The sequence below is a fragment of the Leucopleurus acutus genome (assembly GCF_964270905.1).
Source record: "Leucopleurus acutus genome assembly, chromosome: 10".
Lineage (NCBI taxonomy): Eukaryota > Metazoa > Chordata > Mammalia > Artiodactyla > Delphinidae > Leucopleurus > Leucopleurus acutus.
The window spans coordinates 49,527,187-49,815,544 of record NC_139153.1 but is presented as its reverse complement, the minus strand read 5'-3'; the positions used below and the strand labels follow the sequence as shown (position 1 = coordinate 49,815,544).

The 288,358-nt window shown below is 41.0% G+C and overlaps 3 protein-coding genes across 8 annotated transcripts; 2 read left to right on the top strand and 1 right to left on the bottom strand.

Moving 5' to 3' along the window:
- The first annotated feature begins 95,757 nt into the window (after positions 1-95,757).
- On the top strand, positions 95,758-214,207 carry LRRFIP2 (LRR binding FLII interacting protein 2). 3 transcript variants are annotated; one of them, XM_082848467.1, is made up of 28 exons: positions 95,758-95,978; positions 116,759-116,901; positions 135,085-135,171; positions 136,386-136,436; positions 142,910-142,966; positions 143,065-143,109; positions 148,822-148,863; positions 150,328-150,393; positions 151,693-151,770; positions 153,054-153,101; positions 153,183-153,227; positions 154,092-154,139; positions 154,591-154,647; positions 157,300-157,368; positions 159,725-159,814; positions 165,660-165,704; positions 167,113-167,229; positions 170,015-170,086; positions 174,978-175,148; positions 188,370-188,462; positions 191,269-191,361; positions 202,342-202,443; positions 202,722-202,854; positions 205,089-205,138; positions 210,080-210,200; positions 212,769-212,848; positions 213,417-213,521; positions 213,949-214,207. In XM_082848467.1, the coding sequence occupies exons 2-28, from the start codon at positions 116,812-116,814 to the stop codon at positions 214,057-214,059; spliced, it is 2,166 nt and encodes a 721-aa protein (XP_082704593.1). In that variant the 5' UTR covers positions 95,758-95,978; positions 116,759-116,811; the 3' UTR covers positions 214,060-214,207. The 3 variants fall into 3 exon arrangements, with proteins under 3 accessions (XP_082704593.1, XP_082704591.1, XP_082704592.1); XM_082848465.1 differs by lacking the exons at positions 136,386-136,436; positions 142,910-142,966; positions 143,065-143,109; ... (9 more) ...; positions 191,269-191,361; positions 202,342-202,443; XM_082848466.1 differs by lacking the exons at positions 136,386-136,436; positions 142,910-142,966; positions 143,065-143,109; ... (10 more) ...; positions 191,269-191,361; positions 202,342-202,443.
- A 2,469-nt stretch (positions 214,208-216,676) lies between these two features.
- Positions 216,677-268,233, bottom strand: MLH1 (mutL homolog 1). Its single transcript, XM_082848473.1, has 19 exons — positions 268,036-268,233; positions 266,136-266,226; positions 263,891-263,989; positions 259,564-259,637; positions 257,802-257,874; positions 256,592-256,683; positions 255,110-255,152; positions 254,881-254,969; positions 252,815-252,927; positions 249,974-250,067; positions 248,918-249,071; positions 242,900-243,276; positions 240,693-240,841; positions 224,011-224,119; positions 223,074-223,137; positions 219,492-219,656; positions 218,835-218,927; positions 218,426-218,539; positions 216,677-216,846 (listed from the first exon to the last, which is right to left on the bottom strand). Exons 1-19 carry the CDS (start codon positions 268,149-268,151, stop codon positions 216,679-216,681), a joined length of 2,277 nt encoding a protein of 758 aa, XP_082704599.1. The 5' UTR covers positions 268,152-268,233; the 3' UTR covers positions 216,677-216,678.
- Positions 268,234-268,566: 333 nt separating this feature from the next.
- Positions 268,567-276,393, top strand: EPM2AIP1 (EPM2A interacting protein 1). Of its 4 annotated transcripts, XM_082848461.1 has the most exons (3): positions 268,567-271,239; positions 274,520-274,548; positions 275,232-276,393. In XM_082848461.1, exon 1 carries the CDS (start codon positions 268,636-268,638, stop codon positions 270,460-270,462), a length of 1,827 nt encoding a protein of 608 aa, XP_082704587.1. In that variant the 5' UTR covers positions 268,567-268,635; the 3' UTR covers positions 270,463-271,239; positions 274,520-274,548; positions 275,232-276,393. The 4 variants fall into 4 exon arrangements, with proteins under 4 accessions (XP_082704587.1, XP_082704586.1, XP_082704584.1 ...); XM_082848460.1 differs by having other exon boundaries at positions 274,520-276,393; XM_082848458.1 differs by having other exon boundaries at positions 268,567-271,923; positions 274,520-276,393.
- The last annotated feature ends 11,965 nt before the right edge of the window (positions 276,394-288,358 follow it).

Here is a 288,358-nt window from a genome sequence, read left to right as displayed (position 1 = left end):
CGAGGCTTGATTTGTGCCCCAAGATGTGATCTATCCTGGAGAATGTTCCGTGTGCACTTGAGAAGAAAGTGTAATCTGCTGTTTTCAGAAGGAATGTCCTATAAATATCAATTAAATCTCTATCTGGTCTATTGTGTCATTTAAAGCTTGTGTTTCCTTATTAATTTTCTGTTTGGATGATCTGTCCATTGGTGTAAGTGAGGTGTTAAAGTCCCCCACTATTATTGTGTTACTGTCGATTTCCTTTTTTATAGCTGTTAGCATTTGCCTTATATATTGAGGTGCTCCTATGTTGGGTGCATATATATGTATAATTGTTATATCTTCTTCTTGGATTGATCCCTTGATCATTATGTAGTTTCCTGCCTTGTCTCTTGTAAAATTCTTTATTTTAAAGTTCATTTTATCTGATATGAGAATTGCTACTCCAGCTTTCTTTTGATTTCCATTTGCATGGAATATCTTTTTCCATCCCCTCACTTTCAGTCTGTATGTGTCCCTAGGTCTGAAGTGGGTTTCTTGTAGACAGCGTATATACGGGTCTTGTTTTTGTATCCATTCAGCAAGCCTGTGTCTTTCGGTTGGAGCATTTAATCCATTCACATTTAAGGTTGTTATCAATATGTATGTTCCTATGACCATTTTCTTAATTGTTTTGGGTTTGTTTCTGTAGGTCCTTTTCTTTTCTTGTGTTTCCTACTTAAAGAAGTTCCTTTAGCATTTGTTGTAGAGCTGGTTTGGTGGTGCTGAATTCTCTTAGCTTTTGCTTGTCTGTAAGGCTTTTGATTTCTCTGTTGAATCTGAATGAGATCCTTACCGGGTACAGTAATCTTGGATGTAGTTTCTTTCCTTTCATCACTTTAAATATATCGTGCCTCTCCCTTCTGGCTTGTAGAGTTTCTGCTGAGAAATCAGCTCTTAACCTTATGGGAGTTCCCTTTTATGTTATTTGTCATTTTTCCCTTGTTTTAATCATTTTTCTTTGTCTTTAATTTTTGTCAGTTTGATTACTATGTGTCTTGGGGTGTTTCTCCTAGGGTTCATCCTGCCTGGGACTCTCTGCACTTCCTGGACTTGGGTGGCTATTTCCTCTCCCACGTTAGGGAAGTTTTCGACTATAATCTCTCCAAATATTTTCTCGGGTCCTTTCTCTCTCTCTTCTCCTTCTGGGACCCCTATAATGCGAATGTTGTTGCATTTAGTGTCGTCCCAGAGGTGTCTTAGGCTGTCTTCATTTCTTTTCATTCTTTTTTCTTTATTGTGTCTCGCAGCAGTGAATTCCACCATTCTGTCTTCCAGGTCACTTCTCCGTTCTTCTGCCTCAGTTATTCTGCTATTGATTCCTTCTAGTGTAGTTTTCATTTCAGTTATTGTATTGTTCATCTCTGTTTGTTTGTTCTTTAATTCTTCTAGGTCTTTGTTAAACATTTCTTCCATCTTCTCGATCTTTGCCCCCATTCCTTTTCCAAGGTCCTGGATCATGTTCACTATCATTATTCTGAATTCTTTTTCTGGAAGGTTGCCACTTCATTTAGTTGATTTTCTGGGGTTTTATCTTGTTCCTTCATCTGGTACAGAGTCCTCTGCCTTTTCATTTTGTCTGTCTTCTTGTGAATGTGGTTTTTGTTCCCAGGCTGCAGGATTGTAGTTCTTCTTGCTTCTGCTGTCTGCCTTCTGTTGGGTGAGGGTATCTAAGAGGCTTGTGCAAGCTTCCTAATGGGAAGGGACTGGTGATGGATAGAGCTGGGTGTGCTCCGGTGGACAGAGCTCAGTAAAACTTTAATCCGCTTGTCTGCTGATGGTTGGGGCTGAGTTCCCTCCCTGTTGGTTGTTTGGCCTGAGGCGACCCAGCACTGGATGCTGGGTGGGGCCATGCTCTTCGGTGGGGCTAATGGCAGACTCTAGGAGGGCTCACGCCAAGGAGTACTTCCCAGAACATCTGCTGCCAGTGTCCTTGTCCCTATGGTGAGCCACAGCCGCCCTCTACCTCTGCAGGAGACCCTCCAACACTAGCAGGTAGATCTGGTTCAGTCTTCTATGGGGGTCTCTGCTCCTTCCCCTGTGTCCTGATGCACACACTACTTTGTGTGTGCCCTCTAAGAATGGGGTCTCTGTTTCCCCCAGTCCTGTCAAAGTCCTGCAGTCAAATCCTGCTAGCCTTCAAAGTCTGATTCTCTGAGAATTCCTCCTCCTGTTGCCAGACCCCCAGGTTGGGAAGCCTGATGTGGGGCTCAGAACCTTCACTCCAGTGGGTGGACTTCTGTGGTATGAGTGTTCTCCAGTCTGTGAGTCACCACCCAGTGGTTATGGGATTTGATTTTATTGTGATTGTGCCCTTCCTACCATCTGATTGCAGCTTCTCCTTTGTCTTTGGATGTGGGGTATCTTTTTTGGTGAGTTCCAGTGTCTTCCTGTCAATGATTGTTCAGCAGTTAGTTGTGATTCTGGTGCTCTCACAAGAGGGAGTAAGCACATGTCCTTCTACTCCACCATCCTGAACCAATCTCAGCCTACCAAAGTCTTGAAGGTTTCCACAACTCAAGAAATGGCTGGAAGAATGACCACAGTTTTGGAATAGGGATGAGATGAAGACCTCAGGAGACAGACCCAGGTGAGGGGACAGGAAAGGAGGGGAAAGTGCTAATATGAAGAAGAAAAAGGGGGCCTGGGGATATTCACAGTGTGAGGGAAAAGCCTTGCATCCCCTTACCTCCCCCTGCCTCCAGCTAAGGGATGGCACACATCTAGCTAAACCACAGGCGCTGTTCCCAGCACTTCATCACCAGTGCTGTAGGATTGGATTCCATCGTGGTGAATTTGAAATGAAGAACTGATTGAACCTTCCTCAGGGCTCCAGGGGCTGAAGGATAGAACTTCTTTCACCCTCCCATCACTAGCAGACATCTGAGGCACCTGTAACGTGGGCAGTGGGGCTGCAAAGAAAGCCCATATGTAGATGTCCAGCTGAAGGATAGAACTTCTTTCACCCTCCCATCACTAGCAGACATCTGAGGCACCTGTAACGTGGGCAGTGGGGCTGCAAAGAAAGCCCATATGTAGATGTCCAGCTGGCTACCAGCAGGATTGATTTCACAGACTGCTCCCCCCCACAGCTCTATACCACACACACACACACACACACACACACACACACACTCCCATCAGGATGAAGAGTCCAGCATCTGTATTACATATTGAAAGCAACTAGTGAGATGGTAGAAACTTATTAGAGTTTGTCCTCTTTGCTATTAAAGAAAGAAAAATAAAATCAATGGGAAGATCACAACACATGTAAATAGCCTGCTGCCGAGTATTGCTTAAAGGCAAAAAAAGAAAAGAAGCACCATGGAAGTCCAAAAGCTGGTCCAGATCACTGGCTGCTCCAAGGACAAAAGAGCCAGGAAGGAAACCTACTGTCAGCCCCAGCCTACAGACAGGCCCAGGTAGCTATGAAAAAGTGTTGTGTGCTCAAATGGAAACTTAGGTTTAAATAAAGAGATCTAGAACTATGGAATACCTATTAGCATCAAGTAGAACATTCCAAGGAATATAGTTTGGAAAGTTCTTCAGTAGAGAATTCTTACATAATATCGGGTCCACCTAATAGCCCCTTTCTTCCTACAATATCACTAAGATACCTATGAGGTATTGCAAAGGACAAAAGTGAGCAATCATAGTAAAAAATGAAGGCTGAAAGATAGTCTACTCTGGAATCTAAGTCAGCAGGGAGTAGAAGAAAGTGGGATCTGTGTCCCCAAGGGATGAAAAACTTACAAGGAAGAGTGGCTTTTTCATGTTCCGATAACTTTAGCAAGTACTGACCAGCAGGGCGTAGGCTGGTGGTATAAATCTGAGAATAAAAGAAAGTTCAGCATCACCCAAAATAGCATCCCCAGGAAACTGAATGAGCAGTTGCATTCCACAGATTTATCACAGAACAAAAACCCTTACAAACAACTCGGACAAAAAATGACATCCTGTAAAGACAGTTTGATGACATCCTGTAACGATCTCTCAGATTTTTCTCAGTTGCCATTCTGTTGTGTGCTTTGTATAACACCTGGTGTTTTTGACCCTTGGAATATATTTTTTCCTTAGCTTCCAATAAGGAGTTTTAAATAGTCCTCAGTCTTCCTGTGGGTAATAGAAATTGTTAGTGGTACCTTGAAATTTTAACAAGTTAATAGCAATTTATTTTATAGTTCCTTTTTAAAAATGAGAAAGTGGCAGATCTTTTTTTATCATCTCATCATCAAGATTAAACAGCTATTAAACATCTTCCATGTCTTCATGGAAGTCAGGATATACTGAAGTACTGAACATACACCCTGGAAAAGGAAAATACCTATGTCCAAGAAAAATGATCGGTCATCTTTAGATTTCCTACACTGGCCTCATTTACTCAGGTTCTCAGGTTACTCACCTGACCCCATGTTTTCTATGCATGGCAGTATTTTTGTTTGTCTACTACTCCTTTTTTTTTTTTTGCGGTACACGGGCCCCTCACTGTTGTGGCCTCTCCTGTTGCGGAGCACAGGCTCGGGACGCGCAGGCTCAGCGGCCATGGCTCACGGGCCCAGCCGCTCTACGGCATGTGGGATCTTCCCGCACCAGGGCACGAACCCATCTCCCCTGCATCGGCAGGCAGACTCTCAACCACTGTGCCACCAGGGAAGCCCTACTACTCCTTTCAAACCAGCTCTTTGAAAATGTGCTTATTAGTTCATTTATTTTCATTCTTTATTAAGGTAAAAACTCATCCAGGGCAACAACTTTTCCTGAGTTCAGCTTTGACCATATTTTCATTCATTTTAAAATGCTCTGTAATTACAGTTTTAATTTTTCTCTCAAATTTTTTATTTTGTGTGTGTGTGTGTGTGTGTGTGTGTGTGTGTATGTGTATGTGATTAAAACCATTTTCAGAAAATATGGTCCATCTGGTTCCTGCTTTGAGGAATTAATTGGATTTTTTTGGTGTTCTAATATGTGAATAATCTTACTAATGTTCAATGGATGCTGGCAAAAATGAAAAGCTATGTCTGCAGTCTGTAAATCTCAATATGTGTCTGCTAAATAAATGCTTAAAGCATTCAGGTCATCTATGTTCTCATTTATTTTTGCTAATGTGCTTTCTCAAAGGCAAGGAAGTCAAGAGCAAGCAGCCGTGGGACTGAAATGAGAGACACTTTGCAAGGACCTCCAATCACTTCTTTAGTGCCGACCTTGGAGGAAGGAAATGCCAACCAGGGCTCTCCACCACAGCTTCCCCCTCTACATTTAGGATGAATCACCAAAGTCATTTCCTAAGTAAATGTTCTCTTTAGCTCCCTGGAGAAAACTGTAAAGAAGCTAGTTTTTTGTTTGTTTGTTTGTTTGTTTCTTTATTTTTTTGGCTGCGTCGGGTCTTAGCCGGGGCACACAGGCTTCTCTCTAGTTGTGGCATGTGGGCTGCAAGGCGTGTGGGCTCTGTAGTTTGCGGCACACAGTCTCTCTCGTTGAGGCACGCGAGCTCAGTAGTTGTGGCACGTGGGCTTAGTTGCCCTGCAGCATGTAGGATCTTAGTTCCCCAACCAGGGATGGAACCCGCATCCCCTGCATTGGAAGGTGGATTCTTTACCACTGGACCACCAGGGAAGTCCCAGGGAACCAGTTTTAAGAGAAGAGATTCTAAAAATATTCTTGGAAATTTTCAATGTTGGTTCAGGGAGTTTTAAAAGAAAGAAAAATTACAGCAATCACTGTTGGATGAGAATCACATCACAGCTCCAGTTTGTGCCACCTACAAGACTAGTGGATTTTTTTCAGAGTCAGCCCCAAAGCCAGAATCATCTTCCTACAGCATTGTTTTGATCCTGTTGCCTCCATGCTCAAAACCCTCTAGTGGCTTCCCAGGCTCTACAGAAGCAAGCCCAGCAAGTCCAGTGGCCCCAGACCAAGCTCAGCACCTCTGAAGCGGCATAACCCTGACCAGAACCACTTAGCTGGCATCTGTCACTTCTTGCTTGACTGGTGGTAATTTTTTTACATTTATTTCAGTGAATATACCCTAAACTCCTTGAGGGTAGAATGCCAGGGTGGATTGCCTTGGAGAAGGAAATCACTATCTTTGTGATAAGTTCGGAGTACCATGAGTATTGACATCATCAGGAAAATCCCCAGCCCGATCTATCATGACCAGCACACCATCTATTAGCACATCCGTGTCATGGCAATAGACGACTATGACGTCTGCCGGTAGCATGTTAAATCAGTCAGCAAAGCCCACCAGGTTAGAGATCAAATTCAGGACCTGGACTAGAGATTGGATTTTGTTCTGTCCTTGGCAGGGAATGCAGTTCCAGTCCCTGTCACAAAGTGAGGCAGATTCATCACCACCTCCAGAAAAACAACTTACAAAGCACTTGCTGACATGGCTCCACAAGGCCCTTTGTACACCTACCCCTTTCCATCTGTATTGCTTTTAGAAACACCTCAGGTTGGGTGGGGGAATGGGGAAAAAGACTGGGAATTGTTTGCATTTTATTTTATTTTATTTTTTTTTTTGCGGTACACAGGCCTCTCACTGCTGTGGCCTCTCCCATTGCAGAGCACAGGCTCGGGACGCGCAGGCTCAGCGGCCATGGCTCACGGGCCCAGCAGCTCCGCGGCATGTGGGATCTTCCCGGACCGGGGCACAAACCCAGGTCCCCTGCATCGCCAGGCGGACTCTCAACCACTGCGCCACCAGGGAAGCCCCCATTTTATTATTTTTAAATCTCAAGTTATGAGTGATGTTAAAAGTAAAATGTATTGAGTAAGCTCAGCTTACTCAGCTGACTGTTGATGTGAGTGAAATGCATGCTCATTTGCTTACCAATGTCTTCTTTCCATGCTGAACACAAAAGGATTTTTATTGTGTTTCTAATTTGAAATTTGGATAATTACAGCAAATAGACTACTTTTGCAAAGTCACCTTTCCAACATACCGCAGACAAGAAGCAATGAGGGATCCTTGGTGATGATTTACTCTTGGAGAAATAGACATTACACTCCTGACCAAACAGCAGAAATGGAATGACCTGAAGTACCATGATTTTACTGCACAAGTAAGCTTTTTAAAATCATGCTTCTGGTTTCTCTTTAGCATTTATATTCTTCAGTTCCTTGGAGCTTCCTTCCCAGAACTGGATGTATTTGGCCTCCCCTTCACAAGGATTCAGCTGTTACTAGTTTTCCACTTAAACAATCTTTTTTTTTTTTTTTTTCTTTTTGGCTGGCTGCGAGGCTTACAGGATCTTAGTTCCCTAACCCGGGATTGAACCCTCACCCTCGGCGGTGAAAGCACGGAGTCCTAACCACTGGACTGCCAGGGAATCCCCACACAATCTTTCTTTCAAGGAGGATAATCTGTTTCACAAACGCACAAGGATAGTGACATTATTTGCTTTTTTATAAGTCTAGGTATACTAATTTAATTATATTATACTAATATGGTTAATTAATATATTATGCCAATAAGAACTCATAATAATTGTGCACTCTAAAATATGATAGCTATAGTCCTTAAAAGATTGTTTTATCTTTACTTTACCTGTATTACCATTTCATCACAAAAAGAGCATAGCAAGTGCTTAATAATATAGCTGTTGACCCAGAAGGCAACTATTGGTGTTTGATAATACAGTGAGAAGAGCATGGATTTTTTTAATACAACTTAGGTTAGAACCCTGATTTAGTTCCTTCCTAGCTTGTGGCCTTGGACAAATTACTAGACCTTTCTGAGCCTCAAAGATAATAATACCCACCTGGAAGAATTATTGAGAGAATTAAAGGAGATATTTATATGAGTGTATAGTGTAGTGGCTGGCACACAGAAGGCTCAACAATATTTACTGTTGTCCCCCAAGAGTGGTATTATCCTATTAAGAGGCTGTTGCCCAGTTGTAACCTGTTGACTCGAAGGATTCTATTCTACGGTAAATATTTTCGGACTATCTTTGTTCTGTATGTGAACAGTTAATAGTTAATAAACCGGCCTAGTATACACTGATCTTCTCTGATTCTCCACTTGTCTGGACACAGCTATAAACAGAACACGCCAAGGATTGGCCCACGCCCCTGTTGACTGACTGCAGCCTTCTTCAAGAGCTATGGGCAAAATTCTTTATGCTTATATGGTCCCTATGACTGAAACACAAAGCATTTTTCTGGAGATTAAATCAGGGCTTTCATATGACCCTGGTTAATAAATGTCAAGTCTCCAGTGTGAAACCTCAGAATATCCTTTTGAGGAAGGTGGTTGACAACCTTATCTTCCATACAAATAAACTGAGGCATGGAGGGGATACATCAGAGGGCTTTTTACAGATTCTTCACTCTTGTTTACTTTCAGTTCATACGTGAAGACCAGTCAGTGCTTCACGGGAGCGCTCGGAGTGTCAACAGGGCTCCACAGAGAGCATGGTTGGGGTCTCTTGGAGAAAGCCCACCATTCTCCTAACATTGTTAGGAGTCTTATGGGACAGCATGGGGAGGGGTGGGTGTTATTGAGGCAGAGGGTGCTCTGATTGGGTAAACAGTCTGAGTTACTGACGTCACACAAGCAAGTAAGCCAAAACTCCAGAGGCTGAGGCACCAGTCGTGCAAAACACAGAGTTCCCCCTTCGAGCTGAGTTCCTCTGGCTACAGTCAGCCTCTTCTCAGAAGAAAAAGTGCTCAAGAAGGGCTAAGAAGGAAGGCCTTTGTGCATCAGGAGGGGGAGAGTGCTCTGATATGCCGCAAGATGATGGAGGTCCAACTTGCCAGCTGGGGACAGTGTCGGCAACTATGACATCAGGAAGCAGAAAGATTTCCACCTTGCAGAGTAACACCCTCCACCTCAAACGTGCACCTCCAGTGGATCCTTGGGGACCAACACCCTTCTTCCTGGTTTTCTCAGACCAGAAACCCTCTGCCTGTTTCTCCTCATAATTCAGCCACACCGATAGTTAACATTTATTATCATACTACATGCCCAGTCTTTAACGCGCTCTGGGGGCTTTGTAGGCTTTGCACTGTGACCACATAGCTGAGCTGGAGCTACATCTCCCAGAATGCCCTTCTCTGAGTGGTTCCAGGTCAGTGTAGTCACAAGAGAAATTCTGCATGAGACTTGAAATGTGGAAGTGAAGCAGCCACCATATTTTTTACGCTTCAAAGGTCAGGATGAGGCACCAGGCACTATGGCAGCTGGCTCGTGTGGTCATGGTCAGTTCCTCCAACTCTTGCTCTGTTTCCTCCTGCAGCTTCTCCACAGGCATCCATGACGTCTTGGTGAAGGGCACCAGCTTCTCCTGCATGTCAGCCATGGCACTGAGTTTTGCAGGTGGGGAGAGACAGACATGGGTCCCAGTTCACTCTCATGGGCTCCAGTTTGTCTTTGTTCTCAGTCACACCCACTTTTCCTAGCTTACTGCTGACCTGCTTAACCTAAAGCTACCTTATAAACGAATACAACGTTACATGTCAATTGAATCTCAATAAAACTTGGGGAAAAAAATAAAGCTACTTAAAGCTTAACATTAGATGAAGAGACAACAGCCTGGCATAGATTCCTCCACCAGTTTCTACAATTGCAAAGTCCAATCCTTATAATAATTTTGTTTTCTATGTAACTTACAGCAGTTCTGCTTCTCTGATCGAACTCTGAGTGATACACATGTATTGTCACATTTAATCCTCACTAAAATCCTAGGAGATAGGCACTATTCTTATTCCTATTTCACAGGTGAAGAACTTGAGAAACAAAGAGAACAGGAAGAGGCTCAGGTGTAGTTAGTCTGGCCTTATCCTGCTCTACAGAGGGGCTACTTGTTTTTTTGTGTGTGTTTTTCTTTTCAACATCTTTATTGGAGTATAATTGCTTTACAATGGTGTGTTAGTTTCTGCTTTATGACAAAGTGAATCAGTTATACGTATACACATGTGCCCATATCTCTTCCCTCTTGTGTCTCTCTCCCTCCCACCCTCCCTATGCCACCCCGCTAGGTGGTCACAAACCACCGACCTGATCTCCCTGTGCTATGCGGCTGCTTCCCACTAGCTATCTATTTTACGTTTGGTAGTGTATATATGTCCATGCCACTCTCTCACTTTGTCATGTTAGTCACTTCCGTAGCTCTTCAGGCCAGGTATCTTCCCTCAGCCCAGGACAATTTTCCAGCTGTGAAACATTAGCAGCCAACATTCAGGGAAGCTGGGAAGCTGGTACACCAGCTCAATATAGGGGATCTAGGAGGGGCACCATGGTCCCTTTGCAGGGTACTATCTTGTTTGGCCTCATTTCTGTCCACCAAAACTCTGTAAGCAGCAATGCTGGCAAACCTTATTCCAGCATCTTCAGACTTCTGTAAGGCCCTTTGGGAAAAGTTAGCTCTTCTTCATGAAACTAGTCTCCAAAACCCCATTTCTGAAATGCATTCCAAAATAGAACATCAGTAATGCAGTAGTATAAATTATTGCTATCAGATCAATCTTCAGTGTACTAGAGGATCACACTAGGACTTGTCACTGAGCACTGGGGATTAGGAAAAGGGAATCCAAGGGAAAAAGGGACTGGAGGACAGACCCTGGCAATTCCAAAATGAGTCTATTATCAGAAAAATCACGTCTTCTGGATTCAGACATATCCAGTTATATTCCAAAGCCTGGAGAGTGTCTGATGCTCTTTGACTGACAGTCTCCCCATTGGTTAAAATGCAATAATAATATGCGCCTTGCATATCTGTTGGAGGGGAAAATGTTTCAAAAGGCCCCTAATGCAGTGCTCATTGTGCATATAGATCAATAAATGGTATTTTATTGCAAAGACATATATCTATGCTCCCCACTCTTACTCACTGAACTTCTTCATTCCCCAATTCCAAACAGATGGATTGGATTTATCCCCTGCAGAACCCAAACAAAAACCACAAACAGGGAATTCCCTGGTGGTCCAGTGGTTAGGACTCAGTGCTTTCACTGTCAGGGGCCTGGGTTTGATCCCTGGTGGGGGAACTAAGATCCCACAAGCCTCGTGGCGTGGCCAAAAACAAACAGAACTCAAATACTAACCAAAAAAGCCATGGTCTAGAGCACAGCTAAGAAAGGTAGAGTTGCATTTTTATTGAGCAATTTTCTCTGTCTGAAACATTACAAGACACCAAGCACTGGGGGAAGGGGCAGGAAGACAACCCATATCCTTTGAGCTGTTTTGTAGATACTGAAACCCTCACCAGGTGGACGAAGTTAACTATTTAATACATGATGATGACCAGACTGTAGCGATGACTTAAGCTGCCACAGTTCTGAGAACTGGCCTCAAATAAATGGGAACAAACTAAGCCTCGAACTGAAAACTAACTGTAATTAAAACAATCAAGATGATGCTGATCAGACCACCGCATGATCCATTTCAGGATGACTGTCAGAGCTGACTCTGCTGTTTCTGCATGTAGCCCTCTCCCTTCACCTATAAAAGCCCTTGCCCTATGCCTCTCCACTGCTGGGTTGCTAGCCTCTAACATAAAACAAACTTCCCTTTCCACCCACCTTGCCTCTTTATTGGCTTTTTTTTTTTTTTTTTTTTGGTATGCGGGCCTCTCACTGTTGTGGCCTCTCCCGTTGCGGAGCACAGGCTCCAGACGCGCTGGCTCAGCGGCCATGGCTCACGGGCCCAGCCGCTCCGCGGCATGTGGGATCTTTCCGGACCGGGGCACAAACCCGTGTCCCCTGCATCAGCAGGGGGACTCTCAACCACTGCGCCACCAGGGAAGCCCTCTTTATTGGCTTTTGAGCAGTAAGCAACTGGACCCACTTTCGCTAACAGCTTTTTGGCTCCCAGCACGAGACTGCGCTCTCGCGATATCTGGCTGACAGTGGGTTGGGGGCGGTTCCTTCCCCACCAGCAGAGCCGCCGCCATGACGTCGCATCAGTATGGTTGCGAGGAGCTCGCTACTTCTGCGTCACTGGTCCCGGGAGGGGATTTGGGGGGACATTCCTAGCAGCTGCCCAAACCATTCGTTTTGGGAACCCTCCCTGTCTCTCCCCTGTTCGACACTGGCTGCCAACAAACGCTTTTCCTTGGTGCCACAGAAAGATGCCTCAGGACGAGCTGACGAGCTCCAAGACCGAGTAAGTCCACCGGTGCGCACATGGCAAACTTTTCTTTTGAGCATGAGGTGCTATCTGGGCATTTTGCCCGTTGGTTCTGACGTGTGTCTGATGTTGAGGAGCATTTGTGTTGGGAAGTGTTTGGGACTCCATAACCGTCCTCCTCTCATTGCATTTGTGACAGTTCTGTCTTCTCGTGTGTGAGTATGTAGTCCATTTGTGTGATTGGTATTCTTGTTGCCTTTTGTAAAATGGTAAATTCAGGTTCAATTCATTAAGAAAAATTTTGGCTATGAAGCTATGGCTAAGAAGGGTTTTTTTTTTTAACATTGTGTGGTCAACAGACTTCTTCAGACTCCAGAGAAAACTGGTTATGATGTGTATCACTGCTGGCTTTAAGTTTTCTGCTTGAATCACATGTACAATGTTTGTGTGACAACTGGGTATAATTGATAAAATGTGTAGCCTATAAAATATTTCCCTATCAGCATACCTCTGCACTTATTTGTTATGTCTGATTAGTTTTCCCCCAATGTGAATGACTAAGCAAATATATAAACAAAAAGTAGGCCTAGCCCCGAGGGACATGAATGGACCCAGAGCAGGCAGGAATCAGCTCAGCTTTGTAGCATGAGTACTGAAGAGTTTTGAGTAAAACAAGATGGTGCTAAGTTGTTGTCCTTTCCATTGTCTTCTGATAAGGATCACGAACTGCCAGCGGCCAACCCATTTACTCCTTGTCATCTAGTGTGAAGTAATCCTGGAGAATCTCTCCATCCCCCATCCAGACAGTCCACACGGGCAATCACCATCTGATGAGTAGGGTCCCTCATGAGTCTTGTTCAACCCCATCCCCAGCATGGACAGGGAGGGATGGCTACTGGAGACTATGAAGGCATGAATAGAAAATATGAAACACACTTCTCCCACATCTTCTGTCTTGCCTATTGTTGGCCCTTTTGAATTTTACATTTACCCAACAAGACTCCAAGAAGCATCAGATGCTGTTTAAGGCTGCACAAGTCCACCACCCAGCAGGAACTTGGCCAAGGAGCCAGTTCTATTCTGCCTCCAGAGTTGTTTGGGAGAAAAGCAGTGGATGTAATAATTTACATTTGGATTTTTCTTTTATTTGTTTAGAATTTGGTGTCCCTTCCATTTCTCCTTCCTCTCTTTTCATCCTAGCTCCAATTAGAAAATTCCATTGTACAAAATTCCACTCCACAGGAACCTATATCAAATTTAGGAAGCCATTGGTTTTTAAAGAACCCTCATTTCAGGAGGGTAAGACAGAGCGTGCCATGTAATCAAAGGCAATTAGAGACATTCACGCCATTGTGACTATACATCCTTTGCATACACAATTATGAAGAATTGTTCAGAGAGCTTACACACTGTGGTGCTGGATGGTTTCCAGAAACACTTAAGGCATAAGAAGCACTTATTTGGGGCTTGCAAACAAGAGTTTTGTTTGTGCTCTTATGCGTGTTTGGCAAATACAATGCAGGCTCTGGTTTCAGAACATTTGGCCCTAAATAAAAAGAAATGCGTCAGCAAATCCACCAAGAAGTACACTAAACCCAAAACTTCTGTTGGATCCAGAAGGAGGCTGAGGTAGAGTTTGTTTTCCAGCTAAAGGCAACATCTGGATGCAATCACCAAGAGTTCTGGCCGCTTTGGCCACATCTAGCAGAGATACAGAAAGCCTTACCAAAAGCCCAATGCATTCTTTGTGAAGCTTCCCAACACTTTTAGCACACCTGGGGTCAGTTAGGAAGGCAAGATGTCCATGTGAGCAGGATGAGCTCACCCCGTGCCTTTCAATGATCTCAGACATTTGCCATCTACCCCAGGACATGCAAAGTATACCTACATGCGTATTGGATTTCTTGGATGCGGCGGGAGAAGGGGAGGAGAAGAACATGTTTCTGCCATCCTTATATAGTAAATAAGTAATAAAGAAAGACTACAGTACATCTACTAGGGTGAAGTACAACTCCACTTACTGTGTGACTAAGCAAGTTATATAATATCGGCCTCACTCTCCTTGTTGGTAAAACAAAAATAATAATACTACCTGCCTCGTGAAGCTGTTGAAGACTGATAAGATGACAGATGTAAAATGGCCACACCAAGTAACTTCTCAAAGAATGTAGGCTAAAAGAATTAAATTATTTCATCATATTCTCTCTGTGTCTTCTCCAACTTCTTTTTTTTTTTTTCTAGTAAGTCTGTGTCTTTATTCCTGTTTCACCCCTAGGTTTTTCATGACATTTTTTTCCCTTAAATTCCATATATATGTGTTAGCATACGGTATTTGTCTCTCTCTTTCTGACTTACTTCACTCTGTGTGACAGACTCTAGGTCTATCCACCTTATTACAAATAGCTCAATTTCGTTTCTTTTTATGGCTGAGTAATATTCCATTGTATATATGTGCCACATCTTCTTTATCCATTCATCTGATGATGGACACTTAGGTTGTTTCCATAGAGCTGCAATGAACATTTTGGTACATGACTCTTTTTGAATTATGGTTTTCTCAGGGTATATGCCCAGTAGTGGGATTGCTGGGTCATATGGTGGTTCTATTTGTAGTTTTTTAAGGAACCTCCATACTGTTCTCCACAGTGGCTGTATCAATTTACATTCCCACCAACAGTGTAAGAGGGTTCCATTTTCTCCACACCCTCTCCAGCATTTATTGTTTCTAGATTTTTTGATGATGGCCATTCTGACTGGTGTGAGATGATATCTCATTGTAGTTTTGATTTGCATTTCTCTAATGATTAGTGATGTTGAGCATTCTTTCATGTGTTTGTTCGCACTCTGTATATCTTCTTTGGAGAAATGTCTATTTAGGGCTTCTGCCCATTTTTGGATTGGGTTGTTTGTTTTTTTGTTATTAAGCTGCATGAGCTGCTTATAATTTTGGAGATTAATCCTTTGTCAGTTGCTTCATTTGCAAATATTTTCTCCCATTCTGAGGGTTGTCTTTTGGTCTTCTTTATGGTTTCCTTTGCTGCACAAAAGCTTTTAAGTTTCATTAGGTCCCATTTGTTTACTTTTGTTTTTATTTCCATTTCTCTAGGAGGTGGGTCAAAAAGGACCTTGCTGTGATTTATGTCATAGAGTGTCCTGCCTATGTTTTCCTCTAAGAGTTTGATAGTTTCTGGCCTTACATTTAGGTCTTTAATCCATTTTGAGCTTATTTTTGTGTATGGTGTTAGGGAGTGATCTAATCTCATACTTTTACATGTACCTGTCCAGTTTTCCCAGCACCACTTATTGAAGAGGCTGTCCTTTCTCCACTGTACATTCCTGCCTCCTTTGTCAAAGATAAGGTGACCATATGTGCGTGGGTTTATCTCTGGGCTTTCTATACTGTTCCATTGATCTATCTTTCTGTTTTTGTGCCAGTACCATACTGTCTTGATTACTGTAGCTTTGTAGTATAGTCTGAAGTCAGGAAGCCTGATTCCTCCAGCTCTGTTTTTCGTTCTCAAGATTGCTTTGGCTATTCGGGGTCTTTTGTGTTTCCATACAAATTGTGAAATTTTTTGTTCTAGTTCTGTGAAAATGCCAGTGGTAGTTTGATAGGGATTGCATTGAATCTGTAGATTGCTTTGGGTAGTAGAGTCATTTTCACAATGTTGATTCTTCCAATCCAAGAACATGGTATATCTCTCCATCTATTTGTATCATCTTTAATTTCTTTCACCAGTGTCTTATAATTTTCTGCATACAGGTCTTTTGTCTCCTTAGGTAGGTTTATTCCTAGATATTTTATTCTTTTTGTTGCAATGGTAAATGGGAGTGTTTTCTTGATTTCACTTTCAGATTTTTCATCCTTAGTGTATAGGAATGCCAGAGATTTCTGTGCATTAATTTTGTATCCTGCTACTTTACCAAATTCATTGATTAGCTCTAGTAGTTTTCTGGTAACATCTTTAGGATTCTCTATGTATAGTATCATGTCATCTGCAAAGAGTGACAGCTTTACTTCTTCTTTTCCGATTTGGATTCCTTTTATTTCCTTTTCTTCTCTGATTGCTGTGGCTAAAACTTCCAAAACTATGTTGAATAAGAGTGGTGAGAGTGGGCAACCTTGTCTTGTTCCTGATCTTAGTGGAAATGCTTTCAGTTTTTCACCATTGAGGACGATGTTGGCTGTGGGTTTGTCATATATGGCCTTTATTATGTTGAGGAAAGTTCCCTCTATGCCTACTTTCTGCAGGGTTTTTATCATAAATGGGTGTGAATTTTGTCAAAAGCTTTCTCTGCATCTATTGAGATGATCATATGGTTTTTCTCCTTCAATTTGTTAATATGGTGTATCACGTTGATTGATTTGCGTATACTGAAGAATCCTTGCATTCCTGGAATAAACCCCACTTGATCATGGTGTATGATCCGTTTAATGTGCTGTTGGATTCTGTTTGCTAGTATTTTGTTGAGGATTTTTGCATCTATGTTCATCAGTGATATTGGCCTGTAGTTTTCTTTCTTTGTGACATCCTTGTCTGGTTCTGGTATCAGGGTGATGGTGGCCTCGTAGAATGAGTTGGGGAGTGTTCCTCCCTCTGCTATATTTTGGAAGAGTTTGCGAAGGATAGGTGATAGCTCTTCTCTAAATGTTTGATAGAATTCGCCTGTGAAGCCATCTGGCCCTGGGCTTTTGCTTGTTGGAAGATTTTTATTCACAGTTTCGATTTCAGTGCTTGTGATTGGTCTGTTCATATTTTCTATTTCTTCCTGATTCAGTCTTGGCAGGTTTTGCCTTTCTAAGAATTTGTCCATTTCTTCCAGGTTGTCCATTTTATTGGCATAGAGTTGCTTGTAGTAATCTCTCATGATCTTTTGTATTTCTGCAGTGTCAGTTGTTACTTCTCCTTTTTCATTTCTAATTCTATTGATTTGAGTCTTCTCCCTTTTTTCTTGATGAGTCTGGCTAATGGCTCATCAATTTTGTTTATCCTTTCAAAGAACCAGCTTTTAGTTTTATTGATCTTTGCTATCGTTTCCTTCATTTCTTTTTCATTTATTTCTGATCTGATTTTTATGATTTCTTTCCTTCTGCTAACTTTGGGGGTTTTTTGTTCTTCTTTCTCTAATTGCTTTAGGTGCAAGGTTAGGTTGTTTATTCAAGATGTTTCCTGTTTCTTAAGGTAGGATTGTATTGCTATAAACTTCCCTCTTAGAACTGCTTTTGCTGCATCCCATAGATTTTGAGTCGTCGTGTCTCCATTGTCATTTGTTTCTAGGTATTTTTTGATTTCCTCTTTGATTTCTTCAGTGATCACTTCGTTATTAAGTAGTGTATTGTTTAGCCTCCATGTGTTTGTATTTTTTACAGATCTTTTCCTGTAATTGATATCTAGTCTCATAGCATTGTGGTCGGAAAAGATACTTGATACAATTTCAATTTTCTTAAATTTACCAAGGCTTGATTTGTGACCCAAGATATGATGTGTCCTGGAGAATGTTCCATGAGCACTTGAGAAAAATGTGTATTCTGTTGTTTTTGGATGGAATGTTCTATAAATATCAATTAAGTCCATCTCGTTTAATGTATCATTTAAAGCTTGTGTTTCCTTATTTATTTTCATTTTGGATGATCTGTCCATTGGTGAAAGTGGGGTGTTAAAGTCCCCTACTATGAATGTGTTACTGTCGATTTCCCCTTTTATGGCTGTCAGTATTTGCCTTATGTATTGAGGTGCTCCTATGTTGGGTGCATAAATATTTACAATTGTTATATCTTCTTCTTGGATCGATCCCTTGATCATTATGTAGTGTCCTTCTTTGTCTCTTCTAATAGTCTTTGTTTTAAAGTCTATTTTGTCTGATATGAGAATTGCTACTCCAGCTTTCTTTTGGTTTCCATTTTCATGAAATACCTTTTTCCATCCCCTTACTTTCAGTCTGTATGTGTCTCTAGGTCTGAAGTGGGTCTCTTGTAGACAGCAAATATATGCGTCTTGTTTTTGCATCCATTCAGCCAATCTGTGTCTTTTGGTGGGAGCATTTAGTCCATTTACATTTAAGGTAATTATCGATATGTGTGTTCCCATTCCCATTTTCTTAATTGTTTTGGGTTCGTTATTGTAGGTCTTTTCCTTCTTTTGTGTTTCTTGCCTAGAGAAGTTCCTTTAGCAGTTGTTGTAGAGCTGGTTTGGTGGTGCTGAACTCTCTCAGCTTTTGCTTGTCTGTAAAGGTTTTAATTTCTCCATCAAATCTGAATGAGATCCTTGCTGGGTAGAATAATCTTGGTTGCAGGTTTTTCTCCTGCAACACTTTCAATATGTCCTTGCACTCCCTTCTGGCTTGCAGAGTTTCTGCTGAAAGATCAGCTGTTAACCTTATGGGGATTCCCTTGTGTGTTATTTGTTGTTTTTCCCTTGCTGCTTTTAATATGTTTTCTTTGTATTTAATTTTTGACAGTTTGATTAATATGTGTCTTGGCATATTTCTCCTTGGATTTATCCTGTATGGGACTCTCTGTGCTTCCTGGACTTGATTAACTCTTTCCTTTCCCATATTAGGGAAGTTTTCAACTATAATCTCTTCAAATATTTTCTCAGTCCCTTTCTTTTTCTCTTCTTCTTCTGGAACCCCTATAATTCGAATGTTGGTGCGTTTAATGTTGTCCCAGAGGTGTCTGAGACTGTCCTCAGTTCTTTTCATTCTTTTTTTTTTTTTTTTTTTTTTTTTTGCTGTGTGGGGGCCTCTCACTGTTGTGGCCTCTCCCGTCGCGGAGCACAGGCTCCGGACGCTCAGGCTCAGGGGCCATGGCTCACGAGCCCAGCCGCTCCGCGGCACGTGGGATCCTCCCGGATCGGGGCACGAACCCCCGTCCCCTGCATCGGCAGGCAGACTCTCAACCACTGCGCCACCAGGGAAGCCCCATTCTTTTTTTTTTATTCTGCTCTGCAGTAGTTATTTCCACTATTTTATCTTCCAGGTCACTTATCCATTCTTCTGCCTCAGTTATTCTGCTATTGATCCCATCTAGAGTATTTTTCATTTCATTTATTGTGTTGTTCATCATTGTTTGTTTCATCTTTAGTTCTTCTAGGTCCTTGTTAACTGATTCTTGCATTTTGTCTATTCTATTTCCAAGATTTTGGATCATCTTTACTATCATTATTCTGAATTCTTTTTCAGGTAGACTGCCTATTTCCTCTTCATTTGTTAGGTCTGGTGGGTTTTTATCTTGCTCCTTCATCTGCTGTGTGTTTTTCTGTCTTTTCATTTTGCTTATCTTACTGTGTTTGGGGTCTCCTTTTTGCAGGCTGAAGGTTCGTAGTTCCCGTTGTTTTTTGTGTCTGTCCCCAGTGGCTAAGGTTGGTTCAGTGGGTTGTGTAGGCTTCCTGGTGGAGGGTACTAGTGCCTGTGTTCTGGTGGATGAGGCTGGATCTTGTCTTTCTGGTGGGCAGATCCACGTCTGGTGGTGTGTTTTGGGGTGTCTGTAGACTTATTATGATTTTGGGCAGCCTCTCTGCTAATGGGTGGGGTTGTGTTCCTGTCTTGCTAGTTGTTTGGCATAGGATGTCCAGCACTGTAGCTTGCTGGTCGTTGAGTGAAGCTGGGTGCTGGCGTTGAGATGGAGATCTCTGGGAGATTTTTGCCATTTGATATTATGTGCAGCTGGGAGGCCTCTTGTGGACCAGTGTCCTGAAGTTGGCTCTCCCACCTCAGAGGCGCAGCACTAATTCCTGGCTGTAGCACCAAGAGCCTTTCATCCACACCGCTCCTTAATTTGGGATGATTCGTTGTCTATTCATGTATTCCACAGATGCAGGGTACATCAAGTTGATTGTGGAGCTTTAATCCGCTGCTTCTGAGGCTGCTGGGAGAGATTTCCCTTTCTCTTCTTTGTTCTCACAGCTCCCAGGGGCTCAGCTTTGGATTTGGCCCCGCCTGTGCGTGTAGGTTGCCGGAGGGCGTCTGTTCTTTGCTCAGACAGGACAGGGGTTAAAGGAGCCGCTGATTCGGAGGCTCTGGCTCACTGAGGCCGGGGGTAGGGGAGGGTCACGGAGTGCGGGGCGGCCCTGCGGCGGCAGAGGCCAGCATGACGTTGCACCAGCCTGAGGCGCGCCGTGCGTTCTCCCGGGGGAGTTGTCCCTGGATCCCGGGACCCCGGCAGTGGCGGGCTGCACAGGCTCCCCGGAAGGGGGTGTGGATAGTGACCTGTGTTCGCACACAGGCTTCTTGGTGGCGGCAGCAGCGGCCTTAGTGTCTCATGTCTGTCTCTGGGCTCCGCACCTTTAGCCGCGGCTCGTGCCCGTCTCTGGAGCTCTCTTAAGCAGCGTTCTCAATCCCCTCTCCTCGTGCACCAGGAAACAAAGAGGGAAGAAAAAGTCTCTTGCCTCTTCGGCAGGTCCAGACTTTTCCCCGGACTCCCTCCCGTCTAGCCGTGGCGCACTAACCCCTTGCAGGCTGTGTTCATGCCGCCAACCTCAGTCCTCTCCCGGTGCTCCGACAGAAGCCGGAGCCTCAGCTCCCAGCCCCGCCCACCCTGTCAGGCGAGCAGACAAGCCTCTCGGCTGGTGAGTGCCGGTCGGCCCCGATCCTCTGCGCTGGAATCTCTCCGCTTTGCCTTCCGCACCCCTGTTGCTGTGCTCTCCTCCACGGCTCCGAAGCTCCCCCACTCCGCCACCCACAGTGTCCGCCTGCGAAGGGGCTTCCTAGTGTGTGGACACTTTTCCTCCTTCACAGCTCCCTCCCGCTGGTGCAGGACCCATCCCTATCCTTTTGTCTCTGTTTATTTTTTTCTTTTGCCCTAACCAGGTACGTGGGGGGTTCCTTGCCTTTTGGGAGGTCTGAGGTCTTCTGCCAGCGTTCAGTAGGTGCTCCGTAGGAGTTGTTCCACGCGTAGATGTATTTCTGGTGTATCTGTGGGGAGGAAGGTGATCTCCGAGTCTTACTCTTCCGCCATCTATCTTCTCCAACTTCTATGCAGAAAAGTCTCCTCCATTAAAAAACTTAAAACTTGATCTACGATTCACCCTCACAACTGACCACATCTCCACTTCTTTATTTCTTTCTTTATTTATTTGATGTGGACCATTTTTAAAGTCTTTATTGAATGTGTTACAATATTGCTTCTGTTTTATGTTTTGATTTGTTTGGCCGCGAGGCACGTAGGATCTTATCTCCCCAGCCAGGGATTGAATCCGCACCCCACTGCATTGGAAGGTGAAGTCTTAACCACTGGACTCCTGGGGAAGTCCCACCATCTCCACTTCTTTAAATGTCCAGTTCCTTGAAAAAGGAGTCTGCACGTGTGGTCCTGCCCTAAGTCCCATTCACGCTCTCCACCTGCTCCCTCCCACACAATAAGTGATGAAGATCATTCATCAACAGCCCTTGACACCTGACTTGGAGTGTTTCCCAGGCTCCCCCACTGACATGCTAGACACAGGACTGGAGTGGATCACTAGAATGTGGACAAACATGATATTTGCCACTTATGAGCAGAAATTTTGAATGTGCTCGCTTCCTTTACTTTGGCCTCTTGCATTCTTCTTCCATGAGAACAGCATGGAAAAGAAAGGCTACTGCTTTAGCCTGAGTCCTAGAATGAGAAGATGCCTTGAGCCCAGGAAAGCCCTCCAGAATCACAGCCAATTTGCAGGCTTCATTTCATTTCAGAAGGCAATAAACGTTCTATTCTGTTGAGACCTGGGTTCTTTGTTACTACAGCAAAAGCTGACGCATGCCTAGTATCTGCTCTCCTGCCGGCCTAAGCATCCCTACTATAATGATCAGTAAGGGATAATCTGCCCCTTCTTCATCAAACTCCCCCGGTTCCTCCACCCACTGCTCTGTATACATGAGTCTCCTGGGTTTGTCATGTTTGTAACTGCTGGCTCCCCTGGCCACCAATTATTGTCTCCTAGGTGGGTACCTGATCCAGTCTGCAGTGAGAGAAAAGCATGAAACGACCATACACACAGAAGCAGAATGAGAGGGAACCTCCAAGGGGACTTGAGCCAACGGTTAAAGTTGTTGTTTCTATGGCTAAATGTCCACATCCAGGAAAGACTTCCTGGCTTAAAGGGGTGAGGCCAAGAGGACTACACACACGGACAGGAAGCTGGAAAGGTCCTCTGTTCAGACGAGGGATTTACCATGAGCCTTGTGGAGGCAGGTGGACAGCAGGGTCAAGAGTCAGACAGAACAGGTTAGTGTTGAAGTGGTTTCGAGCCAAGACTTTCCATTCAGACATGGTATTGATCAAAAACTTGAGGGGCCATCCAGATTCCTTCGTACGATGAAGCTAAATCTAAAGGAAGAATTCAAGGGCCTGAGTAAAGCAGATGGGGAGGAGGATCAGCGTGGGGGGACAGTGGTCAGGCAGACCTGGGACTTCGGAGGGGAGATCAGAACACCAGGTTTCTGACAAGTCATCCCAAGAGTGTGAATAAGAGACTTTTCCACCCCCAACGGCAGCTTCTTAGAGCCAGCCTGTGGCTCAGCCTTCAATTTTTTTCCAGCATAGCAAGTCTAATCACAATCGGATGTGCTGTGACCTCCCAGACGCCACTCTGGGAGCTCACAGGAAGAGATTCCACAACAAACAGGAGTGTTCTGGGCTTTAAGGGTAAAACAGCCCTTCACCCCACACCCCAACTGTGTATTATTGTTTTGGTTTTCTGTTTGTTTTTGTTTAAAGCATTTAAAATTTTTTTTTCTTTTTTTAAAATTTATTTATTTTTTGGCTGTGTTGGGTCTTCGTTGCTGCGCACGGGCTTCCTCTAGTTGCGGCGAGCGGGGGCTACTCTTCGTTGCGGTGCGTGGGCTTCTTATCGCGGTGGCTTCTCTTGTTGCAGAGCGTGGGCTCTAGGCACACGGGCTTCACTAGTTGTGGCGCACGGGCTTAGTTGCTCCATGGCATGTGGGATCTTCCCAGACCAGGGCTTGAACCCGTATCCCCTGCATTGGCAGGCGGATTCTTAACCACTGCGCCACCAGGGAAGTCCCCCAACTGTGTTTTAATTGTGGCAAGAAAGATCAGTCTGCACCAAAGAAGAAAAGGTCTCCACAAACACACCATCTTTCTCCTTTTACAAAGAGAGAGAGGTTAAAGCCGGCAGAGTACCCACCAATGCATACCCTTCCCAGTATATCACATCCAGAAACCTGTGGGGTTTGGGGGTTGAGGACTGGGGTGTTCTCTTGTTGGCTCGGTCCCTGCAGACTTATATGAGGCTGTGGGGCACTCATGATGGTTACAACCCCCAGATCACCTCCTTAGGCTCCTAGAGACCTGGGCTTACTGGGACTTGCACAGGGCAGGCTATGTTTGTCATGTAGGGATGACCTGGTGGGAGGGTGGGGAAACCTGACCAGCATCTGAGGAGCCAGCGAATAAAGGCAACGGTGAGTACAGCTGGTTAGGTTACAAATTATAAAGTATGTCAATAAAATAATAATAGCCAACACCGCTTGGGTGCTAAGTGCTAGGCAGTGATCTAAACATGCACACAGAAGATTTATTTTATCCTCCTGGAGAACCAGGATGGCAGAGGAGTAGGACATGGAACTCAGCTCCTCCCACAAATACATCAAAAATACATCTACAGGGAATTCCCTGGCAGTCCAGTGGTTAGGACTCAGCGTTTTCACTGCCAGGGCCCAGGTTCAATTTCTGGTCGGGGGCTAAGATCCTGCAAGGACGTGGTGAGACCAAAAAAAAAAAAAAATCTACAAGTGAAACAATTTTCACAAAACACCTACTGAACACCAGCAAAAGACCTCAGGCATCTGAAAGGACAATCAAGATCTCCAATGTAACCCAGTAGGATGAAAGAAAAAAAAAAAAGAAGCAGGATGGGACCTGCACCCCTGGGAGGGAGCTGAAAAAGAGGAAACGTCCCTGCACCCTGGGAGGCCCCCTCACTGGCAGGGAGATAAGCCAGGACAGAAAGGGAGCTTCAGAGGAGAGTAAAACAACTGGTCTGTGGCATGCAGAGAGAGACCTGCACAGACAGCCGTGCCACCACCCTGTGTGCCCCAGCCTGAGACGCCCGTCCACTGGTGGGGGCGGGCGCCTGGGTGCTGGTGCCTTGGAGGCCCTGGGAGCAGATGCCAGTGGGTTGCCCACGTGCAGAGGTAGGGCTGAAGACAGCTGAGCCTGGGGCCTCGCGACTTAGGAAGCAGGGCCGAAATCTCTCCCCGCAGCTGCGCAAGCTGCAGACTTATACCTCTGCTGCCTTTGGCTTTCCAAAGGGACAACGAGTGCTCCCACAGCTGGGATGGGTCTGGCCTTAGCAGCTGTGGGGTTTTGTGAGCACGTGCACATGGGGGCCGGGCCGGGCCAGGGTCTGAGCTGCTTCCATAGCCCCCACAGTGGGTCCAGGGGCAGGAGGACCACGGTCCTGGGACCTGACTTTAGTGGATCTGTGCTGGTGGCCTTGTGAAAACAATGCCTCAGGGACACCAGGGCCGATTTCCGGCCTCCCCACGGTTGAGGCAGGGCTGAGGGCAGTGCCAGCGACAGTGTACTTTGTGAGCCCGCACAACGGGTGACAGGTGACACCACAGAGCACACTCACCAGTGAACAGCTCTAGCAGAGGAATACTCAGTGGCTCCTCTCCCTGTGGGAGCACGCCAATCCTACCTAGCTCATGCCACAGCTCAGAAATGGATCTGGGGGCTTCCACTCCAACAACTAGGGAGCAGACCCAGCCCCTGACAGGGCTGTGACAACCACAGAGCAAGGAGGAGGCCCCGCTCAACATCCAGGGCAGGCTTTGGTCACCACAACACCAGTCACACCGCCTAGCAAGCGGATAACGGCCAGCACACACTGAGGAAAGAGGCGGCAGGCATCCATAGTAAAAACGGGCCTCACACCAAAAATCTGAAACCCATGCAGGCTATGCAGGAACACTCTCACATATAAATATTCCTCCAAGACCACAGTAGATAATTGTTTCTCCTCAACTCATAGAGCAAAAGAAATATAAGTAAAAATGAAGAAGCAGAGGAACCACTTCCAATTAAAAGATCAAGAGAATTCCCCTGAAAGAACAAGCAATGAAACAGACCTCTTCAGTCTAATTGACTCCAAGTTCAAAAAGGAGATAATGAGAACACTGAAGAAATTAAGGACTATTGTTAGAAATGCAGATTACTATGAAAAGGAACTAGAAACTATAAAAAGGAACCAAGAAAAATTAGGAAGTTCATTTGCAGAGACAAGAGCTGAGCTAAAAGCAATGAATAGCAGAGTAAATAATGCAGAAGAACAAATAAGTGAACTGGAAGATAGAATAATGGAAATTACCCAATCAGAACCACAGACAGAAAGCCAAATGAAAAAAAAAAAATGAAAGCAACATAAGAGACCTATGGGATAATATAAAGCGTGCCAACCTACACATAATAGGGATTCCAGAAGGGGAAGAAAGAGAAAAGGGGATTGAAAATCTATTTGAAGAAATTATGGCTGAAAATTTCCCACACCTAAAGAAGGAAACAGATATCCAGATACAGGAAGCACAGAGGGTCCCAAACAAGATGAACCCAAACAGACCTACACCAAGATATATTATAATAAAAATGGAAAAGTTAAAGAGAGAATTATATAGGCAGCAAGAGAAAAACAAATAGTTAATTACAAGGGAACCCCCATAATGCTATTAGCTGATTTCTCTACAGAAACGCTGCAGGCCAGAAGGGAGTGGCAAGATATTTTTAAAGTCCTGAAAGGGAAAAATCTGCAACCTAGGATACTCTACCCAGCAAGATTATCATTTAGAATAGGAGGAGAGATAAAGAATTTCTCAGACAAGCAAAAACTAAAAGAATACAGAAATACTAAACCTATCCTAAAAGAAATATTGAAAGGTCTTCTCTAAATAGAAAAGAAGTAAGAATCCGTAGGAAAGAGAAAATCACAATTGGAAAGTAAATCATTTAAATAAGCCAGTACAGATTTTAAAAAATAAAATAAAAAAATTTCTGTGAAAGAACGATAATCACAATGACAGGAAAAGGATGAACACGAAACGTGATGTAAAAGAGGGCATCAGAATCATAAAATGTGGGGGATGAGGATAAGAAGATGTAGATTTTTTTCCCCTAGAGCCTAGATGACTACCAGTCTAAGAGAAGTAAATGTAGAAAGGGGTTAATATACTTGAAAAACAGGGTAAGCACAAATCAAAAACATACAATAGATTCACAAAAAACAAAAAGAAGAGAACATAAATAATACAAAAGAAAATCATCAAACCACAAAAGGAAAAACAAAAAGAAAAAAAAAGGGACAGAAGAAATACAAAATCAATGGGAAAACAAGGTTTTAAATGGCAGTAAATACATATAATCAGTAATTACCTTAAAAATCAATGGACTAAATGCTCCAGTCAAAAGACATAGAATGGCAGATTGGATTAAAAAAAAACAAGAGCCTACAATATGTTGCCTACAAGAGACCCGCTTTAGGGCAAAGGACACACATAGACTGAAAGTGAGGGGATGGAAAAAGATTTCATGAAACGGAAATGAAAAGAAAGCAGGGGTTGCAATACTCAGACAAAATAGACTTTAAAACAATGGCTATAAAGAAAGCTAAAAAAGGACACTATATTTTATCCTCATAACATCCCCAAGAGATAGATGTTATTAAAAGTCCCATTTTACAGATGAGAAAACTGAAGCATGAGGCAGTTAAATTAACTTCTCTAAGATTAAGGGAGATTTGTTAAGGGAGATTTAAATTAAGGGAGACTTGTTAAGGGAGTATGTAAAGATTTAGACACAGGAATGTTCTTACAGCACTATTTTTAATAAGGGAAATGTTTGCATAGTAACACTGTAGACAGATTTAAATGTCGATCATTAAGGAATGGATTGGGACTTTCCTGGTTATCCAGTGGTTGAGACTGCACACTCCCAGTGCAGGGGGCCCGGGTTCGATCCCTGGTCAGAAAACTAGATCCCACATGCCGCAACTAAGAACCCACATGCTGTAACTAAAAAGAGCCCGCATGCCGTAATGAAGATCTCACACGTGGCAATGAAGATCCCATGTGCCGCAACTAAGACTCGGTGCAGCCACCTAGCTAGCTAAATAAATAAATAAGGAATGGATTAAATAAATTACAATATACCTATACTACATTAAAAATGATCCTCTAAGTGTATGGTTTGGAAATGAAAATCTGTTTATTGTGTATTGTTCATTGAAAAATCAGGGCACAAAATAAATTAAGGCACAATCCCATATTTAGTAACTATAAATATATATGCATTTTTTTAAGTTTTGAAAGAATATGCATCCAGGTCTTATCAGTGATCTGCAGATTGTAAGGTTGTGGGTGCTTTTGGTCACTCCTTCATTTATGTAAATCTTCTAATAACAATACATTGCTTTTTTCATAAGAGAAGAGTTATATTAATTTTTTAAATAGTAAAGAAGAATGGAGGATTGTCTGAACATCAAGGTCAGGTCTATGGAGGACAGTTAATTCCATGTACATCGACTGCAAGTCCCCTGGCGCTAGTGGAATTAGTGTAATCCAGCATTTCCCAAAAGTGTGTTGCTTAAAAAAAAGAAAGGAGCCTCATGGTAAAATGAATTAGAAAACTCTGTCTACTTCTCTCAAAGATTCACAATGCATAAATTCTGTTAACAAAGAAAAGAAAGAAAGGAAAACCTATTTTACTTCGTGTAACCCAGCATTTTCCAGTCTTACTTCATCACAGAGCTCTCTTACACGTGATTCTTATTTTTGGTTCAGGAAATCCAAAAAAGAGGGGATATATGTATACGTATAGCTGATTCACTTTGCTGCACAGCAGAAACTAACACAACATTGTAAAGCAACTATACTCCAATAAAAATTAAAAAAAAAAAGAAATGCTCTCACATCTTGGAGGTGGTGCTATTATTTCTCCCTCTGCCCAGTGCTAATACTCTCCCATCTTTACAGGTGTTGTACCCAAGAAAATCCCCCAGAAAACCTCCTACATTGAAATCACCACTTTAGAGTCTGCTTCAGACAATGACATTTGAAAGGATTAAATAAAAAGAAGAAAAGATAGGTATAGGCAAGTTAGAAAAAATAAGAATCATGATCATTTATTATTTTCATGTGCTTTAAAAGTCAAAATTTTTAGCGAGATAACTAACTTTTAAAATGCTATGAGAATAAACAACATAGACTGATTACAAAAATAGATCTGGACTATTTTCTCAGTTTTCCCATAACTGAGGCTTTAGGTGATCTTACTGGGATTCATTGTATTTCCTGTATTTATCTTATTTGTAGCTTTCCAGCATCTTTTGAACACCCTTCCTATACTTTGTTGATTTTCCACATTGTGAGACCCACCAATGCAAGATGGAAACCAGGGAACTTGCTTTCCTGGCCTTCCTTGCAGTTAGGACACAGGAAGTAAAACAGACAGCCCCGCAGATTTCCATGAGGAAAACAAGACATGGAAGGATGCAGCACAGAGTCCATTTTATTGGAAAGGGAGAGGGAGCTTGGGAGAGAAATATCAATCTTATAGAAACTGTAACATCAGAGGATTTCACAGCAGTGTCTCAGGTCACTGTCCTTTTTTTTTTTTAAGGCTAATTTCAATTATTATTATTTTTTAATTTTATTGAAGTATAGTTGATTTACAATGTTGGGTTAATTTCTGCTGTACAGCAAAGTGACTCAGTTATACATATATACATTCTTTTCCATTCTGGTTTATCACAGGATATTGAATATAGTTCCCTGTGCTATGCCATAGGACCTTCTTGTTTATCCTGTATATAGTAGTTTGCATCTGCTAATCCCAAACTCCCAATTCTTAGGGAGTCTTCCTTACCCTCGTCACCCTTGGCAACCACAAGTGTGTTCTCTTTGTCTTTGAGTCACTTTCTGTTTCATAGAGATGTTCATTTGCATCATATTTTAGATTTCACATATAGGTGATATGGTATTTGTCTTTCTCTTTCTGACTTACTTCACTTAGTATGATAATCTCTAGTTGCATCCATGTTGCTGCAAATGGCATTATTTTGTTCCTTTTTATGGCTGAGTAGTATTCCATTGTATATATGCACCACATCTTCTTCATCCATTCATCTGTTGATGGACATTTAGGTTGTTTCCATGTCTTGGCTATTGTGAATAGTGCTGCTGTGAACATAGGGGTGCATGTATCTTTTCGAATTATAGTTTTCTCTGGGTATATGCCCAGGAGTGGGATTGCTGGATCATATGGCAACTCTATTTTCAGTTTTTTAAGGAACCTCCATACTATTTTCCATAGTGGCTGCACTAATTTACATTCCCACCAACAGGCAGGTCACTGTCCTTGATGAGAAGTGTGGGGTGGGTGTCCAGTCATCATGGGACTGTACATGTGAAGAGTCCTAGAGAATATGTTTGGTTTTCTTCTTGACTTCAGAGCCTCCACGCCTGATTCCCTGAGTATTCAATAACTTCTTTTTCTATTTAAGCTAGCTAGAATGGGTGAGCAACGCATGGTTCCAGAACCAGACGTTCAGACACACTTTAAGTCTCTAAAACCATTATGCTACCCATCCTCACAGGAGGAATGAAGGATGCTAGAGAGTAGGCAGGTTATTTTTTTCTGATATTCCAAATGTTAACTAGATGGTTATTCACTTTATTCCATCCACTTCGTGTTCAACTTTATATTTGGCTGGCCGAAGTTTATTTTGACTGGCAAGTCTAGATTGTCTAAGTGGCTAATTTCATGCTACACCAAAACCAACGAGTGGCCTTAAGCACTTTCCTTTCTTGGATTCTGTAACATATCATGTCTTAGTTTTCCTCCTACATAATCAGTTCCTTCTTTGCTTCTTTATGACTCTTCCTTCTCTATCCAAAATCTAAATGTTGGCATTCCTCAGGACTGGGTCTTTTCTTCTCTCCTTTTATCCTCATTTGATAAACTCGAGAGTCCTATAGTTTTAAATAAGACCCTTACATAGGTGACAACTACCTTTACCTCCACTGAGCTTTAAACCTAATATACCACCAGAGGATGATCTAGGAGATATCTCAGACTTCACCTGTCCAAAATGGAATATCCAAATGGCATGTCTTCTGCCTGGTTGCTCACACCAAACACCTGGGACCCACCTTTTATTCACCTCCCCTGCCCGCTACTTCGTACATGATTCAGCAAACATTGAAAGAAACTGCTATAAGATACAAAAGAAATTTTTATAACGAATCTAATTTATGATCTCACTAAAGTACAAGAACGTATCAACTCTATTTTTTAAATGTACAGTAAACGAGAAAAGCAACAGGCTAAAGTGTGGACTCAGGATAACAACTCACTGGAAAAAATGAAGAAGTCATTGAGAAATCATGGCAAGGAATTAAAAATACAGGAATCAGAATTGAATTCTGTTTTGATGCTCATAAAAAAATAACCCAGAATCAAAGCTACAGATATGTAACATAAGGAAAAGTATTCAACAGTAATAATAGTCCAGATTTATAATCCCAAATTAGAGTATCAAAGATCAGGAAATGGTATGGCGAGGGGGGAAATATAATCAAATCTTAATCCCAAGAATGACATAAGGACCTTGAGTCATTGAATTTAAAAATTGGAGAGAGATTAATGTTTCAGAAAAGTTGAACAAAAAGAGCAAAACAAAGCTTGACATACACTTAGCAAGTGACTAAGAAAATAAAAAGGAAATAGGTAGACAAGCAAGCAGAAAAGTAAGTTGTCAAAGGCTAAATATTTCTATTAGAAAACAAATGACCTGAGGTAAATTCCCCTATCAAAAGGGGAGAATTCTCAGATTTGGTCAAAATGTAAACCCAGCTGCATCCTGCATAGACAGACTCCTAACTTAAAACGGTACAGAGATTTTAAAAGTGAAACTATGGGCCAGAAAAAAAAATTTAATAAAGGAAAAAAACCCATGGCAGTAATATAAATATCAAATTAAACAGAATTAAAGGCGTGAAGACTCCTTTTATAGGGTACAGTCTGTAATGAAATTTTTTTAAATTGCGAAACGTTATTTGTTAATAGCCTCAAGATTTACAAAACAAAAACTTGTTTTGTAAATTGCCATGCCGCCATTCTGGTGGCATGGCAGTCGGGGTGCTGTACCAGCCACCCACATAACTCTCACCTTCCTCAGGATCTTTCTTTGTCATCTGATTGCATCCTGCAACCCCAAGAAAACAATCCTGGAAGAATAGAGGGGCACCAATAATCTGTTAGTCCCCAAAAAGGAAATCCCTGCATGCTCTAACAGCAGTAGATAATGGGCACTAGAGATTGTCACGAACTCCATTTATTTAAGAAGGAAAAAGACAGTGGAGGGAATTCCGTGGTGGTCCAGTGGTTAGGACTCTGCACTTTCACTGCCAAAACCATGGGTTCAGTCCCTGGTTGGGGAACTAAGATCCCACAAGCCACGCTGCGTGGCCAAAAAAAAACCAAAAAAGACAGTGGATATTAAAAAAAAAAAAAATTCCATTTCCCCTGCCAAGAGACCCAGAATGAACTGGGCTAGGAATTATTCACCTCCACCTCCAAAGGGAATTCAGGCAGAAACTGCATGGATTTAGAGCAGGACCCAGGGCATCAAGTCCCACCCCTGACTAGTGGTAAAGACCAAATCAGAGACCCCCCCTTATTCCAAAAGCAAAAAGAAAAGGGGCAGTTTTTAAAAACTGGCATAAGTGAATGCTTACCAAAAACAAAAACAAAATCCCATGATGTCTCCTGAAAAGGAAAAAGAAAGAAAAGCATGTGTCTCTGTGTGTGTTTATTTATCCTGAAAAAAATTAGGTCCCAGACTCATTCTGCCAACACTGAAGCTTATCATCTTGGTATTCTTAAGATTCTGTGGATGGAACTAAATTAAAAAGACAGCCCTGGGAACTGAAACTCAGCTGTCTTTACTCTGATGAGCAAAAGGCAGTGGGTCAGATGATTTAAACACCATGATGTGATTCCTCCAATTTTCCCCTGGAGTGGATGTCTCTTGGGAGCAGGACACAGGATAGGAAATGAGAGATGAAAGAGACAATAAATGAATTAATAAAAGAGAGACTGTGCAGGGAATCAAGATAATCACGTGCTATAAACTGAGGAGTAGGTTTGTTCAGTCCAAATCTCTATACCGAGGAGGAAAAAAATGCTTCATGGAAAGCCAGGATAACATCTCTTGTCATCCTTACGACACTCTGAGATACACACACATTATCCTTATTTTACAAGGGAGCAAGACAGGTAATCTTAAGCCAGGCACCCAGTAGAGGTCAAGTTCACTCCGTGGACAAGAGGGATTGAAACCCACCCGTGTTTAAGTCCACAGCCATATCTCAACCACGACACACTTTCTATCTCTGACGTTTATGCTGGAATGTGTTCTGTTGATATTTCCTTGCTTTAGTTGTGCAAGACCATGGTTATGCTATAGTAAAGGGCTTTCTCACAGGCTGAATACATTCCTGTATCTTAGTTAAATTCCCTTCATTCTAGAAGCAGACTGCATAATATGTGTCTTTGGGAGCTAGAAGGTGCCTTTCTGGTTGAGACATTTTTGGTGGAGTCTGTGTAAAACTACAGAAAAAAATATAACTAAGACTCATCTCTCAAAAAAAAAATCTAGATAATTTAAGGGACTGTGTTAAAACTTTTACATTCTGGGCTTCCCTGGTAGCACAGTGGTTGAGAGTCCACCTGCCGATGCAGGGGACACGGGTTCATGCCCCGGTCCGGGAAGATCCCACATGCGGCAGAGCGGCTGGGCCCGTGAGCCATGGCCGCTGAGCCTGCGCGTCCGGAGCCTGTGCTCCGCAATGGGAGAGGCCACAACAGTGAGAGGCCTGCGTACTGCAAAAAAAAAAAAAAAAAAGGGAAAAAAAACCTTTTACATTCTACTTCATCTTGGTGTATAGAAACAGCTGCAGAAATCCTACATACAAAGCCTTTGTCAAAAATCTTTACTATGTCTTCTTTCAACTTTCCGTGATTCTTCCAAGACATTTGAAAAGTCTTTGGGAGAGCCACAATGAGCAAACCCCACCTCTCTCATAAATCACGCTATTGTTTAGTGACGCACCATCAAGACGGGCCCCATTTATCTCCCCAGAGCAAGCCTGGCAAGAATATGTTCAGAAAATATTGGTCATATTATCTTTCCAAAAGATTAAGAGAAGGATTTGCTTACCTATAATGATTTATGGAACTGACAAGCAGGTGCACAAGTGTGGCCAGGGAATGCAAAAGAATAGACAGAACGGCTTAGAACAAAATTATGGTGTCAGGGCCGGAAGCTGATAGCTCCATTTTCTAATGGGACAAAAGAACTGGGATTCATAAATCACATTTGTCAAGAATAAATAAGAAGAGAACCAGTGCCCCCTTGCTGTTCCTATCTTCATCATAATTTGTTGGCCTGCCCCGCCCTGCCTCTGTCAGAGATAAGGGCTTCTATTGCTTTCTTGCTATCTCCAGATTAGGTCTAAACACCAATAAATAAGACACACTGGCTTCTGTTAGTGTGTCCTGCTCCTATCTGACTTGCGTGACTGTTAAATGATTTTCTGTGACTTGATGCTTTCAGCGGTGAACGAGAATATCTGAGCAAGACCCCATGTCAACCCCATCCAGTGAACAAGCCTGAATTCCAGCTCCAACTCTGCCAGTACCTACCTGGGTGACTTTGGACAAGTTTTCTGTTTTCACTTCATTCATTTGCAACATAATTAAAAAATACATTACCCATTGGACTTCCCTGCTGGCGCAGTGGTTAAAAATCCACCTGCCAATGCAGGGGACATGGGTTCGAGCCCTGGTTCGGGAAGATCCCACATGCCGTGGAGCAAATAAGCCCATGTGCCACAACTGCTGAGCCCGCATGCCACAACTACTGAAGCCCGTGTGCCTAGAGCCCATGCTCCGCAACAAGAGAAGCCACCGCAGTGAGAAGCCACCGCAGTTAGAAGCCCGCGCACGACAACGAAGAGTAGCCCCCCACTCGCTGTAACTAGAGCAAGCCTGTGCGCAGCAACGAAGACCCAACGCAGCCAAAAAAAAAAAAAAAAAGGATCACCCATCGGTTTGAAAAGCTGAGATAATAATCCAGTCGAACCAAAAGAAACCATATGAATTTATCCCAGTGCCCCAGATCCCACAACTGGTTCATTGCCAAGCACATAGGGGGCTTGGGGGGCAGAAGGCAAATGTTTATAAAATTGACTGAAAAATGTCTCATATCTCTAAATGAAGAAATGCAATAGAAGTCTACAGGATTTGTCAGTCTTCTTAATTCTCAAGTCGTATCTTTGAACTTGTAAAAAAGAATAGCTAACCATCTGCTGATTTAATTGACATTTTAGCACCAACTGAAACGTTCTGAAATAAAAATACTTTTTAACTTCCTAGTTTTTGCAGAACATTCCCTCCTTGTGTTTTATTGTGGCCCTAACTATAATTCAAAGACAAACAAACTTCAATACAATCCCCCTCCTACCCCCAGCAGTTCCTTGTGCTATTTCAAGCTCTAACTGCACCATGGGTAGCAGTTAGCATAAGCACCTCACCAGAAAACCTTTATTTTCATTCCCTAGAGAAGACAGCTAACCTCCAGGTGTTCTGTTCAATGGATAATGGGCATGCTGGGATTCATATGCGCTTGTTTTTATCCATTTTGAAGCCTGAGCTTGGAACAACTACATTCTTAGACTGTTTGCAAGATTAAAATATGGGAGGTATAACTAGACCAGGTTCTTATCCCCGGCTTCCTCTCCCCAGCTCTCCTCCATTCATCGCCCACACCCCAATAAGGAGGCAGTACTGGGTGCCCCACTCCTCACCCTCAAACTTCACTGCCCCCAGCTCCACCCCTGCACAGACCTGTCCTGGCTCCTGACTCGCTGGCTTCCTCTCTCGTGTCCAGATCTGTGCTCACCTCCTAGGCATTTGCCATCTGAAATTGGATTGACAGCACTATTCACAGGAAATAAGGTATATCTAAGTGATTTCTGTGTTTTGTCTTAATAAGACTCACAGACTCACAGTAGAAAAATGAATCCCCCGGAAGTATGTTGACAGAAATGGAAGAAGAGGGTTTAAAGCAGTTTCCGCAAGCTCAGGATACTCATCTCCAATTTTTCATGTGGCCCTACCGGGCATGACAACTTTGTGGCTCACACCACATGCAACTCATCACGAAGTTCACCACCAGACTGGTCTACATTCCATTCAAAGACAAAGCCACTGGTCAGCACTTAGACGCAGCAGCAATGCCAAACTGCTGTCAGAACTCTAAACGTGTGCTAACCATTTCCATACTCAGTGTCCTCATGGGCCAGGCACAAAGCGTTGTCTGACTGTCACAGTCCTCAGGCCATGTGTTGAGCAACACTGGGTGCAGGACTGAAAACCCTGCCTGTTGGTACTCCATTCTGCAAAAACTCAAAGGAAACCTTTTTTAAACATCAGAGTTTCACTCCAGGGCCTGCGAAATGTTGGTATGTTGGGGGCAATTCATTTAACCACCTAATGCCTCCAAAACCATGCAGATGGCAAAAACACTGACAGATGTGTCTGTGTCTTCAGTTTTAAAATTATGCCATTTCTATACAACATTAACTTTACATTCATTTATAAGGAGTATGTTTTTGTTTGGAATTCTTGTAAATAATAATAGTCATTTTACATTCATAATGAAAGCAGCTTCAGTCAGACAAATCCAATTAACATGAACACACTGTGCTTTCACCAACAAAGAAAAGAGAGAGAAACCACAAGGACAAACTCCTGTGGCTCAGAGGAGGAACATGCCCCAGAGGAGGAACAGAGTGAATTCTAAGGACTCGTCTCAATTTACGCCCGAACTCCTGAAGCCAGACCCACGGCTGGAAAGCTCCAGCATTGTTGTGACGACCCAGCTGATCCGTGTATGTGTGTGGACTCAGTCCACACATGCAACACAGCCTCCCACCCCGTAAGGCATCAGAGAAGCAAGAAGTGGAGGCCTTAACTTGGCCTGGGAATTGTTTGCAACCACTGACTCCTGTGAAAAAGGCTTTCATGGAAATATTTCGCTCTTGCACCTCGCTGAATGGTGCCCCACGTGTCTCTAGTTCGACTCCCACGTTAGGGCTCTGCACATCTCTCTCCCTCCACGTCTGTCTATGTGTCTATGTCCAAGGCTCTCAACCCCAGCGCCCCAGAAAATAGTTGCTGCACATATAGACCCCCAACTGTTGGTCGTGCTTAAGATCTACTCTTCCTTCAACAGGGGTACATTCCAAGCCAGTGTCAGCTGACACCCTGCACTGCGGAGCAAGGTAGAGGGGAGCGCAACTTGCTGGGAATAAGGTGAGGGCTCAGCAAGAAGTCAAACAGGACCCCAAGGAAGAACGTGACAATTGTGCCCCCCAGGTACATTGAGGAGTGTGGTCAGAACAGTAACTGTTTTGCTCAAACAGAAGCATCATTCTAAGAGGCAGACCAGTTGCCACTGAGGTGATGGACACTTTTGAAGGCAGCGTGAGACACTGTTATACAGTCATGGGATCATGCTGGAGAGGCTGCTGGCTTGCTAATGGCAGATCAATTCCTATGATCCCTCATACAGTGGTGCCCCAAATTCAAAGGGCTGCTTCACACACAAAAAACTGAGACCCCTGCTCGCTACATTTCTCTTCCCACCTTCCAGAGCAGTGTTTCTGAGGGTGGGAACCAGAGGTGATGGGAGGTCATGGAGAGGCTTTAAAATGTAAATTCTCAACTCTCACCCCAATCCAAAAGGTCAGAGTCTCCAAGAGTGACTCCCCCTCAAAAATGGATGGTCTGGCTGGAAATGGAGGAAATCTCAGGCCCGAGTGAGACAGGCCACCCCTGCTGGCCTGGATCCCGAAGCCCAGCCTCGTAGAGCTGCTCTGCTGAGCCCCACCCCCAGCAACACAGGGAATGCATTTCAATAAAACACAGAGCTGTTATAAGGGATCAGGACCACAGCTCATCCTCCCAGCACCTCTGTAATGGTGGTTTATTATCACCTGCCTTGTCAGTTGGAAGACACAGAGAGTCTGAAAGGTTAAGTGACTTGTCCAAGGTCATGCAGCTAGACCAAGGGCAGTGGAGATACAAACCCAACTCTATCCAGTCGCAGTCCCTGAGCCAGTCCCTCTACACCACTCTAGCCTTCCCCTGATTATCACCCACGGCATGATCTGCACATCGCTGGCTGTTTTGGCTCATTTCAATACTTATTATTTGGTTATTTTGCCATAATATAGAAATTACGGAGTGCGTTCGTAACTGCTCCTACCAGCTTCCCCTCCCATGCCCCCGAGGAGCTCAGGCCAAGTTATAGACAGGGGAGCCTCACCCACATTAGAGGGAAAGCATGCAAATCAGCATCACGCAGAAGAAAAAAAAGAAAAAGAAATTATTTATACTTTTTGCACAAGAAATTGTCAGTCATTACTTGGCAAATGAATGAACTCTATGTAGCCTTTTAAACCTAAAACAAAATCACGTATTTCAAACTGCCATGCAAGAAATCTGCACACACACAAAATTATTTAAACTCTGAAATTTGACCCTTTTTATTGTTACAAATCAGGGAGTTGGCAAACTGTGATGTGAGTCAAATCTAGCCCACAGCTAGATTGTTTTTGTACAGCCAGCAAGCTAGGAGTCATTTTTATATTTTTAAAGAGTCGTTCAGAAGGAAAGAGTATGTGAGAGACCAGAGACTGTATATGGCCTGCAAAGCCTAAAATATGTACTCTCTAGCTCTTCATAGGAAAAAATTGCTGAGCCCCACTCTAGATGATATAAATAATTATGCTAAGACCATGCATTCTCAACACGAGTGATATCACAATAAATTTGATTTTTAGGGGGGTGAAAAAACATTTACTCATTTATGTGTAAACAAAGATATACAAATAGTACATAAACAGAGACACAGCATATCTGCAGTTTGAAATTTCATGGAGTAGAAACAGGAAGAGATGCCTAAACAGTTTCCTTAAGGGACAATGATGAAGAGGAGTCTGGGAAACATTGGGCTAAACAATAGCTAAGAGTATAGAGGGCGTGGCTTCGTGTGTGAGATGCACAGTGTTCTCAGCCTTCATCTTCATGGCCCAGTGGAGAGGCTTTCCTCCAAGGTCAGACACAACCATTAGCACATGTACCTATTCAGAACTCCAACATCACTGCCCCAACCCTGCCAGGGAAGCCCATGTGTCTCACACATGGGCCATTTCTATTATTAAAAATGAAGTCAAGGGGACTTCCCTGGTGGCACAGTAGTTAAGAATCGACCTGCCAATGCAGGGGACATGGGTTCGAGCCCTGCTCCAGGAAGATCCCACATGCCCCGGAGCAACTAAGCCCGTGTGCCACAACTACTGAGCCTGCAAGCCACAGCTACTGAGCCCGCATGCCACAACTACTGAAGCCCACGTGCCTAGAGCCCGTGCTCCACAACAAGAGAAGCCACTGCAATGAGAAGCCCTTGCGTGCACCGCAACGAAGAGCAGCCCCCACTCGCTGCAACTAGAGAAGGCCCACGTGCAGCAATGAAGACCCAACACAGCCAAAAATAAATAATTTTTTTAAAAATAAAAAAATAGGGCTTCCCTGGTGGCGCCGTGGTTGAGAGTCCGCCTGCCGGTGCAGGGGACACAAGTTCCCGGTCCGGGAAGATCCCACATGCCGTGGAGCGGCTGGGCCCGTGAGCCATGGCCACTGAGCCTGTGCGTCTGGAGCGTGTGCTCCGTGGCGGGAGAGGCCACAGCAGTGAGAGGCCCATATACCACAAAAATAAAATAAAAATAATAATGAAAAAATAAAGTCAAGAAATTCATTTTTTGAACTGAGAAGGTCACATGCATCACCCCCCCTCTGCCCCCACCACTTATAGGGTTAGAAGCGTCTCACACCAAAGGCAAGCATCCTCAGGTCCTGTTATAACAAGTCCAAGGAGATCTGATGCCAAGCCAGAGAAGTAACTGGCAGCCAGGGAAGTAAAGCCTCAGAGTCCCTGTGTAGGAGACATTCACAAAAGGTGTTTTTGTTTTCTTTCACCTCACTCCAATCCACGCCCCTCCCAGAAAGCCGCTCTTGCTGTGGCCTTGGGAGAGCTCTATGCTGACAAATCTGGTGGATTTTTTCTTCTCATATTAATCACTCTATCTTGTAATCCTTTGAAATAGCCTCGCATTCTCAATTAACTCCTCTCTCCTTTCAGCAACTCCAAATTTGTTGATTTTCCTCTTACCTCTCTGGACGAGTCTTTCATATTTTCTTCCTTTTTATTTATTTATTTTATTTGATTGTTTATTTTTTTACTGTTTTGCCGCATTGCATGTGGGAATCTTAGTTCCACAACCAGGGATCAAACCCATGTCCCCTGCATTGGAAGCGTGGAGTCGTAACCACTGGACTGCCAGGGAAGTCCCAAGTCTTTCATATTTTCTTTCACAGATTCCTCCTCTTCCATTTGAATTTTGAGTGTCAAAATTCCCCAGGGCAGTCCTAGACCCTTCCTCTTCTTTCTTGTGTTTTCTCCCTCGGTTACATAATCCAGCCCTAGTTTTAACTGTCATCTATATGCTGAAGAGCCTCAAATTGGCATCTCTTCACCTCTCCCCTGAATTCTGGGTTCATGTCCAATCTCCTTCTCGACATACCCACTTTTTTGGGTGTGTGGAGGTTAGCTGCATTACATTTCTATAGTGTCAAGCTATAAACATGAACATATGGTTTGGCGGGGTTTTTTGCCATAGTATATTTCTAACTGATGTAGTCAGTAAGTGGTAAAACAGGAAGTGAATCTGTTTGTCTGGTTCCAAGACTCGTGTTGGCCCTTGTATGTCCTGATTTTCCTGGACAATTCTGAGTAGAACTGCTCAATATTATAATATGGCATATAATATGCTCAGTATTATAATTCTCCCATCAAGCAGTCACTCCTTGACATCTCCACTTTGATATCTAAAAGACTTCTCAAATTTCAGGAAACTATTTTCCCCTCTCCTTCCAACCAGTGCTGTTCTAACCCAGGTGTATTAGTTAGAGTTCAATCAGGAAAACAGAGTCTCTCTAGGTCTTTCCAACAGAGAGGGTTTAATACCAGGAGTTGACAACACAAGTGATGGAGACAGGAGATGGTGGAGCAGCCACAGATTAGCCACAACAGGAAGTCACCATCATCTGATGAAGGGCTGGAAGGAAGGAGAGGTGGAGGTGTCATCAGAATCCGGAAGCCAGTGCTGTCCAGGGAGAGATGGGACCATGAAGACTGACAGAAGCTGGAGTCACAGAAGAGACAAAACCTCGGCTAGAGATACCTGATGCAGACAGAGAGGGAATACACCTGGCTTCTCCCTTCCTCTTGCTAATCAGTCTTCTGCCATTGCCTCCATTGGCCGAACCAAAATCCATCTGACAATGAAGCCTGGGCAATAAGGAGTCTTATGGCATAGAGCATAACATGGGTATGATGGGGAAAGGATGTGAGGACAAGCAGGAAGTGACCAATCTCTCCCTTCTCGGTTAATGGCACAGTCTCCACTGAGTTACTAAAGCCAAATTATAGAAGCAAACTACCCGATAAAGAGTTCAAGGTAACGATCATAAAGATGCTCAATGTACTTGGAAGAAGAATGGATGAACACAGTAAGAATTTGAAGCATTGGGTTAGAAAATAGAGCTGAAGGGACTTCCCTGGTGGTCCAGTGGTTAAAAAATCACCTTCCAATGCAGGGGACACGGGTTTGATCCCTGATCAGGGAACTAAGATCCCACATGCTGCAGGGCAACTAAACCCATGCGCCACAACTACTGAGCCCACGTGCTCTAGAGCCCACGCACCACAACTAGAGAGAAGTCCGTGTGCCTCAGCAAAGATCCCACATGCCACAACTAAGACCCAACACAGCCAAATTAATTAATTTTAAAACGAAGCAAATAGAGCTGAAGAATACAATAACTGAAATAAAAAATACACTAAAACAAATCAACAAGAGATCATCAACATATGTTATCAAATTAAAACACCTATTGTGGTCAAGATGTCAGTCCTCCCCAAATTATATATAAACTTAATACAATCAAATTAAAATTGCAACAAAATATTTTGGAAAAATTAACCAAACAATTCCCAGTTAGTCTGGAGAATATTCAAGAACTTTTTAAAAAGTAGAATAATGAAGGATGTTAAAATATCTATAAAACTACGAGAGTAGATAGACATAAATCACAACTCACATTTAAATATAGTTCGACAGTTTTCCAAATGCATTTACATCTATTATCTCATTGTTATCTCATTTGATCCATCTCATCTGTAGAGATGGCTATAATCATTAATCAGCTATACTTTTGAAATCAGTCACAATTTTATATATAACAGAGCAGGTAAAATGGAGGTTGAAATGTGAGAAATGTCCTTGGTTTATTAAAAGATTGCTTTTCTTTGAATATAGAAATAGCAAGATGTTGACATGATGACAGTACAAGCAACAGTCTCACACAGAGTTCTCCCTTGGGTTTCTAAAATCTAATATTAATCAACTACTTAGCACAAGCTTTAAGAGTTGGTTTTTTCCCCATAATGCTGTAATCTTTCCTACTTGTCTTACAATCCCTGGTTTTTGGTACATCTGTTGCTACTGTGATTTTTGTTTGTTTGTTTATAGTGTCAGCATATGTTTAGAAAGCATTTGCGCTGGCTCAAGGCTTGTACCTTGTACCAGTCATGTTCTGCTTGGTGTACTTGCAGACTTGCCTGACTTTCATCTTCCCTGCAGTGATGGCAGCTACTTAAAGCTGACTTGGCGGCTGTCCAATACCTAACACAGTACTACATCCATATATAAACACATAAGAATGAATATATTTATATTCGTGAATCTGTCAAGTCTTTAAAATTATGATGATTGATGATGATGATGATGATGATGGTGCTGATGAAGCCTCTATCCACAGCATCAGAATATAGCAAATTATTTTACCAGCTTCCTATAGAAAGCACACATGGGAAACTCTACAATATGGACTTCCCTGGACAGTTCAGGAAGTATGCTTCCTATTCTCCAAACTTAAGCCATCCCTGAAGAGCTGGGATGAGATGTCTGTATAGCCAGTAGACATCTCTTGCAGAGGCTAGAGGGCTAGCTGTGCTTCAGGACCATCAAATATTTCCACTCAGTAGGTCCTATAAAGGTTCCAGTGTTCATCCTGGAATTAGTTGTTAGATTTCCAATGACTGGAAAATGAGAATTAAGAAGAGAATTATTCATTTAGACATTCTCAGTGAGCACTAAGAAACCTAGTTACATACAAATATTTTTCTCATGCTTGTCTCAAAAATATCCCATTTTTAACTAAATGAATCCTTTAAAAGATGTCTCGGTGAGGAATATAGTCCTTTTTATATAGTATTATACATATTTCTTGAATATGTATTTTATACCCCCTAAAAGTTACTTGTATGGTCAGTTTTATTATGTAAAATTGACAGATGCAGTTATGTGACTTCAGAGGAGTTTCATAAAGTCATAAATTCCTCAGCCTATGCCCACCTATCTCATGCAACCCATTTTAGTTGTCTAACTATGTTTCATTTTTATTTTATTTATTTATTTTTTTAAGGAACATTTATTTATTTTCTGGCTGTGTTGGGTCTTCACTGTGGCGTGCGGCCTTTCTCTAGTTGCGGTGAGCAGGAGCTACTCTTTGTTGCAGTGCGTGGGATTCTCATTGCGGTGGCTTGTCTTGTTGCAGATCACGGGCTCTAGGCATGCGGGCTTCAGTAGTTGTGGTGCGTGGGCTCAGTAGTTGTGACTCGCAGGCTCTAGAGCTCAGGCTCAGTAGTTGTGGTGCACAGGCTTAGTTGCTCCGTGGCATGTGGGATCTTCCTGGGCCAGGGATTGAACCCGTGTCCCCTGCATTAGCAGGCGGGTTCTTAACCACTGCGCCACCAGGGACGTCCCTATGTTTCATTTTTTAAAATAATGACAGTGAGAGAAGGGAACCAGGCCTCCTGTACAAAAACAAATCCATATTTCTCTTCTCATAAAAAAAAAATGAGGAATTGTCTATCTCCTTGGGAGACCAAGACATTGTAGTGAATTATGAAGCTCTAAAAAAAATCCTGGACCTGTTTTCAACCTCAAGCTGATCGTCTGTGTGTGACTCATTCACAGTAAATCTATGCCCGAACATTTTTAGCCTTAACCAAATGTTGTCTCATTATCCCCAAGCTGAAACTACACTGAAAGCTCAGCCAACCTCTCGCTTTCCTTCGACAATTCACACTGCCAGGAATACAGTCAATTCTGAGTAATCCTTTTTTTACTCCTTGGCTAGTGATTATGCTCAAACCCCTCTGCCTTTGAGATTGTGTTCTTTTTTTAATATTTGTTCTCCTGTGCTCTTCTCCCCTTCTGCTGGTCCTCATTGGCCCTTGCACCCAGCAGCAGTCCGTGGTCTCAGTCCTAGTGTCATCCTTGATGCCTCCTCCTAAAACCAGACAGGTCCAGGGACTGCCAATGGAGGTGGGAGACCATCTTTCCAGTCTTCATTGTAAAGCAGGAAGCCCCTGATTTTAGGCAGAGCTGAATGGAATCCCCTCTCCCCTCAAAAGCCAGCCTACTCATCTGTCCCCCTCCCTCCCCCACATGGGTCTCTAAGTGCCTGTGTTTTTTATCTTATGTAAGTGTCAGAAACCAAGAGAGAAATTCTGCTCTGGCCCCAAGTGCCTGACAGACTGAGCCCTGCTTTCCCACCTCCTCTAAGACAGCCCAGTATCTAGACTGGGTCCTACTTCTCCTCACTCCAGCTGTGACTACAGCCAGAACAATGAGCTGATCCTCACGTTTTATCTGTGGTACACCTGCCTCATTGCCCGGAATCAGACCCTCTTCCTATGTGCATGCCTAGCTCTAAGGAGAGTGGCCGTGTTCCCGCTGAGGCAAAGCTGCATAGGCTGATCATCTCCAGGACCAAGGTCATCTCCATGTCCAGGTTGTTGCCGTGCTTCTCCTGAGGGCTCCCCGCCACCTGCCCTCTTCATCTGCTCTTGGGTTCTCCCCTTTGCCCCCGACATGCTCCATAGCCAGCATTACTACCTCACTAAGAGTTACAACCGGCCCAGGGGCCATCAGTGCAGATATTTCTGAGATAGAGTGTCAGAGACTGTTTCTAATAAAGGCGACATTATACTCAGCTTCAGGCTTGAAACTGGGGTAACTGACCCATGGCTTCTCAGAGCCCAGGATAAGCATAGCACAGCTTCTTGGGGCATCAATTTTACTTAATAGCAATAGTGTCCAACTTCCTAACTATTAATATAAAGTATGGGTTATTGTAGGATAAAAAACAGAATGTATGTTAACTTTTAAAGATGAAGCCCAAGACTTCTAGGGCAACTTGAAATTCAGGTGGAAATATCAACATGATTCCCAACCCCTCACACCACCCCATCGCCCCCCAGGTGTGGCGGTTCCCTCTTGTCACTTGTTACCAAGAACATTGGAGAGACAGGGCTGTGTGATCGTTTCCCATTGTTTAAAGTGTTTCTGACAGGAGTAAATTTTTTAAATTTATTTTTTATTGAAGTGTAGTTGAAAAAAATGTTTTGCTTTTTTTTTTTTTTTTTGGCCTTGCCACGCAGCTTGCGGGATCTTAGTGCCCTGACCAGGGATCGAACCCAGGTCCTCAGCAGTGAAAGCACAGAGTCCTAAGCACTGGACCGCCAGGGAATTCCCAGGAGTAAATTTTATGTTTTATAAATATGGCCCTTTCCCCTCTGGCCCTGCCACTGACCATTTTCCTGAGGCATTTCTAGATATGCTTGAGAAGAGTTTAAAGGACTGAAGTGGCTTTAGAGGGTTTTCTTCTTGACTGACATTTGAAGTGGAATTATTTTTTGTGAAGGTTACAAACAAACTGATGTCTCAATAATTATGGATAATTAAAATTTTCTTTTTTTTCCTGCTGTTATAAACAGCTGCAATGAACATTCTTATAGACATATTTCTGCACATATCATAAATTATTTTTCTGAAGATACGGAGGTGGCTCTTTCTAAAAATATAAGTTGGCCTAATATTTCTATATTTATAAACCCCAGGACTAGGTCGTGAATATGAGACAATTCTCTTGTGCCCAAAGGAGGTGTATCTGTGAATACTGAGGTCATACTAAGGTTTGTAAAGTGTTATTTTCAGGTCACCTGGCCACATCTGACCACAGCCTAAATCACTCAAGCATCCCAAATATATGAGAAAAAAAATGTGGGTACGAGACAGACGTAGTGGAAATCTAGAACTGCATTCCAGTGCCAAGCCACTCCCCCTGTGGATTCTGACTACTCACAGAAAGCATTTTTAGCACATATACCTTAGCTCTAATACTAAAATCAAGCAGAATTGTATAGATAAAATGTGACTGCAGAGAGCAGTGCACTTGAGAGCCTTAAGAGTAGCTGAAATTTAACAGGCAAAATTGTACCTTGCTTCTTCAAAATGTGGGTTTTTTTTTTAACATCTTTATTGGAGTATAATTGACTTACAATGTTGTGTTCAAAATGTGGGTTTTAAAGAATATGGAATAGCAAGGGGAAAAAAATGTGTATATAACCCCTGCAACAATGATGTGCAGCCATTACTTAGGTTCTCTTGAGGTTCACCTACAAGCTGACACTCATGGTTTGATCAGCTCTGGGCATCACGCCACCCCCATTAAAGCTAAGAAAGCATGTATTTACATCCCAGCACTCTTTCCCTGCCCTGGGAGAACCCTGCTGAATATTTAATACTAGTGGGAGCAAGGCACTCAAACTGACATTGAGCATCATTGTGCTGGTGCTTCATACCTGGGACCATTTCATCCTCATGACCTGCGTAAACGTTAACAGTACTATCATCACCTTCCAGATGAAGACACCAAAGGTCATGGTAGGCCTGGATTTGCTAAATGTATATTAAATTTGACCTGCAGTCCCAAACCCAACACAGATACACGATTGAGGAGGTTGACATATGGGGCCTTTCTGAGGTGGTTATAAAGGAATAAATAGCTGTGAGCACAGTTAATGACCCATTGAAATATTGATCAGTGCAGCCAGAGTTCAGAGAGGGGTTGCACTGCACTATGGAAAATGATGAGAAACCCAAAGTCCACAGAAATCTCACAGATGCTCTGTCTGCAGCCTTATTTAGGACCAAATTATGGCTCTCGATTTATCTGATGAACTCAAGTAATTTGTCAAGGTCCATACCAGCAGCACACTCAATTTCACAGCTCTGTTGTCCCTTGAATTGCAACAGACAAGAATCGCACCACATCCATAGCATCTTTGGAAAATAAAAAATTTATGATCAGCAAAACTGAGAAGAATGTTACCCCCTCTGCTCCCCAAATCCCTCAGAAAGTGCTAAGGATCAGAGGAACACAGCACTGCACAGAACAGTAAAATAACTCAAAAGCATGATTTTTATATTCAGGTTGATTAAAGACATCACCTTTCTTCAACAAGCTTCAAGACCTGCCCAGATGGATCCTTTTTTTCTCATGACTCATAAATTACACAGTTTGCTGAATCCGTAATTCACAGAAACATATCATGGTGTCGGCCTTGTAAATGCCAATGCCAAGCCACCAGCCCCTTTCATTATATGCCATGATTATGGATTAAATGATTTCATAAACATATTGGTTGTTTCACATTTGGCATGAGGCTCTCTTAGAGCTCCTACAATCTGTCATCACTGTTAATGAGATATTGACCTCCTTGTAACCCAAACAAAGAAAAGTTCCCCTTTGAATGTCAGCCAAGAAGAAAATCCAGTAGAACTTCTGCAAACTCTGCCAACCCCTCTCAAACACCATATCTGGGATGGCCTCAGGGGCAGGGCCAGCAGCGTGCCCAGATGACAAGGGCCACATCTGTACAATGTGAAGCATAGGCATTAATGATGCCTGGGGTCATTTCTCTCCCATGGCAACAAGGACCGCCAGAAACGGGAAACCCTAGAGCAGGTTTCTCAGACATTCACTGAACACTCCCTAATAGCAGAAAATGCTGAACTCAACACCCAGTGGGTCCTGGAGGCACAGCTGCTGGCTCCTACCACAATTTCAAACCTTCCTGGAAGTCTTGTGTGATAGCTTTAAACTTTTATTGTATATTTTGCATCCTATTTCACAGTAGGTTCAGGCTTAGTTTATTTATTTATTTTTTTGAATTTTATTTTTTTATACAGCAGGTTCTTATTAGTTATCCATTTTATACATATTAGTGTATATATGTCAATCCATTTTTTAAGTGAAACTGATATTTCAGGAAGTAGAGCCATGTCTCTCCTGGGCATTGAGTAGGCTGTGACCTTTACCCACACAAAAGCCCCAAGGATACACATGCCCCGCTTAATCCTCAGTCTTAGGGAGCTTTCTTTCCTTCCTTCCTTCCTTCCTTCCTTCCTTCCTCCCTCCCTTCCTTCCTTCCTTCCTTCCTTCCTTCCTTCCTTCCTTCCTTCCTCCCTCCCTCCCTTCCTCCCTCCCTCCCTCCCTCCCTCCCTTCCTTCCTTTCTTTTTTGGCTGCCTTGGGTCTTTGTTGCTGCATGTGGGCTTTCTCTAGTTGCGGCGAGCAGGGGCTACCCTTCGTTACAGTTCGCAGGCTTCTCATTGCGGTGGCTTCTCTTTTTGTGGAGCATGGGGTCTAGGTGCGCAGGCTTCAGTAGTTGTGGCACGTGGGCTCAGTAGTTGTGGCACACAGGAGCAGTAGTTGTTGCTCCGCAGCATGTGGGATCTTTCTAGACCAGGGCTCAAACCCGTGTCCCCTGCATTGACAGGCGGATTCTTAACCACTGAGCCACCAGGGAAGTCCCAGTCTTAGGGAGTTTTCTAAATGAGCTAGTCTCAGTTGAATATGGGGAAATTGATAAGATGGAACATAGTTTGCAGTTACAGAATATTCTAAGTGTTTCCTTTCTTAGGTGAATCAAGCCCATTCCCTTCTATTCATGCCAGATTTCATAAGAAATGTTGCCTTTGTGTTACTGTTAGTAGATCATGAGGCAAAGATATAGATAATTGGAAGATACATATACAAGTTGAGTGGACGTCATGAAACAAGCCCAGAAAGCAGATCAGATGCACTGACCCTCACATGTAGAACAATGCTTGGACTTCCGACTTCAGGGTCTTTAAGGGTCTGTACTAAAGGGTCTTTAAGATATCCTCCTGTTCTATCTATCTACGGTACAGTCTTCAGCCTTCTTATTCACATATACCCTAAGAGAAATTTGGAAAACAATGTACATAATCACACACTTTTCTTCATAAATTTAAAGAATTGCAAAGGATATAGTATTCAGCATGTAATAAGTATTGATATTTTTGAAATCAGACCATTATATCACTCATTTAAATAGTTCTAGAGGGATTCCATGGTGGCGCAGTGGTTGAGAGTCTGCCTGCAGATGCAGGGGACACGGGTTCGTGCCCCGGTCCGGGAAGGTCCCACTTTAAATAGTTCTAGACCTAGAGGCAGGATGGGAATAAAGACGCAGACCTACTAGAGAATGGACTTGAGGACATGGCGAGGGGGAAGGGTAAGCTGGGACGAAGTGAGAGAGTGGCATGGACATATATACACTACCAAATGTAAAACTGATAGCTAGTGGGAAGCAGCCGCATAGCACAGGGAGATCAGCTCGGTGCTTTGTGACCACCTAGAGGGGTGGGATAGGGAGGGTGGGAGGAAGGGAGACGCAAGAGGGAGGGGATATGGGGATATATGTATACGTACAGCTGATTCACTTCATTATAAAGCAGAAACTAACACACCATTGTAAAGCAATTATACTCCAATAAAGATGTTAAAAAATTTTTTTTAATAAAAGAATAAAATAAAAAATAAATAGTTCTAGAGGAAATTATGTATCACGTGATTTGATAGCAACTATCATTTCATCTTTTAAAAAAATACATGAACAAGCTCATGTATTTTGATGCCTTTTTTTATATAAATTTTTTTTGTCGATTTACAGTGTTGTGTTAGTTTCAGGTGTACAGCAAAGTGATTCAATTATACATACACATATATATCTATTCTTTCTCAGATTCTTTTCCCTTATAGGTTATTAAAAAATGTTGAGTATAGTTTCCTGTGCTATACAGTTGGTCCGTGTTGGTTATCTAATTTATATATAGTGTTGTGTATAGGTTAATCCCATACTCCTAATTTATCCTAATTTATCCCTCCCCCTTTCCCCTTTGGTAACCATAGGTTTCTTTTCTATGTCTGTGGATTGATTTCTGTTTTGTGACTAAGTTCACTTGTATCATATTTTTAGATTCCACATCTGAGAAATATCATATATTTGTCTTTCTCTGTATGGCTTACTTCATTTAGTATGATAATCTCTAGGTCCATCCATGTTGCTGCAGATAGCATTATTTCATTCTTTTTTATGGCTGAGTAATATTTCATTGTGTGTGTGTGTGTGTGTGTGTGTGTGTGTGTGTGTGTGTATGTGTATATATATATATATATATATATACCACTTCTGCTTTATCCGTTTCTCTGTGGATGGACATTTAGGTTGCTTCCATGTCTTGGCTACTGTAAATAGTGCTGCTGTGAACATTGAGGTTCATGTATCTTTTTGAATTAGAGCTTTCTTTGGATATATGCCCAGGAGTGGGATTGCAGGATCATATGGCAACTCTATTTCTAATTTTTTGAGGAACTTCCATACCGTTTTCCATAGTGGCTGCACCAATTTACATTCCACCAACAATGTAGGAGGGTTCCCTTTTCTCAACACCCTCTCCAGCATTTGTTATTTGTAGACTTTTTAACGATGGGCATTCTGACTGGTGTGAGGTAGTACCTCATTGTAGTTTTGATTTGCAGTTCTCTAATAACTAGCAATGTTGAGCATCTTTTCATGTGCCTTTTGCCCACCTGTATGTCTTCTTTGGAGAAATGACTGTTTAGGTCTTCTGCCCATTTTTCGATTGGGTCGTTTGTTTTTTGTTATTGAGTTGTATGAGCTGTGTATATTTTAGAAATTAAGGGGCAAGGGGACATGAATCAGAAATACTTAGAAAAGTTTAGCTCTATTCACTCAACATGTCATGGTATGTTTTTGGTCTTTATATGAACCAAATTCAAACATGAAACATTGTGTTATACAGACACATCTCTGCTGGTAGTTTATAACTGGGTAGCTCTAGTAGAAGAAAGTTAAGACCAATGAAGATTAGAATGAAGATTTTGCAAGATTCTTCAATTTCACTGATAAATATCCTCTCCTCCACCTCTTAGGCACAGCTGTGGTTGCCTACATTGCGAGCCAGCAAACTCCGTATTGTTCTGTCGTTTCTGGATCTGGGAAGCTGGCACAGGGCTCCTTCCTTTTTTTTAAAATTTATTTTATTGAAGTATGGTTGATTTACAGTGTTGTGTTCATTTCTGGTGTACAGCAAAGTGGTTCAGTTATACACATATATATATTCTTTTTCATATTCTTGTCCATTATGGATTATCACAGGATGTTGAATACAGTTTCCTATACTATACAGCAGAACCATGTTGTTTATCCATTTTATATGTAGTAGTTTGCATCTACTAACCCCATTACAAGTAAGTACAGTAGTAAATGTAAGACAGAGAAATTTAATTGGATTAGACACTTAACACAGATTTTAATAATGTGACATTGCTAACCTTATCTTCAAGGGAACAGAGACTCTTACCACATCTTAACAGACACTCATTTAAACTGCCTTTTGAGAACTGCTTACTGGCAGAGTTTTGGCATGAGGTCTGATTTCGTAAAGTAGCAAAAAAAAAACCTCTTAAACTGCCCCATTTGTCCTAGACACATCCTTAAGAGAATAGTCATTCTTTGCATTAGAATTGTGGCAAGATAACATACATATATGTTAACTTGTGTTTGCTTTAGCTACTGTTGGACACCTGATACATCCAGAATGGGGGGGATCAGGAAGCTGGAATACCACAAAGGAAGTGGCTACAAATGCATCACTGACTTAACTGTGCTGGAAAGTGTGAGGTCATCCCTCCCTCTCCCCCTCACTCCAGACAAGAAAGAGTCCCATGTCCATTGGCTTCAGCTACTAATTTTAGCTTCTAGAATCGATCGATAATGTGCTTTTGCTCTCATCGTTCAAAATCAGTAAGAAACTTACTGATGACATCACTTCAAATTATGACTACTTTTAGGGAAATGTGTCCTGTTTAAATGAGTCACGTTAATGCAAACACCGTGTAGAAGGGGTCAACATACAATAATAACTCTTACTAACCAAGTTCATTTGAATGTTAGCCCATTTGAGTTTTAGCCTCTCTGTTTTCACCTCCCAGTCCCCTGAAGGATGTGATAATTAAAAGTAAAATGGTATCAAACTGCATGGATAATCAAAAAACTAAATCATCACTTCCCAGTAAAAATATTTTTTGTAAATATATTTTGTATCTATTTCCAATAAATACAAAGATTTGGACACAGGAAATATGGTCATCTGCTACAATCTTGGGTTCTGACACAGTGAGAGGTGAGATGGGCAGCCCTATATTTCCTTGTAAATAAAAGGAAGCATTTGGACTGGTGGTCTCTCTCCTGAGGAACCATGCAGATATAAGGTAAATGTGTCGGGCTTCCCTGGTGGCACAGTGGTTGAGAGTCCGCCTGCCGATGCAGGGGACGCGGGTTCGTGCCCCGGTCCGGGAAGATCCCACATGCCGCGGAGCGGCTGGGCCCGTGAGCCATGGCCGCTGAGCCTGCGCGTCCGGAGCCTGTGCTCCGCAGCGGGAGAGGCCACAACGGTGAGAGGCCCGCGTACCGCAAAAAAAAAAAAAAAAAAATTAAATAAATAAATAAAGTAAATGTGTCTATCTTATAACAAGTATGGGGAGGAGAGGGACATAACCTCAGATCAGGAGAGAGAGAAGAAAATGGAAAGGACTGTCACGGTGGTGAGCCCTGCTCTAGCTGCCTCCAGTACCGTGCAGTCAATACAGGAGACTCCAAGGGGACATTTGCTGTCAGTGCTCCACCCAGATGCCCTGGTTGGTTATGCAGGCCCTGCTCCAGCCTCTGCACCCTCACTCCTAGTGGTTTACACATGCAGATCTCTTCAGAGAGCTTCTCTTAGGCTACTGGAGCTGCACTGCCACACATAAGTAGACAACCAGAGGCTCCCAGGAGTTTACATCCCCCATGTCGCCCATGGCCATCACTGACAGGTGTAGGCGTATAAGAGCCTGCCTTGGAGGCTGGACGAGCTCTGCCATGGGGTTAACACTCCAGAGCCCCCCTCACAATTAAGCTTACTAGGCAGCGACTTGCCCTGAACTCACACCTTTGCTTGGCTTCCCACACTCCCTCTCCAGCTTCTCCTCGGAGAGGTTCCCTCACAAATCATTTGCACATGAATCCTTGTCTTGAAGTGTCTGTTTCTGGACATCCAAGACTCCATTCTAAACTTTTTTGGAGAAAGAAATCTAAAGGTAAATGTTGTAAACCTCAGTGGCATTTCTGATGAAAAGCTGAACTGATTGAATTTGTGTGCAAAATTGGGGCCTGAGAACACAGACATAGCCAATAAGCCAGTGTAAATTGTTGAGGGTACATTTACACTATGTTTTTTTTAAAACCACAATAAAAAAATTATTATTTCAGTGGAAATAGGCATGCAGTGGTAAAGAGGCAGAGCTTCAAGAATTTGAGATTCATGAATTATTTTTCTGTAGATATTTTAAATGAGGTTTTCTTTATAGTTGCCATTGACTTTTTTTTAATTGAAGTATAGTTGATTTACACTGTTGTGTTAATTTCTGCTGTACAGCAAAGTGACTCAGTTATACACATATATACATTCTCTTTTTATATTCTTTTCCATTATGGTTTATCCCAGGACATTGAATATAGTTCCCTGGGCTATACAGTAGGACCTTGTTGTTTATCCCTTCTATATATAATTGCATCTGCTAATCCCAAACTCCCCGTCTGTCCCCCCTACATCTCCTCCCCCTTGGTAGCCACAAGTCTGTTCTCTATGTCTGTGAGTCTGTTTCTGTTTTGTAAATAGGTTTGTGTCATATTTTATATTCCACATAGAAGTGATATTGTATGGTATTTGTCTTTCTCTTTCTGAGTATGATCATCTCCAGTTGCATCCATGTTGCTGCAAATGACATTATTTCGTTCTTTTTTATGGCTGACTAGAATTCCACTGTATATATGTACCACATGTTCTTTATCCATTCATCTGTCAGTGGACATTTAGGTTGTTTCCATGTCTTGGCTATTGTAAATAGTGCTGCTATGAACACAGGGGTGCGTGTATCTTTTTGAATTAGAGTTTTGTCTGGCTATATGCCCAGGAGTGGGATTGCTGGATCATATGGCAGTTCTATTTTTAGTTTTCTGAGGAACCTCCATACTGTTTTAGTGGCCTTTCACTCTTGAACAACACTGGTTTGAACTGCATGGGTCCACTTGTACGCAATTCTTTTCAGTGAATACGTGCTACAGTACTACACTATCCATGGCTGATTGAGGTTGAGGGTGCAGGAACTGCAGATACGGAGGGCTGACTGTAAAATTATCCTTGGATTTCTGACTGCATGTGTGTTGGCACCCCTACCTCCCACTTTGCTCAAGGGTCAACTCTCTACCCAGTAGTTGCAAAATCAGACATCACTGAGCACATGTAGGATTTTATTTCATGTGCAACTAATGCCAGTGTTTCCCTTTCACCAGCAGCACCTTCATTAGCCCTGATATCTTCACACATTCTTATCACCTTTATCCTGCTTATAACCCGAGTGTGCTGGGTACTCCCCACCTTCTGCTCCCCTGCTCTTATCCATACTCCCCCACCCTGCCCAGGACCCCAGAAGGCTGACCTTGGTGGAATGCATCATCTGGGCTCTTTTGCCTTCTAGCTTCTGGTTGGATTTGGCAGTGGAGGTACCATCGTGCAAGGGGAGGGGAGAGAAGTTAGGTGTCCCTGGTTCCCTCCCTGCTAGACGGCACATTGACAGTGTCTGCATTATTCCACCTAAGGTCACAGCTCCTTTCAGACAGTCCCTCTCTGACACCTATAGCTGCTACCAAGTCCCCACCTCTTGCCCATCACGGGAGGCGATGGCTTCTCACTGATTCTGGTCCTGCGGTGCCTTCCCATTCCTTGTTGGTGCTCTTCACCCTATCCACACCTTTGCAAACACCTCACTAAACTCTCCTCAGCTGCATTTGCATGTGCCATCAGTTTCCTGCACGGCCCTGATCAATTCACTACCGATAAGCTAAACCAAGCACAGAGTCATTCCAACAACGTTTTGAATTGTGAGCAACAAATTTTTCCTATGTGCGTGGAGCAAGCACCGTGTCAGAATCAGTCTCTCTCTCCTCACTGTAAATCAGGCTTCCTAATTAAACTGAGGCATTTCCAACCCGCGTTATGAAAGTTTGTGCTAAACAGAAATGTCTGTGTTGTGAAATTCTGCCACAGAGGGCTGAATCTTCATCAAGGAAGAAGTATCCCCACGTCAGAGGAGAACTGGGGGGCAGGGGTAGGGGGCTTGCTGGAGGGAGCCAGCCTTTCAGCACCTGGTGTCAGGGTGGGTCAGAACCAATCGCAAAGGGTCAGTTCGGGTTGTTCTGAATGGCCATCCCAAGAAGACAGTTCAGGACAGGTGATGCCCACAAGCAGTGGAGCCACAGAGGGTCCTCATGGTGATTAATGAAAGTCTTGGCCTCTGACTTCCTTAAACTCACAGAGAAATGAAATTTCCCACTAGATCTCTTCCCCGCCTGGGACCAGAGAAGCCTGATGTTCATCCCCCTCAGGATGCAGGAAGGGAAAAGACTTCTCTCAAGGAAATACAATTACCTGGATTTCCAGGGCGGCCTCATGCTTCTCTCCAACTGCCAAGGCTCAGCTAACCTACACCAGAGGCAAAGGGGGAGGGGGCCAACCTATGTGCAACCCCAGCCATGTGCTGGGCGCTCTGCACCCTCTGCCTCACTTACAGTGACTCTCCATCTAACCCTGCAGGATGACTGTAGAAGAGGAGCCCTCTGGCCTTCCTGATGACACAGAACTCAAGAGCCAAAGCCACTCTAATATTCCAGGGTCGTGGAATAGTATCTTGCCTTTCCTAATCCATTTATCAAAACAGAACAAGGGAGTTTGGAGGAGAGAGTGGGAGGTATAAACAGGTGAAGCAAAGGAGATGTTTAGGCTGGTGAAATCTTTCTGTATGAAACCGTGATGGCAAATGTCTTTATGCATTTGTCACACCCCATAGAACTGTATAGCACAAAGAGGGAACCTTATTGTAAACTACGGTTGTAGGGTAAAGGTATTCCGGGGGGGGAGCAACAGGGAAAAAACCCTCCTGAGATGAGACCCGTGGGATGGAACGACACTACGAGAAGACGGGTTTTCAACTCATAATGTACATTTCACTACCCATCACCTAATCAGCCCTGAGTGAACCAACAGAGGGAGCTCAGGGAGGCTGAGACTCAGGCATTGAATCAGAAGATGGATGGATCTGAGGTACCCAGGGTGGCACGAGGACTTGAAATGAGCCCGTGACTTGCCCTGTCTCAGCCTCATCCTAACTACAGTGTGAGAACCGAGGGGACAGGGAGCCCTGATGGCTGCCTGAGGGGGAAGCCCTGGCCCTCCCCCACCCCCTAGCGTTTGGAAGACTGACTTTTCTTTGCTTTTCCATTCCCAGCTCCTGGCCAAAAACAGTATATTTACTGAGCACACCTACTGCATGCTGGGCACCATGCAGGCTGGATGATGGAGCTTCAGAGGTGCAGTAGATCTGTGCAACCCTCCAAGATCTCCAAACCCAGATCAGCAGCCAAGAAAGGCGAGTGATAATGTAAGTTCGGAGAGGCAGTCAGCCAGGGGTGGAGCTGCGTGGAAGAGGCAGACCCTGAATTCCACTGTGAAACTGGGTAGGGCTTAGAGGCAAACAAAAACTAGAGAGGGTTCCCCAGGCAACAGTGGACATGTTTTTTTGTTTGTTTGCTTGCTTTAAATTTTATTTATTTATTTATTTTTGGCTGCATTGGGTCTTCGTTGCTGTGTGCGGGCTTTCTCCAGTTGTGGCGAGCTGGGGCTACTCTTCGTTGCAGTGCGCGGGCTTCTCATTGCGGTGGCTTCTCGTTGTGGAGCACGGACTCTGGGCACGCGGGCTTCAGTAGTTGTGGCACACAGGCTCAGTAATTGTGGCTCGCGGGCCCTAGAGCGCAGGCTCAGTAGTTGTGGCACACGGGCCTAGTTGCTCCGCGGCATGTGGGATCTTCCCGGAGCAGGGCTCGAACCCTGCATTGGCAGGTGGATTCTTAACCACTCTGCCACCAGGGAAGTCCCTGTGGACATGTTTAAGATGTGTTATCTGGGAGGCAGTAGGGGAGGGCTGTAAGAAGTTAGAGAGGATGGTGAAGGAAAGAGTCCCTTCAGACTTGAGTGCCAGGCTAAAGGTAACACAGAGCGTCCATGTTTTCTGAGCATTTCAGAGAAGTGTTTCATACACTGTGGTAGATCACATCAGGGCGCCAACTTTTTACCCCTCACTGTTATCCATTTCCCTTCCCAAGTGACTTTGCAGGTCAACCATGTAAGCGTGAATGAGAGTACTTCCCCTGTCCCTTAACTTCAGGATCATCTATAAAACTTGCTTTGGCCAACAGGATCTTAGCAGATGTGACACAAAGTTGGCGTTTGCAGTGGGACCTTCCCTCTTGTACTTCTGCCACTGCCATAATAAAGACACGCCCTGGGTGGGTCGCTGGATGAGACACACTACCCAAGAAACCCTCAGCCTTGCAGGGAGAAGTGGAGCTTCCCCAAACACTGCAGTCAAAGCAGAAGGGCTCAGCCACACCCCACTTAGATCAGTCAGCCCCCAGCCAACTCAGGATGCATGAACTAGTCTAGCTGAGATTGAGAGGCATATAGCTAACCTGCACATGCAGGAACTAAATAACCGCTTTTTGCTGTATGCCATGGAGATTTTTTTGTGTGCTTGCTTGTTACACAGTAACAGCTGACTGATACACTCAGCACGTTTCTCTTCCCCCAAAAAAATTCAGGGAATTTCGTCAGGGAGACTGGTCAATTCGTGGACAGTCATGGACACTGAAGAAACTAAAGTTGGAGAATGTTTCTCTCTTCTCATGGAAGGAAGGGCAGGACAGTGCTGGGAACAACTGTGGAAAAGGCAGAGCTCTGGGTAAGATAATATGCACACATTCCTCCTATGTATTTGACCTGGCCTAACTCTCCCTAACCTTCTAGAAGAAACAATACATTTTCCTGGAAGTTAGCAGCATTCTAGAGGTTCTAAGAGGCTTTCAGCTAATCCTGGCAAGCACACTGCTCTAGAAAACTACACATTGAAAGAAGTCCCAAAAATTTAGACTCTCTTATACAAACACAGATACACACACACACACACGCACACGCGCACACACACACACACACACACACACACACACACCCCTTCCAAACCTAAAGACTTCTCAGGCTTTGCAATATGCAGGGATAAAAACACGTTTTCATTATATAAAGAGAATTTCTTTTATAACAAATTGACCTTCTTCAATATATGAAAACTCAAATTTGTGAAGCTATAACCAACAGTGTGTCTTGGGCACATTGAACACAATTTAACTCTTTGATTTTAAAATGTTGGCTGACCTTAACTATTTTAGTAGGGTAAAATGGTGTAGGCCTCACAACTGTCAGCAGCTCTGTTATTAGAAAAAAAAGTACGATTTGAACATTTCAGTCTGAGACCTTATCTCCTCTTCCTGACAGCTGGTTCAGGGCAAGCTTGGGCAAAGCAGCTCGAAGCATGTATTGCTCTCTGAGTCAGGAATTTGGTCTGTTAGCTGTTGAGAAAGAGAGTTAGTTGTCCCCAAGACTGACATTCAAACCCTAACAAACTTTCTTTTTCTCACAGACTGAGATTTGGGCAGAAATGAACCCAGACTGCTTTGCACCCTCAAGTGTGCCCACAGGCCCCCAGCTGGCTCCAGGCCCCACCCACCATCCGTCAGAGATTCCATTCCTGCAGATGCCACTCAGCTCGCCTCCTGGTTCATCCTGGGAGAGATGTTCCCATAGGCAGAAGCCGCCCATCGGAGGAATCAGGATGTCTCAAAGCAGCAATCTGACAAGGTTCTTCTAATCTTTAGGACATTTGTATCCAGTCTTTTATGGCATCTATAGCAACATGCACCTGTCAAAGTGTCAAAACACCTTTTCACAATTTGCAAAGTGTGCGCATAAGCCCCTCCCACAGCCTCGCCCCATCCTTCAACCCTGTCCTCTGACGGCCCAACAGCCTCAGCTCGTCCCTCTCCTCGGCCCCTGTCTAAGCTCCAGCCCGTCCCTGGGCCTGGTCCATCCACTCTCCCTCCACCCTGACCTCTGGGATGGGACAAAGCCGAGTCAAGGAAGCTAGATGAGGGTCAGGGGCAGGGCTGCGCACTTTAGAGCTTATCCGTGAAGCTTTTCGTTGCCGTGAGCAAGAACATCTTGTTACAGTGACATAATTTTTATCTTGTCTGACAGAAATATCCCATTTTGAGAGACTAAACCTAGCAGGGCAGAAAATAAGAAAGATACCAAACCCAGATTGTGGAGGAAAGCATTTATCGGAAGTCAATACAACTCTAATCCCTCGGGTACGGGGGTCAGGAAGCAGGCGCCAGGCCCAGGCATTGCTGCATCTTGTGAAACTCAGGTCACTCCCTGATCAGAGCCAAGCTGGCTCCCCGGCCGGACCGCAGTGCCCTGGAGACAAGAACCGATTTCCCAGTAATCCTGCCTCACCGGGGGAGTCTCAAACGTGAGGTTGCTGGCAGCGCCACCTGGTGGCTCCTTGGTGATGTGCCAGGCTGTGGAGCCTGAAGACACAAGCAAAATCTCACCCAGAAAGGTTCAAAAGAGTCAAAGCTTCACTCGGCCTTTAATTCTTTCTCCCACCTGCTAACTCTTGTTTAACTGTTAAGACTTTTCTCTTCCTGGTAATGAGCATGATGAGGAAAAACTCCACCAAACCTCAGTTCAATTTGAAGTAGAGCAATTTATTCCTTTCCATTGCCAGTGTGCATAAGACATCAAACCAGCCAGAACCAGTGCTGGAATGTGCCAGCTCATCATGGAAGGCAGCACTGTATGTGATCGCCCCCATCTTTCCTCTCTCCGATGAATTTGCAAGGCCAGGAAATGAGGACGGGGAATGAGAGCCTTACCTGGATGCCCCTGGGACTACAACATTGCCTCACCCTTCGAATGTGATCTCTCAGGGCAGTCCTCAGCCCAGAACAAATATCTACAACTGCCAAATTATTCCAGAGGCCCCTTCTTGCCTTTTCCAATCCTCTTTCCAGTACATCAGAGCAAACCTCTCCGTATAATTAATGCTCATCTCAGTGTTTAAACACCATAGGGAGGCCTTCCCTGGTGGCGCAGTGGTTAAGAATCCACCTGCCAATGCAGGGGACACGGGTTCGAGCCCTGGTCCAGGAAGATCCCACATGCCACGGAGCGAGTAAGTGCATGCGCCACAACTACTGAGCCTGGGCTGTAGACCCCGCGAGCCACAGCTACTGAGCCTGCATGCCACAACTACTGAAGCCTGCACACCTAGAGCCCCTGCTTTGCAACAAGAGAAGGCACCGCAATGAGAAGCCCACGCACTGTAACGAAGAGTAGCCCCCGCTCGCCACAACTAGAGATAGCCCGTGCGCAGCAACGAAGACCCACCACAGCCAAAAATAAATTAATTAATTAAAAAAAAAAAAAACGTAGGGAGACAATATTCCAGCTCTCCCCAAAAATCTTACTGCTAGCATGAGAATAAGGGTGGGTAACTAAGCAACAATGCCTCTGAGGACAGCTGCCCCAGATACGATAGATGGTGTTGTGAGGTTGTGGTCTTCTGCTCAAACTAGTCCAGAAAGTGACTATTTCCAGGTAAAAATACTAACGAAGTCCCCGCTATGATCATCCTGATCATGCCAGAGAAATCACAGCATACAAGAGGGACACAGAATGTTCTGGAAAGTGAGTGACAGAGAACTCTGAAACATCATAAGCAAAACAGGCCATTAGGGTATTGTAAACATTGGGCAGAATACTTTTTTTTTTTTTGGAGATATTAACCCATGTTTTACTAGGTGCTGTTTGTATTCATCTTGGGTTTCATGTGAGTAGCCTTTGTAATGCTTTGCCTCAGGGTATTTTTTTTACAAAGCAGATGCAGAAGCGACTTGAAGTCTGAAGCTTGGCCTTCTCCTGTTCCCTGCGATGGCTCACTGATGAGGAAATAGTAGGTGTTCCAGAGGCGGAGACGAGAGAGGAGTGGCTATGCTGGCAAGGACAGAGTGCAGGACAGAGTTGGGAAGATCGGTGAGTCCATGAGTCTTGGGGACAGCTCTCCAGGGGGTCACAAGACCTCAAGGGGACACTGTGGTTGGGGGGCTAGACAAATGACCCAAAGCCCCTGGCCTCACCAAAGATTTTGGTGCTCCAAGCTGAACTTGAATAGGCCTGATGGGCTGGGACAATGGGTGGTCTCAGCATCAACCAATGTACAATAGACCCATGGCTCATGACTGGAGAGGCCTCCCCTTTGCTTTATCTCTATAAATGACCCCAGGACCTTTGCACGACCTCAGGGTAGAAAGGTGCCCACAGTAACACCCAAGGTAAAATTTCCTGTCAATCCAGCAGAGTGGGACTCCAGCATCAGGAAGTAAAGAAAGGTGATCCTCCCTGCCCACCCTCAATGACAGATTCAGATTCACACCACCCTAAACATATTGGCAGAAACAGACTTTGTAGAAACCTGCCACTAGAATAAGTGGGACACAGGAGGAAACATAAGATGGAGACTGATGACAAAGACTCAGAAATGAGGAACTAAAATTCAAGCATTTAAAGCCCGGAGCCACACAGAGTCCCCACAGTGGACCTAGACAGGCCTGGTGTTTGCTACGTTAGTGAAATGTGACTCCCAGATCCTTAGTGAGGGCCCTGGGAGTACAAATCAGAGCCTGTGATTCACACACAGCTACAGCTTTTGCGTGTGGTCACCTTGTCTTTTGAGATCTCAATAAAATTGGCTTACGCATATTCTCCCTCAAGCTGTGGGAGGTCTGGGAGAAGCCCAGGAGAACTGACAGGGGCTCTGGGATGTCAGTGTTTCTCCCTTCCCAGACAGGCCTGAAGAGAGCAATTTTCTCTCCCTCAGATACAAATTGTGCTACTCCACCCCCCTTTAGACTTCATTTGTGTTCTCAGAAAGCAATTACTCGATTGTCAAAACTCATCACACTAAACACTTAAGATCAGTGCGTTTTATTGTATGTTAAATAGCCCTTGACATTAAAAAAAAAAAAAAGCAATACTTGCTATGAGTGTCCCTAAAATCTGGAAGCATAGATAAATATATATGTCATCAAAGACATCTGCAAATTATAAAATGTAATATCCTATTGGCTATACTTCCACACTTTAGGACACCCCAGATTTGGGTTAGGTTAATGAAGACTGAATATATATAATATTCTCTTTCTAGAGTGTGGTCTCAATTGTTCTCAACACTAGAAATTACCTGGGCAGGACAGACCCAGGTGAGAAGCCCCGACACAGTGCTGGCCCAGCAGCGTGCGTAGAGTTGCAGCAGCAATGGGGGAAAATATCCATTACAGGTTTTTTTAAACACTGCATTGGGAGAGAAAAGACCTGAGCACTCTACCTACCCATTGTGCTCCCTTGAGCAATTTTCGTTCTCCTCCCTGGGCAGTAAACGTTCAGCTGAACAAGGTGATTGCTTAAATTTTAATTGATTCTGTATTTTATCCGTCCTGAAGAACTCAGGGTGATTTTCCTTATATAAGTGAGGCATCCTGTAAGTGGCCATTCTTTACGAACATGCTGCTATTCCAAGTTACCGAACGGAAAACCAAGGCTTAGAGTGGTTGAGGCCACATACAAGTTGAAGATAAAATATCTTGTGATCTCCACACGATTGAAGGTAATGCATGTTGCTAAGGGTAAAATTGCCACAGATGCCCTTTTAGACGCCCCTTAGACTGATGGAAGAGCAGAGCAGAAAGGACTCACACCCCTGCAGGTGCAGGGCTCTGGAGGAGACCAGCTTGGAGAAGCCGCCTGCCTGTGTCTAAGGAGGGTAGGAAGCCCGCGTTGCTAGAAAAAAAAAAAATAGAATGTAGCCCAAGGACCAAACAGCAGCCCAGTCACCAGCCTGTGCTACATTGGGCTAAATTTGGCTGACTCAGTCCAGCTAAGGTCGTGCAGAGGGGGTGTTTTAAAAAGATTTTAAAACGACAAACTCACTGCAATGCAACACCAGCCAACTGTATCCGAAACAGACCGATGCACGCAGTACTGAGGTCCCCCGTGTGGTTCTAAATGTCATGAGCACCACCTGCTGCCCAGACTGTGAAAAGTCTGGTTTGTCTCTATCTTGAGCGACATCAACAGAAAGCTTTAATGCGGCGGGTCCCAAACTGGATGAGTAGGCTGAGGATTTGACATTCTCGTCAGTATTTCTGAACTCTTTGCACGTGTTTTTGTTTCTATGATAGCCTTAAAAAGTTAATACATACATATGCCGGATCATCAGCCTGATAAATGAAGGGAAAATCATCAAACCACATTCCAGGCCTTTGTTTCACATTTGTTAGGATATTGCTTGGTTGTGTCCAGTACTACTGTTTTAATTGTTGCCTGTTAGTGAAACAGAACAGAGATGGACTGACTTCCTAAGGAAGCAGTTATACTAAGAAGTAAAAGCCAAAGGACTCAGCTACGAGCTCCATAGCGACTGTAGAGAAGGGCTGTGGGAATTCCATCATCGCAAGGCTCTGACACACCTGACCCAGAAGAATCTGAGACAGAACAGCAAGGAGCATAGGTGCAGTGCAAAGACAATTTAGTGGAAGCATTGTCCCTCCCACTGAGTTGATGAAGGTTATTGATGTAGCTTTATTTGAAGTTAACTTGTAATTTTGTTTTGCTTTTATGGTCGTGTATGAATTATACGAATAAGAAATGTATGCCTAGTATTGTTTGAAATATTTAAGTTTCGTTATATAAAATGATTTACTTCTTCTAACTGGTCTTCCTGTTACTATCCCTCTCCCCAGTATACACACATATACAGTATTATTTGTTGAAGGACTTACGTAAAGCATACAGAGGGTATGCTAGAAATTTCTTTCTCTAAAACGGATCCATATATGACTCAGTATTAGTCAGGTTTTGGCTGCAATAGTACTGTGCTGTGTACCAAACAACCCCCAATTTCCAGTGGCTTACAATAATCATTTGTTTTTCTCATCCACCGGTCTGCAGGTCAGTTGGAGCCACTCTGCTGTGGACCGCAGACCAGGTTCCGGTCTGCTCCTGGTGTCTCTCATCTTTGAGCCAGCTCATGCTCTTTTTGTGGCAGATGGCAGAAGCACAAGAGGCCAAGCTAAACAGGTAAGCACATTTAAAGCCTCTGCTCACATCATATTTGCTCACATCCTATTGGCCAAAGCAAGTCACATGGCCAATATCAACAGGGCAGGGATATATATACCTCCCACGGAGGGTGAGGGAAGCCAGGACAAGGGCCAGGAGGGAAAGTAGAGTTGTGGACAAATCATACAACCTATCACAGACCCACATTTTAGAAATACTGCCTTTAAGGAAAGGGATCATTTATATTCCCATTATTCCCTTTAAAAAAGTATAGAATCTCCCATCCACGGGGTAATCAAGTCTGTGCATTTAATTCTCTTCTCCCATTTCTGAAGTCTCCATCAAAGTAACTAAATGAACTTAGGGTCAAAAATTCTAAATTGCAACAGGAAACCAGAAGGGGAGCAAACACATGCTTAAAACTTAAAAACTGGAAAATTACAGACAAAGGGGACCCTAGAAGTAGTGTCAGCCTTTTCACTGTCTGCTAAACAGGCTTCTAAGAAGGGTCCAACTGGAAGTTAAGTAACGTGATCCCAGGAACCTGGCTTTCACCCATCTTTTCACCTGTCTTTCAACTCTGAGCCAACGTGGCTAGAGATGGGGAAGGGGTACAGTCCTAGCAAAAGCAAGTCCTAGAAGAATGGCACCTTACCCTGCTGTCAGGGCCAGATGGAATGTGGTCCTTGGCAGGGTGACCTCACTCTCTCACAGCTCACCCGTGCACTGAACCTGTGGGGAGCAAGCTCAGGTGCTCGGCCCTGCTGAGAATGGCTCCCGCATGGGCAGCTGGGCTGGTTGATGAGGGGACCGTGAGCCTGGCAGCTCTGGTCAGCTGAAGTGGGCATGGAGGGGAAACGCCCAACACAAAGCAGGCACTCCCATGGCAAAGGGCCTCACTCTGTGGAGAGGGGAACCTGCCCCAGGGTCCAGTCTCCTCTATGAGGATGAGCAATCAGAATAACCGTGGGATGTACAAAACAACTCCACGGTGTAAAAGAAGCAGCCTGTAGTCATTAAAGCATGGTGACTCTGGCACATGGGTTAACAGGTTAATGAAACAGAATACAGATGGTCCCTGGCTTACAATGCTTCAACATGATTTTTCGACTTTATGGTGGGGCATAGACATATGCATTCAGTAGAAACTTATTTTTTTACTTCACATTTTGAATTGTGATCTTTATCCGGGCTAGTGATGTGTGTGATGTGTGATAGATCCTCTCTCGTGATGCTGAGCAGAGGTAGCTCCCGGTCACCCACCTGATCATGAAGGTAGATACACTTATAGGCATTCTGTACCCAGACAAGCATCCCACGTTTCACTTTCAGTACAGTACACTTTCCATAAATTCCATGAGATATTTGACACTTTATCATAAAATGGGCTTTGTTTTAGGTGAGTTTGCCCAACTGTAGGCTAATATAAGTGTTCTGAGCACATATAAGCTAGGCTTGGTTAAGCTATGATGTTCAGTAGGGTAGGGGTATTAAATGCATTTTCAACTTAAGATATTTTCAACTTATAATGGGTTTATTGGGACACAACCCCATCATAAGTTGAAGAAGATCTGTGTACTCTAGTTACAGACTTAAAGCATAAGGAAATTCAGTATGTAACTAATGAGGTACTCTTTAAAAGGAAAAAACAATGGATAAGTCAAAAAAAGTGTGTCAGGGCAGCTGGCTAGCCACCTGGGGGGAAAAATAAATCTGAATTTCCTACCTAAATCCTTGCATGAAAATTAATTCTGGATCGATGAAATATTTACTGTTTAAGTGTTTAATAAAGGTACACATAGGAAAAATTTTTAATATTTAATCGTGGTGTGGGAAAGGTCTCTCTAAGCAATACATCAGCCTCAGAACCCAAAACAGAGAAGACCAGGGAGGTGGACCATCAGAAGAGGATCATTTTTCCTTGAAAGGGGAGCTTACCAGGGGTGTGCCCCTGAGCCATGGACAGAAAGCAGGAAGTGGCATTTAGGGGTGGCAACAGAGAGACCCAGTATTTCCTGCCCAGCCCATACCCTCCTCTTCTTAGGAAACCCCACTGTCCTCCCAAAGGGGCAGCCCTTTACCCTGTGATCTTCCACCACCGTCAGACACAGTGGCGGGGGCTAGATGTGAACCCCTGACCCACACTGGGCCGATCCAAGTCCTTTCCCAGGAGTTTGGAAATGGACCCCTGAGAGACTGGCCCTGCTGGCTCTGAGGAGACAAGCTACAGGGTAACGGGGACCCGGGAGCCAGAGTGGGCACCTTGACACCCACAGATGCCAGGCAGGGAGCCCCAGGAAGCTGGGGTGAAGCTAGCTGTACGTGGGAGGCTGGGGGGTGACACCCGGTTCAAGGCTGCTGGGCCTCAGAGAGTCAGCGAAGCTGGAGAGTCCGTACCGTGACCCCGGGTTTTCTCAGGAAAACCTCTTCTGTGAGCGCCCCCCATGACCTAGCAATGCACCCCCTTCTACCTGCTCACCTTACTTGCAACTTCGTGACATTGGTCAAAGATGCAGCTTCTATAGATAATTGTACACTTGAGTTAAGAAAAGTGCCTTGGGCTTTCCTGTTGGTGCAGTGGTTAAGAATCTGCCTGCCAATGCAGAGGACGTGGGTTCGAGCCCTGGTCCAGGAAGATCCCACATGCCGCGGAGCAACTAAGCCCGTGCACCACAACTACTTAGCCTGCGCTCTAGAGCCCGCGAGCCACAACTACTGAAGCCTGTGTGTCTAGAGCCTGTGCTCCGCAACAAGAGAAGCCACCGCAGTGAGAAGCCCACGCACCACAATGAAGAGTAGCCCCCGCTCGCCGCAACTAGAGAAAGCCCGCATGCAGCAACGAAGACCCAACACAGTCAAAATATAAAAGAAATAAATTAATTTAAAAAAATAGAATCAAACTTCGCTGATGGCATTTTGGGGAATGGAGACTCTTCAGGAAAAAGCAGTTTTGTTTTTGTTTTTTAATGAGTGCAAAAGTGCAGAGCGGCCCAGGGCCACAAGCAGAAAGTCAACAGATGAGCCTCAGAGAAAAGAGGAAATGGAAACTAAGAGGCATCCAGCAGATCAGAGACCACTGTCATCTCTGCTGGGATGTTTCTAGCCAGCGAGCCTTTGTTGATTGGTGAAGAATCTGAGCTGAAAAGCAATTTTAATTGCTGCTGATGACTAAGGTGGGTGAGGGAACAGGTATCTCCCTTTCTGTACATCTGTCTATGAATCACCAACTGCCATCTCATCCTCTCCTCAGTATTAGAGGCACCAGGCGTGAGAGCTGGAAGGAGCCTTTGAGACAGAGCCCAGCCCTCTAGTTGTGTGTGGCCAGGTAGTATCCTGAGATATTAATTTATGATTCATCCGCCCTGCATGTCCCCTCCCTCTTTCCCTCAATTCAAACTGGTTTCAGGGTATACAGCAAGACAAAAAGAGATGCAAGCCATAGGGTCTTCTTCTGCTTTTGTTTCCAAAAACCATGGCCAGGATTAGGGTGAGGCAGTCTCTTCAGCTGCAAAATTTAAGGAGCCATCACAAAACTTAGTAATCAAGATCAAATAACATTTTAATGCAATAGTTTTAAAAAATCAAAATAGGGCTTCCCTGGTGGCTCAGTGGTTGAGAGTCTGCCTGCCGATGCGGGGGACACAGGTTCGTGTCCCGGTCCGGGAGGATCCCACATGCCGCAGAGCGGCTGGGCCCGTGAGCCATGGCCGCTGAGCCTGCGCGTCCGGAGCCTGTGCTCCGCAAAGGGAGAGGCCACAACAGTGAGAGGCCTGCGTACCGCAAAAAAAAAAAATAAAAATAAAAAAAATAATAAATACCCCCTAAAATCACAGTTTTTAAGGTTGTACTCATAAATTTAATGGCTGAGGAGAATACCTCATTCCCCTCACCTTAATCCCAGCCCTGCCTGAGGGAGAATTTGGAGGATCTACGGAGGTTATAGGGAAGGAGAAAGGAGTTTTCAGAGAGGGAAGGAGGAAGGAAGGGCTCCCTCAAGCCATACAAAGAGATTCTTCCTGGCTTGAGGAAACAGAATTCTATAGGCCTTGGGAGCCCCAGGCTTCCAAGTAGAGACATGGTAAAAGGTCAGGACTCCAAAGAAGAATAATCAGTTGACCATGGAGATAAGAATATGGACAGCTGTACAAAGGGTTCCCAGGCCCTAGAGTGGCAAGGGGGCAGCAGAGAAGTGGGCTTGGATGGTGGATGTGTCAGCAGTGACCCCATGGGAACTGGTCACTAAAGGACGCTCCCCGGGACTTGACTTCACAAGACCCTAGAACGGTGGTCCAGTGTGGAGCAGATGGCTGAGGTCACTGCCCACCAGCCAGTAGGATGGGGTACACACTCAAAACATAATTCAACTGACAGAAAATAAAAGTATGCAATAATTGTTGCACAACTGTGGTTCCAGACAAACGTTATTAATACCTGCCAGATCCAGACTGGGAATCCAAAGTCCAAAGGTTAATTAAGCAACTTGCATCAAGATTGGATTTTTTTTTTAAAAGACTGGATGAATCTACATTTGTTGGAGAAACATCAATTTCAACATGTCAATTTAAAATGACATCCTTAGTTTTAGGAAGAATGTTTATTAAAATCATATTTTCTGTTTTCAGTTACCTCCGTGATGCTCCTGCATAAATCTTCTCTCTCTGTCAAATGCCTGGCAGCCTTTGGTGACAGCTGATGAGAAATCAGAGCAATCTGAGAACCATCTGTCTTCCCCTCCCCCCACCTCCCACCAAAAGTTCTTTTGGGAACTGAAAGTTTATACAGCATGCTTCCTTCTATCAGATCAGGAGAGAGCCCAAGATCTCGCAACTGAAATTTACTTTCAGATCATGATGAAGTTATTGGCTTTCTGTTGACATAAATTACATGGGTACCACAATACACGAAACATCATTTTCTCTGTGCTGCATGGATTTTATAATAGCAGCTGGATTTCTCAATGTAATTTTTCTTAAGGTCAAATTTTCTCCTCCTCCAAGTATATTCAGTGATATGAAACTTGTCAGAACAAATCTAGATATATTTTTATGTTCTTGTGTTATTCAATTCCCAGATCCTATCAGGAAGATAGACAAGGAGAAAAACAATATACCATTAACAACAAAATAAATATCTGATGCTGCTCTTTACAGTATCTGTGTTAAACAGAAAGAATACAACCCAAGGGAAAGAGAAATTTCCACCATTTATTCCAAGTACCACTGCTTTCTGGAAACCAATACAGAGTTTCCACTGCAATTTACTTCCAAATTCTAGGACATCATTACTGCAGGATACACCCTAGGTTTAATAAGAGCTTTCAAGAGAGAAAGGAAACTATGTTAAGTACTCATCAATTGTAAAATGCATTACAAGATTCAAGAAGAACTACAGTCCTGCAGCCTGTGGAACAAAAACCACATTCACAGAAAGACAAGATGAAAAGGCATAGGGCTATGTACCAGATGAAGAAACAAGATAAAACCCCAGAAAAACAACCAAACAAAGTGGAGATAGGCAACCTTCCAGAAAAAGAATTCAGAATAATGATAGTGAAGATGATCCAGGACCTCAGAAAAAGAATGGAGGCAAAGATCGAGAAGATGCAAGAAATGTTTAACAAATGGGCTTCCCTGGTGGCGCAGTGGTTAAGAGTCCACCTGCCAATGCAGGGGACGCGGGTTCGCGCCCCGGTCCGGGAGGATCCCACATGCCATGGAGCGGCTGGGCCTGTGAGCCATGGCCGCTGAGCCTGCGCATCCAGAGCCTGTGCTCCGCAACGGGAGAGGCCACAGCAGTGAAAGGCCCGCGTACTGCGAAAAAAAAAAAAGAAATGTTTAACAAAGACCTAGAAGAATTAAAGAACAAACAGAGATGAGCAATACAATAACTGAAATGAAAAATACACCAGAGGAATCAATAGCAGAATAACTGAGGCAGAAGAACAGATAAGTGACTTGGAAGACAGAATGGCAGAATTCACTGCTGTGGAACAGAATAAAGAAAAAAGAATGAAAAGAAATGAAGACAGCCTAAGAGACCTCTGGGACAACATTAAATGCAACAACGTTCTCATTATAGGGGTCCCAGAAGGAGAAGAGAGAGAGAAAGGACCCAAGAAAATATTTGAAGAGATTATAGTCAAAAACTTCCCCAACATGGGAAAGGAAATAGCCACCCAAGTCCGGGAAGCACAGAGAGTCCCATACAGGATAAACCCAAGGAGAAACACGCCAAGACACATAGTAACCAAATTGGCAAAAATTAAAGACAAAGAAAAATTATTGAAAGCGGCAAGGGAAAAACGACAAATAACATACAAGGGAACTCCCATAAGGTTAACAGCTGATTTCTCAGCAGAAACTCTACAAGCCAGAAGGGAATGGCATGATGTACTTAAAGTGATGAAAGGGAAGAACCTGCAACCAAGATTACTCTACCCAGCAAGAATCTCATTCAGATTCAATGGAGAAATCAAAAGCTTTACAGACAAGCGAAAGCTAAGAGAATTCAGCACCACCAAACCAGCTCTACAACAAATGCTAAAGGAACTTCTTTAAGTAGGAAACACAAGAGAAGAAAAGGACCTACAGAAACAAACCCAAAACAATTAAGAAAATGGTAATAGGAACATATATATCGATAATTACCTTAAACATGAATGGATTAAGTGCTCCAGTCAAAAGACACAGGCTTGCTGAATGGATACAAAAACAAGACACATATATATGCTGTCTACAAGAAACCCACTTCAGACCTAGGGACACATACAGACTGGAAGTGAGGGGATGGAAAAAGATATTCCATGCAAATGGAAATCAAAAGAAAGCTGGAGTAGCAATACTCATATCAGTTAAAATAGACTTTAAAATAAAGAATGTTACAAGAGACAAGGAAGGACACGACATAATGATCAAGGGATCGATCCAAGAAGAAGATATAACAATTATAAATATATATGCACCCAACATAGGAGAACCTCAATACATAAGGCAACTGCTAACAGCTGTAAAAGAGGAAATCGACAGTAACACAATAATAGTGGGGGACTTTAACACCTCACTTACACCAATGGACAGATCATCCAAACAGAAAATTAATAAGGAAACACAAGCTTTAAATGACACAATAGACCAGATAGATTTAATTGATATTTATAGGACATTCCATCCAAAAACAGCAGATTACACTTGCTTCTCAAGTGCACACAGAACATTCTCCAGGATAGATCACATCTGGGGTCGCAAATCAAGCCTCAATAAATTTAAGAAAATTTTTTTTAAAAAGCATTACAATTGAAGAAATGCTAAAATGTGAAAAAGTAGCCATCTTAGAATGAAGAAAAACAGCTAAGGAGATTCTATCTCATTGCAACTGAACCATTAGTACTTGACCTAGAGGGATGGCCGTTGTGACCCCACACGGGAACCAAAGGCAAGGTCATAAAACTTGGGATCAAGATACAGAAAAGGGGACGGATGTGCTTTTCCAGATTCCCTAGGCAAAGTGACATGGAGAGAGGAGCCATGCCTTTGATAATTATGGGGTCAGATCCCAGCTCTGCCATTCACTACCTGTGTAATATGGGTCCTTGGTCTCCTGGTCAGGGGAAATCAGGGACCTCTTCATTCATGCAACAAATATTTATTATGAGCTTAAAATGTTCCAGGCACTGTTCTAGACACTGATGATACCTAAAGGAACAAGACAGAGAAGGTCCCTGCCCTCCTGGAGCTTAGATTCTAGCAGTGGAAGCGGAGGGGGCAGGGCACACAGAGAAGTAGACAAATGAAATAAGATCACTCCACACAGTGTGACGTGCACAGAAAGAGATTAAACGGGGATGGGACAGCATCTCAGAGAGGCAGCTTCTCTGAGGAGGGATGCTGGAGGGAAGTCATTCCAGAGAAAGGAAACAGCCAGTAAAGGCCCCAGAGATGCTCGGCATCACTAATTATTAGAGACATGCAAATCAAAACCACACCTCTCAGAATGGCTGTCATGAAAAAGACTACAAGGTACAAATGTTGGTGAAAATGTGGAGAAAAGGGAACCCTCTTACACTGTTGGTGGGAATGTTAACTTGGTATAGCCACTATGGAAAACAGTATGGAGGTTCCTCAAAAAACTAAAAATAGAACTACCATAGGATCCAGCAGTCCCACTCCTAGGCATACATTCGGAAAAGACAAAAACTCTAATTCGAGAAGGTACATGCACCCCAGTGATCATAGCAGCACTATTCACAGTAGCCAAGACGCAGAGGCAACCTAGTGTCCATCGACAGATGAACAGATAAAGATGTGATACACATAGACAACGGAATATTCATCATAAAAAAAGAGGAATATTGCCATTTGCAGCAACATGGATGGACCTAGAGAGAGAGTATCATACTAAGTGAAGTAAATCAGACAGAGAAGGACAAATATATGATATCATTTATATGTGGAATCTAAAAAATAATACAAATGAACTTATTTACAAAACAGAAACAGACTCACAGACAGAAAACAAAGTTATGGTTACCAAAAGGGAAAGGGGTGGGGGGATAAATTAGAAGTTGGGGATTAACAGATACATATCACTATATATATAAAATAAACAATAAGGTCGTACTGTATAGCACAGGGAACTCTATTCAATATCTTGTGATAATCTATAGTGGAAAAGAATCTGATATATATATCTGAATCACTTTGCTGTATGCCTGAAACTAACACTATATTTAAATCAACCATAGTTCAATAAAAAAAAAAATAGTCTTTCTTGTTGTAGCTTCTAGGAAAACAGACTCTGATTTATCTCCTAACTCTCCATCCATTCTTCTGCTGGTTTCTTGTCCTCTCCCTGACCTGCTGATATTAATGGGCCCAGATGCTTCCACCCTTTCTCCCTGCAGTCTACTCCCAATACAGCAGCCAGAGTTAGTCTTAAAATGTGAGTCAGATCATGTTACTCCTTTGCTTGGGACCCTCCCATGGCTTACTATTTCACTCAGAGTAAGAGTTCTTACAGTCACCCTTGAGGCCCTTTGTGACCTGCCTTCCCTAATCTCTTTGACCCCAGCTGACTCTGCTGCAGCCACTGTCCTCTTTGCTGTTCCTCTCACACATTCAGAATGCTTCTGCCTCAGGGCCTTTGCACTGGCTCTTCTGTCTGCCTGGAATCCTCTTTGTCCAGATATCTCGGGGGTCAGTCTCTGAACTTCAAGTCTTTGTTCAGATGTCACCTTTCAGAGAGACCTTCCCTGACCACTCCTTTTTTTTTTTTACTTTTTTTCCCAAAAGTTTTATTGGGGGAAAACTACAAAACATTTACAGTACAATGTTTACAGTCACAATTTGTACTGAACTGATTCCCCAAATATATTATAACTCAAGTTCACTTAACCTTGTTACATTTAAATACTTCTCTCAAAGTAGTCCAGAATACATACATACATAGTGCTCCAACTGTACCCACATACAAACAAACTAAAGCTACTGCTCATTCATCTGCTGTCCAGGAAAGCATTCCTGCCTTTCCACATGGAAAAAAATATATATATAGTACAACTTTTGGAATTTTCTGTAATTAAACAAGGCATATTCATGTACTACATACCATTTTTGTACCATTCATGTACTACATACCTCTTCACTTTATTTCTATATAAAAAAAAGTGATAAAAATCTTTTCCTTTTGTGCAGGTGAACCCATCCTACATTCAAATTCTCGCAAGCACTAATAGACAAAATACTTATTTGGTTGAGAAAGATTTAAGGCAAGTTCTGGCCCTTCCAAAGACACTGTGAGATTACCCTCCCCTTCCCCATTATTGCTACATGTCTTTATATGCAGAGTATGTCACAGTAGAACTGGTGAAATAAGCAAACAAAAAAACATTTTTTGCTGATTTATAAAGATGGAATGAGAAAAGCATGCCACATGTAAGCCTGATTGCAAAGTATGGCTGACCACTTCATTTTAAATTGCAACACTTCCCCCCACCCTGTTACCTTTTTTCGTTCTTTCTTTTTTAGTAGCCCTTATTACCTCTTAATAATACTATATCATCTACTTACTTGTTACATTTATGCTTTACTGCTTTACTGTCTCTTTCTTCCACCAGAACATAAATTCCACAGAGATGGGGTTCTTTCTGCTTTGTTCACTGATATAATCACTGATATCATCTTTGGATGATTCTAGATACATCCTGGGGTTTTCCCTAAGGGCTCCCCTCTACCTGAAGGGGACTGTTCCCCAGACCCTGGGTGCAGAAGGTCCCTCAGAGTCTACATACCCTGCAGATGATAAGGCTATCTAGGATATAACCTTGGATTTGAAGCAGACAAGGTAGATGTGGGGCTGAGTGGCCCCTTCCCAGCTCTGTGATCTGGAGCAAGTCACTTCACCTCACTAAGATTCAGTTTCTTCATCTGTACAATGAGGTTAATAGTTGTCCCTCCTGCCATGCGGGAGTGTGGTGGGAAGTGGCCCAGGGAAATGGCCCACACGTTAGCAGGTGATGACCAAAGGTCTATGTCCATGAGTGCCAACTGACCTTTGGGAAAAAATATCGGTTCTGGGGGAGGACACATTGTGTTTAAAACTCAGAGATCCTGGGCTTCCCTGGTGGCGCAGTGGTTAAGAATCTGCCTGCCAATGCAGGGGACACGGGTTTGAGCCCTGGTCCAGGAAGATCCCACATGCTGCAGAGCAGCTAAGCCCGTGAGCCACAACTGCTGAGCCTGCGCTCTAGAGCCCGCGAGCCACAACTACTGAAGCCAATGCGCCTAGAGCCCGTGCTCCGCAACAAGAGAAGCCACCGCAACGAAGAGTAGCCCTCGCTCACCACAACTAGAGAAAGCCCGCACGCAGCAACGAAGACCCAACACATCCAAAAATAAATAAATTAAAAAAAAAAGACAACTCAGAGATCCTGAGAGCATCTGGATGAAGTGGAGGAGGAGTGAGATTAGGGTGTTCCAGACAGAGCGGGCCATATTCACAAGGGTGGAGGAGGGCCATGCATGCCACGGTCGTGGGATACTAACATGGGAAAGCCAGGCTTTGAGAGAGTGAATCCCTTCCAGAAGTCCTCATAGACCTTCTGGTGACTCCAGGACTTCTAACTCCCAGACCAGCACTTTCTCCATCACTCCCATCTTCCTGAAGAGTGATAAATGCAATTATTTTAGTAGTACAGTTTACATTTTCAGGTCCAGTTACTTGGGCTCACAGGATACATCACAGATCGTTGTGCTCCTGTTCAGCAGCATGGGCTGTGTCTGTGTCTAGTTTCCAAGAATCTTACCAGAACAGGAAGTAATCCCAGGTTATTGTCCCAACTTTGCCACTCACCTGGGTCCCTGTCCGTCCCATAGCTCTGTGTCTCAGACCACATTTCCCTTTTAACACAGTGGTACAAGTTTATGCCCATTGGATCTTCTATTTTTTGATATCTTATTGGCTTTGTCTCGGGTTTATTAGTCTGTAATTTCAGGCTGGGCCCCAGGGGTATTTCTGAAATATAATTGTGTGTTTTGTATGTGGGTGGGTGTGCAGGCATGGTCTGTGGCTTTGAATCTGAAGTTTAATTGATGGTAGTAATAATTGATAATTAACAATTTGGATTAATAGAATAACATTTTAGTGATAAAAATAATAACACTAGTCATCCTTTATTAAGTGATTGGTTTTTGCCAGCCACTAAATTAAATTGAGGTAGGGAGTATTTAGGGGTGAAAAAATTGATCACACAATGTCAGTGACAGAGCCAGGATTCAAGTGCAGGCAGACTGACTCAGGAGTCCATTCTGTTCTTTACAAGCAATCACTGCATTCTCATGTTCTCCCCTCCTCCATTGCTCTTACATCTCTTCAGTAATGGTTCCCAGAACTTCCCTGGAGACTCCGTTGGGAGACTCCACGCTCCCAATGCAGGGGGCCCAGGTTTGATCCCTGGTCCAGGAACTAGATCCCACATGCATGCAGCAACTAAGAGTTCACATGCCACAACTAAGGAGCCAGCGAGCGGCAACTAAGGAGCTGGCGAGCCACAACTAAGGAGCCCTTGAGCCGCAACTAAGGAGCCCGCCTGCTGCAACTAAGGAGCCCACCTGCTGCAACTAAGAAGCTGGTGAGCAGCAACTAAGAAGCTGGTGAGCCGCAACTAAGGAGCCCATGAACCACAACTAAGGAACCTTCCTGCTGCAGCTAAGACCCGACACAACCAAATAAATACATATCTTTTTAAAAAATAAAAATAATGGTCACCAACTCTTTGCTGCCCCAACTCACCTGGTGGATGAGGCTTCCTACAGAACTCACTTCCTTGGTGAATCTCCAATTTCTAATGCATCCTGCCCAGTTCTCTGCTGCTCACTGATTACGCCTCAGGAGTGACTGCAACATCATGGGGACCTCTCCTCTGGGAGAAAGGCCATACTCTGCAGACAAGCAAGAAAGGATTCTCCCACTCTAGCCCCTTCCCCATATCTCCCCACACCCCGATTTTTCACGCTTCCTCCCTTGAAGTTTCCCCTTGAGTCAGGCCGAGAAGAGTTCATGAGAGGCTCTGCTGAGAATGTGCTCGTCACCTGGAAGAAGCTATTCTTGCTGGCTCACATCCCACATCCTCCAGGAACCCTCTTGTACAAGGCAGGGTTCTCAGGCTGCCAGCAACAGAAACTGACCCTTAAAAGACCTTATTGGAATAATATGGGGAAGCTCAGAGAATTTACAGAATCTGACATGATAGGCCCCAGAAAGAAGAGGAGTTAGGGTACCTAAGGAGTCCAGGTAGCAGGAGTTAATGGGCAGTTCTTTAAGGATCCTCCATCAGGGTAGGTTTTCTACCCTTATCTTCCTGTGCTCAAGGTCCAAATTCCTTGAAGAAAGAGTGTGAATGGCCTGGTTTGGGTCATTTGGTCACACATACCCCTTGGCCATGGCACTTGAAACTCCAAGATTCTATGCAATGCGTTGGGGCAGTTTCCCAAGGATAATCAAGGTGCTCCAACCAGAAGGAGAAGGAAGGGATGCTGAGCAGATGAGCCCCTAGACCACAGCCTCCCCTCCTTTCTCTCTAACTTAGATCCACATTTCTGTCTTCCCTCACGATGGCCACTCACCCATCAGTCTTGCTTAGGGTTGTTATTTAAACTGCGTGCAATGAAATCATGGTCATAAGCCATCATTGGGCCTTACGTTGTGGCTTTCCCTCTTCTGAGAGGGAAATTTCCTCTCTTAATCTTCCTGTTTCTTCCTCAGAGAGCAGAATATTTGCTTCTAGGGTACCAAACATAATCTTCCTTAATGGTTTTTGGGGGGGTCACAGATTCAAGTGTACACAGAAGCCAAGCAGGAAATGTCAATTGTGGCAGACAATAGGGAGTGTTGGGGACTGTGATAAACTGGAGAGCCGAGCCCTGTGTGGCCCAAATCAGACTTTTAAAAAGTACCATGTGGGCCAAGCAAACCTCATCTGTGAGAGCTCTAAGACCAGTGGACCATCAGTTTATCAGTCTTTAGGAACAAGCCAGAAAGGTATGTCAAATTTTCACCCTTCACCCTGCAGCATGGCTCCCCTGAGACCACATGACGGTCTGCTTAAGTGGAGGAAGGGGAGAGGAGGAGATGTCCACTGGAAAACAGGATGTAGGTTAATATCTTCAAATATTATCCACCCCCAAAAAAAATTATCCAGCTATATCCACATTTGGCTCAGGTAGAAACTTGTCTTGGGCTAGACTACATAAAATTGCTATAGAGGCACAATTACTGGCTCAAACAAAAGCTGCCTTTGACCATTGAGAGAGGAGAGTCTGGGTCAGAAGGATCAATTTTCTGATGAATCAGTGAACAATTCTGAGTGGAACTAATCAGGTTGGTGTTGTGTCGCCCTTTCTTTATAACCCATGGTTGAGTGATTTGAAATCCAACCACCCTCCTGCGATTTCCCCACCTCCTCTTTTTGCTTTCCTAACATGTATGCAAACACACTGCACATGTATGCACACACAGAGAGAATAAGAGGATGTAGACAAGTACATGTTAGGGATAAGAAGGCTCAGAGAAATGCTAGAGGCTTCCTGCACAGGACTGGAAACAGAGATGCAAGAGAATGACGACCAGTGGAAGGAATTCAGCTCTCTGCCTCCAGGGAATCAAGGTCTCGGGGAAACATAGCCCTGGGTAACAAATTAACTCCTCAGCAAGGCAAATTCCTGGAGGATTAAAAGATGGGGAGCATTCCTAGCAAAACGTACAGTTACTGAAGCCAAGGGAATAGGAAGGGTAATCAGTTTTTCCCTCAGGATTCCAACTGATGTTCTTCCACAAAGGATTGAGTCCTATCTCCAAAGCCATGTTAGGTCAGGCCTGGATTACCCATCATACTAGTTAAGGTTATATTGGTTTCAGGGAAGAGAAATGGACTTTGGCTGACTTGAACAGAAAGGGGGATTATCGGAAAGCTCCCGGGGTCTTTTATGAAACCAAAGGGAAGCTGAACAACCACAGCTCAGCAAGGGGAAGACCGTGAGCTCCAGGAGTGCATGGCTGTGTTGACATTGATGGGGCCGTCTCAGTGTGCCTAGGCGCTCGGCTCTTTGGGGAAAGAGGATCTTATGGGCCCTATGACTTACCTCGGTTTCCCTAGAAGAGGAGGGATGCTGGTGCAAGTGATTTATTGGGGGAGCGCTCTCAGGAGAAACCTGATAGGCAGTGAGGGAAGCAGGATGGAGCAGGAGACAGAGCTGCACTTCTAGCCTCAGGCTGCTCCCATCCTGGAATCTGGAGAGTGTACAGCACTGCAGTTACCCCATCTCGAAGCATGGAGCCTGCTTTTGTACCCCCATACCCATCAGTTATTGACTGTGGGCTGCCTCTGGTGGGGGAGGGCATAGTTTCTCAAGCATTTCTGGGCAAGGCGATTCAAGAGAAAGGGCAGCTGTGAGCTGCTAGCAGCCAGCATTCACAGCAGCTGGGGGATGGTGCACTGCCCAGGCAAGGGGATCGGGGCAGAGCCTCGACTGCGTCCACGGCGCCTGGCATGGGTAAGGTGCCCACCCACGAGCAGTCAGCCGTTGAGAGAGAGAGAGGTGGAACCTTGAGATCTAGACGTGGTCATGGGGCTGTTTGAATTTGTGACCCCAGGTCTAAACCCCTTAGGAAGATTTATGTTTGGTGTCTAGGTATGTACCCAGAAGTGGAATCTGCAGGTTATCGGGTATGAATGTGTTCAGCTTTAGTAGACATTGCCAAAGAGCTTCCCAGAATGATTGTACATTTGATACTGCTTTTAACAACGTGTGAAATTTCTTTGTGCCCCACATCCTTACCAGAACTTCATATTGTCTGTCTCTTTCTCCTTTTATTAAAATTTTTAAAAATTTTTTGGCTGCACCATGTGGCTTGCGGGATCTTAGTTCCCCGACCAGGGATTGAACACGGGCCCTCAACAGTGAGAGCGCGGAGTCTAACCACTGCACTGCTAGGGAATTCCCTGTCTTTCATTTTAGCTCTTCTGGTAGACATGTAGTATTCTCTCATAGTGGTTTTAATTTGCATCTCTCTGATGACTAAGGAAGTCAAGCACCATTTCATATGACTTTTTCTTATTGACTTATGGGAACTCTTTATATATTCTGTATATGTGTCCTTTGTCAGATATATACCTAACAAATGGTATATGTATGTGTGTGTGTGTATATATATATATATATATAAAAATAAATAAGATAGGTATAGGTATAAATATAGATTTATAGATATACACACACATACAAACATACCCATATATAGAGTTGGAGATACATGTGATTTATATACAAAAATATATTTGTTATATATTATAATTTTACATTTAACATAAACAACATATTTATATTAAATATATTTATTTAAATAAATATTAATAAAATACTTAATATGAATATATTTTTGTATTTGTATAATTATATATTACATAGGTTTGATGAATTATATATATAAATCACATATATCTTCTCCCACTCTGTGGCTTGCTTGCAGTTCATTTTCATAAAGATATTTTTTAATGAATACGAACACTTAAATTTAATCTAGTTCAATTTATCAATTTTTTTCCTTTATATTTAGCATTTTCTGTGTGTTACTTAGGAAATCTTTATCCATATCATGGTCGAATAGATATTCTCCTATTTTTTTCCTAAAAGCTTTATTATTTTATCTTTTAAATTTAGAAACATAATTCATCTGGAATTTATTTTTTGTGTTATGAGTTAGAAATTGAGGTGTTTTTTTCTCCCTGTGGATAGCCAGTTATTCAGCACTATTTACGGAAAAGACCATCCTTTCCCAAATGGACTACTGTTGGGCCATATGTCAAAAGCCGATGATAAAATATGTATGAATCTATTTCTGGTCTCTCTGTTCTCTTTCATTGGTTTATATGTTTATACTTGAGCCAATATCACACCATGTTAATAACTATAGCTCTATACTAAGTCCTAGGGTGACTGATGTGTCTTGGTTTTCCCAGTACGTTTTGGTCCCCACCCAACATTTTTATTGAGATATAACTGACATATAACATTGCATTAGTTTAAGATGTACCACATAGTGATTTGATATATTTAACTTTCTAGGTTTTAAAACTGAAAGTATTGCATCTCAGAAAACTCCTCAGTCCCTGGCAAAGTAGGACAGTTGGCCATCCTAGTAGATGTGATATCTGGTGACCTAGATGCTCCAGCTTTGTTTTTCTTCTTCAAAATTGCCTCAGCTATTCTTCACCTTTTGCATTTCTTTATAAATTTTAGAGTCAGCTTATCAATTTCCACCAAAATAAAAAGTCTTCTGGGATTTTCGTTGGGATTGCGTTAACTTATAGCCAATTTGAGGAAATTGGCTCACATCTTTTGTTATATTTAGTCCTACATATTTAATGTTTTTTGATGCTATTGTAAATAGTACCATTTTTTTAATTTCATTTTATTTTTGTTGTTATTGTGTTGCTGATACAGAAATAAGATGAAATTTATATTGACCCTCATCCAGTGACTTTGCTGAATTCACTATTAATTGTAATATTTAATAGATTTTTTGAATAGTATATGTATATAATCACACCTGTAAAAAAATGGTAACTTTTTTCTTTACAACCTTTATGCCTATTATTTCACTTTCTTATCTTACTGTGCCAGCTGAAAAGTTTAGTGCAATGTTGAATAGAAGTGGTGATAGTGGTTACACAATTATATTTTAATTTGATCCTCTAAAAGTTATTATTCTTTAACTTAAAAAAATGTGTCCTGAGGGTGAGAATTTTAGGTACTGTGGCCAAGGAAGAGTTTTATGGCAGGTGGGCCTAATTATGCCCCTCCTTTTATACTAACATGAAATGGAAATACCCCTAACTGACCCCCAATGAGATGACCTATTCACATTTACCCATTTGGTGCTGAAGTTGGGATTAAAGCCTGTGTTTCCTGAGAAGCTCCCTGTGAGCACATCTGCTGGTTTTTGTTTGCCTGGCATCGCATCCTCCTTCTTACCTCCTCTTTCTTCCTTCTTCATTCCAACCATGGAATTCCAGTGAGTTCCCACACACATCGCTCCATTCCCTGGGCTCCAGGGCCATAAACTGGGCCCATCAATTTATTTCTCCCAAAAATTCAAACAGAAGCCTCCTGAAGTCTTGTGGAAATGCCCTGAGAGCAGATCCAGGGTCTCTTGCTGCTGGTGACCTGGAGCTTACCAGTCTGCTGTCCTTCCAAAGGTCATGATCTCTAGCTCTTCCCTCAATTTTGGAACTGCTCAAGAATCCTCTTTCCAACGAACTTCCTCTTTCCCTTACTAAAGTCGGTTTCTGTGGTATGTTAGAGAATAAATATACTACTCCCAATTCTCTTTACTTTGCTACCAACACTGAGCAAAATGAGAACATATTTTTAAGGATTTAATTGCATTCCATTTATTTATATTTTACTTATTATATAACTTTTTCTTAATTGACTCAAAACCAGTCATTAAAACCATAACTGTGGGTTTCTTTTGTTGCATATACATAATTTGAGTCCATATATCCCAGGTTTATTTATCCTGAGATAAAAAAATAACAAAATTTTTTTATTTCTGTCCCTTTGAACCTTCTATTCTGGCAATAGGCAAACTTTTCTGTAAAGAGCCAGATAGTAAATATTTTAGGCTTTGTGGACCATGTATGTGGTCCCTCTCACAGCTCCTCAACTGCCATTGTAGCCATAGAGAGTAGGTAAATGAATGGGTGTGGCTGTGTTCCAATAAATAAATGGACACTGAAATTTGAATTTCATGTAATTTTCATGTGTCATAAAATATTCTTGTTTTGAATTTTTTTTTTTTAAATTTCAAAATGTCAAAACAGTTCTTAGTTTGCAGGCCATACAAAAATAGGTGGTGGCCAGATTTATGCCATGGGCCATAGTTTGCCAACCCTGTTCTTGTTCCCCAGTTGATTATATATTATTGAATAGAAGAAATATTGATTTATGAAATTGAGATTATAAAATCATAAGCATGATTTATGGAATATGTAGCAACTTATTTGTCTCCTAAATTGATGGGCATGTATTCAAGGATATAACTATAAAATATTAACTGGGCAAGATTTTCTTATTTCCAGGAATTCCTATGTAACCTAGGAGAATGCAGAAAGATCATACTATACACTAAATTTCTCTGTAGTTGTTTCTTGACTATCTAATTTTATAATGTACTAATTAAATATTTATTACTAGCATAGAATCAAAGAAATAAGAAGCTTTAAGATATAAATCAGCTAGGGGTTTCCCTGGTGGCGCAGTGGTTGAGAGTCCGCCTGCTGATGCAGGGGACACGGGTTCATGCCCTGGTCTGGGAAGATCCCACATGCCGCGGAGCGGCTGGGCCCGTGAGCCACGGCCGCTGAGCCTGCGCGTCCAGAGCCTGTGCTCTGCAACGGGAGAGGCCACAGCAGTGAGAGGCCCGCGTACTGCAAAAAAAAAAAAAAAAAAATGATATAAATCAGCTAGTCGTTTAAGGTCAGAATGATATTTGACCTTTATATCAAATTACATATTTGAATAGCATTTTATAGTTCACAAAAATTATACTTCCATATATTATCTCTTAAGATCCTCAGAACAGCCCAGGAGGTAGAAAGGCAAGGTATTATTATCCTAATTTAAAGAAGGGCGACCTGCCCAAGATTATGCAAGAGACAAGGAAGTGGGAGGAGCACTCTGGTCACGCCACCAAATCATGGTCAGAGTCATTTCCATGTAATACAATGATAGAATCATGCAATTCGAGAACTGGGTAATGAGTAAATCCTGCTTCACCAGCTGACAAATGCACAGTGTCTCACCATAGGGATGTCTCTGGTTTGTCAATGCAAGCCCCATACGTCTAGATCAGTTGGGAAACCCAGACCCCCCCTTCTCTCCTTCTCACTCCGCTCCTTCCCCTGTGTCTAGGAATCACAGCCATCACAACTAGGGCTGATTGCTCTGGAAGTTGTTACCCTAGTGCTGTAGCAGCTGGGAGCCTGGCGTCACTGCTGGCTCTGGAACATTCCATAGCTATGCCCTTGGAAAGCAATGATCTTGTCAACATCCACTGCTGCCCACAGGATTTGAGCACACTGTCCTTATACCTCTTACGTATACCCCAGTCTAAGATAATCACACCACAGCTCAGACCCCAGCCCCAGGTGTCAGGGAGAGCTTCAGCTACCACTCCTTTGATCACCTGTGGATACACAGGCCGTCCAAAAGAAATGATTTGGATTGAGCTTCTTGTCCTCACTGTGGCCGTTACTGGTGCATTTGCCCTCAGGGGTTCCACAAAAAAGAAAGGAAGATGCTCCTTTCCTCAGGATTATACATTTAGACAAGTGCACCCATACTAACCGGCTCAGGGATCCCAATATTATAGTTTTTTGGATTCATTCACTCAGTCTCTTCCCCAGGTAACAAGTCAGGTGCAGAAGTAAGCTGCCCTAAAGCCTTTATATATGTATGTATGTATGTATGTATTGATTTAAATTTTGACTTCCTATTATGGCAAATTTAAAACACACACATAAAATAGAGAATATAGTATTATATCCCATCTCCAGCATATGCGCATCACTCAGCTTTAACACCTATCAACCCTCGCCTAATCTTGTTTCATCTGTCCTGCCATTTCCCCCCTTCCCTCTAGAGTATCTTAATGGCAGTCCTGGAGATCATAGAATTTCACCCTTAAATTATTCATTATATGTCTATAATAGACAAAAGACTGTTTTCAAAAACATAACCACTGTATGCTGTGACACAATATCATTATGACACTGACAAAATTATTAACCTTTAAATTAATAATAATTCCTTAATATCATCTAATATCCAGTCTTTGGTCAAATTTCCCCATTGTCTCAAAAACGTCTGTTTATAATTGATTGGTCAAATCAGGATCCACATACTGTATTTGGTTGTTAGGTGTCTTAAATCTCTTTTAATTTATTAAGGTAATTTCTTTGTTGAAGAAATCCTCTCATTTGCCCAGTAGAACTTTCCACATTCTGGGGTTAACTGATTGCATCTTCTTGGTGTTGTTTGACACTTTCCTATATTGTTCATTCTCCCTTCTCTCCATAAATTGATAGTTACATTTACAGGCTTGATTGGATTCAAACTCAAAATATTTTGGGGAGTGGCAAAAATACCTCATAGGTGATTCAGTATATTTTCGATTGCACCACCTTAGGACGTGTAGATGTATGGTTGTTCAACTGTTAGTGATGTTACGATTGATCAGTGGGTCCAGGTGTTATAAGCCCAATCCATCCATATAACTCTATCCATCAATCTTTCACTTAATGGGTTTAGCAGCCATCGATGATTGTCATTTAAATCTGATATTTTTTTTTGAGTCTCCGAAATGATGAGTTTTTAAATCATTCCTTTTACATTTATTAGTTGGAAATATTTCATACAAAAGGACTTTTCCTTAACAACTCTTTGGCTACCCTAAAATACAATTTGTACAAGAAAGGCAGAATAAATGTTTTATTTACCGATTATCATTAATGTATAATTTAGCAACTTACTGTAACAACTTATAGGTAACTTGTAAGTTCTTTCTTTTCTTAATATCACTATAAACTTGTGGATGTTAACATCACTGATGTGATAAATGATTTAGAAAAGTTCTGTAGGCAGTGGTGAACCACCAAAGGCAGTTCCCAACTTTCAAATGTAAAGCACACCTGCAAATGTATCTAACAATCAAACAATAAACTTCCTTGGTTTAGGAGGAATCCTTTCCTACAGAGCTAAAAAGTAAGATCGAAATCTCTAAACATAGCTAAACTTTTAGCTATGACATTGAACAATGAATATTTCCAGGATTCTGCTTGGTCTCTGATTTTCTTCTTTCCTTCACTGTCTACAGGCCTTCATTTCATGAATGTCTCATCGTCTGGTTGAGGCTAGACACTCACTGCTTCTGGCACACTTAAGGATTTCATCTTTACATCATTCACACTACACTTACAAGATCTACATTTCCTATAACTAGTATTTGTACTTTCATTTTTATAAAATAAGAGCAAGTAAATACTCGAATAATTTTTTCTTTTTTTTTTTAATTGAAGTATAGTTGATTTACTATGTTGTATTAGTTTCAGCACAGTGATTCAGTTATATATATATATTCTTCTTCAGATTCTTTTCCCTTATAGGTTAATACAAAATATTGAGTATAGTTCCCTGTGCTATACACTAGGTCCTTGATGGTTATCGATTTTATACATAGTAGCGTGTATATGTTAATTCCAGCCTCCTAATTTATCCCTCCTTTCCCTTTGGTAACCACAAGTTTGTTATCTATGTGTGTGAATACTCAAATAATTGAACGCTGCTCTAATAATTGAAAACTAGCGTGTGGACAGCAATGGGGATGAGGCTCAGACTGAAGCATGGACCAGCAGTGAGTGGCACCATGGGAGAGTTCAACATGCTTGTCAGCTGATGTGCCAAGGCCAGAATTTATTCTGTAAAAGGAGGGTTGGGTATTTTGGTGGGGAGTGCATGAAACTGCTATTGAATATGACACACTGGGTTTGCTGTCAGCTTACTCATTATATCTCCACTAGACAGTCAGTTAGTTAGTTAGTTCTAGGAGGGCAGGAGCCGCACTTGTATTGTTCATTTACTCCCAAGCATCCAGGACATGCTTTTTTGTTTTAAATGAAAGAATAAATGATGTATGCCAAGCAAGAGAAAAATCTACAATGGTTTTGAGCAGTGAGAATCATAATTAGATCTATTTTTCAGTTGTATCTGTTGCATATTTTTGACTCTGGGGTATTGGTATTATAAACTCCTTTCTTTAAAAATTAATTTATCTGGGACTTCCCTGGCGGTCCAGTAGTTAAGACTTTACCTTCCAATGCAGGGGGTGCGGGTTTGATCCCTGGTCAGGGAGCTAAGAGCCCACGTGCCTCTGGGCCAAAAAACCAAAAAAAACATAAAACAGGAGCAATATTGTAACAAACTCAATAAAGACTTTAAAAATGGTCCACATCAAGAAAAAATCTTTAAAAATTAATTTATTTGAGACAGATGTAGTACATTTCATCTAGGAATATTTTGAAAAGTAAACAATCAAGTCAAATCACTGATAATTTCATTTCTTAAGGTTAACATTTGGGTATCTCATCCTGTAATTCTCTATGTATAATATTAAGAATACTGGAATCATCCAGAACATATTGTTCAGTAACCTACTTTTAACATTTAAATACATGCTTAACACTATCCTATGTTACCTTTTCCTGCAATAGAAAATTTAAAAGTAACCAGACCTGGGCTTCCCTGGTGGCGCAGTGGTTAAGAATTGCCTGCCAATGCAGGGGATTGGCAGGGACATGGGTTCGAGCCCTGGTCCGGGAAGATCCCACATGCCGCAGAGCAACTAAGCCCGTGCGCCACAACTATTGAGCCTGCACTCTAGAGCCCGCAAGCCACAACTCCTGAGCCCATGTGCTACAACTACTGAAGCCCATGCGCCTAGAGCCCGTGCTCCGCAACAAGAGAAGTCACTGCAATGAGAAGCCCGCACACCGCAACGAAGAGTAGCCCCCGCTCACCACAACCAGAGAAAGCCTGCACACAGAACGAAGACCCAACACAGTCAAAAATAAATAAATTAAATAAATAAATTTAAAAGTAACCAGACCCAAATCCAGTTTCTAAACATGAAATTCTGATGAACAGGACCACAGAGCAGTGATTCTGATCAGAATTGTGCTTGTTAATAAAAGCAGGCTATTCCGTGGCACACACAGCTCCAGGATGTGAGATTAACTTCAACAACCATTCATTTAGATTTGGTTTGATTTTCGGCCAGTCTTATGACCAACTTGAAGCAGGTCCTAGGACAGAGAATGTTATGTTTGGTGTCCAGGGAAGCAGCAAAGTAGAGGAGCCACCCCAAATTCCAGACGAATAGATAGAGTCAACATTCTCTTTATAGCAAAGTTATCCATTTACTGCAGCAAAATTTAAACTAAAATGTTAAAAATGCCACATAAATTAGGTCAGACATCTTGTGGGGAAAGTAACCTGTTAGTATAGAAAGGAATGGAAACGGTGAACCTGAAAAGAAGCTGAAAAGACATATCTGTAGATACATTTTGCTTTCAAGATTCTACACTATGTAAATGTCCTTCTAGAAGATGAATTTAGGCTGATTCATTGTCACTTGCTTCTGCAGTGGTTTTCCAGGCACCTTAGCTAGCAGCCACCCTGCCTGCAGGCTGTTGAGGGCAAAAAAATATGTTTCAGGCAGACTGACAATAGGAAATAATTGTAGGACAAGAAACTACCTGCAATACCTAGGTGGGAGTATCCTGGAAAGTGTTGTGCTGAAATATTGACCCTTCCAGCTGGTTAACTTTGAGGTTCATGCATTTACTTTTGGTGAGGTTCACTCAGCAATAACAAGTGAATATATGACAGCCTAGTGATTCATGGGGAAATAAAGTATTGCATACAGAATCGGAAAAGATTCAACATGAGTGCATGGCATTACTGACTTCTTTTACAAGCTTAAGGAAGGAACAATGTTTAGGCCTTTTGAGTTACCAGGTGTAGAATGCATTGTTTTTTGACATCACTATCCAGTTCCTTGTTTTGGTGACAGCAACCCATTTTTTTTCCCAGGGAACCACTCCTCTTCTATATTCCATGCTCTTTGGGTGAACCAGAGGTGAAGCATATGACTCATATTTGGCCAATCACAGCACAGAATTTTCCTAGCTCAGTAATTTGTTAAGGGATGGGCAGTTAACCAGGTTGGTTCAATTAGTGAATCCAGGACTACTGGGAAGGATCTCTTTCTTGCCGGACGTGGACTGGGGTGGAGGTACACTTTGAAGTTGTTGGGAACTGTCTTGCTATCACGTGAAGTTTGAGTATAAAGCTAATATGGAGGAGGGCTGAGCCTTTTTTTTTTTTTTTCCCCCAAGAAGGCTCTCTCTTATTCATCCAAAGTGATATGGGCGTGAGGGGCAAAAGACTGAAAATTCTAAGTCTACCCTTATTTTCGTTAAGTGTTTACGAAGCTACAAGTGTCCAAATTAAATATTTGTAAGAAAATTGATGCTTTATGATAACAACAAACTCTACATTCCAATAATTTATTATATGAGCATTGTAAAATGTCTTTGTGATATGGCATTGTGGAGTGTGTAAAAGAAAATAGATCTTTTCTCAAGAAATGTATAATCTGTTTGGATAAGACCAACATTAAAACACAAAACCCTTTAGAATGCAAGTGAATAGCAGATAGTGATGCATATAAATATTCTGAATGGTAATATAATGTAACTGGTAACTACAAACAAAACTAGCCTAGAGGGCTTCCCTGGTGGCGCAGTGGTTGAGAGTCTGCCTGCCGATGCAGGGGTCGCGGGTTCGTGCCCCAGTCCAGGAGGATCCCACATGCCGCGGAGCGGCTGGAACCGTGAGCCATGGCTGCTGGGCCTGCGCATCCGGAGCCTGTGCTCCGCAACAGGAGAGGCCACAACAGTGAGAGGCCCGCGTACCGCAAAAAAAAAACCACAAAAAAACAAAAAAAAACTAGCCTAGAACAAAAAGCATGACAGGCTTTAGGCTAAACTGAGTATTTTCATTTAATTCTCAAGGCACTGATCTTTATATCTTAGTCTTTAGGTGGATTCATACATTTGTATTTCCTACCTGGATGGTTCCTGTGAATTAGATTTGTATATTCAATTGCCTATTTGATGTCTCCACTTAGATGGCATCTAAGACAGGCATCACAAACTCACCTTGTCCAAAAAGTCTTTTCCTCCAAACCTGTTTGAATAGACTGCCTTTCAGATTTCAGTAGATGACAACCCCATCCTTCCAGTGGCTCAGGTCTAAACGTTAAGTGTTATCTTTTTTCTCACATCTGGCAGCCATTCTATAAGCAAAGCTTACTGGCTCTATCTTCAAAATATATTTGGAATCTAACCACTTCTTACTATCTTCACTACTATCTGAATTATTGCAATACTGGTCTTCCTGATCTCATCCTTCCCCCCCTAAAGTCTGTTTACAATCCAGCAGCGGAAAGTCTTCTCATTTTATTAGGAAAAATTTAAAGGATACAGCAAAGTTGAAAAATTTTACAGTGATCCCTCTGTATACCAGTAACAGAGCAGTCCTTTTCAAGATGACAGATTGTATAGCTCCTCTGCTCAAAACTCCTCAACAGCTTACATCATTCAAAGAGGAAAAGCCAATTTCTTACCGTGGTCTACAAGACCCAGCACGCTCTGGTCCCTACTACCATTCCTCCCTCTTGTCGATTACTCTTCAGCCACACTGGCCTCCTCTTTGCTCCTCAAACATGGTAAGTACATTCTTGCTTTAGGGCCTTTGTGCTTGCTTTCCCTTAGCTTGGGATGCTCTCCCCACCACAAATTTGCACAGCTTGCCTCTTTCTTTGCATCACCTCATTAGGTCTTCTCTGACTCTTCCAAATATTAGGTTGAACAGTATAACACTAATGTCATCCTACCAGGCTGTACCACATAAACTTAATATCATCCTGAGGTTAAAAAGAAAAAAGATATAAAAAGATCAGTACTTTCATATAGTTCAAGCTAATAAAATAGCAACAGCACCCCACCCTCTTATTCTTACCTGGGTTCCAATATTCTTGATAGCACTTCCCACCATCTTATGTACTATTTATGTATTGTCTGTAAGATCCTCAAAGACAGGGAGTCTGTGCATTTTGTCCACCACTGTGTACTCAGTGTGCAGACCAGTGCTTGGCCTATAGTGCGCACCCACGTCACATTTAAAGAATGAATTCTTTACACTGAAGCTAGAGTGATCATTTAAAACCACAAAGTCTGATCATGTCATTCCTACTAAAACCTCTTCAATTCATTTGCATTGCTTTCAAAACAAAGATAAGAATCCTTAGGAAGCCTGTAAGGCCCTGCATGGTGGGCCTTTGGTTCTCTAGACTCATCTCACATTATCTCCCTCATTTCTTTATAGACCCTGAGACTGCTTGTCCCATCCTGAGGTCTTTATGTTCTTCCTTTCTCTTCCCCAACTTCTGCACTGAGTTCACTCTGAAGCAGTTTTAAATCTTGGCTCAGAGCATCTCTTGCTAGGAGAAGTCATTTCTGATACTTCTGATTAGGTTGAGTTCCACTTTGATGCCCTTGATTCCTGTGGTCAAAAGCTGGAAGAAGGACCTTTGTGTTTTCTTTGAAGAAATAATTCAGCCAAGAGACCAAGATTGTGTGAAAGATAAAAGCATTTATTAGAAACAAAGTACATGTGGAAGGAACAAAGTATGTGTGAAAAAAGAAATATGTGTGGAACACACAGTGAGCTCAGAGTGAGTTGCCCCCAGTAGGGGCAGCTTAGATTGCTTATTAGGGGCAGTTTTCCAGCTTGTCTCTGGCCAGTCATCTCCATAGCTTGTCCTGGTGTGCGCAGGCATCTCTCAGCCAAGATGGACTCCAGCTGGCATCTTCTCCCTCCTTTTGTCCTTCCCCTAGACTGAGGGCCTCTTCTGCACATGTGCTGGGCCGGGAAATCCACAAGAATGCACCCAGTCAGGGCCCAATGCTCCTGCTGGTTTCCCATCTCAAAGCATCAGCAGGAGACCAGTTACAGCTGCTCAGCCTGGGGCCTGTCTCTCCTACCTCACCCTCATGCACCACATACCTACCCTTAGTAATACCTATTAGGATTATAAAGTTAATTTTGTGTGATCGTTTATCTCCCTTACCAGACAGTAAGTTTCCTGAGAGAAGGAAACACAGCTTTTTAACTTCTCCTTGAATCCCTAGCATCTAGGAAGTATCTTGACACATAGTAAGAGCTTAATACTTAAAAAATAGATCCTGTTGGGCTTCCCTGGTGGCGCAGTGGTTGGGGGTCTGCCTGCCGATGCAGGGGACGCGGGTTCGTGCCCCGACCCGGGGTGGGGGTTCCCGCATGTCGCGGGGCGGCTGGGCCCGTGGACCGTGGCTGCTGGACCTGCGCGTCCGGAGCCTGTGCTCCGCGGCGGGAGGGGCCGCAGCGGTGAGAGGCCTGCGTACAAAAAAAAAAAAAAATCCTGTTGGGCTTCCCTGGTGGCACAGTGGTTGAGAGTCCGTCTGCCGATGCAGGGGACACGGGTTCGTGCCCCGGTCCGGGAAGATCCCACATGCCACGGAGCGGCTGGGCCCGTAAGCCATGGCCACTGAGCCTGCACGTCCGGAGCCCGTGCTCCGCAACGGGAAAGGCCACAACAGTGAGAGGCCCGCGTGCCGCCAAAAAAAAAAAAAAAAAGATCCTGTTGTGTTCCTGTGTTACTAGTGCCTAACTGGGGGCCTGGTATACAGTAGATGAGTAAGTTTGCTAAATGAGCTGTAATATGAAGAATGTTTGATTACTCATTTACAATGTATATACAATGCAGAAGAGCCATCACTTGATTATCTGTGATTAGGCATTTATACATAACTGATACCTACACGAATTTCCAAATTCTCCCTTCTCATCAAACTTTCCTCATCACTAAGTCTGAAGAAAGTAACTTACACTTCTCTTTCCTTCGTTTGCTCTCTGGTGGAGTAAAGGATGAGCTGCTCTGGCTAGGAGAATCCATATGGAGCTAGAATTAGCCATAAGTGAGATCTGGCTTCCAAACCAACAGACCACAGCATTCTCATTCGGATAGTTAGATGTTTACAAACTTTTTTCTTTCTTTTCCCAGTCAAATGAGGACCTTTGCATTCTTTGTTTGTTTGTTTGTTTTTGCGGTACGCGGGCCCCTCACCACTGTGGCCCCTCCCGTTGCGGAGCACAGGCTCCGGACGCGCAGGCTCAGCGGCCAGGGCTCACGGGCCCAGCCGCTCCACGGCATGTGGGATCTTCCTGGACCGGGGCACAAACCCATGTCCCTGCATCGGCAGGCGGACTCTCAACCACTGCGCCACCAGGGAAGCCCTGCATTCTTTTACTTTAATAGCAATCTCTTTGAAAACATTTCAGTGGTCAGAGGATGTATTAAAACACACACATACGCAGGTTGTACACATTTATAGGTTTATTAGGGCAGGAAGACATGGAACAATATAAGCAGAAAAAACAAAACTCTTACAAATAAATCACTTTTAAGTGTGTTGACCCACAGAATTTTTTAGTAAACTTGTAATTCCAGACGAGTATTGTGGCAAGCTTATTGATATTGTCGTCTGCTAATTAAGGAAAGGGAGAAGCGCCAGATATAACAGAAATGAATTGTTGCAAAGTGGTAATTTTCTGATATGATGAAACACAAAAAGAAACTAAAAGTCTAACGATAGCAAGATGTCAGTTTCTTAGTTTTAATAATGTATTATAGGTTATGTAAGATGCTGCCAATGGGGGAAACTGGGTAAAGAGTACACAGGACTTGTCTGTACTATTTTTGTAACTTCTTGTGAGTCTATAGTTATTCCCCTCCCCAACCCCAAAAATAGGAAAGCAAGAAAAAAATAGGAAATCTAGATAAGAAATAATGTTTGGAAAGAGAGCTTAAAGCAAATATACATAGTCAGCAGTCACAGACTGTTGCTTTGCTAGGTTTCCATAGGTTTGTAAGGAGTTAACCAAAATTTTAAAAAGTCTTTCAAAGTATGCTACATATACACTTTACTAATAAAAATACTGGGCTCTGAAAAGTAGCATCCTATTTTTAATGTTTGAACTAATGTTTTCCAGAGATGTGTGTAGAGTGAAACATAGTGTTGTGTTTGCAAAAGTCAATTTTGTGAAAGCCACAAAAATGAGTGTTTGCTCTTGAGAAAGGAAAATTTGTATTTCTTGACATTATCAAAGAAAAATGTGAAGGATCTGATATGAAATGAACAAAAATGTACAGATCCTACCACCTCATTGCTCAAAACCATATAAACACTTTCAAAATTTTCCTTCATCTATTAATATGTCCCTAGAGCGGACAGCCCACACAGACCTGGGGGCATTCACATGTCAGAATTATTCCATAAAGATTTGGGAACACATATTTTTGGCAGAAAGAATGTGCAGGGAAGGACTGTTGTGAAACAGTTCAGAGTGATGCATTTAGTCTGGATCCCCTTGCAATGACAAAATGTTAGTGTCATACTTTATAACATTCTTGGGAGCCTTTAAAAGACACAGGCCATCATGAACTTTTGTTTTGTTTTGTTTTCGGTACGCGGGCCTCTCACTGTTGTGGCCTCTCCCGTTGTGGAGCACAGGCTCCGGACGCGCAGGCTCAGTGGCCATGGCTCACGGGCCCAGCCGCTCCGCGGCATGTGGGGTCCTCCTGGACCGGGGCACGAACCCGTGTCCCCTGCATCGGCAGGCAGACTCTCAACCACTGCGCCACCAGGGAAGCCCTGAACTTCTTTTTAATATTTATTTATTTGGATGCGCCAGGTCTTAGTTGCGGCATGCAGGATCTTTAGTTGCTGCATATGGGATCTAGTTCCCTGACCAGGGATCGAACCCAGGCCCCCTGCATTGGGAGTGCGGAGTCTTAGCCACTGGACCACCAGGGAAGTCCCCATTGTGAACTTTAAAACAAGTGGAATAGTTTTTTTGGCAACAGATGGCAAATATCCTATAGTGGGAGAAGTAAAAATACAGAGAAGTTCCAAAATTGCCTCATACCACTCTACCTTAAAGTATACTCTCATAATAAAATTATAAGAGCAATATAGAAATTTGCTTGGCCGCACACTTCATTTATATTTCCTTTTTAAGTATTAAAGTACAGCAATATAGCATAAAGTAAAAGGGGAATTAGGGCCAGAAAGACTAGAGTTTCAAATTCTGACTCTCAGCTACTAGTTTTGTTACCTTAGGCAAGTCATAATTGCTCTGAATCTCAATGTCTTTGTTACTAAAATGGGTATAATAATCTCCATATCTCAAGGCTGGTCCTAGTACTGAAAGGGATAATATATTTAATAGCTTAGTACAATGCTGTGCAAATAGTAGGTAGTCAATAAGTGTGAGCTTCCTCCCAGTTTTCCAAGAAGATATGGCAAAACCTTTCTTTCTCTGTTAGTTTGCTATGAGCCAAAACAAGTGGCTAAGGAGTAAAATTTTAGAAAGCAAGAGCATCTAATCCTAATATTACCCAATCTTTCCATTAATTATGCAGTTATATAAACTTAAATATTTAATAAACATTATTGGATTTATTGGTATTATTCAGGTACCTGAATAGGTTCTCTCTTGAAAGTCCTCTTTTTATTTTATCTTTAACTGATTTAGCAAAAATATGTCATTAATCCTTTTATTCAGATCATAACATAGTATGATCTTTTGGGAATATTAAGCCCCTATTGATCCCAGGTGAAAACCATAGTTTCAGTGTTTGCTCACAGGTCTGAGAAAAATAGTGACATGGAAAGAGAAAGTGCGAGGTTAGAGATTTTTGTCTTTCAAGGCTGATGGTATGATAATTCTCCTGTGGTGAAGCCACCTGTTGATGTCTCACTGCCTAGAGACCAAAGTTCCCTAATTCATGCCTCCCTCGCAGTGCCATACTCCAGCCCTCATGAACTCTAAAGGGAGAGCAAGCCTTCTGAAATCGCAGGGGTTGGCAGCAGAGAAGCAGCCCTTGGAAGGCATTAGAGCCAGGTTCTTAACATGGAATTGTGGGCTTATTCAGGGGGTTTTGGAACCTACAGTCCCTGGATGTAAAGTGGTGTCGAAGTGTATTTCGTGCCTTCTTCCCAGGAGGTTGCTCAACTACCACTTCCCTCTAGAGGTCTTCTCCAACCATCCCATCCTGCCAGAGGTCTCGCCCACAAAATCTCTCATCACCTTTGTGTATCCTGCGGAGCCGCATCGCAATCTGTCATTGCCTTGTTTGCTTAAATCCGTCTACCCTACTAGAAGATGAGCTTCCCAAAGCGCAGGACCCGGTCTTTCTCCAGGGCCTTGAACCTGGTGGATCTCGAGAGATACTTCCGGAATGAAGGACAGGTCCGTGTCCATCAGATATTTAACGGACTCTATATTCTTCCCCCCTCGCCCCCAGCATTCTTCTACGGAAATCATTTCAAAATCATTCATTTTGGAAATAAGGCTTTCAGCATTTCGACCACACCCACCCACCTTCGTTCCTACCGTTAGAACTGCCACCCGGGCCCACTCACCCAAGCCCACTAGGCCGGACAGTTTGGAGGTAACCAGGGCAGGGGCTGCCTCGAACGGGCACGCGCATCAATTCACATTCCCGGACCCGGTCCTGCGTCGGAGGGGTTGGGTGGGCCCCGGGGGCCCGGAGGAGCCACCTCGGGAGGCCACCCGGGCCTCCACCTTACCCGCGGTCCCAAACCTCTTCCCCACAGGCGGCTGGGGGAAAACCTCTTCCCCCAGGTGGCTGGGGGAAAAGCCCGTCCCGCAGCGCGCGCTACCGCGACCACAACTGCTTCCGGGTGAGCGGGTCGTAGACACTGTGGCCCCGCCCCTCCTCCGCCTCCGCCGCCCGCCGCTCGGGCTGCGGCTCCTCCTGGGGGCCGGTTCCCGCTGTCTCAGCCGCGGCGCCTAGGGACATCGGCGTGACTGACCGACCGGCTGCCGCGCCGGGAGCCGCCGCATCCAGCCCGGCCCGCCTGGCCGGGGACCCAGGACTCAGTCCGTCCCCCGCGCCCCTCGCCCTTCGCCCCGGCGAGCTCCCGGCCGGCGAGCTGCGCTCCGGCCCTTCCCGGGCGGCGTCGCAGCCATAGCCCGCGCCCGGAGACAGGTAAGGGCCGCTCCTCCCGCCGGCCTGGAGGGGAGCGGGGAGCAGGGCCACCTTCCCGGCCTCTGCAGCCTGGCAAGGTCCGCGCCGCCGCGGACTCCTGCTAGGGGCCGGGCCCCCAGGCGGACCCCGGGGTCGAGGTTGCCCCCTGCCTGCGGCGTCCTCGGGCTTCACGCCGGGTCTCGAACGCGCAGCCTCGGTCCGCGAGCAGGGACGGCGTTACTCCCATTGTGGGAGAAAGGAACTCGGGCCGCTGTCTCTCCGCTTCGAGTGCTCAGGGCTCCTTCTCCTGCACCCCGGACGCGGCACTCCCTCGGTTCTGTACCCGTCCGGCCACCCCGGGGAAGGGTGTCAGGCCGGTGGAGGGCGTAGCGCTTTTGTGGGATTTTTTTCTTCCTCCTTGACCCGAGCTGAAGCGCGGGCATAACAGGCGCTTGTTAGGAGTGTCAGGGTTAATGCTTGACTAATGCGAGGTGTTATTCACACCCAGATTGTTAAGCTATATAGCTCCAGCCAGGCCTGCTTCTCGTGCTCGTGGATATCCCGCAGGAAGCCGGAGGACCTAAGGAAACCCGTGTCTTTTTCTTTCTTCGAGGGGACGGAAAAGTGCAAGTGTTTGCTCTACTTTTTCCACCGTGGGAGTTACAAATATAAGGCTGCGGAGACCTGGCCAGGGAAATGTTGCATCCTAAACTGTAACTCTTTGTAGCGTATTTTCTTTGAGTTTCCACTTAATGACTCAGCATTTCTGCCCTAAAAAGAAAAGCTGCAGCGTAGGTTCATTGATTAAAAGATAATATGTAAGGATAACAGTGCCCGTTACTTTTTTATGGCATCACAATGGGAAGAGAATGTGGATACAGTAATGGAACCACAGAGATGGAGAGCAGGGTGTGGATGATGGATCAGTTCTTAATTAGTGTTTAAAATAACATTGTTTCAAGGTAAAATGTTTATTTGGGGGATGCTTCTGTATGAAGAGGTGCAATTGTTGGAAAAGGCAAAGTGTTGCAGGTAAGGGTTAGTTGGCAGGGACTTGGCGTTTGCTGTGGTTTGAAGGTCTTGCAGAATTAACCGTTTAACAAACATCATGCTCTGTTTACCACATGTAGAGATGATGACCCAGTATTATACTCATGTAGAATAAGAATTTCGGAAAGTGTGATTCATTTAGGAAGTTAGGTCACTCGCTTTGTGAATCATTGATATGCATATTAAACTTGGAATAGAGGAAAGCTAGAGGTTTGTTACTGCCTGTTTAATTAGATGCCCTTGCTCATAGGAAGTGTTGTATTGATGCTTTGTTAGGTTTGTTGCTGCATATTTATTGTCATGAAGTATGGTAAGGAAATAAAAAGTGAACTTTTGCAGAAGCTTTGGATTTAGAATAGTTTGTTAGTTCCTAAGTGGATTGTTGTGATTTTACCCACTTTCTTTTTTTGCCAAATGTGGGAAGATAAATAAAGGAAGGTAAGTGTCTAGAAACAAAATAAATATCGGTGAAAAGGAGAGCTACATCTTTAAGGCAGGAAAAACTTCACTGAAAGAACCTGCGGTACACAGAAGAGTCTTGAGTGAAAGGCCTTACCCATTTGGGGGAATCTGCCCTTAAAGATGTGCAATGAGACTATACTGAGCTCATATTTAAGTTCTGATGGAGAAGAAAGTGTGTATTGAAGTGGTGATTCATTATTGGAATGAATTCATTTTAAACTAGAAATAACTTTTTATTGCAGAAATGTAATTTGATCATTTTGGCTTTTAACGTGTTACTAAGCAAAATGACTTTGAATCACAGCGTTCTTGATACTCTTAGCCTTCTTTTCTTTTTCTTTTTGGAAGTCAGCTTATTTTACCTTGATTTTGATTTATAAGGAACTTTAGTTAGTTATCAGTTGTAAAGTAATGGTAAGTTTACCCTGTTGGTCTTGCTTACTAAATTCCTTTAATTCTTTGACTAAATTTCCGCATCTTATTTCCTTGGATATCCATTCTTATATTCAGAGCGTTCCCTAATGTTGCTTTTGATTTGTGTCCAGCTAATAGTGACTTAAGAGTTTCAGTTTCCAGTGAACAGCTATTCCCTTTTGGAAAATCCCTTGTGGAAACCACCTGAACTGACAGTCCTGATAGGTAGATATGCAAGAGAAGCCTTCTTAGGTCAGGATTTAAGCATCTCCACAATGAAGGAAAAAAGTGATACGGGGAATATATTTGGCAAAGTAGAGTCTTTTTCTCTCAAAACAAAACCAAAAACTGATCTTTACTAGAAATGAGAGAGAGGGAGCAGTTTCTTGCAAAGCTGTTTGTGTATTGTTTACCCTGCTCCTAGTTGGAAGAGGAACAGAATTGATGATAATATATATATTTTAAAAATCTCCCTATAGCGTGTTGGGAATGTCGATGAGGATCATTTTAGAGGAAATACAGTTCTTCTGTCCTCAGCATGGAAGCACTTTCCATTGCACCTACATAGAGACCATTTCATAGCCTTTTCCTTTTAGGTGGTTGCTTTCTCTCTGGAGAATCTGAACGGAGAGATGGTCCTTTAACAGGAAAACTGTACCACCTTATCCAGTTTGCAAATAAAGACTTTATGACCATCATTCAAAACTCAACTTTTAAAACTTCAGAAGGAAGGAATTGAGCAAAATTTACCCTGTGAGTAAAATAACTTTGGCTTTTTCTCCGTTCTTTCCTTTAAGGTAATAGTAATGAGTTTTTGTGTGTTGCACATTGTGCTTTCACTTTAAAAACTTTTTGGCCTACAATAAATTAATCCACACTTAAAAGGAATCAAACACTGGGCTAAAAACTGGGTTTATTATATGCTAATACTTTTTCATTTATTCTATTATATCTTTATTTTGGTTGGGGAATGGAGAGAGAATTCTGTTTCTTGTAGAAGCTCTGAGATTTGCTCCATATGTATGCTTCTGTTTTGGTCTAGTGGTGGGGAGAGCAGTAGATAAGAATACAGGGGGTTAAGAAGAGGGAAGGGACTTCCTTGGTGGTGCAGTGGTTAAGAATCTGCCTGCCAGTGCAGCGGACATGGGTTCGATCCCTGGTCCTGGAAGATCCCACATGCTGCAGAGCAAATAAGCCCATGTGCAAACCCAATGAAGCCATAAATTAATTAATTAATTAATTAATTATTTTTAAAAAAAAGAAGAAGGAAGAAATGGCATCCATAGAAGGGGAGTGCTCACTTCATGGGTTCAGTAGATGTTTGTGGGACTTTTTAAAATTGCTAAACATTTAAAAAGAAAATGTTATGTGGTGAAAAGGAAGTTTTCTTTCCACAATAAACTTCTAACCTTCTTCCCCCACTCCCTATGCTGACTACATAATCCAGGCAACCACTCTTAATGGTTTCCTGTGTATCTCTCTCCAAATTTTCTCTTGCATATATAATCACCTATGTTTACGAGGAATGTCCTATACTTTTCATTCTTACCTTTGATATGTCTTAGAGATCATTGTATATTAGCACATATGTCCATCTAATTTTTAAAAAGAATGGATGTCCTGCCTAGTGTAGATGAACCATAGCTTGTTCATTTTCCATAATTTATTTTAACATTCCCTATTGACAAACATTTAGGTTGTTTTTAGCTTTCCACTAACACTGCTGTAAGGAACAACTCGTATGTAAGTCTTTGCTCTAGTGCATAAGTATGTATATGGAATTTATTTCTGAAAGTGTGAATGTAAGTTTGGGAATTAAATTGTGAAATTTAAAAAATTTATTTCTAGCTTATATTGGGATTTATTTTATAATAGAAGTTACCTTTTTCTTAACCTTGTAGGAGAAAAGAGTGCTTAATTGCTTTGTATTCTTTATCCTCACAATTTAAAAATATACTGTAAATGTATTTTATAAGGTAATTTTCAACATTTTAGAGTGACAGCTGGGTAATTTTATTTATACAGGTAAAGATAAAAGTACTGTACCTTGAAGACTGTGCTATTACAGACGAACTACTTCATTTATATTTGGTAACACTAGTTAAATGAGTGCCTTTTGTAGCAGCTTGATTGTTTTAGGATTTGATGACCAATATCAATTAAAAACATTGTATATAGTTTTATTTCTTGCCCTGCAGAAGTCTGCTGCCATATTATTAGTCACATGCGAAATAAATGGCCTACCTTCTCTCTTCCTTTATCTTCCATAGCCTAGTCTATTCCTAATAAAATAAACCTCTTTGGGGTTTGAGATCCAAAATCCTTTTGCAAACCAAAGTGCTATTGATGGATTAATTTCTCAAGGCAAAAGGTAGGTACAGATTTAGTCTTTATTCTTCAAAGTGTTTGTGAACAGAATAAGGGAGGTTTACATTTTTAATTTCAACGTTACACAGCTCACTCATGACCGGGAGGAGTTTCAGGAATCTTTGCCCTTTTAAAATGAGAGAGACTAGTGGAAAAAAAAAGTGCTGAGGGACTAACATATGAGGATGAAGTTGGAACTTGTGAGTGGCAGTTTCCCTGGCTGGTGCCCAGGGTCTATTCTGAGGCCTTGTCAAAGCTCGTCTGACAGAACCCACCACATAACCACAATCTATCCTGGCCCCACTGCAAGTCAGGAAGGCCTGCGGTTTAGGAAAAGTGGCAACAACAGAAGAGGGAGCTTATAAAGGACATTTGCCTTCAGAAGATTAAGGCTAAGTTTTGGGGTGAAAATGTGCTTAGCATGCGTATCCTAGGATCCAGTTTTTTTTGGTCTTCCCTTTTTAGGGAATGAGCATGATTAAGGAGAACTAACGAGGCCAGCATTTTAGAAAAATGTGCACAAAGAGGAGCACAGGATTGTACCAGTATTGATGTCATGTCTGGTTCTGAGAGTGTTTGGCGGGGATCAGTCAAATGTTTTACAACAGGGGAAAGACATTACTGTTACCCACACAGGGAGGTCATGCCCCGAGTTGAAATGGTAGTCCAATTCAGAGACCTTCACACTTGTCCCTGGGATCAAAAGGACACTGGGAATGATGGGCTGTTTTACAGGATTATTTTGAGTTTATACAGAGAAACAGCTTCTTCCCAAATTCTCATTCTCTTCTTCCCATAGAACTGTACAGTAGCATGTGTAATATCAGGAAGTTATCTCTTTAAACTCTTGCTTATTACCAGATGCTGTGTCCCAGCATAGCTGCCTTTCTGTACCAGGTGCTTTCTCATGAAAACCTTGGTCTTTCTGTACTAAATGAATAAAGTACTTGGGTTTGAAGTTCTTTAACTGATCTCACTTCTTAGGCTAGAAAGCAGTTAAAGAGCTTAGTGTGTCAGTCTTTTGATCAAGGTTCATGTCACCGTATTTATCCGCAGCCTTGGATTAGAGTGGAGGTTGTTTGAAGAATTTGGCATACAGACTTCATTTATAGATGCAAAGCCCGCAGATAGTTTCCTTTCTTTTGCCTTAGGTTAGGTTGGCACTCCAGGAAATTGAGTTTTTCTTGCCCTCAGAAATTTGGATTGTTAGCATTTGATGATGATGATGTATTTAGTACTCAGTGTGAGGAGAAAAAATAATAGGAATATTTTTCTCTCTTCTCTATTCCTATTATCGGGTTTATTCCTATTATCTTGTTATATCCCTTCCCTGTTTCGGCCTTCCCCTCCTCCTCCTAAAAAAGTGGGATTAGAACAGAGCAGAGGGGAGAGAGCGGAAAAGAGGTTGGGAAAACCTTGGAGTGCAGCGGCTTATCAGAGTGTTTTTATTTTCTCAGAAGTAGATTATTACTTTAAAATCATAGTCATCTTTTTCCAGTGCTTTCAATTTGAACCCTCTATATCTTAGTTTTCTTTCATTATGAACACCAAAATTTTAACTACTTTTGATACAAAATGTCTTTACTGCTTTAGGAAACAAATTTAACTTTTAAGTTGCTTATTCTGATCACTTTGTTATTCTTTCTACATCTCCCACTTTCCTCAATAGAAACATTTTAACAGCTAGGAGCAGTTTTTTGGCTGTCTGATTTCTGCCTTAAGTAGAGTATGCTGTGTGCAGAGGATTAGGATGTTAAAATGTTTATTTCTCTGTTAAATGGTTTAATCATTTATGATAACAAACAATATAATTATTGTATTTATTGTAATATTTATTGTATAATTACAATATAATTAGTAAGCATACATGTTGTTTCTATTAAAAAAAAAAAGAGAAGTATTCCAGTTAAGTGATGCATAGATTATAGGACTAAAAATAGGGGGGGAAAATTCATTGTAGGTTTTAGATTAGATGTTTTTCCCCTATCATGGTTATCACTATGTCTAAGTAGATAGTCAAGGAAATAAGAGGGTTGCTGTCCTCCTGTCTTACTACACTCATCTTTTGCTCTCTATCCAAAGTGGTTTTTTAGTTGTGGTAAAATACACATAACATAAAATTTACCATTTTCAGCATTTTAAAGTATACAATTCATTGGCATTAAGTACATTCACATTGTTGTGCAGCCATCACCAACATCCATCCCCAGAAATTTTTCATCCTCCCAAGTGAAAACTCTGTGCTCATTAAACAATAATCCTCATTCCCCCCAGCCTCTGGTAACCACTATTCTACCTTCTGTCCCTATGAATTTGACTACTGTAGGTACCTCATATAAGTGGACTCATGTGGTATTTGTCTTTTAAAAACTAGTTTATTTCCCTTAGCATAATGTCCTCAAGCTTCATCCATGTTGTAGCATGTATGAAAATTTCACTCCTTTTTGAAGCTGAATAATATTTCATCATATAGATATAGATATATAGCATATTTTGTTTATCCATTCACCTGTTAATGGACATTTGGGTTGCTTGCACCTTTTGACCATTGTGAATAATGCTGCTACGAACACAAGTGTATATCTGTTTGAGTCCATCCTTTCATTTCTTTTGGGTATATAACCATAAATGGAATTGCTGGATCATATAGTAATTCTGTGTTTAATTTTTTGAAGAATTGCCATACCATTTTCCACAGCAGCTGCGCCATTTTACAGTGTACGGGGTTGTAATATCTCTGCATCCTTGACACACTTAATTATTCTCTCTCTTTCTGTCTTTCTTTCTTTTTAAAAATAATAGCCATTCTAATGGGTATGAGGTGCTATCTCATTGCGTTGTTTTTTTTTTTTTTCTTTTTTTTTTTTTGCTGTATGCGGGCCTCTCACTGTTGTGGCCTCTCCCGTTGCGGAGCACAGGCTCTGGACGCGCAGGCTCAGCGGCCATGGCTCACGGGCCCAGCCGCTCCACCGCATGTGGGATCTTCCCAGACCGGGGCACGAACCCGCATCCCCTGCCCGCATCGGCAGGCAGACTCTCAACCACTGTGCCACCAGGGAAGCCCTCTCATTGCGTTTTGACTTGCATTTCCCTAATGATTAGTGATGTTGAGCATCTTTTCACATGCTTTTTGGCCATTTGTATATCTTCTTTGGAGAAATATCTATTCAAGTCCTTTGCCCACCTTTGAATGGGTTGTTTTTGTTGTTGAGTTTTAGGGGTTCTTTATATATTCCAGTTATTAATCCCTTATCAGATATATGATTTGCAAATATTTTCTCCCATTCCATGGGTTGATTTTGTTTTTTACTCTGTTGTTAGTGTACTTTGAGGCACAAAAGTTTTAATTTTGAAATCTACTTCATCTAACTTTTCTCTTGTTGACTGTGCTTTTGGTGTCCTATCTAAGAAATTATTGCTATATCCGATGTCAGGAAGCTTTTTGTGTATCGACAGTTTAAGCTCTTACATTTATTTCTTTGACCTACTAAGGGTTAATTTTTGTATATGGCATACACTAAGGGTCCAACTTTATTCTTCTTCATATGGATATCCAGTTTTACCAGCACCATTTGTTGAAAAGACTGTCCATTCCCCATTGACTGATCTTGACACCCTTGTTGAAAATCATTTGACCACATGTGCCAGGTTTATTTTAGTGCTATCTATTATATTCTGTTGGTCTATATGTCTCTCTTTATGCCAATACCACACTGTTTTGGTTACTGTAGCTTTCTAGTAAGTTTTGAAATCAGGAAGTGTGATACCTTCAACTTTGTTCTTCTTTTTCAAGATTGTTTTGGCTATTCGGGGTCCCTTTAGATTCCACAGGAGTTTTAATGTTGGGATGGGTTTTTCTATTTTTGCAAAAGCTGTCATTGGGATTTGTTAGAGATTGCATTGAATCTGTAGATTTCTTTGGGTATTTGACATTTTAACAATATTAAGTTTTCCAATCCATGAACCTGAGGTGGCTTTCCACTTATTTATGAGTCCTTTAATTTCTTTCAGCAATGTTTTGTAGTTTTCAGTGAACATCTTTTGCCTTCTTGGTTAGGTTTATTCCTATTATTTTGTTCTTTTTTCTTATTGTAAATGGTATTGTTTTCTTAATTTCCTTTTTGGTTTGTTCATTGTTAGTATATAGAAATGCAACTGGTTTTTTTTGTATTGATTTTGTATCCTTACAACTTTGCTGAATTCATTCATCCACAGTTTTAAAAGCAGTTGTATTTGTTTTCTGTGTTGTATAACAAAATACACAAATTTAGCAACTTAAAACAACACTCATTTATTATCTTACAGTTTCTCTGGGGCAGGAGCCTGAGTGAGGTTGAACTGAGTCCTCTGCTTAGGGTCTTGTGAGGCTGCAATCAGATGTTGGCTGGGCTGAATTCTCACCTGAAAACTCAACTGGGGGAAAATTTGCTTCTAAGCTCACTTAGATTTTTGGCAGAATTAATTTTCTTGTGGTTTTATGACTGAGGCTTCTTGCTTACTAGAAGTTACTTCGTCATCTAGAGGCTATCTTCAAGCTCCTAAAGGCTTTTCTCAGCTTTTTTAATTTTGTTTTTTTTCTGGGGAGGGGACTGCGTTGGGTCTTCATTGCTGTGCGTGGGCTTTCTCTAGTTGTGGTGAGTGGGGGCTACTCTTTGTTGTGGTGCGCAGGCTTCTCATTGCGGTGGCTTCTCTTGTTGCGAAGCATGGGCTCTAGGCTCACAGGCTTCAGTAGTTGCAGCACATGGGCTCAGTGCAGACTCACATGGGCGTGCAGGCTCAGTAGTTGTGGCATGAGGGCTCTAGAACGCAGGCTTAGTAGTTGTGGCGCACAGGCTTAGTTGCTCCATGGCATGTGGGATCTTCCCAGACCAGGGATCGAACCCGTGTCCCCTGCATTGGCAGGCGGATTCTTAACCACTGTGCCACCAGGGAAATCCCAGCTGCTCTCAGCTTATAGGGGCAACCTGAAGTTCTTGACCCTCTGGTGTTTCCCAGTCTCACCACTTCATCAGACCATCAGGGAGAGCCCAGAGCAAGTCTGCAGGCTAGACAGTCTTATGTAATATGACATAATCATGGGAATGACATCTCATAACCTTTGTCATATTCTGTTGGTAGAAGCAAGTCATAAGTTCTGCCCACATTCTTGGGGAGGTGTTTATACAAAGATGTGAACAGCAAGAGTTGGGGGTCATGGTGGGGTGGCCACCTTAGTGTCTGTCTGCCATAGCTGGTTACAAAATAGCACATATTTTGTAAACCCATTTTGTGTAAAAAACATATATGTGCACTTAAAATATCTTCAAATGGTGGAAAACTGTTGTTTTTTATTGTTATTTTGTGGTATTTCTTCATTGTTTCCTCCTACTTCCTCTCCCTGCAACATTCCAGTTTTGGAATTTTAAATCTGTGTTTTCATTATAACTAAATATGTATTATTTACTACTTAAGCCAAGAATTATATCATGATTGTTTCCTTTCTTGTTTAACTTTCTTTTTTTCCCTGGGGGTTAAGGCCTTTTTTTTTTTTTTTAGCTTAGTTTTCTATTCACCTTATTTTTCCCAAATGCTCCAACAGATTTTTCAAGTGTCTACTACTCTTTCTAATTTATTTTGAGCAAAATAATTAGTGGTTTATTTGTGAAATACCTGTAGAGAAATAGAAAGCAAAAATACAGCTTCAGGAAGAATAATAAAATGAGCAGCTGCAGTCTTACTACCTAGGCCAAGAAATTGAACATTACAGTATCCTAGAAGTTTCCTGTAAATATCCTTAAATGTCACCTTTTCCCCCTCCAGGTAGTCATAATCCCATTTTACACGTTAATCACTCTTTTGGGACCATTCCCTGCCTAGCCCTGCAGTCCCATCCCTCCCTCCAAATATGTATTCCTAATCAGTACATGGTTTAATTTTGAGAAACTGAATAGTTTGACCACCTTTCTGTGTCTGTTAGTCAAGTTAGGCTAACCTGCTGTAACAAACAAACCCCCAAGTTTCAGTGGTTTAACATGTTGAAGCTTATTTCTCACTCACATCTCTGCTGTGAGTTGGGAAGCACTGGCAAAGGAGTAGTTGGTTCCACAGAGTCACCCAGGGACTCGAGCCCCTTTCATCTAATGACTCTGCCATTCCCTGGGGCTCAAAGACTTTCACAGTTTCACTGAGCTGTCTGCGTCTGGCTGGCAGATTTGAGGGCAGAGAGGGAGAGTGGTAGATTCCATGGGAAGTTTGATGGGCCTGAACTAATACATACGTCACTTTTGTCCACATTCCATTGGCCAGAATTCAGTCAAATGGCTGTACTTAATGCAAGGAAGGTTGTGAAATGTAGCATAGCTGTGGGCAGAAAAGGGAAGTGACCTTGGTGAACAATAGGCCAGTTTCTACCATAGTATGTATCCCTACGGAGTATCTTTTTTTGGACAGTTTTGAAAACCTGAATGGCAAGTGTAAACCTAGCTATGAACAGAAAGGTCCATATTGCCACTATTAAATGAAGGCTTACAGGAGAAGATAAGCTGAACAGAGTCTTCCTTGAGTCCTTTCTGTAAGTCCTTGGGAAAGTTGGCTTATGAGTCTTGGGAAACCATAAGACTCATCACAGTCAGGGCACCTGGCAGAGGTGAAGTTTTTACAAGGTACTAAATATCTAGAAGAAATATGGTTGGGGAAGCACAGTGCTATTTCTAAGCAGTTCCTGCTCTAGCCGTTAAGAATAGGTAAAAAGCAAAATGTGTCCGTGGTGTGAAATAAGGCCTCAGCCAATCTAGGCACCTGGGGGTAGGACAGCGGGAACTTCATCAACATGGGGTCAAGACAAAGTAAATTCAGATACAAACCTGGGCCATATCAGCTCATATTAAAAAGAAGTCTTAAAGGCTGTGGGAATTTGGGTGGTGACAGCCCTCTACTATGTCTCTTGAATCTCATTGCTTCAATCTGTAGCTTTCTTCCTGGGATGTCTCACCCTCGCTGGGTATCAATTCCCTTTGCCTTTTCTGTGTTGGATTTATTTCCTGTACGCTAAATTTCCTCCCTTTTGATTTTCTCTTTTATTAGAGATGTATCTTCTAGTAACTTATTAACAAAGGGTGTAAAAGAGGTAAATTTTTGAGAACTTGTGTGTCTGACGTGTTTTTAATAATCAAGTATGAGAATAGAACAGTGTGGCTGGGCATAGGTTGTCTGTAATTTTCTTTCAGGAATTTGAAGGCATCACTCTATTGTCTTCTTGTTGCCAGAATTACTTTTTGTTTCCAGAAGACTGAAAATTCTAATTGTTAATCCTTTATATGTGACCTGGTTTTTCCACCCCTGGAAGCTTGTAAAATCATCCTTGCCCCCATGTTTGAAATTAACTATAATAATTCACTATGAAATACCTGTGGACTCAGGACTTGTGTTACACATTCTGTAGGCCCTTTGAATCTGGTGACTCATGTCCTGAATTTCTGGGAAGTTATTTTATTAATGATTTCTTTCTCTTTGTTTCTGTGTGTGTGTATGTGTTTCTGTGTGTGTGTGTCTGTCTGGGTGTGTGAGAGAGAGAGAGTGTGTGTGTGTGTGTGTGTGTTGGGGGGACGGGGGTAGTGGGTGAACAGGTATGGGAGGGTCAGTTTCTCTTTATTTTTATAAAAAGCGGCCACCAACTGTTGGTACTGAGTCTTTTCTGAGCAGAAGTGATGTGTCTAGAGTGGACCTCATTGCCTGTGTCTTTAGATTGGAGTAGCACTTGGATTACCTACTGTCACAGCTGTGCTGTCAGCTCTGCTCTCTAATCATTCCCTCATGAACATTGTACTTATATCGCATTGTATCTTGTTGACTTCTTCCTTTTATGAGCCTAATCAGTATCTTGCCTACCATTTCAGAGCATTATTTTGTCTTACTATGTAAGACAGGTTTAAGCTACACAAACCTGACCAACGCAGCTCAAGAGAGGGAAAATGCTGGCATCTTCCTTTCTGCTATAAAAGTACCTCATGTCACCACTATTTTTTTTCCCTAGTGGGTGAGCTACATGGTGGAAGGAATCATACAGGTCTTCAGGGAAACCCAAAAATTTTCGAGAATTTTGCTCTGATAATAAAAACGTGTAGACTTAAACATTGATGTTTTCCCCTTTAGAGGACATTAATGGTTGCTTCTTTGTTCTAACTTTGACCTGTTGATTTGAGTCAGAGTTTTAAATTTATTACATTTATTACAAATTTGAGTCAGAGTTTTAAATTTATTACATTTTTAAGGTTAACATAATGGTGTTCATTCTTTTTAAAATTAGCAATGTGTTTTTCATTTACTTAGAATTTGATTATGTCCATAAGTGTATTGGTTGATGTGAAATCTGTTAGAAAATTATGGTTTTACCAGAGATGACCAACATAAATTTTTATAGTCATACTTTGCAGTTGGTCTGAGAGGCTAAATGAATTTTTCCCCCTTAAAAGCTTATTAATATAGTGTCAAAGTTGGTTATCCTTACAAGTTTTCATACTATGAAATAGCCACAGAATTGTAGCTTTTAGCTTAAATCAGTTTTTGGTAAGGTGATTATCAACAGTATATAAAGCTTAAGAAAAAAGAAAATTCTTTTTTTTTCTTTTTTACATGATTGCCTTTGCCATTTATTGTTCATATGTACAAAATTTTACATATTTTCAGTCAAACTTTACATGCCATTTTGTCATCTTTTTGTACCTTATAGGCATGATATCAAACTTGTCCCTGTCTTTGCTTGCTTCCCGTGAGTTTTCTAATGCCACAGTTTATTGCATCATGTTGACTGGCCTTGACTTAAAGCTGTTGTCAGTTTGGGTCATTTTCCGCTTAGTGTTTTGTTTTACCGTAGATTAAAAAGAAATTAAAATGATTGTCTTTATTCATGTAATTTTTTTCTTTTGTTGTATTATGTTCTAAGTTTTATTTTTGTTACTATTAGAATAGAGTTATTATGAGTATCGTCAGTAGAATTCATTCCCAATCAGAAGGAGAACCTAAGTTCTAAGGCTAATTCTTTTTCCCCCTTTGGGATTTAATTCTGGTCCCTTCTATTTTATTATTAGTGGCAGAGGTTAGTTACATGCTTCTATCATATTTTGATTTTCATTCCTTTTCATGGAAGAAGTATTTCAGTAATAATTCCACATACCTCAGAAAGAAAACACACCCTTGTACAGTTCAGTAAGAGATGTTGCTACATATTTAGTTAATTGGAAATAGTGAAAAGTGCCTTCCCACAAAGTATGTAGGTCTGATGTTGGATTAGATTTGTGTTTGAAAATGTACAGTTTCCCACCCACCTACCCACCCACCTGTGGCTCAACTAAAATTAACTTTAGCCAGGGGATTTACTTCTGAGTTTTGCTTTGCCACCTCTTTTGCTATTTTGATTTCAGATCTTTTGTGGGGTTTTTTTTTTTTTTTTTTTTTTTGGTGTCAGTTATACCTTATGTTTCTGAAGCATTTTACAGCTTATAGAAACGTTTATATCCATTTGATCTTTAAAACGACCCTTGTGATGTGAGAAGAAATTTAATAAGAGAAGTTCAAGACTTGTTCATTGAAAATCACAAAACATTGTAGAAAGAAATTAAAGAAGATCTAAATAAATGGCAAGATACCCCATGTTCATGGTTTGGAATCTTAATGTTGTTAAGATGGCAGTACTCCCCAAGTTGATCTGTGATTCAATATAATCCCTATCAAAATCCATGCTGCCCCACCCCCTTTTTTTTCCCTGCACCAGTTTTTGGTGCAGAAATAGTCATGCCCATCTTAAAATTTGTATGGAAAGATAAGGGACCCAGAATAGGCAATACAATCTTAAAGAAGAACAACAAAGTTGGAGGGCTCATTCTTCCTAATTTTAAAACTTACTGTAAAGCTACAATAATCCAGACAGTGTAATGCTGGCATAAAGATATACATATCAATCAATGGAATGGAATTGAGGGTCTAGAAATAAACCCTTACTTTTATGGTCAGTTGATTTTTAACAAGGGTGCCAAGACAATTCAATGAGAGAAAAAAATTGTCTTTTTAACAAATGGTACTTGGAAAAGTAGATATCCACATGCAAAAGAATGAAGTTGGATCCCTGCATCACAGCATATAAAAAGCTAACTCAGAATGGATCATATAAAACCTAAAACTGTAAAACTCTTAGAAGAAAACACAGGAGTAAATCTTTGTCACCTTGGGGTAGGCAGTGCTTTCTTAGCTATGCACCACCAAGGCCTTACAACAAAAGAAAAAACAATTAGGTGACTTGACTTCCTCAAAGTAAAAACTTTTGTGCTTCAGAGAACACTATTAAGAAAGGATATGCAGAAATAGTATAAGTACATTCTCTGACCTCTTTACCATTTTAATTTTCCCACTGTAGTCTTTTGCCTACTTAAAAGGCAGTGATTAGTATGTACATAGTACCTTGCAAATTCTCAGTAGATATTTGTTGAAAAGCGAAAAATTAAAGGTATATGATTTATTTTATTAAAATTTCCTAATTTTACAATCTCCATATTAATTACATTAAAAAATCATATCCTTATTGCGTGCTTTCATATTTCTCCCTCGTTTTTGGTTTTATCTTTGTTTTCGTCACCTGAGCTTCTGTTAACCCTAGTACTTCTGCTGTTTTCTTGTTTTCTGCTTTATTTCACACTTTTAAGTGTGACCTATCTTCAACAATATGTAATTTTCTCTCTCCCTTCCTTTCATTCTCTGAACATACGACCGTGTATTTCTGAGATACTTTAAAAGGCGTAGGGAAAGGAGGCCGTTTGAGTGGTACTAGAACATGGTTTACTTCGTAGGGCAAACTGAGAATGCAATTGTTGGTAAGAGGCATCTTCCTAATTTAGGTTCTGCACAGTTGATGAAGTAGTATTATAAATCATGTTGAACATACAGCCCATTAGAGTTCATTTATTGAATAACATTGTTGGCAAGGAAGGAAGTGCATCACTGGCATGTCATCTTATGAAAAGAAGAATTGGAAAGATTGTCAGTTGTGTTGTGTATATGAGAATACTATGTATTCAAAATATGAAACTTTAAAAAACATTTTTGGTAATTCTTAGGACTTCTGAATGTGGAAGTAGGAGATGTGATTATACGAGTTCGCTTCGACCCTTTACAGGCATTATATTTTATAAAAGATGAGTTTAAATTAACCATTATAGGTTCTGATACTTTCCTGAGATTTAGTTTGTGCTTAGCATCTACCTTTCCTTGTTCTGCCAGGCCGTCCAGTGTTGACTCATGTATTTTTTGCCTCATATATATATTTTTTATTTTTTACTTTGCCTCAAGTTCTAGACGTTTTTTTTTTTTTTGGTCGATTTTGTAGGTCCTGGTAATGATTTATTCATTTTGTGTAATGGTCTCATCTAGATATTTGCAGAATTGGTATTTTTAATTATAATCCCTACCTCCCTTTTCCTCCCTCCCTTCCTTCCTTTCTTTTTCCTTTTTTCTTTTCTTCCCACCCAACCCTTTGCCCTTCCCCCTCCTCCATTTTCTTCTTTCAGTCCAGGAATTCCTGTTCTCTCCTTTTCCTAATCTTTCTAAGGTATACATAGCTATTCGTATTCTTCTATCCTCTGGTTACCTCTGCCTTCCATTTTTGTTTCAAATCAAGATTTTTTAATTGCAATTCCCAGTTCCCAGGCCTATTGTTCATTTAGTCATCTACCTTTCTCACCGGTTACTTTTTTTTTTTTATAAATTTATTTATTTATTTGTTTTTATTTTTGGCTGTGTTGGGCTTTCGTTGCTGTGCGCAGGCTTTCTCCAGTTGCGGTGTGCGGGCGTCTCATTGCGATGGCTTCTCTTGTTGTGGAGCACGGGCTCCAGGCACGCGGGCTTCAGTAGTTGCAGCATGCAGGCTCAGTTGTTGTGGCTCGCGGGCTCTCTAGAGCGCAGGCTCAGTAGTTGTGGCACACGGGCTTAGTTGCTCTGTGGCATGTAGGATCTTCCCGGACCCAGGCTTGATTCCGTGTCCCCTGCATTGGCAGGCAGATTCATAACCGCTGCACCACCAGGGAAGCTCTCACTGGTTACTTTTTTCCTAATACTTTATTATAGAAAATTTCAAACATACAAAGAAGTTAAGGGAACTCCCTTGCCATCCAGTGGGTTAGGAATCTGCACTTTTACTGCAGGGGTCCAGGTTCGATCCTGGTCCGGGAACTAAGATCTTGCAAGCCTCACAGCATGGCCAAAAAAAAAAAAAGGTTGACAGAGGTCTGTGAACACTCACGTACCTACCACCTAGATTCTACTATTAATATTTTATTATACTTTGTCACCTATATATTCCTTTATCCATTCTTCTATCTATCCATTATTCTATCTTTTTTTGTTTCTGTATGCATTTCAAAATACGTAGCAGTTATAAGTACACTTCAACCCTAAATATTTCAATATGTGCATCATTGACTAGAGTTCAGTATTTGTTTAGAGGACTTTTTCTTTTGAGGTGGAATTTATATAGAATGATGTGCACAGATCTTAAGTGTACCATTTAATGACCTCTGTCTTTCCTTCTAAGTCAATTGTATTCTAATAAGAGGACTAACGCTAACTAAGAGCATTATGAGGCCATACTAGCAAAACTTGTGTATTCATTTGGATTTTCCAGAAAAGACTATGAATACCACAGAGTACCTTAAAACTTTCTTCTTATTTTTGTTTTTATTATGTAAATGTGCTACAGTATAATGATTATAGTTAAAAGTGTTTTTATTTTTTCCATATTGTTCCATGCTTCACCAAGAATTCTTAGTATGGCCAATGATATCACATGATGCATGCTGGAATAAATAACTTGAGGATACTTTTATTTAGTTAAAAATATGAAATTTTAAAGAAAGGCTAGGATGGCCCTTTTGTCAGCTTCATAAGCTAAATATGTAAAAGAGCTAGTTAATTCAAGACCCTTTGAACATTTCTGGAGTGCTTTGTGGTCTTTTAAGTGCTTGCATTTATCTTAACTCATTTGAGCCTCACATTAGCCGTGTTAGGTAGTTGGGACAGTTGTTATTTCTGCTCTCTGGATGAAGAAAGCAAGGCATAGGCAGTGGGAAGGACAAAGCAGCAGTTGGTCATACAACCAATTGAACTCAGATCCTCTCACTTTAAATCTTGTCCAACGGCAACAACTACAATCACACTAATTCTTTAGTTCAGGTGCTATTCTGGATCCTTGGATTTGCTTATGAATAACTAACAAATGTCTTATTGTACAAACTAGGGTCAACTGTAATACCAATGCTGACGCGAAGACTTATGCCAATATTTTGAATTCCCTATGATGAAATATTTAGATATAAGGCAACCGCAACCATCAGGATCCAGACAGAACTATCTAAGTGTGCTATATTTAGAGTGTGGCACACTGATATTCTGTTCTCACGAGAGTGAACAATATCATGATTGAAATGCCACTTAATGTGGCAAAATGCCTATTTTTCAGAAATGTATTACATGAGAAGCTTATTGGAGAAGAGAAAGCCTAATTGATATACCTGTTTTGGAAGGTTTATATTCCACAACATCCTTTCTTTCCTTTAGGTAGACAAATACTTAATGACAAAACCATCTGGAGAAAATCAGCTTGATGTTGGGTAAAGGACTTAACAAAAACCAGTCAGTTTTGTTCTTGTCAGTGAATGTAAAGGTTTAGCTCTTGGTTTAGTTGATAGCACTAAGGAAAAGCTGGGAGAAATTAACATGGCTCCCGATGAAAAGTGTTCTTGAGAAAACCTCCTTGGAATAGAAACTTACTGAAAGTCCTTTAGAATCAGAAACCGGAACTAATTTATTCGAGGTCACCTTTGAGTCTGTACCTTTAATTTTGGTATTTTGTTGAAAAGTAGTTTTCTATCGACTGTGCCAGAAATCTTATTTCTTTTAAGGTTTCCTCCATCGCTGGTGTAGAATGTTCTGGAGTTGTTAGAAGATAGTTGCATAGGAGCTGAAAACCAGATTTTTCTGGTATTAGTAAGTGTGTCTGCTTACAGAATGCAAATAATATAATTTTTTTCAAAAGCACTAGATTGTTTCTTGAAATAGGTAATGGTCGATCTGCCTCATGTGCAAATGAAAAAGGTGACAGGACCTGGCCGGTCATGCACGTAAACACCTGGGTACCCTTGTAGATAGGACACGAAGGATAAGGAAGACAGGGAAGTTCCCATTTCCTGCTCATTAATCTGTGCCTCTGTCCCTTTCACTGTTATCTTTCTCTCAGGGTGGGTTAGCCTGGAGCTTGTTGAAACAGTTTTGTTTTTTAGGCGTTTTTAAGAAAAGATTATTCTTTATATAAATCTGCGTGCTAGGAATATCCTGGCAGCTCTAAGGTCTAAGAGAGTGTTGGTTGAGAAAGATGGAAATTGGATTACAGGGAAAGAGGAGAAAGAAATCCTACATTCAAAAGAGCACCACCAGCAGTGGCTTCAGATTGCATGTCTCAGCTGTGTAGTATATTGAGCCTAATTTGGGTGTGATCCACTTTGGGGCCAGTTTATTCTTTGATATGAATGTTTTTATTTTTAAATGCATCTCTTTTTTCCTTTTTCTTTAAAATGCTATTGAAATTTTAAAGAATCAAGAAGAAAAAAATGCGTCCATAATCTCGTCCTCGTAACAAAACTGCTATTAAGCTTTTGCTACACTTCCAGCCAAATCTTTCTTCTGTAATTATTTTTGTGTGTCTGGAATTAGAAAATGGCTGTTTTTGTGAAATGCCTGCTTCTGTGAAATGTCTTTTAGTGAGTCCTTGGAAAGTTGGCTGAAGGACAAATACTGGATGATATCACAGCACATCAGCTAAATTGTCACTCCAGTATGAAAAGGAACTTTGTGTTGCGTGCTGCATTTTTCTCAGTGGGTGACTAATATTTGTAGAGCATTACTATTAAATAAGTGAATGATTTTTAAAATGATGCTGACGATGAGGATGATGGGAGACTTCTGAAAAAACTCCTCTGTGCTTTCCAGAAATTGTCTTGATTTCTGGCTAGAAGTTATCCGCTGCTGCTTTCACATATACATTCTTTTTTTTCTTCCATTTCCACTTAAATGAATCCTTTTCTTGTATCAGATATATTTTCTATGGCAGAATAATAAACTGTCTTCAGTCTTCATTCTGATTGACAGATATACAAGTCAGCTATGTGGGAATAAAAATGGTGTCAGCTAAGATGGGAATGGCCTGAATTTTCATTGGAGAGAACTTTTTTGGAAGAATGAAGTGGTTCTGTTTTATTTTGCTTGAATCAAGTAAATTACAATACATTAAAGTCACTTGTACTTTTCATATAGTTCATACTATTAGGATAAACTTACTTGAGATTTTCTTTGTGACTCACTCTGTAATAAAATTTCGCCAGTCTATTTTGATAAAGCTAGGGAAAAAAATTAAGTTAATGGATATTTCACTAAATGAGAAGGAGGTCATATAAATTGGGATGCATTCTCAGGAGTATTTTTTTTTTTTTTTTTTTTGCGGTACGCGGGCCTCTCACTGTTGTGGCCTCTCCCGTTGCGGAGCACAGGCTCTGGACACGCAGGCTCAGCGGCCATGGCTCACGGGCCCAGCCGCTCCGCGGCATGTGGGATCTTCCCAGACTGGGGCACGAACCCGTGTCCCCCGCATCGGCAGGCAGATTCTCAAGCACTGTGCCACCAGGGAAGCCCCTCTCAGGAGTATTTTTAATTTCATATACCATGTGTTAGAAAGCTTAGATGGTCTTTATCATCCTTGTTATTTAATCCTGGCAGATGAATTTTTCTTCTCTCTTTTGTAAAAATACATCTATCTTATAATAATAACGATAAAAATAGACCCATAGATATATTCTTAGTTGTTGGCCTGTGTCATCACTGTTTTGTTGATCAGAGTATCTTTGGCACCTCCCATAGTACCTACCTGGCAATAGCAGGCACAGAATTTGTTGCATAGAGGGTGTTGGTTATTGCTAATTGCAGAGTAATAAACCTTCATTTGTTTTTTGTGTTTTTTTTGATGTGGTAATGGTTTAAGTGGAATTGTTTCTTGAATTACATTAAAAGCCAACTTACCCTTGTATTTTAAGGCTCTATATTAAAATTTCTTGAATATGTGCTCTCAAAGTTTTAGGCTGAATGACTTTTCTGAAATGTTTTTGACTTTCAAATGGAAATAGATTTTAGAAATAGCTGTAGTAACTTTAACCTGTTAAGTAGAATTACTGCTCTTTGCAGTTTTCTGAGGCTAATATGGTAATACATTCTGTGTTTAGCATGGTAAAAAGAGTTAGGAGGTTTAGTAATTAGTATAAATTTAAATATTCTAAAATTTATTGAAATAAATTGATAGTGGAGGACAAAGTGTTTGGTGACTAATTTCTTTAATTTATACATAAATATATAAATATTATTTCTCTTTGTTAAAAGTGTAAATGAGCATTAAAAGTGCATAAAGAGAAGCATCCTAAATTATTGTTTCTTTTTATTTCAAGGCTGAAAACAGTGAAGTCACTTTTCACAGTTAAAAGACTATTAAGAAGACAAGATGGGGACTCCTGGTTCTGGAAGGAAAAGGACACCTGTGAAAGACCGATTTTCTGCAGAAGATGAAGCTTTGAGTAGCATTGCCAGAGAGGTATGTCTGGAAGACCCCTCTCAACACTGAGTTGTACAGATGAGAATGCTATAAAAATTCTGGGTGGAGGGTTGGAGATATATACAGACATTCATTCATTAAGCTAGTTTCAGAATGTTTACTATAAATAAGATGTTAAATATGCCCTCTAAAATACTGTATTAGAGTAAAATACAGTTACTGTCTCTTTACTTGAATATTTATTTAACTCATTTAAAATTAATTTTTCATTTTATTTTTGTGGATTAGCTGACTTCCAGGTATTTGTCCTGATGTTTTGAAATTTATAATTAATCTTCATTATTGAAACTTAAGGTAATTAGAATGTTGAAGATATGATAACTATATTACAAAAATGCTCATTGGGCTCTACAGTTAATATATTCCAGGAAGCACTGTATAAATGTTAACAGAAATAATCCTTATTTGGTGTCTGCTCAGATTCAGTGTCTTAGCTGTTTTTTGAATAATTGCAGTGGAATTTTTATGTCTAACTTTTAGCTAGTAATAGAGCTTCTGGAGCATTTTTGTTTTGGTTTGTTGACAACTCAGAAAAAAGGAAAGGGGTGTCACCTATTGAATCTCTGGCAGCATTTCCTGTTGCATATTGAAAATTTAAGATAACTCCCAGCTGTGATTTCTTAGTGAGGAGCCAACTTTGTTTCAGCCTCTTATCTGCAGCTGCAGACCTGACCATATACTAACCTGGTACAAGAATTGCTTAGAGCATTTTAAAATTGTATTCTTTGGGTGAGAATTATTCCCTCATCACTTCCTCTTTGTTATTCTTAGTAAATAACTCATTTAGGACTAGTGCTGTTTCCTTTTGACATATTACACAGTCTTTTTTTGGATCCAGCTCACTGTTACGTTTTTCCTTTTATAAGCTACTCAGCTTTTGAATTAGAAGTCAAATTTTGTAGGAGGATATTTGAAGCAGAGGAAAGTTATCTAAAAACTGATGACAAAACTGTGATAATACTTTAACAAAATTACTTTTAAAAAATCTGAGATATTTTTAGATAAAAAGGTAAAAGATATTTTAAAATGAAGTAGTGGATGACACTTTACAATGGTCTTAAGTATTTACCCGAATGAAGTATTTTGGAAGCCACGTAGTTTTAGTTGAAAATTGAAACTACTCAAAATGTTTGCTTCCAAAATTGGAGGGATTTACATACCCAGATTTCTGTAAGGCGGGAAAATGCCAGTATGTTTTAGGCTCTTTCTGTACCGTCACTGGGTACTTGAACTCTTTTTTTGGATGTGATGCTTCATTTACAAAACTGGGTAGCATTCTAGCATCCAACACTTGAGTGCTTACTATGTGACAAATACTGTTTAAGCATTTTAAATGAATTAGTTTATTTACTCTCCACAAAATTGTGAAATGGGTTCTATTATATTCTCCGTTTTACAGATGAAGAAATCATTGCATAGAAAAGATAAGTAACTTCCCTAAGGTCACACAGCTAAGAAATAGCTGAGCTTGGATTCAAACACATAGTCTCACTGTGCTGGGCTGTTTTCAGTCTTCTCCATCTCCTCCATTAATATTTTGTTTTTCTGTAGCTTTTCATGATTTTAAAAGCACTTTCACATCTTGATTCTCACAATAACCTTATGAGTTAGGTAGGATAGGCATTGTTATTAGCCTTATTTACAGATGAGGAAACAGATGAAGCTGAGAGATTAATGTCTGGAAGGTATCAGAACTGGGACTCACATTCAGCTTTTAAAGCCATTGTTTATTTTTCTGTATCATACTACTTCCGGAAGAGCTGGACTTTTGGAGAGTTATAAGCGTGGCTTTGAATTCTGGCTGTACTAGTTGCTGGTTGAGTAATCTTGTTAAGTAACTACTCTGGACTTCATTTTCCTCATCTGTAAAATGGGAATACTATGGGCCTCCTGTATTATAGGGCTGCTGTGACAATTAAAGTAAATAGTGCATGTAAACTTTACCATAGTGTTAGGCTTCCAGTAGGCTATTTTGTTGCTTATTAATAAGTTGAAATAGAAAGTAAGAATAGAAGTAAAATATTCTTCTTTTACAAAAAATATATTTATTAAGATAGGTGTTCTAAAACGTGGTTGATCATCTGAATCTCCCAGGTTGCTTTTTCAATGTACAGATTCCCAGGTGTTACCCTATACTTGCTAAATCTGAATCTATGAGGTTGAGCTTATAAATCTGTATTTAAATACACACACACACACACACACACACACACACACACACAATTAGGAATAAAAGCTAACAGAACCCCCATAACAATTAAAAAGGACAAATAGCTTAATCTTTCTTTTTTTTAAGTTAAATCTAAGAGTTTAATTTGTCTTTTCCTCACTTCAAATTGTTTTTTGAGGTAGACAGGGTATACCATAAATAAAGAAAACTAGCCTCTTTTTCCTCCTGCTTACCGTCTGCTAAAGTATCCATGCTTCTCAGTTGGCGCCAAATGAGGCAACTAGAGGGAATGAAGAGCAAAAGAAACAAAAGGCATGAATATGTTCTGCAAACTGGATAATTTGCATGCTAAAATGTGGAACTGAGTGCACTTTAAAAATTGTTGTAAAATACTCATAAAATTTACCACTTTAGCCATTTTTAAGTGTACAGTTCTGTGGACTTAAGTACAGTCACATTGTTGTGCAACCATCATCACCATCCATCTCCAGAATTCTTCTTATCTTGTAAAACCTGTTGGCATTTTTAAAAGATGTTGAAATGTTTGAAGATTGCTCCATGAACGCAGGAATGTGGATGGATCTAGAACTCCCGCCGTGTCTGTAATAGGCATGTTGCTGCTTTGCTGGGTGAGCATGTGTGTCACAACTCTGTGAAGATGTCATAAGAGCAGGTGTTGGAGGAGGTCAGCAGCAGGTTCTCTAGGGTATCAGAAGGCCAATCCGGATGCTTACCTTTCTCGCTTGTTTGACTTTGATTGTCCCACAGGTTTGGGGGGAAATGCAGTTGGAGAGTTGACTTTCAGTGAAAATTACCCGAAAGCACAGAGTGTATCAAATGGAGACCCTTAGGCAGCTAGCCTCGCAAAAGGAGAAAGATAGGGATGGATGAAAGCCAGTTATGCCGCCTTACCACGGTCAGTTTGGTGAGTGTTATGAAGAGTGTTCCTATGAGAAGTAGAAGCTTCTTGGAGGGTTTGCAAGCAGTCTTACTGTGGCCTCACTGAAGCCTGGAATATTCCTCCTTTCCTTGTTGTAGAGCTGAAATTATGAAGAAAACATGTTTTCTGCACATCTCTTCAAATGGAAGTCGTCAGAACGTTGCTTATTTTTGAAGCTGATGATTTGAAAGCCCTTGCAGTTCTAAAATTCTGTGATCTCTTTTGAGATTCAGGACCCAAAGAAAATTCATACTCATAACACACAACTCTCTTGAATCTAAAGAATCAATGACAGGCATAGAAAGCGATCGTCTTTTATAGGAGTTAGGGTCTAGTAAGTGGAATGTTTGGAGACTTTTACGTTGAGCAGAATTTACATGTATACATATTTGGTGTGCAAACCTACTTGTAATAATAAGGAAGAAAAAGAAACTATGGCTGTTTAACATTTGTAGCTGCTAGAACTTGGATTTCATTTTTTTAAATAACTTTATTGAGATATAATTCACATAACATATAGTTCACTCATTTGAAGCATACCATTCAATGGTTTTTACATGATTCACTTTTAATTTGTGGTTAAAATATATATAAGAAAATTTGCCATTTTAACCATTTTTAAGTCTACAATTCATTGGCATTAATTACATTAACAGTGTTTTATAACCAGCACCACTGTCTATTTCAAAAATCTTTCATCACCCCAGACAGAAATTCTGTAACCATTAAGTAGTAACTCCATTGCCCCCTCTTTTAGCCCCTGGTAACCTCTAATCTACTTTATGTCCCTATGAATTTGTCTAATTCTAGATACTTCATATAACTGGAATTTTACAATATTTGTCCTTTTTGTGTCTGGTTTTTTTCACTTAGCATAATGTCTTCAAGATTCATCCGTGTTGTAGCATGTGTCAGAACTTCATTCCTCTTTTTTTTTCCTTGTAAATAACTTAATTCCTTCTTTTATAGCTGAATGATGTACCATTGTATGTATATATTACACTTTGTTTATCCATTTATCTATTGATGGACCCTTGGTTGGATTTTATTATTTTGCTGCTTAAAGAGGTAAATTCCAGGCATCTGGAATGATGAGTAGTGAGAACCAGAAGTTTGTGGTTTTGATTATAGATTAGCAGCCTGAGAAGGATACAAAGGGAAGAATTGTGCTTAGTTTAAAAGATACTGTCCAGAGGGCTTCCCTGGTGGCGCAGTGGTTGAGAGTCCGCCTGCCGATGCAGGGGACACGGGTTCGTGCCCTGGTCTGGGAAGATCCCACATGCCACGGAGCGGCTGGGCCCGTGAGCCATGGCCACTGAGCCTGCGCGTCCGGAGCCTGTGCTCCGCAACGGGAGAGGCCACAACAGTGAGAGGCCCGTGTACCGTAAAAAAAATAAATAAATAAAAAAGATACTGTCCAGTGTTATTGTTTTATGGAATAATAATCATAATAGCTTGATAGAGCTAATGATTTTCTCATAGTTATTTAGCTATTTTATTTGAGTATTCATTTTTAGGCCATGTCGAACTAAGGATAAAAAACTCTTGGCAAGGATAGCAGTTTTTTAAAATGCAAAGAATTACCATAATCAATAATAATTATGGGTAATACCATCTTTCATTTAAGAATAAAGTAGTCTTGGGGGCTTCCCCGGTGGTCCAGTGGTAAGGAATCTGCCTTCCAATGCAGGGGACATGGGTTCGATCCCTGGTGGAGGAACTAAGATCCCACATGCCGCGGTGCAACTAAGCCCACACGCCTCAACTAGAGAGCCTGCATGCCACAAACTACAGAGCCCATATGCCTTGGAGCCTGTGTGCCACAGCTAGAGAGAGGAAACCCGAACTCCACAACTAGAGAGAAGCCCGCGCACCACAGGGAAAAGATCCCGCATGCCTCTATGAAGATACCGTGTGCTGCAACTAAGACCCAAAGCAGCCAAAAAAATAAAGAAAAAAAATTAAAAACTTAAAAAAAAGATTAAAAGAAAAGAATAAAGTGGGTTCCTTTTTTAAACGTGAATTTTGAATGTCATTCATTTAGTAAATGTTTATTGAGCATTTACTCTCTGTAGATGCTGTGTTAGGTAAGGAGGACAGGGAATGGACAGGTCTAACATGGTCATTTCCCTTTTTGGAGGGGAAAATTGACGCTAAAAAATCATTACATAATGGACCTGTTCTTTGATTTTCAGCTTCTTTTTTTCTTCAAATTTAATGTCTACATTTAATATTGTAATTTCTGTCTTGAAAGCTGTGATTGTCAGTGTATATCACAACCAGTGGCATTCTTAGAATTGAGCAAATGTAATAATACATTTATTTACAACTGTGCTAAATGGTTTGAGTGAACAGTAAATGATTTCATTAAAGAGTGTGTGATGGGGGACTTGACATTTTGGGGGCTTTGGGAAGGCTTCCCTGAGGAAGCGCCTTTTCAATTGAGTTTGAAGGAGGAATGCAGTGATTTAGGGGAAGCAGTTGTCAGATGCGGGGAGGAGCTTTACAGTCAGAGGGAAGAATGTGTGACAAGCTTGGAGGCTGAAAGAGTGTGGAGAATTCAAGGAGTAACAACAGCACAGCTAACATTTGCTGAGCTCTTATTATGTACCAGGCACTATTCTAAGTTCTTTAAACAGATTTAATCCTCTTGATAACTCTATGGGGTGGTCTACTATTCTCATTTTATCCGTGATGAATCCAAGGCATGGAGAAGTGAGGTAACTTGCGCAAGGCCACATAGCTAGAAAAGGGTCCGGCTGAAATGTGCACTTTGGCTCCTACACTCTTAATATTTGCCTCCCGTGATATCACTGTTAACTCTGACACGTACAGCAAGGAGGAGAGTAGCCAGAGAGGTAGGCAGGAGCCAGGTCACACAGGCCGGTGGTTCTCAACTGAGAGTGATTTTGTCTAGCTGAGGGCAGTTGGCAGTGTATGAAGATATTTTTGCCTGTCATAACAGGGGGAGGGGCGCGCTAGTGGCATGTGTGGGGAGAGGCCAGGGATGTTGCTAAAAATGCTACAGTGCACAGGACAGTCCCCACAGCAAATGTCAGTAGGGCTGAGGGTGAGAACCCTGATATAAGATTTTGGTCTGTGTCCTAAGAGCAAAGGAAAAAACATTGAAGGGTTTTGTGTAGGGGTATGACGTGAACAGATTTGTGCCTTCAGAGGATGACTTTCCTGCGGGTTGGAGATGATATCACAAGGAGACGTTAGTGGATGCGGAGAGATGAGTCATGAGACTTGCAGAGGCATTGGTGGCCTGGCCTAGAGTGATGACAGTAGGGATGGGGAGAGGCGGTTGGAGTGCAGAGGTAGGAGGAGGTGCTCAGCGAGTGGCAGTGCTTAGGTGGCAGAGAGGGGAGGTTTGGGGTCGTGCATCCTCGGGGTGGTAGGCAACGTTAGTGCGAGGAGGAGGTTTGGAGAGGGAAGACCATGAATTTATGTTAGGACGTGTGGTATTTAACGTGCCTGTGAGGCATCTAAGTGGAGATTTTGAAGAAGCAGTTTGGGGATTTGGATCAAGAGGTCAAAGGAGAAATCTGGGCTATACATACATATTTGAGACTTGTGCGCATGTAGGAAGTAATTGAAATCATGAGTTGTGGATGAGATTGTCTAGGGAGAAAGTGTAGAGTTGAGGATAATCACTCCTCAGGCTGAGCCCTAAAGAACTCTGTGATTTCAAGGTCATGTCTTAAGTCTTTCTTAATTTTGGCACTTTTTTGATCACCCTTTTGTGTTTGGTTCAGGTTGTTCTTTGCAAATTGGATTTGTCTGAAAAATTAACTGCACAGGAGGCAGAATTACTCTTATTTAAAATACCTTTCAAATGCCTTTAATACACTCAATGGTGGTACACAAAAATTTATAAAAGATTATGAAATATGAGTTAATTTTTCAGGGTTATGAAAAATGAATGTCTTTCTTTCCATTTCTGTCCAGTTAAAAGTTTTCTTTAAAAATTCTCCCCCTTTGTACTTACTGTTTTTAGTAGGCAAATTCTTTGAAAGAGCAGACCTAAGTTGTCGTTTTTAGTCATTTAGGAATCTTTCCAGTGGCATTAGTACATGAATGCAGCCAATTCCTGTCAAGTGCAGACCTCTCTGTTTTTTCCCCAAAAACCCACTGGAACTGAGGCGAAGGAGGGTAGGCGATGTGGTTGGGCACTCCCTCCCGCCCCCCCCCCGCCCCCGCAAATCCAGGGCTCTGTGATGGCCAGCGTTACTCTTGGTATCTCACTGTTCCTTGATTTATCCCTCTAACCAGAATTAAGGGAGGATTATTGAGCCCTATTACTTAGTTTTGTGTCAGCGTGACTAAAAAATATTTGGTTTAAAGTTCATTGTCACAATCTTCACCATTCCCATGAGTTACAGGTATTTGGAGAAAAAATTCAGATAGCACAGTACCCTTATCCTAAATGTAAGGACGCTACTAGCAGCCCCACCGCCACCCCCAGCACACACACAGAGTATCTCTACCACAACTGTGGGTCACATTTCCCCTTCGGTTAGATGCGTCATTGCTGAGCCAGAGTTTCAGTCTTCCTGGGCTATCTATTTACTAGATTGTAGTCAAACCTCAGTAATAAAGTCTGTAATATTAAATTCCTTCTCTCATTCCAAAAGAATATTTTGCTGTCAGAAGTTTTCTAAATAAAAGGAAGATATAGTTGTTTGACATCAGAAGAAAATGGGTTAAAATCCCTAGATTTTATCTAATACATATTGGTGTTTATGCTCAGAAAAATTTATATAGTTGGTTTTCAACTACCAAAAGCTTTAAAAAAACGGTTAAACACAATTATATTGTAAGATCTAATTAAAGGGATTTCCCTGGTGGTGCAGTGGTTAAGAATCCACCTGCCAATGCAGGGGACATGGGTTCGAGCCCTGGTCTGGGAAGATCCCACATGCCGCGGAGCGGCTGGGCCCGTGAGCCATGGCCACTGAGCCTGCGCGTCCGGAGCCTGTGCTCCGCAACGGGAGAGTCCACAACAGTGAGAGGCCCGCGTACTGCAAAAAAAAAAAAAAAAAAATATTAATTAAAAAAAAAAGAAATGCACCTCTTTAAAAAAAAAGAATAATCGTTAAAAAAAATCTAATTAAGAAAAATGGTACCTAAGATTTTCTACTAAAGGGAAGTTGCTAGGAAATTGAGTAATGATTTTTATTTGTTAATTTGGAAACCATAGCAACACAATAAATATTATGTCTCTTAATTTGTCTTCCAGTGTGCTTTTGGCATGAATGTCACGGAAGAATAAACAAAATTAAACACAGTAAACTCTTGAGTCTTTAGCTACCTGAATTAGTCATTTGCCTTGAATGTTTCACTTTCTAGAATTTTGTATTTCAGATTTCTTGATATTAAAGTGTGGTCTGTAAAGGTCCAAATTATACCTTATTTTTCTTTCTTATGCCAGTTGCATGGATTTTATATTATGGATATACATGCAGGCTGGCAATTCCATGTTTGGCTCAGTTCAGTGCATTTCTGTCAAATCATGAAATTTTAATTTGCCTTGCTTTAAAACTGTCACATGATCACAGCAGGACAAAAGTTTAAAAGCTAGAGGTTTCCCTTCCTTTAAAGGCATTTGAGTGTGTGCTATGTTCTATTCTTTTTGAAAAATGTTAAATGCAGAAAGGTTTTGATGATAATATCAGTACCCATGAGTCTACATTAAATGATGCTAACATTTTGGGACAGTTATTGCAGACTTTTCTTATAAAGATCAGAAGGAAGGGAGAAGACATTATAAACCAAGTTTAGGGCCCTTTATTTTACCCCCAGGCCTATTTTCCCTTTCCCCACCCCAACAGGGAACCACCATAATAAAATCATGAGGTATCCTTTCTGTTCCTGTTCTAAAGGTTCTAATACATATCACTATAAACAGTATTGTTTTATGGGTTTGTGTGTGTCACTTTCTAAGTGTTCTCAGGCACAGGGGTGTGAAACAACTAGAACATGTGGGAAGCTGCTAGAATAACAGCTCAGTTTGGCTGGAGAGATGGTGGGGGGAATGGGAGATGATGCTGGAGAGACCAGAGGGGCCGATCAGGAAGGGATTTGTGTGCTAAGGAGTTCACGTGTGATTTCGGCATCTGTGGGGGAGCCCTTGAAGGGTAAAACCTTCAGATTTAGGCACCATGTAAAGAGTGACTGGTAAGGAGAAAACTAGTTAGGAAGCTTTGTTGTCATCTTGGTGACAGTTGATGAGAGCCTGAATTAAGGCAGTGATAGTGGGAATGGAGAGGGAAGTTTGGACTGAAGAAATAGTAGAGAGAGAGAATCTTGATGAGAACTATAGCTGAGATTTAGTGACAGGGTATGGACGGGGGGATATAAACGAGGGAGGAAGGAGCCTAACGGGGATCCTTCATTTCAGTTCTGGGTAATGGGACAGCTGATGGGGACATAAAGAGGAAGAGGAACTTTAAGGGAAAGATTATAAATTCCATTTGTGATATAGCAAATCCGAGGTTCCAGTGGGACAGCCCCAGTGTTTAATAGCCAGTTGGATCAGGACTGTGACAGAAAAGTCTGGGTTGGACACAAAGCTTTGCAGACTCTCAGTATCAACCAGGGAGGGAACATAGAGTGAAGAGAGTGAGATGAAGCCTGGAAGCTTTGGCTATATTAAAGTTTAAGGAGCTAGCAGAGAAAAATGAGCCCATGAAGGATTCTGAGGAAGAGAGGTCAGAGAGTCAAGAGGAAAACCAGGAGAGACTAGTATTGCAGAAAGCCAAGAGAGGAGAGTTTTCAGAAGTTGCGTGGCAGTGATATAGGAAGCCAGAAAGGACAAGTGAGATAAGAAGAGAAAAATTCTGTTGGGTTTGGTAGTCAGAGGTCATAAGTGACTTTGGCATGAGCAATTTCACTGAAATGATTTGGGCAGAAGCCAGAAAGCAGTCATTTGAAGGGAGTGGGGAGTGAGGAGGGAGGTGCTAGAAAAAGTTGGCTGTAAAGAGAAGACGAGGTAGAACTGAACCAGGATGGGACTGTTTGTTTGTTTGTTTAAAGATAAGAGAGACTTTGAACCTACTTATGATGAGAAGAACAAACCAGTAGAGGAAGAGAGTGTAGACAGAGGAGAGAGATCAGATAGTTGAGGCAAGGTCCCTAGGGAGGGTGGAGTTCACATCATAGCACAGAGGGTGTGTGTCTCTTTATATAGGGACACATCCATATATGTTTTATATGTATATTTTATATAACTTTATATTTGTGTTTTATGTGTATATACATATATTTTATATTTATATTGCCATGTAGCTTTATAATGAACTCTCTTGCCTTTGACTCTTAGGATGATGGATTCAAACTATTTTTTTTAAGTGGATATAACTTTGTTTCCCCCCAGAATATTCAGCCCCCCCAGAATAGTTCCAAATGAAATTTGACATGTGGGTTATATTCCAAGGAAACAGAGGGCACTGTCCAGTGGATAGGATAGATCCTGCTTTACTTGTAGACCCACAGGACAGTTATAATAGGATTGGCCTTAGCTGAGTTTCTGATTTGGAAATTGATTTGGGCTGATTTGGTTTATTTTAGCCTGTTCCGTGTTTATTTGACCTAAGCAGTAACAGAATCTAAATTTAAAATTCTGAAAGTGTAAGGATGCTTTTGGGTATTGGGCATCATAAAGTATATTATGGCTATCAACCATTTGTTCCTTGGTGCAGATTAATTTAACAGTGTGTAATGTGGAAATAACACGGATAGGAGGAGAGTTGGAATGGAGAAAGTGAAGTTAGAATTAGGAAATAAAGTATCCTAGGTGAAAGTGTAAGGGCCTGCTTGTAAGAGGGGGAGTCTGTAGGAATGGATATTAAAGGTTGCATTTAAGGGATATTGTAAAGAAGGTTTAGTTAGGAAGTAGGAGTCCCTGAGACTGAGTTTTCAACAAGGGTTCCATTTCTGGAGATTGAAAAATAGGGAAGCAAAAGCGTATTCACTGAGGGAAGATGAGGTTGCTTTTATTCACTCTTAGTATATGACAAGAGATCCACTAGACAGTTAGAAATGTAGGCTTTGATTCTGGTCAGAGCTTGAGATGCTAGATTTGAATCATTCTCGTTGGCTGATAGTTGAAAATGTGGAGTAAACAGATGAGAGGAAAGTCTGTGTAGAGCAAAAGGAGATTAACTACATTTGGGGTAAAGTCATGGTCAAAGAAAAAAGGGAACCAGAATGGTACAGTTTCACAGAAAAGAGAGAATCTATGCTAAATTGAAAAATCACAGGTTAATTCATCCAAAGTAAACTTTTATTATTTGCCTAAGGATATGTTCTTACACTTGGGGTATAAAGATATAAGTTGTGGCAACATAGTTAAGAGCATTAACTGGAGTCAGATTCTAAGGATGTGGATCTCAGTTCCAATATTTGCTGGCCAGGAGATATTGGGCAGATTACTTAATCCTTCTGTACCTCAAGGTGTTACTTTGTGGATTAAAGGAAAATAAACACCTAGCTTTGCTAAGTGTTCAAATAATGGTAGTAATATTAATGAGGTCTCATCTTTTCTGTCATCTTGAAAGTTTGAGTTTTGATTCTATGAAGATCATTCTCAAAACATTGTTTAATTTTATAAATATTGAGAGCAAGGGTAAGGCCCCCCCCCCCGCAACAGAATTAGTACAGTTTGAATTGGGTCCTGATATATTGCCAGAGCTTAATCATTATTTCCCACATGTGTTCCTTGGAGCATAATCCTTGAAGAATTACTTAGGGCTTATTTAGTAATGTGGTTAGGTAAGTCTGAGAAATGCTTTTTTATTTTACCTTTTTCTTGGCAATTCATAATGTGTATTATTAAAGATTTTTAAAAATTTAACCTGGCATTTTCCAGACTTACTAGATCATAAGAGTCCCTTTCTCCCATTTTATATACTGAGTTTTATGTGTTGGAGTTTTACATATTTTACTATTTATTTAATTTAGCATATTTTTTATTCACTGTGTCTCATTTATTTAAAAATTTTTAATTGAGATAGAATTCACATACTGTAAAATTCACCATTTTAAAGTATGCAGTTTTTAGTGGTGTTTAGTGTATTCAGAAGGATGCACAACCACTGCCACTTCCTAATTACAAATTAGAGACATCTCATCAGCACAGAAAGAAACCCCATACCAATTAGCAGTCACTCTCCATCTCCCCCTTACTCCAGCCCCTGGCAATCAGTAATCTACATTCTGTCTTTGGATTTTCCTATTCTGGACATATCATATAAGTGGAATTATACAATATGTGAACTTCTGTGTCTGGCTTCTTTCACTTAGCATAATGTTCTTAGGGTTCATCCATGTTGTAACCTATATCAGTACTTCATTCCTTTTTATGTCTGAATAATATTCCATTCTATGGATGATACCACATTTTGTTTATCCATTCATCAGTGGATGAATATATGAGTTGTTTCCATTTGGGGGGCTATTATGAATAATACTGCTATGAATACTTAATGTACAAGTTTTTGTGTGAACACGTGTTCGTTTCCCTTAGGTACATATCTAGAGGTGGATGCCAGGTCTTATGGTCTATGTTTAATGTTTTGAGGAACTGCTAAACCATTTTCAGTAGCAGCTACACCGTTTAACATCTCCACCAGCAGTGTGTTCTGACTTCTCCACATCCTTGCCAACGCTATTTATTTTCCATTTAAAAATTTTTTTGTCATAGCCATCTTCGTGGGTGTGAAATGGTATGTCCGTGTGGTTTTGATTTGCATTTCCCTAATGACCAATGATGTTGAGCATCTTTTTGTGCGCTAATTGGCTACTTGTATATCTTCTATAGAGAAATGTCTATTCAAATCCTTTGCCCATTCTAAAATGGAGTTACCGTTGACCCTTGAACAATGAGGAGGTTAGGGATGCCGACCCTCCCTGCAGTCAAAAATCCCCCTGTAACTTACAGTTGGCCCTTCATATCTGGGGTTCCTCTGATCTGTGGATAATGTAGTTCTGTAGTATTTACTATTGAAAAAAAATCCGTGTGTAAGTGGACCCATACAATTCAAACCCATGTTGTTCAAGGGTCAGCCGTATTTGTCTTTTTATTGCATCTCATGTATTTTTCTTTTTTTACATCCCCAAACAACATAATACAAGATTCTGATGGTAGAGGAAAAGTCCCTAATGTAGAAGCACTCAAACCATAGTACATGTTTAGTCCTCATCTTTTCCATTGTATGGTTCCTAGTTATTAGTTGAGTGATAAAGTGAACATTCAACAAATTTAGAAGGTTTATGATTTAACACAATCTAAAGCATTTATTCCAGGGGTGATCAAGGCCCATGGTTTTTGCTGTCATTTTGTTTTTCCACTTGCCCCAAGCATTTAGTGAGAAATAGATTTAGTTCTATCCAAACATATCTTTATTTTTTGTGTTTTCATTTTCACTGCTCTAGGAAGAATAAATTCCTATACCTATCCAATTACATATTTCCTTTAATCAGCTTTTATGTGCCTAATATTTGAAAGCATAATGATCAGAATAATGTTTAGAAACCTGGTCCAGTACTTACTGGATTTCACAGGTAACTTCTGAACCTGAATTTCCAGTTCCTGAATTTTCCTGTTAACTTGATTTAAAAGTTTGGGTCATGTCAGCCTAAAGACCATACAAATACTTAAATGATTTAGGCTCCTGAATACTTCTGATTTCATTCATGTCTTATGCTAACTTTTAAGTTAACCTTTTTTTTTTTTAGGTAAAATAAACATAACATAAAATTTATCATTTTAATCATCTTTAAGTATACAGTTCAGTGGCACTAAGTACATTTAGATTGCTGTGCAGTCATCACAACTATCCATCTTCAGAACTTTTTCATCATCCTTACTGAAACTCTGTACCCATTAAATAATAACTCCCCAATCCCTTGTCCCCACCAGCCCCTGGAAACCACTGTTCTACTTTCTGTCTCCATGGTATTTGACTACTTCAGATCCTTGAGATAAGCAGAATCATTTAATATTTGTCCTTTTGTGTCTGGCTTATTTCACTTAATAATGTCTTCAACAACATTGTAAAACAACTATACTCCAGTAAAACATTTTTTTTAAGACTCAACTTCCTCATATATTTTATTTATTTGTTTGTTTGTTTGTTTGTTTATGGCTGCATTGGGTCTTCATTGCTGTGCATGGGCTTTCTCTAGTTGTGGCAAGCGGGGGCTACTCTTCATTGTGATGCACCGGCTTCTCATTGCGGTGGGCTTCTCTTGTGGCTGAGCACGGGCTCTAGGTGTGTGGGCTTCAGTAGTTGTGGCATGCAGGCTCAGTAGTTGTGGCTCACAAGCTCTAGAGCCCAGGCTTAGAAGTTGTGGTGCACGGGCTTAGTTGCTCCGTGGCATGTGGGATCTTCCTGGACCAGTGCTCGAATCTGTGTCCTCTGTATTGGCAGGCAGATTCTTAACCACTGCGCCACCAGGGAAGTCCTCCAATAAAATTTAATTTAAAAAAACCGTCTTCAGAATTCATCCATGTTGTAGCCTGTGTCAAAATTTACTATTAGGGCTTCCCTGGTGGCGCAGTGATTGAGAGTCCGCCTGCCGATGCAGGGGACACGGGTTCGTGCCCCGGTCCGGGAGGATCCCACATGCCGCGGAGCGGCTGCGCCCGTGAGCCATGGCCGCTGAGCCTGCGCGTCCGGAGCCTGTGCTTCGCAACGGGAGAGGCCACAACAGTGAGAGGCCCGCGTACCGCAAAAAAAAAAAAAAAAAAAAAATTTACTATTAAATTATTACTATTATGTAGCCTTTTAAAGGCTACATAATATTCCATTGTATGTACATAACACATTTTGTTTATCCATTCATCTGCTGATGGACATTTGGGTTGTTTCCACCTTTTGGCTATTATGGATAATGCTGCTATGACCATTGGTGTACAAATACCTGTTCGGGTCTCTACTTTCAATTCTTTGTTGTATGTACCCAGAAGTGGAATTATTGGATCAAGTGGTGATTCTATGTTTATTTTTTTTTAACCAGCTTTGTTTTGAACTCAGTTAAATCCTCGTGGTCCTTTAGTTTTTTATCTTTTTTATTTTATATCTGTCAGGGTGGGTTAAAACGAATTTGCAGTAGCTCTTTTACGCAATAGTATTCTGAGGGGAAAGTGCTAGTGTTGGTACTTAGAAGTATGCTTTGTGTACCTATAATTTGACTATTTCAAAATATGTCAGTATAAGAATAGAGTACACGTCTTGTCTTACCAGATTGGAATCACCGTTAGCTCCTTGCTACTCCTGTCAGGCATGTGGAAGCAATGTACAGAAAAAAAACAGATAAAGTAATTTTAAATCCTCTTTACCTTTTTAAAGCTTGCCTTATTTAATACCAACTCCAAGGGAGGTAGTATCTGAGTTTTGCATAAAATTGGCTAAGTAACAAAGAGAAGGATGTTTTTCTGGCTCTGAAGCCCATGTTCTTTCTGTTATACAGCAGTTAGGTCCCTTCCTTTTTTTTTTTTAATTTTTAAATTTAATTTTTTATTTTGGAGTATAGTTGATTTACAGTGTTGTGTTAGTTTCAGGTGTAAGTGATTCAGTTATACATATATTATAAATATATCCATTCTTTTTCAGATTCTTTTCCCATATAGGTTATTACAGAATATTGAGTAGAGTTCTTCGTGCTATACAGTAGGTCCTTTTGTTGTGCAAGAAGTTGTATTAGAGAATAGATTTCAATTACCTATAATTTAGGTTTGGTGAGAGAAGTCCCGTTGTAGAATAGATTGTGCAGAATTGGCCACAGATCTCAGGAGGATGAAATTGGCATTCTCAATAAATTTCTAAGGGAAGCTACAAGTGCAAAGCTAATATAAGTGTAAATGAAAATTCCTACACATTGCTGTGGCTTTCTTAAATTAAAAAGAGAGATTTGAAAATTTTTCCCAGAAAAATGATAATTTCTAATTTTAAAACGTATTTGTTATCTGCTGAAGCATAACTTAGCCTTGAAGTCTTTCTCTATAAAATATAAACTCTGGTAAGAAAATGGTGACCATTCATAGAGGGGTAAAGAAGGTGGGGAATGTAGGGTTTTTAATGATAGCGGCCAATGTAAAATTCATGTGAGAACACTAATTGCTGTGGTGATGACAGTGTGAGAGCTTTCGGTTGGCAGATTTCCGTTCACTTTGCAGCGTTTTTGCTACTTAAAGATCAGTTAAACAGACTAGGAAATTGCCAAAATTGGGGTAGTTGAAAAAGTAGTAACCATTAAACTGTCTCCTCTTCTTAGAAGCCTGCTGTGACCTTGCCAGGCAAAACTAATTGCTCCTCCCTGCATGCTTCCTTCCCTTTAAACATTGTGTTTGTCTCCCTTGGCTAGTTTGTGAACGTCTTTGGGGCAGAGGTGGCATGTCTTAACTCTGTATTATCAGTGCTCAGTATAATTGCTTACACACAGTAGACCACTTTAAACATTGGCTGAGTCTCTTCCTAGTGTGAGACTTAGGCACAAATATAATAGCATGAGAAGAAGCAGCTACTGTCATTATCAGAAGAGAGGGGATCTGAATCAGAGTTGGGATGTGGCCAAGAACTGAGGAAACCACCGCAAGGGAAACCAGAGAGATTTTTTTGTTTCATGTGGTACATCAAGCTGTTTCGTTGGCTCATTTCCTCGATACTTTGGCCCATGACCTGAAAATCTCTTGTTTATTTAGCAGGCACTGAGGCATGAAATTTGTGGGGTGACAGAAGTATGTAATTTTAATACCATATAATACCATGTAGTACATTTAATACAGTGTAATAAGCCACAGTAGGCACATGTCCATAGGGTATTACTCTGTGAAAGAGGGACTGGGGGAACCCTTCATAGAAGGTAGCACGGTAGCTGAAGAAGAGAGAAGGGAGAATACCTCCTGCCAGCAGTCTGTGAAGAGAGGCTTAACCTCCCAGCACAGTAGATGGAGTCCAGGAGTGGAGGAAGGTGGATGCGGCTGGCGCAGGTGGGGCACATAATGGGAAATAAGGTGGAGAGATGACTGGGAGAAACCTTAATCTCTGCTTTTGCTTTTCGTCTCCTGTCTTCTCTTTGTGCTAGTCTATGGAATTTTTGCTTTAACCATGAGTAATGGGGAGCCACTGGAGTATTTTACACAGCAGAATGATTGACATGATCAGAAACAAAGGCAGACTGGCAATCATGTAACCACATAGAGGATGAATTGAAGGGCAGAATCTGGAGTTGGGTAGATGGATTTGGAGACTGTTGCAGTATCCAAACAAGAGATAAAGAGTTCCTATTGTATGATTTCATTTATATGCTATGTCCAGAAGAGGCAGATTCGTAGAGACAGAAAGTAGATTAGTGGTTGCTAGGGTCTGGGTTTGGGTAACGGGGAGTGATGACTGATGGGTACAGGTTTTCCTTTTGGGGTGATGAAAGTATCCTGGAATTAGATAGTAGTGATAATTGTGCAACTTTGTGAATGTACTTGAAAACCCACTGAATTGTATGTTTTTAAGTTGTGGATTTGATGGTGTGTGAATTATATCTCAATGGAAAGAGAGAGAGAGAGGAAGAGTTCCTGAAACAAGCAGGAACAGTGAGCATAAAGAAACCTGAGATGGGTTGGAGAGAAACTCAGTGGTCCAGAATTGACAGGACTTGGAGAGGGAATACTGGCAAGGTTCAAAGTGAAATAGAGGCTGGCCCTGCAGTTTCTAATCTGTATGAATTGATGGGGAAGAAAATTCTGGAAAAAGCAAGTGTGTAGAAACATATAATGAATTGTGTGAAATGTTTTGAATGTGTAATCAAGGCAAGCAGTTGACGGTAAAGGCCCAGATTTCAGGAGAGACTCTGGGACTAGGAAAAGAAGTGAGTACGGACGGGATGTTGATGGAGGAAGTCAGTCGGGCTGCTGGTGGATGACATCTTGCCCCCCACCCTCTTTGGGAAGTAATGTCCCATTTGCTCCTTGTCCTTCAAGCTGATGTACAGGTGTGGTGTTGGTGGTGGTGGTTTTTAAATAAAGCTGAATCTTTACATTACTTTTCAGGCAGAGGCAAGACTGGCAGCAAAACGGGCTGCCCGAGCAGAAGCAAGAGATATCCGCATGAGAGAACTGGAACGGCAACAAAAAGAGGTAATTTGGGTGGATAACCCTGATTTAGTGTTGGTCTCAAAAATATCAATACTTGGCTAGTTTCCGTCTGAAGTAAAACTGGTTTCTTCTGAAACACTGGGAATAGAATAACCTGATGTATATATTTTAACAAGCCATTTATGTCAGCAAGTTAAATGCAATATTTGTTTTAAATCATAACAGCAAACACATACATAGCTCTTACTCATTATAAGTTATTATTGTGTAATAAGTGCTTGTAACAGCTAAAGTAGGCTTAGCGATGACAAAGTTATTTCCTGTGGTCCTAAATGTCCTAGAATTTTGACTAATTATGTTATGATGTCTGCATAGTAAAACTGAAATCATACAACCTTACAGTTTGTAAGCATATTTAATAATAGAAGAAAATATTCATCTAAGAAAATGAAAAAAAAAAGCACAACTGTAAGACGGGTGGAACTCCAGTTTTGTGTTACAAAAACTAGTATCTGTATATAGGTCAAAAACTACTGGAAAGAAGTGATTACTACCAGTACTTTGGTTTATCTATGGTGGAATTATGATTGGTTTTATGTTCTTATGCTTTTCTGTAGTTAATATATTTCAATATGTTTTAATTATCGGAAATAAAAGCAAAAAAATTTTCTAAGTAGGCATATAGAAATTGGGTTGCTTTAAAATGAAACAAATACTCTTTTTTACTCTTTCCTTCTGACATTGACCTAGCTCCGAAAATTCCCATAAAAAATATTTCTGATGTTGTATTAGTACGAAGTGGGGTGTAAAACCTGCAGGGCAGTATTAAACACTTTATTTTGAGGTTGGTGATGGATCTTCTGTTAATGTGTTAAAGAGATGTGCATAGAGTCCATATTGTCACAGCTCAAAAACAAAACCAAAAGCAGTTAATATATTGCTAAATTTTTTAACCTCATAGCTTCAAATATGAGTGCAATTCTTGGCTTGAAAATGTGACAATGTATTGTCTTTTATACTCCTAAAATTATAAGGATACAGTTATTAAGTATAAGTTTTATTTATAGTTCTCTAAACTACAGAGGACCATATATCTCTATTATTGAGCATATTTAGCTTAGTATGTTCTGTATTTTGAATGTGTAACAACTTTGAATTAACAATCATTGCTGTTCAGGGCAAATGTATGTGATTAAGACTTTTCATAGAATGCAGTATGTTGGATGCTTTAGTTTATGAAACTTTTGCATTTGTAGCACTCTTATCATTCCTTTGATCGGAAATGGGGACAGATTCAGAAGTGGCTGGTAGGCCAGGATTGCCTGCCCTGCATGTTGTGATCAGTTGCTGAAATATGCAGTCTCAAAGTAAAACATTGACTAATCGTTTGCCAAGTAGGAGTGTTTGTCATGTTTGAACCTAAAGGTCAGAGAGTGTCTCTTCTGCCTGTAGTGGACCAAGTGTGTGCTTGGAGTCCAGCCATTTCTGTTGTAGTTACAGCCTCACACTCATCTCATGAATGCTCCTGACCAAGAAAGATTGAGTAGATGAATGTGTTTTCTTTCTATGGGTTTGTTCTTCTGTCCCTCAGATTTGTCCCTCTACCCCTCTCATTCCTTCCACCGCCCTCCACCCCGCCTCTCCTTCCCTGTTCCCTTCTTCCTTTCTCTCTTTTTTTAAAAAAACTAAGTCAGCAGGGTTTTCATTGAGGGATGACCCAAGTCATTCTTTCATTTCCTCTGAAAATTACTTTTTTTGTTTTACCATCACTCCCAAATTTGTTAGCTACAAGAACAAACTGCAACCAGTAGAGTGTTAGTTACTGTGAATCATTCTTAAATTTGAACTTTTTTCAGTGTTGATAAGTCTCCCAGCTGCCTCCTATTGCAGGGGTTGTTAGCTTGGTATGTGAATAGGCATGGGGGATGGGGCATGAAGCCTTAAAATCTCAGGCAAGGATTTGAGTATATGTATGTTTTCATGTGAAATGCCCACAGGCATTTTTATCATCAGATTCTCAGAGGAGTCTGTGATCCTAAGAGGTTAAGAACCACTATCTAATTGTTGCTAAACAAGCAACTTTCATAAACAAATCCCTTCTAGAATAGCATTCTAAGGTATACCCAGAATGAAAATATTTATGACTCTATTGACCTACACATTTAAAACTTTATCATACTTCTCATTGTGATATTTTAGAAAAGAGAGAAAAAAGATGTTTGGTTGCTTAAAATTAAGCGAATCCTCATGTATGTGTTTGTTATTTTGGAGTGGAACCTGTCCTTTCTTGTTACTAAAGCTAGCTTAATTATTTTTATTTAGAGTGTCTTCTGCATGTAACTGGCTTAATATTACTGATGATGTCTTAAAAATGTTTGGTGTGAATATGAGAAATCGGTTTTATTTACAAAAATGGAAATATTAATTTCTTCTTTTAATTATGTATAATAGTTCTCAAATTAAATTGCCTAAGAGTTTAATGTCTTAGGGCAGACCAAAACATTAAATGAGAAGAAAAGTCTAAGTTAGAAGTTTAATATGTGATTCCTATGTTTAAAGGCCATGAAGATAAACATATTTTTTATCTCTGTGAAAGGTGTGCAGGTCAGGCAGTGAACATGCTAGATTTTCATGGAAGGGGGTTAGAGGCTTAAAATGCAGGTGGCAACTAACCCAAGTCTTCAGTAATAGGTAGGATTTGGACATGCAGGGAAGGTGGGGTTTAGTTTCGGATGGGAATAATTAACACTCTAACCCCTTCTGACACTTGCTTTTACTGCTTTAAAACTGATTTTTCCTCTCACTTCTTACCTTATCCTTGTCTCTCTGGCTGCTTTCTGTCTATGAGCTTATAGTATAAGTTGGCATGTGATAGTCACAATATAAAATATAAATTACTAATAAATTTATAATAAATAATGTATATACAAACAATTGGATTGTCAGTTATTAGAAGGGAGAATCTTCCTATATTAATAATTTCTCCTAATTTTATTACTTTTTCGTCTGGGGGTAGGCTGTTGGGCTGTGAATAGGTAACCCAAGGGCGTGAGGCTCAGGAATGAAGCTATTGTTGAGTGCATATCTGTGTGCCAACACTGTGCTCATGCTTTTTATATATGTGTTCGTTCCCCATTATAAGATAGGTACATTATCTCCATTTTATAGATAGGTGATAAAGGATTGGTGAAGTAAACAACTTGCTTCGTTGTGACAGACACAGGGATTCTAAGGGATGAGAGGGTGCCCCATGTGCTAATAATGGAGCGGGAGGTAGAAGGACCACGAAGAAAAGGGCCTATGTCTCTCCGGGCTTCCAGTTGGTCTTAGGTTAGCCAGTGCTTCTGTTTATAAACTGGATGTCTGAAGCAGTGGCGTGTTGGTGACCTGAAAGAGTAAATGCAGTTTCTCAAGTTTCCTAATTTAAAACTGAGGGAATGGCTGCAGCCTTGAATTAAGTATTTGTTGTCAGAGAAGATGGCCAGGTGTATGCACAGGGTTGTGGGCTTTTTTTTTTTTTAATAAAACCACTTCATCCTCACTCCAAGTGAACTTTTAAAAACAGAATATGGGGCTTCCCTGGAGGCGCAGTGGTTGGGAGTCCGCCTGCCGATGCAGGGGACACCGGTCCGTGCCCTGGTCCAGAAGGGTCCCACGTGCCACAGAGCGGCTGGGCCCGTGAGCCACGGCCGCTGGGCCTGCGCGTCTGGAGCCTGTGCTCCGCAACGGGAGAGACCACGACAGTGAGATGCCTGCGTACCGCAAAAAAAAAACAAAAAAACAATATGTTTTATTTCCATTAATTTAACTTGAATGTATCAAAACATAATTTTCCAGAAAGCTTTAACAATAAATATCCATCTTTAAAGGCATTGTCCTGTTCGTTCAGCTTTGGATCCTTTAAACTAATGAGACTCCCAGGACAATGAAAATGTTTTGTTGTCCTGACGTGGAAGAGAGGGATACTCTGCCTTGTAATTGGTACCTAAGAACACAGTTTGCTGAATTTTTTTCTATTGGCTTTCTGATGCTAGTAATTCAAGAAAAGCCAATGGGCAGTTTCAATACTATCCCAGAAATACCTGCAAAAGGAAGCTTGTTTTTTTTTCTTTTTTTGTATTCCAGAGGAGGAGAAAGCTCTGAGTAAAAACCGGGATACCTTGCCATTTTCTTCATGTTCTTTCTATGTAATCAGTCTGGATTTAGCCAGTATAGGTTCAATGGTCTGGTGAGTTAGAAGATATGAATGCTGATCCCAGCTTTCTGACTTTGTTGATTCCTAATCTTTTTGTGCTGCAGGGTTTTTTGTACTGTAAAATGAAGGGATCAGACTAGATGATCTTTTTTTTTTTTTTTTTTTTTTTGGCACGCGGGCCTCTCACTGTTGTGGCCTCTCCCATTGCGGAGCACAGGCTCCGGACGCGCAGGCCCAGCGGCCATGGCTCACAGGCCTAGCCGCTCTGCAGCATGTGGGATCTTCCCGGACCAGGGCACGAACTTGTGTACCCTGAATCGGCAGGCGGACTCTCAACCACTGCGCCACCAGGGAAGCCCAGACTAGATGATCTTTAAGAATCCTCTAGCTGTTAAAAATAATTCTAGAGTTGGTGCTAGGGTCTTTTCTTTTATACAAGGATTTCCTTCTGTTTCTTCCTATTTGCCACTGTGCAAAAGTATTCCAGGTAGAGGGAGTAATTTAAGACTACCTGAATACCTGCCTTTCTGTAGAAGAGTAGCGCTCCATGGCAGACTCTTAGTAAAATGTGTGCTTTGAGTCTTTTTTGGTGTAATAAGAATTTGCTTTGAGCTTCCCTTACTGTTTGTATGGTTGCCACTAGCCATATGTGGATAATTAGGTTTGGATTTAAATTGATTAAAATAAAAAATTTCTCTCCTCAGTTGTACTTCTAGCAGTTCAAGTGCTCAGTAGCCACATGTGGCTAGTGGCTACCATACTAGACAGCACAAACATAGAGCATGTCCATTGTCACAAAGTTCTGTTGGATAGTGGTTGTTTAAGGGGTCGTTTATGACTATGGAATAAACTGTATTCTCTCAGTTTAAATTAACCAGCCTGTATGGGTTTACATTTTATTCTGTAGTTCTTCTGAACTCCTTTTAGGCCATTTTTTTCAAATGGGGCTAAAAAGAAAGCTGTGTAAATCTAGGGGTATATCAATACTTAATAAGATATTGTTATTTAGGATTATTTTTATAATGGGTATAATTAAGAATAAATATGAATTCATCTGTCTGCTGCATCTTTAATGGGCTGTGCTCTTTAGAGACAGGTTTTTAATTTCTTTTTAATTAATTTTTTATTGGAGTAAAATTGCTTTACAATGTTGTGTTAGTTTCTGCTGTACAATTAAGTGAATCAGTTATATGTATACCTATATCCCCTCCCTCTTGGACCTCCCTCTCCCCCTTCCCCCACCCATCCCACCCATCTAGGTCGTTGCAGAGCACCAAGCTGAGCTCCCTGAGCTATACAGCAGGTTCCCACTAGCTATCTGTTTTACACATGGTAGTGTATTTATGTCAAACCTAATCTCCCAATTTGTCCCACCCTCCCCTTCCCCCACTGTGTCCACATGTCCGTTCTCTACGTCTGCGTTTCTGTTCCTGCCCTGCAAATAGGTTCATCTGTACGATTTTTCTAGATTCCATATATATGCATTAATGTACGATATTTGTTTTTCTCTTTCTGGCTTACTTCACTCTGCATGACAGACTCTAGGTCCATCCACATCTCTACAAATGACCCCGTTTCTTTCCTTTTTATGGCTGAGTAATATTCCATTGTACCACATCTTTATCCATTCATCTGTCAATGGACATTTAGGTTGCTTCCATGTCCTGGCTGTTGTAAATACTGTAGCAGTGAACACTGTGGTACATGTGTCCTTTTGAATTATGGTTTTCTCAGGGTATATCCCCAGTAGTGGGATTGCTGGGTAATGTGGTAGTTCTATTTTTAGTTTTTTAAGGAACTTCCGTACTGTTCTCCATAGTGGCTGTATCAATTTACATTGGCACCAATAGTGCAAAAGGGTTTCCTTTTCTCCACACCCTCTCCAGCATTTATTGTTTGTAGATTTTTTGATGATGGCCATTCTGACTGATGTGAGGTGATACCTCATTGTAGTTTTGATTTGCATTTCTCTAATAATTAATGATGTTGAGTATCTTTTCATGTGTAGAGGCGGGTGTTTTAGAGTGCTCTTGTGTAGTAGGTGGAATGAAAAGAAAGGGTAGAATAAAGATTGAGCATTAAACCATGTATGTCACCCTAGTACCCCAAATAATACTGGGAGGGGGCATGTAGAATTAACTTGCCCGTGTAGCACAAGACTCTTTATACTAACGAAGCTAACTAGCCTAGAACTGGTTACCACTTAATAAGCTGTACCTACTCTGCTGGGCTAACACACATGCTCCCCAAACTTTTGTGGTATATCACCTGATAATCAAAGAAAGGGAAGAAACTTGCTTGGCTCCTTACAGATTACATGTGTCTATTACATAACAAAAATGTGAGTCGGTGATGAATTCCTAAAGATCAGAACACCATATTGAATTATTGAATCATACTGGTGCTTATAAACCGACTTCTGAACAGATTTGATCAAATGCATCAATGTACACAGCACATGACAACCAAGAGTTTTTTGGACTTGTATTCAAAGATCATGACCAAAATAAAACATTAAATTGTGGTGTTTCAGTTGAATTACTGTTTCTGGATTTGAGATGAATGGTCAGGCATAGCCGTCTGCTCTGCCTGCATGATGATAGTGCTGTATCGTCATGGGGTGTTGAAGGATTGATGCATTTTGGAAAAAGCAGTGTTGATTAGCTATGAACTCAGCTGGACAGTTTTGTGTAGATTCTTAGTCAATGCAAATTACTTTAACACTTGGGACTTTGAAATTCTGATCAGAAGTTTCTTACACTTGATTAGGTTCTAGGGACTAGTCATTTAATTTCACGACTCTGTACTTAATGCTCCAGTGCTAATAGCTGAATATGGAAAAGTTTAGAATTACGTTTAATTAGTCAACTGTTTGGAGGTTTTTTGTTTTTTTAACAATCTTCATAAGGCATAACTTTGAGTAACTTTGTCAATTCTGAAATATTTATTCGATTTCTTCTAATTTTAAGTAGTTTTTCATATTAACAACACACAGTCAGGGGCTATTTCATTTAGTTGTTCTCTTCTTTTCCAGTTAGAGTGGTAAAAGAAAAAGAAAAAACTTTTTTTGCGATGAGCACAAAATTATAACCCAAATCTTTTTAAAGCAACACATTGTCACCTTAAACCACATCTGTAATAAAATAAACATTTCTTCCTGCCTTGGGTAAACATCATAATGAAAAAATAGATCACAGTCTGCTTTTAATGCTGACCTCAATTTCTGTTTAAGTATACTTGCTTATTTTTATCTTGGTACATTGAACTCCCTTGGTCATATATAGAGTACCTTCTACAAGTGGTCAGATATATCTATCTATCTATCTATCCATAGATAGATAGATAGATAGATAGACAGACAGACAGATACATGATAGATACACACACACACTTGTTCAAATAAAAACACTGCCAAGATTATTTCTACTTTCTTTCCAACTGAGGGACATGGCAGCCCCAAACCCAGCTTTTGAGGCTGAGCTGTCCCTACCGCCTGCTGTGGGGAAGGTGCTGCTGTGCTCAGCTGTTCTGACCATCAGCCCTCAGCTGAGTGATTAACTCTCCATGTACTTTCTCCTTTCCCAGGATGAGTTGGAAAGGGCCAGGTATTCCCACCGGTCCAGTCATCATCGTCCTTCTCTGGTTTGTAATAACCTACAAACTTGCCTCTAATACTTTTCCTCATCAACTTGCCATAGTCACTTACACACCTTTACTATGTTTGTTTTTATTTTTATCAGGGAGTTGAGGATGCGTTGTCCATTCGAAGTCTTGGCAGTCACAGGGTTGGTATTTTAAGTTGTTTACACCCCCATAGCAAAGCTATCCCTTTGCCTTTTTTTGTGTGTGTGTGTGTGGTACGCAGGCCTCTCACTGTTGTGGCCTCTCCCGTTGCGGAGCACAGGCTTCGGACGCGCAGGCTCAGCAGCCATGGCTCATGGGCCCAGCCGCTCCACGGCATGTGGGATCTTCCCGGACCAGGGCACGAATCCGTGTCCCCTGCATCGGCAGGCGGGACTCTCAACCACTGCGCCACCAGGGAAGCCCCTGCCTTTCTTTAAAACACAGAAATATTGGCAAAGCTATTTCATTGGAAAATGATGCTTTCAAATTATTGCTGTAAGTAAATCAGTTCTAAAATCATGAATATTTTCATCTATTAACATATATATTCACTTTCTATAAAAGGACCTTTGATTTTGGAAAAGCATCACAAAATAATAAGGTTAATTTTATAGAATAACATCAGCATGGTTCTAGCTTTCAGATTTTTCCTACTTTCATATTTTTTAAAATGACAATTTATTAAATAAAATTTATTATTTTGGAGCATGGGTGACTAATTATAGTTTTAGTCAGTGGGAAAATTGAGCTTCTGATTTTAAAAATGCCTGTCTTATCATACTTATAGAAATTATCATGCTTCAACATTTTGATTAACATTTTGTAGTTTGTCTCAGGTTTTTAGCGTACATCATTGTAAATCAAGATAAATGAGAAATCGCTCATCAAAGGCTTGCATATTGTGCCAGGAAACTGAGTCTCTTCTTAAAGAATTGTGCTTTAAACCTTAGAGCAATGCTTTTTTAATTTACACATTGATAATATTGTATATGTACTTACATCTAGATTTTTCATCAGTAAAATTATCTTTCTTGCTAAGGTCTATATTTGTTAATTCTCCCCAGGTCTAGTTTTCTTCCTATCTTGTATAATGTATAAAAATACACTATATTAAACTGAGTGTGTTCTGGTATACTAATTATTGATGTGTTTGTATTCTTAAATAGTCTTTTACTCTGGTTATATTTCTTATTGGTGAATGTAATCTACTGTCTTTTTAGAATAAGTTAGTAAACTAATTCTTGAATCATAAGTATTTTGGTTAATTATAAAAATTTAGATTTATAAGAATATTAAAAAGCCTTTATAGAAATCTAATCAGTAGTTTAAGAATGATTTTGCAGGGGAAATACTTTTTTTTGTTTGTTTTTGTTTTGTTTTTTTTTTTTTAACATCTTTATTGGAGTGTAATTGCTTTACAGTGGTGTGTTAGTTTCTGCTTTATAACAAAGTGAATCAGGGCTTCCCTGGTGGCGCAGTGATTGAGAGTCCGCCTGCCGATGCAGGGGACACAGGTTCGTGCCCCAGTCCAGGAAGATCCCACGTGCCGCGGAGCGGCTGAGCCTGTGAGCCATGGCCCCCGCGTACCTCAAAACAAACAAAAAAAAAACCCAAAGTGAATCAGCTATACATAAACATATATCCCCTTATCTCCTCCCTCTTACATCTCCCTCCCACCCCTCTAGGTGGTTACAAAGCACCAAGCTGATCTTGCCGAGAAATACTTTAAGAAAAACTTGTCATGCTTCTCCCTGGAGATATTGTTTTTTTTCTCACAGGGAGTTAGTCAACAGAAGCTTAAAAGTTGAGCCTTAAGGGCTTTGAAAATAATCCCATCTTTCCTCTTTTCAAAAAAACGTATGAGTTTTCCCTTTACTTTTCATTGTAATGTTCATAGTGTGAAGTTTCACACAGTTTTTATCAAGCAAATTATTTGTAAATTTGTATGGAAAACTTGATTATATATTAGTTTAACCTAATGGTAAAACCATCCAAGTTCAACCTAATTTAGGGGCCTTTAAAACATCTGCAAACAAACAAAACAGAAATCTGCAATTAAATAAATAAGGAATTGTTTATCCAGGGTGTCTATAAAGTAATGAGGTTGATTTTCATTTCATGGAAATTATATCATTAAATAAATTTAAGATATAACTAGAACTCTCACAGTATTTTATTTCATTATGGTAATTATGAAAATTTGCTGTTATGGGAAAAAGAGTAAAGCTCCTAATTAAAAAAATCAGTATGCAAACTTAAAGATTAACAAAAAATTTTACCCTGTAGAGGAGACTTTGGAACTTTACTGTGTGTGAGTGTACATTTAGCACATTTAAAATATTTAGACTTTCCTGGAAATGTCTGATTTGAAATGAAAGCTCACTAATAACATAGTTTAAAAGAAATGTAATTGAGATAAGAGTTTTTTTCTTTTTTCTCTTAACTAGATAATATTGGGAGTTCTAAGTTTGCATGAGATTATTTGCTTTTTAAAGTAACTTTACCGTCTACATTAAACTGAATAAATATGTAGACAACTTTTGTTCTCTGTAAAAATAATTGTGATGGTTTAAAACACTGATCTAAATTTTATTGGGATTTGCTATATTATTTGGGGGGTTTTGGTATTTCTCTGCCAGTTTTTTTTTTTTAACTTATGAGCTGTATATCAAAATGTCTAAGACTTTTGGACCTTGTATTTGATATATGAACATTAGATATATGTACCTGGATATGAGGCAGATGTATTTATGGTTTTATGCCACATTCTTAGGACTTTGATCTTTCCTTTTGTCCAGTTAACTTTCAGGTACTGCTTTCTTGAAAGGTGTCCTGCCAGAAGCTATTTGGGCTGGAGATGGTAACAGTGTTATAGATATTCTCCATAAAAATAGAAAGAGCAAAGATAGTTCAAGACTGAATGGTAGGTTTGGGGAAGGAAGATTAAATCAAAGCCCTGAGTCTAGAACTGAAACAATCTGTTTCTTTAAAAAACATCTGCCTTAAAAAAAAAAAAAAACTTACAGAGTGCTTGGTCACTGCTTTATACAGTGAAATACAAGAAGACTATAAGGAAGAGATCCAAAATTAGAAGATGAGGTGATCTTGAATCAGAGTGGTAGAGATACATTGCAGTTTTAATTGGTGGAGATTTTTACTGTTTTTTTTATCAGTTCCTATTTATATATCAGTTGCCTTAGTATAATTTTTATGAAGTTAATTTTAATATGCTTGCAATTTGTGTTTTGTCACTTACTCCTACACTGTTTAATTCCATGGAAGAACCCATCGAAGGACGTAATGGGGACACATTGGAGCAGAGCCAGTACACCCAAAAGGAAAGGCATGGTGTGTAGCCCAGAGAAATGTGCCGTGTTAGTATTGTGCGTTCACTGTTGACTCACAGAGTCCTGGGGGCTTGAGTAATAGGTCCATTCTAACAGAAATGAACACCTGCTGAACTTTGTTTCTACAACCTGTTTTCTGTACTTTTTAAAAATTTAATTTCCAAATGAAAAGTTTGAGGTAACTTTTTCTGAATGTTAAAAAAAACATTTTTGGATAGATTATAATAGCAAGTTTGGAAACATTTTATTTAGCTAGAGCCCTTAATATTTTCAGTTCTCCCTCCTTTGATGAATCATTTGTTTTTAAATAACATAAATACCAACTGGCACATATTGGAGGATTCTTTTTGTTTACTCAGTTGTTCTAGTAGCAAGTGGGTTGTCCAAGTTATGGATTTTTTCTACCAGATTCAGCAATTTTTAAAACTACCTGAGGGAATTCCCTGGCGGTCCAGTGGTTAGGACTCCGCTCTTCCAATGCCAGGGCCTGGGTTCAATCCCTGGTTGGGGAATTAAGATCCCACAAGCGGTGTAGCATGGCCAAATAAATAAATTAATTAACCTGTATGAGCTCTGCATTGTATTTTGGAAAAGGAAAATCAAAATAGGTCAATTTCAGTTCAACTTGTTAAATCTTAAGCTTTTGCAAAAGGCCATTGGTGTTACAGGGAGGATGAGAAGAACTAAGACATGACTGATCCCGTCAATGAACTTATCTGGTTGGGAGAATGGAATAGTTTATATGAAAGAATGTGTGACTTGAGAAATACATGTTTTGGTCATGGGTTTTTTTTAAAACAAAAAAGATATTTTGTTAACTGAGAAAAGGCGTTAAGTGAAACTTCCATAGAGAAGGAACTTTATTTTCAGTGAAATGTTATTCACCACAGTGACATTTTACCATTACACATCATTTACCACCAAAGGCACACCCTTAGGCATTTTAGAAAATTCTGGATAAACAAGATTTTTTTTTACACATGTAATAACACTCTTTATATTCTGTTTTCAAGATAATATAAGAAAAGCATGCAAATGCAGATATTTTGCTCCAGCACTTTTTAGTATTTATTGCAATATCATTTTCACTGAATTTACACTGGTGGTAAAATTATACCACTTAGCCTTATACTTATGAAGTATATTTTCAGGGGGTCCTGCAATATCTTTTGTACATGACCATCTCATTGGGCATGAAGGGAAGGCCTTTGTTCTATCTGAACTATTATTTTAATGCTTTATTAGAACTACACTATATAATTTGATCTTCTAGTGTATTTTAAGCTTTTTAAAATTGCGACCTCTATAAAAGGAATGCATTTTACACCATAATCCAGTATACATATGCAGACATATGCCTGTGTGTTTGTATGTATATAAGTATATAAAATATATTATAGAAACAGAAGTTTCACAAAATAATATGTACTCTTACTGTACATGATAAACTCTAGTATTTTCTCTTCTATTTTATTTTTTTTTAATGCTGGTTGAACCCATAAATTGATTTTATGAACTACTAATGAGTTGCAGTCCACACTTAGGAAAACATTACTTTAGATCAGGTTCTTGAATAGTGTTCCCTAGAATCCTAAATGGGTATAAAAGTTGCCAAAGAAAGATATTTTTACCAAACTACCTGAGGAACTTGTTTATTGCTTTTGTTTTATGCATTGTTTTATTGTTTTGTACATTGCTCTTCTGGGTCAGATTGCTTAAAAAAATCTGAGCTAGAATGCTTAAAAAATAAAGTTAGGAAACCACAAATCTGAGTAGTTAGTTACTATTTAATTCAGTTTCTTGGATTTGAAATGTGGTGTTACACATACTATTTTTGTAAAGACCCTACGTGAAATGTGGTTTTTCTGGTCTTGTCATAAATGTATGTAATCCACACTTTACTCTGGCCAAGTTTCTAGTTTTGTTCACTGTTTTTCATAGAGAAAGTTCTTGAGGAAGGAAGTTTTTCAGGTGTGTGCACAAGCAGATACAAGAGAACTCTCCCCCTTTTGATGCCGCAATTGTTTTTTTGCTTGTTTGCTTTTTGTTTTTGTTTTTTTTTTGTAAGCTTTATTATACTAGTTATGTGATCCTGCTTCATTGCCTCTCCATGCCTTGCTTTTGCCATGTTTCAAATAATGGAAAACGATGGTGACAGACACAATAAGAAAAAGTAAAACATCTTTTGACTTCAGAATGCTTAATTCCTGCATTTAAAGGCTTCCTTGGGTGTTTTGTGCAGTAGTGTACTGGGATGAATCATCTCACCATTACTGATTATAAATTCTGTTTTTGAAAGAGAACATGCAGTTTTTGCTGTACGTATAGTTTAGCAATAACCTATACTAGGAAAGAATGAGGGGGAAGAATATTCTTTAATTCAAATGTCACAGCCTTTGTGTTTAATAATTTGGGGCTTTTAAAATACTGCTGGATTTTTAATAACTTTATGAATGTTACTTTTTCCCCTCTTTATATTTCTGATTTTGGAAATACAACCAACTTTCACCTTTTCCTGAAATCCAGTATGATGCTTTCAAGGATACATCGTCAAGACTTTCATCATTAGTATGTAGTGCATAACTTCATGTTAAATGTAGAGTTTTACTTTATAAACACCTGATGATGCTAATCATAAATTATGACTTTTTCATAGGTTTGTTATGATGTTTGGGGGAAATGTATGACTAACAAAGCAAAATCTAGTGTTGTGCAATTGTGGCATAATTTAGCACTTGAATAACTTTGTCTTTTAGAATATCAGGATCAGATAAAAATTATTTGCTTCCCTATTCAGGACTAAGATTGGCAGTAGTATCTTTTCTTAAAATAATGAGCCACCCAGCTGACACATACTCATTGACCTGGAAGACATGTTTCCAGCAGTGTTTTTATACATACTGAACTAAGGCAGCACAGGCCCTACTGTGTTTCATTATCTGTGTCACAAGCCAGCAGGTGTGAAAGCATCCAGCAGTGACAGATGACAACTGAAGCATCAGTTACATCCACTCATTTTTTGCTTGATTTGGTTTTTTTATGGTATGTCATTTTGGCCAAGGAAGTTTAGTTATCGCATGTTTTTCTTGGGTTAATATGTCAATAGATTGCCTGAGTTGCTAGACTATATCAGCAGCTCTTAAATGTTCAGGGTAATATATAAAAGGAAAGATATGCATATTCTAAAAGGAAAAATGAGTGTATAATTACTGATTCAGGATCTAGCTGTGCATGTTTCAGATGATTTGCGTAGAGCAGACTGTTAATAGCTAGGACCCTTCTAGCTGCACCTCCTCATTACAGGCCAACGGTGCATACCTAGATTGGACTTCTTGTCTACCAATGGACCAGTTTAGTAGTATTGCTGTCCTCTATCCCCTCACATACACTTGGCTCTGTACTCCTGGGAGAAATTATGTGTTGAGACGGTGCTATCTTCAAAGGACTCAGATGTCAGATTATTGTCTAATGATGCTGCTGCTACTCGAGAAAATCCATACATACCATGTTGGCTGCTTTCCTCTGAGCAGCACATGCTGTGGGACCACTAACTTGGGTTAAGAGGACTGTCTTGGGCAGTACAATGTTATGTTTTCTGTTCTCAATCTTGTTTTGATTGATGCACGGGATTGCTTTTTGGCCTTTAGGTAAGGAGGACTGTGGAAGGAAGTAGACTCTCTTGTCACTCATACCTTTTTAAAGAAGATAGTCCCATGGGCAGGGGCTCAAATGAGGTGTGGGGTGAGGGTCCCCACAAATATCCTGCCTGGCTCTGAGTCCTAATTAAGTTTTTAGTTGACTAGACACTGAGCTGGATGGCACAGGGGAGGTGAGGGGGAATGCAGGTGTGTAGAGAGGCTGTGTGTCTTAGCCAGTCAAGGGCAGTGAATCATTTACTAACAGGTGGGAAATAGAGTGCCTGTAGGTTACTCTGTCTCAGGTGGATCGTTCTGTGTATGATTTTAAGATGAATTTTATTAAATTATTTTTAAACTTCACTATATGATCCTTGTATTCAATATTTACTTCCAGAATCATTCTGACAGTCACTCTGATGGAATGAAGAAGAGATCTTCTGGTTCTCATAAAGACCCACTGGTTAGTTCTGTTGTGTCTCATATCACAGTATTTTGTGTGGCTGTAAAATTCACTGATTACTTTTACAGAACTGAAGAATTATGACTGCACTGGTGTGCTCTTAAGGCATTATTGAAACTTGATAATATACTGAAACATGACTTATCAGAACTTATTTAAAAATAATTTTGTTTTCATTTACAAGATTTAATATCAAGTTAATATATCTAACCCTAGTGGCTAGCATTAGGAAAGTGTCCCACGAAGTTCATTAACAATGTATTTTCATGTATGAACTGTCCTTTGGAGGACTATACCTTAAGAATAGGCTTAGTGAGATTCTTATACCTATTTTAGAAATTTGAATTGATTTAGTTGTGGTATTATAAGTAGTACCAAAGTCACATATAGGTTTCATTCTGAATGATTGTTTTTATAGATTTTATAATTTTGGGAACTTGAAATTAATTTTCTGGTAGAAACAATAAAGTACACAATGGCAGAGTTCCCATGCTGTCTTGCAGAAGACTCTTCAACCAATAACGTAATTAAACTATGGAACTAATAGTGCTCTCCATTCCAGCAGACCTTGCTAAACATTTCTGTGGAGGAAAAAATGTCTAGAATGCCCATTTGGGGTGCTAGGAACACCTCTTTCCTGTCAGGTTGCTACAGCACTGGCAGAGGAAGTACAGTCCTAAGCTCCCTGCTAACTCAAGGTTCCCATGGGCAGGGTTCTGACCATTGGTGGGGTGGAGAGAGGGTTGGGAGGCTTTGGCTGGTAGCAGTGAGGAAGGGGGAGAGAATGAAATGGAGAGGATATTAGTGAGATGCCCTGGTGGGGGCAGTGTTGGGAGCTCTGGGGAGAGGTGAGTCCTGGTGCCTCGGGCAGGGCCAGGAGTTTTGAAAAAATAACTTTAATGATTTCTGTGGCATTGCTAAATAGATTATAAAAGGTAATTATTCATTCATCCTGGGTTTTTCAAGGACATTCCTAAGTATGACATGAGAATAAATCATTTATTATTTCCATTCCATTTTGTCTGAGAGTTTATACTCTTGTTTTTAAAGTAAAAAAAAAAAATTAGCAATGACTTGGTTTGAAAATAGTTAATATTTTAATATTAATATTTTTTAAATATTAATCTTTTTTGAGAGACCTGAAATAGTTGTTATTTTCACTTTCACCTAATATGATTCAATGCTTTAAAATCATTGTTTTGGAGCAGAAGGGTTTTGGCAATATCCGATTTTGCCTCTATGTTTTTAGGTTAACAGCATTTAACCTAAGAAAAATGTGTTTAATTTTGCTTTTTGCAGAGTGGCCTCTACTTTGACCAGAGAAACTATAGCAGTCTTAGACATAGCAAACCCACTTCTGCCTACTATACTCGGGTTTGTCACAAGTTTTTTGGCTTCGTGTGTTTTATCCAACTTTAACACATTTCTAATCCCCTGTTGCATTTTGACTAGTTAGAACTAATCTGTGAATGGCTGTGTATATACTAGTTTGTGGTAACTGAATTCACATAGTCTGTGTGAGTGTATCTTTAAATAATGGGAACTATTGAATCACCATATTTAAAATGAGTACCATTTTTTCCAGTTTTTTTAATGAAAAATATTTAACATATAAAAAAAGTTCAAAGAATTTTATAGTAGCCACCTGCGTACCTACCGCTCAGATTCTACAATTGATATTTTACTATATTTCCTTTATCATGTAATTATCTGTCCAGCTGTCCCTCTATCCATCCATCAGTCCATCTTTTTGGGGGGATGCATTTCAAAATAAGTTGTAGGCATCAGTACATATCACAGTGTATGCCCTTTTATTAAAAATATACATGTGAAAATTTAAACTGTACGTGGGATGAGAAGAATGTAATTATATTTAATGTTAGAATCTCTTGTTTTTACAAGGCATTTGGCACATCATACATTTAAAACACATATTTAAATATATAGCGCATAGTGCATTTGAAATAATTCAGTTGTCAAAACATAACTTAGATATTTATGTATCTTATTTTCCATGTCTGATTGGGCTTGGTGAAAAAAACTGAAAATTGTGTCTTGAGATGACATCAGGAAAAAGATTTAATTCCTTTTTTAAAAATGCTGTGCCTTGTTAGTGTGTGGATTCATTGTGACCAGTACAATTTATCTAATTAAAGTAAGGCACTTGGTCCATGGCTTGTTGTGAAATACACGTTTTCTAATCTATTTGGGAGAGTGTTTATAGCAATAACTCAGAGCTCATTTACCTGTTTCCCCAATAATCAGGATAAGCCCATTAGATGTCGCAGGAGCTGCTGGGGACTGGGATGTGGACACTGTTTGCCACACTCCCTGTGCCATGGCCCTCTTTTCCTGAGTGTTTTCTTAGGTGCCCATCCCATCTCCTAACACTAATGTTCAAAGACCAATAGGACTTACCCATTTATAGGAAACTATTCCGAGTGTTTTTCTTTCTTATCCCTTAAAATTGGTATTCAAAGAGATTTCTAATGATTAAGTTTTTCTCACATTGTGTGTCACTTAACTGCCTTAAACACTCAAGAATTACTAATGAATTATGGAGTATAAAATAAATTTGTCTTCTACTTGCATGATGGTGAGGCTGATTCTCCTTTTCTTTTTTCCTTTTTTTTTGCTTGTTTTGTTTTGTTTCTTATCAGTCTTCTTCCCTATACAGTGACCCTCTGGCAACATCTAAGAGCTACAGGGTTAGTACTTCCTGGGGAGTATGGTGCCTTCATAGCTATCAGTTGCTTTTCTTTGGGTTAAATCATGTGCTTTCTCCATAGGCCTCCCCTACTGCAAATTCTGGTCTTCTGAGAAGTGCCAGTCTGGTGTGTATTTTCCTCTTCCAACGTGTGTACTCCTGGTGGGGCCATTGTCACAGTGCTGACTCTGGCTTGCCATCTTTCCTCCAGAATAGTCAAGGACACATGGCTTTAATGCTATGTGTACTGCAGACTGTGCTGCCTATGCTTAAAATACAAAACTTTTGAGGAGCAAAAATGAGCATATCATAGCGGTAGATACTGCTTGGCTGTTGGTAGGCCCTTGCTTAGAATTGGCTTCCTGTAGAGGAGGTAGACTTGCATGGGTTGCACTACACTTGCATACTTTTGTGAGATGGCTGCCCATGCATGGGGTGTCATATTTTGGGGGGGAACAGCTGTGGCCTTGGCCATGTTAATACTAGACTCTAATGGAGCCAGCTGACTAGAAAGACAAAACAGTAGCTCTGTGTAATGTGCGAGTTGGAATTGGTTGCTTTCAAGCTGTTGTTTGTTGTCTTGTGGCCTGTTCTAGTGGACTGGGAACCTGAGGCTTTGTACTTAATTTTATCGTAACAGTGGGCAATATGCTTTCTGTACCTCACTTTCTTTTCTGTACCTTACTTTCTTTTCTGTTCTATTTCCTCTTTTGAGAGAATAAAGTCGTAAATGTTCTCCTAATTTCATAACGTGATGATGAAAGGCAGTGCTGTAACCAGTGGTGCTTTTTAAATGAAGTGTGAGTTTGAAGTTTTAATGAGGCTAACGCAGGAATTTATGCATACATAAATGAGTGTTACCACCTCAGGAGGCTGTACACGTTAACACCATTCTTCAAAACTTTTGGAACTAGGTACTGCAAAGAAGTTATGTCATTTTCAAAATAACTTTGATGCTGAATAGATAAATGGCATTTCCTTTGTTCTTTAGGCGTCGTTGTATGATGGTGGATTATATAACCCTTATGGTTCTCGAACTGTAAGTCTAAGCAGGTGGAGGTGGTGAGGAGGGTGGTGTGTAGGTGGGCACAGTTTACTTACAGAGTCATTTAATCTGACCTATAATTACTCTACAAGCTGTGATCCATCAGCTTGCCAGTGGTGGCTCTCACCCAAGCTGCGAGAAGGCACCTACTGGAAACTGTGGCTTAAAGCATGAAGGCAATACAAGTAGAGAAACCTCTTTTCTGGCTCATTAGTTCCTTAGGAAGAGGCTGGGAACAGCGCTTCTCAGGGCCTTTCTTCTCCCTCCTGCCATGGGCTGCTGGATGGTGAGGGTGGTGGGAGTGAAGAAGAGTTCAGGCCGGGGAGGAACAGTTATCTTCACCTGAGAGCCAGGGGCGAGTTAGGTCCAGGGGCACTGACGTATTCCCAGCAGGAAAAGGAGCTGATCGTTAATTGTAAAACCTTTCTTCTTGGAAACTTTATAGCCATCTGAATACAGTTTTCACTCATCAAGAACAAGTTCAGCCCGAAGCAGTCCTGTGGTGAGCTGTCTAGTCTCTTTGCATGCTTTATAGACACTTTTGATTGTTTCATTAATCTGTACTCACCATTCAGAATATTGAGGATGTGGTGTGTTTCACTCTATTGTGCATGGATTATCATTTTGCTTCAGTACACAAACTCAAGAACTAATTTGTCCTAACGGGTGGTTTCTGTATGAACGTGACTTAAGCACGTAATTTCTTAAATGAGTCTGGAACCAGTGCCATTAGAATTTTTTAAAAATTTATATATAACTGTCATTTGTGTGGAAATTCTTGTCTTCTCAGTGGTGATAATTTAGACTATGAGTTGGTTGCCCTATCCTTTTCCTTCCTCCTTTTCATGTCTACTTCCTACATTGAACCATTTCACTTGCTTACCAGCCTGTCAATCAGTGGAGTGGGAGGAGAAGAAATCAAATAAGTCAGCTTTTAAAAATTGCTCCAGGGCTTCCCTGGTGGCGCAGTGGTTGGGAGTCCGCCTGCCGATGCAGGGGACACGGGTTCGTGCCCCGGTCCGGGAGGATCCCGCATGCCACGAAGCGGTTGGGCCCGTGAGCCATGGCCGCTGAGCCTGCGCGTCCAGAGCCTGTGCTCCGCAATGGGGGAGGCCGCAGCAGTGAGAGGCCTGCGTACCGCAAAAAAAAAAAAAAAAAAAAAAAATTGCTACAGAAAACTGGGACACTTCTAATCACCCAGTCTTTCTGGAGTATTAAGACTTCTTTTAGGGCTTCCCTGATGGCGCAGTGGTTGAGAGTCCGCCTGCCGATGCAGGGGACACGGGTTCGTGCCCCAGTCCGGGAAGATCCCACATGCCGCGGAGCGGCTGGGCCCTTGAGCTATGGCCGCTGAGCCTGCGCGTCCGGAGCCTGTGCTCCGCAACGGGAGAGGCCACAACAGTGAGAGGCCCGCAAACTTTTTTAAAAATTTATAAATGTAATATTAGCTTAAGGAAAGTACAAAATAAAAGTTCTCTGACCCTTTCCTCCTATATCCATTCCCCAAATGCAACCTCTGTTCTTGTATATCCTTTCAGAGATATTTCATGTATATATGAGTGTCCTTTATTTGAACAGTATGTAAATGACTTGTATACATACTGCTCTTCAACTTGTTTTCTTTACTCAAAGTATCTTTTCAAATCAGTATATAAAGATCTATTTCATTTTTTTGTCAGTCTTTTTTTTTTTTCATTCTTTTTTTGACATTTAAAAGATTTAAAAAAGTAAACCATGTCCGTTACTGTTTCCACTGAGTGCCTCTTGGAGATAGGTTTATGTCAGCACATTTTTTTTTAATGGCAATGGATCATTCCATTAGTGCCTGGGCTGTAAATTTGAAAAATTGCTCCTGTTTTGATGGACATTTAGGTTGTCAGAGTTTTGCTACTACAGACACTTATACAATGAACATGCTTATGCAGGTATATTTTTGTGGACTTGTATGAGTAGATCTGCATGGTAAATTGCTAATTATGAAATGATGGGAATCAGAGTATTTACATTTAAATTATGCTATATATTGCCATATTACCCACCAAAAAACTCTAATAATTAACATTTTCAATAACAAATGATGACTTTAGGAACTACCTTGTTATTCTTGACAGTGTCAAAATTGGAGAAATTATTAAGCAGTTTCTTAATGGTCAGCATAGGTTGCTTTGTGGAGTGGAATAGGTGAGATATATGGACTTTCTTCTACACATATGTGGCTCATTTCTTCTGCCATTTCCAAGTGGCACTTATCAAGAATTCTACTCTAATAGCTAACAAAAAGTTATTACACGGATGTTTAAGGAGATAAAAGTTATTACAGGGATGTTTTCACATAAGGAGGAAGTTTACTGTTAACCCACCGGGTAATAAAATTCCACTTGGCAGTTCTTGGGCCTGGTAGCATTTTTAGTGTCCCAACTGTGATGGTCCCTTGCAAACAAAGTTATGGTAATATTTTCAGTCAAGTGTAGAATCTTGTCCGTGTGTGCTGGCTAAATGCTCTTTCATTTGCAAGGGGGCTCAGAGGTATTATCCCAGTGATGCCAGAATGGTTTCTTAGTGATGTCAGAATGGAGGCAACCTACATATATTGAAGATGAGTCTTCCACTGCTGGTGAAAGAGGAAGAAAACTGTGTGGTGATATTAGAAATATCTCCACCTGCTGCATAGGAATGAATAAAGGACAGTAAGAATCATCATTTCAGTGTCCTTGCCGGTAGGAAATTCTGTCTTTGACTTATATTATTTCACTTAAGAAGATTCTTTTATTTTCTCTCCCAAACTAAAACATTAAATGTATTTATTGACTCCTGATAGGACCCCAAAGAGCCTAGAGGTTTAAAAAGCATGAAGTCCCTGGCTGGTTTTGGCCAGTAGAGTCATACCCCCCACTTTTCGTTCATTTAACTTAAATAAAAGATGAAGTACTATTTTATTCTTTGTGCTTTTTGGAAATATCTTTTGGTTTTTAATGATCGTTCATTATGCCTTGAAACAGCTTTTTGGTTTAATGGTGCACAATATATGGTGCTAATTATTATGCTCATGGAGAGTGTTTGTGTGCTTCCCAAAGCCTTACCTCATGTGCCTTCAGTCAGGGAAGACCTGTAGTGAAATTGCATCTTTTTCATTATCTGCTTTTAATATCTATAGTTTATCGACGATGACACTGCAAGCATTGCTTCTTCTGGTCGTGCCAGCCGTGGGCGAAGGGAGAGTGTGGTGAGCGTGATTTGCATGCAAACACATACGATGAGTTTTAAAATTGCAACACTGTGTGATCATGTGAAATCTGTTGGAAAATGAAATTTGCACTTGACAAAATGAGTGTTTTCTTCAAATTCAGTTTATATGAATAATTTGCCTTCAGAAATGTATTCCTGAGAATACATTTTCTTAGTGGGCTATGTAAGCTTTCGTAGTGACACCTCTTATGTGCTAGTCATTGTGTACTTGACAGATTTTCACTTTTAATTTTTTGTTGCTATTTTATGCACGTGCATGTACGTGCACAATTCACCAAAACCGAAAAATTTCTCAAGCAAAATTAATGCCTCCACATTGTTTAAAACTCATTACTATGGATTAGAAATCATGCTGCCATTAATTAGTTGTTTTCTTCGCTGTGTATTTAAATTTAACCATAGTTTATACATCTTTTAAGGCCCATGAATACTTTGAGTTGCTGATGGCAAAATTTAAAAATTTTGGTCTTAGAATTCAACTAGAGTTACAATTATAGAGGTAACAAATAGCTATGTTAGAATACAAATTATATAATTTCAGGTTATTCTTTTGATGAAGCAAGAAATTTTACAGAGGGCTGATGACATTTTTGCTATACTTAAAAATTGATTCAAAAATTACATTGGTGAGGATGGTGTGTCAGCTTAGAGCTAAAACAAAAGAGCCCAATAAGTAAGAGGCTATAATTCCTTTAAGAAAATAGAAGGCCATTTAATACAAGTCATGTTTTGTGAAAGATTGTAAACACAAAGTTTTCATAGAAAAGGGGAACAGCAAGAGTTTGTGAGCTTTGTTGCCAGAAATCCAGTGATCTAATTAAGACAGTTGTGGTCCATTGGCAAGCCAGTTAATGCTCATACTCAGAGCTGCAGGAGAAACAACAGTCCATGACACCTGAAAGTACCCCAGAAAGTGATGGAGTGGAAAGGGCAGGGGCTCTGAAATGATGATGCCTGGGCTTGAACCATTCCTCCAACCTGTTAGTTGTGTTAATGGCAATTTCTTTATTTGTACAATGGGCATGTAATGACTATCTTTGTAGGTAGGCTTAATATTATGGATTAAATGAATTACTATATAGAAAATAGCTATCAAAATTCTGAGATAGTGGGTACCGTTATATTATTATATGTAAATCTAAGTTGTATTATTGTGAACAAGAATACTATTGCTTGATTATCTCAGCTCTTAGCAAAACTTCATATTTGTAAGCCTTAAGGAAGGCATCTCTGTGGATGGGCTTCCAGATTCCTTTCTGGAAGAGAAGAGTTTTTGAGCAAGGGAATCAGACAGAGCTGAGGTAAAGAACAGCTGATGAGTGAGGTAAAAAATATTCATTATTTATTAATTCAACAAATGTGTATGGAGGGAGTACCTGTTATATGTGAGGGACCATGTTAAGTGCTGGGAATAATGTGGTAAGCCACATAGACCAGATTTCTGACTTCATGGAGCTTATATCCTGGTGAAAGAAATAGAAAATAAACTGATAAAGATAGGAACAAAAAAGAGAAAGTAAACCCGGGGACTGTGAAGAGAAAAAGCAGGTGATATTATAGAAGACATTGAGTGGTGTGTGTGTGTGTGTGTGTGCGCGCGTGTGTGTGCGTGTGTGTGCGCGTGCGTGTGTGGCAGAGAGAGACAGAGAGAGAGAGATCACCCTTGGATGGGGTGATCAGAGAAGGCTTCTCCGAGGGAGTTGACCTTTGAGCTGAGAGTTGAACTGCTTGAAGAGCTGCTTGAAGAGCTGGGAGGAGAGCTTCCTAGGCCAGTGCCAACGACGAAGGTGGGAAGACACTGGGTATGTTTGGGGAACCAGAAAGAGGCCAATGTAGTTTGTTCATTATTTTGTTCTACAGTTCTCGGTCCTGAGGAATATGAAAAAGAGGAAACTGTGGAAATTGGTAAAAGGCACAGTAAATATTCTGCAGATAGTTCCACATTCAGGATATATGTGCTTAACAGAGCTGATAGCTATAATGCATTATACATTTGTGAAATATAGTAGAGGCTTTAGGTAAATGCTATCCTAGAATCCCTCATGGTGAGGGTGACGCTGGTTCTCAGGCAGTACATGGATGACCTCTATAGCATAGGACTCTAGCTAAGATGAATAAGAGCTTATTTTAGGGAGCTGTGATGTCATTTAGGAACCCTTTACATTTCTTTGTCACCTTCTTGAGTAGGTAAGTCACAGCAGTTTCCTCATTTCATTTCATGATACTTTATCACACACCAAAAAAAAAAATTTCCCCCATATGCCAATGTTCTTATCTTTTTCTTCTCTCTCTTCTTAACTTTTAAAGCATCTCATTTTTTTCCTGACTGAAAGGTTTCTGCAGCTGATTATTTTAGTCGCTCCAATCGTAGGGGGAGCGTGGTCTCCGACATGGATGATGTCAGCATCCCAGATCTGACCAGCGTGAGTGCAGCGCATGGGGATTCACTGTCTCAGGCTTGTGACTAACAGCTAACAAAATAGCTATTTTTAAATGAGGCACTTAATTTACTGCCTAGGAAATATTTATTTCAGCACACTAGCATAAAATACAGTTATTTGTTTTGTTTTGAAATGTATATATTGATATGTTCCAATTTTTTACAACATTTTTCCTGTGGAAATTTTCCCCCATAGAACCCATCAGCAGCTCCAACAATTATCAATATTTTGCCAATTTTGTTTCATCTATTTCTTCCCCTTTCCCTCCTTTTTTTCCTGAAGTACTTTAAAGCAAATCCCATACATCGTGCCATTTCCCAATAAATAGTTCAGTATGCGTCTCTAGTTGAGAACTTTTTTCTTTATTTACTGTGCCATTATCATACCTAATGAAATGAAAAATAATAACTCCTTAAAACCATCTAATACCTAGCCCATATTTAGATATTCCTGATCAGTCTTAAAATTTTTTTTCCCTTTTCATTTTGGAGAATCTATAAATTTTTAGGTAAACTTTGAAGGTTGAACAATAAAATATCCTACTTAGCAAAGAGTCACTAACTTATAGTAACTGGGAAGAATCTGAATAGATTTTGAACATTTGGATTATGGCATTGTTTTGAAGAAATGCCTATCTATTGCTTTCACATTCATTGGGAACTGAATTTAGGAAAGACTGTCCAGTAGAAATGCCTTGAGGCATTTACCTTAATGAAGGAACCTAGACCAGCAGATGTCTACCTGCCTGATGTATGTAACAGCCTGATTTTCTGTCTGTGACGTCTCTCCGTAACTGGCATTAGTGTTGTTTGCCCTTGGACCAACGCTGTCCTAATTATCAAGCGCTTTGAAGCAGATGAGTCAGGGTTTCTTAACAAAAAATTAGACAGTTTTTTAATGAAGAGAGAATTATTTATATTTAGCATGTCACCAATTGTATTTAAATAGCTATTTCTGAATGACTAATCCTAGAAAACAATTTTGAGTGCTGTCCTTAAGTATTCCAGATTGTTGGCGCTCGAAGCTGGCTGGCTGAGCAACAGTCCCATCTTGACCTTGGTCACATCAACAGTCTCTCTGCACACAAAGTTAGAAGACTGGCTCCCAAGTCCTTCCATTGAAATATTGCCCATTTTATTAATTTGCTTAGTAACCTGTTTTTTCATAGATATAAACAATTTAATTTATTGTATACACCTTTTCTCATAAAAACTTTGAACTCTTTTAGCATCTAATGTGATGTCTGAATTACTGGCTATGTCCTCCTTACATTTACTTCTTGGCAATTTATTTTAGTAACTACACAGGAGTGAAAAGGTTGACAGTTTTTTTTTAGTCTTCCACTGCCTCTACTAATTAAATAAAACTCTTTTCTTTTGCCAGGTAGTTATTTTGATCTGTCTACATATTTAAATAAAAAGTATACATATTTAAGGTATATAGCATGATGATTTGATATACATGTATATAGGCTGTGTATATGTGTATCGAGTCATGCTGTATACCTTGTAACATAAGCACAAGCTTCTCTAGAGCAGTGGTTGGCAAGTCTGGCCAGCCCCGTTATTTTATAGCCTACCAGCCAAAGTTTTCTTTGTTTTTTAATGGTTATCTAAGTACCTATATAATATCCTTAATTTTACCTCTTGGCAAAGCCTAAAATATATGTTGGACCCCTCTCTAGAGCAAAAAAAATTTGGAATAAAATACATCTTTGTTTCTAAACAACTCTTTCAAATGATGATATTAAAATGTGTTCATGGGGCTTCCCTGGTGGCACAGTGGTTAAGAGTCTGCCTGCCAGTGCAGGGGACACGGGTTTGAGCCCTGGTCCGGGAAGATCCCACATGCCACGGAGCAACTAAGCCCGTGCGCCACAACTACTGAGCCTGCGCTCTAGAGCCCGCGAGCCACAGCTACTGAAGCCCGCGCACCTAGAGCCCATGCTGTGCATCAAGAGAAGCCACCGCAATGAGAAGCCCGCGCACCGCAACAAAGAGTAGCCCCCACCCACCACAGCTAGGGAAAGCCCGTGCATAGCAACGAAGACCCAACACAGCCAAAAAAAAAAAAAAAAATGTGTTCACAACTAGAATTCTGTTTCCACTCAAAAAGGTTCAAATTGTATTTTACCATTCTAGTAGGATAAAATTATCTGTCAAAGTAGCCATTTGCTGAAATGAAGGTCAAAGGGCCTCTTAATCAGAGAATAAGAAATATCTTTCTTTTAAGAAGAAACCAAGGGTTTCAAAGATTTGACAAGATATGTATTCTAAGAAATATTTCTCGTGTACTAATTTCAACAAATAAGGAGTGTAGATTTAAAGAGAAACAATCTATTCTCTGATGTCAAGAGCAAAGCATTTTCAGATTTCCCAGACATAAATAAGGCAAAGGCATTTATCACTGAAATATGGAAAAGATGATATTTAAGACTTTGTTTACGAGTTGATAATTTGAAATTCTTAAAAGAAGCAATAAAGTTTGCCATCATGTGCTCTTCTTTGTGCATTAATACGAATATGAAATATTATTGATACAAGCTAACTTTCCATTTCCAGCTATCAAGGGAACCCTTTTCTTGATTGGAAAATTACCAATTTAATTATTTAGGAGTGTAATGGCATAATATTTACTTGAAAGTTTTTGAGAATAGTAGGCTGTAGTCAGTATTCATGAGCAAGTCCTGAGGGCTTTACTAAGGAAAAAAGCCTTGCTTTCTGTTTTGTTGTTGTTGTTTTATATTTTAGTCTACCATTTTGTTTAGCCACTTTTTTTTAAAGCAATTTGATGACTTATTTTCCGTATTTTTCTCTATCTCAGTTTACTTTGCTTGTTTTACAAAAGTGTGACTATATAGTACATATAGCCTTTGTTTTCTGGTTTTTCATATTATTGCATATTTATTTTTTCCATGTTATTCATATATAACTATTTTTTAAAATCAGCTGTAGTCACCATGTTTTACATTAGATCCTCAGACCTTATTGATCTTCTAGCTGAAAGTTCGTACCCTTTTACCAACATTTCCCTCTTTTATACCTTAGTATATTAAACATGATTATATCTTATTCCACTTAAGAGCCTTTTGAGGATCTGGCAGACTCTTTTGGTCATCATTTTGAACACTAGCTTGTCGTTGCAATGCAGCTATGTAGACCTCCCAGGGCTTTTAGAATACCAGGTTTCCACTAGCTTTTCGTCTAAACGGAAGGCTGCATATAATGCAGCACAAGCCTGCAAAGTGAGCACTGAAGAGTCTCTGGCCAAGTCCCTGCAGCGGGGCGGCTCTAGGCATTTTTGCTACCTCCACAGTCCCTGAAATTTGGCACATGATCAGCTTGGGCAGGTGCTGCAGTTGGGATCTGTCAGGAGATAGCGAAAGCAACAGAATCAGTCCTGCAGTGGACTGGGTCAGCGATGCAGCCTCTGAAATGTAAGATTATTCTCAGGTGACTGTCTATTAAAAACTGGGTGGGTTTGGGGGTCATTTGTGTGAGAGTGGGATAAGAGACAGGGTTTCAAATGGACCTGGAAGAATGTTTCTGAATGCTGCTTGTTTTTCTCTTTAACTCATTAGTAGAAGAGAGTTGGAAGATACTCTAAAGAAAATAAGTCTGTTTATTTAGATATGATATTTCTTTCACTCTGAGGAATAACACATTAAATATTAGGCAATATATTTTACTAGTATAGATGTGAGGAAGATAATTCCTTTCTATGGCAATAACTGCCAATATTGAAAACTATTGTCATCTCCTGTTTTAAAACATTTCATATGTGGTTTAAAGAAGTCAAAATGAACTAAAATCAGTTCCTTTTTTTTAAGAGTATTACAGTAAGAAGTAGCAAAAAGAATTTGAAGTCTGAGATAGTATTTATGTTCTGATTTGGTACTTATAATAAAAGGTGTTTACTGAGACAGAAAATGAACACAAATAAATGTGGGTAATAAAAGAAAACAGAAAAAACTGTCAAATATGAGGAAGTTAGAGTGAAGTGATCTGAACTGAGCCAGAAATAATGACATTTTGTGTTTTAATAATTAACTAAGGAAGGTTTTCAAATCTCTTCTCTAGATTGGGCTGGGAAGGTTGGTCTAGGAGTTGGAGTCTGGGTATATTTTCATTTAGTTAAATTTTTCTGTGACTTTTTTCCCCCAGTGGTAATTTGGACAGTATATACAGGTAAATAATATGAAAAATTCACAGAACTGAGGTCTGGATTCAGCTCTGACATTTAGCAGTTATGCATGCTTCAACACGGTCTTTCACCTCTGAATTTCTCTTTCCTCAGCTATAAAATCAGGGTTTTAGACTAAACCTTTAAGGTACTTCCCTTCTTGAAACGCCAACTAAAACAACCGTAAGGCCTATCTGCAGAAGATAGGATAACTCAATTATGGTATGTCCAGATAATAGGGTACTATGCAGCTGTTAAAATAAATGAGGTAAGTCTATAAGTACATATGGTATATAATTCATTTATTCGTTCATCCAAGAAATTTTGAGTCCTGTATGCCAGGTGCTATTCTTTTTATTTATTTATTTATTTATTTATTTTTGGCTGTGTTGGGTCTTTATTGCTGCGCGTGGGCTTTCTTTATTTGCGGTGAGCGGGGACTACTCTTCGTTGCGGTGCACATGCTTCTCATTGTGGTGGCTTCTCTTGTTGCAGAGCACAGGCTCTAGGCACACAGCTTTCAGTAGTTTTGGCTCGCAGGCTCTAGAGCGCAGGCTCAGTAGTTGTGGCACACCGGCTTAGTTGCTCCATGGCATGTGGGATCTTCCCGGACCAGGGCTCGAACCCCCGTCCCCTGCATTGGCAGGCGGATTCTTAACCACTGTACCACCAGGGAAGCCCCAGGTGCTATTCTTGGTGTTAGGAATACAGAAAAGAACATACAAACATAGAGCTTACATTAAAGAGAGAGAGATCAGATAATTAATAAATAAGTTTATTTATTAATAAATAAGTTAATAAATATCATGGGGTCAGGGAGTGATAAATGCCATGAAGAAAAATAAAGTACTTTCTCTGATCTCTGAAACATGGTAAGGGGAAAAAGAAGATATGGAATGTATTTGGGACACTACTGTTAGAATTTTTTTTGTTTTTTTTGTTTTGTTTTTTTGTTTTTTAATGTGTTAGAATTTTTTAAAGACTGGGTGTAGGTTGCCCTTGAAGATCTGGGTATGGTGTACCTCTAGAGAGAGGCTTACTTTGCATACCCTTTGTGCTGTTTTTTTCTCTTTTTTTGGATACGTGAGCGTGTATTACTTAAAAAGCAAAAACAAAAACCAGGCAACCAATTTCCTTAGTGCTGTGGGGAAATTTGTTTGATGATATATTTTACATGCTCTAGCCCAATCTGAACGTTTTTGTCTAAGTATGCTAGTCTTAATCTGTGTGTCCTGTGTCAGTAATGCTAAGATAGTGAAGTTTTTTGGCTTTTGGTTTTATCAGAATTTTCTTTTTGATGTATACACTTTTTTGTGTGTGTGCGTTAACTTTTACAATGATAAAATTTAACATATAGTTTTCTTTAATATGTTTCAAGTACCATGAAAAGAAAATCTGTGTAAAAGTTCTAAATTTTTTCATAAGGACAGCTTGCTTACTCCATGTCTTCCTTAGATAAGAATTAAAGTTCTTAACATCTTGTTTTATGTGTCCCAACTTTTATTTCAGTTTTAGTATGTTTGCTTTTAGGTTCTAAATATCGATTGGACTTGGAGAACTCAAATGAGGTCACTTCTTTTTTTTCCCCATAAAAAAATCAAAATGCTAAGCATCTTTTCTGATTTTTATCTCTGTTCTTTTCTAGTTGGATGAAAAATCTGACAAACAATATGCTGAAAATTACACAAGGGTGAGTATCTAAATTTCTAAGGAAATTAAGTTCTCAAGGTCAATAACTTACTGTCTACTACTATTTTATTCTTGATTTTACAACAGTTTAACTGATGGAGCTACTCTTCCTCTCTTCATCTACTTCCTGTCCTTGACCCCCGGATTCCTCTGTGGTTGAATCATGTGAAGCACTGGGAAGAGAAAAGACACTGCATTTTATTTCCTTGAATGTCACCTCTTAAACTTTTGGCTGCTCTTTTGATTTTCATTCCTCTAGAATTTAATCCTTAGAAGAAGCCATTAAACACTGAAAATGAAGAAGTGTCTTTAGGAATGGTGGTGACAAACTCTGAGGGTTTTGTTTTTTTCCTATTATAGATAAATTATTCTTTGAAGTACAATAAAATAACTCCTTTCTAGGAGTTGCTTTGTGTTTAAAAAATCTCTAATTTTCTTCTAGAAATATTTTTAGAAAGTCATCTTAGGGAAATTATCAGGATTAATTTTGTGCTATGCCCCCAAAAGGTGTACCAGTTCTATCCAGCAGAAATACAGTGAAAGCCACAAATGTAAACCACATATGTAAGTTTAAATTTTCTAGCAGCCACACTAAAATAGTAAAAAGAAACAGATAAAATTAATACAAATAATATATTTTATTTAACCCAAATGTCCAAAATATTTAAACATAATCAATATGAAAACTTATTAATGAAATATTTTACATTCTTTTTTCTACACTAAGCCTTCAAAATCTGGTGTGTATTTTACACCTAAAAAAAAATTCTCAGTTTGGACTAACCACATTCCAAGTGCTCAGTCACTGCATGTGGCTAGTTGGCTGCTGTATTGAATAGCACAAATCCCTGCCGTTTATTACTCCAGTAGCATGATGTCGCATTTAAACTCATTGTGGGAAGAGCAGTCTAAATTCATAGTGATACACGGTATTGTTGCTGTCAGCTGCAAATAGTATCTCCAACTTTATCAGCAAAGTATTAGGAAAAGAAAAGATTCTAAAGAAGCAGCTTCAGGAACTAAACAGGAGGACTGCTAACTAGCATACCAAGTATAACATTCTAAAACTGTTTAAAATCAAGCAGATGTACTCACCCCAGTGCTGTTTACAATACAGCAAAGATAAACTTAGAAAACAGACAACTCTCACACGAACCATTTCCTTCTTAGTTATTATGAATTCTAGATTCCAGTAAAGCGAGCGAACGCAGTTGTGCTTAGTATGCCTGGGCCCGTCTCTGGGTACCCTCTCCCCAGAGCCAATCTAAATTGCCTGTGGATTGCATTCGGTAACTTCTTGTCACACTGTGTTAGATCTCTCCCCACCACCCTGGCCCACTTTTAGTTTCCACAGCAAATATATTTTTAAAGAACCAAGACTCAAAAGTGCCATATTTCTTTTTCTCTAGCCTTCATCTCGAAATTCTGCCTCAGCAACAACCCCTCTAAGTGGAAACTCATCCAGACGAGGAAGCGGGGACACGAGCAGCTTAATAGATCCAGACACCTCATTAAGTGAATTGCGGGTAAACCGCGATTTTTGGTTTGCTTTTTATAAACAATTTTTTGGCTTCTTTGTAGTCTAGTGGAACTATTTAACATTTAATGTGTCTTGGTAGGAAGAAAAAAGTATGGTATGAGTTCTTTAAAAAAAATTGTTAGTGCAGTTCAAGAATGTGACTAGGGTCTGAAGGGAAGGAGATTAGTTAATTCTTCCCTTCTCTTTCCTGAACATTTGATGATATTGGAATGACTTCTGCTAATTTACAAATGCCAAAAAATCTTTCTAATGTATATAAAAGCAATTCTCTCAAATAATTGGCCATATTTTAAATGGAAAATATGTGGATGTACAAGGAACCAGATTTGGGGAATTATTCGTCTTTTGAGCCGTTATGGTGTTATTTGGCTGCCTGAGTACAGTTATCTCTCAGTGTTTCATGATAAGACAAGTATAATAATATTTGGGATGACAGAAATACCTGAGTAATGTAAGCTCATTTAAACCATTAGTTGAGTCTCCATTCTTATTAATAACCCTTTCAAAATGTATTTGAATGTCTATTTGCTGAACATGTTCTTTTTGAGGAACGAGGGAAGGGCAGTAATAAAAATTGCATTTATTCATTCATTCAACGTTGTTGAGCACTTGGCCCCACAGAGTCAGGCAGTAAAGCACACTTTGGACTTAAAGAGTTCGCTGTTTCATAGGGAAGACAAATGGATATAAACCAGTAAAACCAGGTGGTGTGATGCCATGGTAGTAGTAAGAATAGGGCTGTTAAGGGAATTCAGAGAAGCATCATCTAAATTAGACTAGAAGAAGAGATTTTAAAAAAGGCTTTTCGGTGGAGACAGGGGGTGAAGGAAGAATAAAAATTAACCAGGCAAAGAAGCTGAAGGGTGAAGGCTTTCTCAGATAGTTAAATTCAGAGACCCACAAGATTATCTGTATAGCAAAGTTGCCAGAGGGTAGGATGAGAAGTGAGGATTCGTAGTGGGTGAGAGAGAAGGCTGGAGAAGTAGTGATGGGCCATATCACAAAGCACCTTGTGTGGCAGGAATTCAGGTTTACCCTGACAACTAGGGGATATTAAATAGCGGAGCAGTACTATCTGATTTGCATTCCTAAAGATTGACCACAGACTGGAAGAAGCATTGGAGGCAAGGAGAAGAGTTACCCTGTGGTTGAACAATGGGGGTGAGATGAGCAAGTCAAAACTGTGATGGGAGAAAATGTAGGCAACTTGCTCTGAAGAGAGTATTGGAGAATGGAAGTTGTTTGGTCAGTACAGAGAGAGGAAGTTAAGAGGTTTTTGTGTTCTTTTAAAGGCAGCATTAGTTGTTGTTTTCATTGATTGGATTGAGCCAGTAGAGAGAGACTATGAAGGTTAAGGAAGGAGAAGGGGTAGCTGACTGAGAAAGTGCCTGAGTGGGTGAGAGGAGTGTCCAGGAATCAGATGGATGGAAGGTGGCCGCCCCTTCCCACTGACACAGTAGAGGAGGAGGGAGGGACCGGTGGGGACTGAGTAAGATTGTGGGCGGGGTAGGAGCAGGAGTCTGGCTTGTGAAATGGGCAGCTCGTAAAAGTGGGCTGAAGGTTAGGAGAGAGTGAGGATTGGAACAGCGGCAGCGGCACTGCAGAAGGAGGCCCAGGTCAGCCTGGCTCTGACTGTGAAGGGGTCAGTGTTATTGAACTCTTCCTAAGTACCAGGCATAAGCACAAGGGTGCAACGTTGAATAAGCTTAACTCTTGCCTTTAGGTGCTATTTTCTAGTGGGACAAAAGGATGGGGCATTCCAGCCTCAGACTGAGCTTGTGCTCGCTGTTTACTTGTATTTCTTCTTTGAGAGAACAACCTCCTTGAAGGAAATGAGATTTTTGTATCCTAGCGTTTGGCTCCTAATAGGCACTTGATAAATGTCTGTCGAATGAACGAATGAATAAAAGACAAAACTACCAAGGAGGGAATGAAAGGGGCAGGGGAAATATAATATAGAAACTCTGTGTAATGGGCCTTTGATAATTGATCCTGCCTGTAATTGTACAGTTATGTTCAGGACCCTGTAGCAATTATTTCCCCCCTAAATCAACCATCCAGAATAGACCTCATGTAGCAAGGTCAGGTACAAGGGAAACAATATTTTCCATTTAAAATTTGGCCTGCTTCACTTTTCTTATAAGGATTATGGTAACATTTGGAGCAAAGGCTTTTCTCATCATTTAAATGATGTCCTCAGGATAGACTCTCTCATTTGACACTGTGTTTAAAATATTTGTTTAATACCCCTCCCTTTACCTATCTTTCCCCCAAATTAATTGTGGTCAGTAACCAAGTCATTGAAAGACAACTTTGTTCATCTCTAGTTTTACATTTTTTAAAACTTCTGCATGACTCAGTAGAATCTTCAGCTTATAATTAATTTACTACATATTTTACTAGCTATCGGTGGAGTGTTATGCTAAAAATTATTTGAATGATTGATACAGTTTTTTAAATTGTATGTTAAAAAATGTTATAACTTATATAGCTTTTGTACACAGCCCCAGCCCCATTTGCTAATGTTTTTTCCACAGGAGTTAATGTCAAGGAAGTATTTGATATGTTAGAATGATTACTCCAGGCCTTCCCCAGCCCCACCATCACTTGCCTGTTTGCCCCTTTTAGCAGTTTGCAGTGGCAGTTACGTTTGTGTACCTCAGTTTCTCTGCTTTTAGTCTGGAATATGCAAAAGTAATTCACATTTTCATCTGAATCCTTTGAGACTTTGTGTGTGGTTTTATGCAATGGTTCATTCCTATGTCCTGCAGGATATCTATGACCTTAAGGACCAGATACAGGATGTAGAAGGGAGATACATGCAGGGGCTTAAGGAACTAAAGGTATCAGGGCCCATTTTGCAGCCCAAGCATGTTCTCTGTACGCAGAAGTGTTGGTAATGGTGGTTTCACAAATTCTATTAACCCCACTGCACATAGCTTTACTAACAGTGTTTGTCTTTCAAGCATGTGCTTAACCTGCAATGCATAGGAAAGGCGAACTTCCAATCTCTGCTTATGTTTAAATGTGTACTGTAGTTTTTGGAATATTCAGGAAAAGATATTATGCCTTACAGTTTTTAAACCTTATAAAATACTTACGTATCCCTTGTGTCTTAGCCTTACAAAATTGAGTTAGGCAAAACCCTAAAAAGTGTTCTAAGAATATTTTTTATTGAGAATTAGACCTTAAAATTCTTCCAAGCTAAATGAAAGAGCATTGCCTGTTTCTGTCACCAAATTCAGTCAGTATTAGGAGTAGAAGGAAGAAGCATCTAAGAGAAAGAGCATTACTATAAATAGTCCTTCTGGAGGAAGGACCCTGAAGCATGAGGACTGTGTTTTCTTTTTGTTTTGATTGTTTTTCACATAGATCAAAAAGGGTTACACAGATTCGGTGCCTCGAAGCATTTGGAGGTAAATTTAAACGGGCCTTATTTCTTCCAGTCAAGGATGGCTACCAGTTTTCAGTAGAAGTGTCCATGTGAGGCAGACATTTTACTTGTAAATGGCACTTGATTTTCATACTCTTCCCTGTGTTTTCTTATGAAGTTCAAACCTAGTATTATGAATTACTCTAAGTTTCTCTGAATACATGTAGGTCCCTATTTGAAATAGAATTACACACCAGGCCTCTAAAAATGCGTAAGCAGGGCATTCAGAAAGGTTACTCAGGATATGCTCAAAGGACAGAGTGTAGACCTAATGGTCAAGGCTTTGCTCAGCCGCCAAGCATGATTGGACTTAGCCCAGCTACCAGCCAGAAACTTCATGCAGGGGATTATGGTCCAGAAAGGGTGGGAAGGCCTGTGGAGAGCGCCCCCGGGAAGCCTGGACGCTGCTGACAGCAGTGTGTGGTTGTCAGTAAACATCAGGAAGATCCCAGAGTTAGTGAGCTGATGTGCTCAGTTAGTCTTACTGCTCTTATCTTCAAGATTTAATCCCCCTTTTAAGGTTTTAGAGATATGACTTGGAAATATCTTAGATCAATGGAACAAATCCAGTACATTCAATAAATACATTCATTTTAAAGTCTCGTACATAACATAATGTATCAGGAAAGCAAGTGATTCAAAGGCATTCTTACTCGTTTTTTATTTTATCTTAAACATTTTCCCCTTACCTTTTAGATCTACCATTTATTTCATTTTATGAAAGATACAAAAAACAGATTAACCTTATTTGAGACTCTGAACAGATAAGTCCCCTTTTCTTAATTCATGGTTAGTGTATAATTGAACTTGACTTCAAATTATGTTTATCCTTGAAATGACTGTTTTAAATGGAAAAAAATCTTTTAAAAAATTATCTGGTTGGTTGTCAAAGCATGGTGGTGTGATATATCTATATTCTATTAAAAAAGGATGCTCAGTCATTGCTTATGACATTATTCTTAAGTATGTCTGCCTTTGAGGTGTTTTTTCCCCCCTCTGCCCTCCCTCCACAGTCACCTGGGTCTTGTTATCACAGATTGCTGGACTCTACTCCCAGATTTTCTCATTCAGTAGGTCTAGGACGGAGTGGTTGAAAATTTGCGTTTTTAACCAGGTCCCAGATAATGCTGTTGCTTCTAGTCCAGCACCTACACGGAACATCGCGGCCTTAGACACGTTTAAGTAAAACTCATTCCTTATGGGTATCACTGTGTGAGCTAGATTAAAATCATTAAAACTACCTTGAGGGAATTCGCTGGCGGTCCAGTGGTAGGACTCCGATCTTTCACTGCTGAGGGTTCAGTCCCTGGTTGGGGAGCTAAGACCCTGCAAGCCGTGTGGCCAAAACAACAACAACAAACTACCTTGACACTTAAGTTTAAAATAGTCTTCTGTGGTCTTTTGTTTAAAGGAAAAAGTACACTCCATACATTTTATGTCAGTTTTATTATGTTATATATTGTGTCCTTGCAGCTACTGCTTGAACTGTCTTAGATTCTGGTGTTCATGCAGTCATGCCCCATTTTGTATGGGACTGAGTTGTGAGGAGGACTTTTTTTTTTGCTATTAGTCTCTGAGATGGATGAGAATCATTCTAAATTCTGCATTGTGTTAAGATACCTACTATATTTGAACCATTATACAGTTAACTGGGCTTATATTCTTTATTTTGGGTACATTTGTTCTCAATCATAATATAAATCTTACCTGTTAATACAGTCCTGGGTTGTGAAGAATTATTAAGTGTATGCATATGTGTTTGTGTGTATCTTTATTGAGATTTAAATCACATACCATAAAATTTACCCATTTAAAGTGTACAATTCAGTGGGGTTTTTTTGCATAGTCACAGAATTGTGCAACCATCACCAATTTTAGAACATTTTCACTACCCCAAGAAGAAACCCCATACTAATCAGGCAGATGTTCCCCACTCCTCCACTCCCACTCCTGCACCTAGCCCTGGGTAACCACTAGTCTATGTTGTCTTTCGTGATTGGCTTTTTTTTTTTTTTTTTTTTGCTGTACGCGGGCCTCTCACTGTTGTGGCCTCTCCCGTTGCGGAGCAGCACAGGCCATGGACCCAGCCGCTCCACGGCATGTGGGATCTTCCCAGACCGGGGCACAAACCCGTGTCCCCTGTATCGGCAGGTGGACTCTCAACCACTGTGCCACCAGGGAAGCCCGTGATTGGCTTTTTACTTAACATAATGTTTTCAAGATTCATCCGTGTTATAAAACACATCAGTGTGTGTGTGTATATACACGTATACACACATATATATACGTGTGTGTATACATATATGTACATATATATACATAAACACACGTGTGTGTGTGTGTGTGTGTGTGTGTGTGTGTGTGTGTATAAAATGGCTGAGTAGTATTCCACTATATGGATTTACTACATTTTGTTTGTCCATTTGTGAGTTGATAAGCATTTGGATTGTTTCCAGTTTGGGGCTATTATGAATAATGCTGCTGTAAACATTTGTGTACAGCTTTTTGTATAGACATATCTTTTCGTTTCTCTTGGGTAGATTACCTAGCAATAGAATTGTTGGGTCATATGGTAACTCTATGTTTAACATTTTGAAGTACTGCCAACCTGTTTTCCAAAGTAGCTGCAGTATTTTACCTTCTTCCCAGCAATGTATGAGGAGTCTAGTTTTTTCATATCCTCACCAACACTTATCTTGTTTCTCATTTTTTGATTATAGATAATAACCATCCTAGTAGATCTGAAGTAGTATCTCATTATGGTTTTGATATGCATTTCCCTAATCACTAATTATATTAAGAAAGTTTTTGTATTCTTATTGTCCATTTGCACACCATCTTTGGAGGAATATCTGGTCATATCCTTACCCATTTTAAAATCGAATGATGTGTCTTTTAATTATTGATTTCCAAGTGTTCTTTATATATTCTGGATACAAGTTCCTTATCAGATATAAGATTTACAAATATTTTCTCCCATTTTGTGGGTCGTCTTTTTACTTTCTTGGTGGTATTGTTTGTAGCATAAAAGATTTTGATAAAGTCTACTTTTTCTTTCATTGATAGTTTGGTATCGTATCTGAGAAACCATTGCCCACTTCAAAGTAATGAAGATTTACTCTGTGTTTTCTGGGAAGCGTTTTATAGTTTTAGCTTTTAATTTAGGTCTCTGATCCATTTTGCGTTAATTTTTGTGTTTGGTGTGAAGTAGGAGTCCAACTTTATTCGCTTGCATGTGGATCTCAGTTGTCCCAACACCATTTATTGAAAAAACTACTCTTTCCCCACTGAGTTGTCTGGGCACCCTTGTCAGATATCAGTTGATCATAAATGTAAGGATTCTGGACTCTCAGTTCTATATCACTGATCTTTTGTTAAACATTTGCATTAATATTTTAAAATTTTATTTCCAGGGATTTCCCTGGCTGTCCAGTGGTTAAGACTCTGCACTTCCACTGCAGGGGTATGGGTTCAATTCCTGGTTGGGGAACTGAGATCCTGCATGCCACGTGGCCAAAAATTTTTTTTAAATAAAATAAAAATTTACTTCCAGAAGTGATGACTTTTTCTATGTGAAATGTTTTTCTTTTTAGTTTTAAAAATACTGCTAGGTGTAGTAATCTACCAAAATAGATGTAGTTATTAAGAAACAGACTGTAAGCTATTTTAGGCAGAAAACTTTGAAGTATATAAAAATTTAGGCATTGAGTGGTAGCTCTTTTTTCTTAAATAATAGTTTTTATATTGCTTACTTATTTAAAAATGGCTAATATTTGAAATTGCTAGACAAAATGTTTATACATTTACATTAATGTTATGCAGACCAAGAAAGTACTGAAAACACAGGTCCAGGAAGTGGTGCAATTCAAATAAGTATGAAATTTACTTGAGTAAAGAGAGGCTGTCTTCTGTTGTATCTGTATTCTGTTGCAAATAGCTGTTGTTAAAAACTACAGGAGTAACATTTCTGAAACCATTAATGATTCTGTATTTTATGATTTTTACACTATGACTCTTATATGTTGTCTGCACACCTCTTCATCTTTCAGAGGCTGCACTGCTGCTTGAATTTGTTTTGGATAGCAGAGAGCCCATAAAGTGCTTATAATGATGCGTCCTTGGCTTCTTGTCATCCTCCTGTTTTATGTGCATGTTACTAAACAAAGGGTTCCCCAAACTGCTTTTATTTTGCAAAAATGCATCTTCATGTGTTTGTGCCAGTGCTATAGTTTCCTGTTATATGGCATATAGGCAATGAACATATTTTAGATATTAGGCTGATGACTTTGACTTTCATTTAGGAGTCTTTGTCTGAAGTGGAAGAAAAATACAAGAAAGCCATGGTTTCCAATGCACAGTTAGACAATGAGAAGAACAATTTGATATACCAAGTAGATACCCTCAAGGATGTTATTGAAGAGCAGGAAGAACAGATGGCAGAATTTTATAGAGAAAATGAAGAAAAATCAAAGGTAATTGCTCATCTTACATCATGCCTTTCTCTGGGGTCAGAAAATTAAAACCTGCCATTTAAGAAGTACTGGGTTTGATGGAAGAGCACAGCATCCCCGGGAATGATATTTCCGTCACAACTGATTGGTGCAAGGAAATTGACAGAACGTAAGATTGCAGGTCCTGAAATATTTTCCTTTCTTAATTTTTATAAGATTTAACTTATTTTCATAAGGGGAAGCTTATGACCTCCTTTAGTTTCTGAAAATAGAATACAGCTCAGATTTTATCTTTATTTTCTCTCTCTTAATTGGGACAATTACAGTGAATTACTTCTTCCTGCTATAACTGGCTGGAACTCCCCAAAGCTCCAGAGGCTTTCAATGAGGTGGTTCATTTTATTCTCTTTTCTTTTCTTTTCTTTTCTTCTCTTCTCTTTTCTTCTCTTCTCTTTTCTTTTCTTCTCTCATTTTTCAAGAGAACCTGTTTTCTAAATGGTTGGAGAGACATCTTTAACCAGTTATTTAAAAACTGCAGTGTGGAGATGTGGGTCAAAAATCAACAGATGTTTTCTTTAGAGGTTTGTAAGCTATATTGTTAAAATGTGCAGATGGAAAATAAAAGCCACTGCCCAAGGCCTGGATTTGCCTTTTGACAACTGCAGAAAACAAGTTGGGTTCTCTTAAAAGCTTACTGGATTTTTAAAAGCGTTTTAGTCAGTCCAAGCAGAGGACAAGTGGATATTACTGTCAAGAAATGCGTTGCCAGTACATTGCAAAAGTTTTAAAAATAATAATAATAATTTAGGAAATAAGCTTTGGTGAATTGTTAGAAACAACAACAATCTGTATCTGTACATAATAAAGGGAGAAAAGCTGTTAATATAACCTCTAAGGGACCAGCATTATTACTGTAGACTCTGTAGGAATTTCTTTCCTTGAGGACCAAAAATGCTCATTCCAGCCTGTTTTGGTCACTTTTAAAGTATTAGGAAGTATTTGTAGTGGGTTTGGGGAAAGGAGGGATGAAGAGGCAGAGTGCAGGAGATTTTTAGGGCAGCAGTACTATTCTGTATCATAGTATAATGGTAGATACATTATACATTTATCAAAACTCATAGAATGTACAGCACTGAGAGTGAACCCTAATGTAAACGGTGGGCTTTAGGTGACAATGATGTGTCAATGTAGGTTCATTGATTGTAACAAATGTACCACTCTGGTTTGGGATGTTAATAGTGGGAGAAGGCTGTTACTGAGGGGCGGGGAGAGGAGTGGGAGTATATGGAAACACTACTTTCTGCTCCATCTTGCCGTAAATCTAAAACTCCTCGGAAAAAAATAGTGTCTATTAACAAAAATGTTAAAGTAAGAAAACTTGTGTCTAGATAAAGTGACAAAGAGGCCTCTGGGTATTTTCATATTGATGACAGTGGCTCATTGAAGATTTGGTGACAATAGATGTTTCCTCTTTGATTCTTCCTGTATCTCATAGGCCAATTGCGGAGTGTCTGAGCTGTCATACTTTTCTTAGTCCTTGGACTCCTTTTCTGCCTTCCCACACATTTTTCTTAGCTATTTCTGGCTCTTTGCTTCTAACAGATTAGAAGAAAATCTCATGCTAAGTATTTAATGATCAGTCCTAAAACGAGTTCTTATCTTTCCATCTCCTCAAATGTCCTTGAGCATTTTAAAAATAAAAAAAAAGTCTCTATGATAAGCTATTTTAACCAACTTCATTTTTGACTCCTATAATTTTCTAAGATGCAGAGATGTCTTAGTATACAGAGAGTTGTGGCTTTTCAGTTTGTTTTTATTTTTAAATCATGTGCTTTTTGAATTTGAAAAATCTGTATGCTTTTTTTAATACCCTGGGGATCTGCTTCAGCTACTGTGATGCAGAAGACTTTGTGGTCGTGTCTCTCTCTGCTGTACCTTCACCCTGAGCTCTCTTCTCCTAAACAGATACTGCCTCGTGCAGTAGATGTTCCTGTTCAGAGTCATACAAAGAGGTCAGGCACTCTGGTATGTTTCATTATAGCAGTAGATGGTGAGGGTAGAGAATGATATTCATACCATTTTTCAAAATGTCTTTAGTGTTTCCTGCTGGAATTATGGTAACTGCATCTTAAATATTGTCTCTATACCTACTTCAGGGACAGAATGCCTGATTAGGAATGTCTCAGGTGTATTATTCTTTTCTTAATAGCTATTCATTATAGTAGGGAATTTTTTTCCTCTTTTTTTTTTTAAGCTTATCTGAGATTTAATAAAATCTTTTATGGCAGATTTTAAACATACAAAAAAAAAAAAAAAAAAAGAAGAGTATAACAAACTCTCCTGAACCCATTACCTACCCCTAACAAACCATCAGTGTATGGCCAATTTTGCCCTGTCTACTTCCCCCACTCACATTATTTGAAGCAAGTCCTAAATACCCCATATTTTAATATGAATTTAATATGAATTTAAATGATATGGACTCTCTTTTTTAAAATATAACCACAAGACCATTTCACATCTGAAAAATTAATAATAATTCTTTCATATTACATATCCTGTCATTGTTAAAATTTCAGTTGTCTCAATGTCATAAATGATTGTTCTTTTTCGCACTTAAAAAAACAATCAGGATCTAGATAAGTTCCACACATTGGAATTAGTTGTCATGTCTTATAAGTCTGTTTTTATTTATAGGTTTCCTATCATCTCTTTTTTTCCCTTGCAATTTATGTGTTGAAGGAACTGGATTGCTTTTCTTTTAACAGTTTCTGACAGTCTTGGGGATTTTGCTGTTTCATTACTGTCGTTCTTTACCATGCTCCTTTTTCCTCTGTATTTCCTGTAAATAGTTAGTTAGGTTTAAAGGTTTAATCAAATACAGGTTTAGTCTACTTCATAGAGAAGTAGACTAAACGCTTCAGGAGGCCCAGATGTATGGCTCCTCTCTCTGTGATGCTATAGCTGGATACTTATATCCATTAGTTGATTAGGGGTTGCAAAATGAGATATTCTAATTTTATCATTACTGTTTTCTTTCATTTTCTTTTATTGTTTTAAAACAGCTTTATTGAGATATAATTCACCTACCATACACTTCATCCATCTTAACTGTACAATTCAGTGGCTTTTTGGTATCTTCACAGACAAATTCAACCATCACCACAATTTTAGAATATTTCATCACCTCAGAAAGCAATCCTGTACCCTTTAGCTGTCTCTCACTCCCCTCAGCCCTGAGTAACCACTATTCTACTTTCTGTTTCTATAGGTCTCCCTTTTCTAGACTTTCATATTAATGGAATCATATAATTTGTAGTCTTTTATAATTGGCTTCTTTCACTTTGGTTAATATTTTCAAGTTCACCTGTGTGATGCATGCATCAGTACTTCATTCCTGTTTATGACCTAATAATAGTCCATTGTATAGGTATACCACATTTTGTTTATCCATTCATGTGTTGATGGACATCTGGTGTTTTTTCACTTTTTGTCTATGATGAATAATGCTGCTGTAAACATTAGTGTACAAGTTCTTGTGTGGACATAAGTCTTTCTTTCTTTTAAATATACACCTAGGAGTGGAATTGCTGGGTCATATGACAACTCTATGTTTAACCATTTGAGGAATAACCAGACCCTTTTCCAAAGCAGCTGCACCATTCCCTCCAGCAAGTGTATGCAAGTGTAAGCAGGTTCTGATTTCTCCACATCCTCACCAACACTTGTTTTTATCTGAGTTTTTTCCTAGCCATTCTAGCAGGTGGGGTTTTGCTTTGCATCTGCCTGATGACTAATGATTTCAAGTATATTTTGATATGCTTACTGATTCTTTGTACATCTTCTTTGGAGAAATGTCTGTTCAGATCCTTTGTGCATTTTTAAATTGTATTATCTTTGTGTTACTGCATTGTTAGAGTTTGTATATTCTAGATACAAGTTCCTTATCAGATACATGGTTGGCAAATATTTTCTGCCATTCCATGGGTTGTCTTTTCACTTTCCTATGCTTTATTTATTAGTGTAAGTCCATCTTTAAAGAGAAATTTCCCCTCATCTCTTATTACTCAATGAGACAGTTTACATAGGAAAGGCAAGATTAAAACTTGATTCTTTTCCTTTGTTTACAAGTTTTCAAAATAAGGAATTGGTTGTTTGGCATCTTCTCATAGTGCCCAATTATTTTTTAAAAAATCATTATGAAGGCAAGAATTCAAGCATTTGATGATTTCAATCCATTGTAGCTTTTATTCTTATTGATTTTCAGGTTGTCCCACCTTTAACTAATGTGAACATCTTCAGGTTGATTCCCAAGTAATTTTGATCTGAGTCTAATTGGTTGTGATGGCTTCTTTGCTGTCTAGCACAAGAAAGTGTTCTGGACTCGTCTGGTACATTTCCTGCTCCAGACCTGAAATCAGCTGTTAGTACAAGGACCCCTGGTTCTCTTTTAGTGGAGCAGTGTGGGTGCTAAGGGTGCACTTGCCACCAAGATGGTAACTGTTCATAGACCTTTTTAGTGGTTATATCAGGGAAATATGTATATGGGGTATTTTTTTTTTGTTTTTAAAGTCAAAATATGTTATGCTTATAGTTCTAGTTTATATTCAGGATGTAGGGCTTTTACTTGACCTCCTTTCTCTTATATATGTGTATCTCCTTCTTCCCACACTACCACTCCCAGGTCTCAGAGTCACTAGGGACGCTAGTAATTATGTTATAGTCTATTTTTATTGCTTTATCCCACAGTACCTAGAATAGCAATACCAACATTACCACCAACAGTATAATTACTGAAAATAGTTTAAAGTTTTTTTTGTTTTTTTTCTGTTTGGTTGTTATTTTGCTTCTAGGTTATGTATAGTACAACCATTGTTTTTAAAAGTTACTTGAAATAGCTTCTCTGTGCTTATACTACTAACTGGACGTATATAGCTAGGTTCACTACATTTTATTTTCAATACTTAGGAATTGCTTTTTAAATTTTTATTACAAAATTACTTTTAATTCTGGTAAAAGCATATAACAAAATCTACCACCTTAACCATTTTAAAGTGTACATTTCAGTAATGTTTATTCACATCGTTGTCTAAGAGATCTCCAGAACTTTTCATCTTGCAAAACTGAAACTCTGTCCCCATTACACACCTCCCCATTCCTCCTCCTCCAGCTCCTCACAATCACCATTCTACTCTCTGGCTCTGTGAGTTTGACTCTTCTAGGTACCTAATATAAGCAGAATCATATAATATTTGTCTTTTTGTTACTGGTTTATGTAACTTACCATAATGTCCTCAGCGTTCACTCATGTTGTAGCACGTGTCAGAATTTCCTTCCTGAATACTATTCCACTGTATTTATGTACCACATTTTGTTTATCCATTCATCTGTTGATGGAAACTTGGGTTGCTTCCACAATGAATTGCTTTTAAATTTACTTTTGTTTTACAATTTTGTGAATTATTTACACAGATCTGAATCAAATCAATAAAGAAAATATATTCAAAGAAGTCAGTCTTTTGTCTCTTTCTCTTCATCCCGATTTCTTCCTTCCTTAAGGAAATTTTTTTAACATATTTATTGGAATATAATTGCTTTACAGTGGTGTGGTAGTTTCTGCTTTATAACAAAGTGAATGAGCTATACGTGTACATATATCCCCATATCCCCTCTCTCTTGCATCTCCCTCCCACCCTTCCTATCCCACCCCTATAGGTGGTCACAAAGCACCGAGCTGATCTCCCTGTGCTATGTGGCTGCTTCCCACTGCTATCTGTTTTACATTTGGTAGTATATATGTCCATGCCACTCTCTCACTTCGTCCCAGCTTACCCTTCCCCCTCCCCATGTCCTCAAGTCCATGCTCTATGTCTGCATCTTTATTCCTGTCCTGCCCTTAGGTTCTTCAGAACCGATTTTTTTTGTTTTTAGATTCCATATGTATGTGTTAGCATACAGTATTTGTTTTTCTCTTTCTGACTGACTTCACTCTGTATGAAAGTCTCTAGGTCTATGCACCTCACTACAAATAACTCAATTTCATTTCTTTTTGTGGCTGAGTAATATTCCATTGTATATATGTGCCACATCTTTATCCATTCCTCTGTCGATGGACACTTAGGTTGCTTCCATGTCCTGGCTATTGTAAATAGAGCTGCAATGAACACTGTGGTACATGACTCTTTTTGAATTATGGTTTTCTTAGGGTATATGCCCAGTAGTGGGATTGCTGGGTCGTATAGTAGTTCTATTTTTAGTTTTTTAACTGTTCTCCATAGTGGCTGTATCAATTTACATTCCCACCAACAGTACAAGAGGGTTCCCTTTTCTCCACACCCTCTCCAGCATTTACTATTTGTAGATTGTTTGATGATGGCCATTCTGACTGGTGTGAGGTGATACCTCATTGTAGTTGGGGGTTTTTTTTTTGAATTTTATTTATTTTTTATACAGCAGGTTCTTACTAGTCGTCACTTTTATACACATCAGTGTATACATGTCGATCCAATCTCCCAATTCATCACACCACCACCCCTACCCCCCCGCTTTTCCCCCTTGGTGTCCATACGTTTCTTCTCTACATCTGTGTCAATTTCTACCCTGCAAACTGGTTCATCTGTACCATTTTTCTAGGTTCCACATGTATGTGTTAATATACTATATTTGTTTTTCTCTTTCTGACTTACTTCACTCTGAATGACAGTCTCTAGATCCATCCACATCTCTATAGATGACCCAATTTCGTTCCTTTTTATGGCTGAGTAATATTCCATTGTATATATGTACCACGTCATTTTCCATTCGTCTGTCGATGGGCATTTACGTTGCTTCCATGACCTGGCTATTGTAAATAGTGCTTCAATGAACATTGGGGTGCATGTGTCTTTTTGAATTATGGTTTTCTCTGGGTATATGCCCAGTAGTGGGATTGCTGGATCATATGGTAATTCTATTTTTAGTTTTTTAAGGAACCTCCATACTGTTCTCCATAGTGGCTATATCAGTTTACATTCCCACCAACAGTGCAAGAGGGTTCCCTTTTCTCCACACTCTCTCGAGCATTTGTTGTTTGTAGATTTTCTGATGATGCCCATTCTAACTGGTGTGAGGTGATACCTCATTGTTGTTTTGATTTGCATTTCTCTAATAATTAGTGATGTTGAGCAGCTTTTCATGTGCTTCTTGGCCATCTGTATGTCTTCTTTGGAGAAATGTCTATTTAGGTCTCCTGCCCATTTTTGGATTGGGTTGTTTGTTTTTTTAATATTGAGCCGCATGAGCTGTTTATGTATTTTGGAGATTAATCCTTTGTCCGTTGATTCGTTTGCAAATATTTTCTACCATTCTGAGGGTTGTCTTTTTGTCTTGTTTATGGTTTCCTTTGCTGTGCAAAAGCTTTGAAGTTTCATTAGGTCCCATTTGTTTATTTTTGTTTTTATTTCCATTACTCTAGGAGGTGGATCAAAAAAGATCTTGCTGTGATTTATGTCAAAGAGTGTTCTTCCTATGTTTTCCTCTAAGAGTTTTATAGTGTCTGGTCTTACATTTAGGTCTCAAATCCATTTGGAGTTTATTTTTGTGTATGGTGTTAGGGAGTGTCCTAATTTCATTCTTTTACATTTATCTGTCCAGTTTTCCCAGCACCACTAATTGAAGACACTGTCTTTTCTCCATTGTGTATCCTTGACTCCTTTGTCATAGATTAGTTGACCATAGGTGCGTGGGTTTATCTCTGGGCTTTCTCTTCTGTTCCATTGATTTATATTTCTGTGTTTGTGCCAGTACCTTATTGTCTTGATTACTGTAGCTTCGTAGTATAGTCTGAAGTCAGGGGGTCTGATTCCTCCAGCTCCGTTTTTTTCCCTCAAGACAACTTTGGCTATTCGGGGTCTTTTGTGTCTCCATACAAATTTTAAGATTTATTGTTCTAGTTCTGTAAAAAACTGCCATTGGTAATTTGATAGGGATTGCATTGAATCTCTAGATTGCTTTGTGTACTATAGTCATTTTCACAATATTGATTCTTCCAATCCAAGAACATGGTATATCTCTCCATCTGTTGGTATCATCTTTAATTTCTTTCATCAGTGTCTTATAGTTTTCTGCATACAGGTCTTTTGTCTCCCTAGGTAGGTTTATTCCTAGGTATTTTATTCTTTTTGTTGCAGTGGTAAATGGGAGTGTTTCCTTAATTTCTCTTTCAGGTTTTTCGTCATTAGTATATAGGAATGCAAGAGATTTCTGTGCATTAATTTTGTATCCTGCAACTTTACCCAATTCATTGATTAGCTCTAATAGTTTTCTGGTGGCATTTTTAGGATTCTCTATGTATAGTATCATGTCATCTGCAAACAGTGACAGTTTTACTTCTTCTTTTCCAATTTGTATTCCTTTTATTTCTTTATCTTCTCTGATTGACATAGCTAGGACTCCAAAATTATGTTGAATAATAGGGGTGAGAGTAGACATCCTTGTCTTGTTCCTGATCTTAGAGGAAATGCTTTCAGTTTTTCACCATTGAGAATGATGTTTGCTGTGGGTTTGTCATATATGGCCTTTATTATGTTAAGGTAGGTTCCCTCTATGCCCACTTTCTAGAGAGTTTTTATCATAAATGGGTGTTGAATTTTGTCAAAAGCTTTTTCTGCATCTATTGAGATGCTCATATGGTTTTTATTCTTCAGTTTGTTAATATGGTGTATCACATTGATTTGCGTATATTGAGGAATCCTTGCATCTCTGGGATAAATCCCACTTGATCATGGTGTATGATCCTTTTAATGTGTTGTTGGATTCTGTTTGCTAGTATTTTGTTGAGAATTTTTGCATCTATATTCATCAGTGATATTGGTCTTTAATTTTCTTCTTTAGTAGTATCTTTGTTTGGTTTTGGCATCAGAGTGATGGTGGCCTCATAGAATGAGTTTGGGAGTTTTCCTTCCTCTGCAATTTTTTGGAAGAGTTTGAGAAGGATGGGTGTTAGCTCTTCTCTAAATGTTTGATAGAATCCACCTGTGAAGCCGTCTGGTCCTGGACTTCTGTTTGTTGGAAGATTTTTAATCACAGTTTCAATTTCATTTCTTGTGATTGGTCTGTTCATATTTTCTATTTCTTCCTGGTTCAGTCTTGGAAGGTTATACCTTTCTAAGAATTTGTCCGTTTCTTCCAGGTTGTCCATTTTATAGGCATAGAGTTGCTTGTAGTAGTCTCTTAGGATGCTTTGTATTTCTGCGGTGTCGTAAGTTCTCCTTTTCATTTCTAATTTTATGGATTTAAGTCCTCTCCCTCTTTTTCTTGATGAGTATGGCTAATAGTTTATCAATTTTGTTTATCTTCTCAAAGAACCAACTTTTAGTTCTATTGATCTTTGCTATTGTTTTCTTTGTTTCTATTTCATTTATTTCTGCTCTGGTCTTTATGATTTCTTTCCTTCCGCTAACCTTGGGTGTTGTTTTTTCTTCTTTCTCTAATTGCTTTAGGTGTAAGGTTAGGTCGTTTATTTGAGATGTTTCTTGTTTCTTGAGGTAGGATTGTATAGCTATAAACTTCCCTCTTAGAACTGCTTTTGCTGCATCCCATAGGTTTTGGGTCATCGTGTTTTCATTGTCATTTGTTTCTAGGTATTTTTTTATTCCCTTTTTGATTTCTTCAGTGATCTCTTGGTTATTTAGTAGTGTATTGTTTAACGTCCATGTGTTTGTATTTTTTACAGATTTTTTTTCTGTAATTGATATCTAGTCTCATAGCGTTGTGGTCAGAAAAGATACTTGATATGATTTCAGTTTTCTTAAATTTACCAAGGCTTGATTTATGACCCAAGATACGATCTATCCTGGAGAATGTTCCATGAGCACTTGAGAAGAAAGCGTATTCTGTTGTTTTTGGATGGAATGTCTATAAGTATCAAGTCTGTCTTGTTTAATGTATCATTTAAAGCTTGTGTTTCCTTATTTATTTTCATTTTGGATGATCTGTCCAATGGTGTAAGTGGGGTGTTAACGTCCCCTACTATGATTGTGTTACTCTCGATTTCCCCTTTTATAGCTGTTAGCATTTGCCTTATGTATTGAGGTGCTCCTATGTTGGGTCCGTAAATATTTACAATTATTGTATCTTCTTCTTGGATTGATCCCTTGTTCATTATGTAGTGTCCTTTTCTGTCTCTTGTAATAGTCTATTTTAAAGTCTATTTTGTCTGATAAGAGAATTGCTACTCCAGCTTTATTTTGATTTCCATTTGCATGGAATATCTTTTTCCATCCCGTCACTTTCAGTCTGTATGTGTCCCTAGGTCTGAAGTGGGTCTCTTGTAGACAGCATATATATGGGTCTTGTTTTTGTATCCATTCAGCCAGTCTGTGTCTTTTGGTTGGAGCATTTAATCCATTTACATTTAAGGTAGTTATTGATATGTATGTTCCTATTACCATTTTCTTAATTGTTTTGGGTTTGTTTTTGTAGGTCTTTTACTCCTCTTGTGTTTCCTGCCTAGAGAAGTTCCTTTAGCTTTTGTCATAAGCTGGTTTGGTGGTGCTGAATTCTCTTAGCTTTTGCTTGTCTATAAAGGTTTTCATTTTCCCTCAAATCTGAATGAGATTCTTGCTGGATAGAGTAATCTTGGTTGTAGCTTTTTCCCTTTCATCACTTTAAATATGTCCTGCCACTCCCTTCTGGCTTGCAGTTTCTGCTGAAAGATCAGCTGATAGCCTTATGGGGATTCCCTTGTATGTTATTTGTTGCTTTTCCCTTACTGCTTTTAATATTTTTTCTTTGTATTTAATTTTTGATAGTTTGATTAATATGTGTCTTGGCATGTTTCTCCTTGGATTTATCCTGTATGGGACTCTCTGTGCTTCCTGGACTTGACTATTTCCTTTCCCATGTTAGGGAAGTTTTCAACTGTAATCTCTTCAAATATTTTCTCAGTCCCTTTCTTTTTCTCTTCTTCTTCAGGGACCCCTATAATTCGAATGTTGGTGCATTTAATGTTGTCCCAGAGGTCTCTGAGACAGTCTGAATTCTTTTCAGTCTTTTTCCTTTATTCACTCTGCAGCAGTTATTTCCACTGTTTTATCTTCCAGGTCACTTATTTGTTCTTCTGCCTCAGTTATTCTGTGATTGATTCCTTCTAGAGAATTTTTAATTTCACTTATTGTGTTGTTCATCGTTTGTTTGCTCTTTAGTTCTTCTAGGTCCTTGTGAAACGTTTCTTGTACTTTCTCCATTCTGTTTCCAAGATTTTGGATCATCTTTACTATCATTACTCTGAATACTTTTTCAGGTAGACTGCCTAAGGAAATTTTTTTAATTAAATGGTTTATCCTTCCTTTTTTTTTGAATCTTAAGAAGACATTTTTTTGCCATTCAAAAATATGTATGTGTGTGTGTATATATATATGTGTGTATATACACACACACACACATATTTGTATCCCTCCATTCTTAGAAAATGGGAGCATACTATATTGTTCTGCATCTGGGTTTCATCACCTGATGATTGTAGTATAGAGAGCTCTTCCTCGTTCTTTTCTTATAACTGTACACTTATTCCATTGTACTATAGTTTATTCCACCAGTTCCCTGTTAACGGACATTGGAGTTGTTTGCAGTCTCTTGCTGTTAAAAATAGTCCTACAAAGACGAATGTGCTGCATAGGTCTTTCTGTGTTTTTGCTGGTATCTATGGGAGTCAGAAAAGTAAGTTTGCCGGGTCAAAAGGTGTGGTAATCCTGCTAGATGTAACAAATTCTCCTTTGTAGGGATTATACAATTTTGCATTCCCACAAATGAGAGGGTCTATTTCCTTCTCCACACTACTTTTCCCTGAGTATATTGTCAAGTTTTTGGACTCTTACTGGTGTTTCAGTGAGAAATACAGTTTTAATTTACATTTCCCTTAGTATGGGCATCTTTTCATATTCAAAGCAATTTGTTTCTCTGTGAACTGTCCATTTTTTTAGCCTACTGTTCTACATAATAGTGGGTTTTTTCCTCTTTATTTCTAATTTTAGAGGCTCTCTATATGGAAAGAAAGTAAATATAAATTGTAAAAATTTTTTATAGTCATTTGTCTTTTTACCTTGCTTATCGTGTTTTTTGCCATTCAAAAGTTTTCATTTCTATGTAGTCTTATCTGTTACCCCTTTCCCCTTCTTGCTTGTGGATTTTTGAGTCATTTTTTGGTAATTTTTACCTGCTCCTTGGTTATAGCAGTTCACTCATCTTTTCTCTAGTACCTGTATGTTCTTACTTCCTTTCTTCTTTCTCTGTCTCTCTCTCTGCCTGTCTTTCTCTCTCTCTTTTCCTTCTCTGCATTTGTTCTGGTGTATGGTACAAAATTTGGTTCCAATTTTCTTTTTCCATGTGTATATCCAGTTATGCCAACATTTCATTTAAAAGTCTATCTTTTCTCATTGATTTTAGCTGCTCTTTTTGGTTTTTTTTGTTGTTTAATGTACTTGTATATGTAATTGGGTCTATTTATGGATTTTCTATTCTACTCCATTGGTCTGTATTCATGAGCCATTACAACATTGTTTTAATTGTATAAGCCTTATGTTTTAATATCTAGTAAGATTAGCTTTCTTCGTTTTCGTTTTGTGTTTTTCTAGCTTTTTTTTTCTTGTTTTTCTTCCAAATAAACTTTATAATCAACTTGTCTTACTCTGATGAGAATAAAACCTGATGGTATTTTTATTTGGACTGCATTAAATGTATAGATTAATTTAGGGCATAACATGTATTTTTGTGATGCTGAGTCTTTTCATCCAAGAAGATGCCTTTCCTTTTGTTCAGTCCTACTTCCCTGTCTTCCAGGAATGTTTTATATAATTTTCCTCATATTGATTTTGGGTATATCTTGTAATTTTACATGTATGTATTTACTTTATTTTTTGATATTGTGTTTATTATATCTTCTCTCTAGGTTTTATTTTGATCTGTGATGATTATTGAATTTTGTATGTTAATTTTATAACCTGTTACTTTACCAAGTCATTTCATTGTTCATAGTAATTTTGCCATTGATTAGTTTGGGTTGTCTAGATGTATAATCGTATGAGATGAAAATTGAGAATTTTCTGAGCCTTTCCAAAGAATACAGAATTTTTCTAAGTTAACAATACATGGGCAGTGCAGGTGTGTTTCTGGAGATAACACTTAGCTGCTTAATGGTATATTGTAGATGTTCCAGTCTGTCATGTGCCATGATCTGTGTTAACTGTATCATTTGTTTAATAACAGGAGTTAGAAAGGCAGAAACATATGTGTAGTGTGCTACAGCATAAGATGGATGAACTTAAAGAAGGCCTCCGACAAAGAGATGAGCTTATTGAGGTATGTACATGAACTGTGGAAATACTTAATTTTGGAAAAAAATGCACTGAATTGGATGAGGGCATGTGTGTTGGGAGGGAAGGGAGCTAAAATGCCACAAACTTGTCTCTTCACATTTGGCTGTACCCTAAAATCTTACAAACGTGAAACATGAAGGCAGGCTTAAAAAATTAATACTGTGAACCCTATAAATATTTCGCCTTTTAATAGCAGAAGCTTTTATAATTGTCTTTTATTCCTAAGCACATTGTTTCCTAAAGATATCTTAGGAAATGGGCAAAAGTACCATGATTCTTTGGAATGTAGTGAGTGCTATATTTGGGGACATGATTCTTGGGGAATAAGAAGTTTGATCGTCACTCAGGTAGGTGCATTTCTGAGATGGCTAAATGAAAAGAAGAAATTGTGTCAAGACGCCTGGTAGTAGACAAGAGGTGAAGGTTGCCCGGGGCTGTGACTCAGGTTCCTGGGGTGGAGGAGCTCTGAGGGCCACAGCAATATCCTAGGAGGGAAGGAGGAGTGTGGGCCTCCAAGAAATCTTTGAAAGCATGTATCATCCTTTTGTGCCTGCCAGCTTGCATGCATCTCTGTTTTTCTTTAAATGTGGTTTTCCTCTTGAGGTTGTCATTTTTTATAAATATGGGGTGAGGTTTGTTGGGAAGGGGTCATGCTCACTTTCTTGGTGAGGTTATCAAGCACGTCTAATGTTAACTTAGTGTTGATCCCGTGGTGATATCAGGAAGGCAGCTTTTTTTTTTAAAAAAAATAATCTATTTCTGTTTCATTTTTTTAATTATTTTTTATTTTTTGGCTGCATCAGGTCTTCACTGCGGCACACAGGCTCTTTGTTATGGCGCATGGGCTTCTCTCTAGTTGTGGCACGCAGGTTTTCTCTCTCTAGTGTGGCACGCGGGCTCCAGGGTGCATGGGCTCAGTAGTTGTGGCACGTGGGCTTAGTTGCCCCAGGCATGTGGGATCTTAGTATCCCGACCAGGGATCGAACCCATGTCCCCTGCACTGGAAGGCGGATTCTTTACCACTGGACCACCAGGGAAGTCCCAGAAAGGCCAGCTCTTGACAACCCCGGAGATGCCACATGCATCACAGTCAACTCAGCCCTGTCCCTCGTCCTTCAGAACCACCCCCCCTTCCCTCCCTCTTTTTCTCTTCCCCCATGGGCCTGCCTCACTTAATCTCTCCCCCTATAAATGACTTTAAAAACCATTTAATAGAAGAAAAGAAGTGACTCTTTTTGTGGATTTGTGTTACTTTTTTTGTCATTCTTGAGAATAATTGAATTGAACATAGCCTGCTGAAAGCAGATAGAATTTGTGAATTCTAAATGCAAACACAGAACCCTTTGAAAATATCAGATTACATGTGAAGTTAATTGCCTTAGTTTTTCCATATATGGCAAGAAGCATATTATCCAAACTCTGTATCCTGCTGGCAGTTAAAAATCACGTGAATTCTTCTCTCTTTTTGTCCTCTTTTTTATGTGTGTCAATATGCCAGCCACTTGTTATTCCTTTTTCTAATTAAAATATGTACTTTTCCCCATATGGTTTCCAAAGAATAATAAAACTACTTTGGGAGCTGCTTCTCAAATTCAGTAACTTATGTTAGAATTCGTTAAGTGTTCTAGTTTTTAGTTTGTTGATTGCATTTAAGAGCTATTTTAATGCTTGATTTTTACAATTTGTCAGTATGGTTTCCAATTTAAAAGCCCAGGGTGCTGGGTATACAAACTTTAAAAACCTTAGTTTTAAGGGTTTTTTTGTTGTTTTTTTTTTGCGGTACGCGTGCCTCTCACTGTTGTGGCCTCTCCCGTTGCGGAGCACAGGCTCCGGACGCGCAGGCTCAGCGGCCATGGCTCACAGGCCCAGCCGGTCCACGGCATGTGGGATCTTCCCGGACCGGGGCACGAACCCGTGTCCCCTGCATCGGCAGGCGGACTCTCAACCACTGCGCCACCAGGGAAGCCCTTAAGTACTTTTTATGTTTAGAATTAACATCCTTCAGATGTTAATATGCACATTTACTTATAACTGAAGAATCCTGACTTTGCCACAATAATGTTTTTTGGTCTTTAGAATGGAGAACCACGTGGTAAAGTAGATGAGAAATGTATGAGTAGGGAAAGTGGAAGATGATAATTTACCAGTAATGCATAAAAGAACCTGCTAAATATAAGAGAGTATAAATTGAGCATCAGTGCCTAGTCAGAAGAGTTAAGAATTGCTAAATGCTAGAAATCTAGTTTTTCTAAAAACTGATGTGAAATGTGTAATTTATGATGTTCTTGCTATCATAGATTCTGCTAACAGGAATTCAAAATGATTGAGCTATGTCCCTCTTGTAGTTTTTTAGTTCTTCTTAAAAAAATAGGGTTCAAAACTACTGCTTGTTGTCTGTGATAAGGATCATTTGTTCATAAGAAAATCTGAATTTCCCTCTCTAAAAGTGTAAGTTGTCCCATGTTTGGGGGAAAGGCACTTATGAGAGGAAGAGTACATGTGTGGAGCTGGGTGTACACAGAAGCCCCAGCTGGCTTGCTGCCTCATAGCTGTGGCTGGAGCAGCTGCCCCCAGTCCTCTCGCTTGCTGTCATACCGACACAGCGCCAAGACGCTGGATGTCATCATTCCTTCTAAGACACTGGATGCCATCTTTCCTGTTGATCACAGACTTTCTGCTTTTGTTAAGTTTCTTTATCAGCTTTATTTTTGTTCTGTTTTCCTCCCTCTAACCCCGTCCCCTTTTTCTTTGTGCTCTTTTATTACTTCTCTTCCCCTCTTCCTCTGCAGGAGAATCAGCGTATGCAGCAGAGAGTAGACACCATGACAAAAGAGGTGTTTGAACTCCAGGAGACACTGCTTTGGAAAGATAAAAACATTAGGGTATGAGATCAAATTGGGCTTTGGCCCAAAGCTCATTGATGAGGAATAGACCAATGTAAATTTAACGTAGAGATTCCTAAAATTCTGTCCTTTGACTATTTTTAGAGCATTTATACAGAGTGAAATATGAATAAGCAGAAGACAGAAACTTCCATGGGAAAACCTAATCCTATGCCTGGAAAGAACTCTTCTCTCCAGCTGACTCTGGGCTTGTAAAACCTACAAGTAGGAACTTTCTAAGGAAGTTGTTCTTTATTTCCCCAGGATTTTTATGCAGAAACAGCCACAGGCATTTAATTCAAACTCTGTGGGTAATTTGATATCCTTACATTGTAAGAATTTGGATAAGAAGCAAAAGGATAGGGGATGGGGGAAAAGTTATTAGCATCCCATAAATCTTTGGTGAATAAAATAGGAAGAGATTAAAATCATTTTAATTACGGAAGTGGATAGGAATGTAAGATTTGCTGGAGCTGCCAGACTATGATGTCACCTCTAATCACATCCTTGCAACTCCCTAAAGCAGGGGCCCAGATAAGGAAAAAGTCTTCAGTGCCTTTTTGCTAAGCCCTTCAGGTAGATTCCAAGGACACTGGAGCTGAAAAAATCCCTGCCAGTTCATCCCATGTGGCCTTTTGACTGGCAGCCACGTACACCTCATGGCATATGAGCTCTCTGTTCCACAGAGGCTTAACTTGTCAGGGAAGGGCAGCGTGGAGGGAAAAGAGAGAAGGAAACCCTTGGCCTGAAGACATAGTTAGGAAGCCTCCGTTCTACCAGAGGTTAGGTGGGGTAGGGAAAAGCTGGCCAAAATCCCCGAGAGCACCTGTGGTGGACAGGCGTAGATGTGAAGCCCTCCGGATCACACCCTCCATAGTTAGGGGCATTCTGGTATCCAGGTCATTTCACACCTCCAAGGACCCTATCCTCTCAATAGACACTTGGGAAACAAAATTACTTGTTAAAGTGTGGTAGACCAAGCAGTTTTAAAGAAAGAAAGCTACCTTTTAGAGTTTCTGCTGCTAAAATACCAAGTTCCTGTAATTCTGTCTAAAGCTGGAAAAACCTTCTGAGGTATTAATTAACAACTCTGTTAAGAGTTTTGAATTGTGACTGTGAACTACTGATTCTATTTAAATTTTTTACTTGGGAAATTTAAAATGAGACGTGAAAACTGTATAGCAAAAACAGGTAGTTTGTAAAGTTAAGTTGAAATCTGGTCACTATTTAGAATGGGCTTCTTTTAGGATTTTACATAATTTTCTTTAGCACAGATCTGCAGCTCCATGATTTCTATTTTGTATAATTATCTTAGCATATTAAACTGATTATTTTGGACCAGCCATAGAAAACCCCCAAATCTCTCAGTCCAATAGCTATTCAAAATAAAACAAAAATTATTTTCTACCCAAAAGATGTACTGACGGTTACAGTATAAATAATTTGACTTTTAAATTTTCCTGCTATTATTGAGTGAATGAGTGGGTATCTTCTTTCTGTGTAGCATATAATAACATGTTCTTTTGGCTTTTGTTGTTGTTGTTGGCACCATTTTTCCAACAGCATTTGCTTATTACTTAGTGTCTGTGTCACATTTATTTTAATGTTTTTTATTTTTTTATACAGCAGGTTCTTATTACTCATGAATTTTATACACATCAGTGTATACATGTCAATCCCAATCGCCCAATTCATCACACCACCACCACCACCACCCTGCTTTCCCCGATTGGTGTCCATACGTTTCTTTTCTACATCTGTGTCTCAATTCTGCCCTGCAAACTGGTTCATCTGTACCGTTTTTCTAGGTTCCACAAATATGTGTTAATATACTATATTTGTTTTTCTCTTTCTGACTTACTTCACTCTATATGACAGTCTCTAGATCCATCCACGTCTCTACAAATGACCCAATTTTGTTCCTTTTTATGGCTGAGTAATATTCCATTGTATATATGTACCACATCTTTATTCATTCGTCTGTTGATGGGCATTTACGTTGCTTCCATGACCTGGCTATTGTAAATAGTGCTGCACTGAACATCGGGGTGCATGTGTCTTTTTGAATTATGGTTTTCTCTGGGTATATGCCCAGTAGTGGGATTGCTGGATCATATGGTAATTCTATTTTTAGTTTTTTAAGGAACCTCCATACTGTTCTCCATGGTGGCTGTATCAGTTTACATTGCCACCAGCAGTGTAAGAGGCTTCCATTTTCTCCACACCCTCTCCAGCATTTATTGTTTGTAGATTTTCTGTTGATGCCCATTCTAACTGGTGTGAGGTCTCACCTCATTGTAGTTTTGATTTGCATTTCTCTAATAATTAGTGATGTTGAGCTGCTTTTCATGTGCTTCTTAGCCATCTGTATATCTTCTTTGGAGAAATGTCTATTTAGGTCTTCTGCCCATATTTGGATTGGGTTGTTTGTTTTTTAAATATTGAGCTTCATGAGCTGTTTATATATTTTGGAGATTAATCCTTTGTCTGTTGATTTGTTTGCAAATATTTTCTACCATTCTGAGGGTTGTCTTTTTGTCTTGTTTATGGTTTCCTTTGCTGTGCAAAAGCTTTGAAGTTTCATTAGGTCCCATTTGTTTATTTTTGTTTTTATTTCCATTACTCTAGGAGGTGGGTCAAAAAAGATCTTGCTGTGATTTATGTCAAAGAGTGTTCTTCCTATGTTTTCCTCTAAGAGTTTTATAGTGTCTGGTCTTACATTTAGGTCTCAAATCCATTTGGAGTTTATTTTTGTGTATGGTGTTAGGGAGTGTCCTAATTTCATTCTTTTACATGTATCTGTCCAGTTTTCCCAGCACCACTTATTGAAGAAGCTGTCTTTTCTCCACTGTATATCCTTGACTCCTTTGTCATAGATTAGTTGACCATAGGTGCGTGGGTTTATCTCTGGGCTTTCTCTTCTGTTCCATTGATCTATATTTCTGTGTTTGTGCCAGTACCATATTGTCTTGATTACTGTAGCTTATAGTATAGTCTGAAGTCAGGGAGTCTGATTCCTCCAGCTCCATTTTTTTCCCTCAAGACTGCTTTGACTATTTGACACACACTATTTTGTGTCTCCATACAAATTTTAAGATTTCTTTGTTCTAGTTCAGTAAAACATGCCATTGATAATTTGATAGGATTGCATTAAATCTCTAGATTGCTTTGGGTAGTATAGTCATTTTCACAATATTGATTCTTCCAATCCAAGAACATGGTATATCTCTCCATCTGTTTGTATCATCTTTAATTTCTTTCATCAGTGTCTTATAGTTTTCTGCATACAGGTCTTTTGTCTCCCTAGGTAGGTTTATTCCTAGGTATTTTATTCTTTTTGTTGCAATGGTAAATGGGAGTGTTTCCTTAATTTCTTTCAGATGTTTCATCATTAGTATATAGGAATGCAAGAGATTTCTGTGCATTAATTTTGTATCCTGCAACTTTACCCAATTCATTGATTAACTCTAATAGTTTTCTGGTGGCATCTTTAGGATTCTCTATGTAGTGTTTCATATCATCTGCAAACAGTGTCAGTTTTACTTCTTCTTTTCCAATTTGTATTCCTTTTATTTCTTTATCTTCTCTGATTGCCATGGCTAGGACTTCCAAAACTATGTTGAATAATGATGGCGAGGGTGGACATCCTTGTCTTGTTCCTGATCTTAGAGGAAATGCTTTCAGTTTTTAACCATTGAGAATGATGTTTGCTGTGGGTTTGTCATATGTGGCCTTTATTATGTTGAGGTAGGTTCCCTCTATGCCTACTTTCTGGAGAGTTTTTATCATAAATGGGTGTTGAATTTTGTGAAAAACGTTTTCTGCATGTATTGAGATGGTCATATGGTTTTTATTCTTCAGTTTGTTAATATGATGTATCACATTGATTTGTGTATATTGAGGAATCCTTGCATCCCTGGGATAAGTCCCACTTGATCATGGTGTATGATCCTTTTAATGTGTTGTTGGATTCTGTTTGCTAGTATTTTGTTGAGGATTTTTGCATCTATATTCATCAGTGATATTGGTCTGTAATTTTCTTTTTTTGTAGTATCTTTGTCTGGTTTTGGTATCACGGTGATGGTGGCCTCATAGAATGAGTTAGGGAGTGTTCCTTCCTCTGCAATTTTTTGGAAGAGTTTGAGAAGGATGGGTGTTAGCTCTTCTCTAAATGTTTGATAGAATTCACCTGTGAAGCCATCTGGTCCTGGACTTTTGTTTGTTGGAAGATTTTTAATCACAGTTTCAATTTCATTACTTGTGATTGGTCTGTTCATATTTTCTATTTCTTCCTGGTTCAGTCTTGGAAGGTTATACCTTTCTAAGAATTTGTCCATTTCTTCCAGGTTGTCCATTTTATTGGCATAGAGTTGCTTGTAGTAGTCTCTTAGGATGCTTCGTATTTCTGTGGTGTCGTAACTTCTCCGTCTTCATTTCTAATTTTACGAATTTCAGTCCTCTCCCTCTTTTCTTGATGAGTCTGGCTAATGGCTTATCAATTTTGTTTATCTTCTCAAAGAACCAGCTTTTAGTTTTATTGATCTTTGCTATTGTTTTCTTTGTTTCTATTTCATTTATGTCTGCTCTGATCTTTATGATTTCTTTCCTTCCGCTAACTTTGGGTTTTGTTTTTTCTTCTTTCTCTAATTGCTTTCGGTGTAAAGTTAGGTCGTTTATTTGAGATGTTTCTTGTTTCTTGAGGTAGGCTTGTATAGCTATAAACTTCCCTCTTAGAACTGCTTTTGCTGCATCCCGTAGGTTTTGGATCGTCATGTTTTCATTGTCATTTGTCTCTAGGTATTTTTTGATTTCCTCTTTGATTTCTTCAGTGATCTCTTGGTTATTTAGTAACGTATTGTTTAGCCTCCATGTGTTTGTGTTTTTTACATTTTTTTCCCTGTAATTCATTTCTAATCTCATAGCGTTTTGGTCAGAAAAGATGCTTGATATGATTTCAGTTTTCTTAAATTTACTGAGGCTTGATTTGTGACCCAAGATGTGATCTATCCTAGAGAATGTTCCATGCGCACTTGAGAAGAATGTGTAATCTGTTTTTGGATGGAATTCTTATAAATATTAATTAAATCTGTCTGGTCTATTGTGTCATTTAAAGCTTGTGTTTCCTTATTTATTTTCATTTTGGATGATCTGTCCATTGGTGTAAGTGAGGTGTTAAAGTCCCCCACTATTATTGTGTTACTGTCGATATCCTCTTTTATCGCTGTTAGCAGTTGCCTTATGTATTGAGGTGCTCCTATGTTGGGTGCATATATATTTATAATTGTTATATCTTCTTCTTGGATTGATTCCTTGATCATTAGGTAGTGTCCTTCCTTGTCTCTTCATTTTAAAGTCTATTTTATCTGATATGAGTATTGCTACTCCAGCTTTCTTTTGATTTCCATTTTCATGGAATATCTTTTTCCATCCCCTCACTTTCATTCTGTATGTGTCCCTAGGTCTGAAGTGGGTCTCTTGTAGACAGCATATATATGGGTCTTGTTTTTGTATCCATTCAGCAAGCCTGTGTCTTTTGGTTGGAGCATTTAATCCATTCACATTTAAGGTTGTTATCAATAAGTATGTTCCTATGACCATTTTCTTAATTGTTTTGGGTTTGTTTTTGTAGGTCCTTTTCTTCTCTTGTGTTTCCCACTTAGAGAAGTTCCTTTAGAATTTGTTGTAGAGCTGGTTTGGTGGTGCTGAATTCTCTTAGCTTTTGCTTGTCTGTAAAGCTTTTGATTTCTCCATCGAATCTGAATGAGATCCTTGCTAGGTAGAGTAATCTTGGTTGTAGGTTCTTCCCTTTGATCACTTTAAGTATATCGTGCCACTCCCTTTTGGCTTGTAGAGTTTCTGCTGAGAAATCAGCTGTTAACCTTATGGGAGTTACCTTGTATGTTATTTGCCGTTTTTCCCTTGCTGCTTTTAATAATTTTTCTTTGTCTTTAATTCTTGCCAATTTGATTACTATGTGTCTCGGCGTGTTTCTCCTTGGGTTTATCCTGTATGGGACTCTCTGTGCTTCCTGGACTTGGGTGGCTATTTCCTTTCCCATGTTAGGGAAGTTTTCGACTATAATCTCTTCAGATATTTTATCGGGTCCTTCCTCTCTCTCTTCTCCTTCTGGGACCCCTATAATGTGAATGTTGTTGCGTTTAATGTTGTCCCAGATGTCTCTTAGGCTGTCTTCATTTCTTTTCATTCTTTTTTCTTTATTCTGTTCCGCAGCAGTGAATTCCACCATTCTGTCTTCCAGGTCACTTATCCGTTCTTCTGCCTCAGTTATTCTGCTATTGATTCCTTCTAGTGTAGTTTTCATTTCAGTTATTGTATTGCTCACCTCTGTTTGTTCTTTAATTCTTCTAGGTCTTTGTTAAACATTTTTTGCCTCTTCTCGATCTTTGCCTCCATTGTTTTTCCATGGTCCTGGATCACCTTCACTATCATTATTCTGAATTCTTTTTCTGGAAGGTTTCCTATCTTCACTTCATTTAGTTGTTTTTCTGGGGGTTTATCTTGCTCCTTCATCTGGTACATAGTCCTCTGCCTTTTCATCTTGTCTACCTTTCTGTGAATGTGGTTTTTGTTCCACAGGCTGCAGGATTGTAGTTCTTCTCTCTTCTGCTGTCTGCCCTTGGTGGATGAGGCTATCTACTTGGCTTTTTTTTTTTTTTTTTTTTTTTTTTTTTGCGGTACGCGGGCCTCTCACTGTTGTGGCCTCTCCCGTTGTGGAGCCTCTCCCGTGTCTCTCCAGACACGCAGGCTCAGCAGCGACAGCTCACGGGCCTAGCTGCTCCATGGCATGTGGGATCTTCCCGGACCAGAGCACAAACCCGTGTCCCCTGCATCGGCAGGCAGACTCTCAACCACTGCGCCACCAGGGAAGCCCTAGGCTTTTTTTTTAAATTAACCTTTTTAAAAATGTTTGAGGTCATTGTAGGTTCACATGCAATTGTAAGAAATAATACAGAGATCTTGTATGCCCTTTATCCAGTTTTCCCAAAATGTAGCATCTTGTAAAACTATAGTACAACAAGTGTATTGACCTTGATATAATCAAGATGCAGAACCTTTTCATCACCATAAGGGGTCCCTCCTGTTGCCCTTTTACAGCCATATCTACTGCCTCCCCTTCACCATCCCAGGTGCTGGCAACTGCTAATCTGTTCTCCATTGCTATAATTTTGTCATCTTAAGAATGTTGTATATGGGATCATACAGTATGCAGCCCTTTGGAGTTACATTTTTTTCACTCAGAATAATTCCCCTTAAGATTCATCCAAGTTGTTTCATGCATCAGTAGTTTGTCCCTCCTTTGACTTAAAAGAAATTTTTTTAATTGTGGTAAAGTCCAAAAAAATAACAGAAAATTGACCATTTAAATTTAAATGTAGAGTTTGGTGGTATTAAGTCCATTGACATCATTGTGCTACCTCACCGTCATCCATCCATAGAAACCTTTGCATCTTGCAGAACTGAAACTGCCCATTAAATAGCAACTCCCCAATTTCCCCTCCTCCAGCCCCTGGCAGCCACCCTTCCACTTTCGTTTCTATGAATTTGACTACTCTTGGTACCTCATAAAGTGGAATCATACAGTATTTGTCTTTTTGTGACTAGCTTATTTCACTTAGCATATATCCTCAGGGTTCAGACATGTTGTAGCATGTGTCAGAAGTCCTTCCTTTTTAAGAATGAATAATATTCCAATGTATGCTTGTACCACATTTTGTTTATCCGTTCATCTGGACGCTTGGTTGCTTCCACCTTTTTACTATTGTGAGTAATGCTGCCGTGAACATGAGTTTGCAAAACTCTCTTGGTGATTTCTTTTGGGTATGTACCCAGGAGGGGAATTGCTATATTATATGGTAATTCTATGTTTAATTTTTTGAAGAACAGCCATACCGTGTTCCATAGCAGCTGCACCATTTTATCTTTCCACCAGCACTGTACAAGGGTTCAAGTTTCTCTACATCCTTGACAACGCTTGTTTCCTCTTTTTTTCTTTTTTTTTTTTTTTGATAGTAGCCATCCTAATGTGTGTGAGGTGGTCCTCCCTTGACTTTTAAAAGACACATTTTTAAATATGATCTGTGACTACCTAATATATCACTTGTCTCTAGTAGCTTCATTATCAAGATTTAAATTTAGTAACTCCATGAAGGAACATGGCCATTATTCTCATATTAAAGTTCAGTTTTCTTTAGTTCTTTCATTGATCCTAGTGGTCGTACCTCTAGCACCAGTGTAGTTCTGAGCACCCAGTGGTCATGCGTATAATCAGTACATATGAAGGGCTTGTATATCCCTATAGCCCAGAACAAGGCTCACTCCCATTCTGACTAAAGATATTTGTGCCTGTATGTAATTATAACCTGTTGTCCAAAAGTTCAGCCTTTAGGCTTCTTGACACTAGAATTTGAGGTTAGGTCAGGGGTAAAGAATTACTTAGATCTCCACAAGCATGTACTTTTTACCCTAAAAAAAAACATCTCTAGGAACAATTATGGAATACAAACACAAGGGTAGTGATTATATGGTCAGGTAATACAGAGGATTTCAGATCCAGTGTGAATACATTTGGTCCAATTATAAGGTACTTCAGTAGTCCTCAAACTTTGTGGTGAAATGGAAGGATTTGCAGGATGTATTTTATTTTCCCATCCATAATTATGGGAAGATGAAATTTAAAAGTCCAAAAGTAAAGATAAAATCTGCTATTAGATTGGGAAGAGGAACAAATGGCATGTACTAGCATTTGCTAGAATTCTGGGTTTCAAATTGGTCTGTTCCTAACGGGTCTTTTATCTCCAGTGGTGTTTCTACAGAGCATGTTTTGACAGTGGTTGCTGACCCAGTTACGTGTGGTGACGCATGGCACGACTATGCACACAGATACCATAACCCAAAATAGCCAACGCAGCAGAGATGAGAGCGGCTGTCAGTAGATGGGAGAGTATTGCTTGGGCTTTGTTGTCCTAATGTCACACTTGCTAGTAATGTAATGGAGTGTTAATATTAGCTTGGAGTGGTAGAGTAAATGCCTTATGGTGCTAGAAACGCAGATTGTTAACTTACACACAGACTGTAGACACACAGTATGAATGTAAATTGTTGAAAGGAAGTTAGATGTTCATGTTGCAGTTTGGGCAGGTAAGGAATAGGACTTGCCCTGTGAACTACTTTTCCAGTACTATCTGGGATGACAATAAGGGAACATAATTGTGGCCTTCATGGGGCGACGATAGATAAAGAGTACGCAAGGGCTTTGGAACCAAAAAGAACTGGATTCATTTTCTGGCTTTACCAGTTACTGTGACTTTGGGTGAAAACGTAGCCTCTCTGAACCTCAGTTTTCTGATCTGTGAAATGGGCATAAGGAAAGTACAGGGTATATAAGGGAGAAATTAAGTTAAAAATATATGAGAGAAATTATATGTATATTTAACACCTGGAGCTACACAAATGACAGTTGCTATCATCCATTATTTACTTATTGGTTGGAAAATAGGATTATAATGATTTAAAAAGTTGTCCAGCTATTCAGCAGTCAGTAACTAAGCAGTTAGCCCACTTCTAAACTCTGTAAACCAAGAGGAAAGTCACCTGTTGTAGTTTAACTTCTTAGATTAATGGGAATGCTGGTAGAAAACATTAAATATAGGAACAAATGTGCAGAGAAAGGCTTTTTCAAATAGCGCAACTGTCAGATACCTGCACAGACTGCTTATCCTGGGTGGGTTCTGAAGTATGGGGTATTTTATTACACAGAGTAACAGTATGTCATTGTTGACCAAACGTGTGTTCCTGCTTCTGCACCACTGTCCTGAGCTCTGACAGTGTGAGATTTAGGCAATGGTGGGAAAAATGGAACCCAGTCTGGCTTTTCCTGAGCCTTGCTTGCATCTTACACACTGCAGGCAGGGTGCTTGACACTGAGTACTCCTTTCAGCCTGTGCCCATAGGATGCTGCTGTTATTTATCCCCTTTTCCAGTGAGGAAACTGAGGCATAGGTCAGTTAATAGGTGCCAGGACTCAACGTCCTGTTTCCAAACCCATATTCTGCTACCTGCCATAGGTGGACTGTATTTATTTTGTCAGTATTTTATTTTGGTTTTTCACATTTTGAAGGCATATCAGAAAACCAAATAACCCTTAGTTATTATTTTGTTAAATTAACAAAAACAGATCCTTGAGAATTTTGGTGGGGAAGATTAGCTTTTTTTTTTTTTTTTTTTTTTGCCGTACGCGGGCCTCTCACCGTTGTGGCCTCTCCCGCTGCGGAGCACAGGCTCCGGACGCGCAGGCTCAGCGGCCATGGCTCACGGGCCCAGCCGCTCCGCGGCATGTGGGATCTTCCCGGACCGGGGCACGAACCCGTGTCCCCTGCATCGGCAGGCGGACTCTCAACCACTGTGCCACCAGGGAAGCCTGAGATTAGCTATTTTTAATTAAGCGGTATCTGAGGAATATTTTACCATACTCCTGGAGAACTATTACTATGGCCAGTATTTAATTAAAATACCTTGTATATATACTGGTTGTTTTCCTCCAGAACTAATTTTTATTTTTTAAAAAATCAAGTATATTCTTGAATATACTTTAGTTTAACATGAAACGTGGGTTTTTTGGTCTACCAAACAAACGTACTTAGGAGGTTTGTAAGGAAGACTTTATTTTAGTATTACTAAATGACTGAAAAAGAAAGATTTGTTTTCTTGCCTGATGTGATAAGCATGTTTTGCCAAATTTATGCACGATTAACCACTTACTATTAAAACTTTCTTCTGGAGATAGATACCCGTATAACTGTGTATTTCCTCCCATATCTAACTGCTTGTTTCCAAAGCTTTTAATGCTTCCTTGTCTCCTATGCCTTTATCTTTTTTGAATTTGAATTAGGTACTTCTCTGCTACCTTTCACTTGCTCTTTTTCTGTGCCATTCTTTCTCTTGCTACCCTGTCTAAACCAGGCCCTAGAGAAACAGAAAGAATACATTGGCTGCCTTAGGAGTGAGCGGGACTCGCTCAGAGAGGAGCTGGCCGAGCTGAAGGCAGCAGTGGAGACGGGAGAGGTACGTGAGCTCCCCCGCGCGCCAGGCCCTCACTGCTTTGTTCCTCCTTCCTTCCGTCCTGTCCTCTTTCCAGCCTGAATACAAAGCACAGTGTTCACTCCTCAGCCCAGATTTGGTAGGTGTGAGTCCTGTCTCTGCAGAGCTAGATTCCGTGTAGCTAGTGCTGACCAGGTGTTCCCGTGGCAGGCATGTGTTGTCGCAGGGTCAGTCGCCTCACTGCCATGTCCTCCTTCCCTGGGGACCGTTTTTTGTGATGGTGGGTTTCTTCCTCTCTGCAGAAACATGGCTTAGTCATCATCCCCGACGGCACTCCCAACGGCGACGTCCACCAGGAGCCAGTGGTCGGAGCCATCACTGTTGTGTCTCAGGAAGCCGCTCAGGTCTTGGAGTCGGCAGGAGAAGGGCCACTGGGTAAGACACCGCCACTGTATTGACTTGGATTAATGCTGTCCTCTTGGACTTCCAGCTTGTTCACATCCTCTCTTGGAAAACAAAAATACACCAGGTCTGTCTGAGCCTTATCTAGATCCCTAACGGGAAGAAATCTGGGCACGCTGTCTTCAGACATCCTTGATCTTGGGAAACCAGCATTGGGGTCATTGACAGGCAGTAAGTGTAACTGTAAGGCCCCTGGTTGGAAGCACTGTGGGTATATACATGTTGCTTTTTCACTTAAATACAACCTTCTGCAAAGAGATAATCCAGCACATCCGTCCGGGGGAACCAGTGGGCTGGTCGGCAGCTTCCAGAGTACGTGTAAGTTTCTTCTTCCTGGAGCATCTGGTTTTCTGTCCTGCTACGCATGCCAGGATTCTGTAGCTCTTTGCCACTGCATTTCTTAAGGCAACAAACAGACGACCAAGAAGATATCAGAGGAGTGTTATTCCAGAGCAGGGCTTCTGAGCCTCTTAAGGGCTATGCCTCTTAAATTTGACCCCTTGAGAACCTAATGACACCTGTCTCAGGAAACCACTCAGATGCCCATCTATTGCCTCCACTAAGATTCCTATTCTAGAGAAGAAGAATGGCACAAGTAGATACTGTATCATCAGCTCACTTTTATATTAAAAAATGATCGTTTTTTCTTCTTTGTCTTATTTTCATATATATGTAGGTTTCCTAGAAGAATAGATATAATATAAAGGGGGGCGGGCAGCCATAAAACGTTTTAAAGGGCACATTCTCTAACGTACAGAATTCTGGAAGTGTAACTGTCGAGAACTTTGGTAAAGCAGAGGATGCCGGCGAGGTGAGTGAGAGCTGCCGTGGGGAATAGACTGAGTGTACAGCCACGGGCAGCTCAAATGGTTTTCTCTGCCTGATGGGAGGTGCCGAAACATTTGGCCATGACCTTGGTGGATTGTGGGGAGTGCTGGCTGGATGTCAGGTGCTTTTGTAAAAAACTCATCTGTAGGTGTCCCCTCAGTACAAGGGGCCTTTTTTTTTTTTTTTTTTTTTTTTGGCGGTACGCGGGCCCCTCACCACTGTGGCCCCTCCTGTTGCGGAGCACAGGCTCCGGACGTGCAGGCTCAGCGGCCATGGCTCACGGGCCCAGCCGCTCCGCGTCATGTGGGATCCTCCCGGACCGGGGCACGAACCCGCGTCCCCTGCATCGGCAGGCGGACTCTCAACCACTGCGCCACCAGGGAAGCCCCAAGGGGCCTATTCTAATGCATGTTGGGAAGAAGCAGCCCTCCCCTCAGGCCAGGAGCAAGCCCTAGCAGTCCTGCTACCAAGCCTCAAATGGCTCTTTTGGGGTTTTTTTTTGGTTTGTTTGTCTTTTTAAGATGTTGGGGGTAGGAGTTTATTAATTAGTTAATTTATCTTTGCTGTGTTGGGTCTTCGTTTCTGTGCGAGGGCTTTCTCTAGTTGCAGCAAGTGGGGGGCCACTCTTCATCGCGATGTGCGGGCCTCTCACTATCGCGGCCCCTCCTGCCACGGAGCACAGGCTCCAGACGCGCCGGCTCAGTAGTTGTGGCGCACGGTCTCTAGAGCACAGGCTCAGTAGTTGTGGCTCACGGGCCTAGTTGCTCCGCGGCATGTGGTATCCTCCCAGACCAGGGCTCGAACCCATGTCCCCCGCATTAGCAGGCAGACTCTCAACCACTGCGCCACCAGGGAAGCCCCTCAGATGGCTCTTGACGGCACACATCTTAGAGTTGGTCCCCTTCCCTCCCCCAACTAGCTTTGTGGGCCTCTGCTTCTTCCATCATTGTGTTCCTCTGTTTTCTTTGCTCTAGCACCCCTCTCAGGCCCATTCTTAGTCCCTGCCTTCTCTCCCATAGTTTGTTTTCTCCTGCTAAGGGCTTAAGAGCCTGTGGGAGTACCCTTGGCTTTGAGTTGTCTATCTACTGGTAAAACTTGGAAATTTTTGAAACAAGGAAATGATCTTTGTACTTCATTTTGTCTTCAGATGGAAAATCACTGCTCTTGGGAGCAAATGTTGTATTTAGTGCCCTGATAAATATCAGTTGTGTGGAAATATGTGTTGAATAATTAAGTACTTTTCCTTTCACCATTAAAGCCTTCATGTCTTGATATTCAGAGCTATGAACTGTTTATCAGATGTTTGCCATTTGTGAATTTGAAGAATTATTTTAAATTGTTTATGTACTACAACATTACAAATTTTTCATTTGTTTTAGATGTAAGGCTACGAAAACTTGCTGGAGAAAAGGAAGAGCTACTATCACAGGTAAAGGTATTCTTCTCATTGGAAGGGGATGTTAATTGTAACTGACTAAATCATATGGTAAAATGTTAGCAAACTAAAATGTACACTAGAAAGAAATGTGCTTGTTTCAAACATCACTACTCAAGTAAGAGTTGAAGGATAAAAAGATAATTCATCTTTGTTGTCTCCTGTTCTTTAAAAAAAAAATTAAAGGACACGAAGTTTAAGGAGTCAAATAGTTTTAAAAGCCTGTTCTGAAGACAGAAGTGCCCTGCCCTGCCCTCTCCCCACCTCCAGCCCCTACCATCCCTTTTGCTTCCTTTAGCTGATTCTTGTGGTGTGTACCGCCCTTGTATGCTTCTATATAACATGCTTATGTTGCTTCTTGATTGTTCTGTTTAAGGCTGCTCTGTTGACATCCCTCTATGGGACGTAAGGATTTATCTTTCCTTCATCCCCTCTCCCTACCACACGCATGTATACTTTCCATTCCCACATCCTCCTAATAAAGGAGCAGTGAGATTCCAGTCTGTTTACGTTATCAGGACTCTGTAAACACTGCTCACAGTGGAGCCATGGAACATTCTAGGATTCATCTCCTTCACAACTCCTTAGTTCGCCTGAAGTTAGTATTGTGGTTTTTCTTGTCATTTGCTTGGTTTCCTATGTATTTGTTACTAATCTAGCTGCAGACTCTCCAATAGTCGTTTCAGTCCACTCTTGGTGTTTTCAGATGCATGTTTTCAGATGCATCAGGTATTCCCTCAGTTCCATCTCTTTTGGTTCTTGGTGCATCTGACTCGCCCCTTGTGAACTTAGAGGCTCGCTCCCCAGGGACAGAGACGTGACCACCTTTCACCATCATCTAGAGTTTCCTTTGCCTGTGCTTCAGGCTGGAGCAGCATCTTATGCCTCCCTCCTTCTGTGTCCATTCTCTTATTCTGGTACATCCCCCAGTAGCTTCCTGAGGAAAGAGTTTTGGGGCTGTAAATTTTTCTTAACTTTGCAGGACTGAAATGTCTTCATTTTGTCCTCTTACTTGATTAACAGTTTGATGGGGGTATAGAATTCCTCATTGTAATCATTTTCATTCTTTTTTTTTTTAACTTCTTTATTGGAGTATAATTGCTTTACAATGGTGTGTTAGTTTCTGCTTTATAACAAAGTGAATCAGCTATACATATACATATGTCCCCATATCCCCTCCCTCTTGTGTCTCCCTCCCACCCTCCCTATTCCACCCCTCTAGGTGGTCACAAAGCACCGAGCTGATCTCCCTGTGCTATGCGGCTGCTTCCCACTAGCTATCTGTTTTACATTTGGTAGTGTATATAAGTCCATGCCACTCTCTTACTTCGTCCCAGCTTACCCTTCCCCCTCCCCATGTCCTCAAGTCCATTCTCTACATCTGCATCTTTATTCCTATCCTGGCCCTAGGTTCTTCAGAACTTTTTTTTTTTTTTAAATAAATTGCTTCGTTGTCTTCTGGCCTCCTGCACGGCTATTGAGAATTTCAAGGACATTTTGATTTTTGATCTTTTGTCTATGACCCATTTTTCCCTCTCCGGCAGCTTGTACCATACTCTCCTTTCTCCCTAGGGTTCTCAGATTTCAGTGATGTGGTTTGGAGTTTTGCGTGAATGCATTTATTGTGTGTGCTTCTCCAGGCACATGCAGCTGCATAGATATAGGCATGGAGTGGGTAGAGAGATTTTACCAGGCGAGCATAACAGGGCAGAGGAGGTGAGGGCTTGTGCGAGAGAGTGATGATGACGGACCTGGAGATTAAACTGGGTAAGGAGGTTTGGGGGAAATCCAGGAAGATACCAAGGCACAGCAGAGAGAAGATGGAAACAGTGGACTATAGGTGCCAGTGGGGTTGAAGGATTTTTGGAGTTGGGTCCAGAGGGAATGAGCTGGAAAGATCAAGAGTAGTGGTTAGAGAGAAGATACATGGAACTGAATTCAGTAGGGACTGCTGTTGTCTAGTGGTGAGATCTAGTATATGACGGTGGGAGTGAGAGGCTGAGGGCAAGGTGGGATACGTGGCAAGATCCTTGCTCCAGAAACTAGAGATCCGTTGTAGGAGAGATCACACTTAGATGTATTTTGAATTTGCCAACAATTAAGGCAGGAGTAGCCTGGAGATCATGTGAGTTAGGAGCTAAAATGGTGACGAAAGAGTGGGGAGATGGCAATGATGAGGTGGGGTTAGTACTTATAATCTGAAGTGATGCGATTAGGAACTGCATTAGGAATTCAGGGAGGCTAGAGGGAGAAGAGTTTGTGACAGCAAGGAACGCAAGAAAACACCTGATCCATTCTCAGGCTCAGGGAGAGGTGGGCTAAAAGGACAGCCAGGCTGCAGAGGAAGCAGGCCCCTCAGGGGAGGGCAGGTCTCTATTAGAGCACCGATGGGGTAATGGGGATGCACAGAGAGGGTGGAGGATAGTCCAGAGGGTGCAGTGCAAGAGTGTCAGGCTTTGGGAAAGGTTAGGAGATGAAGACAGAGTAGGGCTTGTACCGGGCCTTTTGGGAAGGAGTGCAGGAAAAGGGACGACAAGCCTTTTCGAGATGGACATTGAATAGGAATGATTGAACAGGAATGATGGGGATGATGAGATTAGTCCCGGTTGACCCGAGGCAGATAGTGATGTCATGGTTGAAAGGGCAGAGTTGTCTGGGAAGCACAGATTTAGTCCCAGTGCCGAGCTCACCCTTTCTCCATCAGGGGAGGGGCAGACCTGGTCCGAGTGCTGAGCTTTCCCTTTGACCCCTGTGGATGGAGCCGAGGACAGCTGGGGAAGCCACCTGGAACTCTGAGCACGCAGACTCACCTTTGACCCCTGATGATGAAGGACGCAGGAGGCGTGGGGACGCTTGGTCTTGGTCCGGAGGTGGCCCGCTGTAGGAGAGGGCAGACTTGCTCTGATTTGTGCTCCTTCCTGGATCTCTGATGATAAGAGTTGTAGGCATTTGGAGAAACACGACTTTGATTTGATTTGGGGGTGGCGAGGGGGATCAGACCTCGGGACAGATAATGTTTCTCTCCTGTTTTTCCATCCCTTTTCGTCTCATTTGTTCTGCTTTCTAAAAGATATTCTCACCGTTATCTTCTCATTTTTATTGAGTTTCTATTTCTGCAGTCATTTCAAGGATGCAGATATTTTCCCTTATCTCAGAGGGCTGGTATTGATAGGCTGGTTGGTTTGCTTCCTGATTCTTTTTTTCTATCTGCATAGTTTGTTTCCTTCCAGATGTTCTTTTATGTACAGGACTAAAAAGCTGGTGGGCAGCTCTGAGCCTGTGGGTAGGGCTCGTCCAAGTTTCTGTGAAGCCTGACATGGCTGGGTGTCTTATTGGGAACCTTAGATGTGGTTATGTTGGTCTTTTATTTTAGGCTAGTCAGAGAGTTCTAAAGAGAGAGATCCCCGTCCTGTAAAGAGAGAGATCCCGTCCTGTGCCTGAGCTACAGTCCTAGCTGGGTGTGCAGTTTGGGAACTGAGGGTGGACCACAGGCCTCAGCATGCAGTTCATTTCTGTCCGTCTAATCTTATTTTTCACATGTGAGATTCTTGTCTCCACCTGGGCCTTCTTTTCTCCCAACCCAAAGTCCCTCCTAATTTTATTTTTTAGTTTATTTTGTAAATTAAAAAAAAACCTTTATTAGGTTATAACTGGCATAAAGTAAGCTGCACATACTTAAAGTGTACAGATGTACATACCTATATTAGTTTCCAAGGGCTGCCATAACAAAACACCACAAACCGGGTGGCGTAGAATAACAGAATGTCCTCTCACCTCACAGTCTGGAGGTGAGAAGCTCTGTGTCAGCAGTGTGGGTTCCTTCTGAGGCCTGTGACGGGAAGTCAGTTCCAGGCCTCTCTTCTAGCTTCTGGCATTTTGCTGCCCATCTTTGGGGTCCCTTGGCTTGTAGATGACATTCTCTGTCTTAGCACATCTTCCCTCTGTGCCTGTCTGTCTCTTCATGTGGCATTCTTCTTATAAGGACACCAGTCATATTGGACTAGGGGACTAGGGGCCCACCCTATTCCAGTGTAACTTCATCTCAACTAAGTGCCTCTGCCGTGACTGTTTCCAAATAAGGTCACATTCTGAGGTACTGGGGCTTAGGACTGCAAAATACGAATTTGGGGGGACAGTTTAACTCACAGCAATACCTGTGAAACCATCACCACCATCAAGATGGTGAAAATATCCATAACTTCGCCAAAGTTCCTGTGTCCCTTTGTAAACCTTCCTTCCCCTCCCACCTCCCTCCCTCTCTCCAGGCAACCACTGACCTGCTTTTTGTCCCTTCAGTTTGCATTTTCTGGAGTTTTTCACGCAGCATATACTCAGTTTGAGATTCACCTTGTTGCTGCACGTATTAGTAGTATGTTCCCTTCTTTGGCTGAGTAGTAATTCCATTGTATAAATCGACCGCAATTTACTTATCCTTCTCTTGATGGACATTTCAGTTGTTTCTTGTTTGGAGCTATTTATTAATGAATAAGCTGCTATGAATGTCCTTTATTTTGGGTAAAATAAGGTAGATTATGTAACTGAACTCAAAAATATATTTCCAATTATTTCTGTATACAGTTTTTCTAAATAAGAATACTTAACTGTAAACAAGAAACCTCTAACTGCCCATGAATTTTCCATTTTTAATAAAAAATAACAAAAAGAAACTCCTAAGATGTACTTTTCCACAGACCTGCACAAATAATAAAATACGGCTGTTTTAACTGGGACACCTGCTCCTGGAGCTTGCTCCTTTTGATAATTAGCTCGTAGCTGATCTCCAGCACCTGAGCACAGCGTGCCCCATGGTAGGCACTCCAGGAAACAGTTTCTGAATGAATGATTTGTGGCCTTATTCTAAGATGTGGACACCAGGCCAAGCATCTGTTTCATTTGAGAGACTGGATCTCACGCAAGCCTTTACTTCCTCTTCAGATTAGAAAACTGAAGCTGCAGTTGGAGGAGGAACAGCAGAAGTGCTCCAGGAACGATGGCACAGCAGGTGACCTGGCGGGACTGCAGAATGGCTCCGACCTGCAGCTCATCGAAATGCAGAGTAAGGCTGGGGCCGGGCCTCCACTGACCCGTGTGGGGCTGTGTCCGGGAAGTGGTTGTGAGCAGGCTGTTAGAGCCTGCAGTTCTGAAGACTGGTTAGTTCTCAGCTGGACTAGAAAAGCCATCCTGGTCAGTCATGGAACTGAAGAGGTTTCTACTAGGCTGTGTGCTTCCTGGGGTGACAAGGCCTGAGAGGTAATGCTCTCCCCGCTTCCTGGCAAAGTGATTTCTAGAACATTTTGCAAATAGTGACATCATGACACTATCCTTTTCCACATCCCCGGGTCATCTGTAAGCACCCTTCCTAATGACATGTTTTTCTATGGAATTTATCTTAGATAACTGGAGGGGAATATATTTGGAACTAACTCACACTACTCTGGAGTAGTTTCAGAATTTTCCCAGAAGTAGTCTTGTTAACCCAAATTAATCTTTATTAGATGGAATTTAAACCAAGGCCACAAAGTAAGCCTACTCAGTTTACCCAAATTATTTCAGTTGTTCTGCCTTTCTACTTTTGACCCCATATTATTTTAAAGTGCCTACGGTATTCAAAGTAATCCCCACAGCGGGGAGATTTTAGCAGCCATTCATATACAGTTAGATAATGTATAATCACACAGGGGAGACACTTATTTTTCCAATTTGAATAAGGCTTTTCTGATAACTTATTTTAAAATAGTGGTTATTCCATGGCCCTTTTATCTAAATATTCTGAGTTAGGGCAAATAGACAAGCTTTTTGAACGAGGCTTATTAAAACTAACTTATTACTATTAACTTTTGAGGTTAGTATCATTTCCTCTATTGGATATCAGTTGGAACCCTTGTGATATAGTTCAAATATTTTGTTCTAGAAATACCGATTTGGAGTGGAGGGTAGATGAAAAGAGGGGCATAACAAAAGGTAGGTTGACTAGTTAGGAGGTTGTGATAGTGACCAAAACAGTCCAGTGGCCGCCAACAGTCTTAGAAAGAGGGCAGTGCACAGATTTGTAAGAGTTTGACCTAAAACAGCAAATTCAAAAGGAATCATATTGAGGAGGAATGGGTGTGCATTGATGTGTGACATCTTCCCAGAGCGGGCACCACGACAGAGCTGGCGTCTGTGGCAAGCAGGGCAAGTGACCGGGGTGGGGCTGTGACCCAGGTGAGCAGAGCAGGGCCGGGCAGGGCTGGGCTGGGCCAGGCCTGGCATGTAGCGACAGAAGCAGGCAGCTCCCCTGCACCGGAGGCCGGGACAGGAACCTGGTGACTCTCAGTTCTGGACAGCTGCCTTGTCTGTAAGCATGGTGTTTGGGGATGGAATTTCAGAACACGCATGAAATAAATGGCTGAGACCAGGGATTTATACTTTTGAAAACAGGAAGGAATGAGTGGTTTGGTGAGAAGGAAGCAGCACATTTTGAAAATAAGTTGCTGGAGTTAAGAATTAAAAAACAGTATCCTAAAGCTTCAGTTTTAGGCCCAGAAATGGGAGTAGTTCTCTTTCGCTACCAGAGATGGCTTTTGGGGAGAGGCTTTTATAACCACATTAATTTTAGGGTGACAGTAATTATCCAATTAGAAAAACCTTTTGCATTAAAGATTATGTAGGTAGTTTTAACCTTAGTTTTATGGAAAAGTAGAAAAGTTCTTAAGTAGGGTAGATTTGGTTTATCTCCTGCAAACCTATGATTCCTATTACAATGTAATTAGTTCAGAGTGATTTTTGTTAAATTTGGATTGCTGGAATTTTTCTCCCCCAGCATTTCTAAGCTTCTCATTTTAAATGGTTTGCTTCTTAGGTCAGATATACAGCTAATGATTTATAGCTCTATCCTTAACACATTATCACAACATATTACTGAAAAGCATTTATTTTCAGTAAATATTAAGCGTACATTACGTGCAAAGCACTTGGCTAGAAACAGAGGTAGATTCAAGAAGCCAAAACAGGGCCCCTGTCCTTACATATCTATATAATGTTAGGAAAGCATGATGTCATGAAAGAGAGTCCAAAAAAATGCAACAAAGGAAGGAGAAGCTCTAGTTAACTAAGGAGAGTCATAAAGGAGGTGAAAATTCAGCAGGACCTTGAGCAGGACCTTAAAGGTCGGTTAGACTTAGATCAGAGGTGGGGAGAAAAGGGCACTTGGGCTGTGGGGGGGAGCAGGATACCTGGGGAGATGGGAAGGTGTAGGGCTGGGGGCAGGGAAACTGGAGCGGGGGCGGGGGGGGGGGGGGACTGGTCCCGTGGGCACAGAGGCTCCCTGGGCCCTGGGGCTGCAGGTAAGGTTGGCAGGGGCCCTGCTGCGCTGACAGGGCTCCTTGCTTCAACCTCTACCTGCACACATCATGGTGTGAAGAGAGACTTTTCTTCTAAAATGCTGTTGCAACACAAGTGCTAGAGCTTCTCATAGCATAGATGCGCCAGAACCTGTGCTGCAGGAGATACCGCAGTTGCCTGTGTGCATGTGTGCTTTGTCTTCTTCCTCTGCACAGTCCTCTCCTGTACTGCAGGGGGCCTCACTGCCTCACGTTCACACCTTCACCTCTGTGAGATGGTTTATTATTCTCTTCTGTTCTAGGAGATGCCAACAGACAAATTAGTGAGTACAAGTTTAAGCTTTCAAAAGCAGAACAGGATATAACCACCTTGGAGCAAAGTGTAAGTCCTTCTTGTGTACGGTACCAACACATCTGCTTCCTGCATCTCAGTGATTAATCCCACGAATGCCTAGGTTTTTTGAGCTGCCTTTGCAGTTGAATCTCTATAAAAGCTCTAAAGTGGAAAAGCCAGCGGAGAACACCTGATAGGGCATTTCAGCCTTTTCTATGAATGAATGAGACTGAAGCTATAATTCTGTTTCTTGTAGCTATTTCAAGAGCCTTCAAGAAGATTGTAGTTTATAACATAATCCCTTATTGTATATTTCAGAAAGTCTATCGGGGAGTCTCCTCCTGCGATGTTACTATGGCTTTTAAACAATATGTTTGTCGTAAAACTTAACGTGGGAAATTGGCCCTATTATGACACTACAGCTGTCATCCTCTCTAGGGACAGTTCTAGATGTATAAATAGCAGTCGAGTTCTGAGAGGACCTCTGACTCCCCCTGAGGGGACTTGTTAGTGTTAGATTCTTGGAATCTGTCATGACATTGTATTTCCATCTTGGCTGCAAAAAAGTGGTGGTTCCTAGTGCCAGCACCAGAGGCCTGTGTTCTCATATTTACAGATCAGCCGCCTGGAGGGGCAGGTGCTGAGATATAAAACCGCTGCTGAGAATGCGGAGAAAGTCGAGGATGAACTGAAAGCAGAAAAGAGGAAGCTACAACGAGAGGTACTTGCTTTTATTATGCTTCTTGGAATACTTTCCTAAAAAGAAAAAATCCTTTGGAGATAAATTCTTTGCTGCATAAGGAATTTAATCCTGGCTCCAATCTTAGTGAAACAGCAGTGGAATCATTGTTCTGTGTTTGTTTCTGACCTACACAGTAACTGCCATTTACTTTTATGTTTTGGTCAGTTAGGTAATAAGAAAAAGGAGAGTTTTTATTTTTGTTTTAGATGAGGTCTGTTTCTCCAGCTTCTCTATGTCCTCTCTGTGATTAATGTTCAGCACCGTTGGTTAACACCTCTGGCTGCCTGAAAAACAACGCAACTGCAGGATCGCATGCAGTGCTTCCACTTCCCAGAAACTGGAGAGGAAAGTAGCGCTGGGTTTCGTTTTTGACCATGTGAAGTGACCAAGCTCTTCCTGTCTCCAGTTACGAACAGCACTGGACAAGATCGAGGAGATGGAGATGACCAACAGCCATCTGGCCAAGCGGCTGGAGAAGATGAAGGCCAACAGGACAGCACTGCTGGCCCAGCAATAGGGAGGACGCCCTGCTGCCCGGGCCCCGCCTGGAAGGACTGATCTTTCGTCCACTCAAACCCCTTTCAGGACTGTTTGAGCTTTGTCATTAAAATAGCCACCTTTGTATTTTATAATTTATGAGAGAATGAAACAGGTTTGAATCTTCATGAATGAACACTTTGGATTTTGTTGGTAGTTTGATTCTAGACTAAGAATTGGTCCATGCCGTATTATTTTTTATTTCCATAATTTTAGAATCAAGTTTACTCACCATTTTTCCCCAGCTGCCTCAGTGACTGGGCACTCGGAGGCTTTGGCACGGGTTCTGGAGGACAGCGATTCAGCGCTCACCGAGGTACTTCCTGGAGACCTCAGAAAACACAAGTGCCTTCTCCACAGTGCAATTCAGACTTCAGTGATCTCCAGTGGTCAAAAGACATTTACCCTTAATATCAGGTAGCATTTATATTTTAGTGAAGACACAAGTTCACAGGTGGGGAATATATGTTTCACTCAAATTTATATGTTTGGAGGAAAAAGCCTTTTTTTGTAAGATATTTAAATTTATATAAGAAAATGTTAGAAAAAGATATGGGGAGTGTATATAAAACTTGCTTTATTGCATGGGGCAGGGGAAGTCCAAGGCCTGTACTCTTAAAGTAAGAGTAGGGTCCTTAGTCTTCACATCAACTGTGCTGTATCTTGAAAAGTATTTCATCTGCTGCTCATCTGTGGAATGAAACCTCAGACCAGCCCGATGAGGGAGGGAGGGAGGGCAGGCCAGGCCAGGCAGGTGGGAAGTCAGCCTGAAGATTCTATTAAATATACCCTTTTGCTGACTACAGTTGGCTACTGACACATTCATTTTCTTAGAGGAGCCTTTAAAACTAGTCATTGGCAATCATGCCCGCCTAGCTCACCCCTCTTTTCTCTCCTTAAGGAAAAATAATCTGGAATATAGAATTTCTTTTAAGAACTTCAGTTTCATCTTTAAAGGCACCCAGTTTGAGGATTTTATCATCACATCGTAGCCATGTTACAGTATTTGTGATTCTCTTTTGCGCTCAGAATTGAGGTGGTTTTATGGAAATGATTATTGTATCTTCAATGTGTTTACACGGAAAAAATATGGGGGAAAGTCTAATGAATTAAGGCCACATAAGATAAAATTAGACTTGAAACTAGGTAATAAAGTTAACTTAAATATGAATAAAATCTCTAATAATTATTCCCTTCTTTAGAATAATTAGCTCTTTGTGTTTAAAACATGGAAACCAGGGGCTTCCCTGGTGGTGCAGTGCTTAAGAATCCACCTGCCAATGCAGGGGACACAGGTTCGAGCCCTGGTCCAGGAAGATCCCACATACCGCAGAGCACCTAAGCCCATGCGCCAGAACTACTGAAGCCCACGCACCTAGAGCCCATGCTCCGCAACAAGAGAAGCCACCGCAAGGAGAAGCCCACGCACCGCAACGAAGAGTAGCCCCCGCTCACTGCAACTAGCGAAAGCCCACAAGCAGCAACAAAGACCCAACACAGCCAAAAATAAATAAATTTTAAAAAATAAAATAATTCAGGAAATTGGTTTCCATATTTTGAGATGATTTCCTATAAGTTTTCTTTCAGTTGATGTGTGGGAGTGGGCAGTGACGAGGCATGTTCTGAAATGCAGATTTATCCTAGAATCCCATACATACCTGGAACTGAAACATCGTGTAGTCCACCTCTTGAGGCCTTGGAAATCCCTCTTCCTCTCCACCCACGGTCACTCAGCCTGTGCTCCTCCTGGAGCTGTTTTGTTGTCAGTCTTTTCCAAATGGAATGGTTCCACTTCTCGTAAAATAGACTCTTCTCTTCTTTTCCACAGAACTTTCTTCACTGAGCCTTGTAATCTGGACTTTACCTCAAAACTATAGGCATTCTTCCTCCCTGTGCTGACTGCACATTTCTATTAATGCAGGCTAATATTAAGGTAGCTTATTTTAATGGTACTTACAGTTTCAGTTTGTATTTTTACAACACCCTTCAAATAAGAATACCTAGAAATTCCTTTATCTTAAGCTGGTAGTATTGATAGCCATTAACAAAGTGAGCTAACTTAAAAACTCATGCCTGTTTCGGATTGGATAAGAACTATTTTCTTCAAATTTTTAAATTAATTAGCTTTGGTTACTGAAGGTACTAATAGAGTGACTACGCAGAAAGCTGAATTGACAATGTCATCAGCACCTCTTATAGGTTCAGGACCTCTTTTTTAAAAAGGCACCTGAACCAACATAATATTTATCACCTGATATTAGAAATTCACCAGAACACAGAAAGAATCGAATCAATGCATGATCTATAAAGTCTTTAAGGCCCTTTTAGAATTCTTATCAGACGTCCAGGAGGCTTTCAAACTACTTTTGGGATTCTTCAACACAATCAGTATACACTAGGTGAAAATGGATCTAGGAAAATTTCAAGTGTAATGAAATTAAATAAAAAACCATGTTAGGACAAATTTGACTATTTATTTATAGTCAATCCACCATGCATGAAGGAGTGCTACTAGTTAAAATGCAAGTGTGAGTTCAACCTACCAATGTCGGGATACAGAGGAAGAACGACCCATCCCAGAGGCCATAGACGACCATAGTTAACACCTCTCGAAGACTTTATATAGATCGGGCAGGTTAGCAAGCTGCAGGATGTTTCCATCTTCTGTGAAATGTTTCGGAGGCAGAAGGTGTGAGCGGAAGGCTTTATAGACGACATGCTCCACAGTCCACTTCCAGGGGTTTGGAGTAGAGCTGGGCACTTCACTCTGAAAGAGACATGTTAGATGTTCACATCCCAGTCTACACTGGTTTCCTGGCTGATGTGCACTGGGCCTGGAGAGTCTTGGTGGCTTATAATAGGCTGTGTGACCTAATGCTTGTGAAGTATCTTTTCTAGGCCAGCCTCTCAGGGATCCTACAGGCCTGAGCAGAGAGACGAGATGGAAGAAAAGAATCAGTCGTGGCTTTCGTGACGCTTCCTCCCATAGAAACTGTTACCATTCAGGGAGAGTGTGTTTACCGTAGCAGGATCTAACATAATGTTTGATTGGCAGTAGTAGGAAGTACATTCTGTAATTACCACTAAATTTGGAGTCTCAATGTAGTTCTATTTCCCAAAAAGCTCCACAGGTAAGAAATGAAAAAATAAATGAGGATTATTTTACTCCACCCTTCCCCTCCTACATCTAAGCCTTAGGCTGCCTCATGTAAAAGAAGATGTTCTTTCCCATCCATCCTTCCTCACCTTGAAGTCAGTGTTTCCAATCAAACGGGATACTCTCAGCACAGTTTGGTAAGTGTGCTATCTTGCCGCCTCCATTGGAATGAGATGGTTCCAGGGGCTGTGGCCAACACGACCTGGGACTGGATCTCCGCTCCACCACCCACAGGCTCTGGGAACCCTTGAGCACCCGCTGAAACTGTCCCTTAGCTTCCTCACCCATGAAGCTGGAGCAACAGCATGTCATCTCAGAGGAGGACTAGGAGCAATCACCGAGCCAGTTACGTGTATCAAGTACCCACCCTTCCATTCTTACACTGCAGGCAGGCCTCAGTTTACTGCACTTTGCAGACTGTTGCGGGTTTTTTTCTTTTCTTTTCTTTTTAAACACAAATTGAACGTTTGTGGCAACCCTGCATTGAGCAAGCCTACTGGCTCCATTTTTCTAACAGCATTTTTTAATTTAGGTATATACACTGGCTTTTTATTAGAGACAGTGCTATATACTGTACACTTAACAGACTACAGTATATAGTATAATGATAACTTTTATATGCACTGGGAAACAAAAAAATTTGCGCAACTAGCTTTACTGCAGTGGTCTGAAACGGAACCAATAAAATCTCTGAGGTACTCCTGTATTTCAAAGTCCCCTCTCCCCCACCCAGCCAAACCCTCCGAAATAGTTGGGGATTGAAAGAGCACTGTCATCTGACACAGAAACATGAGGAACCCAGGCTGACCTTCCGTAAGAGCTGGGGCCCTGACCCAAGTACAGCCGTGTCCTCCTGGCACAGCAGTGGTCAGAGGCAGAGTGAGGCACAAGCCGAAAGAGACTGGGGAGACTGACCCAGAACCTGAAGGCTAAGGCTACACACTTCCGGGCTCACAATGGGAGATACAGTCCACCCACTAGCCCTGAAACTTCCCATTTCTCACTGCGATGGCTTGTGTTTGTACATCTGACAGTGAGGTCACTCTGGAGGCACCTTCTATATTTCAGAAGGAAATAAAACTCGTAAGAGCTGACCACTGTGTTTGAAGCTTATATGCAGCGGATCCTAGGAATTTAGAGAGGGCAAGATTGTGCCCCCAGTCCCGGGCGCCAGTGCGCACCTTCATACCTGCTGGCCTGAGAGGGTCGACTCCTCAGACACATACTGCTTCCGGATGGAGTAAAACATCGCACATTCTTTACCAAGGCTTTCAAAACATTCCTTTTCGTCATCCCAGTTCACCTGCTCCAAAGAGAGAATTCAATACCTCAACATAGGTACATGCTTTAAACACATTTCATTTCTAAATGGAGATAACAGACAACTTAAAAACTAAACGTGACTTTTTAGGCATTAAAGCTGTAAGTTGGAACTACTGAGAATTGCTGGGGTGGGCAGGGATGAGAGGGACCTTAGCCATGCTACCCTTTTCCTCTTCATCATTACAGACGACGGCAGGGCCATGTGCCCTCCCCGCCCCCCCCACACACACTCACACACCCACAGGACTGTCATCAGGATTGGCTCCATCACTTGCCTCAGTGGCCAGTCGGAGAATGAAGATAGGCAGACCCTCCAAGGGGGGCACGTAGTTGTCGATCAGAAGGGGTAATCCAACCAGGTTCCCTTCCTGCTTGTGGAAAAAGGCCAGGACAGGGGATAAGAAATCATGCCGTTACAGTTTAAACAAATTCTCCCTGGTGCTTCCTCCAGGTCTTGTCCTCAGACCAGCCGTTCTGGGCAACCAGGTGCTTGACCAGGCTGGGCACTGGGAGCAGCAGAACTAAGCACTTAGAGCTTTCTGTCCTGACATGTAGCAGAGCCACCTTCTCTTTGGATCTGCTCACCAACCAAAGAACACATCAAGGAAAGCCCCAGAAATCAAGGGGTAAGAGGAAGAAACCTCTTAGGAGAGCAAGTGGCAAAGCATCATTTCCTTGACTGGGGCCTGCAGGGACTGTGGGATTCAGCTCTCCCTCCTGCCTGGGTCCTGCACCCTGGGGACAGGAATGGGCACGAATGGATGATAAAAGTTGTGGAACCTAGAAATGCAAATAGGGAGTGAAGATGTTACAGAGGTCACAGGCTGCTTCTGAGAGGGGGCCCAGCCTTCTTGTCCTGATCCTGGACCAACTACAGAACTTGACTCTTATCTGAAGAATACAATGGAGGTATAAAAATGACCGTCGCCCACCTCATCAATCTCCAAAGAGAAGTAGTCTGCAAGCATCTCAGCCTTCTTTTTCAGAAACTCAACAATGTATTCGGCAAGTCCTTCTTTGGGACCATCTTCCTCTGTCCAGCCACTCTCAGGACTATCTAAGGCAAGCATGGCGAGGTCAAAGAGTGGTGCTGGCTCCTAGGAAGGATCAAAACCATTAGGGATGAGCATAACAGGGCATCCAACGCAGCCTGAATTCCCACAAAACTATCTTCACAACAGCAGGTGAGAAGCGACAAATCTAACACTCATTCTGCAGTGCCCCCAAAGAAAACACCTGAAAATCCACAACAGAAGCTCATCCTCCTCCTCACCAATGGCCATTGCAACAGAGAAGGTGTGACCAACAAAAAGACCTGCTGAACAGGTGGGAAAGGCGAGGCCGTGAGGAGGCACTTTCCTTCTGTGTAGCTTTAAAGACCCCAATTTCATATTTCTAGAAAATGACAAGGCAGACACGAAGCAGATCATTCATTTCTTCCTACTGCCTTACCCATAACTAAAGCAAGGGGGAGGGAGAGTGAGTTAAATCGAATGACATTTCAGGTAAATCATCTGATTAGGAAGAAGACTGTAATCTATTGTGAAAAATAAGATGCCTAAATTTTCTTCCATTTCTCTCCTTCAGACATTGTAACTGTTGTCATACATTTTACATATTATAAACCCACAATACACTGTTCTTACTTTTTCATAACAGAGGAGTCAATTAACAAAAAGACCTAACAATCCTAAATGTTTATGCACTCAATAACAGAGCTTTAAAATATATGAAGGATAAAACAGAACTGTGAAGAGAAATAGACACAACTACATGGAGGCTTCAATATCCTTTCCCCAATAATTGACAGAACAAGTAGACAGAAAATCAGGATACAGAAGATTTGAGCATCACTATCAACTTGATACACCTGCCATTTATAGAATATTCTACTCAACAAGCCCATTTTCAAGTGCACATAAAGTATTTACCAACATAGACTATATTCTGGGCCACAAAACAAGTCTCAATAAGTGTAAAAGGATTCCAATATGTTCTCTGCAAAAATGGAATTAAGGGGTTCCCTGGTGGCGCAGTGGTTGAGAATCTGCCTACCAACACAGGGGACATGGGTTCGAGTCCTGGTCCGGGAAGATCCCCCATGCCAAGGAGCAACTAAGACCGTGCGCCACAACTACTGAGCCTGCGCTCTAGAGCCCGCAAGCCACAACTACTGAAGCCCGCGCACCTAGAGCCCGTGCTCCGCAACAAGAAAAGCAACCGCAATGAGAAGCCCACACACCACAACAAAGAGTGGCCCCTGCTTGCAGCAACTACAGAAAGCCCACGTTCGGCAACGAAGCCTCAATGCAGCCAAAAAATAAAATGAAATAACTTTTTTTAAATGGAATTAAATTAGAAATCAATACCAGATCTCTGGAAAATCCCCAAGTAATTAGAAACTAAGTAATATACTTCTAAATAATGCGAGGGTCAAAGAAAAAATCAAAAGGGAATTTAGAAAGTATTCTGAACTGAATGAAAATGAAAACAACTTATCAAAATGTGTGGGAAGCTGCTAAAGCAGCACTTGAGAGAAATTTATAGTACTTAACACCTATACTAGAAAAGAAAGATCTCAAATCAGTGACCTCAGCTTCTGAAACAGAAAAACAAATTAAACTTAAAGTAAGTAGAGGAAAGGAAATATAAAGATCAGAGCAGGTAGCAATGAAATAGAAATCAGAAAATTAACAGAAAAATCAATGAAACAAAAAATCAGTTGAGATCAAACCCTCAGCCAGACTGATCAAGTTAAAAAGATATAAATTACCAATATTAGGAATGACAGAGTACAGTACATCAGTACAGATCTACAGACATTAAAAGAATAAAAAATATTCTGAACTTTATGGCAATAAATTTGAAAACTTAAACGGACAAATTCCTTGAAAGAAACCAAATACCAAGGCTCACTCAAGAAAAAGCTAACATGAATAGCTCTATATCTATGAAAGAAATTGAATTTTTAGTTAAAAATCTTCCTGTGAGGAAATCTCCAGGCCCAGATGGCTTCACTGATGAATTTTACCAAACATTTAAGGAATAAACAATTCTACACAAACTCTTTTGGAAGATGGAAAAGGAAAAAGTATTTCCCAACTCATTCTATGAGGCCAGCATTACCCCATACCAAAACCAGACAAAGACAATACAAGAAAACTACACACCAATATCATTCGTGAATGCAGATGTTACGAGTTGTAAACAAGGGACTTCCCTGGTGGTCCAGTGGTTAGGACTCCACACTTTCACTGCCGGGGCCCGGGTTTAATCCCTGATCAGGGAACTAAGATCCCACAAGACGCGCAGCCCAGCCAAAAAAAAAAGTTGTAAGCGAAATTTTGACAAATCAATTCCAGTAATATATAAAAAGGATAATACATCATGTACAAGCAGGGTTCACTCCAGGAATGCAAGACTGGTTTAAAATATGAAAATCAATCAATGTAATTCACTATAGTAACAAACTAAAAAAAGGAAAACCATACAATTATCTGAACAGATACAGAGGAAGCATCTGAAAACATTCAGCATCCATTCCTGAAGAAAAACTCTGAGCAAACAAGGAATAGAAGGGAACTTCCTCAACCGCCTAAGGGTCATCTACAAAAAACCTACCGATGGCAGAAAGCATACTTCATAGTCAAAAACTGAATGCTTCCCCCAAGATCAGGAATAAGAGAAGGATTTCCATTCTCACCACTACTGTTCAACCTTGTACTAAGCTTCTTGCCAGTGTAATCAAGCAAGAGAAAGTAAGAAAAGGCATCCAGATTGGAAAGGAAGGAATAAAACTGTCTTTACTCACAGATGCTATGATCATCTATGTAGAAAATCTGCTGGAGTCAATAAAAAAGCTACTAGAACTACTAAGTGAGTTTAACTAGGTCACAAGATATAAGATTAATGTACCAAAACACTTGTATTTCTAGATACTAGCAACAAATGACTGACAATTTATAAAAATGTCACAATAGTATCCAAAAAATATGAAATATTAAGGGATAAATTAACAAAAGATTTTCTCCCCAAATTGATCCATAGATTCAACACAATCCCAATAAAAATTCCAGAGGGTTTTTTGTAGAGTATGTCAGATGTAAAAAGAAGACATGAAACTACATAGATAGTATGATTTTTAACTCTAAATTAAAATTAGGCAATGACAAGGTCTTGAAAGAAATGGACTAAACTTGTTAGCTGGAGTTGTGTTTGGGTCATGGGCTTTAAAGAATGTTTACTTCTATTTTTATCTCTTTCCAAGTTTTCTTAAGTAGATATGTATTAATTTCTATAATAATAATAATAAACATTTAAGTTGGCTACCAAATGACTGTTCTGCTTTGTATAAAACTAAATGAAGATACCTCCATATGCAAATCATACAATAAACTATTCTAAGCATATTTAGAAAAATTTAATATACTACAAATAAGATAATAAGGCAGAGCTATTTTCAGAAATGACCAGTTGTTGAAGTTTCAGAAATGAGAACCAGGAAATAAACTTACCGATAACCTCAGAACACCAAAATTGGCAAAATCATAAATGAGAATCTGGTAGAACAGTTCTTCACTGAAAATAAAAATGAAGTGACATTAAGGAAAAGCTGAATCCATGCTTCAGAGCCAAGCAGTAGGGACAAAATGGGAGAGAGAACCCGAGACGGGTAGGACAGAGATGTGCTGCTTCACGGTGGCCTTTCTAACAGTCCTGGGATCTCCTGCTCCACCAGGGCTTTGGTGGCCGGCCTCTGCACACAGGTCAGACCACTAAGACCATCTGCCTTGTCATCACCCGTGCTCTGTCCCCACCCCTCTGGTGCTGTAAAAGGTTCTAACACTCAGTAGTGATAAAGTTAAGAAGGAGTTTTTGTTTGCTCACCTTTTCCCCACTTGCAAAGAATCCTATAAATCACTTCTTTTACAACTCACCATTTAAAAAATATGGGCTGTATAGGGAGGGCAGGGACGTGACCCCGGTTTTAAATCCAATCAGTTGGATTTAAAGGGCTGAAAGTGGGCGGTGCAGCAGACATCCGCCAGAGCATCTCCCACAGTACCCTGCTGTACACAGCACACGCTGCAATGCTCCACCAGCACTAAGCCCTTAGCACCCAGTTCACAGCAGCCAACTTTTATTGAGCACTGGGCATCTACCAAACCCAGGCATCTCATGTAATTTTACCTTCACAAAACCCTGCAAGTGAAGTAGTAATAACCCAAATTTCTCATCTTACAGATGAGAAATCCGAGACACAGATTAGGAAAGTGACTTGTCCATGGTCACATAAATGGTAAATGGTTGAGCCCAGATGTCAAACGACATGTGACTCTAAAGCCAGGGCCCTTTCCAACTATGTCATCCTGCTCTCCCCGGCTTTTCCTGCCTCTGCCTCCAGGACTACTCTCTAGCAGCTCTGCTTTTTTCACATTCGCACCGATTTACCTAAGTTTGGTGGTGTTGAGAAGGTATAACTTGGTCTGATGCTGTGCCAAGGCCCATTGAGGATTCACACAGCCCACAAATGAGTGGTTTCGCAGCACCTCCCGGAGAGCTGGAAAACAAGACACAGGTCAGTAACTGCACGCCACCAACACCTCTCTGCAGCCCAAAGCACCAGAACTAGAGACAACAAACAGGTACCTGAATGGAACCTCTTGCTGAAAGTACACACAAAGAAGGAATAAGACAGAACTAATCTTTCAAAATGCAACAAGGAATTGCCAAAAGATTTAGGAATACTCAAAGATCACCATCCAAGACAAAGCAGGAAGCCAGAGAAGTAACAAGAGCTCTGAAACCAGCTTTATCCAAAGACACTGGAGGAACTGCAGGTATCAAGAACTTCAGTTTTTGCAGGCTCTGAGGTGTAGAGAAAGAAAAACAGAAGCCTAGGAATGTTGCGAAATGTGGACTGTAACAGGAGACCACTTCCCCTCTTTTGCAGCCAGGATTCACACTAAGCAGGTTGCTTGACAACTTAAAGTGGAGATTTTAGTTTAAACTGATTCCAGGGCTGACTGTTCCTCCAGGTTCCTGATAGAATCAAATGCAAATTCTCTCTGGAGAAATTCATCTTCAACCCAGACTTCAAATAATTCCTCACAGATAAAGTACCAGGACTTAGTGGTCAAAAAGTTACAAAATACACAAAGAAACTAGGCACCAAGAATTAGAATCCAGAAGAAATCACAGAATCACATCTGCCAAGTTTTAGAGACTGGAAATATTGGCAAAGATGATAAAATAATAAGCATGTTCAGTATGCTTAAGAGGTATTAAAATATTGAATAAGTGACAGGAGACTATCAAAACTGATCAAGGAAAGACAAATATATGATATCACTTACATGTGGAATCTAAAAAATAATACAAATAAACTTATTTACAAAACAGAAACAGACTCACACACAAAGAAAACAAATCTATGGTTACCAAAGAGGAAAGCAGGTGGGGATTAATTAGGATTATGGGATTAACAGATATACACTACTATATATAAAACAAGGACCTACTGCATACCACAGCGAACTATATTCAACATCTTGTAATAACCTAGAATGGAAAAGATCCGAAAAAGAATGTGTGTGTGTGTGTGTGTGTGTGTGTGTGTGTGTAACTGAATGACTGCTGTATATCTGAAACTAACAATATTGTAAATCAACTATAGTGCAATTTAAAAAATAAATAGAAAAAGGAAACAGAAATAACACCAATCTTACATAAACTCTTTCAAAAAATAAAGGAAGAATAATTCCTACCTCACAAGGTTAGCATAACCCTAATACCAAACCTGAGAAGACATTGAAAAAAGGAAAATTTTAGACCAATATCCTTTACAGTCATAGGTGCAAAAATCCTAAACAAAACATCAGCAAATTAAATCCAGCAATATATTTTAAAAAATAATAAGAATAATACAATCAAGAAGAGATAAGCCCAGGAAAGCAAGGTGATTTAGCGTCTGGAAAATCTCACCATATTAACAGAATAAATGAGAAACACGTGATCATTTTAGATACAGAAAGAGTATTAGACAACACAATTTATAATTAAAAACTCTCAACAAACTAGGAACAGAAAATAACTTCCTTAATCTGAAAAGGGCATCTATGAAAAACCTCCAGCTAACATCATGTTTAATGGTGAAATACTGAATGTGTTCTTTCCACAATGGAGAACAAGATAATTAACACCCATGCTCACTCATCCTATTTGACGTTGTACTGGGGGTCCTAACCACTGTAGTGAGGCAAGGAAACAGTATAAAAATATGAAATGAAAAAAAAAAAATATATGAAAGGAAAAAAGTAGAACCGTCTCTATCTGCACCTTTGGCAAGGTCACGTGATACAACATCTTTTGTTTTTAATATGCTAACAGGTGGGGGTCAAAATACCATGGTAAACAACGGGGAAAATGATTTTATTCTGACTCAATCTTAAAAATTTAAACCAAAGTTAATAAAAACAAGTTTATATTAAAAATGATCAAGGAGATTTCAAAAAAAAACAAAATTTCTAAAAATAAAAAATATAATAACTGAAATTAAAAATCAAGATAGACTGGGGCTTCCCTGGTGGCGCAGTGGTTGAGAATCTGCCTGCTAATGCAGGGGATACGGGTTCGAGCCCTGGTCTGGGAGGATGCCGCGGAGCAACTAGGCCCGTGAGCCACAACTACTGAGCCTGTGCGTCTGGAGCCTGTGCTCCGCAACAAGAGAGGCCGCGATAGTGAGAGGCCCGCGCACTGCAATGAAGAGTGGCCCCCGCACCGCGATGAAGAGTGGCCCCCGCTTGCCACAACTAGAGAAAGCCCTCGCACAGAAACGAAGACCCAACACAGCCAAAATTAAATAAATTGTCTAAAAAAAAAAATGGCATGAACATTACCACAATAAAGGGGGAAAATTTTAAAAAAAAATCAAGATAGACTGAACAGAGTGGACAAAGTTGGCAAGGTAATTAATGGTAAGGTAGATCTAAAAAAATTATCCGAAGTGCAGCACAGAGAGAAAAAGAAATTGAAAATATGAAAGATAGCTTATGCAATATGGAGAAGAATAAATATGTAAGTAAGTCCCGGAAGGGGCGGGGGACAGGGAGAGACAGTAACTGGAGACTCTCAAGACAAAAGATCAGAGAATATCCCAGAAGTGATGAAAGACACCAAACCTCAGCTCCAGGAAGCCCAACAAAATCCACACCTGAGATAAGCAGGACACTAAAGAGATCTTAAAAGCTCTCAGAGAGAAAAGAGAGAATACCCACAAAGTATTAAAATATAAGACTGACAGCTGAATTTTCAACAGCAACAATAGAAGCCAACGACTGATAAAATAACACCTTCAATGCACTGAGAAAAAAATAATTGCCAATCTGGAATTTTAAACCCAGCAAAGAAACTTATCAAAATAAAGATGGATTAGACAAAGCAAAACTCAGCTTGCCATCTCAGGCCCCACAGAAGGAGGTACTTAGGGCAGACCATGAAAGGTCTGAGGAAAAGAATTATGAGCAGAAAATATTGGCTAAACCCAAACAAACTGACAGTAACAACATAATATGGAACAATGAGATATTCACATGGAAACTATGACTATAACACCATATACCAAAAATTAATTCCAGGTGGACTACAGATTTAAGTATAAGCATTTTAGGAGATAATATAAGAATATAGATTTAATTATCCCAGAGATAGAAAGAATTTCCTAAATAAGATTAAAAGGCCAATGTGTGGTAGAGGAGCGATCAAGATGGCAGAGTACTAGGACATGAAGCTCACCTCCTCCCACAAATACAACAAAAATACATCTACATGTGAACAATTCTCACAGGATACCTACTGAACACTGGCAGAAGACCTTAGACCTCTGAAAGGGCAAGAAAATCTCCATGTAACCAAGTGGGGCAAAAAATAAATAAATAAATAAGAAAGCGAGAAAGGAATCGGGACAGGACCTGCATCCCTGGGATGAAGCTGTAAAAGAGGAAAGGTTCCTGTACCCTGGGAAGTCCCGTCACCAGTGGGGAATCAACCAGGACAGAGGGGGAGCTTCAGAACCTCAGAGAACACAGCAACCAGTTTGCAGCAGTTAGAACAGAGAAAGACATGCACAGACAGTCAGTACCACAGCTCTGCACTTCTGAGCCTGAGACACCTATCTGCCGATACAGCGGGGGCTGGGTGCGGAAGTTTGAGCTTCAGAGATCAGACCCAGAGAGAGGACTGGGATGGACTGCACGGAAACAGCCTGAAGGGGCTGGAGCCTGGTGCAACCACACCTGATGGTGTATGCAGAGGAAGCCTGGGCTGCCTTAGAGGCCAGGTGCCATTGTGTCAGTAGTGCGTGAGGGGAGGGGCGGGAACCACCACTACAGCCTTTCTACCCGCGAGAGCTCTAAGGCAGCAAGACACTGCCTACACGAGCTCCAGGAGCAGTCACGAGTCGCTGCTGTTCCCTGGACTTCAGGAGCAGTCTCGAGCTGCGCACCTTGCCCTCCCAGACTCCAGGAGCAGTCCCGAGCCACCTCCATTCTAATCATGCGCTCTGGGGGCACACGTGAGCTGCCACTGCCACTGAGAACTCCACGACCAGGCACCAGCCACAATATCTGCACATCCACTATCAAGAGGTAATGGCCAGCACACACTAAGGAAAGAGGTAGCAGACATCCAGACTAAAAACAGCCCTCACACCAAAAACTCTTAAACCCACACAAGCTACACAGGGAGGCTTCCACATATAAATAGCCCTCCAAGACCACAGCAGATAATTGCTTCTCCTAAACTCATAGAGCAAGAGAACTATAAGTAAAATGAAGAAGCAGAGGAACCACTCCCAATTAAAAGACCAAGAGAATTCCCCTGAAATAACAATGAAACAGACCTCTTCAGTCTAAGAGACACTGAGTTCAAAAAGGAGATAATGAAAACACTGAAGGAATTTAGAAAGGCTATTGACAGAAATGCAGAGTACTGTAAAAAGGAACTAGAAGCTATAAAGAGGGACCAAGAAAAATTAGAAAACTCATTTGCTGAGATGAAAACTGAACCAAAGACAATGAATAGTAGAATAAATAATGCAGAAGAATGAATAAGTAACCAGGAAGATAGAATAATGGAAATGACCCAATCAGAACAGCAGACAGAAAGCCAAATGAAAAAAAAAAGAAATGAAAGCAACATAAGAGACCTATGGGATAATACAAATTGTGCCAATGTATGCATAATAAGGATTCCAGAAGGGGAAGAAAGAGAAAAGAGGATCAAAAATGTATTTGAAGAAATTATGGCTGAAAACTTCCCAAACCTAAAGAAGGAAACAGATATCCAGGTACAGGAAGCACAGAGGATTCCAAACAAGGTAAACCCAAACAGACCTACACCAAGACATATTATAATAAAAATGGCAAAAGTTAAAGAGAGGATTCTAAAGGCAGCAAGAGAAAAACAAAGGAGGCAAGGGAACCCCCATAAGGCTATCAGCTGATTTCTCTACAGAAACACTGCAGGACAGAAGGGAGTGGAAAGATACATCCAAAGTCCTAAAAGGGAAACATCTGCAACCTAGGATACTCTACCCAGCAAGATTATCATTTAGAATAGAAGGAGGGATAAAGAATTTCTCAGACAAGCAAAAACTAAAAGAATACAGCAATACTAAACCTATCCTAAAGGAAATATTGAAAGGTTTTCTCTAAATAGAAAAGAATCCATGGGAAAGAGAAAATCACAATCAGAAAGCAAATCACCTAAATAAGCCAGTACACAGATTAAAAAAAAAAAATTCTGTGAAACTAATAATAACCACAATGAAACAGCAAAAGGATGAACATGAAGATGTAAATAAGGAGATCAAAATCATAAAATGTGGAGGAGAAAAGTAAGAAAATGTAGATTTTTTTTTTCATGCCCTAGAATGTGTTTGAGCCTAAATGACTACCAGTCTAAGACAAGTAGATACAGGAAGGGGTTAATATACTTGAAAAATGGTAACCACAAATCAAAAACATACAATAGATTCACAAAAACCAAAAAGAAGAGAACATAAGCATAATACAAAAGAAAATCATCAAACCACAAAAGGAAAAACAAAAAAGGGACAAAGAAGAAATATAAAATCAAAGGGAAAACAAAGTTTAAAATGGCAATAAATACATATCTATCAATAATTACCTTAAATGTCAATGGACTAAACACTCCAATCAAAAGACAGAGTGGGAGATTGGATAAAAAAAGCAAGAGCCTAGGGCTTCCCTGGTGGCGCAGTGGTTGAGAGTCCGCCTGCCGATGCAGGGGACATGGGTTCGTGACCCGGTCCAGGAAGATCCCACATGCCATGGAGTGGCTGGGCCCGTGAACCATGGCTGCTGGGCCTGCGTGTCCGGAGCCTGTGCTCCACAACGGGAGAGGCCACAGCAGTGAGAGGCCCTCGTACCGCAAAAAAAAAAAAGCAAGAGCCTATAATATGCTGCCTACAAAAGACCCACTTTAGAGGAAAGGACACACATAGATTGAAAGTGAGGAGATGGAAATAGGTATTTCATGCAAACTGAAATGAAAAGAAAGCAGGGGTTGTAATATTCATATCAGACAAGATAGACTTTAAAACAAAAGCCACGAAGAAAGATCTAAGGACACTATGTAATAATAAAAGAATTAATACAAGAAGAGGATTATTACATTCATATATGCACCTAATACAGGTCAACATATATGCAACTAATACAGGAGCACCCAAATACATAAGACAAATACTAAAAGACATAAAGGGAGAAACTGACAAAAATACAATAACAGTAGGAAACTTTAACGTCCCACTCACATCAATGGACAGATATTCTGGACAGAAAATCAGTGAGGCAACAGAGATCCTAAATAATACAATAGAACAGTTAATTAGACTTAATTGATATTTTCAGGACATTACATCCAAAAAAAAAAGAAATTCTTTCCAAGTGCATATGGAACATTTTCTAGGATTGACCACATACTAGGGCACAAAACAAGCCTCAACAAATTTAAGGATATAGAAATTGTCTCGAGCATCTTTTCTGACCACAACAGCATGAAACTAGAAATCAACCACAGAAATATGTGGAAAAAACGATTACATGTAGGGCTTCCCTGGTGGCACAGTGGTTGAGAGTTCGCCTGCCGATGCAGGGGACACGGGTTCGTGCCCCGGTCCGGGAAGATCCCACATGCCGTGGAGCGGCTGGGCCCGTGAGGCATGGCCGCTGGGCCTGCACGTCCGGAGCCTGTGCTCCGCAACGGGAGAGGCCACAGCAGTGAGAGAAAAAAAAACAATTACATGGAGACTAAACAACATGCTACTAAAAAAACCCAGCAGGTCAATAATGAAATCAAAGAAAATTTAAAAGTACCTTGATATGAATGACAATAAAAATACAACCATACAAAATCTATGGGATGCAGCAAAACCCTTTCTTAGAGGGAAGTTCACAGCCATATAGACCTTCCTCAAAAAACAAGAAAAATCTCAAACAACATAATATACCACTTAAAAGAATTAGAAAAAGAAGAACAAAACCTAGTCAGCAGAAGGAAAGAAATACTCAAGATCAGAGAGGAAATAAATAAAATAGAGATTAAAAAAAATAGAAAAAAATCAATAAACCAAGAGCTGGTTCTTTAAAAGGTTAAACAATATCGACAAACCTCTGGCCAGGCTCACCAAGAAGAAAAGAGAGAGAACCCAAATAAACAAGATAAGAAATGAAAAAGGAGACATAACGACCAACACCACAGAAGTACAAAAAACCATAAGGGAATACTATGAACATGCCAACAAATTCAACAACCTAGAAGAAATAGACAAGTTTCTAGAAACATACAGCCCACCAAAACTGAATCAAGAAGAAACAAATAATTTGAACAGACCAATCACTACTAATGAAAGTCCACGACCAGATGGCTTCACAGGCAAATTCTACCAAACCTACAAAGAAGAACTTATACTGATCCTTCTCAAACTCTTCCAAAACATTGATGAGAACACTCCCAAAGACATTCTATGAAGCCACCATCACCCATGACACTAAAACCAAAGATACCACCAAAAAAGAAAATTAGAGGCCAATATCTTTGATGAATATAGATGTAAAAGTTCTCAAAAAAATATTAGCAAACCAAATCCAACAACACATAAAAAAGACCATACACCACAGTCAAGTGGGATTCATCCCAAGTTCACAAGAATGGTTCAACATTTGCAAATCAATCAATGTGATACACCACAGAAACAAAAGAAAAGACAAAAACCACATGATCATTTCAATAGATGCAAAGAAAGCATTTGACAAAATTCTACATCCATTCATGATAAAAAAAACTCTTACAAAAGTGGGCATAGAGGAAACATATCTCAACATAATAAAAGCTATTTATGACAAATCCACAGCCCATATAATACTAAAAACAGTGAAAAGCTGAAAGCCTTCCCACTAAAATCTGGAAAAAGACAAGGATGCCCACTCTCGCCTCTTCTATTCAACATACTATTGCAAGACCTAGTCACTGCAATCAGATAAGAAAAAGAAATAAAAGGTATCCAAATTGGAAGGGAAGAGGTAAAATTGTCATTATATGCAGATAACATGATTCTATATACAGAAAACCCTAAAGACTCCACACAAAAACTACTAAAACTGATAAATGAATTCAACAAGGTAGCAGGATACAAGATTAACACACAGAAATTGGTTGCATTTCTTTACACTAACAATGAAATATCAGAAAGAGAATGTAAAAAAAAATACCTTTCAAAATCGCACCCCCCAAAATAAAATATTTAGGAATAAACCTGACCAAGGAGGTGAAAAACCTATACACTGAGAACTATAAAACATTAATAAAGGAAACTGAAGATTCAAAGAAGTGGAAACATATCCCATGCTCTTGGATTGGAAGAATTAATATTGTTAAAATAGCCATACTTCCCACAACAATCTACAGATTTAATGCAATCCCTATCAAATTACCCATGATATTTTTCACAGAACTAAAAAAATAATCGTAAAATTCATATGGAACCATAAAAGACCCAGAATTGCCAAAGCAATCCTGAAGAAAAAGAACAAAGCAGGAGCCATGCCCTCCCAGACTTCAGATATACTACAAAGTGACAGTAATCAAAAGAGCATGGTATGGGACGTCCCTGGTGGTCCAGTGGTTAAGACTCTGCACTTCCAATGCAGGGGGCCCAGGTTCGATCCCTGGTCAGGGAATTAGATCCTGCATGCCGCAACCAAGAGCCCACATGCCACAACTAAAGATCCCACATGTCGCAATGAAGATCCCACATGCTGCAACAAACACCCAGTGCAGCCAAATAAATAAATAAACACAGAACAACAGCAACAAAAAAAAACAGCGTGGTATTGGGACAAAAACAGACATATGGATCAATGGATCAGAATAGAGAGCCCAGAAATAAACCCATACACCTATGGCCAATTAATCTTTGACAAAAAAAGCAAGCATATACTATGGGGAAAAGACAGTCTCTTCAGCAAGTGGTGCTGGGAAAACTGGACAGCTGCATGTAAATCGATGAAGTTAGAACACTCCCTCTCACCATACACAAAAATAAACTCCAAATGGCTTAAAGGCTTAAACATTAAGACATGACACCATAAAACTCCTAGACGAGCTCAAAGGCAAAACACTCTGATATAAATTGTACCAATGTTTTCTTAGGTCAGTGTCCCAAGGCAATAGAGATAAAAACAAAAATAAACAAATGGGACCTAATCAAACTTAGAAGTTTTTGCACAGCAAAGGAAACCATAAACAGAAGAAAGGTAAGCTACAAACAGGGAGAAAATATTTGCAAACAATGCAACCAATAGGCCTAGTATCCAAAATATACAAACAGCTCATACAGTTCAATAACAAAAAAACTAAACAACCCAATCAAAAAATGGGCAGAAGGGCTTCCCTGGTGGCGCAGTGGTTGAGAGTCCGCCTGCCGATGCAGGGGACACAGGTTCGTGCCCCAGTCCGGGAGGATCCCACATGCCGCAGAGTGGCTGGGCCCGTGAGCCATGGCCGCTGAGCCTGCGCGTCCGGAGCCTGTGCTCCACAACGGGAGAGGCCACAAGAGTGAGAGGCCGCATACCGAAAAAAAAAAGGGGGCAGAAAACCTAAACAGACATTTTGCCAAAGAAGACATATATTTAGGTCTTTAACCCATTTTGAGTAAGACCGGATACTATAAAACTCTTAAAGGAAAACATAGGCAGAACACTCTGACATAAATCACAGCAATATCTTTTTTGATACATCTTCTAGAATAATGGAGATAAAAACAAAAATAAACTCAAAGGCTTTTGCACAGCAAACTATAAACAAAACGAGAAGACAACCCACAGAATGGGAGAAAATATCTGCAAACAATGCGACTGACGAGGGATTAATCTCCAAAATTTACAAACAGCTCATGCGGCTCAATATCAAAAAAACCCCAAATAACCCAATCAAAAAATGGGCAGAAGACCGTAATAGACATTTCTTCAAAGAAGACATACAGATGGGCAACAGGCACATGAAAAGATGCTCAACATCACTAATTATTAAAGAAATGCAAATCAAAACTACAATGAGATATCACCTCACACCAGTCAGAATAGCCATCATCAAAAAGTCTACAAATACCAAATGCTGGAGAGGGTGTGGAGAAAAAGGAACCCTCCTATACTGCTGATGGGAATGTAAATTGGTACAGCCACTATGGAGAACAGTATGGAGATTCGTTAAGAAACCGAAAACAGAGCTACCATATGATCTAGCTATCCCACTCCTGGGCATATATCTGGAAAAAAACATAGTTCAAAAGGATACATGCACCCCAATGTTTATAGCATCACTATTCACAATAGTCAAAACATGCAAGCAACCTAAATGTCCATAGAGAGATGAATGCATAAAGAAGATGTGGCACATACATACAGAGGAATATTACTCAGCCATTATAAAGAATGAAATAATGCCATTTGCAGCAACATGGATGCAACTAGAGATTATCATACTAAGTGAAGGAAGTTAGAGAAAGACAAATATCATATCACTTATATACAGAATCTAAAAAAAATGATACAAATGAACTTATTTACAAAATAGAAACAGACTCACAAGCTTAGAGAACAAACTTGGCAGGGAGGGATAGACTGGGAGTTTGGGATTGACATGCCCACACTGCTATATTTAAAATAAATAACTAATAAGGACCTACTGTATAGCACAGGGAACTCTGCTGAATACTCTGTAATAACCTAAATGGGAAAAAATTTTGAAAAAGACCAGATAAATATATCTATTCTTTAGATAGATATATATAACTGAATCACTTTGCTGTATACCTGAAACTAACATAACATTGTTAATCAACTATACTCCAATATAAAATGAAATGTTAAAAAATATTAAAAAGTTTAAAAAATATATATGGGGGGAGCATTCATAAAAAAAATACCACATGAGCCCCAAACTGAGGGAAGATATTTTCACGTAACTGATTACTGTCTAGAATAAACATATAAAGAACTTCTAAAATCAGTTAGAAAAGACCAAGCACCCAACAGAAACATGAGCAGAAAACTAGAACAGGCACTTAAGAGGAAATACACCTACTCAGCTTTATCAGTGATCAGGGAAACACGAATGAAAACCACCACTAGACACCTTTTCAGTAACACCAAACTGGTAAAAAGTCTGACAATATCAAACACCGGAGAAACAGTGGAGCAAAGCAACTCTCCACACTGCTGGTGGGGACACACACTTAGCGAACCGTTTGGAAAACAAGCTGTCACTTTACAAGCCAGCAGTAACTCTAAGTGTGTGTCTACTCTGCACAGAGCTTCCCGGCCAGTGTGCCAAGCTCCTGATCTGCTCAGGTCCAGGAAAGGGGCTGGGGGCTGAGAGGCAGAGGTGACACCCCTGGAGTCCTCCACATGTTCTTCCATAGCAGAATGAATGACTAAACATGTGGCAAAGTCAGGAAGTGGAATCTATTACAAGCAGAAAAAGTAAACCAGAACGTAGCAAGATGGATGAATTTTAGGAATATGTGTATACTTATATACACTGCAGAAAAACAATATAATTCCCTTTATACAAAGTTTAAAATTTGTACAAGTAAACAATAAATTTTGTAGGGCTACAAATATGGGTGGTAAAACTATAATAAAAGAAAGGAAATAATAATCACAAAATGTAGGGTCACAGTTACCCTAAGGGAGGAGGGAAGGGGCTGGACAGGGAAAGAGCACACAGGGCTGCACAGGTGATGGCAACGAGCTGTTCCTTTAAGTTAGCGTTCATTTGTTTTCTCCTGTAGATCCTACTTATGTTTCATAAGCATTGATTTTGCATCTACTAATTTATCTGAGTGTGTGTGTGTGTATGTGTACATATATATATATTTAATGGAAGAAGTAAACATACCACCACAAAGGGGGACAGGGAAGGGGATGGAGACAGCAGGGCAAGGGTCTGGGGACAGCCATAAGCCTGTACATCACATTTTTACTGTACTTTTTTTTTAAGCTTGGACACCACACAAGTTCTCACATTGTTACATAAGTTCTGCAACACTCTCTGCTCCCCCCGCAGAAAGAGGCTTATTTTCCTCATTTTTAGAATAAGTGTTCCCCTCTGTTCCCACTGGAAACTCAATGTCTCTACAGGATGTTCTGCGTAGGTGGAAAATGATTATTTTAAAAGCTGGAGAACATCAAATAATCCTGAATAATGAGGCACTGGAGGAAAGAGAAGCAGTGTAATTTACTAAAAAAGGGTCAGAGATTTTTCCATACAGATTTTTCATCAATGCTCTGACGCATCCACAGGCCACCAAAGGCCCAGCCTGGGCAGGGGGCCGCGAGGGGGGCGTTGGCTCCCTGCAGGGGGCTCAAGCCAGGCAGGAGGTCGACAAGGAGGACAGGCAGGGCTTCTCCTCCCTGGGCTCCATGAGGCTGCTTGCACCCATTCCAGCCTCCTATCAGGACCTCTAGAACCTGTGCTTTATTCCTCTCCTAGTTACGCCCACAGCACTGGAGGTCTGCGGGCGTTTCCCTGCCATTCTGCCAGCAGCAAAATAGGACCAAATGCTCTGTGCTTCAAAGCCAAACCACACATCCGAGTTCACAACGGCAGCCTAGGGTCTCAGCATGTTCTCTGAGAAGCAAGTAAAGCCACCTGAAGGAAGGGTGAGCTGTCCTCTGGTTCCTAAGGGCCACATGTGGAACTTGCTTCCTGGCAGCCCCCGGGCGCCAGGGCCTCTGGCTGCTGCCTGAGCTTATCAAGCAGCTCTTCCAGGCAGATGTCACCCTGTCACCCTGGTGACGCGGCCTCTGTCTCTGTTCCAGAACGTCCCTCATTCTACCTTATGTCACAGCCAGCGATTTACCAAACACCCACCCCCCAACAGCGTAGACTCCTTTAAGACAGGGGTTTGAGTGCATTCAATGCATTTTCTGCCTCAGGGCTCAGCGCGGTGCAATGTCTGCTGAACTGACTTCTGGGCGGGGGCGGGGGGGGGGTTTAAGATGTTTTTAATATTTATTTTTATTAATTATCATTTATTTTTGGCTGCGTTGGGTCTTCGTTGCTGCACATGGGCTTTCTCTAGTTGCGGTGAGCGGAGGCTACTCTTCGTTGCGGTGCGTGGGCTTCTCATCGCGGTGGCTTCTCTTGTTGCAGAGCACAGGCTCTAGGCGTGCGGGCTTCAGTAGTTGTGGCACGGGGGCTTCAGTAGTTGCGGCGCACGGGCTCTAGAGCGCGCACTCAGTAGTTGTGGTGCACGGGCTTAGTTGCTCCGCGGCATGTGGGATCTTCCTGGACCAGGGCTCAAACCTGTGTCCCCTGAATTGGCAGGCGGATTCTGAACCAATGTGCCACCAGGGAAGCCCCCTGAACTGACTTCTTGAACCAAAAGAAGCTGTTACATGGTGACAAACCATAGAAGAGTGTGTACACTTAAACCCAGGACTGTTCACCAAACATCAAGAAAATAAAGTTGTGGATGAAATGCTAAGCACATTTTCAGATTCAAGCGATAGCAAATAACTTATGACATTCCTCATCCTCCTTAACAGATCAAAATTATGTGACTGGCAATAAGTAACTTAGTCATTATTAATCCAGGATAAGCCTAATTCCACGGAACACGTGACAGGATACCGGGCCAGAAATTAACCTTGTTGGTTGCTCGAAAGTGTACCCAGGAGGACTGGGTAAATCCAAAGACTCCAGAATTGTCTGATGGAGCATTCAACTCTGACGTCCCTCAAAAATAGATTCCAGGGCTTCCCCTCTGAGGCAGCTCCTCCCAATCCCTCCTTCAGCAAAGATCTCCTGAGTCCCCGAGCCAGGCACTCTGCCAGGTACCGCGATGAAATAATCACACAAATAAGTGCAACTAAGAACATCGTTAAAGGAAAGCATCTTACTTCCTTCCTGGGCCAGGGTCACAGCTCTGTGGGGGCACAGCCAGGCTCTGGCCTGCCTCCCCAGATCTGAGCTTCAGAGAAATCCCCATAGGCATTCAACTCAGAGACAAGCAGCACCCCCCACTGGGGCCGCATCAACAGATGCAGTGAGCAGGGCCCGAGGCAGCGGCACCCCACCCCCACCTTTGCACATGGCATCTCAGGTGTTCAGCACAACAGCCAGGTAAGGGCTGTAGCAGGAACACCATTTCACAGAGCAGGGAAAGGCCCCACAAAGGTGAACAGACTTCTGAGTGGCTACGGAATGGTGTAGCTGGCAGGGGCTTCAGCAGAGTCCTCCTGGCTCCAAAGTGCTCACCCCACTCCCCACACCAGGACTGGGACTCCCTCTGTAGACCCTACCCTGCATGTCTGAAAATAGCCTCAAGTCTGAGGGATCAGGGATCACATGCTGTGCTCATCCCAACATGTGATCTAGAGCAGCTGATCTAGTTTTGCACCTAAATACTGGGCTAGCATCTCTGATGCAAGCCACACCAGTAACGACCCACACTCCACAAGGCAGGCACCCAGGCCAGTTTTGCCTTGTAGGGATGTTCCAACTAATCTGTCCTCTCCATCTTCCATTTCCTTATCTTTAAAACAGAGATAACAGCATCTGTTCTGCCTCCCTCACAAGACTATTCTAGAATTAAATGAGGTAACACTCATGAACATACAATTTCAGAACATTTAGATTCATCAGCACTTCATCAATGAACACCAAACCTGACCAAACCTGGTGCAGGTTAGCTTTGTACTGCACTGAAAACAGTTTGCAACTCTTCAGAAATTTATTAAAATTATAACTTTAAATAGCCTGCTTTGCATAAGGAATACAAATCCTTAAAGAAAACTCAGTAAATTCCAAATCTGAGGGAGTCTGTCAATTAAGCAACTGTGAGGAAGGCTGCTAAATAAATCAAGTCATGGCCCAACCTCCTCTTAATTATTTAAAATGGTTTTAAAAGCTCCCAGCTTGAAGGCCAATAACAGAGGGAAAGAGCAATGGGAGAAAATCTTAACGGAAACAGAAATCAGAAGCCAACTGGCAGCGCCGTCTGCAAGTTGCAAGGCCTTAGTCACAGGAAGCATATAGCCTTCCAAGGGAACAGGCCCCCTATGCCTTTCCCCACATGCAGACACACAAAGGCCCAGAGTGCGAAGAAAAGAAAGAACGGGCAAGGAAAGGCAAATTGAGGCCTTCCTGCATTCATTCAAACAAGCAGTAACTGAGAGAGAAGATGTAAGGGGCCTCTGAGTCAGAGCAGCTGTTTAGGAGGCTAACAGTCAGTGGGAAAGGCACTAAATTGCTCCTTGGCCACGCCGCACAGCTTGCGGGATCTCAGGTCCCTGACCAGGGATCAAACCTGGGCCCTCAGCAGTGAAAGCGCAGAGTCCTAACCACTGGACTGACAGGGGATTCCTCACTCATTTCTTTTAGAAGTCCAGGTTGTCATATTTTAAGATAACTTTCAACACTGCTATAAAATGTTAACTTGTTTAATCAAGAAATGTGTAGTAGGGCTTCCCTGGTGGCGCAGTGGTTGAGAGTCCGCCTGCCGATGCAGGGGACACAGGTTCGTGCCCCGGTCCGGGAGGATCCCACATGCCGCGGAGCAGCTGGGCCCGTGAGCCATGGCCGCTGAGCCTGCACGTCCGGAGCCTGTGCTCCGCAACGGGAGAGGCCACAGCAGTGAGAGGCCCATGTACTGCACCAAAAAAAAAAAAAAAAAGAAAGAAAGAAAGAAATGTGTAGATGAAAAATGGCAAGGCCAGGGCTAAACTGTGTAGACTCAAGTGCAGAGCCGCCCAGTGGAGCCCAGCAATGATGGCTCCACCTGGAGCACGACTGTAACTCATAACGTGGGGTCAGGACTGCTATTAGGGCCAAGTCACTATCACACACCTCAGTCCTGTGTCAGTTCATCCCTGAGAGGTGACGAGCCCCCTTCCATTACTAAAACCATAAAGTTAGTTTTGGAGTAATGGGGACTCAAATGGAGTTTTATACTCAGGTGTTCTGAAAGCTATTTCTGAGGGATTTTTCACTTTATCTTTAGGATATAAAAATATCTATTGACTCCTTACTCTGTACCAAGTGTTTTACTTACATTTTCTCTCTAACCAGCACAATAATCTTCAAGCATGAAATTAATCTCATTTTACAGATGAGGAAAAACTGAGTCACAGAAAAGTTAGGTCATGAGTCTAAGGTCACACAACAGAAGCAGTAGTGCCCAGATACAAACTAGGGCCCCCCAGAGCCTGTGCACTTTCAGCAACAGCACACCCAGGGCAGGCCGTGCTGCTTTTAGCTAAGACAGAAATCAAACTGAAGATTATTTAAATGACCACTTTACTCTGACTCCTCTGGTTTAATGAGAGTACCAATTAATTCTAACTAAAACCAGAGACTACTTTTTCCCTTCTCTCCCAGTTGAATATTATTTTTCAGCTGCTGCTGCTGTGGGTTACTAAAGGAAGCGAGGTTTGTTCAGCACACTGCAGAGGCTGTCCCAACACAAACGCTTCCTGCACTTCCCAAACCTTCACATTAGCAGTTCTGGCCCTGGGAGTCGCAGGCAGCCCTCAGCACTTACGTACTCTCATGTCCCCGCTCACTGATTTCTTCCTGGAGACTCAGAATGCTGGTAAGGTTAATGATCCTTCTCCGGGGGGTACAAGCTGCTGTCATTTCCTTTTGGGATGCATCCTCCACCATTTCCAAATCAGAGCCTTCCCGATGTCTCTTTCTGCAAAGTAAACGAGGAACTGGCAGCTCATAACTATCTTAAAAAAACTGTTTCAAACTCAGTCAAATTTTGTGCCTTGCATTTTGGAGAAGGGAGCAGCTTCTCTGTGCCAGCTCTCCACATCTGGGGAGGGCTCCCTGTGCTGGAGGCGGCCAGCCAAATCAGGATGTCCTCCCAGATACTGCTTCCCTGACACCCCTCAAGCCTTATTAGTGGCCACTGCAGGCAGCAGGGCTTTGGAGTCTGGCTCAGCCCGGAGACGTGCAGGGTCTCGATCAAGTGCGCAACCTCACCACATCTCATTCATTCAGCCCTCCATCCATCCGTCCATCGGGCACTGTTATAGTACCAACCTCACACAGCCATGACAAAGTGCCTGCCCTCACCATGCTACCTTTCTAGTGGGAGAGTCAAACAGCAACTGAAGAAAGATCATTTTAAGTAGCAACAAATACTGTGAGGAAAATAAAACAAGGTAACAGAATGAAGGGGAAGCAAGAGAACTTCAGATTAAATGGACAAAGAAGGTCTCTGGTAAGAGGCGACATCCGAGTTGAGACCTGGGTGACAAGAAGTTGGAGAGTTCCTGCACCGAGGGACCAGCAAGAGCAAAGGGGTGAGAGCTCAGGGAGGTCGGGTCAGCACTGGAGCAGCATGGCCAAAGCACCACGAAGGGGAGGAGAGTGATGAGCTGGGGGCGGGCAGGCTGGTTTCACCCCAAGTGCCGCGGGAAGCACTGGTTTTCATCAAGGAGTGAGACACCCTGGTTCCTGGTTCAGAAAGATTCCTCTGCTGTGTGGTAAATGGCTCGCAGCATTAAGTCCCCAAGTGATAAACAGAAATGTCACACTTCCCAGCAGGGATGTTAAGAGCATTAACTGAGATAATGCATATTAAGTATCTGGCACACAGTGGGTGCTCAGTGAACGTTAGCATCCTTTATTATTCTCTGAAAACAAATCCTTAGAAGCCATCTCCCTAGACTGACTTGGAAGTGAGCAAACCAGAGTTAAAAAACTCACCCAAGTTCCACTGGGCAATCAGAGCCAGGGTTTCAGTGGTCAGACACCAGGGGGATGTGCGGCCTCAGGCAAAGGACTTCACCCTGAGCTCCAGGGTCAGTACCCGCACACACTGAATAAGGAACATCCACCTTACAGATGTCAGTGAGATGTCCTTGAAGCACCCACAGAGTGTACACTGAAGATGCTCAAAATTAACTGGCAGTCATTAGTACGGCTGTTCCTGCCCCCTCTAACTAGCTCATGCACTTCAGGGAGTTTCATAATTTGAACTGAGAAACTGTTCTTCTGAAAGGAGTGAAAGCAGCTTGCAGTAGGATGGAAGAATCCTCCAGATATTCTAGGCCCCACTTTCCAGCCACCTCTGCTGTTGAGGCTTTATCAAAATTCAATACTAAAATTAAAGGATAGATCTTCTGATTTTTTTTTTCTGATGTGTTTTTAAATAATGTTTGGAATCACGGACATTTAAGATATTTCGAAGGCCACTGTGATGGGTGACTCTAAAGCCATGGTCAAAGGCCAACAGTAGACCAGGCCAAAGCACCAACCCATTGGAGGGAGAGGGCAAATCAGGGAGAGAAGATGCAAGGGGTTTGTGACAGTCCAAGTTAGAAGGTAGTTTCATTAAAGAACGAAGGAGGACTTCCCTGGTGGCGCAGTGGTTAAGAATCCACCTGCCAACACAGGGGACACGGGTTCGAGCCCTGGTCTGGGAAGATCCCACATGCCGCGGAGCAACTAAGCCCGTGCGCCTCAACTACTGAGCCTGTGCTCTAGAGCCCACGTGCCACAACTACTGAAGCCTGCATGCCTAGAGCCCGTGCTCCACAACAAGAGAAGCCACCGCAATAAGAAGCCCGCGCACCGCAACAAAGAGTAGCCCCTGCTCACAGTAACTAGAGAAAGCCTGCGCGCAGCAACAAAGACCCAATGCAGCCAAAAATAAAGTAAATAAAATAAATTTTTAAAAATAGTTTAAAATAATAATGATAATAACGAAGGAGGCAAGCTGTGCTTTCCCACAAGGCCATACCTGGGGTTCTCAGGGCTGGAAGAGGGCCCTCTCTTCTCTGACGAGTCTGCAGTCCTCTTTGCTGCATCCTCCTCCAAGCCCTGATTCTTGGCAGCCACTTCAGCAGGAGCTGAGAGTTCAAGCATTTCCTCATCCTGCTGCCTGGCCCCGCTACTAGAAGCAGCTGTCCTGTCCTCTACGACAACAGCCTGGGGCTGACTGGATAGCGCCTTGCTCACAGGCTGCACGAAGGCATCGAGTTTCTGTTCCCGGCAATCTGTGCGGACCATCTGGTGGGCATACACCTTGTCGCCACTTCCAGCAGTAGATGAGAGGGTCACACCTGTTGTGGATTTAACCACTTCCCCAGAGGGGCCAGTAAGACCTGGTAGTAAAGTCTGTGTCAAAAAAGATGACAGTGGGAAGAGTCAGTTTATGAAGGACAGAAGCACAGGTCCCAAAATGGAGTAAAAGCTAGAACCAGGTATATCATTACAGAATTATTATAGAAGCAATTCTGACCAAAATTTGAAGTATGAAATTAAAAATACACAAATATAAAATTCAGCTAAATCCTTATAATTTAAAAACTGGTTTGAGGGCTTTCCTGGTGACGGAGTGGTTAAGAATCTACCTGCCAATGCAGGGGACACGGGTTTGGGTCCTGGTCCGGGAAGATCCCGGAGCAACGGAGCAACTAAGCCCATGCACTGCAACTACTAAGCCTGTGCTCTAGAGCCCATTAGCCACAAGTATTGAGCCCACGTGCCACAACTACTGAAGTCCGCGTGCCTAGAGCCCATGCTCCACAACAAGAGAAGCCACTGCAATGAGAAGCCTGCGCACCGCAACAAAGAATAGCCCCCGCTCACTGCAACTAGAGAAAGCCCGCACACAGCAATGAAGACCCAATGCAGCCAAAAATAAAATAAATTTATCAAAATAACCCTTAAAAAATAAAATAAAAACTGGTTTGATATAAAAATACTAGTGTAAAACTCTCATATTTTTGTCTACTTTTTATTTTTTTGCTGCCATAAGAGATTTTTTTTATTGTGGTAAAGTATACATAACATAAAATTTATCATTTAACCATTTTCAAGTGTACAGTCCTGTGTCATTAAGTACATTCACGCTGTCGTGCAACCATCACCAACATCCACCCTCCCAAACGGAAACTCTCTACCCATTAAACAGTAACTCCCCATTCTCCCCTCCCCTCTAGCTCTGGCAACTACCTTCCTACTGACTATTTTTAAATATACATATTTCCTAGGTCTGTCCACTGGAAAGGCCTGAAAGCAATGACCACCCAGTAGCAATGAGGTCCCCCAATCCCAGATTATAGTGTCTAAATGCCATTCCCCACTAAAATAAACCAGAGTTCCTTGGAAAAGTGGCCAATTCCAGGGCATGGGCTGGGAAAGTACAGAGTGAGCCTACAAACATCCTGTCTCACCAGACACAAGGAAACTATCAAAAACTCAAGGAATTGGGTCAAAAGGACAAGAGCCCCAGCCTGAATGGGCTTCTGCTGGCCAAAGATGGAATAATTTGACTACAACTGATTGAATTATGATGCTTGTTAACAACTATGACAAAATACTAAAAGAGAAAGAGAGAAAAATGGAGAAGCGAAAGAGGGAGGGAGAGAGGGAGAGACAGAAAAAAGTCATTAAATGTTAACTGGACATTGCTAGGACACCAACCCATTTCCCTGCAAATTGATCATCAAAGGCATAGAACTCAGCATTTATCCTTACTTTCTGGTATGAACTGTATTTCAGGATAACCTGTTAGCTCTAACAAATGAGTGAAAATTATTCTGTACAGAAAATTATAGCTTATTAATAAAGAAGAAATGATAAAATCAGAAAATCATAATCTTGCAATCCTAATGAAATAACTGATGCAGGCAATGGTCATCAATGAATGGTGAAACCTTTAAGCTAATCACTAATAGTGAACTTCATGGTGAAGGAATCAGGCTGTCACCAGTTAAGCCTGCTGAGAAATCCTAACACCAGGATGATAGAACAAGCCATCACACGCCTCCTGCTGGGATTCGATAGAAAGTACATGGCAGGGGCTTCCCTGGTGGCGCAGTGGTGAATCTGTCTGCCAATGCAGGGGACATGGGTTCGAGCCCTAGTCCGGGAAGATCCCACATGCCACGGAGCAACTAAGCCCGTGCACCACAACGACTGAGCCTGTGCTCTAGAGCCCGCAAGCCACAACTGAGCCCACATGCCACAACTACTGAGCCTGTGTGCCACAACTACTGAGCCTGCGTGCCACAACTACTGAGCCTGCGCACCTAGAGGCCATGCTCCACAACAAGAGAAGCCACCACGATGAGAAGGCTGCGTGCTGCAACAGAGTAGCCCCCACTCGCTGCAACTAGAGAAAGCCCATGTGCAGCAACGAAGACTCAATGCAGCCATAATAAATATTTTTTTAAAAGTACATGGCATCATCTATCACAAATTCTTGCAAACATTTTTTTAATCTGAATATAATCATACCTCTAGATCTAATTTTCAGTTTATAGGAAATATGGAGGATTGAAACAAATTAAAGGACACTAAGAAGAAGCAATCGGCTAACCCAAAATGTGCATTTTTCTACAGGACACCTTCAAAATAAGCTAAAAAGAACTATAACCAAAAAAGGTAGGGTGATCTTTCTAGTTTCAAAGAGACATAACCAAATATAATGAGTGGAACTTGACTGGATACAGATTTGAACAAAGTTTTTTTTTTTTTTTAGCCGTGCCACATGGCTTGCAGGATCTTAGTTCTGTGACCAGGGATCGAACCTGGGCCCATGGCAGTGAAAGCACCGAGTCCTAACCACTGGAGCGCCAGGGAATTCCGGAACAAAGCTACTTTTATAAAAAGATCTTTTTTTGAGCAATTAGGGTATTTGAACACAGACTGGATGTGAAATGGTATTATTACTATTAATTATATTAGGTGTAAAAGGACATTGTGATTGTATAAGGAAAAAAAATGTTTTTAGATGCATAATGCAGTACTAGGGGAAAAATAAGTGCCTGGAATCTGCTTTAAAATACTCCTCCCCAGGGACTTCCCCAGTGGTCTGGTGGTAAAGAATCCGCCTTCCAATGCAGGGGACTCGGGTTTGATCCCCACTCGGGGAACTAAGATCCCACATGCCATGGGCAACTAAGCCCACGCGCCACAACTACTGAGCCCGTGCACTTCAACTAGAGAGAGAAAACCCACATGCCACAACTAGAGAGAAGCCCGAGTACTGCAATGAAGATCCCGGGTGTCGCAACTAAGACCCAACGCAGCCAAATAAATAAATAAATAAATAAATAATAAAAATTAAGAATTAATTAAAAAACACTCCTCCCCATCCCCCACCCTCAAGTGGGAGAGGGAGAGAGAAAACAAGATGGCCAAGTGTTGATGATCTGTTGAAACTGGGTGATAGGTACATGGAGATTTGCTGTATTACCTGCTTTTCTGTGTGTTTAGAAAGATTCAGTAATAAAGAGTTAAATAATAAAAAGTTACAGTAGCAACTCTGCTCAAAAAGGAAAAAGTCTCCTGGCACAGTTTAAAAAGGCCTTGCGATGCACTTACTTCATCTGCCTGTGCAATTTCCACAGGTGGATTTTGGGAGGCAGAAAGTAACATAACTACTCAGTAATTTTAAAGTCCTGAAAAGTGAAATACCTTGTCCAATATGACAGAGTCGGAACAAACTGCAAGAGCCGCCAGGGTTCCCGATTTCCATACCAAATGGCCTCACAGCAAACCAGGGCTCTTGCTGTACTGGCCCCTGGAGTAGAGTGCAAGGCACAAGCTGGGGAGCAGGACGAAGGCGACCCACAGCCAGAAGGTCAGGAGCCAGGGCAACCTGCTGTTGGCAGGGCAAGAAGGTGTTCTGATGACCCCACAGGAGCAGGGGCAATCTGAGTTTGGAGCCCTCCACGCAGAGCAATGCACCAACAGAGGGAGGCCCTCTGATCCAGAAACCCACCTTCCTTCTAAAGACACACTGGTCAGGACCATGCAGAGTTCTTTTGGGAAATAAAATGTAATCTAACTAAATGAATCTGCCTCATGCAAGATGAGACAAAGAGGGAAACTGAGAGGTTCTTTTCCCAGTGGAGCGACAGACTCCTCCTGGATCTCTGGTGAACCCCTTCCTCTGGGTCTCTCCCCCAACTCCTCACCAGCCAACCCATGTCCAGGTGCTGGCAATTCCAGATTTTTAACTATTAGTGAATGGAGCCACGTCCTCTGCTCAGACCCCCTCCCCACTTGTCCCAAGTCGCTGTGGATTTCCATCCACTCTCCAGGCCACAGCCAGAGAGCTCTTCATAAAATGCAAACCAGATCCCGTCAATTCCCATCAAGTCAAGGTCTAAACTCCTTAACTTACTGATAAAAACCTCTCGATCTGGCCTGAATTCTGCGGTGAGCGTAGGCCTTCAACACGCAGACTCCACGTTGCTTAACCCCGGCTGCACATGCCAGCACCCAGCAAAGCTTTTAAAAACTACTGATGCCCAGTCCCCACCCCCTGAGATTGATTTATTGGTTTGGGGAGGGCCCAGGTATTATCTAAACGGTTCCCAGGTGATTCTAATGGCAGCCAGCATAGAGAACACTGACTCAGCACGCTGAGCATTCAGATCCTTAACACCTGTTCTCTTGCACCGCCCCCCACCCCTCCCCGAGGCCTGTTATCCTCATCCTTTCCTCGGCCAGAAACGCCCTGTGCACTCCTCGTCCCCTTCTGCCCACCTAATTCCTTCTCAGCCTTGGGGGCCCAGGCTCCATATCCCTTCTTTCACATCTCTGAGGCCCAAGCCCAGGACAGGAGCCCCCTCCTCCCTCCTCCCAAGTCTCTGTTTTTCTCTCTTGTGGGATGGGGACTCGAAGAGACCGTACCCAGCAGCACCTTGCCCATGGGGGAGCCTCAGCACATATTTGGGGAGGGAGCAGTAAAGGGTGCTGAGCAACAACGGATGAAAACCACCTGCCAGTTATGGAGCCCCCCCTGTGCAGCTCCTGTTCCAACGGCTCACACACACCCCACACTCAGCTCCAGCAACCTCTAGGCGTGCGGGCCCCAGGGCTGCCCCAAGTGCATTCATTTCACTGCTGGTCTCCCACCTAGGTTCTTCCCAGGTGGTAACTGTGAATACTCTTATGGGAAGCACTCATCTGCTTGGTCACTCTGAAAGTTTTCTGAGAAGCAGGGCTCACAGAAGCCCGCTCTCTGCTTGCAGGACCCAGTGTAATTTAACAGGGAAAATGTTTCCATTTCTGTAGTTTTGGTGTCTGCTGTGCTTCTCAAGAACCCATCAGAACCCATCCTCACTATGAATACAGTACAGGACTGCCCAGAAATGATGTCATCTCAGAACTGGGACAGGACACTAGAGATCATATTACCAACCCACTATTTTACAGATGGGAAAACTAAGGCCCCAGAGAGGGGGAGCAGTTTATAATCAAAGAACTTAGAACCTGGATAATTGTAATAAGATGAATGGCTGGATATTTTCCATCTGCTGTTCACCAACCACTTGTAAACTTCCTTGAAAGTGGGGGTGACCACTTCCACCTTTACTGAGGGGGACATGGAGGCCAGGGAAGGTTAGTCACACGGCAGTAACCCAGGTCTGACACGAGAGGCCCCGCCCTTCCCCTGCCTCTCCAGAGCCTGGCCCCTGCACTCTGCCCTAGGTATGCGGAATCAGCCTCCTCTGAACGTCTCCAGTGGAGAACGCAGGGGAGCGGCGCCCTACTCTGTTTCAGACAGCTCATTTTCCTAGGAAGGCAGTCTAAGGTCAGAAGGAGGCAGAGAGAAGAACTCAGGGCTTGACTCCAGGCCCAGGAATAACACCACAAAACCTTCACAGTTGGGTTCAAAGAAGGAAATGCTGCTGAAGGAAAGTCCTAAAGCAACCGTCAAAAACCTGGGCTCTCGTGTGACAGGGCACATTTAAGGTGGCAAAAGCACCAGAGAAAGAGCTGGGTGAAGCGCCCCCACCTGGGTGAAATAGGTCCTGGAGGCGTTGGAGCCCAGGAGCCTGCTCTCAACGTGCTGCTGCACCCGCTCCAGGATGCTGTCCTCGTGCAGGAAGTGAACTTCGTGCTTCGTGGGGTGCACGTTGACATCCACATTCTGGGGGCTGATTTCTAAACTGGCAGGAAAAAAGAGAACAGTTATCTCACATGGTGAAGAATGGGGGCGGGCAGTTCACTCACGGTGTATGTGGTGGGTGGAAGACTTGAGGCCGAATGACACAGCGGTTTAGTCTTCAAGGTCAAGTCTGAGTGACCTGGGTTCAAATGCTGACTCTGCTACTTGAGAACTGAGTGGCTGTGGGTAAGTTACAGCATCTTTCTATGCCTGTTTCCTCACTTGTGAACTGGACATAACACATGGTGGGGATTAAACTCGTGTAAAGCATTTTGCATGTACATGGCATGTTTATCATACGTCAGCTGTTATTATCACCTCTCCAAACTAGTGGAATTTCTCATTACATAACCCAGGGCCAAGGCACTTAACTTCTCTGGACTGGTTCCCCCATCTGTAACCATGAACCTGTCCCTATTTAGTGCTCAGTATTACATGGAGATCAAAACAGTATATGTGAGAGAGCTTTCTAACATTAAAACGTAATACAAAAGTCAGTTTAGAGGCTGTGCCAGCTATCACCTTATTGCCTCAGGCCAAATTCACCACTCACGGCTGGCTCTGATCTTTGTAGGTAGAGGGCACTGGACAGACCCTGGAGAAGGAAGCGTTTCTCTGCCAGGTTCGGGCAGGTTCCTCCTGGTGCAGGGGCAAGACCTTATTCACCTTTGTTTCACTAACACACTGCCTAGCACAAGGGAGCCTCTCAGTGGGATTCTGCAGGAGTGAATAAAGGAAAACTGTGCCCTTTACCTGTGAAAAGGGAAAGAACAACCTGTGCCACTGGGGTATGGGATTCACTCTGACCAGGCTAATTAGCAAGTCCATCTCTTTCAAAAAGGACCGCTGGACAGAATTACTCTTCCTTGTGAGTCTTGGGTAAGGAGTTCAGAGTTGCATTACCTGAGGTACAGGAACGGGTGTGTGTTTTTGGGCAAATATGCTGCATACACCGTTTCTATGGCTTTTCTTAAGGAAGTTGACTCTACCAGACGATCTAGAAAATAAAAGTAATTAGCTCAAATCTGTCCCAAGGGGTGAGGTGACAGGTGCACACCTATACTATGCCATGACATCAGCTCAGGAAGAACACCTCTGGGGTGACATCCACATCAGCCCCCTTTACCATTATGACTCCTCAGCATCTCACTGTGGGATTGGGGCTCTCCTCTCACCTGAGTAGCAGGAATACGACGGGGCAGTCAATTCTGCCTCCCCACTCCCTTCCCCCTGCCAGTCCAGGTGGACCACATGCCCTTGCTCAGAATTTCATTCTGCAAATACATCGTGGGGACCTACCACACGTGCCACAAGTTGGGAAACAAACTCTGGTAAATAAACCTAATTCCAACTCCCAGTGGTAAGGACCACAGGGGAGGGAGTGGCTACCTCTGCTCAGGGACCTCCAACAGTGGGGGAGCCAAAAGGAGTACTTAAGGTTAAGACTGTGTTTTCCAGGCATTTCAGGTGGTAGAAATATCTGAACGCACGTTGGAGGTAATTTAGGAAATGAGGCAGGCTTGAGGGGCTGGAAAACAATAAAAGCTGGGAGAGATAAGACTAAAATCAGGAGAGATAAGACTAAAATCAGGGCATTGGCAGGTGGATTCTTAACCACTGCACCACCAGGGGACATGCGTTCAAGCCCTGGTCCCAGAAGATCCCACATGCCATGGAGCAACTAAGCCAGTGCTCCAAAACTACTGAGCCTGCGCTCTAGAGCCCGTGCGCCACAAATAACTGAGCCCACGTGCCACAACTACTGAAGCCCATGCACCTAGAGTCCGTGCTCCACAACAAGAGAAGCCACCACAATGAGAAGCCTGCATGCCGCAACTAGAGAAAGCCCGTGTGCAACAACAAAGGCCCAATGCAGCCAAAGATAGAATAAATTTTTTTTGAAAAGGAGCTGCTTTCAAAAAAAAGACTAAAATCAGAGGAAGATCTTCATACAACACAGCTCTCTTTTCTCCTCAGACCGATGACCTGCTGATGACCTGCTGTCCTGCGTTGGTGGAGCCAAGGATATGCCACATCTTTTTATTTCCAATGAGAAGACCGGCCTTGATCTTAGCAATGAGGAGACTATTATTCTGAGTGCTCACTACGTCACCCACAGCTGCCTCAATAATGCTGCTGTACTGTGTAATCTGACAAAAGGACAGCTGGAGCCCCTCAGCTGAGATTTCTGATCTTGAGATATGCCTAAGGAGTGTTCTTTGTCCCTGCCACCTGAGCGAGCCTGTCCAGTGTGTAGATAAGTGAATGACACACATAAGAGTATGAACTAACCTCTAAAAAGTCTACAAATAACAAATGCTGGAGAGGGTGTGGCGAAAAGGGAACCCTCCTACACTGTTGGTGAGAATGTAAATTGATACAGCCTCTATGAAGAACAGTATGGAGGTTCCTTAAAAAACTAAAAATAGAATTACCATATGATCCAACAATCCCACTCCTGGGCATATATCCGGAAAAGAAGAAAACTCTAACTCAAAAAGGTATATGCACCCCAACATTCACAGCAGCACTATTTATAACAGCAAAGACATGGAAGCAACCTAAATGTCCATCAACAGATGAGTGAATTAAGAAAATGTGGTTTAGGGACTTCCCTGGTGGTCCAGTGGCTAAGACTCTGCACTCCCAATGCAGGGGGCCCAGGTTCAATCCCTGGTCAGGGAACTAGATCCCACATGCTGCAACTAAGACCCAGCACAGCCAAATAAATAAATATTTTTTTTAAAAAAAAAAGAAAATGTGGTGTATATATGTATATACACAATATTACTCAATCATAAAAAAGAATGAAATACTGCCATTCGCAGCAACACAGATGGACCTAGAAATTACCGTACTAAGTGAAGTCAGAGAAAGACAAATATTATATGATATCACTTACATGTGGAATCTAAAAAATAATACAAATGCACTTATTTACAAAACAGAAAGACTCACAGACAGAAAACAAACTTATGGTTACCAATGGGGAAAGTGGGCAGAAGAATAGGAGCATGGGATTAACCAATACACACCACTATATATAAAACAAACAACAAGGATTTACTGTATAGCACAGGAAACTATATTCAGTATCTTGTAATAACCTATAACGAAAAAGAATCTGAAAATATATATATAGACGTGTAACTGATTCACTTTGCTGTGTACCTAAAACTAATACAATACTGTATACCAACTATACTACTTCTTTTTTTGGGGGGCAGCTACACGCAGCTTGCAGGATCTTAGTTCCCCAACCAGGGACTGAACCCAGGCCATGGCAGTGAAAGCGCTGAGTCCTAACCACTAGACAGCCAGGGAACTCCCAATCAACTATAGTTCAATTTAAAAAAACAAATACTGCCTGCACCTGAGATACCCCCTCCCTGTATCCTGCTGTGCAATTTCCAATGGTGGGCCTTGATATAAGGAGAGAACAAAGATCTGCCCAGGGCCTGCTGGTAAAGGCTCTGAGGCCAGCAGGCGAGCAGGCTGAACTGGCTCCCAGGGGCCTGGGATGCCGTCTCCTGGGCGCCCTCTCACAGGCAAGAACCAGACTCCCCAAAGGTCAGCCAACAATGAGCACATGTGAGAGGGCTGAGCAGACTAAGGGCAGAAATTAAACCACATTTCGGCATGAGGTTTTCCTGGGTGTAATCAAACCTGTCCACGAGGAATTTTTCCATGGCCCCCTAAGGTTCCCTGTGGATAGATTTCCCCACGTGGCTCTTTCTCACTTACGATTAATGAAGAGTAAGAAGATGCACTTCTTCACCGAGTAGTTTGCGTTGGATATGTAGCCATTCATTTTGAAGGCGAGGGTTTTATCCTCACACCCAACTTCTATCAATTCTCTGATTGGAAAAGAGAAATTTTGAGGCTTTGGAAAAAAAATGGAAAATTCAAACTTTCTAAAGAATCAGAGTTGGAAAAATCAGGGCTCCTTCCCATAAATTGACTGCCAAATGTGGACCCCTGTGACTTGGTTCATTGAGATCCCCGGGGCCCGCCCATTCATCCATCTGTCCACCCATCCACCCACCTACCCACCTAGCTAGTGTTTTCAAGCACTTATAATATGTTGCGTGCCAAGCGTCACCGTCACTGCTAGGACACAGCAAGTCCAGGCTCTGAGACCTTATTTTGCCGAAACTTTTATGTATCTTAGTAACTAAGTCCCAAAGATGAGATTCCAAAGAACTCATCTCTGCTGAATCCCTCACTCTGCTGATGGGCACCACGACAGGGCTCCTGTGTGGTGCTCCCCAGAGTGTGTTTATGGGGAGGGGAGGCTAATAGGTGAAAGGAGGTTCTCCCACAAGCCACACTCATTTCTGCCTGAGGGCCTCGCAAGTGCTGGTCCCTCTGCCTGGAAAGCTCCCACTGCTAGCTAATTAATTCCTCCTTATCCCCTGTAACTCGGGGACCACTTCCTCAAAGAGCCTTCTATGACAATCCCTCTCCCCAACCACAGGAGATTCCCCCACCTTATACTTTTCCTTTGAGGCATATAGCACAGTCACTAATGAATGGAATAATTATTTCCTGTGTCTTTCCAACTAGAATATGAGTCCTCTGAGGGCAAGAATCCTTTCTGCTTTATTCCCTACTGAGTATCTCTACCACACAGCACAGCACCCAGCAAGGAGCACTTGCTCATTAAGCACTTGCTGGATGGATGGAGGATGCTTTGCAGGCAGTGGTGTGTGCTCCCAATCTGAGTAGAGGGCACAGCTCGCCTTTCTTCCACCACACGGTGAACCATCAAATCCTCTCTTCCCCAAAAAAGAGGCTGGTGTTCTGGAAACATATTTTGGGAACTGCTGCTCTCTTACAGCCCCTAGGAATTTCATAACAACTAATTCTGAGTCTTAAAATTTTGTCAATGAGCTCTTAAAAGTTTCACTGTACAACACAGCTCTCTTTTTGCTCTGGGAGCACAGCTGAAAAAACAATTCCTTAATACTTAATTAGTAAGAAAAGGGTAGTTAAAAGCAAATTGACTGTTCCCTAGCTAGGAAAGTGGTTTTATTCCAAGAGTGAGTAATTTGTCCTTCAAAGTAGAAAACTGAGTTCTAGGACTATTGCTCCTGCTTTTAAGATTACTGGAAAAAGTGAAGTCAGGGGCTATCTAGTTCATCTGTGTACCCCCAGCATCTGGTGCACACCTGGCATATAGAAGGCTCTTAGTATTTTTCCCCTCAGATTATGACACAGGCACTTTGGGCTTTGCAAAGTCCTGAGATTTAGCTATGGATCTGTGATGGAAACAGTGGTTTTCACCCACAGAAGGGAGTGCCGTGGAAAATCTATAATAATACAAGCAATTTTCCTGCTTAGGCTTTCCGTGACAAGATTTGGTGACACAAAACTGCTTGCCCCCAGACAGGCAAGTGTTTAAGGGCAGAAACATTTTGTCTTTATATCCTTAACTTCTGACACAATGACTGGAATATGGGAGGCAATTAATAAATGCTGAATGATAATAAATGCAATCCTAAAGTGATGATAATGAAAATACAAGGACAAGAGGGAGCACTGGAAGATGACAGAATTCTCCTATACTGGAGATATTTTGAAGACAGAGACCTAGAGAGAACACACTGATTCATAGCCAGAGCATCTAGGAGATGTCATGCACCCAAGAAGGGTTGATTCCATGAAATAATCTGAAACATGACACTAAGCCTGAAGCATGAAAACAAGCCTGCATATTTGGTTAAAGCAAACTCTTAAGGCAGGTGTTAACAGATTCCAAAATAATGTGACGGAACGCAGATTTTTAAAAATATAAATTATCAACGTACCGGCTAACAGCATTTCCAAAAATGGAGCGAATGTTGTCCACGGTTGTGGCATTGGGCAGTGTCCTGACGTCGGCTACCGTCTCACCTTGCTGATAAACAGAACAGAAGATCCAACTTACTGTCTCACAGGGCTGACTGAAACACCATAACCTCGTCTCCACGGGCAACTATAAAAAAATCCTTTCTTCTTTTACAATACATAACCATCCCCTATAAATCAAGAACTTACTTTTTTAACCGAGAAACTAATGCCTGAATTGTGTACGGAATACCTGGCAGAGAAAAAAACAAAACAGTAAAAAAAGAGTGGCCAAATGCAGAGTACATGCCCCCTTTCAGTTAAACAAACTGGTGGAGTTAAGTAATCTAAACAAAGATATATACAAACAAAAATATCTTTAAATGTCATATTTTACCCACAGGAGAATAAGCCAACAGAGACGACATGAAGATATCAATGCTAAATGTGGCAGAATCGAATAAAAAACAAAAAACTTTGCTTCTATACGTTGCTGACTAGACTCAAGGATATTTCAATACAATCTCTTCCTTGCCTACAGTTTTATTTTCACAAACTCAAAAGATCTGGGTTGCCTCAAAGACATCTTGAGAATGTAGCCTGAACACCCCCTGCACTCTGTTGTTCTGTCTCAGAGTCCCCAACACACGCCCTCCCCACCCGCTTCTTCTCCCCTGAGGTCCTGTCCTAGTATCTCCCAGCCTTTTCTCGGTTGGCTATCATTTACTACTCCTCCCACCATGGGCCCCAGGACCTGGAGGATTGTGTCTAGCCAAACGCACTTATTCAGTAACAATTAGTTCACTTATCACACCTAGAACTAAAACAGCCAACCAGAACTCCTCTATTTCCAGGAGCTAATTGATATTGTGATACTGATTCATACGATTCCAGGGGAAAAAAGCAAAAAAACTTCATGTGTCTGTTCCACTTTAATAGAGGTAAATGTTTTACTGATTTTAATTTTTGTAGCAATACTGAGAAATAGTTAACACACCTCTATTACAATTCAAGGACACGCAGGCTCAGAGAGCCATGCTGGGGCCACTGTACTAGCAGGTTAAGTCAATCCTGGACATAACGTTGTTTTCACCTGCCCTGAGTCCCTTCTCACTCTGTTAACAGGCCCTAGTCTTCCTTTGGGACACTACCTCTTCCCCATTTCACTTGATATATCCTTAGACTGCCAGTCAAGAAATCTTCTCCCCACAAATGTGGGCACATGATGGGGGGACCCAGGGTATGCCAATAAGATGCACTCTCCTGGGAGACAGGCTCTTGAGCAGAGTCAGGAAAGGAATGAAAACAGTTGGAGCAGGGCCACTATATTAAATCCCTGAAGCCACCCTGCTTCTTGTTCTCCCCAAGGAGCAGCCGTCCACACACTTCTTTCCACTTGCTGAGTCACTCCTCACCTTTCAATAAACGTCTTTTGGGCTCAAGTTAGTACAGTCAGTTTGTTTTGCGTGCCACCAAAGGACCCTCACTGATACAGAGACCAACTCCTGCTCTCTCCTGGGGACATGAAAGACAACCCAGAATTGGTGACTAAACCTTGACCAGAAACAATCTGTAGGCTAGTACTGCTGCTTACCATCTAGCTCAGCAACTGTTCTCAATTTCTAAGCAGCAGAACACATTCCTTTGGTGAGAGAGTGGTTCAGAGACCCCCGCCCAGATTTTGGACTGTACCTGCCAACAACTTCCAGAATTTTCCCATATTCTTCACTTGGATTTTTTAAAGCTTTCCTCCTCGTGGATATGTTGTAGAAAAGGTCCTCTACCTGAATAGAAGATTGATTTTTCTTGTAAACTCACAGAAATAGATGGAAATAAAGCTGGGTCTTAAGGCAGAGAATCCAACTACATTTATCACCAGCACAGGTCTAAGCATTAGGAGAGGCGGCAAGAGATGGGGCAGTCTTAACAAAAGAAATAAGGGATATTTCACCTGCCTCCCGCTTTACTCACTGATTTCTCAGATAGATACTGGGGGCTACCTCCATGTCAGGCTCTTTGCCTTGTGCTGGGAATAAGAAGACAAATGAAGCACAGTACTGCCCAGAGTAGCACAAGATTTAGTGGGGCAAACATAAACTTATAAACAATTACAATACCACATGGCATTCAAACCTATTTTGCAAACTAAGAATAATTATCAGATCTTTTAGGGGTTATTGGAAATTACACTGTGGTCCCAGGTACAGGATTCCCCCTTAACACGCACTACGAAGTACACGTTCATTTCGGCCCCCACCCCCCACTCCACCTGCCTCATCAAGCCCAGGGCTTGGAACCTTCGAGGAGATGTGCTCTGGCTGGGGTTGAGGGTGGTAGGGTGGGATGTGTAACATGACAGTGGGGTGCTTTATGGGATCTCGGAATGGGAAGAGACCAAATGTGGCACCACAGAAATAAGGCAGTGTAACACTTTCTCCTAATTAATGATACAATCTGTTACTCAGAGCCCTTTGAGTGAGTGGCAGATATTCTTCGTTACATCCTTCCTTGATAGATGAGCAAAGTGACGTTAAGGGACATTAAACGACTTGCCTCTGGACACACAACCACTGAGTGGCAAGGCTAAGACTCTGACTCCTCAACTGGAGCCAAGCTTAAGGTTCTTTCAATGCCAGCTACCCTGCCACAGAGTTCTGTGGTCTCAACAGAAGAAACTCCCAGCCTCTTAAAAAAAAAAAAAGGAGGCGGTGGGCAGGCTGCCATGCCACAAAAGTCAATAATTATTTCTCTTTCTTAGAGTGTGGTATCTTGGGGCTCCCATTAACTAGTAAATATTCATTTTTTTTAATCCTTTGAGAACTCAAAGACAATTTTGTTTTTTACTTCAATATTTATATAAAGCTCCCTTTCAAAACTTTCCCCTCCCGTGCACCATTCCTACCGTGATCTGGGTCCCTTGATTGCCTGCACATGGTTTAGGTGGAGCTTTCAGCTTTCCATCTGAGTAATGTGCTCTAGCAGAAAATATAAGAGATTACTGAGAGCTAACAAAAAAAAGAACAGACACTTACCCAAAGAGTAAAAAGGTAAATTACACAACAATAGATTAAAATATAGCCATGTTATAAATTGTCTTAGTTACCTGTTTCCTCTCTTTTTCCACTTCCATAACCATTCTAATTTGATACCAAAGGAGGGGGGAAAAATCCATTTTTTGGTTTGTTTGTTTTTTTGGCAAATATTGCTTTTTAGTTCCTGAGTTCTGGGCTACAAACAATAGTTCTGCCATTGCCTAAGATGACTGTAAAATTTTTTTCAATGATTCTGCAATCATTTATTTGAGGGGCTACCATGTTATCAGGCCTGTAAACGCCCTGTAATAAAGGCAGGCCTTTGGAGGTTCTTGATTTAGTGAGGGGACAGACTTTTCCCTTAAGTGTAGAACAAGGTGCTAAGTGATCCAGAGTAGGAAAACATTTAGCCTGGGGTGGGAGTGGGGGAAGTGTCACAGAAGAGATGACAATTCACCTGGACTCTGAAGCAGTATAATCTCAGGTGGAGAGAACAGGGAAGACCATCCAGGAGGGGGAAAACATAAACAAAAGCAAAGAAGCTTTAGAATATGCAGCAGCTGAGGATGTGTGGAGGGGAGAGGCTGGAAAGATGGACTGAGTGCATTGGGAGGATGCTAGTTGCTATGACAATGACTCGATTTCATCCTGCCACAGAAGGAGAGCTACTAGAGGTCCCAAGCAGGGGCATAACACCCCAGAGGCAAAGAAATGGAACCTGTGTCCCAGACTATTTCAGAAGACATTCACTCACAAGTGGCTCCCCAGTTTGTCAGAAGGGATTCTAATCGTATCAGCCCAGCTAGGTCCTAGGGCTGTTACAATTTGCATCGAGTAAACCCGCTCTAGCACCAGTGCTGCAGACTCTGAAATGTTCCATCTTCCACTACTGCACACACTCAACTGTTAAAGAGGGCTGAGAAACAGGCAGAACTGCCCTTTTTTGAAGCTATTTTCTATATAAACTAACAATCTGTATGATAAAAAAAAAATTCTGTTTTTTGGCGTGAATTAGACACTCAATACCCATCTTTCACTAGGGAATGGCCAGTGCTTATGAAAACAAAGGTGTGATTTTGATTCCCTGAATCCCCTTTCTGTTCTGTTCCAAGGTCATTCAACAGCCTCTGAAAACTGTGCCAACATAAAAGACAGCCCGTGGCCACCTGTGGGAAGGTGCGGCGGGGGGCTCAGAGCAGCTAAGGAACCAGGATCCTTCAGCACCCCAGCCATGGCCCCATAATCAAGCCAAAGGGACATCCTGCCAAAGGGCAAAGGGGCAGAATGACATCACAGCTCCCACGGACTCAGAATTCCTCTGTGTAACAGACACCTTGCTAGGGGTAGAATGACATCACAGCTCCCACGGACTCAGAATTCGTCTGTGTAACAGACACCTTGCTAGGCACTTGCTACGAGGTAATCTGTTACCTCGTAGCTTTCACGAGTCCATAAAGTAAGATGATGATGATCCCTGTGGATTATCAACTAATCCAAAGGCAGGAAAGAAAAGTTACCCAAGATCTAGGCCAAAAAAGATAACACTGGTGTTCAGATAGGATTACTTTGAGATGCAGACAAAAAGCACATTTCAGGATGAATTTATACACATAGCAGAGGACAGCACTATACCTGTATGCACACTTCCCGTCAGCTGTTTTGGTTGTAATGCTGACGTGAGCCACATGGCTTATGCTGGCCAAAGCCTAAGGAAAAAAAGGAAATGAAATGAAAGAAAAACCCACTGCTGGGTCACCCCATCTCATCATTAATGGAGAAGTTATCTCAATTGCCTCTTCTGTTTTGTATTAACAAATGGCAACAATGAGCACTCTGCTCACTCGCTTTGATGATGCTTTTTTTAAAAAAAAAAAAAAAGAAAGCTATTGAGTTGAATCTATAGCATAATTACTAGAACAAGGGAAAAAAATATATATAAAAGTCCAAAAGGAAACACACCCAAGCATTTTTTTTTATTTTTTATTTTTGGTCACACCGCACAGCTAGTAGGATCTTAGTTCCCCAACCAGGGATTGAACCTGGGCCCTCGGCAGTGAGAGCACTGAGTCCTAACCACCGGACTACCAGGGAATTCGCCACCCCCAAGCATTAACGTTAACCTTAATAGCAACTATGTTCAGGTGTAGAGTTATAGGTGTATTTAATAGTCTCAATGATTTGTCTTCTAACAAGTTTAAAGCCTGCCTTCAGAAATGGATAATGGAAACACTGCAAATAGATAGTGCTGTATACTATTATTCAAAACTGTTTTCTATAAGCAATTTTATGTTTAGAAATATAAATTTAGGGACTTCCCTGGTAGCGTGGTGGTTAAGAATCCGCCTGCCAGTGCAGGGGACATGGTTTCGAGCCCTGGTCTGGCAGGATTCCACGTGCCGCCAAGCAACTAAACCCGTGTGCCACAACTACTGAGCCCTCCTACCACAACTACTGAAGCCAGCATGCCTGGACCCCGTGCTCTGCAACAAGAGAAGCCCCCGCAACGGGAAGCCCAAGCACCGCAACGAAGAGCAGCTGCAACTAGAGAAAGCCTGCACGCAGCAACGAGGACCCAACATAGCCAAAAATAAATAAAGTTAAAAAAAAAAGAAACATAAATTTAAAATTATGCAGGGACTTCCCTGGTGGTCCAGTGGTTAAGATTCCGTGCTCCCAATGCAAGGGGCCCAGGTTCGACCCCTGGTCAGGGAACTAAATTCCACATGCTGCAACTGAGATCTCACACCAGGCAACGAAGATCCCGCATGCCACAACTAATACCCAGCCCAGCCAAATAAATAAATAAATATTTTTTTAATTATGCAATTAAGACTAAACAAATTAAAAAAAACAAAAGATCATTTTTTCCCCCTTAAAATCAGGATTGGTTTGCTAGCCCTTTGGAATCTGTATCTCCTTTCCCAAGGACACCATAGCATAAAAAAATGCAACCCAGGGCTTCCCTGGTGGCGCAGGGGTTGAGAGTTCGCCTGCCGATGCAGGGGACACGGGTTCATGCCCCGGTCCAGGAAGATCCCACATGCTGCGGAGCGGCTGGGCCTGTGAGCCATGGCCTGCGCGTTCGGAGCCTGTGCTCCGCAGCGGGAGAGGTCCCAGCAGTGAGAGGCCCGCGTACCGCAAAAAAAAAAAAAAAAATGCAACCCAGGCACTGTGATGGGGTCTGTGTGACAGCATCTCAGGAGACAGTGAATACAGCTGTGGCAGACTCAGTTCATTAACAAGGACCATGGCTCAGGCTCAGAGATTACCATGTCCTAGCTGGATTTGCCTGGTGTATGTAATTGAGCTAATTTTCATCATTAAAAATGTAAATGATTTTGCAACCTGTGGTAAGGAAGGACATTAAATACATCCAAAACTACAATGCTACCCAACACCAGGAAAAGAAAGGGCCACTGGCAGATGGTCCTGCTTCTTCAGGGGCCTTTGTACCGGCACCGGAGCAAGAGGACAGGAACACAGACTCTGGAGTCAAACTGCCAGGGCTCAATTCCCCATTCTGCCACTTCCTAGCTGTGTGCCCTGGTCATGTTTCTTAAAGTCTGTCAGTTTCCTCGTATGTATGTAAAACATGGTAATAATAATAATAGAACATACTCTATGGAGTTGTTAAGAGTGAAAGGGTTAATACACACAAAGGGCTGAGAACCATGGATGGCACACAGCAATCCTTCAATAAATCTTCCCTATTTAATTACAACCCCAAAGATACCCTACAGCTGGGCTAAGGCTCCAGGAGGCCATGCGCTTAGGAACTGACTCAGGAAGTTGCAAAGCCAGAATGAAACTGCTTTGCTAGGGTTGACCTGAGGCCTACTTAAAGTCAGGGGGGCCTCAGGGTACACAGTCTGATGTTGCCCCTACCTGGAACAACCTGGGGCTCACTGTGAGCCAGAGGGTGCTTGAGACTACCCGGATTTGATCTAAATTGCAGTGACTGGGTCACAGCTGCCTTTTAATTTAAAAAAATCAAATAGGGAATTCCCTGGTGGTCCAGTGGTTAGGACTCAGACGCTTTCACTGCCGGGCCCAGGTTTGATCCCGGTTGGGGAACTAAGATCCCGCAAGGCGCTCAGAGAGGCCAAAAAATAAAAGAGAATAAAATAAACAGGTAAGTCAAATAAAAGTAAACTACATTCACATGATAAAAAATCCAAAAACTACAGAAAGGCCTAAAACGAAAAGTAATTGGCCCCATTCCCCTCCCCGACCCTGGCTCTCATTTCCCCCAAATAACTACTCCAAACAGTTTCTCTGGTACCTCAGAACCTGCGGAAAGGAATACAGCCCTGCCAACACCCGGATTTTAGCACAGTGAGACCCAGTGACACCTATTTCTCCTAACCTCCAGAACTGTAAGATTACAAATTTGTGTTGCTTTAAACCACGAAGGTTGTGGTCATTTTGGGGGGCAGCAATAAGAAACTAATACAAACTACTTGAAAAGGATACATATTTTTACTCACGAATGTTATTTCTATAAATTTATCCTAAGGAAATAACTGAACAAAACACATTGTATGTACATGAATATTCACCAGAGCATTAAACACGAAAAAAATGGCAAAGAGCATAAATGTTCAACAGGAAATTATATAAATAGACTGCAGTATGTACAAGTAATAGAACAGGGACTTCCCTGGTGGCGCAGTGGTTAAGAATCCGCCTGCCAATGCAGGGGACACGGGTTCGATCCCTGGTCCAGGAAGATTCCACATGCCGTGGAGCAACTAAGCCCGTGCACCACAACTACTGAGCCTGTGCTCTAGAGCCTGTGAGCCACAACTACTGAGCCCACGTGCCACAACTACTGAAGCCCATGCGTCTACAGCCCATGCTCCACAACGAGAAGCCACTGCAATGAGAAGCCTGCGCACTGCAACGAAGAGCAGCCCCCACTCGCCGCAACAAAGACCCAATGCAGCCAAAAATAAATAAGTTTATAAAAAAAGAACAGTATGTAGCCATTACAATTTATGTTGCCCTACATATATTGAATAATATCTTTATATCCAGAGTATTGTCATAAAAATATGATACTACTTTTATCCATTTTCTATTTAATATATCCCTATGATACATCATATAATTTCATTCACAGCTATTTCAGAATATAACTTAAAAGGACTCAAAAAAAAAAACCGATGAAACTATTTTTATACTAAGAAAATTAACAGTAATTTCTCCTTAATACCATCAAATAACCAATCTGTGTTCAAATATCTGTCTCAAAAAGATTTTAGTTTGTGCAAATCAGGATCCAAGTAAGATCAATACATTGGAGCTGGTTCACATGCCTCTTAAATCCCTTCTAATCTATGCTTCTTCCTCCTTTCTTTACCTTTTTTCCCCCATACAGTTTACTTTACAGGAAACAAGTCTTTTATCATGTGATTTCCAGTCTCAGTACCATTTACCATGCTCCCTTGCTCCTTGTATTTTTCTGTATATGGGTACTTGGATCTAAGTATTGGTAAGATTCACATTTGATTTTGGACAAGAAACCTTGGTAGATAGTGCTATCTTCTTCCATCAAGAGACCTGGGGGGTCTCTGTAGATACAGTTTATGGTGTATTAAGTATTTATGGATAGGGAGGGTGGGAGGGAGGGAGATGCAAGAGGGACAACATATGGGGATAAATGTATATGTATAGCTGATTCACTTTGTTATAAAGCAGAAATTAACACACCATTGTAAGATGAAATAAAGATGTTAAAAAAATAATTAAATAAAATAAAATAATTAATTATTTTTAAAAAGTATTTGTGAACAATTCTCAGTTTTGGAAAACTGAATCTAAGTTTGTTTAGATTTGCATATATTTAACAAGTAAAAAGTATCATGTCTTATTGACCTGCTGAGAAACATATGCTGACAAATGGCAGAAATATCATCACAGGAGGATGTTTTACACATTTCTTCAATCCTCAGCTTACCTCACCCCGAAAGCCATAGGTAGAAATATGAGCTAAATCCTCAAAGGACTGCAGTTTACTTGTGGTGAACCTCTCACACACAATCTCCAGATCTTCTTTCTAGAAGGTGCAAAAAAATCAGTGAATAATTATGTTACTCATTTTTCCAAATCTTTTTTAATTTCCCTCTTCTTGATTGAATCCAGGAAGACATTCCTCTTGGGAGAAGAGTTCTAAATCAGCAGGAGCCTCCTCTCTGGACATCCAGAACTCCACTCGGTCCTGCTGCTCCTTCTTCCTCTCTCGCCTCATTCCTCAGCCTCATTTGCTGCTTCTGTCTCATCTCCCCTGAGAGTGGATAATTCACAGTTCCATCCCTGGACCTCTGCTCTGTCTACACTCGCTGTCTTGATGATATCACCCAGGCTCACAGATTTTACAAAAATCATTACTGTATTAGAAAACTTCTTTATTAAAAATCTATAGGTACATTTAATTGTAGTAAAATATACATGACAAAATTTACCATTTTAACCCTCTTTAAGTGTACAGTTCTGTGGCATGAAGTACATTCACATTGCTGTGCAACCATCACCAACATCCATGTCCAGAACTCTTTCATCTCCACAAACAAACTGTACCCATTAAACAAAAGCTCTCAGGACTTCCCTGGTGGTCCAGTGGTTAGGGTTTCATGATTCCATTGCAGGGGGCAAGGGTTCAATCCCTGGTCGGGGAACTAAGATGATCCCGCAGGCCATGTGGTGCAGGCCCCCAACCCCCTGGAAACCACCATTCTACTTTCTGATTCTATGCATTTAGCTACCCTAGGTACCTCATACAAGTGGAATCATACAGTATTTGTCCTTTTGTGACTGGCTAATTTCACTTAGCATACTGTCTTCAAGGTTCATCCACGTAGTAGCACTTGTCAAAATCTCACTCCTTTGTAAGGATGAATAACATTTCATTGTATCTATCACATTTTGTTTATCCATTCATCTGTTGATACTTGGGTTGCCTCCACCTTTTGGTTATCATGAATATGTTGCTATGAACATGAGTGTGCAAATCTCTTCAAGGCCCTGCTTTCAACTCTTTTGGGTATATACCCAGAAGTGGAATTGCTGGGTCATACGGCAATTGTTTGTTTTAAGGAACCACCATACCATTTTCCACAATGGCTGTACTATTTTATATTCCCACCAGCAACATACAAGAGTTCCAATTTCTCAACATCCTTGTCAATATTTTTAATTTTTATTGTAGTTGAAATATTTGGTTTTTATTAATTACTTAATTAATTATAACAGCCATCCTAGTGAATGTCAAGTGGTATCTCACTGCAATGTTTATTTGTAGTTCCCTAGTTACCAGTCATGCTGAGCTTCTCTTTATGAGTCTCATGGCTTTTAATACCATCAAAATGGAATACACCAAATTTTTATCTCCAGACTCATACATGTATCCAACTAACAGGCATCTTAAGTTCAACATACCCCAAAATGAATTTCTGATCTTCCCCCAAACCTGCTTGTTCCATAGCCTTCTCAAGAGTAAATGGCAACTCTTTTTTTTCTATTTGCACAGGCCAAAACCTTGAAGTCATTCTTGACTCCTCTTCTTCTTACTCCCTGTACAAGCAAATTCTGAGAGCTTTGGTCTTCATCATCAACCCAGAATCTCACTGCTTCTTACATCTCTGTCACAACCAAACCGGTCCTGTCCGGTCCTTCTATCCTGTCCTGCTACAGTCTATTTTCTGCATTGCAGACAAAAGAGTTCTTATAAAACTTGCCAAAGCATGTCACCTCTTTGCTTAAAACCCTCTAAAGAGTATCCCACCTCATCCAGAGTAAAAGCCAAATATTTTACAACATCCTACAAGGTCCTACATGCTCAGCCTGGTTATCCTTCAGACCTCATTTCCTTTTAGGCTTCCACTCCCTCCACCACCCGTTCTAGACATACCAACCCCCTTGCTAGTCCTTAAGCGTGTCATGCAAGCTTCCATTTCGTGGTTTTTGTGTGTATTGTTCTCTTTGCTCAGGACACTCAACCTTTAAAGTTTCATGACTCGCTCCTTGACCTCCTTATTCTCCTGAACAGTACCCAGCATGGAGTAGGTACTCAATAAATATTTATTTTTCAAACAATCCCATCCATAAAAGCCTAAAGTTTCCAGAACAGGGAGAAGTCCCACCACTTCCTGCAGATGTAGCACACGAAGGACACAAACATCCTGCCGCTCTGAGGTTTTCCTTACCCTGATCCCGGTGCCATTGTCTTGGATCTGAATCAACTTCAGGCCTCCCTCTTTAATAACCACTTGAATACTTGTGGATTTTGCATCTAAACTGGCAAATCAAACAAAAAAATAATAATTTATTAGTCTGCAACTACTCTAATGCACATATTTTAATACGAGTCAGGGGATAAGAACAAATTCCAGACAAATATAAGACTCAGTGTGTTTTCCTTTGTCTCACAGGCTCTGTGACTACATTGTTATCAGTTTACATGCTGTGTGAGAGAGAGGGAAGGAAGAGAGGGACGGAGTGGGGAACCATCATTTCCAATTGGACATTCGGCAACTTTTCTGTTCCTCTAGGAAAAAAAGAAAGGGAAGTTAGAAGTGGGACCTTTTAGTACATGCCTCTTTCTTACCTACTTTTCAACTAATTCTACCATCTGTTACTCAAACTTTATTCAGCCTCACGCTCCTAAATGACCCTTATAAAATGTCATTAAAAAAAATTCTAAATGTTTTTCTCTACTATTTTCTTTATGCAAATATATTTATGTTGGGGGAAAGAAAAAGTGGCAGTGCAGAAAGCTCTTTAAGAAGTCAATACATCTTTTTATTCCTTCAAAGAGTAACCTACAAGCATAGAGCACCTACAGAGCTACAGAAAATAAATCCAGACTGAGGCTGCATGAGAAAGAAAAGTTTCCTCCTCACACAGAAAATTCTTTATTCAGAAATAAGATATTAAGTTACTTAAATATTAAAGATCTTTCTCAGGAGCCCCTGAATTGAAGTTGTACTTAGCCGTCTTGACTTACGTATTAAAAAGAGCATAACTGGACTCCATACAAAATCTCTGCTTAGAGAATTCTAATCCACTGATCTAATATGTGTAGTGTTGCTGTAGTCTTCTGGCACAGTACAGTAACAGGCCTAAATCGTTCTGTCAGTTAATTCTAACACTGCAGAAACAAAAGCCAGCCTTTGTGAATTTAAAGTCAAAAGGAGAAACCATCCCCAGTCTCCCTGCTCCTTCTTTTGTCTACCTTCTAATTCTCTTCCTTTCTCTCAGTGGTCCTTTCAGACCCACTGTTCTTTCAGTCCCATTACCCACGATGGTTGTTTGTGTTTTCACAACAATCCCTTTACAAACCTACCAATCTTCGCTGGGACATTTTTTTCCTTTTAACGTATAGATTTTATTAACATCAATGCATTTTAACACAAAGGATCTGACATAACGTTTAGGTACACTATGAGCCTCTGTCCTTTTTAAAGTTTACAGTTTACACCCAACTTTCTTTCCACGTTTTTAATCTCCTTCCACAAGGTTTGTGTGACAGTTCTAAACTTCAGAATCCATAAAATCAGGTATCTTCAAAGTGACCCCGCAAAAAGTAAAGGGCAGGAAAATCCTAAGTCGGGTCAATCACTTGGCAATAGGGAAATCACAAGTTAAACCCCAAGTCCATCGAACTCTCCTAAAATCTCAGCAATTTATTTAGAATAAAACTCAAAATGAATCGTACTTCTGAATGTAGATGGATGACTTCCGGAATAAGCAAGAAACTGATAACACATAGTAACCTCTGAAGGATGAAGGAAGTTTTTTTCCTTTTAAATTATAAAATTTTTATACATTTAAAAATTTGCACCTTCCGCATATATAATTTTTAAAGGACTTCTCTTAATGACAACATGAAAATATTGTGTAACCCTCTCCTTGCCCCGCAACAACTCTAAAGTCTCGCGAGGACGCTCGAGGACCCGTGAGGGGCGAAGGCAAGACCCCCGGCCTCCGCCGCCGCGGCCCTGCGCCGCACACGCCTTGGCTCCGGGCAGGGAGGCGTGTCCGCCCTATCCTGAGCATCGGCCCGTTAAGTCGTAGCCTCTAAGGAAGCCTTGACTCCCTTCGTACCAGTTCTCTATCATCTCCTTGATGGCATTAGCCGGGCGCTGGATAACTTCCCCTGCCGCGATGCGGTTCACCACTGTCTCGTCCAGCCGCCGGATAACCCCCGCTACCAGCGACATTTTGGCGCCAGAGGAGCCCGAGTCACGGAGAGAAGCTAACTCCAAGTGCCTTCAGCCAATCCCCTTAGAGCTTCATGCCCACATCTTTCCATCAACTCTGCTGACGCCGTCCTGCCCCACCCTCTAGCGGCAGCGCCGCTTCCGGGACAGTGAGCTATTGATTGGGCAGCGTGAATGCCAGTCAAATACGTGAGTTCCGGTTCTCTTAGTCCCGCCCTAAAGCGCCTTCAGTCCACTTTGCAGCTAGAAGGATGTGCGCCTGCGCACTAAAAACCGCTGTCCACTCTTCCTATTGGCTCATGTTTGGGGCAGAGGAATACGAAATCTCCAGCCAATAGGAACAGAGGTGTCGGAGCCGCAGGTTGGTGTCCCCAGCTGGGGTGATCTGGCGCAGAGTGGAGGAGGCGCTTGCGGCTCGCTCCTGCTCCTCCCCTCTCCTTGCGGCCTTCCGGAGGTCTGCCCAGCTCCTGTGGCCTCCCGTGAAATGTGGATGACGCCCAAGAGGAGCAAAATGGAAATCGACGAGTCTCGGGGGTTCCGGGCCGAGTGGACACAGCGGTACCTAGTGGTGGAGGCTCCGGAGGGCGAGGGCGCCCTATGCCTGGTGTGTCGCCGCCTGGTCGTAGCCACCGGCGAACCCGACGTCAGGCACCACTACGAGGCCGAGCACGACTATTACGAGCGGTATGTGGCGGAGGGCGAGCGCGCGGCCCTGGTGGAGCGTCTGCGTCAGGGCGACTTGCCCGAGGCCGCCCCGCTCACTCCGGAGGAGAGAGCTGCTCGTGCAGGTCTCGGGCTCGCCCGCCTCTTGGCCTTGAAGGGTTGCGGCTGGGGCGAGGGGGACTTTGTGCACCGGTGCATGGAGGTGATGCTGAGAGATGTGCTGCCCGATCACGTAAGCGTTCTGGATGGCATTGATTTATCTCCGGAGATCACGCGGCAGAGGGTCCTGGACATTAACCAAAATCTACGCAGTCAGCTTTTTAACCGAGCCAAGGACTTTAAAGCCTATTCCCTTGCCTTGGATGACCAGGCTTTTGTGGCCTATGAGAACTACCTCCTGGTCTTTGTCCGCGGCGTAGGCCACGATTTGGAGGTGCAAGAAGAGCTTCTGACCATAATCAACCTGACTCATCACTTCAGTGTTGGTGCCCTCATGGCGGCAATCCTTGAGGCCCTACAGACGGCAGGGCTTAGCCTGCAGCGGATGGTTGGACTGACCACGACCCACACTCTGAGGATGATTGGTGAGAACTCAGGACTGGTGTCATACATGAGAGAAAAGGCTGTAAGCCCCAACTGTTGGAATGTGATCCATTATTCAGGATTTCTTCACTTGGAACTGTTGAGCTCCTACGATGTAGATGTTAATCAAATCGTAAATGCCATATCTGAATGGATAGTTTTAATTAAGACCAGAGGCGTTAGGCGGCCGGAATTTCAGGCTTTACTAACTGAATCTGAATCAGAGCACGGTGAAAGGGTTAATGGACGCTGTCTGAACAATTGGCTTAGAAAAGGGAAGACTTTAAAACTAATATTTTCCTTAAGAAAAGAGATAAAAACATTCTTGGTTTCGATAGGGGCAACAACGGTCCATTTCACAGACCACGAATGGCTTTGTGACTTTGGCTTCTTGGTGGATATTATGGACCACCTTCGAGAACTCAGCGAACTATTGAGAGTGAGTAAAGTCTTTGCTGCTGCTGCCTTTGACCATATTTGTGCGTTTGAAGTGAAGCTGAATTTACTTCAGAGACATATTGAGGAAAAAAATCTAACACACTTTGCCGCCTTGAGCCAAGTTGTTGATGAGCTTAAAGGGCATCTTCAAGAAGACGAAAAAATACTCGATCCTGATAGGTATCGAGTGGTGATCTGTCGCCTACAAAAAGAGTTTGAGAGACATTTCAAGGACCTCAAGTTTATTAAAAAGGACTTAGAACTTTTTGCAAATCCATTTAGCTTTAAACCTGAATATGCACCTATTTCAGTAAGGGTGGAGCTAACAAAACTTCAGGCAAATACTAACCTTTGGAACGAATACAGAACCAAAGACTTAGGGCAGTTCTATGCCGGATTGTCTGCTGAATCTTACCCGATTATCAAAGGGGTTGCCTGTAAGGTGGCATCCTTGTTTGATAGTAGCAAAATCTGTGAAAAGGCTTTTTCATATTTGACTCGGAACCAACACACTTTAAGCCAGCCATTGACAGACGAACACCTCCATGCCCTGTTTCGGATTGCCACCACTGAAATAGAGCCGCATTGGGATGATCTTGTGAGACGAAGAAATGAATCAAATCCATAAACTTTTGTAGTACAACATTGAAACACTCAACAAGAATCCAATTCTGAAAGCAAACATCTGTTTGATTTTCAAGTTTACTAATTTGGATTGTGGGAAAGCACCACATTATTCATCCAAATTGATCACAATTCAGATTCTTCAGACATATTTTTTTTTCCATATCAAGAGGCAGCATGGGACTGAAACATGCAGACACCTTTTTTTAAAACTTAATTTGATGGCAAAGTCATTATCTTTTGCTTTTATGATACAACTGTTTTTAAAGACATTTAGTACTAATAATGTGAGTTGAATTAGAAGTCTGTTTTTAAGGTGTTTCGAAGAAACTTTAGCTCTTATTTTAACAAAGTGTTAAAATTCTGATGCATATAGTCTGAAATTATCAACTGCTTAAATATATGTTTGAGCCAATTTGCAGAAACTCGCATAGCAAGTGCAGAAGTTTCTGAAAAGGAGGAACATACGTACAGTGGAGGTATTTTGTCAAACTGTCAGAATGTTTGAGACTATTTTTTTAGACATATTTCTGAGTCTGAAGTAAATATTGACATATTTCCTCCCTCTCACCTCCCTCCCACCCGCCCTAGCGATAATGATATTACTAATACAGAAAATAAGCACGTAAAATTTTAGTCAGAGGAGCAAGAATTTTTTTTTAATTGCTAGTTTAGGAGGCTTCCTGCAGTCTGGAGATCAGACTAACCGATTTTTGGAGGTTTCCCCTGAATTTTTCACAATTGGGTGCTGTTTTATGAGCTTGCCTACTAAAGGACTACGGTAAGTATAGACTTTTAGGGGTTGCCCGCTAGTAATTCTTTTTTCTACTCTAGACAGTTTGGCCCTGTCAAAAAAGGATGAGGAAAAAAAGATGTTTGCATCCCAGGATCAGGAGGTGTGAGATATTTTAGCTAATTTGTCCTATCTGCATGAGTGTTGCAGCTTTATAAAGAAATCCTGCTTAGAGGAAACCCTTTATTTTAAAGTGATATAATATCAAATGTTGTTTGTTGCTGGAAATGGATTTATTATAAATTTGACACTATCCCACACATTGTGTATTTAAGACAGTGCACAAGTGGAAATATTTAACTCTCAAGAAGCAGCTTTATTTACAGATTGTAGCACTTCCGTATTTCTAAGTGAGACATCTGCTTTGTGCTAAAACAGTAATTTTCAAACTTATGTTAACCATGAAAAGGAAATCTTACAGTAAAGCCAAATATGTGAAATGATTTAAGAAGAGGACCCAACTTAGAGATCCTCTCAAGTACAATTTGAAAACTTGTGTTCAAGTCCTGTCTTAACTATTGTAATGCATTTTTCTGTGGCCACTAATTCAGCAAATTCAAGGAAGCAGAATACAAACAAGAATTTAGAAGGAACCGAAGGCTGAGCTATCAAAATAGATGCCATAAAGAGCCCAGGAACCAAAATTCTGCCAGTGGTTCTCAACCAGAGACGGTATGCCCTCTTTCCAGAGGATGTTGGGAGACATAAAGGGGACTCTTTTAATTGTCACACTTATTGAGGGAAGTTCTGCTGGCATGTCAGCATGAACGACACCCCATCCCCCACAGTGCATAGGACAGCACAGCACAATAAAGACTTATTCCTCCCAGAGTGCCAGTAGACCCCCTGTGTAGATTCTCTTATATTTTGAGGGACAGGGCAAATTACCGGTAGAAGCAGAATTAGAAGGGCAAGTTGGGAAGACTGATAACACTTGATAAGGGACACTAATTCCAACATTCCAAGTTTGGCTGGTAAGATGCAGTCAAGGCCTTGCTAGGTTCTGGTAGCTCACAATAGCATTTATAACTCAGTAATTTGTATTGAACCAGATTAAAGGGCTCTGTTCTATTATACATAATTGGTTTAGGGCAGAAAAGAACGTGTAATGTATTACTAAGATACTTAGCAAGAAGGGTCAAGTTAAGATTTGGGTTAACAGGAAGTAAACTTAAATATCTGGAAAAACAACATAGTGAAAAACCAAACAACAACAACAAAAATCTACCGGTAGTTTCCCAATAGTTTGGCGTATTCTCTTTCATGCAGGTGCTTTATTGAAAGGATAATTGGAAGACCTGAAAGCTGCTTCTGCTTTCTAACCCCAGTTCCTTAAATATTGAACTCTTGTACATTTTGTGAAGTTCCACTATATATTTTGCTTAAGGTAATAATAAGATTAGTTATATAGTCAGTGAATGTGGGGGAGGCATAAGCTAAGAATTTTAAATTCACCCTGAACAATAGAGAATTGCCATAAACTAGTCTTTGTAAAACAGAAAAAAAAAAAGTGTGTATTTTACTGTTTTCTGTACTAAGTAATTCTGTAACTGCATGGCAGTCTTTAAAAATTTCTTTTTATAAAATAGTTGTTAACTAGTCCTGTTGTATCAGTGAATATAGTTAAAATAAGTACTATTTTTAAAAAACTCTGTGTCCCCATATCTCCCATTCCTACTAGTTTTCTTAAAAGATTTGTCTGTGTTTCCACTTTCCCGTATTGCTGCTCAGACTGCTCTACCAAGCTTACTAAGTCCTTGTCAATATTCCTACCCTCTTTACCCCACTGGCCACCCTTCATTAAATACTTGTTTAGTTTGGCTTCAGGGAGATACCATCTCCAAGTATGCTTTCTCAGTCTTCTTTGCAGGTACCTCTTTCCCTTAAACATCTGTGTCCTTGGGATTTTTAAATTTGGTTTTAAGCTGTCTTATTCTACATCATCTCTGTAGCTGATCTCTTTTTTCTTTCATGGCTTCACTTAGCAACTTTATGCAAATGACTCCCAAATTCATAGCTCCTTTCTAGACCTTTCCTGATTCCTATATCTAATTGCTAACTTAAGTCCACTTTGCTGTCTCATAGGCACCACAACATGTCCTTGACCTTGCCCCCCAAACCTGCTCCTCCTTTCCTGGTCCCTCTCTCAGTAAATGGCACCACCACTGCCAACCATTCAGTTGCCCTGACCCAAGCCCCAAAACCAGTTAGCCATGACTTTTCCCTCTTCATCACATCCACTCACACACACCTTTCTGTTAAGCCTGTTGCCTAAACTTTCCTTGATTCTACAATGCTACTATCCTGATCAAGGCCATCAACCTACCTATATTATAGCACGGGCCTTCTCAGGCTCCATTTCTCTGGTTGTGATCCCTTTCACAGTGCAGCCAGATTTTTCCAAAAGACGTATCTGGTCATATCACTCCTCTGCTTTCACCACTGCTCTTAGGATATGGCTGTTCAAGTTTCAGTTTATATGCCACTTCCTCTAGGAAGCCTTCATCAAAACCCTCTAGACTAGGTGCCCCTACTGTGCACTCCCTAAATACCCTGTTCTTCACCAGCCATATACTTAGCACACTTTGTTGTTCCTTCTTATTGATCAGTGCTAGACTGTAAGCTTCACAAGGGCTGGGACCATATATATGCCTGCACACTGCTGTATCTAGTGCTTAGCACAATGCCTGACATTTCAATAAATGTTTGGATGAATAAATACTTGTATAGTGCTTTACGATCTTTGCAGCCCTTTCGTAGTCTCCTTTGACCTTCACAGTGGTCCTGCTGTACCTGCTTGCTGGGTAATTGTTATCCACATATTACAAATCAAGAAATGAAACTAAGTTCTTTGTGACTAGGGAATTGTATTCCTAGAATTTAGTTCAGTGCTTGGCATGTGGCTCAAATATTTACTATGTGAATGTTGTTGAGGAAACAAACTTAGATTGCAGTTTGCCCTAGTAAACGTAAGTAGTAAAGCTGAGTATACTCACATAAATCCACCATGTAATATTGTCTTTACCTCCTTGATGTAGAAGTCTTAATTTTTTTTTTTTAAATTTCTAAAGGGAGGCTTGCAAAGGAACCTGGATGAGAAAGATTGGACAACTATTTAGTGGACTAAAACAATACCTCAGTCATTAAAACGTTGCATTCAGTATTGGAAAAAGATAATGCTGCTTAAGAGTTAATATCCATTTTCCTTCTGTAAGCATCAACCCTAGGAGAAAATGGCATCTTATTTACTTGCTCTTTTCCTTTACAGATAATTTCTGGCTCTTCTGGGATTTTAAAGTAAGTAAATTTAACAAAATGTTAGAAGAATGACTCAGTCAGCCCTTCTGGTCACTAGATATTCAGTTCACTTGCTTTCCTACCTGCAGAATGTCCTCATCACCTCCCCAAGGAAGGTAATCCGAAAGTGACATCTGGTCAATATGTACTTCTTAGATTTGCTACGTTTCTTTGCTTTCTTGTTCGCATGCCTCTCTGAACTTACTTTCTGGGTAACTTGGGCTTTCAGGCTTTGTGGGAGAGCCATACCCTTAGTCTCTTTTTCCCTGAGCCATTTTTTTCCAGTTTAAGGGATTAACCAGTGTTACACTCTTAGTTGGACTTTTAATCTGAGGCCCATTAACTAATTCAGAGGTTTTAATAGTAGATGTGATAGTCATCCAGTGATCTGATCCTTGCTGCAAAAGTGGGTTTTAGTCAACCTTTGGCGTATAGGATTTCTCGCTTTTATCTCTTTGTAATTGAGAAGTAGCTTCTTCCCACCCAGTAAGTACTTGAGTTTGTGAACTCTCTTTATTCCCTTGCTTTTTTGCTTGCAAACTGATTAATTCTTTTCTGAGTTCATCTCTTTCCTGTCTATTTTGTCAAATGGGGCCAACAGCAACCATAACATATTTTGTTTTCTTGTCTTTTTTTTTTTTTTTTTTTCCCCTTCAGTAAAGTATAGATTCTCTGCCTTCCAGGTTCTCTCCGGACAGTTTCATCACTCCATTAACATGCATCGCCCCTGCATAAGTTATTTCTTCCATCTTCCACTAGCAATTTCCTGAATGCCTGCCAACTAAGCCAATGTTCAGTATGCTAGGTTTTTCAAAAACAGAACCAGTTTCTGTATCAGAATGGCCTAGGTTGCTGTGCAGTAACAACCCCAAAATCCCAGCTTTTCTCTTGTAGTTTGGCTAGGGGCTTTGCTCTAAGTCAGGAATTGAAGAACTATGGCCATGGGCAAAATCTGTCCTGCTGCCTGTTACTGTAAATAAAGTTTTATTGGAAAATAGCCTTGCCCGTTTGTTTATGTATTGTCTGGCTGCTTTTGCTCTACAGTGGCAGAGTCGCGTAGTTGTGGAAGAAAGTGTCTGGCCTACAAAGTCTAAAATATTTACTGTGTGACCCTTTACAGAAAATGTTCACTGATCCCTGCTCTAAGTGGTCCTCATTCTAGGACTCAGGCTGACCAAGCAGATATCATGTATGGTGTGGCTGCTCATTTTGGGAAATGAAAAAGTCTGACAAATCACCTATAGGCCGGCCCTTAAAGCACTTTCACTGGCCAAAGGAAATCACGTGGCCACACCAGAGTTCAAGGAGGAGTGTAATCCTTCCTCGTGCCTTGGAAGAGAACCCGAAATACTTGGAAGACAAAACTACCGACTACACATATAGTTATATCTCCCTATTTATAAAATTTCTTTGAAAATATTTTTTCTTTTTAATTGAGGTGAAATTACATTCAGTAAAATGCAAATATTTCATGTACACCTCAGTGGATTTTTATATACACCCTTGAACCCATCACCCAAATCAAGATATTGAACATTTCTCGTACCCCGGTCAGTGCCCTGTGACCCCCACACACACACAAATAACCGCTATTCTGACCTTTATCACCATGGATTACTTTTGTCTGTTTTAAAGCTTCATGTAAACGTAATAATTATATGTACTCTTGTTCAACATTGTGTCTGTGAGTCATCCATGTTGCGTGTAGCAGCAATTCGTTTTTTACTTCTGTGTAGTATACCATTGTATGACTTATACCACAATTTATGAATCCATTCTACTGTTGATGGAAATTTTAGTTGTTTCCAGTTTGTGGTTATTATGAATAAAGTTGCTATGAACATTTTTGTGTCTGTCTTTCAGTGAACGTGAGCACCCATTTTTCTTGGTATTCTCCTTGGTATATACCCTGCTTCCATACTTCCCTCATAATTATTCGCACAGCAACTAAACTGATGCTTAATTTTAAAATATAAATCAGCATGCCAGTCCTCTGTTCAGAATCCTCCAGTGGCTTACTATCACAATTAGAATAAGATCCAAGGTCTATCATGGTCTGCAAGATCTGTACCCACACACACCCTTTTTCTTCCTACCCCATCTTATATCATAACCTTTATCCCTTCCCTTCCCCCAACTTGCTCTGCTCTGTACTAGACACTGCTGGTAAGTTGGGGATTGAAGATAAATGGCTTGACCCCGTCCTTAAAGTGGTTGTAGTCTACATAGATAATTTTAACAAGCCATGACACTGATTTACGTTAAGTCAATTGCTAGTTCTGTAGGCAAATACGCCCTATGATTAAAATAATTAGTATAACATAATTTACAATAATATTTAACTCCTGGAAGGGATTTAGAGAAGTAAGATTAAAATGTAAAACCCTGTTGATAAATTCAAGAAATGTGTAAGTTCTTGCATTTTAGTTCCACTGATTATGAATTAGAGTTCACCAACTTGGTTACATTATTACAATTTACTATTACATGTTCACTTCCATGAGGGGTAGGTGGGGGCTGAGAGGGGTGAACAGGGGTGAGAAGGCATTGGAATAAATAAGTGCTGATATTAAGCACAGTCCAAAATAGCAGTCATAACAAAGCCCTCCTTAAATTATTGGTACATTATTGGTTATTATAAAATAACTGAAAGAATTCGACTTAAGCACTTACCACATTTTTTATAACTTTACTGATGTATCGATACAATGAAGTAACAATAAACTGCACATATTTAAAGTATAAAATTTGATTTGTTTTGACATAAATGCATGAAACTCACCACAATCAAAATATTTCCTCACCTGCAAAAGTTTGCCATTTGGTTTTGACTAATGGGAAGGAAATTTTACTCCAATTTAAGGGGGAGGATGTCTCTCAGAACCACCACTGTCAACTTCCCTCCATTTACCAGCCAGCCTCGTACACCTCCGTGGCTCTCCATCACTACCCCACTCCAGGGCCATTGACCAACTAACCCAGTCTCATATGCCAGTTCCACATTTCCGGGCCTGAACTTGTGGCAGTTCAGTCTTTGATGTCTTCCCTGAGGCCAGAGTGATGGTTGTGAAGGGAACGGTCCCATAACGTATTTGATAGGGATTTCTGATTGTGAGAACCAAGAAGCACTAGCTTAAAGGGAAAGAAGGGAATGCTTAGAGAAATACAGAAGTATTTTACAGAAGCCATGTGGGGGAATTGAATTCAGTGGTCATTCAGCAATTATTTAATGAAGGCCCGCTAGAGCCAGGCACTGGTCTGGACACTGGAGATTCAGATTTTGAAGCCAAATAAATTTCCTACCCTCATGGATCTCGTGTGTTCCCTCTGCACGTCTGCTTCATTCTTCTCTCTGAACACCAGCCTCCACTGCTCATATATATATTTTTAATGGGAGAACACTGTTATGACTGGAAAGATATTTTTCTTAAAAGGGGTCCATAACATACACTCCAGTCCTGCGATTGGGGTGGGTTGAAGAGGAAGACTCTACAAAAGAGTTTGGGCTGGGCAGACACACCAAAAGTTGTCTATCACATCTCTGGTGGTTAAGCAACCATTGATATTCAAAACCATTCCAATGGATTTATTGTCTCCTGTTATCAGAGTTCTCATTGATCCTTCTGAGTCAGAATTTATAGAACTGAATGTTAAAGAATCCATGGAAAGCTCATTTATCCCAACTCCTTTACAGGTAAAGAAATTGGGTCCCAGATTGGGGGCTAAGGTTATTCTGAATTACGCAGCAGAACCGGTTCCCCCTCAAGGGATACACATAACAATATCTTTGAGCTGTTTAGCAGATACTGAAACGCCCACTAGGTGGGAGAAGTTAAGGACGGTATGCCACCCACAAGCATGTAGACCCCAGGCTAGTTGGAACCAGAAGGTTGATGATGCTGACTCCCACTTACCTCACCACCAACCAATCAGAAGAATGTCCACAAGCTGATCATCCCCTCTTTGAACGATTACTATAAAACGTCTCACTACCCCTCTAGGTTGGGACACAGAGTTTTGAGGACATTAGCCCTCTGTGGCCCCCTTTGCCTGGCAAAGCAATAAAGCTATTCTTTTCTACTTCACCCAAAACTCTGTCTCTGAGATTTAATTCAGTGTCGGGGGCCAGAGGCTGAATTCAGCTTCATTCTGAAACAGTTTAAATACTGTACATATTACCAGTTTCCGGAGGGCTTTGGTGGGGAGCAGGGCACAGCCTTTAAAAGAATGACAGAGCCGTTGAGGATACAACAAAACTGGTTAAAACCAACTAGGTCCAAGATGGTCAAAAATTCAACTTCCAGTAGACCTTGAGCCTCATTATGCGCTCATTGTAGCATATTAGCATATGCTAAAGAACACACCCACAGGCACCATGACAGTTCCGAGCCTCCCATAAAAGGCTCAAAAGTGGATGGTGGCCCAATTCCTGGAAATCCCTGCCCCTTCCCCAAGCTAGTTGGAATAATTCTCCCACTCATTAGCCTATGAAATTACCCAGCCCCTAAAAACAAACTATCCCATATTCTGGGGCCGCTCTCGCCTTCTGAGACGACCTACACTCTATGGAGTATCTCAATAAACCTGCTTTCACTTTACTACGCAAAGCCCCATTTGGTGGCCCGTCCCAGGAACTCACCTGAGACCTGGGTCATGACCATCCTCTCGCACCCCATTTTCCTGCAACCTCTTTACAAAGGATTTTTTAAAAAAATAGACACTTTATTATATACACAGGTGATAAAATCCCAGACTCACCGTTAGGCATATAAATATAGACCCTGCTAAATATTTAATATTATCAAGCTTGTACAACTTGAGCATGGTTTTGAGGCCAGCAACCTCAATGTCTATCTAAATGGGGGTCTGATCTTGCTAAGATGTACTATCACTTTTTTTTATTGGAGTATAATTGCTTGACAATGTTGGGTTAGTTTCTGCTGTAAAACAAAGTGAATCAGCTATATGTATACATACATCCCCTCCCTCTTGAGCCTCCCTCCCACCCCCCGATCCTACCCTTCTAGGTCATCACAAAGCACCGAGCTGAGTTCCCTGTGCTACACAGCAACTTCCCACTAACTATTTTACACTGGTAGTGTATTCATGTCAGTGCTACTCTCTCAGTTTGTCCCACCCTCCCTTTCCCCATCCCCCATGTCCACAAGTCAGTTCTCTATGTCTGCGTCTCTTTTCGTGCCCTGCAATAGGTTCATCAGTACCATTTGTTTTTCTCTTTCTGACTTCACTCTGTATGACAGACTCTAGGTTCATCCACATCACTACAAATGACCCTACTTCATCCCTTGTACGGCTGAGTAATGTTCCACTGTATATATGTACCACATCTTCTTTATCTATTCATCTGTCGGTGGACATTTAGGTTGCTTCCAAGTCCTGGCTATGGTAAATAGTGCTGCAATGAACATTGGGGTACATGTATCTTTTTGAATTATGTTTTTCTCAGGATACATGCCCAGTAGTGGGATTGCTGGGTCATATGGTAGTTCTATTTTCAGTCTTTTAAGGAACCTCCATACTGTTCTCCATAGTGGCTGTATCAATTTACATTCCCACCAACAGTGCAAGAGGGTCACCTTTTCTCCACACCCTCTCCAGCATTTATTGTTTGTAGATTTTTCTTATTATTTATTTTTATTTATTTATTATTTTTTGGCTGTGTTGGGTCTTTGCTGCTGCGCGTGGGCTTTCTCTAGTTGTGGCAAGTGGGGGCTGCTCTTCATTGCGGTGCGCGGGCTTCTCATTGCAGTGGCTTCTCTTGGTGCAGAGCACGGACTCTAAGCGTGCAGTCTTTAGTAGTTGTGGCTCACAGGCTCAGTAGTTGTGGATCGTGGGCTCTAGAGTGCAAGCTCAGTAGTTGTGGCACACGGGATTAATTGCTCTGTGGCGTGTGGGATCTTCCCGGGCCAGGGCTCGAACCCGTGTCCCCTATTGGCAGGTGGATTCTTAACCACTGAGCCACCAGGGAAGTCCCATTTGTAGATTTTTTGATGATGGCCATTCTGACTGGTATGAGGTGATACCTCATTGTGGTTTTGATTTGCATTTCTCTAATAATTAGTGATGTTGAGCATCTTTTCATGTGTTTACTGGCCATCTGTATGCCTTCTTTGGAGAAATGTCTATTTAGATCTTCTGCCCATTTTTTGATTGGGTTGTTTGTTTTTTTTGATACTGAGCTGCATGAGCTGCTTGTATATTTTGGAGATTAATCCTTTGTCAGCTGCTTCATTTGCAAGTATTTTCTCCCATTCGGAGGGTTGTCTTTTCATCTTGTTTATGGCTTCCTTTGCAATGCGACAGCTTTTAAATTTAATTAGGTCCCTTTTCTTTTAATAAATTGATTTATTTTATTTATTTATTTTTCGTTGCGTTGGGTCTTCATTGCTGCGTGCAGGCTTTCTCTAGTTGCGGCAAGCGGGGGCTACTCTTCGTTGTGGTGTGCAGGCTTCTCATTGCAGTGGCTTCTCTTGTTGCAGAGCATGGGCTATAGGCGCACAGGCTTCAGTAGTTGTGGCACATGGGCTCAGCAGTTGTGGCTCACAGGCTCTAGAGCGCAGGCTCAGTAGTTGTGGCGCACGGGCTTAGTCACTCCACGGCATGTGGGATCTTCCCGGACAAGGGCTCGAACCCGTGTCCCCTGCATTAGCAGGCGGACTCTTAACCACTGCACCACCAGGGAAGCCCCCCATTTATTATTAGTAAATCTACTTCTTACCTATCACTTTGCCTCTCGCTGATTTCCTTCTGCAGCAAGACACAAAGAACCTGAGCTTCATTAAGTCCTGAGACCAGGTGTGTGGTTTCAGTTGGAAGATTGTGGGTTCGACTCCCATCTGAGGTGTGGTTTCAACAGGGCTTACACAGAAAGCCTTTAGGAATCTAGAATTCTTTGAGATATTGCTACATGAGGTATATAATAAAAATATAAAATTTTCATATTTTGATGTGTATTCTGAAACAGTCTAAATACTGTATACACCTGTTTCTGGAGGGTTTGGAAAAAGTTATCTGAAAAGAATGAGACTGCAGCCACTTTAGGGAGTTCTCTGACAGTTTTTGCATTTCCTCTTATGTCTCTTGTATATTGAATTAATTCCAATTTTTGGAATTTTCCCAGGAAATTTTCCATTAAATGAAGGTTTCCAAATTTATCAAGTTGTTCATAGCATTTTTATTTTATCTCCTTGGTATCGCTGGTTATACTCTCTCTCTCTCTCATTCCCAATGTTTGAGCTTTCTTTTTCTTAATTAGCCTCATTGCAGATTTTTTTTTTTGCCCTTTTCAAAGAATTTGTTTCCGTGTTAATATATCAGTACCATTATTTTCTAATTCATTGATTTCTGCTTGTATTTTCTTTAATTCATTCTTCCTATTTTCTTATTCATTTTTTCTGTTAATGTATTTTTCCCTCATCCTTGAGATGAATATTTTTACACTTTGTTTATTAACTAACCTATCCTCATTGTACCTCAAACCTATTATCAATATAAAATAAAATTTTAAGACCTATATTATGCGTTTCATTGCCCTGAATTATTTGACTGGTATGGATACTTTGACATGCCACAATACCTCTTTTAGCCCTGAAGTTTTTATTTCATCTTTAAAAAAACAAGAACATTTTCTTCTATAATTACAATGCTACTGTCACACCTATAATAATTCTTCGACAAAAACTAATGCCTAGTCCATATTCACATGTTCCCATTTGTTTGTAAAAATTACTTTTTTTTAAAACATCTTTATTGGAGTATAATTGCTTTACAATGGTGTGTTAGTTTCTGCTGTATTACAAAGTGAATCAGCTATACATATACATATATCTCCATATCTCCTCCCTCTTGCATCTCCCTCCCACCCTTCCTATCCCACCCCTCTAGGTGGTCACAAAGCGCCGACCTGATCTCCCTGTGCTATGCGGCTGCTTCCCACTAGCTAGCTATTTTACATTTGGTAGTGTATATATGTCCATGCCACTCTCTCACTTTGTCCCAGCTTACCCTTCCCCCTCCCCATATCCTCAAGTCCATTCTCTACATCTGCATGATTATTCCTGTCCTGCCCCTAGGTTCTTCAGAACCTTTTTTTTTTTTTTTGAGATTCCATGTATATGTGTTAGCATACAATATTTATTTTTCTCTTTCTGACTTACTTCACTCTGTATGACAGTCTATAGCTCCATCCACCTCACTACAAATAACTCAATTTCGTTTCTTTCTATGGCTGAGTAATATTCCATTGTATATATGTGCCACATCTTCTTTACCTATTCATCTGTTGATGGACATCTAGGTTGCTTCCATATCCTGGCTATTGTAAATAGAGCTGCAATGAACATTGTGGTACATGACTCTTTTTTGAATTATGGTTTTCTCAGGGTATATGCCCAGTAGTGGGATTGCTGTGTCATATGTTAGTTCTCTTTTTAGTTTTTTAAGGAACCTACATACTGTTCTCCATAGTGGCTATATCAGTTTACGTTCCCACCAAGAGTGCAAGAGGGTTCCCTTTTCTCCACAACCTCTCCAGCATTTATTATTTGTAAATTTTTTGATGATGGTCATTCTGACTGGTGTGAGGTGATACCTCATTGTAGTTTTGATTTGCATTTCTCTAATGATTAGTGATGTTGAACATTCTTTCATGTGTTTGTTAGCAATCTGTATATCTTCTTTGGAGAACTGTCAATTTAGGTCTTCTGTGCATTTTTGGATTGGTTTGTTTGTTTTTTTGATATTGAGCTGCATGAGCTACTTGTAAATTTTGGAGATTAATCCTTTGTCAGTTGCCTCATTTGTAAATATTTTCTCCCATTCTGAGGGTTGTCTTTTCGTCTTGTTTATGGTTTCCTTTGCTGTGCAAAAGCTTTTAAGTTTCACGAGGTCCCATTTGTTTATTCTTGTTTTTACTTCCATTTCTCTAGGAGGTGGGTCGAAAAGGATCTTGCTGTGATTTATGTCATAGTGTTCTGCCTATGTTTTCTTCTAAGGGTTTTATGGTTTCTGGCCTTACATTTAGGTCTTTAATCCATTTTGAGTTTATTTTTGTGTATGGTGTTAGGGAGTGTTCTAATTTCACTCTTTTAACATGTAGCTGTCCAGTTTTCCCAGCACCACTTATTGAAGAGGCTGCCTTTTCTCCATTGTATGTTCTTGCCTCCTTTATCAAAAATAAGGTGACCATACGTGTGTGGGTTTATCTCTGGGCTTTCTATCTTGTTCCATTGATCTATATGTCTTTTTTTGTGCCAGTACCATACTGTCTTGATTACTGTAGCTTTGTACTATAGTCTGAAGTCCAGGAGCCTGATTCCTCCAGCTCCATTTTTCTTTCTCAAGATTGCTTTGGCTATTCGGGGTCTTTTGTGTTTCCATACAAGTTGTGCAATTTTTTGTTCTAGTTCTGTGAAAAATGCCATTGGTAGTTTGATAGGGATTGCATTGAATCTGTAGATAGCTTTGGGTAGTAGACTCATTTTCACAATGTTCATTCTTCCAATCCAAGAACATGGCATATCTCTCCATCTGTTTGTAACATCTTTAATTTCTTTCATCAGTGTCTTATAGTTTTCTGCATACAGGTCTTTTGTCTCCTTAGGTAGGTTTATTCCTAGGTAGTTTATTCTTTTTGATGCAATGGTAAATGGGAGTGTTTCCTTAATTTCCCTTTCAGATTTTGCATCATTAGTGTATCGGAATACAAGAGATTTCTGTGCATTAATTTTGTATCCTGCTACTTTACCAAATTCATTGATTAGCTCTAGTAGTTTTCTGGTAGCATCTTTAGGATTCTCTATGTATAGTATCATGTCATCTGCAAACAGTGACAGCTATACTTCCTCCTTTCCAGTTTGGATTCCTTTTATTTCTTTTTCTTTTCTGATTGCTGTGGCTAAAACTTCCAAAACTATGTTGAATAATAGTGGTGAGAGTGGGCAACCTTATCTTGTTCCTAATCTTAGTGGAAATGGTTTCAGTTTTTTACCATTGAGAATGATGTTGGCTGTGGGTTTGTCATAGGTAGCCTTTATCATGTTGAGGTAAGTTCCCTCTATGCCTACTTTCTGGAGAGTTTTTGTCATAAATGGGTGTTGAATTTTGTCGAAAGATTTTTCTGCATCTATTGAGATGATCATATGGTTTTTCTCCTTCACTTTGTTAGTATGGTGTATCACATTGATTTATTTGTGTATATTGAAGAATCCTTGCATTCCTGGGATAAACCCCACTTGATCATGGTGTATGATCCTTTTACTGTGCTGTTGGATTCTGTTTGCTAGTATTTTGTTGAGGATTTCTGCATCTATGTTCGTCAGTGATATTGGCCTGTAATTTTCTTCCTTTGTGACATCTTTTTCTGGTTTTGGTATCAGGGTGATGGTGGCCTTGTAGAATGAGTGTGAGAGTGTTCCTCCCTCTGCTATATTTTGGAAGAGTTTGAGAAGGATCGGTGTTAGCTCTTCTCTAAATGTTTGATAGAATCCGCCTGTGAAACCATCTGGTCCTGGGCTTTGGTTTGTTGGAAGATTTTTAATCACAGTTTCAATTTCATTACTTGTGATTGGTCTGTTCATATTTTCTGTTTCTTCCTGCTTCAGTCTGGGAAGGTATACCTTTCTAAGAATTTGTCCATTTCTTTCAGGTTGTCCATTTTATTGGCATAGAGTTGCTTGTAGTAGTCTCTTAGGATGCTTTGTATTTCTGCGGTGTCTGTTGTAACTTCTCCTTTTTCATTTCTAATTTTATGGATTTGAGTCCTCTCCCTCTTTTTCTTGATGAGTATGGCTAATGGTTTATCAATTTTGTTTATCTTCTCAAAGAACCAGCTTTTAGTTTTATTGATCTTTGCAATTGTTTTCTTTGTTTCTATTTCATTTATGTCTGCTCTGATCTTTATGATTTCTTTCCTTCTACTAACTTTGGGTTTTGTTTGTTCTTCTTTCTCTAGTTCCTTTAGGTGTAAGGTTAGATTGTTTACTTGAGATTTTTCTTGTTTCTTCAGGTAGGCTTGTATAGCTATAAACTTTCCTCTTAGAACTGCTTTTGCTGCATCCCATAGGTTTTGGATCGTCGCGTTTTCATTGTCATTTGTCTCTAGGTATTTTTTGATTTCCTCTTTGATTTCTTCAGTGATCTCTTGGTTATTTAGTAACATATTGTTTAGCCTCCATGTGTTTGTGTTTTTTACTTTTTTTTCCCTGTAATTGATTTCTAATCTCATAGCATTGTGGTCAGAAAAGATGCTTGATATGATTTCAATTTTCTTAAATTTACTGAGGCTTGATATGTGACCCAAGATGTGATCTATCCAGAGAATGTGCCATGCACACTTGAGAAGAAAGTGTAATCTGCATTTTTTGGATGGAATGTCCTATATATATCAATTAAATCTATCTGGTCTATTGTGTCACTTAAAGCTTGTGTTTCCTTATTAATTTTCTGTTTGGATGATCTGTCCATTGGTGTAAGTGAGGTGTTAAAGTCTCCCACTATTATTGTGTTACTGTCGATTTCCTCTTTTATCGTTGTTAGCAGTTGCCTTATGTATTGAGGTGCTCCTATGTTGGGTGCATATATATTTATAATTGTTATATCTTCTTCTTGGATTGATCCCTTGATCATTAGGTAGTGTCCTTCCTTGTCTCTTGTAAAATTCTTTATTTTAAAGTCTATTTTATCTGATATGAGTATAGCTATTCCAGCTTTCTTTTGATTTCCATTTGCATGGAATATCTTTTTCCATCCCTCACTTTCAGTCTGTATGTGTCCCTAGGTCTGAAGTGGGTCTCTTGTAGACAGCATATATATGGGTCTTGTTTTTGTTTCCATTCAGCAAGCCTGTGTCTTTTGGTTGGAGCTTTTAATCCATTCAAGTTTAAGGTAATTATCAATATGTATGTTCCTATTACCATTTTCTTCGTTGTTTTGGGTTTGTTTTTGTAGGTTCTTTTCTTCTCTTGTGTTTCCCACTTAGAGAAGTTCCTTCAGCATTTGTTGTAGAGCTGGTTTGGTGGTGCTGAATTCTCTTAGCTTTTCCTTGTCTGTAAAGCTTTTGATTTCTCCATCGAATCTGAATGAGATCCTTGCCAGGTAGAGTAATCTTGGTTGTAGGCTCTTCCCTTTCATCACTTTAAGTATATCGTGCCACTCCCTTCTGGCTTGTAGAGTTTCTGCTGAGAGATCAGCTGTTAACCTTATGGGAGTTCCCTTGTATGTTATTTGTCATTTTTCTCTTGCTACTTTCAATAATTTTTCTTTGTCTTTAATTTTTGCCAATTTGATTACTATGTGTCTCGGCGTGTTTCTCCTTGGGTTTATCCTGTATGGGACTCTCTGTGCTTCCTGGACTTGGGTGGCTATTTCCTTTCCCATGTTAGGGAAGTTTTTGACTATAATCTCTTCAAATATTTTCTCTTGTCCTTTCTCTCTCTCTTCTCCTTCTGGGACCCCTATAATGTGAATGTTGTTGCGTTTAATGTTCTCCCAGAGGTCTCCTAGGCTGTCTTCATTTCTTTTCATTCTTTTTTCTTTATTCTGTTCCACAGCAGTGAATTCCACTATTCTGTCTTTCAGGTCACTTATCCGTTCTTCTGCCTCAGTTATTCTGCTTTTGATTCCTTCTAGTGTAGTTTTCATTTCAGTTATTGTATTGTTCATCTCTGTTTGTTTGTTCTTTAATTCTTCTAGGTCTTTGTTAAACATTTCTTGCATCTTCTCAATCTTTGCCTCCATTCTTTTTCTGAGGTCCTGGATCATCTTTACTATCATTATTCTGAATTCTTTTTCTGGAATGTTGCCTATCTCCACTTCATTTAGTTGTTTTCATGGGGTTTTATCTTGTTCCTTCATCTGGTACATAGCCCTCTGCCTTTTCATCTTGTCTATCTTTCTGTGAATGCGGGTTTTTTCCCACAGGCTGCAGGATTGTAGTTCTTCTTACTTCTGCTGTGTGTGCTCTCATGGATGCGGCTATCTAACAGTTTTGATGGGAGCAACTGGTGGTGGGTAGAGCTGACTGTTGTTCTGAAAAATGTATATCTTAATGAATTTTTTTATACATTTATTTATTTTATTTTTGCCTGCATTGGGTCTTCATTGCTGCGTGCAGGCTTTCTCTAGTTGCGGCAAGTGGGGGCTACTCTTCATTGCAGTGTGTGGGCTTCTCATTGGGGTGGCTTCTCTTGTTGTGGAGCACGGGCTCTAGGTGTGCGGGCTTCAATAGTTGTGGTGCATCGGCTGTAGAATGCAGGCTCAGTAGTTGTGGCTCACAGGCTCAGTTGCTCTGCGGCATGTGGGATCTTCCTGGACCAGGGCTAAAACCCATGTCCCCTGCATTGGCAGGAGGATTCTTAACCACTGTGCCACCAGGGAAGCCCCTATCTTAACGAATTGTTATAAAGTAAATACCCATATAACCACCATTCAGGCCATAAAATAAAATTTTGCCAATACCCTAGAAGTCTATACCAACATTCTCACCCCCCAGCTTATACTCCCCTTCCTGATCACAATGCTGCCTTTCCCTCCTAGAGAGATCCATAATTCTGAGTTCTGTGTACATAACTTGCTTTCTTTAAAAAAATAATGTTATCCGGGACTCCCTAGCAGTTCAGTGGTTAGGACCCAGTGCTTTCACTGCCTTGGGCCCAGGTTCAATTCCTGGTCGGGGAACTAAGAGCCCACAAGACGTGTGGCAAAAAAAAAAAAAAAAAAAGTTATCATTTAAATATGCATCCCAAAACACAGTCTAGTTTTGCTTATTTTAAGCTTCATATAAATAGAAGAA

Coding starts and splice junctions, on each gene's coding strand:
- LRRFIP2 (XM_082848467.1), top strand. CDS start 116,812: ATGGGGACTCCTGGTTCTGGAAGGAAAAGGACACCTGTGAAAGACCGA. Junction 148,864..150,327: donor CGTCAAGACTTTCATCATTA/GTATGTAGTGCA, acceptor ATTTACTTCCAG/AATCATTCTGACAGTCACTC. Junction 205,139..210,079: donor AGGAAGAGCTACTATCACAG/GTAAAGGTATTC, acceptor CTTCCTCTTCAG/ATTAGAAAACTGAAGCTGCA.
- MLH1 (XM_082848473.1), bottom strand. CDS start 268,151: ATGTCGCTGGTAGCGGGGGTTATCCGGCGGCTGGACGAGACAGTGGTG. Junction 243,277..248,917: donor CCAGGACCTATTTCACCCAG/GTGGGGGCGCTT, acceptor TTTTTGACACAG/ACTTTACTACCAGGTCTTAC. Junction 218,928..219,491: donor TCTCTTTGGAGATTGATGAG/GTGGGCGACGGT, acceptor TTCCACAAGCAG/GAAGGGAACCTGGTTGGATT.
- EPM2AIP1 (XM_082848461.1), top strand. CDS start 268,636: ATGTGGATGACGCCCAAGAGGAGCAAAATGGAAATCGACGAGTCTCGG.